Raw genomic sequence first — 279,103 nt, 5'->3', positions numbered from 1 at the left:
GGGTTTAAAAATTTTTTAAAAAAATTTTTTTTTTTTTTTTTTAATTTTTTTTTTGAAAAAAATTTAAAAAAAAAAAATTTTAAAAAAAAAATTTATTTTTCCCAAAATTTTTTTTTTTTTAAAGGGGGGTTTTAAAATTTTTTTTCCCCCTTCCCCAAAATTTTTTTTACTTTTTAAAAAATTTTTTAAAAAAAAAAAAAAAAATTTTTTTTTTTTTTATTATTTTTTAAAAAATTTTTTTAAAAAAACCCCCCCAAAAAAAAAAATTTTTTAAATTTTTTAAAAAAAAAGGGAAATTTTTCCAAAAATTTTAAAAATTTTTTTTAAAAAAAACTTGGGGGGTTTTTTTTTTTTTTTTTTTCCTTTAAATTTTTTTTTTTAAATTTTTTTTAAAAAATTTTTTCCCCCCCTTTTTAAAACCCCCCATCTCAAATTAAAATTTTTTTCGTGGCCCAAGGGGCCTTTTTTGGGGGGGTTTTTTTTAACCCGGGGTTTTTTTTTAATTTTTTTTTTAAAAATTTTTTTTTTTTTTGGGTTTTTTTTTTTTTAAAAAATTTTTTTCCCCGGTTTTTCCCCCGTAAAAATTTTTAAACCCTTTAAAATTTTTTTTTTTAAAAAAAAAAGGGAAAAAAATTTATTTTCCTTTTTTGTTTTTTTTTTTAAAAATTTTTTAAAAAAAAAAAATATTTTAAAAAAAAATTTTTTTTTTTAAAAAAAAGGGGTTTTTTTTGGGGGTTTTTTTAAAAAAAAAATTTTTTTTTTTTTTTAAACCAAAACTTTTTTGGGGGGGGGGGTTTTTGAATTTAAAAAAATTTAAAAAAACCCGGAAAATTTTTTTTTTTAAAAGGGGCCCCCCCAAAAAAGAGAAAATTTTTTGAAAAAGGCAAAAAAGGTTTTTGTTTGGGGCCCCCTTTTTTTCCGGGGGCCCCGTTTTTTTTTTGGGGGTTTTTTGTTTTAAAACCCTTTTCAATTTTTTTTTAATTTTAAAAAAATTTTTTTTAAAATTTTTTTTTTTTCCCCCAAAAAAAGGGGGAAAAAAACCCTTTCCCCCCTTTTGGGGGGTTTTTAAAATTTGGGTTTTAAAAAAGGGGGGGTTTTTTTCCCCCCCCTTTTTTTTGGGCCCCTTTTTGGAAAAAAAAAAAAAAATTTTTTTTTTTTTTTTTGAAAAAAAAAAAAATTTAAATTTTTTTTTTTAAAAAGGAATTTAAAAAAAAAATTTAAAATTTTTAAAAAAAGGGGGGGGTTTTTTTGGGAAAATTTAAAAAAAAATTTTTTAAAAAAAAACCCCCCAAAAAAAAATTTTTTTTTTTTTTTTTTTTTTCCCCAAAAAGGTTTTTTGAAAAAAATTTTTTTTAAAAATTTAATTTTTTTTTTTTTCCCCCCAAATTTAAAAAATTGGCCCTTTTTTTAAAAATTTTTAAAAAAATTTTTTTTTTTCTTTTTTTTTTTTTTTTTTTTTAAATATTTTATTTTTTTTTTTTTTTTAAAAACCCCCCCCCCAAAAAATTTGTTGGGGGAAAAAAATTTTTTTTTTTAAATTTTTTCCCCAAAAAAAAATTCCCCAATTTTTTTAAAATTTTGGTTTTTTTTTTTTACCCAAAAAAAATTTTTTTTTTAAAATTTTTTTTTTTTTTTAAAAAAACAAAAAAAAAAAAAATTTAAAAAAAATTTTTTTTTTTTTATATAAAAAAAAAAAAGGGGGAAAAAAGGGAAATTTTTAAAAAATTTTTTTTTTAATTTTTTTTTTTTTAAAAAAATTTTTTTTTTTTTTTTTGGGGGTTTTTTTAAAAAAGGTTTTTGGGGGCCCCCCAAAAAAAAACCCCCCCAAAAAAAATTTTTTTTTTTTTTAAAAAAAAAAAAAATTTTTTTTAAAAAAAAAATTTTTAAAAATTTTGGTTAAAATTTTTTAAAAAAAGCCCTTTTTAATTTTAAAAATTTTTTTTTTTGTTAAAATTTTTTCCTTTGGGAAAATTTAAAAAAAATTAAATAAAACCCCAACCAAAAATTTTAAATTTTTTTTTTGGGGGGGCCCAAAATTTTTTTTAATTTTTTTTGGGGCGGGGGGTTTTTTGGGGTTTTTTGGAAAAAAAAGGGGGGGGGAAAGGGGCCCCAAAAGGGGGGAAAAAAAACCCCCCCTTTTTTTGGGGTTTTTTTTTGTTTTGGGGTTTTTTGTGAAGGGGGAAAATTTTTTTAAAAAAAATTTTTTTAAAAAAAAAAATTTAAAATTTTTTTGATCCCCCCTTTTTTAAAATTTTTTTTAAAAAAAAAAAAACCCCCTTTTTGGGCTTTAAAAACCTTTTTTTTTCCCCAACCAAAAGGGGAAAAAAAAATTTTTTTTAAAAAAAAAAAGGGGGCCCAAATTTTTTTTCATTTTTTTCAAAGGGTTTTTGTTTTTAAAAATTTTTTTGGGGGAAAAACCCAAAATTTTTAAAAAACCCAAAAAAAATTGTTAATTTTTTTTTTTTTTTAAAAAAAAAAAAAAATTTTTTTTTTTTTTAAAAAAAAAAAAAGGTTTTCCCTTTTTTTTTTGGGGGGTTTTTTTTTAAAAAAAAAAGGGAAAAAAAATTTTTTTTTTTTCCCCCCCCCCAAAAATTTTTTTAAAAAAAAAAAAAAATTTTTTTTTTCCTTTTTAAAAAAAAATTTTTTTAAAAAAGGGGGGTTAAAAAAAAACCCCCCCCCCGGGAAAAAAAACCCCCCAAAAAAACCCCCCCCCGGGGGGGGGGGGCCCCCCCCCTTTTTTTGGGGGGTTTAAAAAACCCAAACCCAAAAAAATTTTAAACCCCTTTTTTGGTTTTTTTGGGGGGTCAAAATTTTCCTTTTTTTAAAAAATTTTTTTTCCCGTTTGGTAAATTTTTTTAAAAAAAAAAAAAAAACAAAATTTTCCCTTTTTAAAATCATTTCCCCCAAAAAAAGGGGGGAAAAAAAAACCCCCCCCAAAAAAAAAAACCCCCCCAAAAAAAACCCCTTTTTTTTGGGGGGGAAAAATTTTTTTCCCCCCCAAAAAAAAAAAAACCCCCAAAAACCCCAAAATTTTTTTTTTTTCCCTTTTTTGGGAATTTTTCCCTTAAATTTTTTTTTTTTTTTGTGCCGGGGGGAAAAAAAAAATTTTTTTTTTTTAAAAAAAAAAAAAACCCCGGGGGAAAAAAAAAAAATTTTTTTTTGGGGGGGGCCCAAAAAAAAAAAAAAAACCGTTGGGTTTTTTTTTTTTTTTTTTTTGGGGGGGTTTTTTTTTAAAAAAAAAAAAGGGTTAACCCAAAAAAACCCCCCTTTTTTTTTAAAAAGGGGCCTTTTTTAAAAAAAAAACCTTTTTTAAAAAAAAACCCCCCTTTTGGGGGTTTTGGGTTTTCCCCTTTTTTTTGGGTTTTTTAAAAAAAAAAAAATTTTTTTTAAAAAAAATTTTTTTTTTTTTGGGTTTTTTAAAAAAAGGGGGGTTAAAAAAATTTTTTTTGGGGGGAATTTTGGGAAAAAAGGGGGGCCCCCCCCCCGGAAAAAAAAAAAAAGGGGGGGGGGGGGGGGGAAAAAAAAACCCCCCGTTTTGTCCCCAAAAAGAAATTTTTTGAAAAAAAAAAAAAAGGGGGGGGGGGTTTTTTTTTCAAAAAAAAAAAACCCCCAAAAATTTATGGGCAAATTTTAAAAGGGGGGGGAAAAATTTTTTTTTTTAAAATTTTTTGGAAAAAATTTTTTTTTGGAAAAATTTTTTTTTTAAAAAAAAATAAAAATTTTTTAAAGGGGAAAAAAAAAAATTTTTTTTTTTGGTTTTTTTGTTTTTAAAAAAAAAAAAAAAAATTTTTTAAAAATTTTTTTTCCCCAAAAACCTTTAAAAAAATTTTTTTAAAAAATTTTTTTCCCCCGGGTTAAAAAAAAAAATTTTTTTTTTTGGTTTCCAAAAAGGGGGGAAAAAAAAGAAATTTTTTTTTTAAAAAAAAAATTTTTTTAATTTTTTTTTTCCTTTTTAAAAAATTTTTCCCCAAAAATAAATTTTTTCCAAAAAAATTTTTAAAAATTTAAAAAAAAAAAAAAGGGGGGTTTTTTTTAAAAAACCCCTTTTTTTTTTTCCCCAAAAAAAAAAAAAAATTGGGTTTTTTTTCCCCCTTTTAAAAAAGGGGGAAATTTTTTATTTTTTTTAAAAAAGGAAAGTTTTTTTTAAAAAAAAAGGGGGTTTTTTTTTTTTTTTAAAAAAAAAAAAAAAAATTGGTTTAAAAAGGGGGAAAATTTTTTTAAAAAAATTTTTAAAAAAATTTTTTGGGGGGAAAAAAAAAGGGGGGGGAAAAAAAAAAAAAACCAAAAATCCCCTTTTTTTTTTTTTTTAAAATTTAAAAAAAAAATTTTTTTTCCCCCCTTTTTTTTTTGAAACTTTTAAAAACCTTTTTTTTCCCCCCCCCGGGGGGGAAAAAAAAGGGGGGAAAGGGGTTTTGGGCCGATTTTTTTTTTAAAAAAAAATTTTTTTTAATTTTTAAAAAAAAAATTGTTTTGGGGGAAAAAACCCCCTTTTTTTTTTGTTTTAAAAAAGGTTTTTTCCCCCCCCCCCCCCAAAAAATTTTGGGGGCCCCCTGGTTTAAAAAAATTTTTTTTAATTTTTTTTTTTTTTCCCGGGGAAAAAAATTTAAAATTTCCCAAATTTCCCCCAAAAAATTAGTTTTTTTATTAAAAATTTTTTTTTAAAAAAATTTTTTTTTAAAAAATTCCCAAAAAAAAAAATTTTTTAAAAAAAGGAAAAAATTTTAAAAAAAATTCAAAATTTTTTTTAAAAAAAAAAAAAATTAACCCTTTTTTTTTTTTTTTTTCCCGTTTTTTCCCCCAAAAAAAACCCCCCCCTTTTTTTTTTTTTAAAAAAAAGGAAAATTTTTTTTTTCTCTTTGGAAAAAAAAATTTTGGGGGTTTTTTTTTTTTAAAGGAAAAAACCTTTGGGTTTTTTTTTTTTTAAAAAAAGGGGAAAAAGGGGGAAAAAAAGGAAAAACCAAAAAGGAAACCCCCCCCCAATTTTTGGGGGGGGAATTTTTTGTTTTTAAAAAAAGGTTTTGGGAAAAAAAAAAGGAAATTTTTTTTAAAAAAATTTTTTTGTTTTTAAAATTTTTTTTTTTTTTTGGGTTTTAAACCCCCCCCTTTCAAAAAGGGGTTTGGGGGGGTTTTTTTTTTTTTTTTAAATTCCCAAAAAGGGTTTTTTGGGGAAAAGGGGGGGGGGTTTTGGGGTTTTGGGTTTAAACCCCCCCCCTTTTGGGGGGCCCCCTTTAAAAGGGGGCCCCCCCTTTGGCCTTTTTCCCCCCCGGGGTTTTTGGGGGGTTTTTCCCCCTTTCCCCCCCTTGGGGGAAACCCCCCCTTTCCCACCCCCCTTCCCTTTTTTTCCCCCCCGGGGCCCCAAAGGGGTTTTTTTTAAAATTTTGGGGGGTTTTTTTTTTAAATTTTTTTCCCCCCGGGCCCCTTTTTTTTCCCCCCAAAAAAAAACCCCCCCCCAACCCCCCCCCTTTTTTTCCCCCTTTTTTTTCCCCCCAAAAAAAACCCGGCCCCCAAAAGGGGGAAAAAACCCCCCCGGGGACCCCCCGGAAACCCCCCCGGGGGGGCCCCCCCCAAAAATTTTAACCCCGGTTCCCCGGGGGTTTTTCCCCCAAAAAACCCCCCGGGTTTTTCCCCCCCCAAAAAACCCCCCCCCTTTGGTCCCCGGGGCCCCCCCCTAAAAAAACCCCCCCCTTAAAAAAAAAAAAAAACCCCCTTTTGGGGGCCCCCCCCCCCCCCCTTTTTTTTTAAAGGGGGGGCCCCCCCTTTTTGGGGGAAAAAAACCCCCCCCCAAAATTTAAAAAAAAATAAAACCCCGGCCCCCGGGGGGGGCGGGGAAACCCCCCGGGTCCCCCAAAGGAAAAAGTTTAAAAGGGAAAAACCCCCTTTTTTTTTTTTTTTAAAGGGGGGGGGAAAAAACCCCCCCCCAAAAAACCCCCCCGGGCCCCCCCCCCCGGGGGGGGCCCCCCCTTTTTCCCCCCCCCCCCCCCCCCAAAAGGGGGCCCCCCCCCCGGGGGAAAAAAAACCCCCTTCCCGGGGGGGCCCCCCCCCCGGGGGGTTTTGGGGGGGGGCCCCCCCCTTCCTTTTTCCCGGGGGCCCCAAAACCCCCCCCCTTGGGGGGCCCTTGGGGGGCCCCGGCCCCCGGGGCCCCCAAAAAAGGGGGGGGGGGTTTAAAAAAGGGGGTGGGAAAAGGCCCCCCCCCCTTTTGGGGAAAACCCCCCCCAAAAGGGGGGGCCCCCCCCGGGGGGGCCCCGGGGGCCCTTTTTGGGAAAAAAAAACCCCCCCAAAAACCAAACCGGGGGGGGGGGAAAAAAAAAAAGGGAAAAAAAAAAAAAACCCCCCCCCCCTTTTTTTGGGGGGGCCCCCCCTTTTTTTTTTCCTTGGGAAACCCCCTTTTTTAGGGGGAAAAAAAGGGGGGAAAAAGGGGGAAAAAGAAAGGGGGGGGCCCCCGGGAAAGCCCCCCGGGGGGAAAAAAAGGGGGGCCCCTTTTGGGGCCACCCGGACCTTCCCCCCGGGGGGGGAAAAGGGGGGGGGTTTTTTCCCCCCCGGGGGGTTTTCCCCCCGGGGGTTTTTTTTTTTTTTGGGGGGGGGGGGGGGAAGGGGGAAAAAAGGGGGGGGCCCCCCCAAAAGGGAAAACCGGCCCAAAATTTCCCCCCGGGGGTTTTTGGGGGAAAAAATTTTTTTTGGGGGGGGGGAAAAACCCCAAAGTTTTTAAAAAAATTTTTTTCCCCCCTTTTCCCGTTTTGAACCTTTAAAAAAAAAAAGGGTTTAAAAAATTTTTTTTTAAAAAAAAATTTTTTTTAAAATTTTTTTTTTTTTTTAAAAAAAGGGGGGGTTTTTTTTTTTTTTTCCCCCCCTTTTCCCCAAAAAAATAAAAAAAAAATTTTTTTTTCGGAAAATTTTTATTTCCCCCAAAACCCTTTTTTTTTTTCCCCTTTGGGAAGTTTTTAAAAAATTTTTTTTAAAAAAATTTTTTTTGGGGGAAATTTATTTAAAAAGGGTTTTTTTTTTTTTAAAAAAAAAAAATAAAATGGTTCCCAAAAAAAAAAACCCCCCCCCCCTTTTTAAAAAAAATTTTTTTAGGTTTTTAAATTTTAAATTTTTTTTTTTATTTTTTCTTTTCCCCCAAACCCCTTTTTTTTTAAAAGGGAAAAAATTTTTAAAAAAAAAAAAAAAAAACCCCCTTTTTTTTTTTTTTCCCCCCCCCCAAAAAAAAAAAAAAGGGGGGAAAAAAAAAAAAACCAAAAATTTTTTGTTAAATTTTGGGGTTTAAAAAAATTTTTTTTAAAAAAAAAAAAAAAAAAAGGGGGGGGGTTTGGGGGGGAAAAAAGAAACCTTTTTTTCCAAAAAAATTTTTTAAAAATTTTTAAAAATTTTAAAAAATTTTTTTGGGTTTTTTTCCCCTTTTTAAAATTTTAAAAAACCCCCCCCTTTGGGGGGAAAAAGGGGCCTTTTTTTTCCAAAAAACCCCCCCCCAAAAAAAAGGAAATTTTTAAACCCCCTTTTTTGGGGGGGAAAAAAAAGGAAACCCCCCCCGGGGGTAAAATTTTTTTTTGGGTTTTTTAAAAAAAAAATTGGGAAAAATTTTTTTCCCCCAAAAAAAAAATTTTTAAAAAAAATTTTTGGAAAATTTTTAAAAAAAAAAAAGGGGGTTTTTTTTGGGGTTTTGGGGTTTTTAAAAAATTTTTAATTTTTTTTTGGGGGGGCCCCCCGGGCCCCCCTTGGAAAAAAAATTTTTTTTTTCCCCCTTTTTTTAAAAAAACCCCCCCTTTTTTTTTTTTTTAAAATTTAAAAACCCAAAAAACCCCCCCCCCCCCCCTTTTGGGGGGTTTAAATTTTTTCCCGGAAAATTTTGGGAATTTTTTAAAAATTTTGGGAAAAAAAAAAATTTTTTTAAAGGGGGGGTTTAACCGGAAAACAAAAAAAAATTGGGGAAAAAAAAAAAAAAAAGGGGGGGGGTTTCCCCCCTTTTTTTTAGGGTTTTTTTTTTTCCCCCCCCCTTTTTTCCCCCCCTTTTTTTTTGGTTTTAAAAAACTTTTTAAAAAAAAAAAAAATGGCCAAAGGGCCCCCCCCCCCTTTTTTTTTTTCCCCAAAAAAATTTGGGGAAAAAAAACCCCCCCCCCCCAAAAAGGGGGGTTTTAAAAAAAATTTTTTTTCCCGGGGTTTTTCCTTTTTGGTTAAATTTAAAAAAAAAAGGGGGGGGAAATTTACCCTTTTTTTTAAACAAGCCCTTTTGGGGGGGGAAAAAAACCCCCCCCCCCGGGGGGGCCAAAAAAAATTTGGGGGTTTTTTTTGGGGGGGCCCCGGGGGGAAAAAAAAAGGGGGGGGTTTGGGGAAAAAAACCTACAGCCAGAGGTGGGGGTTTTTTCCCCTTTTTTTTTTTTTTTTTTTTTTTTTTAAGAAAAAAAAAAAATTTTTTTTTAATTTAAAATTTTTTTTTTTTAATTTTTTAAAATTATTTTTAAAAAATTTAAAATTTTTTTTTTTTAAATTTTTGGGAAACCCCCAAAATTTTTTTTTTAAAATTTTTTTTTAAAATTTTTTTTGGGGGGAAAAAGGGGGGTTTTCCCCCTGGGGAAAAAAGGGGGGGGGTTAAAAATTTTTTTTAAGGGGCCTTTTTTAAATTTTTTTTAATTTTAATAATTTTTTTTTAAATTTTTTTAAAAATGAATTTTAAATTTCCCCAAAAATTTTAAAAAATTTTAAATTTTTTTAAAGAATTTTTTTTTTTAAAAAAAAAAATTTTTAAAAAACACTTTTTTTAAAAAAAAAATTTTTTTTTTTTTTTTTTGGTTTTTTTTATTTTTTTTGGGGGGTTTTTTTTTTTTTTTGTGCCGGGTTTTGGGCCCCCCTTTTGGGGGGGGGGGGTTTTTTTTTTTGGGGGGTTTTTCCCGGGGTTGGGGTTTTTTGCTTGGGGTTTTTTTAGGGAAAGGGGGGGAAATTTGGGAAAACCCCCCTTTTTTTTTAAAAAAAATTTTTTTTCCAAAAAAAAAAACGTTTTTTGGGAAAAAAAAAGGGAAATTTTTTTTTAAAAAAAAGGGGAAAAAATTTAAAATTTTTTTGGGGGAAAAAAAAGGGGGAAAGGGGGGGGTTTTTTTTTGGGGGGGTCCGGTGGTTTGGGGGGGGTTGAGAAAGGGGGGGGGTTTTTTTTTTGGCCCCTGGGGTTTTTGGGGGGGTTTTTTTAAAAAAAGGGGAAAGGGCGGGGTTTAAAGGGGGAAAAAAAATTTTTTTTTTTTTTTAAAAATTTTTTTTTTTTTTTTTTTTTTTTTTTCCCCCTTTTTTTTTTTTCCTTATTTTTTTTTTTTTTTTTTTTTTTTTTTTTTTTTAATTTTTTTTTTTTTTTTTTTTTTTTTTTTTTTTTTTTTTTTTTTTTTTTTTTTTTATTATTGTTTTTTTTTTTTTTTTTTTTTTCAACGAGCTCAGTCGCACCTGGATGGAACCGGTGTCTCTGTGAGAGTCACTTTCTTTGACTTCTCCAGTGCATTTAACACCATCCAGCCACTGCTGCTGAGTGAGAAGCTGCGGGTGGCCGGTGTGGACGCGTCCACCATCTCCTGGATCACTGACTACCTCACAGGCAGACCACAGTTTGTCAGAATGGGCCGTGTGCTGTCTGGAACGGTGGTCAGTGATGTTGGAGCCCCACAGGAACTGTTCTGTCTCCCTTCCTCTTCACCCTGTACACCAGTGACTTCCAGTACAACACGGAGTCATGCCATCTGCAGAAGTACTCTGATGATTCTGCAGTGGTCGGGTGTATTAGGGATGGACGGGAGGAGGAGTACAGGGCAGTGGTGAGTGACTTTGTAAAGTGGGCCGATGAGAACCACCTGCGGCTGAACGTGGCCAAGACCAGAGAGATGGTGGTGGACTTCAGGAGGAAGGCGACAGCTCCTACACCTCTGAGTGTCCTGGGAGTGGACGTGGACATGGTGGAGGAGTACAAGTACCTGGGCGTCTCCATCGACAGCCGACTGAACTGGAAGGCCAACATCAACGCTGTGTACAAGAAGGGATGAGTCGACTCTTTTCGTGAGAAAGCTTCGATCTTTCAAGGTGTGCAGCAGGATGTTGGGGTTGTTCTACCAGGCGGTTGTGGCCAGGGTGCTGCCCTTTGCCATTGTCTGCTGGGGAGCAGCATCGAGCCGGTGACACCAGCCGTCTTAACAAACTGGTTAGGAAGGCTGGCTCCATCATCGGCTGCCAGCTGGAGCACCTGGAACAGGTGGTGGAGAGGAGGACGTTGAAGAAACTGGTGTCCATATTGGACAACCCGGACCACCCTCTCCACCACCTCCTACAGGGACAGAGGAGTACTTTCTCCAGACGTCTCCTCACGCTCCGCTGCCACAAGGAGAGATACAGGAGAACATTCCTGCCGACGGCTATGAGGCTCTACAACAGTTCACCTCTTGCCAGATCACCCTAACCCTTCTTATATTTTGTGTTTTGGTTTTTTATTCTTGTGTGTTGCTGCTACTGACTCGACAAATTTCCCCTTGGGGATTAATAAAGTATATATCTATCTATCTATCTATCTATCTGCAAGGGCTGCACGCTGACATACTGCCCGACGTGTGCCGATGCTTAGGGTCCCCTCTATCGCCTCTGCCGTTGTCCTCGGGACTAAAACGTGTGTGTGTGTGTGGTTGTGTGCGTGTGGTTGTGTGTGTGTGTGTGTGTGTGTGTGTGTGTGTGTGTGTGTGTGTGTGTGTGTGTGTGTGTTTGTGTGTGCGCAAGGCTCCAGTTTGACCCCAGGACGCAGGGTGTATGATTTCCGAGTAAAGGCAACACGAGGGTTAAACTGATTTCCAGCCTGCACAGAGACTAAAAGTGGATTCTCTGAAAGAATACAGATTTTCTTGATTTTCCACCATATTATGTGAGGACACAGGATTTACAAGTTTCGTGATATTTTCATGAATACCTGATGCTTTGATCACTTTTCTGCCTCAAAGCTGTATGTTCATTTTTTTTCATGCTCCCTCCCGTTGCCCTCGGGTCAATCTGACCCTCGTAACTGTAGATACACGTACATATGTGAATTACAAGCCTCTACCCCTGTCCTCTGGGTCAAAAAGACCCAGCTCTGGGTCAGAGTGACCCAGGTCTGGGTCAGAGTGACCCCGGCGTGTATCCGTACTCTGGGTCAGAAAGACCCGAGTTGAATCCCACGTGCCCCTCCCGTTGTCCTCGGGTCAATCTGACCCGCGTAACTGTATATACACGTACATGTGTGAATTATAAGCCTCTACCCCTGTCCTCTGGGTCAAAAAGACCCAGCTCTGGGTCAGAGTGACCCAGGTCTGGGTCAGAGTGACCCCGGCGCGTATCCGCGCCCTGGGTCAGAAAGACCCGAGTTGCATCCCACGTGCCTACGTTCTTTGGGTCAGAGTGTGTGTGTGTGTGTGTGTGTGTGTGTGTGTGTGTGTGTGTGGTTGTGTGTGTGTGTGTGTGCGCGCAAGGCTCCAGTTTGACCCCAGGACGCAGGGTGTATGCTTTCTGAGTAAAGGCAACACGAGGGTTAAGGTAAAATAAATGTACGACAATGTCATAAATGACACTTTTACTAACTGTCAATTTTCATTATTTTCTCCTTTTCATATTGTGTCAGCAGGAACAAGGACTTTGCAGCAGGACAACACAATTATCTTTCTGTTGGTTGTTGTTGCTTTGGCTGCAAGTCTGATTGTTATTGCCATTCTTATTTATTCAATCAAGGAACTCAAGAAAAAATCTTGTGGTGTTTGTGACGGTAAGCAAACTCAGTCATGAATCTAGCAATCAACCAGTATTTGGTAGAACTGGATGCAGATTAATGCTGGTTTTTCTATTTCATAATACAGCCGCTGCTGTCCTGAAAACAAGTGGTGTTTCGACGGCCGGTGGTCATCAGCAGAATCAGCAGGTACAAAAAAAAAGTAGCATCGGTAAAATTGTCAGCATGTACCTTTCCCTAATTGTATTGATGTTGTCATCTCATAATATTTATCATGTATCTATTTTAAGACAGATGAGGATTTATTGGTTTATTCTGCACCAATCTTCTCCGTTAGAACAAAAGGCTCAAATAATTCAAAAACTGAGGAGGAAGAGAGTATCTACACTGACGTCAGGAATCTGGGGTTTGATGAACAGTCCTAACACTGGGTTTTATGTCTGCACCTTGTGGGAAGTTAATTTCACCTCTTGACTTGGTAAATAATAATTTTATTTGGATAATTTGCATGTATTGTATTTATTTTAGGATTGTATTTATCTGTTTTGTAAAATAAATGAAAATAGTATCATAGCTAAGCTTTTAGAAATACATGTATATGTGCTCTAATGATCCCATATTTATGAGTGTGTGTTTCATTGTGAGCTGTTATTAAAGTTGTTATTTTTCTATCAGTCCTTTGTATGTCATGTACTTTTAAAACATCTACAGCACATAACCTACTGTCTGTGCAATGATATGTAAAGATAAATATTTGAAAAGAAATATCAAACAGATAATGAAATTAACGCAATGACATTTATTCTTCTCTGTTGAATGTCTTAACAACAAGGTAGGAACAGCTATTAAAAGTAGTGACCCGGTAGACTCAAATAAAAATATATAACAGTACCTTTATAGTTGTTACTGATGAAACATCCTGATCTGATAACACAGACACTCTGTTCACAGACAATCCAGATTCATGAGCAGACTGCACATTTGAAAGAAATCCCCCTCTGGGTTTAATTAATAGATTCAATAGAGAATACACTTAAGTCACTTGAGAGGGGCCTTTTGTGGCATTCTTAATTCATTATAAAAATCGATATTTCTATTACAGTTTTTCTCTATCCCCATGGACGGGTACCGAAGTGACCTACAAATACTCCAAACAACACAAATATTGGGGACGGGAGAGTTGGGACACTTTTGTATAAAACCAAAATAACCTTCCATTACACACAGAATACGTGAACATTAATGACTATTATTTCATCCATGAACTAACAATTTATCAGGTTTCTTAGAGCCCAACCCTAACCCAGAAGGCACAGTTTCCCCCAAATTATGTGTGTATAGAGTTGTACAGGACACATTGTTCTGGGCTATAAAAAATTATTTGAGGAAATTGCAGTCTAAATTTAAACGCCATATAATAACAATGTCAACTGCTCATATTTCTTTGAGAAAAGGAAACATTTGTGAAATGATTATATTTTCTTGATTTTTTTTCTGTATAAATGTATTTGTTCTTGTATATCTGTTTCAAATGTGTTGTTTCAATTGTATTTTTCTAGGGTGCTGACACAGTCTGCACGTTGTACAAGCATAGAAAATAGCAGATTAACGCTTAGTATCCAATCAGAGAGATTTAAAACAATATATGGCCAAACATTTTCAGCAGAATAATGCTTCTGGAAAGAAGTTAAAGTTGTCAATAACATGAAGACGCCTCTGCCATCCAGTATTGATGGGGCAGTTGGTTCGGACAGTATTGCTGATCTCTCGAGTAAACACTATAGGGACATTTTCAATAGTGTTAAGAGTGACACATTTAATATTGGTAATGTTCCTAATGATGCTGGTGTGTGTATTAGACCTGATGAAGTGTTGTATGCTATTGAAAAATTGTCATTGAACAAAGCATGTGGCCTTGACCAAATAACAGCAGAACATCTGAGGCATGCTAGCAACAGGTTGTCAGTGTTACTTGCTGTATGTTTTTCTGGTTTTTTAATACACGGCGTACTTCCTGATTCTATGCTCACTGTGTTGTTAGTGCCAGTAATCAAAAATAAAACTGGTAAAATATCTAGCATTGACAACTATCGACCAATTGCTCTGGCCAGTATACTTTCTAAAGTATTAGAACGAATCCTCTTAGATAGGCTTCAAGATTACATCTTAACCACTGATAATCAATTTGGTTTTAAAAGTAAACATAGCACAGACTTATGTATATATGCACTGAAGGAAGTTGTTAGTAAGTACAGGAGACATAACACCACAGTATTTATGTGTTTCCTGGATGCATCTAAAGCTTTTGATCGAATTAATCATTCCAAATTGTTTGTCAAATTACAAGAGCGAGGGGTGCCACCATATTTGATTCGGATTTTGCACTTTTGGTATGCACGTCAAACCATGCGAGTTAGATGGGGTAAGAGTGTATCTGCACCCTTCCTAGTGACAAATGGTGTCCGACAAGGTGGAATACTATCCCCTGCACTGTTTAATCTTTTTATGGATGACCTCTCTAAGGAGTTAAAAAAGTGTAAGACAGGATGTATGGTGGGAGAAAGTCTCATTAATCATCTCATCTACGCTGACGACTTGGTGGTCCTGTCACCTTATAGTGCTGGTTTACAGCAATTGCTCAGAGTGTGCTCAAGGTATGGGGTGGACTATGATATCGAGTTCAACTCCAAAAAGAGTGTTATTATGATAGCAAAAACTAGGGAGGATCAGAAGCTACATTTTCCTTCATTCTTTTTGGGAGTCCAGGAGTTAAATGTGGTTCAGAAATATAGGTATTTGGGTCATATCATCAGGAACGACCTCTGTGATGATGACGATGTGCAGAGGCAGTGTTGCAAACTGTATGCACAAGCCAACATGCTGGCACGTAAATTTCACATGTGTACAGAAGACGTTAAAACTGCTCTGTTTCGAGCCTACTGTACTCCTCTGTATACAGCCCACCTGTGGTGCAGTTATAGTAAAGGGAAAATGAAAAAGATGCAGGTAGCTTTCAATGATGCCTTCAGGATCCTGCTCAAGCTTCCGAGATGGACAAGCGCAAGTCAGATGTTTGTGAGCCGGAATGTTCCCACTTTTCATGCTGTTTTGAGGAATTTTATGTATAAATTTAAATGTCGACTAAATGTCTCAGAGAATGTAGTTATAAAAGCCTTGGCTGACCCAGCACTGAGTGATACCAGGTATTCGTCTTGTTTCTGGAAGCAATGGAACAAATGTTTGTATGTTTTTTAATCCCGAGTGATTTTTTTGGCTGCAATGGCTGGACCGGTGTCCTCGTATTGTATTTTATATATTGTTGTTGTGTTTGTGTTTGTTGTTTTATGGACCCATGAGTCTGGAATAAAGATATATATAATATATCCTACTTACACAATGAATTTCCTCACTTCATATTTAAAAGCGCTGAATAACTATGAGACGCGAGTATGTTGATTGTTTTCCTCCACCCAAATAATATTCCTCATAACTTAACTGTATATACGGATGGATGATTTGTTTTTCTTTTACCAGCTACCTCACACTGTGCAGCCCCTCTCACCTCTTAGGATCGTTTGAACAGTTTTATCCCAAAAAGAATCACAAATGACGAAAATGCCTAACAGACCAGATATTTATATGTAATCGGTGTAACACAAAACGGAGGAACACTTTCATGTATTAGATTTACTTAGGTTAGATTGTGTGCATATCAATGCAAAATAAATGTGTTTAATTGGGGACTACCCTTTGCACATGTGCCAGATCTCGCGCTCTAAATTGTCTTTCCGCCTTTTCTCCTGACTGTGACATGACCAGATGCAGTCAGATTAACGCAACCTCATACCAACAAATTTACTTGGTTAGTAACTGTATTTGTTTTTCATGGTAGTTTAGAATGAGCCTCGCTACTGTATAACTTTTTTCCCTTCTTTTGATTACTTCATTACTTTTTCAATTTTTTCAATTTATTACTTTTTAACTTTTTTATCACTTTATAACTTTCTTATCTTTTATTTTTTTATTGGGCTGCACGGTGGTGTAGTGGCTAGCACTGTCTTCCTCCGACAGTCCAAAGACATGCAGTCAGGTTAATTGAGCTCTAAATTGCCCATAGGTGTGAATTACTTTTTAAAACTTTAAAACTATTTTATTACTTTTTTAAATTTTTTATTACTTTTGAACTTTTTATAACTTTTTATTACTTTTGAACTTTTCATTACTTTTTTATTACTTTTTATAACTTGTTTATTACTTTTGTACATGTTTTATTACTTATATACTTTTTTATAACTTTATTACTTTTTTATTACTTTTTAAAACTTTTCAAATAATTTAAAACTATTTTATTACTTTTTTAAACTTTTTATAACTTTTTAACTTTTTATAAATTTGTATTACTTTTTTATTATGTATTTACATTTTTTATTACTTTCTAACTTTTTAATAACTTTATAATAATATTAAAACTATTTATTACTTTTGTATTACTTTTTTACTTTTCATTCCTTTTTTATAACTTTTGAACTTTTTATTACTTTTTTATTACTTTTTTACATCTTTTATTACTTTTTAACTTTTTAATTACTTTTTAAAACTTTGTATTACTTTTTTACTTTTTAAACATTTTTATACATTTTTAATTACTATTAAACTTTTTTATAACTTTTTAACTATTTATTACTTTTTTATAGATTTTAACTTTTTTTAAACTTTTTAATTACATTTTAGCTTTTTCATATCTTTTTTATAACTTTTCATTACTTTTTTATAACTTTTAACTTTTTAAAACTTTTTAATTACTTTTTTTACATTTTTTATAACTTTTTATTTAAGCATGGTTATTATGATCTTTTTACTTCCCAGGACCAGAACCTAATATCACTTTCATCACTGAAGACTTCCCATCTGATCCGGTCCGTCCAGGAGACTCAGTGACTCTGCGGTGTTCAGTCCTCTCAGACTCTGAGAGGAGAACGTGTCCAGGAGAACCGAGTGTGTTCTGGTTCAAAGCCGGATCAGATGAATCTCATCCCAGTTTAATTTATGCCCAAAGAAGCAACAGTGCTGCATGTGAGAAGAGTCCTGAGGCTCACTCTCCACAGAAATGTGTCTACAGCGTCTCTAAGAACGTCTCCTCGTCTGATGCCGGGACTCATTACTGCGCTGTGGCCACATGTGGACAGATATTATTTGGAAATGGACCAAAACTCAACATTAAAGGTAACTTTAATTTTTAATTTTTACCAATTTACCCCCCTTCTATTGTCACAATAAGTGTTTTTTAAGATGGACAAATATCATTCGCTCTTTGACAGCATGATATATTGTATATTAGTTTGTATGGCTGCACCACTTCAACCTGTGTAATATATATACTGTGCCTAATAGTTATATTCATATTTATTGTCTGTATATATTATATTCATTCAGTTACTGTAGACTTTGTTTTTATTCCAGTTTTGTTTTACAGTATTATAATTTATATCACTTGTTTTTATTTTACTATGTGTCTAGTGTGCACGTCACCCTTTTCTGCTGGAATCCGGTAAATTTCCCCACTGTGGAACTAATAAAGGATTATCTTATTTTATCTATCACACACAGGTTGATTGTAAGCAAATATTTGTGACTAGTAAAATCCTCTTTGGAGGAATTACATTTTCCTTTAGTTTGACTAAAAGTCATATTTTTGTTTTGTTTCAGAAACCGGCTTCCTGTCCTTTAGTGACAATACGTGTCTGCTCCTGACGTGTGCTGTCTTGGCTATAAGTGTGAACGTCGCAGCCGTCCTCATCTACGCCATCAAGAACAACAAGTGTGATTATTGCAATAATGAAGGTAATAGAATTGACCTTTACTATCTCTCACACACACACAGATATATATGTATTCATATTGTATCATTAGTGTTTTTACAAAAAGTGCCTCTTTATCCATTGTAATCTCTTTTTATTTCATACTGTAGCTGCTGTTTTCCTTCGAGAAAATCTTGCAAAAAGGAAGTTAAAGGTAAGATCAACTCATCCAAAAACACTTTGCACATATCTTGATTGGATGTGTCGTCTCACATCATTTGCAATTAATTCCCTCAGAGAAATGACGACGCGTGGATGTATTCTACTGTCGTCTTCAATGTGATGCAACCTGCCGGTGGTGGAAGGAGGGACGCCAAAGCAGCGGAGAGAGAGAGGATCTATGCCGCCGTCAAGGCTTTTGGGTTGGAGTAGCATGTTGAGGTCAGCTGGAGAAATGTGACAGCTGATGATCCTGCTTTAACGTGTTGGTCTTACGCTTACATGAACATTTAGTTGACGGTAATAAGAATATATGGTCGAAGGCCTGTCGTCCATCTATGATCCCCTCACACTGATACTTCACACCAACTTCCTGTCTTTGTCATCTGGGTTATTTTTAGTCCTTCCCCTTGTCGTCTTTACCGAGATTAAACATTTCTAAAATTGGACTTCTACCAAAAGTGGTACATTTAATGCTAACTATGATGTGGGTGAAATGTCATGTTTAATGTGGCCGTGTGAAGTCCCAACTGGAGGTCTTCATTGTTGTCATCCTCACTGTTGTGGTGCTCGTTAATAAAATGCATGACAGGAAATGCTACAGTCGTACAAGAATTCAAAAAGTGAAATCTGTGGAGTTGTCGTTCCGCTATTTTTGGCTCCAAAAAGAGACCACGAATAAGGAAGCATTTATATTTTGTTTGCGTTCACGTATAATAAATGTATTAAAAGTGTATGCATTTTGACTTCTTCTCTATTTTCGAAGTTATGACATTCTTGAACACATTTTTTAGCAAACCATGTTGGTGACTTAAACAAGCGTGGTCTTTTTCTACATGATTTACCATTCATTTATACTGATAAATCAAAAATAGTCTGATCGCAGTGGTTTGTAGTGGAGTCACTGTGAACTCATTCAGATCACAGTAACTCTGAGGGGTGGGTGTGAAGAGCAGGACAGCCTCTAGGGGGCGCCAAAGGGAAGAAAGACAAATCTGCATTGCTAAGCAAAGTCCCACCCTATGAAGACACGTGGGGTTCAGGTCACGTGCAGGCCTCTGCCTACAGGTGGCGCTGTGTGTGGTATTCCACTCACACAGCAGAGTACACACACACTGGTGGAGACTCTCTTTTCTTCACTCTTGACACTTTTCTCGTGGAGAAATTCAGTGCTGCATAGTAACTGAATCTCTGTCAGCGTTCTGCAAATACTAAATATAATAATTGTATTAATAACATGTTGTTATTCAATATGAAGAACAGTTAATCACAACCATGCATCCCATGGTTGTGATTAACTACGCTTAACGCTGCACTGACACAAGCTGTGGTGGGACATCCTTACACCCTACAGGCAGAGGCTGAAGCAAGGCTGGCTCCCCTCTTTGCAGATAATTAAGGAAAATACAACTTAAATCAAGGTTTACAAATTCAGCATTGATAAAAAGACCAGTGGGTCCAGTGAGGGATTAGCACCTCCCCCTCGGACAGCCACGAGCAGTGGGACGAAAGCCGGTCTTGACATCGCGTCACTGTGTGCGTTTGTGTGATTCTCCTGAAGCCTTTAGCTTTTCTTGTAAGTTGCTGTGATCTTAGTAACCATCAGAAAAACAAGCGTGTTAAGAAAAGATAAAACATCAGTCAAGCGCAGCTTCCTGAGGCCAGAACGGGGTGAGAGATGCAGGTTTGCATTCACACCTTTGAGGCCCTGCCACAACAATGACAAAGTTTCCGAGCGTCATGTGTTAGTCTGTGGTGACTGAATGTGTGTGTCTCTGTGTCTGTTAGTGTGTGAAGGTACAGAGCGTGTTCTCGCCCGATGAAGGCCACAAACCACAATGAGCTGGTCCAACAAATGTTATTGAAGTTCCGGTCCTAAACTGCAGATAGATAGGTTGTCTTCTTTATTTATTTATGGTTAGGGTTAACCTAACTGTGTTTAGATAGTTATCTTAATGCTGGAGTTTGTGGTGTTGTACTGGGCTGCATTATCTTGCCAGGTGTTATTGTGAGAATGTCAACCAGGAGCTCCTTGTTAATAATTATATTGTTTTCTTTGGTGTTTTGTCAAGCTCCCTCCTTCAGATAAAGATATGCGGGTCAGAAACTGTTCATCACCTCCAGGTGAATGTGAGAGTGTGAGAGTGGCGCCCTGCTGCTGCCTCTCACAGCCCTCTGAGAAGAAGGGAGGTGAGGGTAGAGGAGCCAGAGTGGGCGGGTCCACATTTAAGAGGTCTCTTCTGTCTTTGTGCATCACTGGAAAATGACTGAAAGTATCTTTTCTGCACACAAACCAAACTGATCAATACATTCCTGTTTAAATGATGTTGTAGGATTTTCTATGAGGACCAGAAACATGGACCTATATTTCTACAGATACATTACTTTTCATGCAGGCTACATCCCTCATAAATATGTAGCAGGTAGTAGAAGAGTGAATGAAATATATATATATTATTAGTTTTAACCAGTTTGTTTCTGGATAACTGTGGTTCACATTAGTATCAAATCAAATCACATGTTATATTTACTCAGTTGTGGAAACCCACCATGAAACCAACGTGCACTGTTCATGTTGTTTCATGTGTTACGGTTGGAAAATAATGAGCGACCAATCAGATTGCTCTGAAACTGTTACCTCCCACTTGATATGATTACATTAAGGCACTTCAACTTCTAATATGACCTAATTTAACTGTAGTCTCAAGTGGATTGACAAGAAAATGAAGATCATCTTTTATTTACTGCTGATTCTCAGAGTGGGGCGTAAGTACAAGTAGAAATGTCAGATTTACTTTGGGTATTCATTCATATTATTGTCATGTGTTTACAGTCATTTTCCAGATAATTGTTCTGTCATTATTCACTGATCTGTTTGTCTCTGATATTTTCAGGATGCAAAGATGATCAGTTTTTTGAAACAAAGACTGTTGGTGTTGGACAAGAAGTGACTCTGACTTGTGATCGCGACAAATCAATCGAAGTAACCTTGTTTTGGATCAGAATTGTTTCTGGAAACTTACCTGATGTCTTGGGGAGAATATATAATTTTTATTCTAGTGATAATGTTACTATGATTCCTCACATTAGAGCAAAAAAAGGACCTGGAACATTTCTGCTGCATATTCGTAAAGCAGAACTAAGCGATGCTGGACTTTACTACTGTTTAAAAGTAAACCTATTTGATTTAACATTTTTGAATGGAACATTTCTGAGAATTGGAGGTAAATATAAAGCTAGTATGTGTGTCCATATTTATAGAACAGTGTTCATATAAATAAACATGTTTAACAATGTTTATGTTCATTAAAGCATGGTTATTATGATCTTTTTACTTCCCAGGACCAGAACCTAATATCACTTTCATCACTGAAGACTTCCCATCTGATCCGGTCCGTCCAGGAGACTCAGGGACTCTGCGGTGTTCAGTCCTCTCAGTCTCTGAGAGGAGAACGTGTCCAGGAGAACCGAGTGTGTTCTGGTTCAAAGCCGGATCAGATGAATCTCATCCCAGTTTAATTTATGCCCAAAGAAGCAACAGTGCTGCATGTGAGAAGAGTCCTGAGGCTCACTCTCCACAGAAATGTGTCTTCAGCTTCTCTAAGAACGTCTCCTCGTCTGATGCCGGGACTCATTACTGCGCTGTGGCCACATGTGGACAGATATTATTTGGAAATGGACCAAAACTCAACATTAAAGGTAACTTTAATTTTTAATTTTTACCAATTTACCCCCCTTCTATTGTCACAATAAGTGTTTTTTAAGATGGACAAATATCATTCGCTCTTTGACAGCATGATATATTGTATATTAGTTTGTATGGCTGCACCACTTCAACCTGTGTAATATATATACTGTGCCTAATAGTTATATTCATATTTATTGTCTGTATATATTATATTCATTCAGTTACTGTAGACTTTGTTTTTATTCCAGTTTTGTTTTACAGTATTATAATTTATAGCACTTGTTTTTATTTTACTATGTGTCTAGTGTGCACGTCACCCTTTTCTGCTGGAATCCGGTAAATTTCCCCACTGTGGAACTAATAAAGGATTAACTTATTTTATCTATCACACACAGGTTGATTGTAAGTAAATATTTGTGACTAGTAAAATCCACTTTGGAGGAATTACATTTTCCTTTAGTTTGACTAAAAGTCATATTTTTGTTTTGTTTCAGAAACCGGCTTGGGGTCCTTTCGTGACAATACGTGTCTGCTCCTGACGTGTGCTGTCTTGGCTATAAGTGTGAACGTCGCAGCCGTCCTCATCTACGCCATCAAGAACAACAAGTGTGATTATTGCAATAATGAAGGTAATAGAATTGACCTTTACTATCTCTCACACACACACACAGATATATATGTATTCATATTGTATCATTAGTGTTTTTACAAAAAGTGCCTCTTTATCCATTGTAATCTCTTTTTATTTCATACTGTAGCTGCTGTTTTCCTTCGAGAAAATCTTGCAAAAAGGAAGTTAAAGGTAAGATCAACTCATCCAAAAACACTTTGCACATATCTTGATTGGATGTGTCGTCTCACATCATTTGCAATTAATTCCCTCAGAGAAATGACGACGCGTGGATGTATTCTACTGTCGTCTTCAATGTGATGCAACCTGCCGGTGGTGGAAGGAGGGACGCCAAAGCAGCGGAGAGAGAGAGGATCTATGCCGCCGTCAAGGCTTTTGGGTTGGAGTAGCATGTTGAGGTCAGATGGCGAAATGTGACAGCTGATGATCCTGCTTTAACGTGTTGGTCTTACGCTTACATGAACATTTAGTTGACGGTAATAAGAATATATGGTCGAAGGCCTGTCGTCCATCTATGATCCCCTCACACTGATACTTCACACCAACTTCCTGTCTTTGTCATCTGGGTTATTTCTAGTCCTTCCCCTTGTCGTCTTTACCGAGATTAAACATTTCTAAAATTGGACTTCTACCAAAAGTGGTACATTTAATGCTAACTATGATGTGGGTGAAATGTAATGTGTGATGTGGCCGTGTGAAGTCCCAACTGGAGGTCTTCATTGTTGTCATCCTCACTGTTGTGGTGCTCGTTAATAAAATGCATGACAGGAAATGCTACAGTCGTACAAGAATTCAAAAAGTGAAATCTGTGGAGTTGTCGTGCCGCTACTTTTGGCTACAAAAAGAGACCACGAATAAGGAAGCATTTATATTTTGTTTGTGTTCACGTATAATAAATGTATTAAAAGTGTATGCATTTTGACTTCTTCTCTATTTTCGAAGTTATGACATGTTTAACATTCTTGAACACATTTTTTAGCAAACCATGTTGGTGACTTTCTACATGATTTACCATTAATTGATACTGATAAATCAATAATAGTCTGATCGCAGTGGTTTGTAGTGGAGTTACTGTGAACTCATTCAGATCACAGTAACTCAGAGGGGTGGGTGTAAAGAGCAGGACAGCCTCTAGGGGGCGCCAAAGGGAAGAAAGAAAAAATCTGCATTGCTCAGCAAAGTCCCACCCGATGAAGACACGTGGGGTTCAGGTCACGTGCAGGCCTCTGCCTACAGCTGGCGCTGTGTGTGGTATTCCACTCACACAGCAGAGTACACACACACTGGTGGAGACTCTCTTTTCTTCACTCTTGACACTCTTCTCATGGAGAAATTTAGTGCTGCATCGTTAATTGAATCTCTGTCAGCGTTCTGCAAATACTAATAATAATAACTGTATTAATAACATGTTGTTATTCAATATGAAGAACAGTTAATCACAACCATGCATCCCATGGTTGTGATTAACTGCGCTTAACGCTGCACTGACACACGCTGTGGTGGGACATCCTTACACCCTACAGGCAGAGGCTGAAGCAAGGCTGGCTCCCCTCTTTGCAGATAATTAGGGGAAATACAACTTAAATCAAGGTTTAAAAATTCTGCATTGATAAAAAGACCAGTGGGTCCAGTGAGGGATTAGCACCTCCCCCTCTGACAGCCACGAGCAGTGGGATGAAAGCCGGTCTTGACATCGCGTCACTGTGTGCGTTTGTGTGATTCTCCTGAAGCCTTTAGCTTTTCTTGTAAGTTGCTGTGATCTTAGTAACCATCAGAAAAACAAGCGTGTTAAGAAAAGATAAAACATCAGTCAAGCGCAGCTTCCTGAGGCCAGAACGCGGTGAGAGACGCAGGTTGGCATTCACACCTTTGAGGCCCTGCCACAACAATGGCAAAGTTTCCGAGCATCATGTGTTAGTCTGTGGTGACTGAATGTGTGTGTCTCTGTGTCTGTTAGTGTGTGAAGGTACAGAGCGTGTTCTCGCCCGATGAAGGCCACAAACCACAATGAGCTGGTCCAACAAATGTTAAAGAAGTTCCGGTCCTAAACTGCAGATAGATAGGTTGTCTTCTTTATCTATTTAGGGTTAGGGTTAACCTAACTGTGTTTAGATAGTTATCTTAATGCTTTGTGGTGTTGTACTGGGCTGCATTATCTTGCCAGGTGTTATTGTGGGAATGTCAACCAGGAGCTCCTTGTTAATGATTATATTGTTTTCTTCGGGGTTTTGTCAAGCTCCCTCCTTCAGATAAAGATATGCGGGTCAGAAACTGTTCATCACCTCCAGGTGAATGTGAGAGTGAGAGTGGCGCCCTGCTGCTGCCTCTCACAGCCCTCTGAGAAGAAGGGAGGTGAGGGTAGAGGAGCCAGAGTGGGCGGGTCCACATTTAAGAGGTCTCTTCTGTCTTTGTGCATCACTGGAAAATGACTGAAAGTATCTTTTCTGCACAAAAACCAAACTGATCAATACATTCCTGTTTAAATGATGTTGTCGGATTTTCTTTGAGGACCAGAAACATGGACCTATATTTCTACAGATACATTACTTTTCATGCAGGCTACATCCCTCATAAATATGTAGTAGGTAGTAGAAGAGTGAATGAAAAATATATATATATATTATTTGCTTGAACCAGTTTGTTTCTGGATAACTGTGGTTCACATTAGAATCAAATCAAATCACAGGTTATATTTACTCAGTTGTGGAAACCCACCATGAAACCAACGTGCACTGTTCATGTTGTTTCATGTGTTACGGTTGGAAAATAATGAGCGACCAATCAGATTGCTCTGAAACTGTTACCTCCCACTTGATATGATTACATTAAGGCACTTCAACTTCTAATATGACCTAATTTAACAGTAGTCTCAAGTGGATTGACAAGAAAATGAAGATCATCTTTTATTTACTGCTGATTCTCAGAGTGGGGCGTAAGTACACGTAGAAATGTCAGATTTACTTTGGGTATTCATTCATATTATTGTCATGTGTTTACTGTCATTTTCCAGATAATTGTTCTGTCATTATTCACTGATCTGTTTGTCTCGGATATTTTCAGGATGCACAGATGGTCAGATCTTTGAAACAAAGACTGTTGGTGTTGGACAAGAAGTGACTCTGACTTGTGATCGCAACAAATCAATAAAAGGAAACTTGTTTTGGATCAGAATTGTTTCTGGAAACTCACCTGATTTCTTGGGGAGAACATCTTATTTTGATTCTAGTTATAATGTTAAGTCTATGATTCCTCACATTACAGCAAAACAAGGACCTGGAACATTTCTGCTGCATATTCGTAAAGCAAAGCTAAGCGATGCTGGACTTTACTACTGTTTAAACGTAAACCTATTTGATTTAACATTTTTGAATGGAACATTTCTGAGAATTGGAGGTAAATATAAAGATAGTATGTGTGTCCATATTTATAGAACAGTGTTCATATAAATAAACATGTTTAACAATGTTTATGTTCATTAAAGCATGGTTATTATGATCTTTTTACTTCCCAGGACCAGAACCTAATATCACTTTCATCACTGAAGACTTCCCATCTGATCCGGCCCGTCCAGGAGACTCAGTGACTCTGCGGTGTTCCGTCTTCTCAGACCCTGAGAGGAGAACGTGTCCAGGAGAACCGAGTGTGTTCTGGTTCAAAGCCGGATCAGATGAATCTCATCCCAGTTTAATTTATGCCCAAAGAAGCAACAGTGCTGCATGTGAGAAGAGTCCTGAGGCTCACTCTCCACAGAAATGTGTCTACAGCGTCTCTAAGAACGTCTCCTCGTCTGATGCCGGGACTCATTACTGCGCTGTGGCCACATGTGGACAGATATTATTTGGAAATGGAACAAAACTCAACAATAAAGGTAACGGTAGAACATTTCCATTTAAATCATCATTAAAAATTAACTTTAAATACATTAAGATCATGTATCACAAAGCCATTGTACCACATGCGCCATATAATCTTCTCAAAACAAAGACTGTTGGTGTTGGACAAGAAGTGACTCTGACTTGTGATCGCGACAAATCAATCCAAGGAAACTTGTTTTGGATCAGAATTATTTCTGGAAACTCACCTGATTTCTTGGGGAGAACATATTATTTTGATTCTAGTGATAATGTTAAGTCTATGATTCCTCACATTACAGCAAAACAAGGACCTGGAACATTTCTGCTGCATATTCGTAAAGCAGAGCTAAGCGATGCTGGACTTTACTACTGTTTAAACGTAAACCTATTTGATTTAACATTTTTGAAAGGAACATTTCTGAGAATTGGAGGTAAATATAAAGATATTGTGTGTGTCCATATTTATAGAACAGTGTTCATATAAATAAACATGTTTAACAATGTTTATGTTCATTAAAGCATGGTTATTATGATCTTTTTACTTCCCAGGACCAGAACCTAATATCACTGTCATCACTGAAGACTTCCCATCTGATCCGGTCCGTCCAGGAGACTCAGTGACTCTGCGGTGTTCAGTCCTCTCAGACTCTGAGAGGAGAACGTGTCCAAGAGAACCGAGTGTGTTCTGGTTCAAAGCCGGATCAGATGAATCTCATCCCAGTTTAATTTATGCCCAAAGAAGCAACAGTGCTGCATGTGAGAAGAGTCCTGAGGCTCACTCTCCACAGAAATGTGTCTACAGCTTCTCTAAGAACGTCTCCTCGTCTGATGCCGGGACCCATTACTGCGCTGTGGCCACATGTGGACAGATATTATTTGGAAATGGAACCAAACTCAACATTAAAGGTAACTTTAATTTTAAATTTTTACCAATTTTCCCCCCTTCTATTGTCACGATAAGTGTTTTTTAAGGTTGACAAATATAATTCGCTCTTTGACAGCATGATATATTGTATATTAGTTTGTATGGCTGCACCACTTCAACCTGTGCAATATATATACTGTGCCTAATAGTTTTCTTCATATTTATTGTCTGTATATATTATATTCATTCAGTTACTGTAGACTCTGTTTTTATTTCAGTTTTCTTTTAAAGTTGTATTATTTATATCACTTGTTTTTATTTTACTATGTGTCTAGTGTGCACGTCACCCTTTTCTGATGGAATCCGGTAAATGTCCCCACTGCGGGACTAATATAGGATTATCTTATTTTATCTTATCTCATACCATCAAATGGAAATATTCTAGATGTCTTGGGTCTCATTTAACACATCTCTGGTCTTATTGTATATCTTATGACATGAAATACAGTTCTGTGGGTTTTAACAATGTTTTTTTGCATATATTAGTTATTAATGTCCAACCCACTGGAAATTCAGTGTGGTAAATTAGTTTAATAAAGGAAAGTTTTGTTTGGTCTTGATCAAAAGCAAAATAACACACACAGGTTGATCGTAAGCAAATATTTGTGACAAGTAAAATCCTCTTTGGAGGAATTACATTTTCCTTTAGTTTTACAAAAAGTCATATTTTTGTTTTGTTTCAGAAACCGGCTTGGGGTCCTTTCGTGACAATACATGTCTGCTCCTGACGTGTGCTGTCTTGGCTATAAGTGTGAACGTCGCAGCCGTCCTCATCTATGCCATCAAGAACAACAAGTGTGATTATTGCAATAATGAAGGTAATAGAATTGACCTTTACTATCTCTCACACACATACACAGATATATATGTATTCATATTGTATCACTAGTGTTTTTACAAAAAGTGCCTCTTTATCCATTGTAATCTCTTTTTATTTCATACTGTAGCTGCTGTTTTCCTTCGAGAAAATCTTGCAAAAAGGAAGTTAAAGGTAAGATCAACTCATCCAAAAACACTTTGCACATATCTTGATTGGATGTGTCGTCTCACATCATTTGCAATTAATTCCCTCAGAGAAATGACGACGCGTGGATGTATTCTACTGTCGTCTTCAATGTGATGCAACCTGCCGGTGGTGGAAGAAGGGACGCCAAAGCAGCGGAGAGAGAGAGGATCTATGCCGCCGTCAAGGCTTTTGGGTTGGAGTAGCATGTTGAGGTCAGCTGGAGAAATGTGACAGCTGATGATCCTGCTTTAACTTTTTCGTCTTACGCTTACATGAACATTTAGTTGACGGTAATGAGAATATATGGTCGAAGGCCTGTCGTCCATCTATAATCCCCTCACACTGATACTTCACACCAACTTCCTGTCTTTGTCATCTGGGTTATTTTTAGTCCTTCCCCTTGTCGTCTTTACCGAGATTAAACATTTCTAAAATTGGACTTCTACCAAAAGTGGTATATTTAATTCTAACTATGATGTGGGTGAAATGTAATGTTTAATGTGGCCGTGTGAAGTCCCAACTGGAGGTCTTCATTGTTGTCATCCTCACTGTTGTGGTGCTCGTTAATAAAATGCATGACAGGAAATGCTACAGTCGTACAAGAATTCAAAAAGTGAAATCTGTGGAGTTGTCGTGCCGCTACTTTTGGCTACAAAAAGAGACCACGAATAAGGAAGCATTTATATTTTGTTTGTGTTCATGTAAAATAAATGTATTAAAAGTGTATGCATTTTGACTTCTTCTCTATTTTCGAAGTTATGACATGTTTAACATTCTTGAACACATTTTTTAGCAAACCATGTTGGTGACTTTCTACATGATTTACCATTCATTGATACTGATAAATCAATAATAGTCTGATCGCAGTGGTTTGTAGTGGAGTTACTGTGAACTCATTCAGATCACAGTAACTCTGAGGGGTGGGTGTGAAGAGCAGGACAGCCTCTAGGGGGCGCCAAAGGGAAGAAAGAAAAAATCTGCATTGCTCAGCAAAGTCCCACCCGATGAAGACACGTGGGGTTCAGGTCACGTGCAGGCCTCTGCCTACAGGTGGCGCTGTGTGTGGTATTCCACTCACACAGCAGAGTACACACACTGGTGGAGACTCTCTTTTCTTCACTCTTGACACTCTTCTCATGGAGAAATTTAGTGCTGCATCGTTAATTGAATCTCTGTCAGCGTTCTGCAAATACTAATAATAATAACTGTATTAATAACATGTTGTTATTCAATATGAAGAACAGTTAATCACAACCATGCATCCCATGGTTGTGATTAACTGCGCTTAACGCTGCACTGACACACGCTGTGGTGGGACATCCTTACACCCTACAGGCAGAGGCTGAAGCAAGGCTGGCTCCCCTCTTTGCAGATAATTAGGCAAATATAACTTAAATCAAGGTTTAAAAATTCTGCATTGATAAAAAGACCAGTGGGTCCAGTGAGGGATTAGCACCTCCCCCTCTGACAGCCACGAGCAGTGGGACGAAAGCCGGTCTTGACATCGCGTGACTGTGTGCGTTTGTGTGATTCTCCTGAAGCCTTTAGCTTTTCTTGTAAGTTGCTGTGATCTTAGTAACCATCAGAAAAACAAGCGTGTTAAGAAAAGATAAAACATCAGTCAAGCGCAGCTTCCTGAGGCCAGAACGCGGTGAGAGACGCAGGTTGGCATTCACACCTTTGAGGCCCTGCCACAACAATGGCAAAGTTTCCGAGCATCATGTGTTAGTCTGTGGTGACTGAATGTGTGTGTCTCTGTGTCTGTTAGTGTGTGAAGGTACAGAGCGTGTTCTCGCCCGATGAAGGCCACAAACCACAATGAGCTGGTCCAACAAATGTTAAAGAAGTTCCGGTCCTAAACTGCAGATAGATAGGTTGTCTTCTTTATTTATTTATCGTTAGGGTTAACCTAACTGTGTTTAGATAGTTATCTTAATGCTGGAGTTTGTGGTGTTGTACTGGGCTGCATTATCTTGCCAGGTGTTATTGTGGGAATGTCAACCAGGAGCTCCTTGTTAATGATTATATTGTTTTCTTCGGGGTTTTGTCAAGCTCCCTCCTTCAGATAAAGATATGCGGGTCAGAAACTGTTCATCACCTCCAGGTGAATGTGAGAGTGAGAGTGGCGCCCTGCTGCTGCCTCTCACAGCCCTCTGAGAAGAAGGGAGGTGAGGGTAGAGGAGCCAGAGTGGGCGGGTCCACATTTAAGAGGTCTCTTCTGTCTTTGTGCATCACTGGAAAATGACTGAAAGTATCTTTTCTGCACAAAAACCAAACTGATCAATACATTCCTGTTTAAATGATGTTGTCGGATTTTCTTTGAGGACCAGAAACATGGACCTATATTTCTACAGATACATTACTTTTCATGCAGGCTACATCCCTCATAAATATGTAGTAGGTAGTAGAAGAGTGAATGAAAAATATATATATATATTATTTGCTTGAACCAGTTTGTTTCTGGATAACTGTGGTTCACATTAGAATCAAATCAAATCACATGTATTATTTACTCAGTTGTGGAAACCTACCATGAAACCAGCGTGCACTGTTCATGTTGTTTCATGTGTTACGGTTGGAAAATAATGAGCGACCAATCAGATTGCTCTGAAACTGTTACCTCCCACTTGATATGATTACATTAAGGCACTTCAACTTCTAATATGACCTAATTTAACAGTAGTCTCAAGTGGATTGACAAGAAAATGAAGATCATCTTTTATTTACTGCTGATTCTCAGAGTGGGGCGTAAGTACACGTAGAAATGTCAGATTTACTTTGGGTATTCATTCATATTATTGTCATGTGTTTACAGTCATTTTCCAGATAATTGTTCTGTCATTATTCACTGATCTGTTTGTCTCGGATATTTTCAGGATGCACAGATGGTCAGATCTTTGAAACAAAGACTGTTGGTGTTGGACAAGAAGTGACTCTGACTTGTGATCGCAACAAATCAATAAAAGGAAACTTGTTTTGGATCAGAATTGTTTCTGGAAACTCACCTGATTTCTTGGGGAGAACATATTATTTTGATTCTAGTTATAATGTTAAGTCTATGATTCCTCACATTACAGCAAAACAAGGACCTGGAACATTTCTGCTGCATATTCGTAAAGCAAAGCTAAGCGATGCTGGACTTTACTACTGTTTAAACGTAAACCTATTTGATTTAACATTTTTGAATGGAACATTTCTGAGAATTGGAGGTAAATATAAAGATAGTATGTGTGTCCATATTTATAGAACAGTGTTCATATAAATAAACATGTTTAACAATGTTTATGTTCATTAAAGCATGGTTATTATGATCTTTTTACTTCCCAGGACCAGAACCTAATATCACTTTCATCACTGAAGACTTCCCATCTGATCCGGCCCGTCCAGGAGACTCAGGGACTCTGCGGTGTTCCGTCTTCTCAGACCCTGAGAGGAGAACGTGTCCAGGAGAACCGAGTGTGTTCTGGTTCAAAGCCGGATCAGATGAATCTCATCCCAGTTTAATTTATGCCCAAAGAAGCAACAGTGCTGCATGTGAGAAGAGTCCTGAGGCTCACTCTCCACAGAAATGTGTCTACAGCTTCTCTAAGAACGTCGGCTCGTCTGATGCCGGGACTCATTACTGTGCTGTGGCCACATGTGGACAGATATTATTTGGAAATGGAACCAAACTGGATATTAAAGGTAACGGGAGAACATTTCCATATAAATGATTAATAAAAAAATTATCATGTATCACAAAGCCATTGTACCACATCATCTTCTCAAAATAGTTGTTGACTTTATTATTCGATCATTTTCCTTTACTTGCAGCACCCGACACAGTTCAGATCCTGCTATTATCAACTCTGGCTATAAGTCTGATTGTTAATGCCTTCATGATTTATACCTTCAAGATAAAAACTTGTCATTGTTACAACGGTAATATAAGCTTCTTACAGCATCTTGCAAAAGCTAACTTTTCAGAATTACAACGACTGATAAATGAACCTACCTCTTTCATCCTCTGTTTTTATTTGCCCTGCAAATAAATGCTGCAACAGCCAGCGGTGACCCCCAAGCTCAGCGGGTAAGGTTTATATATATATGTTTTGCCATATTTTTTTCTCTCCAGATGTATAGAAAATATATTATGCTATTTTATAATATGTTTTCCATATTTATTCAGAGAAATGAAGACTTAGTGGAATATTCTGCACCAACCTTCACCAAGAGGAAAACTGGCAGAGCAGAAAGAAAGAATGTAAAACCAGCGGAGGAAGAGACCGTCTACGCTGATGTCAGGACTTTAGTGATGGATTAACTCTATACTAGATTTTCTCATGAAGTTAAAACGCATTGTGTCTGGCACACTGTTGTAAATATGCTGCTTTATTTCTCATGTTGATAACCTTGAATTATTTTGTATGTATTTTGATATTATGTTTTAATGGCTTTGGTTGATATTCTACACAGCATCTCATATCTCTTCATTCTTGTTTAGTTGTGTGCATTGTTAAATCTTTGACCCATATTTTACTTAATTATATCACTTCAAATAAGCTGAAAGATTGAACTTGAAAGAGTCAGAGGGTTGAAGAATGGTTGTCTGATGTGCAGTTTTAAGGCTGTAAACTTCTCCAAATATGTATCATTGCTAAGGTGCAATGCTTTCTGTTAAATATTTTAACTTATCAGGGCAAAATAAAAAAACGATTACATTACACACTATTTTGGCTCTCAACAAAACTATGTGTCTAAATCTTTGTGGCAAATAACGACAGTCGTTGGGTAAGTAATGTGTTGATGTGTTTTGTGATTCTATGGATGCAGGTGGTATATCAAAACCTTGAGGGTTGCTGTGAAAAGGTTATATTAAGCTATAGTATATGTTATACATATTTGATGGTGATTAAAGTTGGGTCAGTTGCAAAAATGGAGTTTGTGAGATGTGTTTGTGGTTATTTAGATTGTGTGATTGTCCCAGCCAGAGAAAGATGATTATAATTATATTAATAATAATAATAATAACAATAATAATAATAACAATAATGATAATAATATTAATAGATGACCGTCAGAGTTTGTGACGTCGTAAAATGGGTCAAACTAAATGAAACTTTTAACCACAAGAATCGTGGTTTTGTACCGGGAGTCATTCTGAAGTTACGTTCTTGATTGTTCTCTTGAACCTAACTAAGTGGTAGCTCACTAGATATCTTTACAAAGCCTGTTAACTTCTTGCAAGCAATTCAATGTAAAATGTTTAATGGAACTTTGAACTCTGTCAAATTATTTAATGTTGTTTTAGCACCATTGCATCGTTTTAAAGGATGGAGCTGCCTCGGATACTGAAGACAAACTACGGCCAGACTTGGATGTGCAGCTACAATCATTTTCTACTGGAGAAAATGTGACAATATACCTGGACAAGAGAACACAGATTGAGAATCCATAAGCAAATTAGACCCCGATAAAAAAAATACTGAGTTTACTGAAGTATCTCATCAATTGTTTAATGGATTGATTTGAAAGTTTGTAGAGAAAGTTAAGGTTTTCAGAAGATGTGTCCTAATAGATTTTTGGATCGCCAACTTTTGCCACAGGCAGGTTGACATTTCTGGTATTGTGTGACATGTATTGGCTGGATTTCAGTGACTTTTGGCACACACACGCATTATTAAATGAAGTTGTAGCACTGTGGCCGAGCCGTTAAGATGCCAAACACAAACTGTGACGCCCGCGGTTCTTGTTCGTGCTCTGCTCTGTACCTGTGCACCACAGCTTCCCACAAAAACATGTTTACAGGATGAAACAATGTTGTGGACAACCATTCAAATAAATATACCCACCATCTATCTCTAACAGCACCTTGTGGAGGCATTCTGCATATCTGTTGTGAGAAGAAAAGCAAAACCACATGCAACAGACACACGCTTCAGGGGGGGGGGGGATTCTCCACCACTCCCCCAACCCTCAAGGCTGTTTACTCAGAACAGACCTCACTATTGTCTTTGAGGAGGGAAGTGACTGATTTACTCTAACTTTTTTCTTCATGTGCTCATTCAAAGTGGAAATAGTGTTCATTATATGTTTTTAAGGATGCAACCGTCTATAATCTATCTTGGATTGCAGCAGATGCACTTAAGTATGTGTGCCAAGTGAAGCACAACGGGACAGACTTCAGCAACGTTGTAAAACCTTTTTGTTGATCATCTGGCAAACGAGTTCAGGTCTTGACAAACAGACAGAGAATGACAGTGAATGAATATCACCTCCTACCTCCCACTCCTGTAAATTGTTATATTCACGAAAGTAAAAAAACACATTTATTTTACCACTTGCCTTTTTTTAAACCAGCAGTGCAGACCCAGCTTCCTGTGACTAAAACAGAGAGCTATAAAGATTTTTTTTTTGAAAGCCCCTCTGTATTGACGCCTTAGTTTGAAGCCCAACCACAACCACGCATACGTTCCGGTGTGTCGAGCACACACAAAATAAACAGGGCTCAAAGTACATGAAAGTATTCACTGTCGAGCATTCTGTAAAGAAAAAAACTCAACACAAAAGTTTTTGAATGTTTCCTGCATCCACCCTCCAGCATATTTAACTGTGCAAAACTCAAAGTGCACGAAAGTATTCACTGCAGGGCTTTTGTTTTGAGTTGTTACTGTTTACAGTTTTATTCTGGAGACTTTTTCCTCCCTTCCATATATTTAACTGTGTATGTGTTTTATGTGCACAGGGGTCTGGACACAGCATTGATTTAATTGTCTAGTGACACTTTTATTAAGAACAACTTAAGTTGGTTAAACTTATACCGACGACTTGTGGTCAACAAGATGTTGATCCAGAGATGAAGGCCACAAACTGCAATGCAGCGGTCTGACAAATGTAACTGCAGTTGATGATGTGGAACATCTGGATTTCTCTTCTGCCATTATTTTCACCATGAGGTGTCTCCTTTGTCTCTCTGTAAAACTGTAATAAAATTGTAAATAGACCCTAATGAAACTGACCAATTAAATCCCTATTAAAAGCTGCTGTGATCCATACATCAACAATGGCTCTCATAACTACATATGTAAGAGAGGCATGCAGTCCCCTCGGCTCTATGGAGGGTTTCAGCCTCTTTCCACTCATTGTTTGGTTTTTAGGGCTTTAAAAAAAAAAAATCACTTTTCAAAAATGAATTTGACGATTTGAATCACTTGAATAATCCAATTCAGTTGAAGATACTGACTGACAACGCAGCTTGTTCACATTTTACTTGTAAGGTTGTGTTCATATAAATCTGAATTATTAAAGGTACTGGTGTGCTCAAGTTCCTGCAAGTTCAGAATAACATCACACAGCAGATGGAATATGTGTCTGATAAGAAATAGTCTGCTCCTCAAAAGTGTAAGTACTGTGCCTCACACAAACGTAACATTCAGACTTGTTATCATATTGTTACAATGAGAGAGGGGGACGGAGGCCGTTGGACTGCCCCGTCCTGTGAGAAGGGGTGGGAAGATGGAGCAGACGAGCGCCAATCCGAGGTCGGGATGACGTGACGAAATGAGGGTGCTCAGAGGGCCGTACTTGGCTTGGGAGTGAGATTTGTTTTGGGCTTCAACCTTGTTGAGAAATAACTCTCACTGTGATTGCAATCGCAGCGAAATTGTAATTTACTTGTGATCAGTGAATAAAATCTCCTGTTGAAAAGGAGAGAGAGAGAAGGTCGTTGGCTAAATTATTACCAGGCATCTAATTTTGATGCACACTTTCAGTTGTAAAATTAAAATTAAATTATATTACATTTAATTTTTCTATAATGCTAAGCTGTCCATAAACTGTATGTTTTGATCTAATACAATAAAATAGCAACCCTTCAGTGTGAGAGGCATGAATGAATGATCTATTGCTGAAGGATTGAACATCCAATACAATGTTTCAATCCAAAGAAGTAGTGTGCCTTGATGAAATGATAATCTCTACTTTCTCAATTTTTTTATTTTCCATGTCCACAATTACTTCCTAACCTAAACCAAATAATTTAGTTACATAATCATAATCACCTCTTTACCATCCTGTAAAAATAAATTATTTACCAAGTGCCCATTTAAATCAAATCTTCTGTTAAGTTTATTTTCAGCGTCAGTTATAGAAACCAAACATGAAACAGAAATGTGCTGTTGTTTCATGTTCTTGGGTAAAAAAAATAAAGATGGTTGATTTTATTACCTTCGCATTCTGAGAATGCGGAAGGTAATGTTTTGATCACCGTGTATTTATTTGTATTTGTGTGTTATTCGCATAACTCAAAAAGTATTAAACCGAATCGCATGAAATTTGGTGGCATGATTGGTTATTATCCGGGGACCATTTGATTAGATTTTGGGATCGATCGGGTCAAAGATCAAGGTCAAGGTCATGAAAAGGTACCAAAAAAGTGGCTGCGGCGAAGGTATGCGCTCTACCGAGTGCCCGTTCTAGTTTCCTCTGTGGGGGTAAACTCAACATAACAAGAGACCAATCAGATTGCTCTGGAACTGTTGCCTCCCACTTGATATGATTACATGAAGGTGAATCATATCTTATTGCTGTCTACATTACAGAAGTCTCAAGTGGAATGAAAAGGAAATGATGATCGTGTTTTATGTCATGCTGATTCTTATGAAAGTGTGCCGTAAGTACATGTAGAAATGTCCGATGTACTTTAGATGTATGTTGAAGTGCAGTCATGTTCTTAGCGCGGTTTGAAAAAGAACATACAGGTTTCTCTCTGTTGTTAATCTAAAATAATGTTTTTTCAGGATGCACAAATGAGATCATCGAGACAAGAACCGTTGGTGTAGGAAGGAATGTGAGCCTGAGCTGTCCCCGTGAGTCTACAGGAAGCATATTTTGGATCAGCATTAATTCTGGAAAACGTCCTAAATTCTTAGGAAAGACGTACAGCTTTCCGATTGATTCTCGCATTATAGCCACAGAAGAGCTTGGAGCATTTGTTCTGCGTATTAAAAAAGCAACTTTTAATGATACTGCAGTTTACTACTGTATAAAAACATCCCTCCAAAAATTAACATTTTTGAAAGCAACAGACCTGAGAATCAAAGGTAAATAAAAACCATACATATAATTACAACAACAACAACAACAAAGAATGATGTCAACAGTTGTCTTTAGCATTAATATGAATGAATTCAAGACTTTTTTTCAATCCCCAGAACCAGAACCTGTTATCACTGCAGTCCCTCCATCTGATCGAGACTCCGTGACCCGGAAGGGTTCAGTGACTTCAGTCCTCTCTGACTCTGAGACCAAAACATGTCCAGGAGAACACAGTGTGTGCTGCGTTAGAGCCGGAGCGCATCAATACCATCCAAGTTGTAATTTTTCTCAAGGAAACAGGGTTGAAGAACATGGAGAGAACCCAGAGGGACTCTCAACAAAGAAATGTATCTCCAGCTTCTTGATGAACGTCAGCTGCTCTGGGGCTGGATCTTACTACTGTTCTGTGGCTACATGTGAGCAGAGGTTTCCTGGAAATAGATCAAAACCTGACACCAAAGGTAACAGCATTATATGTATGGGGAAATCAACATATGTGTGTGTTTTATTAAGGTAAAATAAATGTACCACAATGTCATAAATGACACTTTTACTAACTGTCAATTTTCATTATTTTCTCCTTTTCATATTGTGTCAGCAGGAACAAGGACTTTGCAGCAGGACAACACAATTATCTTTCTGTTGGTTGTTGTTGCTTTGGCTGCAAGTCTGATTGTTTTTGCCATTCTTATTTATTCAATCAAGGAACTCAAGAAAAAATCTTGTGGTGTTTGTGACGGTAAGCAAACTCAGTCATGAATCTAGCAATCAACCAGTATTTGGTAGAACTGGATGCAGATTAATGCTGGTTTTTCTATTTCATAATACAGCCGCTGCTGTCCTGAAAACAAGTGGTGTTTCGACGGCCGGTGGTCATCAGCAGAATCAGCAGGTACCAAAAAAAAGTAGCATCGGTAAAATTGTCAGCATGTACCTTTCCCTAATTGTATTGATGTTGTCATCTCATAACATTTATCATGTATCTATTTTAAGACAGATGAGGATTTATTGGTTTATTCTGCACCAATCTTCTCCGTTAGAACAAAAGGCTCAAATAATTCAAAAACTGAGGAGGAAGAGAGTATCTACACTGACGTCAGGAATCTGGGGTTTGATGAACAGTCCTAACACTGGGTTTTATGTCTGCACCTTGTGGGAAGTTAATTTCACATCTTGACTTGGTAAATAATAATTTAATTTGGATGATTTGCATGTATTGTATTTATTTTAGGATTGTATTTATCTGTTTTGTAAAATAAATACAAATAGTATAATAGCTAAGCTTTTAGAAATACATGTATATGTGCTCTAATGATCCCATATTTATGAGTGTGTGTTTCATTGTCAGCTGTTATTAAAGTTGTTATTTTTCTATCAGTCCTTTGTATGTCATGTACTTTTAAAACATCTACAGCACATAACCTACTGTCTGTGCAATGATATGTAAAGATAAATATTTGAAAAGAAATATCAAACAGATAATGAAATTAACGCAATTACATTTATTCTTCTCTGTTGAATGTCTTAACAACAAGGTAGGAACAGCTATTAAAAGTAGTGACCCGGTAGACTCAAATAAAAATATATAACAGTACCTTTATAGTTGTTACTGATGAAACATCCTGATCTGATAACACAGACAATCCAGATTCATGAGCAGACTGCACATTTGAAAGAAATCCCCCTCTGGGTTTAATTAATAGATTCAATAGAGAATACACTTAAGTCACTTGAGAGGGGCCTTTTGTGGCATTCTTAATTCATTATAAAAATGGATATTTCTATTACAGTTTTTCTCTATACCCAGGGACGGGTACCGAAGTGACCTACAAATACTCCAAACACAAATATTGGGGACGGGAGAGTTGGGACACTTTTGTATCAAACCAAAATAACCTTCCATTACACACAGAATACGTGAAGATTAATGACTATTATTTCATCCATGAACTAACAATTTATCAGGTTTCTTAGAGCCCAACCCTAACCTGGAAGGCACAGTTTCCCCCAAATTATGTGTGTATAGAGTTGTACAGGACACATTTTTCTGGGCTATAAACAATTATTTGAGGAAATTGCAGTCTAAATTTAAACGCCATATAATAACAATGTCAACTGCTCATATTTCTTTGAGAAAAGGAAACATTTGTGAAATGATTATATTTTCTTGATTTTTTTTCTGTATAAATGTATTTGTTCTTGTATATCTGTTACAAATGTGTTGTTTCAATTGTATTTTTCTAGGGTGCTGACACAGTCTGCACGTTGTACAAGCATAGAAAATAGCAGATTAACGCTTAGTATCCAATCAGAGAGATTTAAAACAATATATCCTACTTACACAATGAATTTCTTCACTTAATATTTAAAAGCCTTGAAAAACTATGAGACGCGAGTATGTTGATTGTTTTCCTCCACCCAAATAATATTCCTAATAATTTAACTGTATATACGGATGGATGATTTGTTTTTCTTTTACCAGCTATCTCACACTGTGCAGCCCCTCTCACCTCTTAGGATCGTTTGAAAGAATCACAAATGATGAAAATGCCTAACAGCACAATATAAAGAACGTATGGATTTTGTCTTTAAATATGGTTCGATACATTTAATTAAATAAATTACACAAATGAAGATATTTATATGTAATCGGTGTAACACAAAACGGAGGAACACTTTCATTTATTAGATTTACTTAGGTTAGATGGTGTGCATATCAATGCAAAATGAATGTGTTTAATTGGGGACTACCCTTTGCACATGTGCCAGATCTCGCGCTCTAAATTGTCTTTCCGCCTTTTCTCCTGACTGACCTGACCAGATGCAGCTTGATTAATGCAGCCTCATACCAACAAATTTACTTGGTTAGTAACTGTATTTGTTTTTCATGGTAGTTTAGAATGAGCCTTGCTACTGTATAACTTTTTTCCCTTCTTTTTATTACTTTATTACTTTTTCAATTTTTTCAATTTATTACTTTTTAACTTTTTTATAACTTTCTAACTTTCTTATTTTTTTTATTTTTTTTAACATTATTTTTTAACGGTGGTGTAGTGGCTAGCACTGTCACCTCACAGCAAGAGGGCTGTGGGTTTAATTCCCGGTCGGGGCGGTCCTTCTGTGTGGAGTTTGCATGTTCTCCCCGTGGCAGCGTGGGTTCCCTCCGGGTTCTCCGGCTTCCTCCGACAGTCCAAAGACATGCAGCAGGTTAATTGATCTCTAAATTGCCCATAGGTGTGAATTACTTTTTTAAACTTTTCAAATACTTTTAAACTATTTTATAACTTTTTAACATTTTTTATTACTTTTGAATTTTTTATTACTTTTTATAACTTTTTTTTATTACGTTTTTACATTTTTAATTACTTTTTAACTTTTAAATAACTTAATTTGTTTTTAACTTTTTAATAACTTTTTATTACTTTTTTACTTTTCATTACTTTTTAAAAACTTATTACTTTTGTACATGTTTTATTACTTTTATACTTTTGTATTACTTTTTTAAACTATTTTATAACTTTTTTTAAAAATGTATAACATTTTAACTTTTTATAAATTTGTATTACTTTTTTATGATGTATTTACATTTTTTATTACTTTTTTACTTTTTAATTACTTTTTAATAATTTTTAAACGATTTATTACTTTTGTATTACTTTTTAACTTGTCATTCCTTTTTTATAACTTTTGAACTTTTTATAACTTTTTCATTACGTTTTTACATTTAGAATTACTTTTTTACTTTTTTATTACTTTTTATTACTTTTTTACATTTTTTATACATTTTTAATTACTTTTTTACTTTTTTATAACTTTTTAACTATTTATTACTTTTTTACAGATTTTAACTTTTTTAAACTTTTTAATTACTTTTTTATAACTTAACTTTTTAAAACTTAAATTACTTTTTAACTTTTTCATATCTTTTTTATAACTTTTTATAACTTTTTAACTTTTTTAAATTTGTTATTACTTTTTATTTTTTAAATATCTTTTTAATTCTTTTATAATTTTCATAACTTTTAAATTTTTTATTACTTTTTATTACTTTTGTACTTTTTCATTACTTTTGTACTATTTCATTACTTTTGTACTTTTTATTACTTTTTTACTTTTTCATTACTTTTGTACTTTTTCATTACTTTTGTACTTTCATTGCCATTGTACTTTTTTATTACTTTTGTACTTTCTATTACTTTTGTACTTTTTTATTACTTTTTTACTTTTAATTACTTTTTTACTTTTAATTACTTTTTTACTCTTTTGTACTTTTATTACTTTAGTATTTTTTCATTACTTTTTTACTTTTTATTACTTTTTTAAATTTGTTTCCTTCTTTTTATTACTTTAATATTTTGTATAACTTTATTAACTTATATTACTTTATAGTGATATTGATCCAATAACACTGATATTTTTCCAGTTAGAGCACTCAAAAAACAATTCAAGCCCTTCTTAGAGGTGACACATTTAAATATGGTTTGATACATTTAATTAATCAATTACACAAATGAAGATGATCGTATTTAATCGGTGTAACACAAAATGTAGGAATACAGTATTGTTTCTCCTTTTACTATGGTATAGTTGCCCTTTTAAGCTGTGTCTTTTTTATTACTTTTTAACTTTGTATTACTTTTTTACTTTTGTATTACTATTACTTTTGAATTTTGTTTTACTTTAATACTTTTTCATTACTTTTTTACTTTTAATTACGTTTTTACTTTTTAGTATTTGTTTTACTTTTCAATTACTTTTTCTTTCTTTTCAACTTTTTTCTTTTTCTTCTTAGGTTATTATTTGTTATAACTTTATTAATTGTTATTACTTTACAGTGATAATGATCCAATAACAGTGATATTGTTCCAGTTACAGCACTCAAAAAACGATTCAAGCCGTTCTTAGAGGGGTTTTTTTCTCATTATATTTTCATTCAAATTTTGAGCAATTGTTCAAGATTAATCACACAAATCATAATATTAATACGAAATCAGAAACATTGTTAAGAATTATGGTAAATAATTATTGTTGGTTCATCCAGACAGCATCACAACATAAATGCCGTATTTATCCTAAAGAAATCTCAATGCCGTGTGTTCGGGCTCCTTCCCGCATCATTCGACGATATGTGCATTCTTCATGGTGACTTCACTGAGGATGTCTTGTGGCAGAGTACAGACACTCTTGTGGTAACTCGCTGGTATTCTTCCATCTTTTAGCACTTCTTGAGGCAAAATGCAGGGCAACATAGTTCACCGCCCCCTCGTCACCATCCTGCAGATGATAATTAGGATCGTTAGATGTTATAGCTGTAAAATTATAACCAACATATATACTGTGTTTAATAGTAAACATTACAAACTAATATCCATTGTGCTGTAAAGCATGTTGTCCTGTTGAGAGGTCCAACAGATCAGAAAATAAATGTATGTGTATCGATCTAGAGGGTACCGACATAGTTTGTTGTTTAGTTTAGAGGACTTGTTGGATGGATGCTGGGTGTAATTGGTTCTGGACCATGATATTACACCCCTGCAAGCTTAGAGGTAATCTAAGAAGGTTTTTGCCGTGTTCTGTGTGTTTTTATCAGCATTCAAGTGCAGAATAACCATATGATTCAAAGGTGTTCATGAATCAGATGATATTAAATTATACTTACGACATTGCTTGGTTGATCCTCAGCTGATCTGGCATGTTGAGCATGATTGGAAGCTTCTCCTGTTCATGAAAGCAAGCCATTAAAGACGATAAAGGTGTCATTTCACTTTAACGTCCTAAATCTCAGGTCCACCAACTAACTGATGACATCAGACCGTTATGACTACATTTAAAAACTATTGCAATTCCTGTAAATACTGGTGAATAAATAATGTATCAAATAATCCATTTAATCACGATGAACCTACCTCTGCAATGTTTACAGACTGGCTTTTGATTTCTGGAGATAATTAGAGCAGCAATCACAATCACACAGCAGGCCAGCAGCGTCACAAGCACAATGAGTGGTGTCCACAGTTCTTGTTCTGGAAGGAGGGTAAAAATCCCAAAGAGACAATTAAAAAATATTTTGAAAAATAACTAGCTACATAACTGATTGTGAACTCCTAAAATAGTTAAATGCAGATAAAGCTCATCAATTGTACCTAATTATTATTTTATGTATGAGGTCTTGTTTGCCTTAACAGATATTTATTTTCCATAACAGGAACAATTGAAAGCAAAACCAACTAATTGTTCCACATCGACAGAAACTTTTGACAAATGCTACTTTTAGCCTGTGTAGCTCTTGTGGCACGACTCTACAGATGGTAATGTTGGTCTGTTACTGCAACACCTTGTTCCAGCCGAACATCTCAACAACACTGTAAATATTGCCCGACGATGGGAACCACTTGTGAGTAGCTGTCGCTCAGTCCATTAACCACGGTTGGCAGAGTTTGGTCATAATTTTAATTTTCTCTCACAATGTAGAGTAACATCACCATGTTAGCATTCTCATAGTGAGCCTGTTAGCATGCTAAATGTACCACTTTGCTCAAAGCATTGATGTACCGAAGTACAGCATCAAGAGTTTCTAGCACGGAGGTATTCTTGTTGACTTTCTCTTCAGATGTTGTGGTTTTCCATACACATCTTTTTCAGTGTCTCGCTCAAGCACACTTTGATATGTGTACAGCAGCCAGGGGTTAAAAGGCCAACCCTGTGGTTAAAGGACGACCCGCTTTAGATTTTGATTAGATTGAATCAATGCAATAATTCAGATATAATCGCAAGTAGCCTGTAAATAGAGATTACTAGTTCAGTAGTTTCCAACCATTGTGGTTTGAGGCCCTTTGAAAGACAAATAAAACTCACCACACCTCATCGAAGGTACAGTATTTCTAACTGGGAGAAGTTCCAGCTGATCTAATCTAAATCATATTTAGAGGCCCGAAAAAGGTAAAACTATACAGTATTTTACAAGAAAGAAAGGCAAAGTCCTTTAAAAGCAATAACTTTTTGAAGCAGAATAATGTTTTTGTTTCTCTTTCCTATTATCAGCACTGTACCTTAAATTGCAACAGATTAATAATTAGTGTATAGATTATAATCTAAAACGTACTTGTGTCCACTTTGGTTCCTCCACCAAACAGGATCTCTCCACATGTGGCCACAGCACAGTAGTACGTCCCAGTATCAGAGGAGTTGTGGATCGTTTTGGACAGACTGAAGTCACAACTTCTTTTTTCTGTTGCATCACTGTGAGTGTGAATGAAGCCTGGTTGAGATTCTCCTGATCCAGATCTGAACCAGTGCACTCTGTGTTCACCTGGACACTGGACTCTGTCTTCTTTGTTCCTGGAGAGCAGCGAACACTGGAGAGTCACTGAGTCGCCCGGCTGGACCGACTCAGTGTGTGGGCTTTGTTTCACGTAGAGAGATCTCCGCTGATTTTTAAAGTCTGTGTGATTCATAAAAAGGCGGTTAACTTGGGGAGTGTTTGACAAAGCGGCAAGCAAAAACACGGAAATTAACATACTTTACCATTCACAGCCAAATATGTTCCATTAAAAAATTTCATTAAGAATGCCGATCCTGCTTGACAGAAGTATGTCGCTTCATCTTCTTTGCTAACATTTCTGATGTCAAGAACTTGCTGAGCGTTACGTTTTGTGACTGAGAATCTTGACCTAAATTGTTCTTGAAGTTCAATCTTGTCATAATTTCCTTCTGCAACAGTTTCGAGCATATAGCCAAACTTCAGCTTATACCAGAAAAGCAACCCGGATTCATTTTGAAGGACTGGACATGACAGAGTCAAATTATCACCAAGTTCAAGCACAGCCCAAGAGACCTGTGGAGGACCCTCTGCAGTCTGAAGCAGGGCTGAAGGAAAGAGACACAAACAGTTACTTGGACAGGACAACAACTATAACACACTGAAACACAAATAGTACCTCTTTACAATTCACGTGCAAACACAAAAAATAAATAAAAATAACTAATGTTTTTGTTGTATTTCAACATGAAACAAACGGTATTTTAGAGATAATTTTAAAATAGAAAAGTAAAGTTACACTCACACAATGTATTTAGAAGAATCAAAGCAGTCAGTCCTTTGATCATCGTGGCAAAGTTCTTAGACAACCGATGCTGCGTCACAATGGAAGATTTAATCACAAGATGATCAAGGTCAACAAAGTGGGGATCCTACTGATTGGCTGAAACATAGAAAATGCACTTCCTGTTACATCTTTCCAGACCATGACCCATTTTCAGTGAAAGGCAAGATAATCATGACAAACACTTATTCTATTTACAAATAGAATCACACATGAATGCAGATAAAGCTGTTTAAAACTATGTTTTTTTTTGTTCTATGATGTTCAATTTGTGATGCTATATATATACCGGGATGACTTTATTACAATTTAGATAACTCTACATTATCAAGAACAGAAGTGAGATAGAAAATTGGGCAAAAGACAAATATCCTGGAGTTGTAGATACCAGAGATGTCTGCTTTGTGACCTTTAACATTATGTAGACTGTTTGACAACAGGACAATGCAGGGTTGCTAAACGGGAGTGTTGTAAAGCTGATACACATACTTAAGTACTGCCGTGGCTCAGAGGTAGAGCGAGTCGTCCTTCAATCAGAGGATCGGCTCCTCCAGTCCATGTCGATGAGTTCTTGGGCAAAACACACAACCCCAATTTGCTCCCCTAGGCCGTGATACAGGGTGAGAGTGCGTTGGGCTGGTGGCACCTTGCATGTAGCCTCTGCCATCAGTGTATGAATGGGTGTGAATGGGTGAATAGCAAGTCGTGTGAAAGTGTTTCATGTTTTTTGGTTCTTGTTCAGCATGGAAGCGATTATCTTATATTTAACTTGTATTATATATTGTATTTGTTAATATCATTATACAAAATCTGCCACTGTTCAGGGGAATATTTTAAAGATAATTAATATTAATGATTTTTAGAACAACTCAAACACTGCATGAAATGTTGTCTACATAGAATTGTGTCCCTGTAGGACTTAATCGCATGGCACCAGAATAAGTTAAATAATGTTAAAACCATGTGTATGTGTTTTTTTAATTTTTTTAATGTAGAGCCGGCAATGAACGCAGAGATCTGTGATAAGAGTTTCTCCTCCCACCTCAATACACATCAGGTGGCCATCATTGTACTTTGATGATACATTTCGGAGCATATCTCTTGCCTCCTAGGGCTCTCAACATTGTGATGACCGAGGCGGCTTCCAGCTAACAGTGCTAACAACGGCAACAGTGCTGAGCAGTGGCCTTGATCGAGCTATAGTGGGGTTAGCTTACATGCACGAACATGCACGAAGAGGCACGCATGGCCTGCAGCTCAGCTATGTAGGCAAAGCTTAGAGAGTCATGGATTACACACAAAGAGGGAGACCGACTGTATTCTCTGCTCAGGTAAACATTACTCCATAATATATTACATTACAAATAGTTTTTGACACTATAATAATGCTCTTAATGTAGTAGGCCTATAGAGAACTGTTGAATTTGAAGCTACATCCAGCAACACGTTAGCTTAGCTACAGAGTTAGACAAAGCTTGTCCGTCTGAAATCAGTCGACTAGTAGCCTATCTCTGTACTCTGTAGAGCGGGTCTTCCAATTAGAAGATTGGCAGTTCCCTCCCCGGTTCCTCTAGTCCGCTTGTCAAGCTGTTTCCCTCTGTTTCGAGTCATTGTGCTAAGCTAAGCTAACCTAAGCGGCATGCTGGCTGTGCCTTCATATTGACATGAGACTGATATCAATCTTCTCATAACACGCTCTTCAAGATAGAAAACGTTTTCTGTCAGTTCATCATAGTTGCATCAAGTTCAATGCAAGCATCACGAGCAATAAGTAGTAGTTCTACCGTTTTATTTGGTGAGATCAAGATATCATTGCAAAAAGCGTAAGGCTTGCAGGTGTCATTTTTGCAGACAAATAGCAGAGGTTTGGGTGAACTTCAACCTACAGGTCGGACTAAAAGGCAAGTGAGCAGCAGCTACCAGAAAGATGTAGGTGGGACCAGTGAACAACAAGAAGAAGAAAAAACCCACATCCCCTAGCCACTGCAGTGGAAACACTCTGTGGTATCACTGCTTAGGTGACTGTGCCTGGGTGTGTCCGTTATGGCAAGCTGCAATTGTCAAAAAATATGAACGTAGTTTTATTACACTTTCCTTGTTAGAGAATGCTTTGAAAGTGTTGGCCTCTGCGCTGAAACTGAAACGACAAAACTAAACAAAATAGCCCCTAGATAGTTAATAGATTCACACTTCATATTTACCACAGCCACACACTGCTGCTTCTGACCTTTCTCTGTCTCTTACTTTGTTTGTCACTGTGTGTGTGAAAGCAACCAAAAAATCTCTTATAAATTCCACATAATTTTATTAGCATTAAAAAGCGGATATGAGTTTCTTTCATGTCGGTTGGTTCATTGTGTCAATTCTTTCTTTTACACATCCATCAAGAGAGACAGGAAGTCGAACAGAGAGTGATGTAATGCATCAGAAAGTATGAGCCAAACTCACACTAACAAAGTCTTAATATGTGTCGTGAATTTTAGTCCACCGATTCTCCTGATCTTATCATTTTAGTTGTGTTGTGTTGGCCGTTGTGTCAGAGAATCTACTGTAATTCTTATTATTTTAAGTAATTTGTGTTTAAATTCCAAGACAACAGCACAATCATAATATCAAAACTACAACTACAACAACTGTTACTTACATTATTAAAAGTATTACAAATAGTAATACTACAACGACATAATGGATAATGGATAACAATAATATGATGAATACTGTAATAGGCAGGTCACTTGCAGATCTGATGGCCTGACAAATTGGGTCCCTTATCTTCTCTTAACAAAAACTCTGGCGCCACCTAGTGTAATAATATACACTCTACAATTTTGTTATATCTTTGAGATATATTGCGTTCACAATCACATAAGTTTTTGTAATGCAGAGATGAATGGCTGTTCCTTCCGCAAATGAGAGTTAATTTATAATAATTGGGCCGCCTTATCTTCTGTTAACAAATACTCTTGTGCCACCTAGTCAAGCAATACACCTTTCATTTCCTGTAGGCCTACTTTAAAATATGCTGTGCTGCTTTTCTGTAAAAAGTTAAATTCAATGTGGTAAAATGTACATTTCTACTGTAGCTTTAATCTTTTCTTTCAGTATCTCGCAGGATGTTTGCTGGTCCACCTTAAAGATCAGTCCACCTTACCCCTGATTAGGCCCAAATAGGCACCAGGTGTAGCTCATTATGTTCCCAACAGTGTATTTTAATTAATTGGTTGATCGACTGACTTGAGTTTTTATTTGTTGTCCAAGAGGTGAATATTACATCTCAGTAAACACGAAATCATTTTAATCAAAGTAATGGTCTGTTCTTTCTTCGATGATTTAATCTAGCATTGATCTCAAGTGGTTGTCATTTACCAATAAAGTTGTTCAAAGTAGCTGCTAACACACAAGGCTCATTTAAGCTCCTTTCTTGTTTTAACATGTTTTAATTAAGACTTGTAGTTTTAAACATAATTATGCATGCTAAAGGTTTTTTGTTGTTGTAATTGCAGTAACAAATGAAACATGGCCTTACTTTCTAGCAGTAGGGTTACTTATAATGTATTTTTAAGAATTTAAAAAGGTTCCAAAACCAATTAACACTGAGAGAGTAAAGTTAAACCTTTCATGTGCTCTTGTAATTGCAAGGCTTTAAAAATGTTGACGTTTAAAAAAGAAACATTTCTCCTTGACAGTGTGGAAGTCTTTGACCTATAGGCCCAGGCACGTGCACAGATAGAGCCCTAGTGGTGCTCAAGCACCTGCCCTTTTGCCCTGGATGAGAAAAGTGCCCTTTCTGTATTCATGTCAAATACACATGATTGTGGTCGTCATGCTGCGGTTTATTTTTTCAGTTTTTCAGATGTGAGATGGGAGTTGTTCTTACAGAAAGCCCGTCGGCCCAAAGATGAACGGGACGATTAAAGTCTCCGTTTGATTCCTTCGACAGGTTGGAACCGACATGCCACGTTCAACGAGTCCAGAAGGTTGAGCCCTTTGTCCGGCTGCTGGGAGGCGAGGAGCTTCGAGATTGTCTCTTCAGGAGCTGGTGGACGAGATGCCGGCTCATGTCTCCTGTCCTCAGCCTCCAGAGGACATCATTCATACTGCTGAGGTCCAACGGTTGTGGAGACGTCCTCCTCCGTTTCAATGTTCTCCATCTAGTTCGGAGTTTGGTATAAAAGCATAATTTGTCTGTTACTTACTTTCCTATTTTCTATTTTTGTCAATGAAAATCTTGTAAATATAAATGATGCATTGCTTTAGTTGGATTATTTTGAGTGAAGATATACTGTATGTTGGCATTTGTTACTGATGGTTGCCAACTGACATGACACATGTTGACGTTTTGCCATGTAGGATGTTTTGTACGATAAAATATCTTTGTGGTCATTTAAGCTATTTTTGGCAAAACACAAAACAAAAATATAATTTTTACCCGTTATGAAGATGAAAAATGAGCACTGACGTAAACTAACAATATATTACTGACATTAATTATTAAGAATCAACACAATAAGTAAATATAAAAACTATAACATTGTAGTGCATAAGTCTCAACCATTAAAGTTGATTTAAAACCCAATATGAACATCATAATAGTGTTTGCTGACCCAGTGGTTTTTAATAAAAAGACATTAAGATGTTGTACATTAATTCATTAAAATCCGGAGATAACAATATAAATACTGTACACAGTTTACATGAACATACAGTATTCCATGTGACAAATGAAAGAATTATGATGTCTTGTTCAGGCTGAAGTGTCCGTCTTCTTCTTCACAGCTGCTTCCTGTGTGGGCGGGGCGGGCGGTGTCGGGGGTTTGGGTGGACGGGCAGGGGGGGGGAAAGGGGGGGGGGTCCTGATTGTACTTGTTCAGTGGTCTGCTGAGGGTGACGGGTTGGTTGACGTCCACCCTCAGCTAGGAGTGAGACAGATGAGTCGTGACCTGTGAGACACAAACACCACAGATGAATACGTTTGAACTGAACTACACAACCTTTACATTATTGTGTTGGATCTGGCCTCCAATGATGTATTATAATATATAATGTATTACTGATACTTCTGTCATCTTGAGTGAGGGATTACTTACTCCACCCACTAAAAGAAAGGCAACCACCGCTCTTCATCTGGTCCTGTAGTCCTTCATCCTTCTCATGTGGTCCTCCCTCGTCATCTTCTTCATCGTCTTCATTGTCTGTTCCAGTTTTACAAAGATCAATCTTGTATGAGTAATTGCAGAGGCTGAAAAGAGTAAACGCAAGAAAAAACAACACTTGTAATAACTACTTACTAACCCAGAGTGAGGTAATGCCGGGAAATATCAGACTTCCGTAAAAACGTTATAAAGCCTCAGTCTGATATTTCCTGACCTCACTCTCTGTTAGTAAGTAGTTATTACAAGTGTTGTTTTTTCTTGCGTCTACTCTTTTCAGCCGAGCGGTCGAGGTTAGTAAGTTGTTTATTATATGGCATTTTTTCGCTCCTATTGTTTTGTAAATAAAAACAAATTGTAATATGTCATTTTGTTCAGCTCTCATGTCTTCTCACGACACAATGTGTTTCAGGTGTTTCGTAACAACCAATTACTTGCTCACTTCAAGTTACAGTGATCAATAGAAAAATCATTTTGCCAATGGGTGCCCTTTTTCTTTGGTTTGAGCACCTGCCCCCCAAAATGTCTGTGCACGTGCCTGTATAGGCCTATGGAGAAATCAACATTGTTAATCTCCACCTAAATAATTTACTGTTGTATGACGGGAGGATAATGTGCTTTTACAAAGTAAATCTCAGGTGTGAATAAGTAGCTGGTTGTCCCCAAACAAAGTCACAAGTTCCCATAACGCTCCGAGCATGTTAGAGTAAATACCAGGTCATGTTTCCGGTACGTTCAGCCATCTGCTTGTTGACGCTCTTATTCTTAACATTATTCTTGCAATTTTTTTAATTTTGGGATCGACTATCATCACACTGTCAGCAGAGGAGACTTTGGCTCAGAGGGTGTGTCTCAGGTTTGACGTTCTTCAAAGCAGAAGTTGGTTAATATTAACTCCAGTTATCAACTCATGCAGGTGAACAGTGTTGCTTTGTAACTATACAGATACATTTATTGCCACCACACCCTTTCTTTCTGTGTCTACAGTGAGGCAGTTAGCACCTGCTGAAGCCAATCCCTTTTCTCTGAATGCTTACACTCCCTGAGTGTTCTCAGAGAGCACAGACGCAGCACAAGAAACGGCAGATTACACATTTCAATTAAAATCATGGCAAAGCACTGGCCCGTGGTGTATCTGTTGAGTTTCTGGCACCTCGAGACTCTTAATGTTACAGCTTTCAATCTGGACACCCAGAATGTGCTGCAGAGAAATGGAGATCCGGGAAGCCTGTTTGGATTTTCGGTTGCCTTCCACCAGCAGCTGAACCCGACCAAAAAGAATCTGTGAGTGAAAATTAGAATGTTTAATCAAGTCTGAGAAAATAAAATAAAATTCTGTGGCTCAACATTTGAGGTATTTCTCCCCAGATTGCTGGTCGGAGCGCCACGATCAAAACACCAGAACCAAGTGAATGTTACAGGCGTTGTTTACCAGTGTGACATGACTAAAATATCCGAGCGCTGCCGGCCCATTGAGTTTGATAACGAAGGTTTGTTTGTCTAGCTTTGTATTTTTAATATGATGTATTGAATTATAATAAGTATGTATACTTGAGGGCATTCAAAATACTTTCTCCTTCTACACCCTGGAAAATATAGTACTTTTTATATAAGAAAGATAAGATGCTTTATTGTCATTATATATTAAACTCAACCCAATTTGATTAATGCAGTAATACCCACTTTGCAGCATTATATTAAAAGCAGATATTTTTTAGTCACATGGCGCATAGTATTAAACTTAAATGTAACATTACCATGATATTTTCGGCTTGTGAAGAGCAAAGCAGTAGTGTCTTGTCACATTTCTATGAATTGTTAGCAGTTCCACCAAAGTGTCCTTTTTCCTTCTAAATGTGTCATGTTTCTATTTGAATATCTGTTTGAGGTCCAGAAAGTTAAAATGATCCAATATTACATCAAATAAATACAGATTTGTGTGCAAAACCTAGTTTTTATAATTTAGTTTCTCATTAATTATCAGACGACCCCTCCAAAGACCCCTAGATGAAATTGTTAAAACTAGCTCCACCTCAAGCAAATGACATACTGTATATCCGCTACATGGGGCCATTTAACAGAAGAGAGAATACTTTTACTTTTGATGCTTTAAGTACATTTTGCAGATAATACTCCTCCATTACAGGACTTTTTATGTCTGACTTTTATAATATTGGTACTTTTTAAGTAAAAGATCTGACTACCAAGTCTACTAGATCTAATTACACTGAATTACTGCCTCATGATGTGCTCAACATGTTGGTTTTTCCAGAGTTCCTCGATAGTAAAGGCATAAACGACCAGTGGATGGGAGTTAGAGTGACGAGCCAAGGTCCTGGTAAAAATGTAATGGTAAGCAAAAACTCCTATTTTAAATACAGACGATAAAAAAAAGTTGTTCAAATATCCAACAGTAATTTCATCATCTTTCCCTTGAAGACTTGTGCTCATCGATACCAGCAGTGGAGCCCGAGTCCCAGCCTTTACGTCCCTCGCTTGGTGACGGGTCAGTGTTACCTCTTAGGAGATGACCTGCAGGTCGGGAAGGAGGAGAGGACGTGGAGGAGGGTGGTCTGTGACTCTGAACACTTGTCCAGACGTCAAAAGGACCCGGACTGGTTTGCATACTGCCAACAGGGTCACGGAGCATCTTTTGCGAAGGACAACGTGTCTCTGTTATTTGGAGCACCAGGAGCGTATCAGTGGAAAGGTAAGATACACTTTGAGTCGCACTTCCAGGTGTTCATTTCATCAAACTAATTTAACAAGCATACAATAGATGCTTAGTCATCACGTTACACACAGGTTGGAACACTTACTTATTTGTACATGTTCTATCTTTTGGAAATATTTACATTTTCATACATTTGCCATTTTCAAAAATAAACCCTAAAGCAGGCACACTCAACTTGCACGATGACAGGAGGCCAGGGAGCCCTTAATATAGAAACTTACTTTGCAATTATCTATGATCTATCTATTATCTATTGTCTGGTGTCTCGAGGATCCTCCCGTGGCACTTTCTTTGTAAACAACTCTAACAGTCTGTTCATGCTTTTTATGCACTTTGGCACATTATTAACATTAATATTGCAAAAACAAACCTCGTGGTGTGCAGCCCCCAACCCACTGGTTTGTGATCAATCTGTAAATCTGTAAAATATTAGAAAAATAAAAATGTGTGTATATACTCTTTCCTTTATATATACACATATACTTTCCTTTTTTAATAATGTCCTTGTTTTGTCCCACAATGACATGCTATACATTAAAATCCTGCATATTTCTTAAAATATAATCTTGTTTTTCACATGGAGTATTTAAAGATGAACTCTGTTTCTCAATGTTTTGAAGGAATCGTACGAATGGAGCTCCTGGATAACCTGGACATCTCCAGTGCAGATTCTCGTGAGACAGGGGATGTTGACAAGTTCAACATGAAACTTATTCCTCTCCAAAGAAACAGCTACCTGGGTCAGTTTCTAGTCTGGTCTGAGTCCGTACCTTAAAAGGTTATCTTTATTCATTTGTATAGGATGTAACATCCCCATGAACAGCGTCGTTCTGTCTCCAGGATTCTCCACTGACTCTGGTATGGCCCTCCTCAGACAGGGGGAGCTGACCGTCGTGTCCGGAGCGCCCAGAGGCGGTTACAGCGGCCAGGTGGCATTTCTTAAGGCGGATCCTGAGGCACAGAGAAGTTTGTCCGTGGAGTTAATCCTCTCTGGTCCAGGCCTGGCCTCCTCCTTTGGCTATGATGTGGCTGTGGGGGATTTCAATGGTGATGGGTAGGTTAACATAAGACTTCAAGTTACACCGATTTGCTTTTTGTATCCGCTTGACGGGTTGATCATTATAATAAAAGTCTACATTGACAGGATATTTGTATGAATAGTCACGGTTACCGGAGGATGTTTCTGTCACGACGGGATTAGGGTGGACCCAAATGCACGACTCAGGAGACAGATAATGCTGAGAAAGATCTTTTACTGAAAGTATTGTCAGGAACGGAACAGACAGAATAAACAAACACACAGTGGACCGCTCAAGGGCTTGGTCTGAGAAACACAAGACAATCTGGCAGAGGACAAGTGCAAGTGAGGGAACCTAAGTAGACAGGGACTAATTAGGGAATGGGTAACAGGTGAGATGGGCATGAAGACCAGGTGAAGGTAATGAGGGACTAACGAGGGAGTGACCAGAGGCAGGTGAGGGGAGTTGGACTGACGAGATGGGAAGCAGGATCTGGAATGACATGATAGTTAGTGACAGGATGAAAACAACTAATACAAAAAGGAATGTGTGGAGCTAAACTGTTACAGTTTCCTTATGATTTGTTCAGTCCACCACCTTTTATCAGCACCAGCATTAGGTCAAAGATTGAAGAAGAATTTGCCAGACTTCCGTGGATTGTATTGCAGTTATAATAGTCCTCAGTGGATGAATTTTCAGATGTTGGTGCTACTTGCAGACAACAAACATTCACATAATATTAAAATGTAGCTAGACATTAGTTTTCATTTTCCTTTTTCCCCCACAATCATCTGATAGACTGTGCCATGACTTTTCCTTCTTTTGTAATTTGTAATTCTATATTTTAGCCATACTAGTAAGTCATATAAAACGTATTTCTAATAGTTTTTCATTCTTGTTTCACATTGAGGAGTAAGGTTTGCTTTGTAAAGCTCTTTTATGAAGGCAGCTTACAGAGCTCTAAGATGTGTCTAAATGTCTTTAAATCTTAAATCCATACTTGTATCGACCTTATTTTCATTAACATTCAGAGATTTGTCATGCTGTCACAGACATCTTCTACACAATTCATATATCTATGTTAGCATTGTGACAATTGTAACAAGCATTTCTCCCTGTTTGTTACATTTATTATGAGATTGTTGTTGGAGTTGTGCATTGTGTTGCTTGGGTGTGTGCAGGTGGGAGGACCTCGCTGTTGGAGCACCACAGTTCTTTGTTAAAGATGGTGTGGTCGGCGGAGCAGTCTACATCTATAGCAACAGCAAAGGGAAACACTGGGAGGAAATTGTTCCAACTCAACTTCTTGGCCATAAAGAATCAATGTTTGGCCTCGCGGTGGAAAACGTAGGAGACATCAATCAAGATGGTTATGGAGGTTGTGACATTTTAATATCAAATGTATCATACACTTCCTAAACAGACAGACAGTGAGAAAGTATACTTGTTTTTAAATACTCAATTCTCATTTGGACACTGACAAATGTAACTATGTAACTTTTTCTGAGCAACGAACTCTGCGAGCACAAGAGGCCATTACAGGACAAAGTATTCTTATTAAACCACACTATACCCAACTTATGTGTGCTAACCTGACCCACTATAAGTTCCTGTTCAGACCACTTCAAGTAATGCTGTAGGAGCAAAACAACAGAGTGAGAGGAGCCAGGGAGCTGAAGTTGTATCTATTAAGTATTTAAACATACTTTATTACCTTTTGAATTGGGCTTTTAATTTGTAAGGAGGAGGAGGTTTTGTTTATTCTATCAAAAGTTTTATATTTCACTCAATGAGAACATCTTGAATACAAGAACGACAGAATACGCAAATGCTTCGTTAACTCCATGTCGTTATTATACAATTTGTGTCGATGGAAAAATGTGGGATGCACTTACGATATATATTTTTTCCAACTCATGTTGTCGTCCCACTTTTGCTTATTAATCTTTGACAGATATTGCCGTGGGGGCGCCTTATGACGGTTCTGGTCAAGTGTACCTGTACTACGGCTCATCAGATGGCATCAACAAGAAGCCAGTGCAGGTGAGGCAATGAAAAGGTCACCAGTTCAAATCTGTGGTTGAACATCATTTTTATATTATCATATTTCGACCTCCTCAGGTCCTCTCATCAGGATCCAATAAAGTCACTCTGTTTGGATATTCTCTGTCGGGTAACTTGGACGTGGATAACAATCAGTACCCAGACCTGGCTGTGGGATCGCTATCTGATTCTGTCTTTGTCTTCAGGTAATTTTACAGCACGAACACTTGGAGATAAAGCAAAAATAGCTCTAGTGAAGAAAAAAAATCACTTTCAATCAAAATGTTTTTTACACATCCTGTAGATACATTGCTGATGATTCAAAAATGGAAAGCATACAACCCAATATAGATCAAATATAATATCGAGCTTCGTGGTTTGACTGGACATTAAACTGTTCAGATAAAACATATCCCAGAAGAGATTTACAAATCTTTGCTTGTGTCTTATGTCAATTATTTTTTTGAAACTCTTTTTCTTTATCCTTTCTCCTGTTGTGTTTTTAAGATTATTCTCGCATCTATTTTTGTATTAGGCCATCTTGAATTGCGCTATATTGACATTTTTTAAAAGGTCATATTCATCATTATAATTGGCATCAGAGCCAACTCATTTCTTATAACTGTTATGTTTCTTCATAACACACCTTGTCTCTGTTTTAGAGCAAGGCCAGTGGTCAGTGTGAGCAGCTCTCTGAGGCTAACGCCCACTGAAATAGACATCACACAGGAACAATGTGATAAACACACATGGTAAGATGTACAAAAACACAAATGTCAACATGATCCAACTGAAGCGTGAATGGCTTTTGAACATAAGTGTGTTTAAACCAACTTCTGTCCAGTTATGTTGCAGCTCAGGCATGCTTTACGTACACGGCACATCCAGCATCGTTCAACCCTAAATTGAGTACGTTTCTTTACTGTCGCTTCAATCCTCTTCACACTACATATAAGGGTTTGAGGCATTTATTTGGAAAATATATGTATAGATATAGTTAAATAACTATTTAATATCCAGTGTACAAGTGAGATCATTGATTAAAACACATTTACTGTCAAACTTAAAGTTTTTTATAAAAACACTCAACTTTAGAATTAAACACAAATGAATGTAATACGCATTTAGTTATTATTTGCACTAATATAAGTATAACTGGCAGTATATGTTGAAGTCGTAACAGTAGCGGCTCCTGTAATAGAAAGTAACACTGGTATTCATGGTTGACGTTGTAATAATACTACTCGTGGCCTTTTGTGATCAGACTATAATAAGCACTGAATAATAGCAACAGTGAGTCAACCAGCATAAGTATATGTTAGTATAATCTTCTGCTGCCCTCAGTGCTCAACTACACGTTTGGGGCAGATGCTGAGAGGAAACAGATGAGGCTTCCTCACAGAGTGAACTTGGCTTCATCTCAAGGAAAACTGGAACTGCCCGGACAGAAGACACAGATCTGTACTGAGATCCAGCTACGACTTCTGGTACTGTTTCGTGGTGCAATGTCCCTTAAAGAAACCCATCAAATGCCCGGCTATACACGTGACAGCAAAATACACCTCCTCTATCGCAGCGTGATATTAAGGACCGGCTGCACAGTATCCCTGTGTCCGTCACTGTGTCTCTGTGGAGCTCCAGTCAGACCTCCGGGACGAGTGCAGATCTGCCCGAAGTTACTCCGGTCCTCAACCTCTTCCAGCAAAACAGTATTGTCTCAGAGGTACGTACACATGTATGTCTGTATTATATATGTTAACCTTTTGTCTGCACAAATGGAGACTTTTACAAATGTGTGTCTATTTATCTGAGAGAAGACATTGGAAGTCAGTCTGAGATCATAAAAGTTGACGGATGCAAAGAAGCTCTTTCTGCTCCGCTGTTTCCCAGATTATCTTAATAAACAAGGGCTGTGGCATGGACAACATCTGCCAAAGTAACCTGGAGTTACAGTACAAGTTCTGTTCCAGAAAAACACAAAATAATCAAGATGTTTTCAAATCACTCGCCAGGTGAGGAAAGAAAACAGGTTAACGAATCAAAGACTTCAAAACAAAGCTATGGGAACTATCTCTGGTCCCAGGACAAGGAGCAATACAGGTGATTGATGCCGAACCCTGTGGGTGTTACGCCATGTCTCTAGGGAGGATGGTGTTACAGTCATCACTCCTTCTGAAGAAGACATCGCTCTGGAGATCATTGTGACGAACAGAAACGGGGACGACGCGCACCAGAGTCACTCCGTCATCAGCCTCCCGGATACTCTTCATTACTCCTCCATTGTCTACGGTACAGCATCGGTAAGTATACAAGTACTCCGTAGGGAAAAGAACAAGATTCAAACATTATTATTAGTGTGACTAGTAGCGGCACCACTCCATATAAAGGGCAGATGAGGTGGTTTGGCAGTTAAAGAACCAGGTCGGTATGCAGGAGAATGTGTAATGTATCAAGAAAAACATTCACGAAAAGAAATTCTGATTTTAAATCTCTGAAGTGAAGAAAAAGAAAACTAAACAAAAGAAAGCCGCAACCTCCTCCCTTCCTTTTCTCCAATGAATGGCCTTTGACCTTCTCAGCCACACCTTAGAGGTTAACGCTTTGTTCATGAATGAGCCAAACAGCAGGCGTCCACATCACACAAACTAAACGAATTACAATCAATAAAAGGTTTCTAAGTTACTGTCCAAGGGCACTCAATACTGCTGATAGGACATAATTAACCTTTTCACAGTCTCTTGATTAAGATCATTACAGGCAGAACATCAATACAAAATCCTTTCAGCCCATAAAACAAACTAACTAGACAAGATTGTGTATGATACATCCCATTAATTGATAATGTATTAAATACAATGAAACAAAAGACACAAAATCAATGTTAAATTGGCCCTCTGCACCGGGCCTAGTGCAGAGAGAGAAGAAAACCTTTTTAACATAGCTAATACAAGATAATAATTGTAACAATGCAGTCAGTATATGTGGGTCTTATTTGTGTCGATCTTTACAGTAACTAGTATTTAAAGTAATCAAATGTAGATCTGTAGTAAAAAAAGTGTGATATTTTATATTAAAGTGTGGTGGCGTATGAAGGAGAGAGATTTTCTCGATTCAGTTTATTTTGTATAGCCCAAAATCACAAGTTACAAATTTGCCTCAGAGGGCTTTACAATCTGCACACATTCGGACTCCTCTTCATTCCAACACAGCACGTATCCTTGTTTTCTGTTTTTTGTTCAAAGGAGACACAAGTGAGTTGTACAGCCAATGACAAAGGAACACTAGTCGACTGTGAGCTGGGAAACCCGCTCCAGAGAGACGCAGAAGTGAGTAGAACTGCTCAGTATCCTCCACTTGAGTCTCAAACAAGCAAGTGTACCGTGGTAACGTTGTTCCCTTCAGGTTACTTTTTATGTCCTGCTCGCAACATCCGGCATCTCACTGAGTACAAAAGACGTCAACGTCACACTGCAACTTGAAACGTAAGTAGGTTGATGAGTTATTGACCGGTGGTCTTTAGATGATTATGAATCGGCATGTTGTGTTATTCCTGTGCTGCAGGACGAGTGTGCAGAATCTACAACCAGTTGTGGCATTAGCCAAAGTGGTTTTTGAGCTGCAGCTACAAGTATATGGGTAGGTACTCGGCAGATGTTTTTTTTTTTTAAAGTATTACTGTTTTCTCATTCTCACACAAATATGAATGACCCAGCTTTTTTTGTATTTTTGTTATTTTCTTTGTGGAGACTGACCATTTTTTGCAATCAAATAATTTTTTTGTTTTTTTAAAGAAAATGTTGCAATACATTCAGACTTAAAAATACAATTCAAATGCTTTTAATGATTAAAGAATAATCACATTGAGGTCTATCTTTGTTTGACAGACTAGCCAGGCCCTCTCAAGTGTCACTTGGGGCAAACTTGAGGGGTGAGAGCGCCATAACCTCGGTGGATGAAATTGGAACTGCAGTTCAATATGAATTTAGGGTGAGCCAACATTTGTTGCTTACTCACTTTAAAATACATTTAATTGCTTTTTTTAAACATGCAAACAGTTCAAAATATACTGTTCTAATATCTTATTTGTCTACCAGATAACAAATTTGGGCAGATCACTGAAGTATTTTGCCAATGCATCACTAAACATCCACTGGCCGAAAGAGAACTCTGTGGGAAAATGGCTTCTGTACTTGACTCAGATCAGCAGTAAAGGTGTACAGCCTGTCTCCTGCTCACCTATGGATGAGGTCAATCCACTGAGACATGTAAAGGTAATGCACACCTCTCCCTTTATGAATGCAATTATTCAAAATACAAGTGAGGTCTGTCCTAATACACACTTAACCTGATGTTATTTGATCTCAAGGGTTGGCATGACTCCTCCAGGAAAAGACGTGAAGCCGAACATGAAGCCAAACATGAAGCGCTCTCGACTGCTGGATTCACATTTCTTCCAAAAAGAAGGAAATACAAAACTTTGGTAAGAAATCACTATTATCATACATATTATTGAATAAAGAACTGCTGTTGGAAAATGTAATTTGCTTCCATTGTCCATGAGCCTCAGATGGTTCTTGTTTTCAGAACTGCTCAGATGGACTGAAGTGTGTGCAGATACGCTGCCCTCTGCTGGGTCTGGACAGTACTGCAGTCATGGTTCTGCATTCCCGCCTCTGGAACACCACTTTCACAGAGGTGTTTAACTCCTGTAAAAAGGCCTTCCTCTCTCATCACCTCTGACAGATAACAGTGCTGACTATGCATCAGTTTTGTTGCTTTGAGATATTGCTTCCACTAATTATTCAAACTGACTTTGTGGCTCCTCATTGCCAGCCTGTCCAACAACATTAATCGTTCATTGTGCCTCTCCCACACAGGATTACAGCTCTTTGAACTACCTGGACATTGTCGTGGATGCCACTCTCAGTTTGACAAACTCTCCAGAGAATATTGAACTCAAACCAGAGAAGCTTGGGACAAAGGTAACCAAGAGTGTTTTAGGATGATTTGGTTTTGTTGGGAGGACATCTCTACAATTTTAATAAATGTTTAAATTCCAACCGTAATTCTTGAGTAACTACCATCACATTGATGTAACTAACATGACAAACGGGTCAAATGTATTCATCCTCAGATAAAACTGACAGTGTTCCTGGAGAGAAAAGCTGAACGTGTCACCAAAGTGGCGTGGTGGATCATCTTCCTCACTGTGGTTGTGTTGCTCCTGCTGTTGGCAGTTGTTGGCTTCTTGTTGTGGAAGGTAACACATATCAAACTAGAACGGGCACTCGGTAGAGCGCATACCTTCGCATATCACAAGATTGGGCATTGAATTATGAACATTTTGGCATTAGTTGCATGCCAATTGGACAAAAATGTATCGTGCTATGGTTAAAAAAAGATTTTGACCTTTCCATGACCTTGACCTTTGACCCGATTGATCCCAAAATCTAATCAAATGGTCCCCGGATAATAACCAATCATCCCACCAAATTCCATGTGATTCAAGAAGATTTGACCTGTTCATGACCTTTGACCTTGACCGTTGACCCGATCGATCCCAAAATCTAATCAACTGGTCCCCGGAAAATAAACAATCATCCCACCAAATTTCATGCAATTCGGTTCAATACTTTTTGAGTTCTGCGAAAGATTTTGACCTGTTCATGACCTTTGACCTTGACCTTTGACCCGATCGATCCCAAAATCTAATCAACTGGTCCCCGGATAATAAACAATCATCCCACCAAATTTCATGCGATTCGGTTCAATACTTTTTGAGTTTTGCGAATAACACGCATACAAATAAATAAATAAAGAAATACACGGCGATCAAAACATAACCTTCCGGCATTTTCAATGCGAAGGTAATCAAACTATAATATAGTTTGTTTTGTGGTAAACTAGCTGTGAAAAATGAATTGCTAAAATACTAATGCATGTATCCAAGTACTAAAGATTATTGTCTTTTCAAATGATCAGATATTTCATTTTACGATTTTCTGATTTCTGCATCCCTGTTAAATATTTAAAGTGTTCAAGCATGATATCACAAGGCATTGACCGAAAACATCCAACAAATTATACAGTATATCAGTAGTAAACTTTTCTTAAATCTTAAATCTCTTGAATTATTTACCTTTGCAGGACAATATATATTCCTTTCACTCTAAGCCACAGTTGAGTTGATATTCTAAATTGTGAATAGCAGTAATCTGCATCAAACATTGATTGCCTCCTCATGTGAAGTTACAGATATACAAGTAAATATTTTAGACATGTTTTGTAATGATCATTGAGCCGTTGGTCATTCAGCATTATGAATCCATTCATCTTTTGTATACCTAATGTTGTGTTGACCGTTTTCCATTTCCTGTCCTGATCAGTGGGGGTGCATCAACTGCCTCGCTCAGAACGAGAAGCGGCCACACGATGGAGATCCAAACAAAGAGACCGCTCCCCTCAAAGGCTAAAAGGAAAACACAGGAACCTCAACGGTATGAGATACATGCTGTTAATAAGGGTTAGATTCTGGCTCAAATACTATTTACTACTACTGCAAAATTACATGATTTTTTATTTTCTTGCTTTTTGTTCAAATAAAATAGCATGAAAAAACCCATCAATATACTTTTCTTGAGTTCTTTTTTAATGAAGCAAAAAATATCACTCGTTTGATACCAAAAAAACGTTACAACATGAAAGAAGTTGTGCTATACTTTCACCATTAAGGAATGTGCGAGTTGTGGGAATGGATGAGAGGTTGTGCTGAGGAACGAGTTACCTGAAATTCAATGGAAGCATTGGCAGCCACCACATCCTAGTCCGACTGCCGCTAAAAGCACATATGATTACAATACTGTTGCTTTTGAAATACTGTGTTTTCATTTGTAGTCGTGCAACATAATACTGTGTTCATGGTGAAGTCTTGTACAAGGACCCTACTGACATTGAAGGGGTTTATTCCAAAATTACATTTAATTTTAAAAACTCAATTAGCTTGCCAGTGATTAAAAGTAGCAGGCTAATATTGTTCACAACATTCTAGAATGAAACTCTCCTCTTGCTATGTTTTGTACAGGTGCAATAGCCCGTTTGAGTGGGACTGTACTTCTGTTACGACCAGGTGAATTTCACAAATCCTCATTAAAAAAAAGAAATTGTGCTTTCGCGGCATCTCTACATTCTTTTTTCATACTTTCCGTATCTCTGTAGTTTTTTTTTTTTTTTTTGTAGAACAAAATGTTTCAACATTTCGAGAAATACAGTACGCTTACTAGCTTTCTTGCCAAGAGTTGGAGCGAGCAGCTGGTTAGCTTAGCATAACAATTGTAGAAAAGAGGAGACAACTTGTTTAGCTCTGTTCAAAGGTAACCAAGCACCTCTAAAGTTCAGGAATTAACACGTATTTGGTTTAATTTGTAAAAAATGTCAATTCTCCATTTTACACCGCGTGACCTTCTTAACTTGGCAACTGCTCTCAGCTAAGAAATAGTCTGGCCCATAAGCCTTTCGCAAAATCATTATTTCTCTTTTTACACTTTTATCTTGATTATGCCAATGTGACACTGTTGTGTTCACTCTCCTCTCTTTCTACAGATTTTTTTTTTTTCACTCACATTTTTTTTTTCGTTCGTGAATATTCTTTGATTTTATCTTCATCGAAACACATTCAGTATGAAAATTAACATCCATCGTCTTATTTCTTGACAGCATTTGGCTTTCTGTCCACATTCAATCCCACTTTGAGTCACATCATGAGCTCTCACTCTTTTCATCATCTTGTGTTGCTTTTACGAAAAGATAACTAGAAAAGCACCGTATTAAAAAACATCCCAACATCTTCTCAACATGACATAAAAACCTTGAAACCAGAACATACGACAAACAATTAAAGAAAACATCATACACAAATTCACACACACTCACACACACTGCTCCTTAACAATCTCTGGTTCAGGCTGAAAATGCCAGTCTTGTGCCCCAATATTGTCTGATAATTAAGAGTTAAGTTGCGATTGGTTCAATAACAATATTTTTAAATGATTGGTTTACAAAGAGTATAAATAAACACAACTTGATTTTGCCTTCTTTTTTTTAAACCAGACAAAGTTAAAGACAAATAGTTCTTTTAAAACATAAAAAAGCTGCAATGAAGTATTATAATACAAATAAATTAAAAACACCTATATTACATTAACTTAAATTAAGTAACCGCAAATTAGGCACATTCAAAATAGGCTCATTGTTTGGTTTTAAGAGTCATACTATTGACTTTTCAAATCTCCAAGCAAAAATGCAGAGGTTTAATTAAGCGAGTAAATAAAATCTTACTACTTCCACAAGATGAAAAATGGAACACAACCCAACTGAAATCAAGATAAATTAACGTAATTTCACGCGAAAAAACTGCAAACCAATTCAGATCAAATCAGCGGCTCACTAAATTAAACAGTTATTAAGCGACACGAATAACCTCCATCTCACAGACCACCAAACCACAAGACCATGAGCTTCATCAGAAAAACATTCTCCCAATTAATTTGCTGTTTGTTTCTTCTTCACCCCCAGACGATGGGAACATTGAGACTCCAGTCGGTCAAATGAATGGCACTTAAAAAATGGTGATATTAAGAATTATTTGTGCTTCTCAATACCTGGTAATACTTGTGGCTTAGGCAGTAGGAAAAATAGTCACGTTAGCCTATTTATTTTGTGCTGTAAACTGATTTTTAATTATTGCTAATTTGGCCTGGTTTTGTATTTTGTCTGCTGGTGTAACCAAATGGATTTACTTTTGTATTTCTCTTCATAATGTGCTTGAGATTCCCAGCCTGACAGAAAACCTCATCCACCTCCAGGCTGTAATAACCAGCTATCTCCACATGGGGGCAACAGTGACCATGAAGGGCAATAACAACAAAGGAAACAGGGAGAAGGAGAGCTGGCTGGTTGCAGATCTGTCCCGACCGTGACCGTTGTTTCTGTTCCACTTGGAGCCGTTTCTCTCTCGGACTCGAGGCGGCTTTGCGGGCTCGGCAGCAGGGGTGCGAGGGGGTTTGCTGTAGGGCGGGGCATTAGGCCCATAGCCGGGCCAATCATCATTGTACCTTTCACCCTGATCTCCAAATCCTGAGCCACTGCCCTCCTCACCTGGAACCACAAAAAAAGAAAGAGTGAATAAATTCTTTAAATTAGTAATTTAATACTCCTTTTGGGATATACGGTAGTATATACACTGACTGTCCATGAAGTCCATGTCCTGTCCACTCTGAGCGTGTCTCAGTTTGTTGGTCACCACCCTCAGCTCCATGATCAGCTGTCTGGTCCTCACATCCGGCCTGGCAATGTCCACCTCCACCTCGGGGTTGTTGATCTGGCTGACCAGCCCGTCGCCCATAACATCCGGGAGGTACCTGTAACACATGGAGGCGTTCATGCACAAAGACTCAGACATCATGGATGCACACGCACCTAGATCTTTTCAAAGCAGAACTTGGCAACTTCACACAGCGTGGCTTCAAATAGCTGCAAGGAAGTTTAACTCAAACTAAATGTATGAGCATCACACCACCACAGGAGTACATTGTGCATTTGTGTGACTTGTTCTGTGTCTCTTTTATTCTAAACAGGACCATCATTTACGAAATGAATATCATGCTGTTTTGAATAAGACAACGCTAGAGATTTAAGACCAACATCAAGTGAGATGTAAGGTCATTTTCCCATTGACTTATATACAATATGACTTATGCCAGAAGTCTCTTGCTGGCGATTAGAAATAATGCATGTTTAACCCTTGTGTTGCCTTCGGGTCATTTTGACCCGAATCAATATTACACCCTCCCCCCGCCTTCGGATTAATTTGACCCCATTCAATGTTTAATGTCGGTGTTCTTTCGGTAGTCAACAAACAAACATAAAGTGCCTCACACTTAAACTTGGAAAACAATATTAATTCTAATTTTCTGGAGGTTTTAATGGCTGGCGTCAAATTGAACACAAAGGGTAAAATATGTTAGTAAATATAAAGGTAACAGGAGGGTGAAACATTAAATCGGGTCAAAATGACCCATAGGCGGGGGGAGGGTGTAATATTGATTCGGGTCAAAATGACCCGAAGGCAACACAAGGGTTAAGGCACTCGTGCATTGGCTGCAGAGGTTGTTATCACCTGCTGCCAACCAGCAAGGACGGGCTCATATTTTCTTGGAATACCAATTCTTTCTTGAGAGGCGATAGTGCATCACTTTAGTGCCCAGTCTGCCTTCAGTCCAGAGAACGAAGTTACAACGTCTTGTTTTTAAAAAAGGTGCATAAAACGAAATTAGGAGCATTTTGATTCCCTCTTAACATGGCGACCCTTTATCCGGCGGCTCAGCGTTTCCCTGGTTCTACAACATATCGAAATCACCAATGCCAGTCCGGACTCTCAGCAGTTTGCACACAAAGCCAACAGATCCACAGAGGAGGCCGTCTTTACTGCCCTCTACTCAGCACTCGAACATCTTAAAAATAATAACGCCTACGTCAGATTGTTGTTGATTCAGCTCTACCTTCAACACACTCTCCCCCCATGAAACTGATTATTCGGTGTAATGGTTATGAGACACACAAACAGACCCCAGGCAATCCAGACTGGCAGCCACACCTCCTCCACTCTAGTGTCGAACACCGGAGCCCCCCAGGGCTGTGTGCTCAGCCCCCTTCTGTTCACGCTCTACACCCATGACTGCGACCCCCGCCATGAAGAGAACGGTGCAGTGTTTGCACAGATGTTACTACCTTCATCCGCCAGATTGCAAACAACAATGAGACTTCATATAGAGAGGATATCAACAACCTGGCAGAGACAGAGAAAACCTACATCAGTAAAACCAAGAAGCTGATTGTGTATTTTTGTTTAAAAGAGTCCAAGACTCACACTATTGTCTCCATCAATGGAGCTGAGGTGTAACAAGTGAACAGGTTCACAGCATCACAAACAACCTGACATGGTCATCACACATCTCCAGCGTGGTGAAGAAAACTCATAACAGGTGATATTTCTTAAGGCAACTTGTCAAGTCAAACATGATTTTATAGAAAAGATTTTAAAAACTAAGAAAAAAAGATATGAATAAAAATAATTGTAAATTAATAAAGCAATTGGAAACATGGAGGAAATAATCGCAAATGAACAATAAACAAAGCAATTGGTAAATTACTTAGAACTAATGATCCAACATGGAAAATGGGGCGGAGCTAAAAAAAAAGCCACCGGAAGCAACAGCCAGGCGCTTCTTCAACAGGTCAGGTTGAGCGACAGATCGGGATACGCAAAAGAGAGACGAGGACAAGTCCGGAGAGGCAGCCGGTAAGAGCGGCTCTACTTTACTGTTGGACTACGTCACCACTGTTCGTCACGGGGCTCCGCAGCCTGCTCACGTGACACAGGGAATAGTTGTTGGTGTGAGAAGTATCTGGTTTGTTTGTGGACTGATTATGCGGTGACTTTGTATATGATTTGATAATCTCATGTTGGTGGAGGCACAGCTGGGATATAGATAGTCAGAATGCACAGGGGCTTTATCACAGATTAAGTTGAGTGTTTTGTTTTTTACTGTTGAAGTGAAATGTGGTTGTTCTGTTTAAAGGTTTTTCACCTCTTTATGATTGACATGCATGACTTAATAAAAGGAGGAAAAATGAGCAAGTTGTTGTGGTCTGAGTGGAATTCCAGTTTTAAATCTGTGTTGGCGGATCTATTTCCTCTCAAGTAGGAAATTGCAAAAATCAAAAAGAAACTTGACAAAACTTAAGGAGGTTCTTTTCAACTTTTACAGAGGAGCAGTAAAAAGCATCCTGAAAATAACTAACTGGCATGTGACGTGCCCGAATAAACCACCCAAAATGTCATTGGTACCCAGCATCAGTGATATTGGTGGCAAGAGGAGCCTGCGAAGAGCTCAAAATATATTAAAAGACAAAACCCACCCAAGCCACAGTCTGTTCACCCTGCTGCCGTCTGGCAAGAGATGCAGAAGTATCACCAGACTTCAGAGCAGCTTCTTTTCTCAGGCTGTGAGACTCCACCCTCAACAAATAATAAAGTTTTCTTCTTTTTTCTCGTCCCATTATGGCACACCACCTTCATTTTGTTGTGCAACTCTATTGTTCAACGACAATTAATGCACCTTGTAAATTTGTAACCCGAGGAGGAACCATGGGGTGGTTCCTACAAAAATATTTGCGAATTCTTTAGGTAGAAACATTGTGGCCCAGGAGTTATATTATATACTAATATTCCTCGATATTTTTTATATTAACAGAAGAAGCAAACTAACCAACTACATATTGGAATGCCCCAAATACATGTTTACTAATTTGTTTACATAAAAACAAGTGCTGATAATTAAAGATACATTATTAATTCCGTTATCCCCCTTTAGCATTGAATACTGGTAATGTGCATGATATGCAGTAATTATAGCAGTATAACACTATGTCTTAGCAATTATTTTTGGCTCCAGCCCCACTTCGTGATGATGCTAAGGTGGGTTTACGTTTACATAAAATTGTTTGCTTATGCAGCTGGAACATCAAACACAACATCATCCATTATGCAGACTTGTTTTTCCTCTCACAACATTCCTGCACAGCGTTTCGACATCAGTCCAGATATATGGCGTTGGGCTGTCTGGTGTACATAAAAGCAAGCAGACCCACGCAGAGAGCATATGGATGACTAACTACACTTTGTTCCATCAGTTCCATTCTGCACCGTCACCCTCCACCTCTACCCAACACCCCCATCCACTCTGATCTCCCTCACCTCCCCCGGGTCTGCCCGTTCCAGCAGCGGTCCTCATTAGTGACGTCGGAGGCCATCTTCTCATCGTTGCAGATGGTGTGTGGGAGGGACACCCAGAAGCCACGCATGGGCCGCAGTCGCTCCTTCAGCTCGGTAACCTGCGCGGAGGCGGAAAGGAATTGGTTATGAGTCAGACCTGTTTTGTAAAGTATCCATGTTTGGCTGGAAGAAGCATATTGAAGCTTCAGTGCTGACTTTGGCCATGGTCAATAACTGACATGGCCCTTCTTCTGGGTCAGTTCTTAAACCTCATGTCTTTTATGTAGCAAAAATGAAAATAGATTTCAATGCCTCGCATCCTCGTTCTCCCTCCTCTGCACTTAAATTTATTTCCTGTGCTTCCATCCTACAACACCACTCTGTGGTCACAGGAGTCCTGTCTGGGCTCTGACTGCTGCACTCTGTATTATTAGTTTTCTATACCAAGCTTAGCAACTATGCAAAGAGAGGATGAGCAGCAGTTATGAGTCTATGTCTGAATCCTAACTCGTGAACAAGGCAAGCATTTTTCCTTTATTGGTTTCAAAATCATATATCAAAATCACACTCGACCCAAGAATATGACATGCACAAAACATTTGAGTACTTGAAGCTTAATATTTTTATCTAAACAATGGGGGAAATGACTGTGTGATGTAGAATGAGTTATTTGTAACCCACGGATAGTTATCACCCGTTTCTCACAGCTTTATGGAGAGTGTTACGACATCCCCGCTCGTAGTTTGTGTTTTCTTAATACGTGACTTAAAGGTGGTGGCTCACTCCCACGACTTTTCTCAGTGTTTCTCTATGAAAAAGCTCTAAAAATCTCACTCTACCCTAAACGCCTGAAAAAAACGTAGAATGCCTATTTTAACTTTATATTTCAAAATATGTGTAGCTACGTCAGTACACAGGCTGTTTCATCTTTACCAGTCGGTCCAGGTTGGTGCCGGCAGCAGTGGTGGGTTTCTCCTCCGGGCTGTAGGTGCGGAAAGGCCTCCTGTTGCCCCCCGACTCGTTGGGTGAGCGTTTGGACCGCCCTGGTGCTGGCCTGGGGCTTCCACAACCCTGGAACACCTGAGGTAAACGACAACAAAGGTAAACAACAACAAAGCCAAACTAGCATAAACAGCTGTACAACAAGCATTTCTATAACTTCAATATTCCATAGTTTTGTGGGGGCTAATTTGGGGGCAGCCCCTATGATTTGGGGGTCAAGCGGCCTTCCATGAACCACCACAATGTCTCTGATTCAACCTATGATGCATGCCATACCTCAAACCTCTTTTTTCCCCTCACTTCCTGGCTTGTCTTTATCGTCAAGATCTCGAAGAAATGTATAAACATAATACATATTAATACTTCTCTTAATGCCCTTTGGGAACACCACAAGAACGGGTCTACAAAGAAGTCCCTCTTTAAGAGTGCTCTCTATCATACCAATAACCTGCAGCCCAACAATGCAATCCTCTGGGCTGTTTTAAAGCTAACCTTTATGTTAGCGTAGTAAATCCTAACCTTGTGCAATAACAACAAAAAAGCAGCATCTAAGTTTACCCACGAGTGTTGGAACTGAACTGCTAACTTTTCAATGGAACATTGTTGAAACGGTGCGCCACAACCTCCACAACCACACGCAGCTGAGCTGAGAAGGAAAGAGCTGTTCCTCAAAGTTCCTACCACGCAGCAGGAGCTTTCTTTTTCTAACGAGATGTGGGTGTCTCTCTGGTGGATTAGCTGCTGGGACATCTGCCATGTTTTAATCATACTGTGACGCTGTCATGCTCTCTGTGTATAATTCCTGTCATTATTAAGATTAAAATTAAATCAACAACCCGGATTATAGCTTTGACTTGCGAAATCGATTTTTCGGTAGATGATCTTTGAACACTCAGAAAAAGGTACAATGCATTCTAGAAGAATAGCAAGTCTGCAAAGCCATGGGAAAGCAATACAAATGGATCAATGTCTCTTTTATTTCCCCATCATCTGCTTCTGCCATCTTGCTTGCCTTCGTTGAGATGCTGACGCTGTTTTCCTGCATGTGCATGATGGCCTCTGACACTTTCACAGAGATGGAGTCGGCTGCAAGCTCCATGTTGAACGGCCCCTCCAACTTCTCTGAAACCTGGTACAGAGCATCTGAGAGGACCGGGAGATACAGAAATAGAGACGACAGGGTGGTAAGGTTGGCTATGAATACATTGTTGGTCGCTTATTCTAGACCCTGATAAGCATCAAGACAATGGTTTCTTGTGAGTGGAATCTCTCACTGACTAATCAGCGAAAAAGATTTGATTTGCATCTCTGTATGAGATTACAGGGCTGGAAGAAGATTAGAAAAGCAAGTGTGAAGAATGATGGTTGGCTAAAAAGGGAACATGAGAGTAAAATGGCTTTGGAAGTAGTACTCATGGATTGCGCGATGAAAGTGCACTTGAAAAGGGGGAAGAAAGGAAGGAACATATGGGTTTGATGAAAGGGGAAAGGAAACGTAGGAAGACAGATCAATTGTGAAGGAGCAGAGGAGCATGAATGATTAATGAAGGAGGAATTCATTAGGAAGAAAAGGAAGTGTAATGAAGGCGATACAATTACTCCACTATTAGGTATGCTCAATGTAATAGTGATGAGACTCAAAAAGGCTTTTTAATATAATTCGGGCCATGATGTTTTTTTCCGTTGCACCTATAAACTAAAGGCTTCTTTGGCTCTTGTGTCCTTCACCTGACCCGAAACCCACTGAAACAACAACAGCATATTAGGATGTATTGGTCACCCTAGCCTCACCCACCAATGAAGTTGTTCCATTCTGTGTCCAGGTCGCCCTGATTGGCCAAGCAGCCTTTCATCACGTTAAGGCACAGGGAGTGGCAGGGCCGCAGGGAGGGCAGGCCTCGACACAGTGGGCAATACCACTGACGCATCAGGCCACGCACACACTCCGAGTCCGCCGTCAACTGAAACACAAAGCCGTTATTTGCGCTGTTAGCTGCAAGCCCCCGACTTAGCTGTGGAGGCCATCCCTCTGCTCTGAATATCATCTTGAGAACCTGTAACTTTAAAAACGACTACCGTGTCTTAAGTGCTCTGACCTTTGAAGCGCGAAAAACAAGCCCTTTTTTTGTATTCTGTAATTTGTTGGTATTAATAGGGACAGGATTGACAAATGCAGAGCTTAAATGATTAAGTGATTTATCAATAAACAAAAGATTGATCAACAACCATTTTGAGATTGAAATAACTATTTTACAAAAACTTCGGAAATATTATGATGTTATGCTTTTCTTTGTTATATATGATATTTGGATTGTTGGTGAGATACAACAAGCAGTCAGAATCACTTTGGCCTCCTGGAAATTATAATGGCCCAACAAATAACAAACTTGACTTTGAAGTGTTGATTTGTCATTTAAAATGTACAGTCTTCTATTAACCAACGTTATAACTCTTACCAAATAAGGTGAATCAACAGGCGTTTAAGGTAACCATTGTGAAGCTCACTCCAACTTTTATTTTGAGTATTTCACAGAAATAATGGTGCATATCCTGATAAAAGCCTCACTTTTAAATGTAGGCTATAAAGCGTTCCATTCTTTACGTTCAAGTCTTGCCAATGTGGTTGTAAAGGCAGAATAACAACAGTTAAGGGACAACTCACCTTTGTTGCTTTGTTAACAATATCCCGACCGGTAGCCAAGCCCTGAGACAGAGCTCTGGCTGCAATGAAAGCCCTCGACACCTTAATTTAAACGGAAAGAAAGCACAACAGTGTTAGTCAATTAATCATGATCAATCATAATCAATCACAACTGTACATGATGCTGTATCAAAGGCATCTTGGCATCCAAGACACATACTTGGACACGCAGTCTGCGGGGCACTTCCCCAAAGGGCTGCAGTTGTTCGGCATGCTTGCTGACACACTCCAGGTAGTCTTCACTAAACTGATACTGGGGGTTAACCAGTGAGAAGACTCGCTCCACCAGTCTGGACCAGAAGTCTGACAGAACCTCTGACAGGCTGACACTGCCCCCTGTGGACACAAGAGCAACTGTCAGAATACAGTACCTGTAGTCTGCTCCTGTTGGGATTTCTGAACAAAAGAGCAACAGGATTAGCATCATATCCATATACTGTGTGCTCCTATGATGCTAATAGGCCCATTATGCTAATATATTATATTAAAGAATATGTTCACCACAAGTGTCATGCCACCTTGTCACCTCGTAAACCCACCAAACACACTGTGAGTTAGCACCTACAACTTTAACATCCAGCTAATATTTATATATATATATATATATATATATACACTACCGTTCAAAAGTTTGGGATCACTTAGAAATGACTTTATTTTTCAAATAAAAGCACTGTTTTTTCAATAAAGATAACATTAAATTAATCAGAAATACACTCTCTACATTGTTAATGTGGTAAATGACTATTCTAGGTGGAAGTGTCTGGTTTCTAATGAAAAATCTCCATAGGTGTATAGAGGCCCTTTTACAGCAACTATCACTCCAGTGTTCTAATGGTACATTGTGTTTGCTAATCGCCTTAGAAGACTAATGTCTGATTAGAAAACCCGTGCAATTATGTTAGCACAGCTAAAAACAGTTATGCTGGTGATATAAGCTATACAACTGGCCTTCCTTTGAGCTTGAAGTTTGTAGAACAAAATTAATATTTCAAATATTAATCATTATTTCTAACCTTGTCAATGTCTTGACTATATTTTATATTCATTTGATAAATAAAAGTGTGATTTTTCATGGAAGACACAAAATTGTCTGGGTGATCCCAAACTTTTGAACGGTAATGTGTATATATATATATATATTGCAACCTTGTCACCTCCCCCCTACAACAGAAACAACTTTTGACTGATATAAGGGGGGAACCATCTCTCTCTTTATCAGTATAAAATTATTTTGACCTCATGCACAGTAACTTCTCGGTGCAAGCACGGGATATACAGGGTAATGTAATCAAATAAATAAAAATACATCGCCACGTTCTTTATTGCATTACTATATAAATGTAAAGTATTTACTTCCACAAAACAATGTATTTTTCACTTGTGATGTCTATAAGGTGTATTAAACACAACCCAATGTTATGCTAACTATTGTTTTTTACTTCCTTTAAATCCTCGTCAGTCTCCCGTGCATTAATCAATTGGCAGACAGATTATGAGAATGCAACTCTCCAATCTGTAGACTACAATACGGTCTCAAATTAGCCGTACACGTTGTTTGGCAGACAAAGACAGGTTGACTAAGCAGCAACAGCCTGCAGACAGACTCTCCAGCATGCCGCCGCCATGCCAAAATGGAGAGATCCGGAACGGAAATAGAAACAGTCCTCCATGGGAATCCACTTCTCTCTCTCTCTATTTTTTCTCCAATTGTTCTCTGCATTTTAATTCAGGTCAAAAGACAACGCTGCTTCTTTTCAGCAGCCCGGAGCGGCTGTTGATTTACCACAACAGGGACGGATAAGAAAACACCAGACTGCCGCTGCATGAAATACCATCTTCTCGTGGAATTTGGTTGTCGTCAAATCAGATGGTGTCCAATGTAAATCTTTTGGCTAACTAAATAAAACCTCTGGTAAATTTGATCAATTACATAATTTCTGGCATTTTGCATTGTTAGAAAGTTGATAGTGAAGCTGGACAACACACACGAGAGCAGAAAGGGGGCATGCCAAACAAGTAACCAGGTGTCTAGTAATGTGTTTCAGACCACTAAACCACATGTGGCTAATTCCACCTGATGGATAAAGTGATTAGACCAACCAGAATAATATCTGCGCAGCTCCACAAACAGCTCCTGGAAGACGTGTGCATTCTGGGTAAAGAGCCGGCCGTAGGTCTTGGTAAACATCTGGTTCATAGACTTCTCGGACAAGTCTATAAGCTCTCTGAAGAACTCTGCAGACACACAGACAGGAAAATAAGAGATGAGATATTCATTTTTCACCCATTTTTCTCTCTTGTAGTGTCTTAGCTAGGTTTCTATGTACTGTACGTAGGCGCTCAGCCACCCCCCTCCGCTCCAAGATTAACATTTCATAGGGACAGTTACATCAGAACCTGCATGCTGATAAATGAGTGTAACAACGTGTACTCTATTTAGGACTTTAGGACTCATACGCAGTCTCCCACTCCTTCCTCATCTTTAAATGATTCATCGTGTACGTTATGTAAACGGATGAGGAGGGGGGGAAAGGTGATAACAGTCCACAGCAGGTAGGAGGAGAAAGTGTTAATTCAGCTCTCTGCCGTTGCTGCTGAAACCTGCAGCCGTATATACAGAATATGAGACGACGTGGGCTGAATTCTCTGAAATGCAGTCACTTAAGCGGTCTGGGAAGGTTTCCCCACAGTGATGATTTGTGTAAAGGGACATTCCACCGATCTTACGCCTTAAGTTCAGTTTACTGGCCAGCGTTAGTCCATGATTTTATAAAGTCGTCTGTGGCTCTGGAGAAAGCGCTCAAAAGTCTGAGTAAATAACTCTGATGATGTCAAGGTGATGTCTTTAGGTTACCTCAGCTATGCTGAGTGACTACAGATGTATAACAGAAAGTCTGAGGTTCAAACTGGAGGTGTGCAGTTTTAAAAAACAGAAAGGGTCCAACTTGTAATGCTATCGAGTTGCTTTATGGGAAATGGAGTTTTATCCAAATTAAAGACTAAATGTCAGGATATCTCAACCTCTGCAACCACAATTGTGACCCATATTTATATTATGTGTCACCCGACTTTATGAACGTGCAATGCAAAACTCGTTGGAGTATCTCTTGAAATTCAGCAGTTTTTTGGCTGTTGATTAAACGTAAATAAGAAGCATGTTGGGATCCCATGCATTACAGTGCTTTTAGCTTCCAAAGGCAATTTTGAGGCTCGGATATCCGACCATTTGAGATGAACTGTGCAGTCAGAAATCATCAATACATTTTAATTGTCTGTCACTCATCGCCACTAACTCGATAAGAAGAGTGAAACAAGAAGAAGCCGTGTCCCTTCTATCCCCTATAAATGTACCCACTGTGGCTTCAAGAAGAAATATATATTTTAAACCCATTAAACATGATCATAATAGTGAATCGGTCTCTCACCATCAAACCGGCGGTGTCTCTGCGTGAAGGTAGTCAAAAGGAACTGGCTGTTCTCCTCGACGGCTTTGAGGAAGTCCCTCTCGCTCTGGAGGCCCAGCGTCTCCTCCATCTGACTGGAGCAGCAGGTGTAGTCCTGAGGACAGAGCCGCAGGTGCTCACCTGGAGGACAAAGTTAAACCAGGCCAGAAGACCGAGAGGATAGGATCAATCATGCATGTTTTAGTAACTTCTTTGGAGAAATTATGACTTTGGTTTAATCATAACGTACAGTTTATTTCTGCCATACAAATAAAGTTATCATTATTACCTCATTAAAAACCAAGGCCTGCGTTCAATAGTCTTGATCTTTTATCAGGTCAAAGCAGATGTTTTTAGTGAGAAAGTAAATCACTCCACTCAGTCTGTTCAGTCACTGCGGGGAAATCTTATCAACGATAAGGGTGCGATAGAAAATTGTAATTTCCCGACATGAATTATTCAACTTCAATCTGTCTTTCTTTGTCAGCTCAGGTTGGGTCTTTGATATGTCAGAGGTAATGATATGCAAACGACAACCAGGGGAGGAAGAAAAAACACCGTGAATAGGGAAAAGGTTTTGAATTCTTTGTTTCTATGATTTTGCACCGAGCATGAATATTGCTGCCGTTAATACAGTCGAAACTCTCCCAACTCCACCCTTGCTGAGGTTCCCCTCTCTTTTGTTCTCTCTGTGTGTCTCACTATTAGCCCTCTCTCATCCCTCTATTTCCATTTCTAAACTGCCTCTCTTCATCCTTCACTCTCCCAGCCATCTGCTCCCCTGGCCCACGGGACGGTGAGCCAAGACTCAGGCACTGATAGCCCCCCCCCCCCCCCCATCCTCTTCACACACACACACTCAACCAATCAATATTGCAGTTGTCTCAGTGACTCACACTCGGGGCTAAATTGCCACCAAATAAATCCTCACACGAGAGATCTGAAATTTCACAAACATAAATTTCAGTCAGAAATTTGACTTTTCTTTTCAGTGAAAGCTCCAGGGAGGAACACACACACACACACAGTCATTATTTCACTGATTTAAATGCAAAGCTGAACCTCCATGAAGTAGCTTCAGACACTCAAGTGTTCAAAACATTTGCTCCCTCACTTGGTCAGACATCCACATTTAAACAAATGTCAACCTGACCCCCTCCCCTCCACTTCCCTATCTCTTCTCTCACTAAAACTTCAAATCATCTCAAATCCAACAGTTTGTAATCAATGTGGTGTTTTCATTTAGCAGATACGATTATCACCAGTAAACAGAGCCGATGGGTATATGCAGGGATTTAACAGTGGGCCAGTAGGCAAAGACTAATTAGGGGCGAGGTTCTTTGTTGCACCGGCGTTGGCAATTTGCTCATCCCCTTAATCATCCTATTTAAACTGCACAGAGGGGAGGGGGGGGGGGGCGATGTAATTTGTTTTAAACCATCCTGTGTTATTTCTCTTGAGGTGTTGGGCCACCTTTTACTTTTAGGCATGGCTTTTCTATCCTCACTTGGGTTTTGTTATTTGAAGGTGTTTATAGCAGGCTATTATTAATGCCTCCATGATAAGCAGCGATATTATAGTGACCTTAATGTGCATAATGACAATTGTATCCCAGTTGAGACAAACAAGGGCATGCTGACCCACGTACATTTCTGCTACGAGATTTATCTTACTTTTTTTTTTTACACTAGAAATTTGAATTCGGCACATGCTTCCTAACAGCTTAGGATGGGACTCTTCTGCGTGAGTCCTAATTGTGTAATTCTTTTATCTTTGCCCGCAGGCTAGATGAAAAGTCTTACCAGATATTTGAGTCAGCGGAGCGGCGCCGGTGCTGTACCCCTTCTCTGCGTACACCTGCCGGGTGTCGGCGCAGCTCCTCCCCGCGGCAGCCACGGGGCTCCGGGTCCCCGACAGGGCACAGAGCAGCACCAGCAGCGGGTACCTGGGCAAAGATAGCCGGGTATCCATCTTCACCTCAGGACTCAGAAAAAGACAGGGAGAGGGCGGGTTTATATAAAACCAGACGGGTGCGCGGAGCTCCTTTTTTATATGAATAAATGAATAGCCGGTTTAAATGCACACAAAAGTAAAAATAAAAAAAATCCCAAATCGTCACTCGTTTCAAAGGGTCATAGTTCCCCCCTATAAGTGCAAGGAACAGATAAATCCGGTCGGTTTTTTATGTCACAAATATGTCTCCATCGACCGTTTCCAGTTCATGTGTCCTTCCTGGGAGATCCGCTGTTGTGCGTAAATGTAAAGGGGATGTGAATGGGACACTCCCGTCCCTCAGCCTCGTCCAACAAACTGAGTCAAGCTCACAGAAGTTGGCAGCGTGATACCGGAAACGAGACTGTTTTCAAAATAAAAGCAAAGGCAAGGTTTTTCTTTTTTATTCCAACAAGGAATTCTCAATAAAATACGAGGTGTAAAAACGACACGTATAAACAGAGTAAAATATCAGCTATACATTTAGTTAAATTGAATGAAATGTTAATATCCAAGAACAAATAGCAATAACGACAGTGCAGAACTGCAGTGTTTAAAGCCTCTTAAAAGGTTTTTATTATTGTATAAAAAGATAATGCAAAACATTGGACAAGGGTGAGTTGTTTTTAAAGGGCCCAAAGATTGACGCACCAGTTACGCTAACCGGTGTTGATTTATTCACACCAATTGCAAGCGTATGTTTTGCTTTCCTTAATGGACATCTTCCAGCATATCTTGAGTGCCCTAAAACAATTCAAGATTTTCTTTCATTCAAGTTTTAGAAATGTTATTACTCTGTCTCTCATCTGAAACCGGTACATTTTATTTTATTGTTTAGGTTTGAACCAGAAGTTGTGTGTTTCACCTCAGCTGGTTTGACCATAACCCAGCCTATCCAGAACAATGGACCGTGCAGAGGAGCATCAACATGGGAGAGTTGGGTGAGGAGCCCGCGGTTGCGGGGGAGCAGCTCAGCCAACCACCTTCTATAAACTGCACAAGCAAATGGTAATACATGTAAAAACTTATAGAAAACATACCAATAAAGAGGGAAAAGTAAGTTAACTGCACATATTTAACAGGTGCATTATTATTATACTCACATTCGGCAATAGTTAAATTCGTCATTGTAATTAATGTTACTGTTTATAATACACAGTGTGTTACTTCGTTTTCTTTTTTCTGTCAAAACAGAACTACTTGTTGTGTAAATTACCAATGATCAGGTGACCTTCCCGAAGGCCAATCATCGTCTGAGCTGGGAAGAGGCTGACCAATTGGCATCCAGTATCACATTTCGTAATTGTTTGCGCGCCTTAGAATCTCATCTGTCCGCGAAAACAGAGGGATACATTACCGCAAGCGTCTCAAGAAAGGAACAACCCGATCGGTTATTATAATATCAGATGGTACAATTATGTAAATGATTGCGAATGATGTTCATCGCGTAATTGTTGCTGTAGTAGATGGCTGGCTACTATTTTAAAGCTAGCGTTTGCTAATGTCTGTCAATTAGCTAGCTAGCAGTTCAAGATCATAAATGGACATTTCTTCTTTTAAGCTTAGCAAGCAAATATTTCTTCCGCATTGTTCCTTCAGAGGTATGTTGGTCGACGAATGGAATCAAAGACCTTGCCTAGTTTAGAATTTCCGCTACAAGTCTGTTAACGAACATGTATGACACTATGCAAATAGCTAACTAGCTAACGTTAGCTAATGCTAATGGTTTCATCTAAGGTGCAAGCTAGCTTAATTTGCTCTCGTGTCTCCCACACAGTTGAGTATTACAGCTGAAAAGGTGTTGGCAAAGACCCGCTAACCTACAGGCCGAAACCACTTGATGATCCTGGTCCTCCTCCATTGAAAATGGAAAGTGGAGACTCCCTATTGGACAGGTAATGTTTGACGAGTGAATTTGTTTTGTGCAAGGTAAACATAACTGAGGATTTGTCACACAGTTTAACTTGTAAAATGAAGGTTAAAGTTGTTGGACATATTTTATTATGGAGCATTCCTCAGGCACACATATTAACATGAGTTCATTTAGGTTCCTTGTAAATCAACTAGGGCTGGGCACGTTAACGCGTTAATCTTGCGTTAACGCATCAATTAATTAACGCCGACAATTATTTTATCGCGCGTTAACGCAGGTTTTATTATTTATTTTATTATTGTAAAAGTTTGTTGCTCACAGGCTTTTATTTTGTAAAAGTCTGCTACTGATTGCTGCGGAACCGGAAAAGAAAGTCATTCGCGGTTTAACAAACATGGAGAAGAGTACGGAGATTTTAAATGGCCATTTTCAATTTAAAGTTCTTAAAGACGGCGGAGTCGACAGAAACAAAGTCATATGTAACCACTGCCAAGATGAATTGTCTTATCACCGGAGTACTTCCAGTCTTAAATATCATTTAAATGCGCGACACACCGTTGATGCCAGCAAATCATACAACCAAACACAGTGGAGCGAGGCTTCTGCAGACTACGCTGCAGGGAGGAGTATAGATAAACCAAGGCAAGAGAAGCTAACCAATGCCATAGCGAAGTGGATAGCTACAGACTGCAGGCCGATTAGTATTGTGGAAGACGTCGGTCTGAGAAACATTTTGAGAATCTCAACAAATGACGGCAGGTATGAGACGCCCTCAAGACACACATCACACGGAGAATACACGAGTTGTATGAAAAGGAGAGGACTGCAAAGGCGACAGCTTTACAACGTGCACCCTGTTGCTCTCACTGGGGACGACTGGACATCACTCGGTAACCACAATTACCTCGGAGTTACTGTGCATTATATTGATGAGAAGTGGGCGCTGCATTCACATGCCCTGACTGTGATGAAAACAGAGGAGAGACATTATGCTGAAACGTGCGCTGGACACTTTACTGAAGTTGCACAGCAGTGGAATGTGTCAAATAAAGTCACCACACTGAGCACAGATAGTGCACGAAATATGATCGCCTTTTGATCATGTCCCCTGCTTCGCGCACAGTCTCCAGCGTTCTGTCACAGTGTCTCTGCATAACAGTGCGTTTGACAATGTCCTGACAGATTTTATGGCACTTTAGTTCATATGGCAGTACATTTAAAATAAGTGTCAAGTTCAAGGAATTGACAAACTGCACTGAAAGTGTTTTCTGGTGTCTCACTAACAGGGGCAACACATGTTATGGCACTTTCATTCATATGGCAGAACATTTAAAATAGAAGTGCGCTATACACTACTTTTGAATTAATTATTGGATTTTGCGTATACAAATGCGATTAATCAGGGAAATCATGCGATTAATCGCGATTTAAAAAATGTTATCGTTGCCCAGCCCTAAAATCAACATAACAGAAACTAGGATTAAAGATATGCCAAAGATAACACATGATCCTCTTCTCAACTCAAGAGTATATGTATCCACATATCTCAGACCTAATTCAAGAAAACCAAACTGTATTAAAACTATCGTGTTCAAGGGATATATACAAATTGATAATAATTGAAGGAGAATTGGGAGCTTCTCCACAACTAACAGAATGTTGTATCATGATACCTGTCTGGCTCCGGAGGCCGTTTAGCCATAACAAAAATATATTTCTACATGCTGTGCTTTGTCTTAATTCAGTTCTTTTTTTAACTTCTCTGTTAGTTTTGAGGAGGTGGATGACTTCTCAGATTCTGGCAGTGACTATGAAGTCACGCTTAAAGCCACAAAGCGGAGAAAACAGGCAGTAACCGGACCTCGGGTAAATGATCTTGTTGTTTACATATTTTTCATATGGATTATTCACAATGGAGTAGATCAGGTTGATGATCTTGTCTAAGTTTGGTATTTTCATTATGGTATGGAATACAGTAGCTTTATTGTCGTTCATCTCTTAGTCCTTGAAAAAGATTTTTAAAAGGCTTAATGGGAGTCATAATAACTGCAACACGGTGGTAAGCCTCCACGTTATCTTGCCGTGGCTACCACTAATTCCGTTGACAACATCAATTCCTTTTCTCCACTGATGAGCTGCCCTGCCATCTCTTTCATCTCAAGCCACCCAAGATACCTAGGTATAAAGCTGCATTGAGGGTGTCCACCTCCAGCAGCACCCCCAACCCCAGTCTTCCAGACTCCTCCCTGCAGCAGGCCTCCCGAAGGACATCCAGTCAGGCCTCTCCTAGACCTGTGACAAGAAACAACGAGGATAACCGGTGCATCAGTGCAGAGAATATCTATGATGCTGTCCGTTCTGGAAAGAGTGCCATGGTGGTGAGCAAAATTGTCAGCTAAAGAGCAAAGGGGGAAGGGGATGTAGAGATAAACACATGAAGGGAGGGAGCTGCTGAAGGAGGCATGTGTAATGAGAAGAGAAACAAGGCTCTATGAGCAACAATGAGAGAGATTATCCTCTGCTGTCAGTGGCTGACTGATTTGACCCAACAGAATTGGCTTTGATACGCGAAGAGGAAGAAGTGTTTTCACTGGGTTGTGTAGTCAATGATTGACAGCATGTGACCATACAAACCTTTGTGGTGCTGGGCCCAGTCTCCTCTTGTTAAAGCCTACAAAAAAGCATCACATAACAATAGAAAGACAAAAAAAGTCTGGTGAGCAGTAATAAAAAAGCCTGCCACTGTAGTGAAGAGCAGCAGCGTCTTGCAGATGGTGATTCTGGGTGAAGGTTTACTTTCATACAGCACATTCAACAAAAGTGCAGTTAACTCATATTTGTTCTGTTAGGCAAAGGATTCTCAGATCTAGTTCTCTTCTATATTTTGCTCTATTCTTTATATATATATATATATGCGCTGCACTATTGTTATCACACAACAGATGTTCTAAAGTAGTGGTCATTTATGTTCAATAGTGCTATGGTTGCCAAAAAGGATTATGCAAAGGAGATAGTGAATTATACTGGAATTTTAAATGAGCAGAAAATATAAGGGAGGGAGATTGTTGGAGCATACCGACCCACATGTGTTTCTGAGATGAACCTAAAACGCCAGTAGTAGGAAGGAAGGTTGAAAGCTGAAATCCTTAATGTTATTTAAATGGTGTATAGTTATTATATCTATTCTCCCTTTGATCTGAGCCCAGCGTTCTCATTTGCTGCTATCTTCCTGTCAATTTTAAGACGGTGGTGGACGAGTGGCTGGACAGCTACAAGCAAAGCCGAGAGGCGGGGCTGCTGGTGCTCATCAACTTCATTGTTCAGTCCTGTGGATGCAAAGGTCAGAGGTCAAGAGGGAGCCCAAGAGATCGGGGGTGGGAGTCAAAGTTCAAAAGATTATCCTTCCAATTTCGTCTCCAGCATTGATCAGCAGTCAACTATTGATCTCTCAGTATGGTAACGATGCAACGTGTAGAAGCTGTGTTTATCCTCTCTCTACTGACAACACAGTATATCAATATTTTGTGAGCATGGATTGAAAATAAAAATTAAACAATGCCATTTAATTTTGGGGTCAAATCCAAGAACAAGAATTAATGTAATATTACACTTACTATGTTCCAGTGTTAATTTAAACTTTGATTCCGGATGTGGGACACTGCCTTGATTCTTTTGCCAGGTTTGGTTAGCAGAGAGATGTTGGACAGCATGGAGAATGCTGAGATCATCGGCACACTCACCAAAGAGTTCAATGAGGTGAGAAATAGTTTAGATTAGTTTCAATAAATCCTCAAATTAAATATGGTTCTTAAAAAATATTCTTACAGATCTGCAAGCTTGAATCTTGTTCATCGTCTTTTTTCATCCCTTCTTCTAATAATCCTGGAATTTGCTGAGAACCCTCCATTTCCAAAGAGATTATTATCATAAGGATGGAGTACAGTATGATGCAACAGACTAATTAGAATCTATGCTGATGAATGGACACATTAATGAGTTAATCGCTTTGTTCAGCCACAGATGTAATTGTCATTAGAACAGCAACCACTTCTGCCTCGAAGGACTATACAAAGCACAGTGTTTGTGTGTGTGTGATGTCTTTCCTCCATTTCTTTTGTTTCTTGTCATCTTCCAGGATTCAGTGAACTACCCTTTGTGCACTCCAGGCCCCGAGCTAAAGCATTTCAAAGCCGGCCTGTGTGAGTTTGTTCGGGTCCTCGTGAGATCGTGTCGGAATAGCCTCATTTATGATGAGTACCTCTTCTCCTCTCTGCTGGCTCTGCTCACCGGCCTCTCTGACTCCCAGGTCAGAGCCTTCCGACACACCAGTACCCTGATTGGTAAGCACATCGGCACAATACTGGGCCATAATATATTAGAAAAATACACACACACTAAATATTGCCTTTACAGGGGAGCTTTGATTATGGATGAGAGGCTATACTTTTTTATTAGTGGTGATCACTTCTGTATGCAAGTCATTTAAGTCACTTGCTTTAGTTTTTGACCGACTTGGAAACCTGCCCTCCATGCCGTGATGCCAGATGTTTTTCTCACGCTTCTCTTTAGTGCCAGAAATACCTGCTGCTTTCAGCTGACATCTGATTTAGTTGCTGGAGAAGTTCTTTTGTTTTTCACAAAGTATTCCCCCCGTATGGTTGGCTTTTATTGTTTCTCATTGTTTTCTTTTGAATCCATTAAAATAAATGTAACGGATAAAACATGATATGATTTGGTTGGTGATTAACTTTTTATACTGTAAGTAAATTAAGAGAGACACATGTATTTATGTTATTAATCAAACTATTGAACCCATGTTGACTTACTGTACCTGATGTGGCGCTGCCATATTTTCCTTTTTAAAATCTGATTAATAGATTGAATAACCCAGACTCACGGATGTATTTATTAATTATATTAAGCATTATTTGTAATGCACCTTTAATACAATAAAGGGGTGAATACATAAAAGTGGGTATCATAAAATTAAATATGAAATAATAATAGCAATATTAAAATCTGCAAAGTTCATCAAAGTGGGAAACATCTGCTGTTTATCAACCCCAGGTGAAATGCAGTCCTGTCAGTACTGTCTAGCCGTGCTAACCTACATGTTTCTTTCCATCAGCCATGAAGTTGATGACTGGGCTGGTGGAGGTAGCTGCGTTATCGTCTGTTCAGCTGCAGACCAGCCAACGGCAATACGATATGGAGAACGGCAAGGAGGCGCATTACCGAGCCCCTGGCAGACTGGAGGAGCTGCAGGCCACCATCAGTCAGGTGACACATGCACAGACACTGGCCACTTTCACATACTAAACAGGCATGTCACGACATTAAAGCAGTCCATCTATCAATGCATGAGTCTATTTACTTTATGTAATCAGAACAGTTGAATCTGCATTTGTTTTTACCAGAGTCTGTCAAGTGTATCCATATTGTCTTACACCCCTTTTATTTGTTTTGTGTGTATGTGTTACAGCTCCGGGAGAACAGAGAGGAGTTAGCCTCCATGATGAACGTCACGTTCCGCGGTGTGTTTGTGCACCGTTTTCGTGACCGGCTGCCTGAGATTCGGGCTACGTGTATTGAGGAGCTGGGCATGTGGCTGAAAACGAACCCTGAAGACTTCCTGAATGATGGATGTCTTAAATACCTGGGCTGGACTCTGCATGACAAGGTAATTGTCAGGACTAGACGATACATGACAGTGTTGCATGTTATTATCATACCTGTAAACTTGTCACCTTTCGGTGAAATTCACCGTTTTGAACTCAAAATAGGTCATCCACGAATGGAAAGGGAAGGATTTTTTTGTTTTGGGGGGGGCTCTGGCTGCTGCCGTTGAGATTGCAGTGAGGCGGAGAAAAAAGTGAAGTGGTGCTCTTCGCAATAAAACATCTTTGATGGGGTGTGGCGTCTCGGCGTCTCGCCAATCAGCGTTCAGATGTCCACAGCGTTGGGGGTTCAGGATAGCTTGAATGTCATCTGCTGCTCACGCTGCGGGTGGTGGCGATGCTAAAAAGTACCCAGACGTTAAACACGATGTGATTTAGCATATCTTTAGTATCGATACTTCATGAGAAAGCGATCAGGCGCGCGCGCTGCGCGTGCTGTCGAGCTGTCTGCGCGCACGCGCAGCTCACAGCGAGAGAAGTGGCGCAGCTTTAGAGACTTCGGCTTAACAAATACAAAGATGCCAGAAGGTAAATGTTTCAGTCTGTAAAGTTGTGTAACTCTCCAGCTGCTCATCCTGATGAACTGTGGATCATCTGGTCAGAGACTAACGGCCTCATAGTGTATCATCAATGCTATGATGGAACCATGTAGTTTCATTCATATCTGGCTGTATTAATACTAATATTAGTGTCATTTGTTCAGTGTTGAAGAAGTTGGTAAAAAGTGAACCATACAGATGTTTTATTTATTACTATTATAGATAAATATACCAGTCTCGTATTTATGGTACCATATTGTTTTTATGGTATTGTATTGAATTCTGGTATCGGGTATCATGATATTTATGGCAGGTATGTAATATGTATAGAAGTTATAATATGAGTATCGTGACAAACAGGTAGAGACAGAACAGATTCAGGGAGAAGTCCATGAGGACTGTTCAGGCAAAAAAAAAGGAAGTTGGTTCATGAATGACTTTAACCATATTATATATAATGACAATGTATATTTGTTATTACTATCATTACAGGGCTGAGTCAGAGCGGAGAACCTTTGCGACTTTTGTTCTTAAACTGTTTATTATCATTATTTAGATTTGTGGTCAGAACAATAAAATGACTGTAGTTGTGGTTCTAAAAGCTTTGAGGCTTCAAACAACGTGGATGTGGTGTGGTGAGAAAAAGAAGAAAAACCCACCCCCCCCGACCCCCCGTTGTCACCTTTTTCACCCCTCATGAGTTTGCAGGCATGTATTATGATCTGCCGTTCCACAGCATCACGTCAACTTGGGCAGTTCTTTATTTTTATATGAATTCTTCATAGTCTTCGACAGCCTCTTCCACCAGGAGCTTTTGTAAAATATCTACACAGACACAAGAAAGACCACATACACACACTTATAAAAAAAGAGAAATGTCCACTAGAAACGAGCTTGGGTGTATCAGTCTGTATGTGAGTTATAGAGTGTGTGATACTGTACTCTCTTCTTTTCTTTAGCAAAGTCCAGTGCGTCTGCAGTGTGTGCGTGCCCTGCAGAGTCTGTACCAGGAGAAGGAATTCATTGGCCGCCTGGAGCTTTTCACCAGCAGATTTAAAGTGAGGCATCCCTATGGATTGGCAACCTCATTCGATGCCTCTTTTCATCCATTTCTGTCTGTCTGTCTGCATTTCTGTTTAATCTATTGTTTCAGCTTATTGTGTTTCCATTTCATTGTGTTTCTACTTTCTATGTCTTCACAGTATTCTGTGGCCCCTCCTCTTATTTCTTTGCCGTTTCCAATTTTTTTTTTTTACCATTCCTTTTTGTTGTGATGGTCTCATCCTTTGTCTGGCTGCGTTAATTGCTGCGAATTATTGATGGTTAATAAGCTTTTCTCAAACATAAAAAAACTCCTACGCCACATGTGCTGAGGCAGATAAATGGTTTTCATGGCATGGCTTCGTGCCTAATCGGTGTGTTTGTGTGTGTGCATGCATATCTGGGTGTGGGTACATTTGTGTGTCATAATTATGCATTGAAGTCTATTGCCATTATTTGTTTTCTTTTTTCTGTGTTTTCCACTGCGTGTGTGTGTACGTGTGTTTTAGGAGAGAATTCTCAGCATGGTGCTGGACAAGGACCCAGGGGTGGCAGTGGAAGTGGTCAATCTGTTGCTGCTGATCCAACAGTGAGGGGTTTCTCTGTCTCTGATGGTTTCTCTGTACCGCTATCTGCAACAAAGTACAGGAATTCCATTACAGTCGATCAAAACATCTCAATTATGGCACATTTTATTAAAAAAATTAAATGCATTCTTTCTAATTTGTATCACTAGTTTTTAGCTTTGTTTACGGAAATGTTCTGTTGAAATGCATTTAAGAGCATTAGTAATAATAAATTGTCTAATTGTGTCTGAAATATGAAGGGAAATAACAATACTATGAATATATCCGGGTTTGTCCTCAAATCCAGTTTCTCAACAATCGAAGTGTAATGGTGACTCATAACTGTTATAACACTCTTGAATCACAGTGTGGTTATCCGCCATCTCGCACCACTGACTCAAGTTTCTTGTAAATTAGATGTTTTAGGATTAGTTAACAGAATAGATTTAAATTGTGGTATGGACATTTAAAAAAAAAAATCCAAACTGATCATCCATCAAAGCTCTGTTGGAGCTTTTTTTTTTTTTAGCATACTATTAAAAAGAATTCTACAAAAGGCTGCAAGAAAGGTTCAGTCAATTATTAAAACAAATTACTTACAATGTATTACAATGCTTGATGACATGTTTTTTTAATCTTGTGTTAATGTTACTAACTGATTTATTATTCTGTAATTGATTTAGTCTTTAACTGATCGTGTCTGCTCATCCAGGAGGACAGAGGAAGGTCTGGGAGAGGAGGAGTGCGGTCACATCTATCCCCTGGTTTACGCTACAAACAGAGCCGTGGCTTCTGTAGCCGGCGTCTTCCTCTTTAACAAGTACATTTTTCATCCTTCCTGTCTGCACGTTGTCCAACAAGACTCTTGTTGAGACTGCCAGCCCAAATCCATTGTTTGTATGCAGATTGATTTTGGAAAGCATACAAATAAATGCACAAAATTTAGATTTTTGCAAATCGGATGCAAACCACATTTGGGGATGGACCTCTATTTGTCAAGCTGCCTCATTAGAAAGCAGAGTTGTATCTATTTCATTTTTAACACCTATTTTGTTACCACAGCTACCCATTTCGATGATGTTGTGATGTCTGGACACAAAAAATCAATAGTCTTAAAAATTAGATTTGAGAAATAAATTGTGTAGCCGAAATATTTTAGTCGTGTGGATCAGTCCATCGACAAATATGTTTGAATTTTTGGATTGATTGATTTCCTTATCAAAGACATTCCACCAAAAAGAAAACATCAACACCTTTTTTCATTCACACTGAAGCTTGGCTGAATTAATCATTTAATTAAAACCTGCAGGGATGCAAATACTTTCTTGTAGAATGGAGCATTTTATTTCACCACTGATGTGACTTAAGCCTTCAATCAGTGAGCACATTTTTTATGCCGTTTCTTAATTTGGATTAAAGGCAGAATGGGTAGGTTTTGTTCCTTGCGGTTCGTAAACACAGCCATCGGGTTTAGTGATCTTCCCTCTAGCTAGCTAATGGGGAGAGCATTTTTTTCCAGACCGGAGAATTTAGTGGCGCTTCTCAAGAGTCTGACTCGGATGACAACGATTACATTGTCACCCAGGGGAGAAGAGGCAGAGGAGGGACAGCTGGAGGCAGAACAAGGGGCGCAGAAACATCCCAAGCACAGCTAAATTAACAGTGCAGGGTTTCTAGTATAAATGATTTTTCAAAGGAATTATTTTAGTATCAGTTACAACATATTTTTCTGCGGGGGAAATTCTACTCATTGTGCATTTTTTAATGTAATGTAACATTTATTTATTTGTCTCCTCTGTATGACAGGCTGAAAAGTGTGATTGCCAGTGACAATCAGGAGAATGAAAAAATGGGAAATGCAGCCTTCTTTCAAATGCTCATCTCCTTCTTCATCCAGAGTGAGGTAGTGTCTGTTTCAGTCCCCGCCTCTCCATTATTCCATCATTGCCATTTATGTTTTCATGAATAAAGGTAGACTTATAACGACAAAGTGTATAATGTTCAAATCAAGTTGTATTTTTAGTTCTCTGTGAGATAGTATACTCTCCACAACGCATAGCAGGAAATGTCATTCTTACAACAGACACAATAAAACTACATCCACCCAAAAGTCTCGTGGCGTATCATATCTTAAGTTGAACGATGGAAAAACTGATTTAGATAACATTATACTCCAAACCATTGTTTGTGTCATGGGTCAAATAAATGATGGCCATTGTAGTTCAGAAACACACTTAGGTAATGTACTGAAGCTAATCTAAAGCAATTGATTCACTCTCTTGACAGTTCCATGAGCACGGGGCATACCTGGTGGATAGTCTGTGGAGTGTGGCAAGATCTGAGCTGAGAGACTGGGAGACGATGACAACGTTGCTGCTACAGGAGTCTGGTGAGGAACAAGATACGACTTGCATCAGTGCACTGAGCTCAGCTTGACACCAATAAACCATAATAATGTATGCAAGTCATGTTTTATCACAGTTATTTGTTTGCGTGTGCTGCTCCCTCGCTGTTCTGGCATCACGTCGTCTCAACCATCACCCACTCAGTTCTGCAGCTGTCTGTGTCTCTGTGTTGTCAGGTCTGATGTATGAGGAGGAGGGGAGTCTCATAGAGCTGATGATGTGTGCCATCAGACAGGCAGCAGAGGCAACCCCACCTGTTGGGAGAACTCAGGGCAAGAAGGTGGTGGCACACAGACAAATGCATGATCATTTAGTTTTGAAGTTTATGTTTTGTGGAGCTTGGGGGCGAGAGAAGTGTCATTCTTTGTTTATACTTCAAATGTACCCATCATACAAAAAGTCATAGCTTTTAAAACCACACTACGCAACTTTATGACACTAAACTGGAAGAAATTAGATGTCCCACATGTACCTGAATCATGGGTACAAATGTGTGCCGCGGTTCTCTGACATTGGTTTTTGGTTAGCTTTATTTTTTGTTTTTATATTTTACATTCACAAACATTGTGAAATATTTACAATGCTTTTTGTCTTCACATGGTTGAACTGCTACTCTGTACTATTCACTGAACACGTGGTATCAGATCCTGGGCATGAAGAATAAGAAGGTCCAGGAACAAGACAGAAGACGTATCACCACACACTTCATTCCATTACTGCCACAGCTGCTTGCCAAGGTACACAACCAAGATTCACTTACCATACTTAATATAACACTGGTATTATATTGTATTGTACACGGAGGATTCAATTATCTGAAGTGTTGGCAAAGCACTGCCACCACACTTACTTGTAATATATGGATACTGCTGCCTCGTTACATTTTAGACTAAAGGCCAAATGTCTATGCCAAGTATAAAAATGCTTTATTTTGTATTATATTCGCTTCATGTTTTTTAATGCTGAGCCGTGTTGTTCCCCCTCCCCTCAGTACTCAGCAGATGCAGAGAAGGTGAGCCTCCTTCTCAAAGCTCCCCTATACTTTTCTCTGGAGATGTACAGCAGCAGTCCACGACTGGAGAAGGTAGGGCTGGAGAAAATGTGGAGCAAAATCAATTACCTTGAATAGATTGTTAAAATCTCTTTAGGAAATTACATCATGTCCCTCCTTAATCATTTCCCCTCTCCCATATTTCCCTTCTACTTAACGTGTTCTCCCTCGATCTGTCCCTCATCACACTCCCCTCTCATTGTCAGCATCTGGACCTACTGCTATCTCAGGTATGTTGTATTATTGAGAAGCACACGGAGGTCCCCGTGCTCGAGGCTTGCAGCAATCTGGTCAGCATTCTTTGCGTCGACTGCTACACCTTCTCCTCTCGCACACATCTGGCATTCAGCCAGATGATGGACAGCCTGACTGAGTGCCTCAACGCCTACTTGAGTGACCTGCTGCAGGTGGGAGGGCGTGTCAGCGCAGCATTAGTTTTATCTATGTGAACCTAATAAACTGGCTCTTACACCGTCGGCGTTAATGTGTTAATGTGTTAATATTACATGTAGAATAAAAACTTCTCTTTCTGGGATGGTATTCAGTTCAAATAGTATGTTGTATTTAAGTTGTCCTCAGAGCATAACCTAATCAGGTCAACTTTGTAGTGCATAAATACATGCATATCAACTGTATATAACTAAACTATATAAACACAGGATTTTGTATCAACTGACAGGGTGTTTAATGTAAGCATGTCCTTCTAATTAATTTGTGTTTTTTTAGGCTGGATGTCAATTTTGTGGTTAGAAGAGAGAGAAACAGATTGGTAAGCATCTGTTCTCACAGGAGTGTTTGTGTGCTTAGGGTACTGCCGATGACGATGATGTATACAGTGCAGCTACTGCTTTGAAAAAGATTGCAGCCCTGAGCAGGTATGTGTGTTCATATGATGCATATGGCAGTCGTAGTACAGACTGTTTGTTACACAGAAGTGTGCGTCTCTGTCGTTGCTCGTGTTCGTTCAGTGCCAAGGACCCGACGGCCTGGAAGCTGTTCGACTCCTGTCTGGAGCTTCTGAAGAGCAAGATGGAGTCCAGAGAGTTCGACAAGGAGGTCTGTGATGCTCACACATTTGATAACAGAGGCCATAATTTAAGAGGGTTCAAAGAACTACAAGACATGAGTAGATTTATTTTTTGCATTTAAACCAACTTTGAATTTGTTCAATGTTGTACAGTTGAAATACAGAATTAAATGGTCATTTCCAGGCCTGGAAAAGTCATGGAAAAAACTTAAATCATAAAAGTTTTGGAAAAGTCATGGAAATTTGTTATAATCTCATGTTCATTTACGCCGAGTTTGAAATAATTAATATGTTTTTTTAAAGAAAGACGCTCAAAATATAAGCCGGCATACGCTCTCAATACGCAACATTTTTCATGAATGATTATACAGAGATTTCAGTTTGTTCATGGAAATTGGGTTTAAAGTCATGGAAATCCATTGGTCAAAATGTGCAAGAACCCTGCTATAGGTACTGGTTTTAATGTTCCTTTCGTGTCATTTCAGCTCATGGTGTCGGCCCTGAAATGTGCTGCCTTTAGCCTGATGTGGGCTAAAGTGAATGCAGTTAACTCCACACCAGCTGAGGTGCTGCTCTGACTGATTATGCAACACTGCATTCATCCTTCTTTGGATGTTTAGAAAGAGTTTGACCTTCTCTCAGTCTTTCACACACTAACTTGGCTCCTGGCAGTGCCAGCCTACCTGCTCACAATAATGCGATCACAGCCAACCCACGGAGGCCATGTTGGTGGCCTTCCTCTGTATTTGTGGAGCTCTTCTCTGTCTGTGTTGTTCAACAGCTCACCAGCTGTGCAGACAGCGGGCAATTAACACAACAAGCTGTTAGTGTGCATCCAAGACAGAGTGACTCTGACATTTTATTTGCCACTAGTTCACACTTTTTCTTACTGTTTCTCTTTATATAAATAATTTGTCTCAGACGATTTTTTTACTCTATGGAGCAGGGGTGCTCAATACGTCGATTGCGATCTACCAGTCGATCGCGGCGTAGTATGGTAGATCGCATGACATGAAAAAAAATTGGCCCGCCCCCCTGAAATTTTCTCTATAGCACGTCTTTGTTCTTTTGTTAAACTAAACAGCCATCTTTTGTTGATCGTATCTACACAACAGCATGTCATTTCTGTCTACGTGTCGCGTTAACACTTCTCAGCTCTCCGTCTCGCGCGTCGAAGAAAGAAAAAAAAGTCACTTGTACCCCCCCCTCCCCCTCTTTGATCTACACTGAACACATCATTATTACGCATTCATCCATTTATCTCAACCAAAGTTCCAGAGAAATCGAGCGCGCGCTTCATTTCTGCCAAAATATTCCCCTAAATCCTGCACACTGCTCCTTTTAACAGGAAGAGGGCACTTTAAAATAAATAATTCCTACTCGGAACCGAGATGGCATTGCATAGATACATAGATTACATCGGTTACATAGATAGCCGTCGTAATCATAGTTGGTCATGTCGAGTATTAAATCTCTATTGGATGATAAACGACTTGCGGTAAATATATAGACTGGGTTTTGTTATAATGTCCAGATAATTAAAATATCTTGCCTTGCTTCTCGTTCCTGTCCTGCACATACGAAATATAAAACTAGTGGTCATGTCTGAGCTCTGTCTCCCTCTGCCCTTTGGTCCCTGCACCATCGGCTCCAGGTGGAATTGAAGCGTCTGAAGAAGGAGATGCGTTCGTTCTGCAAAGTTTGTGAAACGTGTCTGTCTCTGGACCAGACTGAGATCAGAGATCAGGTGAGTCATGTGGTCCCATGTGTGAAGTCACTGTGTCGTCATGTCATTTTGAACAAGTTAAAACTTCATTTGTATCTGTTTGCATCAGCGACAGGCCCGATGTTTGAGTGTTGTCAGTCTGTCCCTCCGATTCGCGGTCAAAGGTCACTGACCTCACAAAACACGTTTTGGTCCAGAACACTATTTAAACATTTCACTTAAACATTTAGGATAAAACAATTGTCATAAAGGGTTTGCAATTAGAAGTTATTGTCTTTGGAACTAGTTGCTCCAGACCAAGCTGAGTAATGAAGTGTGTTTCTTTCCATCCACAGGCGTTTGTGCTGCTGTGTGACTTGCTGCTCTTGTACAGTGCGAGTTCAGCCCACGTTGAACCCGCCCTCCAAACGCTGGTCCACCTGCCGTCTGATTCCCTGCGTTCTGAGCTGGCTGCTTTCCTCCTGGACTACGTCTTCTCAGACACTGAAGATGATGAGCTTGATGGTATATCTGTTAACTTCAGAGCAAAACATTGTAGTTCTACATTTACACTAACGGATGCGTTATTGGTCACCTTGCCGATTGAGTTTTGACTCTCACGATGTCCTACAAGCCAAATACCATTTTGTCATCACGCATTCTGGTTTGCCTGCTTCTGCCGTCTACATCTTTCACGGTGACTTTTGGTTTGTTACTGTTACCCATGCTCTCCTTTCCCTTCCCTTTTCTCCACTCTGGCTTTTTTCTCTAGATGAGGTTGAGGAGGTGATGAAGATAACTCTTCTTCAGAGGAAGCGCAACCAGCTGGCTGGCTACTGTAAACTAGTCATCTACGGGGTGCTGGACCTCACCGCTGCCACCAACGTCTTCAAGCACTACAGCAAGGTGGAGATGGAGACTTAAGGGATAGTTATGTTTTATTAGCCTTGTATTTTATACATCCATAAGCAATCAAATTCATATTCCTTGTCAAGTTGGGTCCCCGTTGGGGATATGTGTTAATAGTTCAACTGAGTTTAGAAATTGTTGAATTAAAAGTTAATCAAAATTGGTTTAAGAATACAGGAAATTAGTTAATGAAACATTAATAATGAAGGGGATGTGTAAGACAGTGGAGGATGGTGAGGAAAATCTCAGCGAGGTGCTGAGAATGAGTCCGGTGGTTAGAAGAAGCACAGATGACTAGAAGGCAGTGGATTATTCTTAAATTTGTAGACATTTAAACAATGTTAATTAAATACACTATTGATGATTTTTTTTCCTTTACCGGTTTTCTCCAGTACTTTAAAGACTTTGGCGACATCATTAAAGAGACTGTGAGCAAGAGCAAGGTCATCAATCCCATACAGAGCGCCAAGACCGTCTGTCTGAGTCTGCAGCAGGTGTGCACATGCAGGAAAATAACCAGCATTTAAGTATTCTTTTCTGAGAGTTAACTTTTAATGAATACATGAAATATTGATCAACATGTGGCTGTATCTGAAAAAAAACTTTCTTTTATTTCTACATGTTGAAAATCTTCAAGTTGTGAATTTGTGTATTTAATTTCTATTCACTATATGCCGTCCACTGAAAGACAATTCTATATAACAAACCTCGGAACCATGTTAAGATTTCAGTGTTTCATATGGTGAACTTCTCAATTAAAAGTATTTTTTCAAGTGGAACAGTACGTCCACATCCATGCAACCATTTTTATAGGATGCCTTTTTCGTAAAGTGTCTATTTTAAGTCATGTTTGTGTATGTTCAGCTGTTCTCAGAGATGCTTACGGAGGAACACAGCAGGCAGGATCTCGGTGAGATCAGAGACTTGGCCAAGAGGCTTGCCATGAGCTTTGGCATCAATCTCAACCGTGTCCGCAAACCACTGGTGGCCCTGCATGTGTAAGTAACTCATGGGTACCTTCCAAACACATGTAGACCTGAGGTCTCATTTATAACCGTTATATACGCACAAAATGAGCCCTGAAAGAGGCGTACGCCACTTCCCTCCCAATAGTTATGACTTATAAAAACAAACTTGGCGGGAGAATGTGCGCACGGAAACGATCATTTAGGAGACATTGGGTAAATGGCGACACAGATGGTGAGGTGGTGAATAGAAGCCCGACTAGAGATTCAATGCGAGAGGCATCTTTACCTTCGCATTGAAAATGCGGAAGGTTATGTTTTGATCGCAGTGTATTTATTTATTTATTACCTTCGCATTGAAAATGCGGAAGGTAATGTTTTGATCGCCGTGTATTTATTTATTTGTATGCGTGTTATTCGCGTAACAAAAAAAGTTGTAAACCGAATCGCATGAAATTTGGTGGGATGATTGGTTATTATCCGGGGACCATTTGATTAGATTTTGGGATTGATCGGGTCAAAGGTCAAGGTCATGAAAAGGTCAAAATCTTCTTTTTACCATTGCGTGGTCAATTTCTATTTCTATGCAACTAATGCCAAAATGTTCATAATTCAATGCCCAATCTTGTGATATGCGAAGGTATGCGCTCTACCGAGTGCCCGTTCTAGTTATGTGTAATGATGCCTCTCACATTACATTTCACTTCATACCACACACTATTTTGCACTTATACATTCTCTTTTTTATTAAACCTTTATTTAACCAGGTTATCATTAACAGTCAAACCAGCCAAACGACTGACACTTGCTGTGGAGCACCTGCTGACATCATCTGCGTGAGAACGTCAAATAGTGTTAAACAACTGCAAAACAGAGCAATAATATTTTAATACTGTGTAAATAACATCAAGTACTTTATGTATAGGAGTTTTTTGTAAAATTGCTGCATTGAATGATTCATTAATGGTTTAATTAGATGGATCCAGCATACAGTACACAGACAAACGGTAAGCAGCTGTCCGATCCGAGTACAGGAGCTCACCAGAGCAGAGGAGTAACCATGGTGACTGTCGCACACCTTTTTTTATTTTACTAATTGACTTTCTTTAAGCCGTGACGACGGTTTTGCAGCTCAGTGAATGTACGAAAAAGAAATGTGTTTCCTTTTAGATGATAATCGAATTTGTGATGAATCATCACACTCGTGAGGTGTAAATTAAACGGTTGTTTTCCTTGTTTTTTTACACACACGCTGTTCATTCAGAGTTATCAACTATTTTGTTATGTTTGAGCTCTTTTGCCCGTGTTGTGTCTGCTCTTAGGGATGGTGTACGTTTTGCATTTCGGGACCCACCAGAGGACGAAGAGCCGCAATCGAACGTGGCTTTCCTGGAGGTCCTCAGCGAGTTCAGTTTCAAGCTGCTGCCACAGGACCGCGCTGAGTTGTAAGAAACTCTCTCAACTCACCCTTACAAAAAGTGAAATGTCATCTGAATACTAACTTATTAATAAGCATTATATAAAAGAACAAAATCAGTCATATCAAACATTGGCCCTTTTACTTGATCCCAGTGCTTTACCTTTGATCTCAGCAAAGCTACAAAAAGAATTCACCTCCAAAGAGGAACGTTTGATTTGCAGCTAATGGCCCAAGCAGCCTACTAAATTGAAGATGTGTTAATGTTAATAAGCTTTCTCTACACAGAATATATGCTTCTTCTTTGGTTCATTTTGTTGGTTTTTATATGACTCTTCATAATTCACAGAAAGCTGAAAAGGCTGAACAGCTAAATGTACACAAAGGTTTCTCTTTCTTTGTCCTCATCGCTCTGCCACTGTCATCCCCTCTCAGGGCAGCCTTTCTGAAGTCGGTGTGTCCTGGTAACGCCCTCTCCTGGCCGCCAGTCAGACTGTATCAACGTTCCTTGGAGGGCCGCACCTCTGCTAAAGCCAGAGAACAGGAGGAGGAGGAGGGCGATGCTGTCTTCTCTCATGATGCCCCTCTAGCTAAACGCAAGAGGACAACTCCTCAGCGTGAGATGGACACACATGCTAGACACGGACACAGAAAACTGTATAGATTCACAGAACCTCATGTTGACAGTAACTTGTGCTCTATCTTCAACAGTTGTTGTTTGACACCAGTGTAGACGCCTGCATTGGTTAACCTTAGAGTATCGGTTGTGGGAGACGTGCAAAAGAAAAACATGTCTGATGTAGTCTAGACGGGGGGGACAATTGTTAGTTGTATCCATTTAATCAAACATTCCAGCATTGGTTGTTGCAGACACACCTTTCGATTTTTTTATAGATTTATATAATTAAAATAATTGTGTTTTAAAATTTTTTTATTATTTCATTTGTTCTTTCCGAAAGTATCCCTCTCCTTGTCAGTGTAAACATCTTTGTGGATCCATATATACCTTCTCTGTAGTAAAACACTTAAATTGAACAGAGTAGCAGGTGATAACCGTCTGTGGTTGGCTTTCGGCTCCTCTAGATTCAGGCCCCGGGTCCTGGTTGGACAGCAGTATCCGAAGCAGCTTTGCCACGCCAGCCTTCACCTCCACGGCCCAGAAACAGACGGCCAAGCCGCTGGCCTCCAGAGACACTGAGTCTGAGACCGGCAGCGTCTTAACTGAGCCGGAGTCAGAGGACGACTTCTCCGTAGGGTAAGTTTTACATTATTAGGCATTATTAATTGAATTATCGGCCAGACCTATACTATTCTAACTATATATTTACAGAAAGCTTAAATTGCCAAATCTATTTAATGAGATCTATAACCAAATCACACATCCTATTATAAATTACAGTACAAATTGCCAGCAAGTATGAGTGTGCTGAGACGGCATTAGCAGCTACCTTATGTTCTCTATTCCTGACTGGATTGGACAGACTTCTCCCCAGAAGATAATAAACTGATTTTTTTTTTTTTTTTTAAACAAGCAAGTCCTTATTCCCTCATCAAATAATGTTGTACACATTTTAGTATGGCGACCTCCCCCTAGAATGTAGTCGCTGCTGTTCAACAGGTCCAAAATGCGAAAGGTGAAGCCCATCAGACGACGTCAGCTCTCCTCCAGCCAGACCGGTCACTCTTTGAACCAGCGGGACCTGAACTCCCAGCTCACCTTGTAAGACAGATTTTAGAGGAAAACGCAAACTACAGAATTGTTTTAGCATTTGGAAAATGTGAGTATATTTCTCATCGGGTAATAATTATTACATTCAAATAAACTGTGTTTTCTCTCCAGACTATCTCTGATTGAGGACGACAGTGAAGAAAGAGAAGAGGAGCCTGAGATTGAGAATTACGAAAGTGACTCCGACCCTGATTCTGCATACACACTGGTAAATAACATACCATTTCACAACAAATTACACTTAATTACATCCAGTGTAATGTTCTCCTGATTAGCGAGTCAGCCATAAATATTATATTTGTCTGTGACTTTCAAAGTTTGGCTATAATATACAGATTTGAATAAAGCCTGTAATCAGTTTAGGTAGCAACTTGTAACACTGCGGTGTCGCCATTGTGGGATGAACTGAGCTACAATTGACTCGATGCCTGTAAGAGTGCGTTATACTTGTGATTCATGGAGCAACAGTGACCCATTATTGTCATACATTCGTTTTTATGATGGGACAGAGACGTGAAGTTGGGCCAGTGCCTCTGTCTGTTTTTACCAAAATAGAAGTACAAATTAAAGTTTAAGGACTGAATTCCTGGCACACTCAAACTTTTCCCTCCCTTGGTTTTGCTCTGCAGCCTTCCACCCGACACACGTCCATCAGTGTCATCGATGAGCTCTTTGACTGAGGGCTCGGACACCTGGACCTCCTGGAGAACCACCGTTCATTAAGACATCTCTTCAACACTCGTGTTTTCCCTGGTTTTGGTACATTTGAGTGTAGTAGGTGTTCGGGTCTTCTGTTCTTGTTTAATGGCTCGTTACGGAGTTCCCCGATCAGATCTAATTCACTCTTTATTTGGTTGGAGGAAGAGAGGCATAGTTGATTATGAAGTTTGGGAGCAAAAGTGGTTGCCATTTACTATTACGAATGTTCATGTTTTTTTAACAACATTTTCAAAAGAAATGTGCTGAAGTTCAGTACGATCACTGGGCTGGCAGCAAGCTGAAAGTCTCTCCTCCTGTTTTCCATGTTTTTAATTTCACTGTTGTTGATGGCATTCTGGTTTCACATTTCTTAGTTTAATGTGAATTCAACTATGGTTAATTTAGCAAAGCAACACAAAGTATCTTTAATCGCAAGAAAAATTGTTAACAAGTGGGGAATGATGTGTGACGCCAATAAATTCCAAAATATCAAAGTCAAGCTCAATGACATTTTGAGAACCCACATATTGTAGGACATAATCAGTGTGTATGTTTTCATTAAATGAAAACAATATGCCAAGAATTAGGAAATTGCAGAGGAATTGGAAAAATGCAACGAAGAAATGGTAAATAAATAATAATAAAATACGAAGATAACTCATATCAAAAGCAACACACTCATTCAGTATATTGCTTATGTTCATGTATTCATTGTATAAAAAACATTTTGTTCATTGATTGTTTTTCTTTTTTCTGTTGGAATTCATTTACCCAGACGGGTTAAATATTTATTTTATTGTCATTGTGCAACACAAGGATGAGCAGCGAAAAGCCGTTTGTGGTCTCATTTTTCCAGATCACAAAAACATAATCAGAAATATATTATACGTGGTGGATGAGTTTAGGTGTTTTTAGCAGAAGCTGCTCTGAAGTCTGGTTTTACAGCAGCTTATGCCAGTGTGTGAGATGGGAGTGTCAGGTTCTTTGTGTAGCTGATTCCCAGAACTATTCATATGATAAAGCTAAATCAGCCATTTGATTTTCATTAATGAACGAGAAAGAAACTGTATTTTGCCCGAGGTGAGAAGGGCTTCATGCCTCAGAGTTTGAATAGATTACATTTGGTCTGAGTGTTTCTAGCACATGCCCATTATCCCATCTTTGTCTACAGGAGCTACAGTAGTTGAGTTCACGCTGGGGTCACTCTGTTGCATGACATCCAATCATCGCCTTTCGCGCCAATCCCGACTAACAGGGCGGAAGTTTGTAGCGTCACGTGACACTGAATCGCCCATAACTTTCGCGCCACCACGAGAGCCCGCCTCACCTCGCGGAATGCAGCGACGCGATTGGACGCTGCGGACGTCAGACTCGCGCCACTTCTTGCAGCGCGAACCGGGGAGAACCGCGAGCTGCTGCTGAATGAACGCTGGTCTCCCGTCACAGTGAAGCGTTTAAAACTGAATTTAAACACTATTCCTGTTCGTCGGTGGCTTTTTAGGATTCAGTGGTCGAGTTATCTCACCTGAGGGGCAACGTCTGCAGCCATGTCTCGTAAGGATTATGCGGCAGAGAAAGGTAATGGCCGAACGTAACTTACACACAACAGGTTGGCCTAAACTACTACATTTTATCTACGTGCTATCTCTAAAATGCTCGTTGGAAAAGTACGTAGCTGTTTTTGTCATGTGGTGTAGTGTGTATAAAGTCGGCTAATCTAAATAGTATTCGTTGCATTTGTGCACAAACTATTCAGTAGCTCATCAGATAACTTCGCCTCTTTGTTTCCTATCTGAACTATTTTTCTTTTTTGAAAGTGATTCATATTAGTTTGACGTGTCAACTGTTTTGTTTGCTAACTTGTTCGTAACTAGTTTTACATTCTCTAAACTTGGGTGATCAACGTTACGTCGGGACCCGGATGAGTACGTTTTAAACAAAGGAGCAGGCGCGAGCACGTGTCCGTCAATAACGTAGCAACGTAAATTAATGAATAATCTCAGTCGCGCTGTATTTTTTTTTTTTCGTTGTGTAAATTTGAGTTCAGATCACGAAACACAAATTCGCAATAACTGGAGGATAATCGTGAAGGTTATACGTCGAAATTGGGCGTTTTAAAAGTTACTCGTTAACTTGAACCGACATGAAGGATAAACTATTTACTAACGGACCTTATTCTGTAAAACTCGTTTCCCTTCGATGAAACTCCACAATACAAGTAACGCTATCAAACTGAATAACATTAATAACTTAAATGTGTGCAATCGGCTCTCTTATCTCATCCAGTTCCACAATACTCGTGATAACACTTGTTTGTGCTTTTTATGAAGCGTCCTGAAATCAAGATAGTCTTCCGCTTTTCTTCCGGAGCTCTGCGGCGACCATCGTGACGTCATCACGATGGACTCTTTACTGTTCTGTCAATAACACAAACGGTCATTGTTTTACATTTTTGATAACACGCTTGCTGCTGAGTCTGCCGCTGTGCCTTGCTAAAAGGCAGTTCGAAAGGCTGGTTTGTGGCGTATTGGACACACGTATCGATGTTGCAGAAACAAACAATTTAATTTTGACGGTTACAATAAGGAGTGCTTTACACACGTTAGCTGATAAGTGTGAAGTTTTACTTTTTAGTGTTTCAACCGTTTGAAACCTGAAGTGTTAAAGGTCAGGTCAGCTACCGGTAACGGCTCAGCTATTTATGTTAAGAACAATGGCTCATATTTATGGGAGCGTCCATGTATGTTCAACCCAAGTCAGCTCGGCTAAGCTAACGTTAGAAGATGGCTGGCTATGGTTTGAAAAAACCAGCCCGGACTATTTTTTTTGTGCGGAGGAGAGGTGGGGTCGCGGAGGGATACGAGAGTGACGAGGCACAAAAGCCATGTGCTGCTTTGTTTACAATAACATCCTCGAACAGAGAAATATTAAACCGGAGCTACAGATTTTCGGCGTCAAAGTAAGTAGTGCATTTTAATCGTCGTGCTTGGGTTAGTTTCGGTTCTGGTTCCGGTTAATTAAATCTTGTTAGTAGTTGTGGCTCTTTCGAGAAGTCGGGGATATTTTCTCAAAGAAGAAGAAAAAATGGACACTGAACTGAGCGCGACTGTGTATTTACATTATCAACCTGCAGCTATCTCCTCCATCGGTTATTTTAACTCAAACTATGACGGTCGGTACACTCCTGGGGAATTTGATTCACATCGTCCTCGGTGGCAGTTTGTGCTCCACTGTTGGCCATAATGACTCATCGAGATTACAGGGTGCCATGTTACTCAACAAAGGGGTCGTCGCAGGACAACATATTGGCTCCCAGTTTCTAGGCCCATTGGTGGCGTTGTTGATCCAGTTTTTGAACACACAAAGCAGTATTGATGTCTAAACCAACAAAAAGGTAAAATCAATAAGCAGTTAATTCCTTTTTGTGAATATATATATATATATATATAAATAATGTAGTGAACAAACCACCTAGTTTTTGCTGGATGTGGCCTCCCCTTTTCTGTTGTGAAATAATGCTGACGTGTTTTGTTGTTGTTTTGCAGACAAATGCAAACGGTTCCTGCAGGAGTTTTACTCTGAGGATGACAATGGGAAGAAGGTGTTCAAATATGGAGCTCAACTTGTAAGTGTGTAAACAGTGACTGTGTAGCTTTCAATGTTGGTGGTTTTGGCCTTAACTAGTGATGTTATTGACATTATCACACTAACCTGAATCAATTTGGTGGAGAAGTAAGTGATTAATGTCAGTCCGGTCATTTAAAAAGGACTCAACTAGTTGTCTTTTCCACCTTTAAAAAAATTTAATAATAATAATTTCAGCCACTCTTTGTCCTCGTAATCGTTACTTTTTTTGTTTGTTGCTAAACCAAGTAGTTTTATTAATACAGTTTGAAACACCAAGTGGCTCCTAACATGTTTTTAGAATTTTATTTTTGGTATAGTAACAACTGAGGGCGCCTATTTAGCTTCAGGGTTAAGAAGCTACCGTTTGGCGAGCACACCATGAACCTTATTGTCTTCGGTTCAAAGGTCTGGTCAAGGACCTTTTGAACTTCACTCTATTGTGTAGCAGCATCTTTTCAATTTAATTATGTTATGAAGGCAAAACCATTATAGCAATTAATTACAAATTTAATATTGCTCAATCACACTACTTGTATATATTTTTCAGATTTGTTAAATCTTACATTAAGTTATGGTATATATCTCCTCAATCTCATTCAAATAATTAAAACAAATGTGAACGCCGTTTCACCAGATTAGATGTGTATCCATCACAGCTGCCTCTGTTACGATTTTAGAGATGTCATTGTTGTTCTTGAGCTGTATATGTGCAGAGGTGACGTCTAATTAGGTGCCTTGTCTTATTACTAATTATGTTGTGCCTACAGGTGGCGCTGGCTCACAGAGAGCAGGTGCCCATCTTTGTGGACCTGGATGATGTGGCAGAGGAAGACCCAGAGCTGGTTGAGAGCATCTGTGAGAATACCAAGCGCTACACTGGCCTGTTGGCCGACGCCATCCACGAGCTGCTGCCAGAGTACAAAGAAAGAGATGTACGTGTACATGCACCGTGATCCTGAATGGACTTTAAAGTCGGAGCATTTTGATTAAACCAACTGTCGTCAAAGGACGGTACAACAATCGAGTCGCATCATCTGACAATCTTTTTAATTGTTTTTTAAATGGTTCACAGCGCCAATGGGTTTGTGAAATACTTGCTTATTAAAATGGAAATGCAAAAATGCTTTTGTTAATCTAGATGGTGGCCAAGGATTCTTTGGACGTGTACATTGAGCACAGGCTGATGATGGAACAAAGGGGTCGTGACCCCGCAGACACCCGAGACACTCGTAACCAATACCCACCAGAACTCATGAGGAGATTGTAAGTTGGATTTTTATCAACATATATAAATTATTAAAGCAGTACGTGTACTTGAACTCTCTTTTCCTCCACAGTGAGCTGTACTTTAAACCTCCCACCACTGCTAAGCCTAAAGTGGTGCGCGATGTACGAGCAGACAGCATCGGTAATCTGGTGACGGTCCGAGGCATAGTGACCCGTGCCACAGAGGTCAAACCGATGATGGCCGTCGCTACGTACACGTGTGACCAGTGTGGTGCTGAGACCTATCAACCTGTAAGATAATTGTGTTGTTCTGTGGTCATTCGATTTTATGGCAATGCATGCATTTTTATCAGGTGTCCCTCACATAGTATTTTTGTCTTTCAGATCCAGTCTCCCACCTTCATGCCTCTCGTCATGTGTCCCAGCCAAGAGTGCGTCACCAACAAATCTGGAGGTCGACTCTACCTGCAGACCAGAGGCTCCAAATTCGTCAAGTTCCAGGAGCTTCGTATCCAGGAACATGTAAGTCAGCTGTAACACTATCACACTCAGTGAAATGCTCAATCACTGTTGTTGTTTTGATTTGGGATTTTAGGACATTTCAATTTTCTCACGCTGTTTGTTGTCCCACAGAGTGACCAGGTGCCCGTTGGTAACATTCCAAGGAGCATGACCATTTATGCCCGTGGCGAAAACACGCGTCTTGCTCAGCCCGGAGACCATGTGGCCATCGCCGGGGTCTTCCTCCCTCTTCTGCGCACAGGCTTCCAACAGGCCACTCAGGTATGTACATACTTGCATTCAGAAATTCTTATCTATGACGTGAGCTTTTTGTAAGTGTTGGGCTGCAAGTGTCTGAAATTAATCCAATCCTGTTTTGGAAATGTCAGGGTCTTCTGTCGGAAACTTACCTGGAGGCTCATAACATCACGCTCATGAACAAGACGGAAGACGATGAGCTTGGCAATGATGATCTGACCGATGAGGAGCTGCGTGAAATTACAGGTTGGCGCGAGATAGCTGGACTTCAATAAAACCACTGTCGTAACCAGAATTGATGCCAAAAGCTGACTATGCTTATTTATCATTGCCTTGTCCTTTTAGTAACTGAAGTGATTGTTTTTTCTGTTGTAGAGGAAGGGTTTTACGAGAAGCTGGCTGGTTCAATAGCACCAGAGATCTACGGACATGAAGATGTGAAGAAGGCTCTGCTCCTGTTGCTGGTTGGGGGGGTGCAACAGGCACCTAAAGGCATGAAAATCAGAGGTAAGCAATGACTCGAGCACCTTTTTAAAAAACATATCTGTTAAACAATTCGCCAATTGGAGCTTTTGACCACGAAGATAAATAAAAATAGTCACGTTTGCAAGTCATAACCCAACAAAACGAGGTCATTCGGTTGATTGAATCAGCTTGGGAGGTCACATGACTAAATGTGTGCAGATCACAGAGCTAAGCGTTTGCCCCTTTTATGTAATTCTGCAATAACACTTTTCCGCCTTCAGGCAGCATCAACATCTGCCTGATGGGAGACCCGGGAGTCGCCAAGTCCCAGCTGCTGTCCTACATCGACCGCCTGGCTCCTCGAAGTGAGTGCAGTCCGATTTGCTGGAGTAGATGTTGTGCATCTGGGTTAATATTTTATCTTTTTTTTTAATCAATATTAATTCTCTCTCCATTAAGGCTTTACATGGTCAAATATAAACTTTTGATGTGAACAGGTTTTTCACCACTTAAGTGTTGACTACTTTGTGGCGGTTTTAATCATTCTGCTCTCAATTTGACCACATGACACCAGTGTCTGATCGCATTAATTTTCAATTTAAAAACCACATGAATTCCACTGCCACTTCACCCATGTTGTGCTCACTTTCTAATGTCCCCTCTCTCGTCTTCAGGCCAGTACACAACGGGCCGCGGCTCATCCGGCGTCGGTCTGACTGCAGCGGTGATGCGTGACCCCGTGACTGGAGAAATGACTCTGGAAGGTGGCGCCTTGGTGCTGGCTGACCAGGGCGTCTGTTGCATCGATGAGTTTGACAAGATGGCCGACGCTGACCGCACAGCCATCCACGAGGTGATGGAACAGCAGACCATCTCCATCGCTAAGGTGAGGAGGGCGGCGCTGCTGGAGTGGGCTTAATTAGGTGAGACTTTAATATTGAACGCACGTGTCGCATCCCGACTCGTATTTTCCCCTCCTTTTTTTCCCCAGGCTGGCATCATGACCTCCCTCAATGCCCGTTGCTCCATTCTAGCAGCAGCCAACCCCGCCTACGGCCGCTATAATCCCCGGAAGAGCATCGAGCAGAACATCCAGCTGCCGGCTGCGTTGCTCTCCCGTTTCGACCTGCTCTGGCTGATGCAGGACAAGCCGGACGCCGACTCTGACCTGCGTCTGGCCCAGCACATCACCTACGTCCACCGGCACTGCCGCCAGCCCCCCACTCACTTCACCCCAATCGACATGAAGCTGATGAGGTGATGACGATCTGCATCACATTTCAGAATGTTTACGCCCCTTCACTCGTCGAAACTACCAACTACGTGCAGTGTTTTAACAAAGATATGTGTGAATCCCTCCAGACGCTACATCGCTGTGTGTCAGAAGCGGCAGCCTGTGGTGCCCGAGTCGCTGGGCGATTACATCACTGCTGCTTACGTAGAGATGAGGAAAGAGTCCAGAGTCAGCAAAGACGCCACCTTCACCTCCGCACGTACCCTCCTGTCCATCCTCCGTCTGTCCACTGCGCTGGTGAGAAATGCACCTTGGTGAAGTCTGGGTGGCAGGAAACTTTTACAGATGTCTTGCAAAAATGTGTACTTCAGGAAATGTAATATTTGTCATACAAATTCAAAACTTTATTTGGATTTTATCTTGATAGACATTGAACCTTACCGGTGCCATTTACATTTCAAATGTGCCCAATTAACATGATGGGGTTCAGATTTAGTTAATGTTACTGGAGTAGAAGTGTGATCGTAACGTGCGCCTTGATTAACAGTCCATTGTGTGATAAAGTGCTTACAGTGCAGGTAGTGATGATAACCTGGCCTACTGCAGTGTGAGCACTTCTTTCCCAAGCTGGACACATCATCTCCAGTCTGCCAAAAACTGTCTGTCATCATTCCTCATCATGACTCGGCAATAGAAAATACGATGCATGTTTAATTGTTGCCGTTTGCATTCCGTATGATGCAAATGTTCTAATTTTATGACAGGAATGTAAAACGGTTTAGTTTAGTTCATTTGTTATAAATGGGCTACAACTGCATTTTGCTGTTTATTACTGTTTTGGGTAGTGACAATAAATGATCCTAGAGTCATGTAATTTGTTACCTTTCTGAAAAGGCATCTAAAGGGAAAATTGTTTTGTTTTGAGTTTTATGATCTGGTGTCGGCCTCCGGGGGTCAAAAGTGCTGTTTGTGCAGGTAGCAGTCATCAACTACTGCAAAACCAGCACTTAAGGCAGCCGGGTGGCACTGTGCTGCACACGGATGTCCACAAGGGGGCGACCTGCAACCAGCCCTGTGTGAGAGGAACTATCAAGGCTGTGTTTACTTGCACATCGACTGAGCCCCGTGTTTGTTCAGATGCTGCATGTGCGTAACCATGTGCGCTAAGGTTTGTCTGATCCTGACCAGTTTTGCAGGGTCGGCAGTATGCGTTACGAGCGGCTGTGCAAACCCATGCAAAACTGACCATGGCCAGAACCGTCATCACTGCGAAGATTGCATTTTTATGGAGGAGAAAAAAAAGTTTCGTAGTTAATTTTGAAGCATTTTGTTTGGCTTTTATTTCAACCTGTGGAGAGACTAGCTGGTGTTGAGAGGCGGAGACTTGGGCAATTGCCGGCCATCCCAGAGGGCATTGCACTTGTCTCGGTCTGACAGTGCCGGCACAGCGCAGCCTTCGTAATCACACAGATGTGCTGTCGGACAAAAATATCTCCTGCGTTACACATTCTCTTGATCTCATTTCCATCTCAATCACAACGCCATTTATTTTGTTGCCTCTGCAGGCTCGCCTTCGCATGATGGACACCGTGGAGAAGGAAGACGTCAATGAGGCGATGAGACTGATGGAGATGTCAAAGGATTCACTACAAGCCGACAAGTCCAGCACCACAAGGTTAGTGTTAACGGAGTCAAATTGATCCTGTTCGTTTAGCTCCACGTAACGCGAGTGGCCGGAGGTCGTCCGACCCAGAATCCCCTTTTATGAGTTCCTCATATCCCCGTCACAGTAGCTGCATATCCTGGAGGAAGCTGTAAAACGTCTCTGGGTTTTTATGGAGCTCTCTCCCCTCAGAAGCCTGTTCTCTGAGGCGGGCGTCAAGATTAGTGACGTGGTTGCGCGCCTTACCGTATATGCGCGTATGCGTGTATAATTTTTTTTGGAATTCCATCAGTTGGATAAATAATGATACTTTTAACATCCGACGCAAATAACAACTTGGCGTTGCATAAATAATGCTTATTTTACCCTGAAAGATTAAGTTGTCTTCATTTTCAGAAGGAAACTGGAGGCCAGCAGTGTCCTTGATTTCAATAAGCTAACTGTTCAAAGATCAAAATCAGCTCCCAACCACTCAGAAGTGACATAATTCCTATTTTTTGGTTTAATCCAACAGAAAATCAAAGCGCCAAAATGACTTGCAGTAATCCAGTCTCGAAGTAACGAACGCGTGAACCAATTTTTCTGCATCTTTTTGAGACAAGATGTGCCTGATTTTTGAAATATTACGTAGATGAAAGAATGCAGTCCTTGAGATTTGCTTTACGTGGGAGTTAAAGGACAAGTCCCGATCAAAGATAACGCCAAGATTCTTTACAGTGGTGTTGGATGCCAGGGCAATGCCGTCTACAGAATCCACATCACCAGATAATTGATCTCTGAGGTGCTCAGGGCCGATTAAAATTACTTCGGTTTTGTCTGAGTTTAACATCAAGAAGTTGCAGGTCATCCATGTTTTTATGTCTTTAAGACATGCTTGAATTTTACAGAGTTGGTTGCTCTCCTCTGGTTTTATCGATAGATATAGTTGAGTATCATCTGCATAACAATGAAAGTTTATGGAATGTTTCCTGATAATATTGCCCAAAGGAAGCATGTATAAGGTAAATAAAATTGGTCCAAGCACAGAACCTTGTGGAACTCCGTGATTAACGTTAGTGGTAATCGGCGTCATCGTTTACAAATACAAACTGAGATCGATCTGATAAATAGGATTTAAACCAAATTAGTGCCGTGCCTGAAATGCCAATCGACTGCTCCAGTCTCTGTAACAGGATGTCATGGTCAATGGTGTCGAATGCAGCACTAAGGTCTAACAAGACCAGGACAGAGAGGAGTCCTTTATCTGCTGCCATTAAGAGGTCATTTGTAATTTTCAGCAGTGCCGTCTCGGTGCTGTGGTGTTTTCTAAATCCTGATTGAAATTTCTCAAATAAACTATTATGATGTAGAAAGTCGCACAACTGATTTGCGACCACTTTCTCAAGGATCTTGGAGAGGAAGGGGAGGTTAGAGATCGGTCTGTAGTTAGCCAACACCTCTGGATCCAGAGTGGGCTTCTTCAGGAGAGGTTTAATAACAGCCACCTTGAAGGAGTGTGGTACGTGGCCTGTTAGCAGAGACACATTGATAATATCTAATAGAGAGCTGCCAATTAAAGGCAAAACGTCTTTAAGCAGCCTCGTCGGGATGGGGTCCAAGAGACAGGTAGACGTGTTCGAAGTAGAAACCGTTGAAGATAATTGGTCACGGTTAATGGGAGAAAATCCCTCCAAATATACACCAGGGCATACAGCGGTTTCCAAGGCCATTCCACTTGAGGACAGATTGGCACTGGTTAAGGGCAAGAGAATATTAATCTTGTCCCTAATAGTTAAAATCTTTTCATTAAAGAAGTTCATGAAGTCATTACCACTGAGGTCTATAGGAATACTCGGCTCCACAGAGCTGTGACTCTCAGCCTGGCTACAGTGCTGAAGAGAAACCTGGGGTTGTTCTTATACATCTCCTCACTTCCTTCCCACAGGGCTCAGCGTCCGTCCGACGTCATCTTCTCTCTGGTGCGCGAGCTCTCCACGGAGGGCGTGGCGGGCCGCGGTGGAGCCGGCGGCGTGGTCCGCATGGCGGAGGCCGAGCAGCGCTGCGTCACTCGGGGCTTCACCCCCGCACAGTTCCAGGAAGCGCTGGAGGAGTACGAGGAGCTGAACGTCTGGCAGGTCAACCAGGCCCGCAGCCGCATCACCTTCGTCTGACCGCTGCACCGTGCACGCAGCGCGTCAGTCACCCGAGGGCAAATCTTCGCAACGCGAGTCGAGCAGAACCTGGACATTTTCTAAACTCGACTAATTAGCAAGAATCCCCGCTGGTGGAGACTTTTTAAAATGTTATTCCTGTTCACCAGTAAATCTCTTGTAAATATGTGTCGGAATGGTGTAGTATCGGCAGTTTACGGCTTAAAGCTTCGACAAAGAGCATTTCTGTACATTATCACACAAGATGGCCTTGTATTGTGACGGCTTGTTGTAATAAATTGATGGTTCAATACGATGCAACGCTTTTGTGGTTCATGTGGACTGGGCTGCACATGAAATGAAGAGAAGTTGCAGACGGCCCCTATAAAGGACTGGTGCTGCCATCTTGACATAATCGCTGCTTTCAGTACATCCTTCAACATGCCTCGTAAAACATGCTTAAATACAGGGCTGAAACTAACCATTATTTCCATTATTTCTTTGTATCTATAAACATGTGAAATGACCAAGTTCCTAAAAGCCCAAGGCGATGTCTTCAAATATTTATAGTTGTAGTTTAGAGCGCCACTATGTAAACTCTTATCTATTACTTGGGAGTTTTTAATTACCTCATTAATCATTTGGGCATATGTGTCTACAAGTACTTGAACATGTTCCTTTAGTATAAAAATGTTTGGCTTCAAATGCTACATTTATCAGCTTAATCTTCACTATTACGAGTCTAGATTCTGCCACCATTTGGTTGTGCTTGGAAATCACTAATCCATAAGTATCAGATTCAGTTTCTACTGTGTGTGCGTCTTATTCCTGCATTAAGGCCAATGAGGTTGGAGTATATTCGCATCACTGGATCCTTTATGAATTCATCTTCAGTCTAATTTTTAAGTCGATGCATGAACATGCAAAGTGACAACAAAACATGCCTCTGCTGCTCCGCGTTGACAGCCAGCAGTCAGTCACAGAACTGTTAAAAAAATGCAGGTGTTCTCTGGGGAAATAATAACAGCCTTCTGGTGCCGACAGCGATTCACAAATCTCCCAACAACTCATACATGTATATTCAAAGCAGCGCAGATCGTCAGCTCAGATTTTTACTGTCTTTTTGGCTGAGTTATTGTGTTGGTAGGCAGCATTTTCCCCCACCGTTGCAGTCGTCCCAGCAGGTGATGCTTTCCTTCCAGACTTAATGGGGAGTTTCCATTTGAAGTCTGTTCTTTTTATGGCTTTGCAGCTAAAAGTGCAGGTTTTTTTATTAAGTGGCGCCGAAGGCCACATATTAAACAAAGAAAAAGGTGGAGACAAGATGATGGTGGAGAACTATTGGCCAGGAGATAATGTTTCAGGGGGTCGGACGTGGAGATCTGTATTTAAACCACTCGGCCCTGTTGGTGCAGCGAAGACCGCTTCCTGACACGGGTGAGTAAAACATCGTGGGGTGATCCCTCTTAGCCACTGAAAGTGATGACTAATATTACAAAAAAATTGCCTGTAATTCAGTTTTTGTGTCATTCAACTTTATCTCCTGCAGCTGCTGTTTTATTTCTTACTGACCAATGTGTATTTAGAATCAAAGTAACAACCTTGAGATGTGTAGATGTTCCTGTCATACTTTAATACAATACAGCTCGAGGGGAAAGGCTGCACTTTAAAAATGTGGAAACTAAAATAGGCAAAGAGGTTACCTACATACATGTAAAATGTGTGGTTAGTGGTGTATAAGTAGAGTGAAATGTGTTTTTAAAAGATGACCATTTATATTATCAAATAGCATTGATTTAGTTTGAACTGTACTATTTTCCCGTAAATGATGCAACTCTATTATTGCCATGAAACACAGGAGTTCGCCATGATTTCTTCATTATGGATGTTGGGGGCACTCTGCTGTGTGGTGCTGCTCCCAGGTAAGTGCTGATTCTTTATTGTACAGCGACTTCAACAATAATCTGTCAAAAGTGAGATAATGAACACCCATCACGTGCTCCGTCTCCTCCTCCAGGCCTGCTGGAGGCCAAAACCTTTTTAAACACCATCAAGCAGGAAGGTAGGTGCCCCTCTTAAATAACTTCAGGCTTAGTTAAAGTAGCTGAAGAAGTTCTCCATCTTTTGAGGGACTGAGCTTCTTCTCCTCTGTTCACAGAGATGGTACCTGTCGGCAATGTCGGCATCGGCTCGGAAAAAGCAAACGGCTTTCTGAGTCACTCCAGATCGAAGCGTAACGCCGACCCCAGGTGGTACAGAGGAAACCCGGATTTCCAGTCTTACTACCGCTACTACAGCAGCATCGGACACACTGAGGGGGTAAGTACTCGCAGACAGAAGGTAAAGATACTTTGTGTACACTTTCCTAGTGACTCCTGTGAGAATCAAATGTCTCTGGGAGTAAAACCGCAAGAATAATTACACAAGCAGAACTGCATCCTCATTCTTGACAATCGATATCCACAACCAGACGACTGGGTCCCAGAATACTGAAATGCCTCGGATAGCTTTAAAAAAAAAAAAAGACGGAACATTAAAGTATTTCACTTCCTGAGGTGAAGCGAAAAACATTCCCACATCGCATGTAAATACATTTCTTTATGTGTTATTCACGATCCTACTGGATTCAAACCACGGAGATTCTCTTCACATCATCAGCATCATCTGGATAGTTAAACCCTGGACCACCACGACACGGCCCCAACGTGTTGCAGTGCAGACCCCACTTCCTTGAGATTTGGGTTATGGTTTAGCCTCAAATCATATCTTGTCATGTCGGTCCAAATGAATAAATAACATGTGATGTGTATGTTCTACGTTGATTTCTCTTTATTAAAGTCATTTTCTTTTCCCCTTTCCTCTCAGCTCTATGAGATTGACAAGTTGCGGATGCTCTACCAGCAGATGAGGTACCTGGAGGACACGTACGGCCCTGACGCGTCCTACTATCAGAACAAGCTGGGAATGCCGATGATCCCGTGCGACCCAGCCACAGACGAGACGTGCAAAATCCCTCCTCCATCACGGATGAAAGGGGTCCCAAAGCCCAGAGAGCCCCCAGCAACCCCTCCTCCTGCCCCCCCGGCCCCGGTCATTTCCCAGGCCGATGTTCTCTACCTGTGCAACAGGAAAGACCCCCTGTGTAAGCCCCACATCGTCTACCTGCCTACCGGCTCCGTGCCTGTGCTCTGCGACCCCCGCAACCACCCCCACTGCACCCCCCAGAAAGCTCCGGCTCCGGTCGTCATGCCCCAACTTCCTCCCCCTCCACCAATGAAGTCTGCCCCGCCTCCTCCTCCACCTCCACCCGTCTTCATCCAGAAGTCTCTCCCGCGCACCTTCAAGGGCATAGAGTACGACTGTGACCCCTACTGGGACCCTGATTGCCTGGTTGATCACCCACCCAGGCCCATGAAGGGGAAGACCATGGTGCCCCCGCCACCTCCACCCCCACCTGTGGTGGAGGAAAAGAAGGTGCAGCCGCCAGCTCCCCTTACTCCCATCAAGAAGAAGGGAAGCGTCTACCCGTACTACTACCCTCGGCCCTACGACCCCAGGGATGATCTGTACGACCCCGCCCGCTTCCAATACCCACAGCCCTCCGCCGCTGCAGATGAGCCTGCGGAGTCAGGCCACAGTCAGTAAAACATCCAGGGAGTGACGGAGGAAAGAGGTTGTCGCTTTAAAATGAAACAGACTTTAATTAAAAACAACAAGGTTGAACATTTTCATAGTTTGAGGAATTTTAACATCTGCAAATGTCATGGACTAGAGCTTGTACTAAAGGGTTGGAAAGTTGCATATTCAACATGTTTGCTTATCAAATTGACAACACTTAATGTATTGATGTATTTACCATCATCAAAAAAAACTGTTTTAGTCTTCACAGGCATGTTAATAATGAGATAATAAAGTTTCACCAAAGAATTTTTTTCATCGGTGAAGGACTAGTATTTTGACTCTGTATATAGTTTTTTCTTCAAGGTGCAGGAAGACGGAAAGGTATATAAATGTTTGCCACATGACACGTAGAAGCAGACTAGTAGGAAAAGTGCCAACTGGCAGGCTGGGGGTCTTTATGTCTGGTGCCGCTCTACATTTAATACCTATTAAAATGCTGACTCCTGTTAGACCCCCGACTGGAGCTACCCCCCCCCCCCCTTTCCTGTTGAGCATTTTTGTCCAGACCTCCAAAGGCAATCGAACAGCAGGAGGAACACAACAAAAGACGAGCTAACTGAAAACACTCCTGGCAATAAACCTGCAGCTGTACACGCGACTCCTTTCAGAGTGCAGCTCTGATGTTGTGTACAGTTACTAGAATGTCGACTCTAAAAAAAAGAGCGCTCACATTCCCATTAAAACACTCAGCGGACCCCTTAAAACATACAGAAACATGATGAACAGGGAAAAGTAGTATAATGTTCATGTACTAAGAAAGAGTTGAGCGATTTTTGTAATCAAGTGCTATTTGAAACTCTTGTGGTCAAAAAAACGAATATTGTTTTTCAAGTAATTGTAGGATTAGTTTTAGCGAACCAAAAATACCAACAAATCTAAAAGAACAAAATGGAGAAGAATAAACTGTCGTGCTTGTTTGTCTGTTTTGGCTTCCTGCCACCAAGAAGAGCCCTCTGCCCGTGTTTATCGTACAGGATATTGAACGTGCAGGTCTTGGTTTCAAGTTTCAAGTTTCAAGTTTTTATTGTCACATCCCCTTTTATACAAGTATAATCGGTTTGTGAAATTCTTATGTGCAAAACACCCGACAGCAGTAGCAGACTAAAAAAAGAATAAGAATGAGAATAAACTATACAATATCCACACAGAAAGAAGAAAGTATTAACAATATATATATATAAAAATGTAATAGAATATACATCATGACAATATATATATATAAAACAATGTAATAAAATATACACTTTTTTGAGACAATATATATATATATATGTATATACATACAATATATATATACAATATATATATATATAAAACAATGTAATAAAATATACACCATGGCCATAGATATTCACAGAATATGTTCTGGTGTATAGTGTTAATGAGGGTCTCAGTCCTTGTTCAGCAGCCTGATGGCCTGGTTCCGGTGCCTAAGGAGGCCGTGAGGGCCACGCCATCACATTGCTGCAGGGAGGAAGGAAAGGCACATTAAAAAAAGCATGCTTAAGGCAAATACAAAACCAGGGTGAGAATGTTCTAAAAACACTGATCATTACAGGCCTAATCTTTTCTTTTTAGATGTGCAGAGTCAACACTTTCAATGTAAGTAATTGAATAAACGTCCAAGCATTACAGGGGGAAAGACCTGTATTGTTCCTCTGTGCCAAAGACCTCATCTGTTGTCCAACAACTATTAACATCAACAAACCACACAGCCGCATTCTGGGTGGCCTGCAGGCATTTTAAAGGAAGAGTAAAGTGTTTGGAGTCAAAGCGATATAGAACAGCTAAAGGCGCGTACAAGCATCTCGAGTTGAAACGACAGAAATCATTTTTAATTGACAGTATTCAATAACAGTCACAGGATGGACATTTCCTTTAAAGTTCAAGAGGTCATGAAAAATTGGGCAAAAAGGAATTCTGCCTGTTTTGAAGTCAGCCATCTTCTTTTAAGAATTAATTAAATACCTTTTGTTGAGTTTAACGTTATTTTTTCCAATTGTTTTGTGTGTAGATGCTCTTTGTATCTCTGTGGGTTGGACCTTGGAAGCTTCGTTCATTATGTTGATGTTCGAATACATGTGTTGACTTTTTTACTAAGATATACTATGAATATAATATCACTAATGAAATATTCACGTTTGAGTTTTTCAAGTCTTGTTTTAAACCTTTTTGGTTGATGTCATATTTTTCCATTCTTCATGACATTTTACTACATACTATTAGTATGATATTTGTCATGACATTTTACTACATACTATCCTGTGATTCTTACAACATACTATATGTATACATATACATTTATATACATATATACACATACATACATTTATATATACAGGACTGTCTCAGAAAATTAGAATATTGTGATAAAGTTCTTTATTTTCTGTAATGCAATTAAAAAAACAAAAATGTCATGCATTCTGGATTCATTACAAATCAACTGAAATATTGCAAGCCTTTTATTCTTTTAATATTGCTGATTATGGATTACAGCTTAAGAAAACTCAAATATCCTATCTCTAAATATTAGAATATCATGAAAAAGTATACTAGTAGGGTATTAAACAAATCACTTGAATCGTCTAATTAACTCGAAACACCTGCAAGGGTTTCCTGAGCCTTGACAAACACTCAGCTGTTATAAATCTTTTTTTTTACTTGGTCTGAGGAAATATTCAAATTTTATGAGATAGGATTTTAGAGTTTTCTTAAGCTGTAAGCCATAATCAGCAATATTAAAAGAATAAAAGGCTTGCAATATTTCAGTTGATTTGTAATGAATCCAGAATGCATGACATTTTTGTTTTTTTAATTGCATTACAGAAAATAAAGAACTTTATCACAATATTCTAATTTTCTGAGACAGTCCTGTATGCACATACATTTATATATATATACATATATACATATTACATATATATAAATTATATATATAGACATAGTGACCTTTTATTTGTGCATTTGTATGACATTTTTTTTACTAAATTCTTGATGGCATAAGATACTTGTTCGGGCATTTTATGACATACTTTATGAAGTCTTGCTGCCGACGCCCACTTCATGTGTTTAAAGCTCCTTGGAGTGTTTTAATTTGCACGCTGTGTGGAATGTACATCTGTTTTGGCATTGCTCATCTTCTTCATGTCGGACCAGCTGGGTTCCGGGTCGCTTTTTGTTTGAGAACAAGGACATTTTTTTATTTGACTTCTTTCCCATTATTTTCATGGTATATTACGACATTCTTAACATATGTTTGCAATACTAAGCATTTGTTATTCAATAAATGGCAAACTACACTTGATATATTATTCCATGTTTTAATATTTTTTTCATGACATACTATACAATCTTAGAAAGAAGAGGAGTCAAAGTCCAATGAAAAAAATCAGCAGATCATTTATTACATACAGCAACATGAAACAATAAAACAAACGGGGTAAAATATAACGTTCATGTATAGTGGATTAATTTCTGTGCGTAACCAAGAAAGGGGTTTAGCGATTTTGTACATATCTCTTTTAGATTTGTGTAATGAAGTGCTTTTTCAATACACTTGTGGTTGAAAACAGTAAACTTATTTGAAAAGTTACTGCAGGATTTGTTTTCGCTAACCAAAGAATACAAACATGTCCAAAGAGAACAAAAAAGAAACTGCAGTGCATGTTCGTCTCTCTGCCGGCTCAGAAGAAGAGTCCTCTCATCCTCCGGCCGATTCCCTGTCTGTCGTACAGGACGTTGAACTTGTTGATGAACTGGTTCATACTGTTGCAGGTCTTGGTGATGGTGCCCAAGTAGGCCATGAGGCCCACGTCATTACATTGCTGCAGGGGGGGGGGGGGGAAGAAAGGCAGTTTTAGAGATCATTTGATAGGACGGCTGCAAATAAGGAAATTTCCTTTTATAAATCCAAAATCAACTTGGAATTGACCTTCACATCTCAGATGCTGCAAATGCTCACCAGCACCAAAGAAAGGCATTGATCCGCAGCTGAAAATGGCCCCCAATAAATGCAATATCTACTCCTGTCTGAGTGTCATTTGCTAAATACAGTGCCCTGCTGTTTTAGAGAATTTAGTCAAATAAAAATGCATATAGAATCTAAGTTATGTGCTCCCATTCCTATACCACTGAGGATCTGAACTGTGGCCACTAAAACAGACATGGACCATCTATATAATTTATAATAAACCAATCACTGTATTGATGTCTCCTCCTGTCTGTGTGTTGTTTTGATTTTGTACAATAGGAGTGTTTAAAAATAATAATCATCATAGTCAAGCAAATAAACCATACATTTGTGTCCAGAATGAATGTGCTTAGGGTTCAGAGCCACAGACGGACTGGGGAGGTGAATGTTTTTAGAGAGGGACAAAGCTTGTTTCAGCCTTTTCTCTGGATTCTTTGAGAAGACGGTCAGCCTTATGCTTTGGCACTTTTATGAAAACCCCAACATGCATTATGGTGTAAAACAATGTTGTCCGTTAAGGTACACAAAGCTTGCTTACATCATAGAAGTCAGTTTTGAATTTTATGGTACTGAGGACGGGCAATCTGTGGCACAGGGCGTTGGCTTCTCGGAGGATCTCGTGGTTAAATGGCACCTCTCCTGCGGTACAGAAAAAACAAAACAAGTTAAAGCACGGTTTATTACGTTTTATTCAAGACGGTGTCAAACAGTTGTTTGTAATTATGGAGGTGTGTGAGTGTAAAAGGGAGGAAAGGGGACATCTCATCTGAGAACAGCTGCTTTCCTGATTTATCTTTCACATTTCTTTGCTCTCAAAGCCTCAATTAAAAGACCCCGCCGTCCTCTCACCTGATTCCACGGCTTTGACGTACTCTAGAATTATCTTCACCCGGCTGTGGAGCATCTTTATCGCACTGTGCTGCGCTATAAGGTGTTCAGCAACTAACAGAGAAAACAAAGAGAATACTGGAGTTAAGACAGAATACATATCGTCTGGCTGTCGTCACATCTTTAAGAAAAAATATTAATACTTTTTGTTTGAATAATCGATGAATTAATTGTTTGTGTTTTGTTTAATTGATTTTATACGAGACTTCGACATATAAACATGAAATCAATATGCGGCAGCAATCCCAAACACATCTGTAATTCTAATGACTAATGTGGAAAGGATAAGAGAGAATTATTAAATTTAATTCTTTTTACTTTTCCCACATTGACATCAGAGTTTAATATTTTTCCTCTGGTCAATATTAACTCTGTATTTTATTTAGGTCTACCCAATATCTCAATTAGATACCAGCTGATACAGTATAAGGCAAAAAATGCATTGAAGCATATCAGCTCATTTACTCCCAGATGAATCACACAACACCTTAAACTCCTAAATACCATCAGAAATGAGTCCTTTGTGAACCAGGGATCATGTTAGTAAACACAGTCCACAGTCCATTCAAACTAATGTTCTGCTGCTCTACCCAGGCTGTCTTTGTAATCTTTAAATTTGAATAGTCTCTTCATATTCTGTTCACGAATATAAAGCGCAAAGTAGTCAGAACATTGCTGCTGAAATTGTGCGGAATAAATCCGAAATGCAATGGCTTTTTAATTTGGATCTATCGTAAATCTGAGATAAGAGCTGAGATAACATCTTTTATGAGTCATGGGTTAAATAAACAATGTTTATAAAACAGGGCATCTCAGCTGTGTGTTTAACCTGTAAAAAGCTAAGAACATAGACTCTTACCTGTGGAGTTTTCTCCCGTGCCCGTGGCCGTCATTCGAGCTACGTGGTCGACCCCGATTCTCTCCGCTTCTTCTGTGGCCAGAGTGTACGTCAGCTCAGCAAACAACATGGTAGCCTAAAAAAAGAAAAGAAAAGAACATTCAAAATAAAACATTTAATGGCAATCTGGCTCACTGCTGCGGGAAAGGATATGTAAATGAGGATGAGAAATATGAAGATTACCTCGCCATTGATGATGTCAATCACAGATTCATAAACGCTAACGGGAAGCTGGAGGGAGAAGGAAAGGACACATTATTTAAAGCCACTGGGTCTAAATACACAATCGGGGTGTTTTTTTCCATTTTTTAAGTGAAAATGCAGAGGAACTCACATCCGTATGCTTGGTCATTGGATTGAGTTTGAGGAAGAGAGGACTCTCAATAATTTCACACACCTGGCAGAGAATAAGTAAAGTAAGTAAGAAGTTGTAGGGCACACAATCTGAAAAACTATCAGCCTTTAAGATGATTTCACTTGTATTAACAACAACAAAATAAAAGCCTAAATCGCCTTGGAAAATAAACATGGCATTGTGCGTTCCTGTGAGTTATTGTGTTGGAATGTATTAAACACAACACCTATCTTGGTTGAACATGAATCAATAACACAAAACATCAACATCTCTGCAATATGTATGCTTGGTAAAGTAAAAGTCTTAGCTCAGGTATCTGACCAATCGAGGTGAATGCAGGACAACCTGGATTTTAAATTGCGTTGTGCGGTTGCCACTGACTCAGTGAGTGAGGATCCGACTGTACATATCGCCCCTTTAAATTTGGCATACCTGCTTGTGAATGTGGATGTCTGATTCTTCAGGGGGGCCGCCTGTGGTGTACCAGCCTAAGAACTCCATCTCTTTAAAGACCTGTTTAACTGAGAGACAAACGGAAATATTTAAGAAAAAACTACAGCGAGCAAATCATTTTTTTTAATCAATAACTGAATCTAATGTTTCCCCTGTGATGCAATCTCTCACTGATGTTTCTTTAAAAGGATTTGGGGGGTGAGGGTGACACATTTTATACATTCCAGCAAGTTCCCTCTGGACTGTTACAGTAAACAATGAACTTGTCAAAGCAGAAACACAACATGTATGTATTTATTGGTATTTTGGCACTACAGGAGCCGTGACCTAAAACAGTATCTGCCAGACAATTGTCGTCTGAAATGGTTGAGAAGATCATGTCTTATAGGCATCCACTATTCCAATAATCACACATGGACACACGGAAACACAACACATTTTAGGAATTGTTCTCAAAAGGAGGTTGGTTTTTCTAAAACGATTAATTAAGTCACTTTCTGACACACAAGCAGGGCTCAGAAGGAGAGTACGTTTTCTTCCGGAAGCTTACACCGACAGCCTGCCAGGGAATCGCTGGCTGCGCTGCATTTCATAAAACTGTCATAAAAGGTGAAACGTATGAGACAGAATAGAGCGGTATTCTTGCTCTTAACAAATACAAACCACTAACATTGCTCCTCCTTGGTGTAGTAGTACTCTTTGTCAATATGCACTCTGTCATCGACGGTCTGAGACAGCAACTCAAAGGAGTTCATCACCTCGATGTTTCTTCCCTCCTGCTTCCCGATCAGGGCGCCGATCACTGAACAGGAGAAATAAACAATAATAGATTTTAAAACTTCTTAATGACACTCAGTTACATAACAAAACAGCTGAACATTAAACCAAATATACATTACACTACTGTGTACGAGACATATTTTTCCCAAAACATACCCTGCATTGGTCGTCCCTCTTGTGAGCGGATGCGGATCCAGTGGTCGGATATGTTGAGGATAACCAGAGGGTGCAAGGCCACAGAGACGCTTCCGGTGACCCCTGCGGCCATAACACTGGGGCTGGCTATAGTCATACGGAGGAACACAATAGGTGGGCTTTACTATTGGGTTATTGATTGAACAAAAACTTAAAGATGAAATGAATTAAAGTTATTGTTGCAAACGCCAACCACAAACATTTGCCAATATAACAAGTAGGGATTCAGTGATGCGTGTTTGAATGTGCTCTTATTGGGAGGATCACCTGAACCAGAGACCAGTGAGACCACACTGCATACTTTGATGGTTTCAAGGATACAAATAGTCTGATAACTATTAATTAGATGAAGCCTAACTGCACCACGATTGTTCAATTGTCAAACACGCAACATGTTTGACTTTTAGTTTCAAAAAACTCAAATGGTATAATACAATGATATATTTACACATTTTCTGACATACTATATGACATATGTTTGGCATACTTTAGGATTCTCTAAGTTTTTTTCTATTGCATTTTTATAGACATCTTGTATGACCCCTGCCTATTTTGACGCCCCATGTTGCCAGATATGAAACCAATTGGCACACAAACGCAGCGTCTTGCAGCCACAGAAGCAAGCAAAACGACCTGGATCAACTGACATGCTGTTGTATTCTCCCCGACCTATGAAGCCTCCGCATCTTAAAAACGACACGACCAGAGACGTGATCAACAGTACACGCAAGTATTGGCGATGCACATAAAAGATAGAGACGGCTTCGGGCCCGGAAGGACTTTAAGACAAATGCAGAGTTGGCTAATTTTCTTCTGCAAAGATAAGCATTGAGCATCGGTTAAGGTTACAAAACCTTAATTTATCATAACTAGTGGAGACACTTTGAAGATTTCTAACCGACTCTGTGTCAACACAGTGTGGGCAGATGTGTTATACATTGTTTATTTAACCGCCTATTAATGTGTGTCATTAGCTGCTTAGTTGACAACAGCTCTACCTGCTCACGTATACTAGTTGTGCTTTGGGACACAATACAATATGATTTTGGCCGCGCCTCATACATAAGAGTTTCTGACTTGTAGCTTATGATATACTGGTTAACATATTTTAATAGAGGGTAAGGAACAGTAGAGGTCAAGAAAGACTAGGGAGGGAGATACAGATAGAAATCAATGCCCTATCTGAGTCACGTTTCTATTCTTAGAGTGATATTGTTGCAAGTCTCTTACATTTTGTATAAACATTAATTTGCAATTGTTTTGTTCACAATTTGCTCATTTTAGATACAGTTCCATTTTCACCGGTTTTGTCTGTGTATAAAAGGTATTTTGGTGATTCTTTCATACACATGGAAAGGAGACTTGACAAAAATATGTACTGTACGTATAGACTTCTTTGGCTCAGTAAATCTTAATATCGGAAAATACAAATATTGAACGAAAGAGATCACATGGACAGCTGACAAGCCCTAATTAAAAGATCGGATTGTTGTCAAAACTAATGAATGTTAAGTCTGCCTGAGCTGACATAGTTAAATTCATATAACTGATTTTAACACCTGGAGGAAATCACTACTATGCATAATAAAATAATGACTCAAATATCAAACGTGATGAATTTGTTGACAGCTTTACAGCAAAGCCGTGTACGTTACGTTAACCCGCTAGTCAGCAAGCTCGCGTCATGCCACCTTTAGCACCACTGATACATTACTTACAGTCATCCACAACACTAATGTACGACACATGCGGCAGTCTGCACACAGTTTCATGTTAATATCAGGCAGAAAATGTGAGATAAGCGAGAAATACTAGCCTGCCCCATCCACTTCCATTCCTCCACCATTGCTGGTCGCCATCTTGTCCGGTAAACCGCGCAGGCGCAGTAAGCTGTTCACCTAACGAACGTTAGGTGGCAATATAGCTTAATCAGTATGATTTGAAATAAGCTTTACCAGATAATTACTGTCATAAATCCAACTTGCGTTTAAAGAAGGAAATACTGAATTTAACCGGGAAACGTTATGTTGAGCATAAAGAAGCATACTTGTATTTAAGCGACAAACTGCCGCTCGGTACTACAATCAATGGCCATCGGTTTCCTGGGGAATTTTTATGACGGCGCAACCCCTGTGCGTCGAGATATCAGTCCGTGTCCATGGTTGAAATAGTTTTGTTGACAAAATGGATGAATTTAAAGCCTATAACCTGGACTACTTTCCAGAAAACATTTTAATTGACGTGTTGTCGTATTTGAGCGTACGAGAGCTCGTTAGAGCTGGAAGGTAAGGGTGAAGTTAACTTTACCGACAGTATTTCACCAGCTTTTCGTCTTCTGAAATGTAACTGAGTTCCAGTTTTGTCTTTGCCGTGGCTCGCGTCAAATGATGAAGTTATTTATTGTGTTTTACGGTGTCATTTAGAGTGTCTAAGAGATGGAAACGGCTCGTGAAAGACCAAAGGCTGTGGAGGTTTGTCGATCTGACTGCATGGAAAGGGGTAAGGAGGATACTGGCGATTTAGCGTCAACCCGTTTCTTTTAATGTATCGCTCCATACAGTGTAGTACTTATTTTATTTTTGGGAACATAGCCGCCTCATGCAGCCCGCTCAACACATATTATTTCTGACAAATGAAAATCACATGTAGCCTGCCATTAACAATTGAACTAATAGCAATAACTTTACCACTTTATTTGGCGACGAAGAAGAAAGAGTCGTAGGTCAACTTTCTGTCTTTGAAAACCAAAAGCCCTGAACATGGTGTCATCAGAAACTCAGAATAAAACGTTGAAAGGATCCTTCATATCATGCAAGACTCATACATAACTTCTCTCTGTGTGTCTACATCTTCATTTGACTACTCGATATAAGAAAAACGTGTATGTGATCCACCACCTATGACTGAATCTTTAGCATTTGAAATCAGGCACTGTGCATATATTTACCTACATATTATTTGTTTTCTATGTCATCTTAGGTTTAAAAAACAAACATTTTAATTTGCATCATGTTGATCCGTATGTATTTCCTTTTCAGTTTTTTTAATGCATTATGTGAAGCACTTAATTATTCTTTGTGTATAAATTGTGCTCCACGAATAAACTTGTCTTGCCATAATCCACTGTTGAAGTAAATGCTATTACATATGGGTTCTGTATGTCTGTACAATTGACATAAACTGTCTCCCTTTGGCCTACCATCCCCCACCCTCAACACATACATGACTGTCCATTGTTTGTTAGGTGACGTCCCGCATACTTTGGTTCCTGCTGCGTCAGTACCTGGGTTGTGGACTAAGATGCCTACGGTTGCGTGGTTTGCTGCTTTCTGCCAGAGGTGGCACCTTTCTCTCAGAGTCTTGGCTCAAAGCTTTGTCCACAAAGTGCCCTCGTCTGAGTAAACTCTATCTTTTGCACGCAGACTTGCGAAGCCTTCCCAGTTACCAGCTCCTACCCACGTCTTTGCAGGTGCTGGAGCTGCATGGCTGTGAGCTGCCTCGTGAATTTTTCAACCAGACTCCCAATTCACCTGCTCGTTCCCAAGAAAGAGCAGAAGCCACATCCAGTGTTGGTACTCAAACGCAAGGAATACATCGAAAAGGGCATGGCTCTCCATTAGGGATTGGTATTACGAGGCTAGTCCTTAACAATGTGCCCTCTTTCACGGACCAGCATCTGCAAAGTCTGACATCATGGGAGAGGCTCAGTCGATTAGAGCTGCGTGACACATTTCGTGTCACTGCTAATGGGCTCAGGAACTGTGCTGCCAAGGACGGCGCTTGTGGGCTGGAAGGCCTTTCCAGACTCAAGTTTCTGGAAATAGGCATCACTGGACGGCAAGGTTACCAGTTACAGATGGCCTCTCTCGGGCTCGGTTCAGGATGGATCGGACTGGAGGAACTGAGCCTGGGGGGTAAAGAGGTTGGACCAGGCTTGCTCTGTGCCAGCCGCCTGAAGGATCTGAAGGGCCTGTGCCTCTGGGCCTGCACGCTCAGCGAGATGCAGATAGTGCGTAGCTGCAGGATGCTCCGTGGGCTCAGCCAGATGGAGTTTTTGGATGTGACCTTCCAGCCTAGGCAGTGTCCACCAGTGGTGGAGGGGGAGGGTGGTGGTAGTGGAGAGGAGCAGGACAATGAGGAAGCTGCAGGTGTTGATAACGGCAATGATGAGAACACACGAGACATGAACGATCCCATTCCAAGTTTGCGTCGCTCTCTGGCTGTCCTGCTGCCATCTTGCACACTAGTTTTCACCAACTGCTCTGTTCAGATCAGTGCAGACTAAATGAGGTCTTACGTAGTGTTCTGAAGAAAATTAAAGACTTTTTATTATTGTAATTATACACAGCCCACATGGTTACAAGATATCAGAGATTCTTCTGAGCCAGCTTCAGATGTGAATCAGATATTCAGACCTTCAAGTCAACAACATGTTTTTAAATCACATATAATGGAGAAATTGGAGTGAACTCTAATGAAATAAGCCACCTTGACCGCTTTTTCCTTGTTCGCCTTTTCTGGCTTTTAGGAAAAATGTCCTCAATGTTATTTATATTCCGCCAACCTAAACAGTCAGAGCAGGAAATGTGTTTTCAACAGTGCTCTTAAATATGTTTCGCTTCTCAAAAAAGCTTAATGTTACTTGAGTTTTGACGGGATATTTAAAAACATATCTTCAACCTTGACTAAAAGCCTACTTTTAATGGTGCTATATATTGTGTTATAGTAAATTGTTACTCCTTTTTATGGATGAAATAACCAGGCAAGATGTCTATTGGCTATTTCAGCAAATGCAAAATACTATAATACAAAATGAAGGTATTTCATAAAAAATCGAGTCACAAAGCAATCTTGCTCTTGGATTTGCAACATTGCCTCAGATGTTACATATTAAAGTTAGACCTACAACATGACAGACGGTTTGAAAAGATCTCTGAATCTACACAAATTCATATTGTCTCACGGTTTCTATTTCAACCTTATGATTGATCAGTGGGCAGTATCGCGTCAAAATTTGTTGCTTATACAGAAACAAAAATTAACAAATTTTTCAACGTACTATTTAAAACTGTCACAATAAAAATAAACTAACGGTCACAGCTAGACTGTGAAGACACAAGCAGGTTTCAGTTGTAAAGGTAGAGAACTGAAGCATGCTGCTGGCAATGATGCACCTTTTTCCTGTTCCTTCACTCCTTTTTTGTATTTTGTGCAATGTTCAGAAAATATGTATCTGTTTACAAGCAGGTGCTTGACTTTGGTGTTTCTTAAAAATAGCACAGCATATTTCAATTCATCTGTCAATTGACAATTCTTACTTACATTGTAGTTGGAAATGTCTTGTTTATTGTATTAATTACACGGAATATCTGTGTCATTGATGTGAATTGTATTGCAGCAAGCCAACCATTATAATTGTAGCCTTCTTAATAATTATAAAGGAGTTTTGAATAAACCTATTTTGAACAAAAACAACTTAATGTTTCATTTGACTTTTTTGTTGTATCGTATATAAATTGAATCGTCCTATTAAAAAAAGTATTTAAAGATCTGTTTTGACATCTTTACGCTGATTGGCCAAGACTCGACACGTCCCATCAAAGATGTTTTATTGCGAAGATCACCACATCACATTTTCTCCGCGTCTCACTGCAATCTCTCCCCCCCCCCAACACAAACTGATCTACACGATTCACGGAGATGACCTATTTTGCTTTAAAAACGGCGAATTTCGCCGAAAGGTGACACGTTTGCAGGTATGAATAAAAGTTATTGAGGGAAATTACAGATCAAGAAAAGACAACTTTTTATAAATGAAGTTGTTTGTGGTCCTTTTGTTGATCAGACCTACAACGAACATATATGTTAACCAGATGGGGAATCAGAAAATAAATCTGATCTAAAACTTAAATTTAATCTGTGATCCGTCTTCCCTCTGGTATGAAACTCGAGCGTTCAGTCCGATCAGCTGCAGCATCCAATCAAATAACTGATGACCTATAAGGGGGCGTGTCGCTCCGTACACAGACCGAGGAAACGACAATTAAGAGACTGTACAGTGTACACAGAGGAGGAAAGGGTTGAGGGCGGGTTAACATCTGACTTCCGTGTTGTACACCAATCACACGCTTCCTCTTCCAACAATTCTGACTAATAGGAGCCTCTTGTGTGCAGCATTCCGACCAATCGTGTTCGTGAAGGGCAGCTTTTTGAAAACGTTGGCGGCAGACGACGTTCAAAATAGTAGCGCTGGGCTTTCTTTACTAAAAACGTGATACTACACTTCTTCACAACGATGCAGGTAATGTTCTTTGTTTTACCGTGTTAGAGAGAAACAAGACCGGGTAACAGACGAGTTCAACGGACGATTCGTTTAAATTATATTGTTCGAATGGAAAACTGATTTAAGCTAACCAAGGTAGCAAACGTTTGCTACCTTTCTAAGCTATCGTAGGGTGATGTCACGTCATAACAAGCGGTATATAACATGCGTACACAAAGTATATACACTGTAAAGTGTTCTTTAATCCGAAGTAACAAGCAAAGTCGTAGGTCGTCCACGCTTGGGGCATTGGTGCCAACGGTAACCGACCCAAACAGTGGCCTTGTGAAGCTAACTCTTAAATGGAGTGACGTGAACCTCTTGAGCCAAATGCAGTTCACTGGATCCACAGGAAAAGCGTTTAATTGTCGTCGCGTTTGTCGTTGAAAGCGTTAACGGTGTGTTCCTTTGTGTTATTGTTGTGGAGTGTGACGACTCTTACTATTTTGTGCAATTTGGGAAAAACATCAGAACAATGTGTGACACCACAAATAAATCCCCAAATGGCTTTTTGATAAACATAAGATGTTATTCTGAGCAACTACGTACAGTTGAGGTGAAAGTCACAAGGAAACTATTGGGAGTGATAATCTGTCCAAAAAGAAAAATTAAACTCCGCCTCCTGTGGCGACTTTTCAGCATTAATTAGTGAAAACTTACTTTAAAATGTAGCTCTGTGAACATTTTTTTAAGCATTGTCTAAGATAACAAACACAACTTGGCAGATAAACATAAGTCTAACCTTCAAGAAAAGACACAAAAGCTCGATTGTATGTTAATTGTATGTATTTCTTCACAGAATAAGGAAAATTATGAGCCCAGGGGTATCCAGCGATCGGTAAGATGTAATAATTGTAAAAAAGTTTAATGGATTTTCTAGCTGCGTTAAAGCAACATTTGATTACCAGCTATTTTACTATGACTGACAAATTAGACTTCTAGTATTGGCAGATATGGGTAACAAACTAAATTGCTCATTATTATTTGCTGGAAAAAAACACATAATACATTTCTAAATCTGTGTTTGCTTCTGAATAGCAATTGGCAACCCCAAGCATGGTGGCAGGCCCACAGCGTGTTCAGGTGAAGCCACGACCAGAAATGGAAAAAAATGCCATCACAGGTAATATTATCCCTCCTTGCATAGAGACGGCAGTTGAACACAGCAATACATGTGCCTGCTTTGATTGTATTATCATTTTCAGGGGGAGAATGTGTTGGCTCATCCTCCAGTGCTGCCTCAAAGTAAGTCTTATTAATTTGTTCTCCTCGAGTTGTGTATTGGTTGTCACTGTCAGTTCTGTTTTTTGTTATGCCTTTATAGAGGTAGGCATTGAATGTAATCTTGTCCACGTTCAGACTGTCAATTGATTATCAAAAAAAGCTTCAAATGTTTATCGTCTTATTTTTTTCAATCGATTCTGAATTCATTTTTATACACGTCAATGAATAATGTAAGAATATCGATCTTTGTACTCCATCAGGAAAATCTCCATCGATGACTTTGACATCGGTCGGCCACTAGGGAAGGGCAAATTTGGTAATGTCTACCTTGCCAGGGTGAAGCAGCTGGATGCCATTGTCGCGCTGAAGGTGTTGTTCAAGTCCCAGATGGAGAAGGAGGGTGTCGAGCATCAACTCAGGAGGGAGATTGAGATTCAGGCACATCTCAAGTAAGTCTCTTGAAAACCTTTTAACTTAGAATTATATGTAGGTTAGCTGTGCTTTGAGCGACATGGAAACAATAATACATTTCACTGTATTGCTGCATGTTCCAAAAACCTCTGTTTTTGCATTTAGTTTTTAAAAATGTATATCTAATCAGTATGATACTAGAATAATGCATTCATTAAATGTCTATGTACTTAACTTGCTCAAATAGGAATTTTGATCGCATCCTATTACTTTCACTTCGTTTTGGAAACAGTCTAAAGGCTCCCTACAAAATAATCTCTTTTCTCTCCAGACACCCCAACATTCTGCGCTTCTACAATTATTTCCATGACCGAAAGAGGGTCTTTCTGGTGCTTGAGTACGCCCCACGCGGTGAAATGTACAAGGAGCTCCAGAGATGTGGAAGATTTGACGACCAGCGTACTGCGACAGTAAGAGCTCCTTCGGCTTTCAAAAGATAACTTTTTATTCGTGCCATTATTGTTTCAGTCAATTAACCTTGAATAATTGGAATAGATATCAGCAAATACTCACTTTATCCTGTGTTTAAACACCAGTTTGATGGCTGGAATTAATTATATCTACAATCTTGTTTGAATATATAGAACAATTTGTATCATTTTAAAGTCTTGTGATCCAATGACAACCTCTCGTTATATTTCTAGTACATGGAGGAGATATCTGATGCTCTGATTTATTGCCATGAGAAGAAAGTCATTCATCGGGACATCAAGCCAGAGAATCTGCTCCTCGGCTATCGCGGAGAGCTGAAAATTGCAGATTTTGGTTGGTCCGTCCATGCACCGTCTCTAAGGTGAAGAACTGACGTGCCATTAAGGCTCCGTGAGACTGTCACGTGAATATACTGGTCGCTGCCTCTCTGCTTGCCCTGCTCACCTCTTTGTTCTGTACCCATCCAGACGTCGTACATTGTGCGGGACGCTGGACTACCTCCCTCCAGAGATGATTGAGGGCCACACCCACAGTGAGAAGGTGGACCTGTGGTGCATCGGGGTCCTCTGCTTCGAGTGCTTGCAAGGCAACCCACCTTTTGAAACTGCCAGCCATGCAGACACATACAAAAGAATAACGAAGGTTGGTGTTTGATTTCTGTTGGCTCATTTCCAGTTGGGCTAAAATCTTGTTAGTGTATACAAAACAATTGTGGTCACTATTGATGGAAGTGTGGCTTTTTAGTAAGTGTCATGTATGTGCCGGATGTCCTTCGTTGTGCAGCAAGTCTTCATATTTTCTCTGATTTTAGGAAACCTTTCCAAAAAATGTTTTAATCTGAATAGCATCATTATGCATAAAACACTGCAATAACATAAAAAAAGAAAGAGAAAAAAACACTTGATGACTCAATCTAAAGGAATATACATTTTAAGATAACTTCATGGTTTTACATCCCGAATGAGTTTAAGCACAACCACATTGTGCCTTTACATCTCTCCAACAACTAGCATTAAATATTGTTCTGACTGTCTTTAATCTTGATTAATGTCATAGTTTCTCCTACACAGGTCATTATTCACATTTCATTAATAAATAATATCTTACTGTTTGCAGGTGGATTTGAAGTTCCCCACAAACATCTCAGATGGTGCACGGGACCTGATCACCAAGCTGCTACGCCACAGCCCTGTCGATCGGCTCTCACTACAGAGCGTCATTGATCACCCGTGGGTGCGCAACAACTCCCGCCGAGTCCTACCCCCCATCTGCCCTGCCAAGAAATGCTGAGCTCCTGCCTGCCTCCCACTGAGGGGTGTTTTATCTGTCTTTCACAACAGACTTTGGGCCAGCATATTTTTGGTTTCACTGCAATGGGCTTCAAACTGCCATTCTGGGACATTTTTATGATGCGTATAAATGCGTACCCATTTTTATATTGTACAGTGTGATGTCCTTATCTATATCTAGTATGTTGTCTAGAGGTGTTTTGTGTTTTTATTGCCATTTCTTCTGACACTTTTTGTTGTTGCTAATGGACACAGCTCTATTGTGAATTTCTGTATCTGACGGTGTTACCAAAGTACTACTGTTGGACTGATTTAATGCTGTCTGTTCTTAAATAGTTTAAGTTGAGATGATTCAGGGTTGTAGTCGAAAGCATTTTTTTATTTTCCCTCATGCTCTACTTTAAATTTCTAATAAATATTATAAAGTCATTTGTGATCATTTAATGAATATCCAATTGGGTAAATGTTGTTGCAAACGATATAACATTAGAGTAGGATACCTGCAGCAATAACGTTGGTTTAATTATGTCAGGGACATCTAACTAAAACTAGTGTTGGTGTCTCCTTTTTTTTTTTTAAAGTGCGGTTAAAACCTGTGCAGAGTTGTTGATTCAAAACAGTTTAGTGCCGTATTTAATATTGTATATTCTATCATCAATGAGGGAAGACTAATAGTCTTATTGCCATTTTATGACAATTGCTCATATACTGTAAGTGTACTTATCCAGGATCCTTTCCCATTGTGCTGTTGACAACTGGCTTGGACGACCCTGGCCTTGCCTGGAAATCACGCTAAAAAGGTCTCCTCATATTATATATACAAACATACAAATCTAAAGTACCGTCTCAATTCAATTCAGTTTATTTGTATAGCCCAATTTCACAAATTACAAATTTGTCTCGGAGTGCTTTACAATCTGTACACAGACATCCCTGCCCCAAAACCTCACATCGGACCAGGAAAAACTCCCAAATAACCCTTCAGGGGGAAAAAAAGGGAAGAAACCTGCAGGAGAGAACAGAGGAGGATCCCTCTCCTAGGATGGACAGATGCAAGAGATGTAATGTGTACAGAAGGACAGATTTAGAGTTAAAATACATTCAATGAATATGACAGTATGAATAGTTCATAGTAGGCATATTCCACGATGGAGACCTCCACGATCCATCAGGCAGATGGCGGTGGGGAGGAGGAGTGGGCGGAGTCTCAACAGTGGGCGGAGTCTCAACAGGACAGTGGCGTAGTCAGGAGCAGGAATTCCACAACCCAGACCTCGATGATCCATCAGGCAGATAGGATCTATGCCGTCTCATAGGGTCCGATGACCCCATGAGACGTGAAGTCAAAAGGACTCCGGGGAGAAAGCAGAGTTAGTAACGTGTGATTGAGAGATGAAAATTCATCCTTAAGGAGAGAAAAAAGAGGAGATAGGTACTCAGTGCATCCTAAAACGTCCCCCAGCAGCTATAGGCCTATAGCAGCATATCAAGGGGCTGGACCAGGGCAAACCTGATTCAGCCCTAACTATAAGCTCTGTCAAAGAGGAAGGTCTTAAGTCTACTCTTAAACGAGGTGACTGTGTCTGCCTCCCGGACTGAAATTGGAAGCTGGTTCCATAAAAGAGGAGCTTGATAACTAAAGGCTCTGGCTCTCATTCTACTTTTTAAGACTCTAGGAACTACAAGTAGTCCCGTAAAGTAAAAGTCTTAGCTCAGGTATCTGACCAATCGAGGTGAATGCAGGACAACCTGGATTTTAAATTGCGTTGTGCGGTTGCCACTGACTCAGTGAGTGAGGATCTGACTGTACATATCGCCCCTTTAAATTTGGCATACCTGCTTGTGAATGTGGATGTCTGATGCTTCAGGGGGGCCGCCTGTGGTGTACCAGCCTAAGAACTCCATCTCTTTAAAGACCTGTTTAACTGAGAGACAAACGGAAATATTTAAGAAAAAACTACAATGAGCAAATCATTTTTTTTCATCAATAACCGAATCTAATGTTTCCCCTGTGATGCAATCTCTCACTGATGTTTCTTTAAAAGGATTTGGGGGGTGAGGGCGACACATTTTATACATTCCAGCAAGTTCCCTCTGGACTGTTACAGTAAACAATGAACTTGTCAAAGCAGAAACACAACATGTATGTATTTATAGGTATTTTGGCACTACAGGAGCCGTGACCTAAAACAGTATCTGCCAGACAATTGTTGTCTGAAATGGTTGAGAAGATCATGTCTTATAGGCATCCACTATTCCAATAATCACACATGGACACACGGAAACACAACACATTTTAGGAATTGTTCTCAAAAGGAGGTTGGTTTTTCTAAAACGATTAATTAAATCACTTTCTGACACACAAGCAGGGCTCAGAAGGAGAGTACGTTTTCTTCCGGAAGCTTACACCGACAGCCTGCCAGGGAATCGCTGGCTGCGCTGCATTTCATAAAACTGTCATAAAAGGTGAAACGTATGAGACAGAATAGAGCGGTATTCTTGCTCTTAACAAATACAAACCACTAACATTGTTCCTCCTTGGTGTAGTAGTACTCTTTGTCAATATGCACTCTGTCATCGACGGTCTGAGACAGCAACTCAAAGGAGTTCATCACCTCGATGTTTCTTCCCTCCTGCTTCCCGATAAGGGCGCCGATCACTGAGCAGGAGAAATAAACAAAAATATATAATAAAACTTCTTAATTGCACTCAGTTACATAACAAAACAGCTGAACATTAAACCAAATATACATTACACTACTGTGTACAAGACATATTTTTCCCAACACATACCCTGCATTGGTCGTCCCTCTTGAGAGCGGATGCGGATCCAGTGGTCGGATATGTTGAGGATAACCAGAGGGTGCAAGGCCACAGAGACGCTTCCGGTGACCCCTGCGGCCATAACACTGGGGCTGGCTATAGTCATACGGAGGAACACAATAGGTGGGCTTTACTATTGGGTTATTGATTGAACAAAAACTTAAAGATGAAATGAATTAAAGTTATTGTTGCAAACGCCAACCACAAACATTTGCCAATATAACAAGTAGGGATTCAGTGATGCGTGTTTGAATGTGCTCTTATTGGGAGGATCACCTGAACCAGAGACCAGTGAGACCACACTGCATACTTTGATGGTTTCAAGGATACAAATAGTCTGATAACTATTAATTAGATGAAGCCTAACTGCACCACGATTGTTCAATTGTCAAACACGCAACATGTTTGACTTTTAGTATCAAAAAAACTCAAATGGTATAATACAATGATATATTTTATTTCCTTTAATTACACATTTTCTGACATACTATATGACATATGTTTGGCATACTTTAGGATTCTCTACGTTTTTTTCTATTGCATTTTTATAGACATCTTGTATGACCCCTGCCTATTTTGACGCCCCATGTTGCCAGATATGAAACCAATTGGCACACAAACGCAGCGTCTTGCAGCCACAGAAGCAAGCAAAACGACCTGGATCAACTGACATGCTGTTGTATTCTCCCCGACCTATGAAGCCTCCGCATCTTAAAAACGACACGACCAGAGACGTGATCAACAGTACACACAAGTATTGGCGATGCACATAAAAGATGGAGACGGCTTCGGGCCCGGAAGGACTTTAAGACAAATGCAGAGTTGTCTAATTTTCTCCTGCAAAGATAAGAATATACACTTTTATTAATCCCCATGGGGAAATTAGTTCTCTGCATTTAACCCATCCTTAGTTATTAAGGAGCAGTGGGCTGCGGTGAAGCGCCCGGGAAGCAGCTGGGGGTTCAGTGCCTTGCTCAAGGACACTTCGACTTGCAACTAATGGGGAGAGCGGGGATCGAACCCACGACCTTGCGGTTGCAGGACGGCCCTCTTACCCCACTGAGATAAAGCCGCCCCAAATAAGCATTGAGCATCGGTTAAGGTTACAAAACCTTAATTTATCATAACTAGTGGAGACACTTTGAAGATTTCTAACCGACTCTGTGTCAACACAGTGTGGGCAGATGTGTTCTACATTGTTTATTTAACCGCCTATTAATGTGTGTCATTAGCTGCTTAGTTGACAACAGCTCTACCTGCTCACGTATACTAGTTGTGCTTTGGGACACAATACAATATGATTTTGGCCGTAACAAATTTTTCAACGTACTATTTAAAACTGTCACAATAAAAATAAACTAACGGTCACAGCTAGACTGTGAAGACACAAGCAGGTTTCAGTTTTAAAGGTAGAGAACTGAAGCATGCTGCTGGCAATGATGCACCTTTTTCCTGTTCCTTCACTCCTTTTTTGTATTTTGTGCAATGTTCAGAAAATATGTATCTGTTTACAAGCAGGTGCTTGTCTTTGGTGTTTCTTAAAAATAGCACAGCATATTTCAATTCATCTGTCAATTGACAATTCTTACTTACATTGTAGTTGGAAATGTCTTGTTTATTGTATTAATTACACGGAATATCTGTGTCATTGATGTGAATTGTATTGCAGCAAGCCAACCATTATAATTGTAGCCTTCTTAATAATTATAAAGGAGTTTTGAATAAACCTATTTTGAACAAAAACAACTTAATGTTTCATTTGTCTTTTTTGTTGTATTGTATATAAATTGAATCGTCCTATTAAAAAAAGTATTTAAAGATCTGTTTTGACATCTTTACGCTGATTGGCCAAGACTCGACACGTCCCATCAAAGATGTTTTATTGCGAAGATCACCACATCACATTTTCTCCGCGTCTCACTGCAATCTCTCCCCCACCAACACAAACTGATCTACACGATTCACGGAGATGACCTATTTTGCTTTAAAAACGGCGAATTTCGCCGAAAGGTGACACGTTTGCAGGTATGAATAAAAGTTGAGGGAAATTACAGATCAAGAAAAGACATCTTTTTATAAATGAAGTTGTTTGTGGTCCTTTTGTTGATCAGACCTACAACGAACATATATGTTAACCAGATGGGGAATCAGAAAATAAATCTGATCTAAAACTTAAATTTAATCTGTGATCCGTCTTCCCTCGAGCGTTCAATCCGATCAGCTGCAGCATCCAATCAAATAACTGATGACCTATAAGGGGGCGTGTCGGTCCGTACACAGACCGAGAAAACGACAATTAAGAGACTCGGGCGGCGTTTCTCAATCAGCGTACTTGTGCGTACTTTCCTCTACTTGTGTCCTCGTGACTCGTGAAACGTCATCAGTCTCAGCCCGAGTACATGTTCCAATTCAAAGTCCGCTTCTCGCAAAGCACGGTCAAAATGCCCGGATGTGACTTGATCCTCCCACTTTCCGGGGATGCATCAGAGGAGACTTGTGCGTACTCTGGCCATCAGATATCCCAGAATGCATTTCACCAGCAACCGGAAACAGTAGCGGAGGAGAAAATAAACTACTGACAGTTGACTTTTTATAAATACTACTGTTGTTGAGTCACGGAATGTAATTTTACGATGTTTTGTTTATTTGACTGTAAAAAATAATTTACAGTGAATAATTAGAGTAAACTCAGGAGCAAGAACAGCTGATGTGGTGACGTCCTCAAGTCAGCTGCTGTTCCAATCGCAGAAAGACCGTCCTCCCGTCCTTCCGTCCTCCGGAGTCTGGACTCCCAAAACCAGACTCCAAAAGAACACAAGTCTGTACTCGTGTACTTCGAATTGAGAAACGCCGGGGATGTACACAGGAGGAAAGGGTTGAGGGCGGGTTAACATCTGACTTCCGTGTTGTACACCAATCACACGCTTCCTCTTCCAACAATTCTGACTAATAGGAGCCTCTTGTGTGCAGCATTCCGACCAATCGTGTTCGTGAAGGGCAGCTTTTTGAAAACGTTGGCGGCAGACGACGTTCAAAATAGTAGCGCTGGGCTTTCTTTACTAAAAACGTGATACTACACTTCTTCACAACGATGCAGGTAATGTTCTTTGTTTTACCGTGTTAGAGAGAAACAAGACCGGGTAACAGACGAGTTCAACGGACGATTCGTTTAAATTATATTGTTCGAATGGAAAACTGATTTAAGCTAACCAAGGTAGCAAACGTTTGCTACCTTTCTAAGCTATCGTAGGGTGATGTCACGTCATAACAAGCGGTATATAACATGCGTACACAAAGTATATACACTGTAAAGTGTTCTTTAATCCGAAGTAACAAGCAAAGTCGTAGGTCGTCCACGCTTGGGGCATTGGTGCCAACGGTAACCGACCCAAACTGGCCTTGTGAAGCTAACTCTTAAATGGAGTGACGTGAACCTCTTGAGCCAAATGCAGTTCACTGGATCCACAGGAAAAGCGTTTAATTGTCGTCGCGTTTGTCGTTGAAAGCGTTAACGGTGTGTTCCTTTGTGTTATTGTTGTGGAGTGTGACGACTCTTACTATTTTGTGCAATTTGGGAAAAACATCAGAACAATGTGTGACACCACAAATAAATCCCCAAATGGCTTTTTGATAAACATAAGATGTTATTCTGAGCAACTACGTACAGTTGAGGTGAAAGTCACAAGGAAACTATTGGGAGTGATAATCTGTCCAAAAGAAAAATTAAACTCCGCCTCCTGTGGCGACTTTTCAGCATTAATTAGTGAAAACTTACTTTAAAATGTAGCTCTGTGAACATTTTTTTAAGCATTGTCTAAGATAACAAACACAACTTGGCAGATAAACATAAGTCTAACCTTCAAGAAAAGACACAAAAGCTCGATTGTATGTTAATTGTATGTATTTCTTCACAGAATAAGGAAAATTATGAGCCCAGGGGTATCCAGCGATCGGTAAGATGTAATAATTGTAAAAAAGTTTAATGGATTTTCTAGCTGCGTTAAAGCAACATTTGATTACCAGCTATTTTACTATGACTGACAAATTAGACTTCTAGTATTGGCAGATATGGGTAACAAACTAAATTGCTCATTATTATTTGCTGGAAAAAAACACATAATACATTTCTAAATCTGTGTTTGCTTCTGAATAGCAATTGGCAACCCCAAGCATGGTGGCAGGCCCACAGCGTGTTCAGGTGAAGCCACGACCAGAAATGGAAAAAAATGCCATCACAGGTAATATTATCCCTCCTTGCATAGAGACGGCAGTTGAACACAGCAATACATGTGCCTGCTTTGATTGTATTATCATTTTCAGGGGGAGAATGTGTTGGCTCATCCTCCAGTGCTGCCTCAAAGTAAGTCTTATTAATTTGTTCTCCTCGAGTTGTGTATTGGTTGTCACTGTCAGTTCTGTTTTTTGTTATGCCTTTATAGAGGTAGGCATTGAACGTAATCTTGTCCACATTCAGACTGTCAATTGATTATCGTCTTATTTTTTTCAATCGATTCTGAATTCATTTTTATACACGTCAATGAATAATGTAAGAATATCGATCTTTGTACTCCATCAGGAAAATCTCCATCGATGACTTTGACATCGGTCGGCCACTAGGGAAGGGCAAATTTGGTAATGTCTACCTTGCCAGGGTGAAGCAGCTGGATGCCATTGTCGCGCTGAAGGTGTTGTTCAAGTCCCAGATGGAGAAGGAGGGTGTCGAGCATCAACTCAGGAGGGAGATTGAGATTCAGGCACATCTCAAGTAAGTCTCTTGAAAAACCTTTTTAACTTAGAATTATATGTAGGTTAGCTGTGCTTTGAGCGACATGGAAACAATAATACATTTCACTGTATTGCTGCATGTTCCAAAAACCTCTGTTTTTGCATTTAGTTTTTAAAAATGTATATCTAATCAGTATGATACTAGAATAATGCATTCATTAAATGTCTATGTACTTAACTTGCTCAAATAGGAATTTTGATCGCATCCTATTACTTTCACTTCGTTTTGGAAACAGTCTAAAGGCTCCCTACAAAATAATCTCTTTTCTCTCCAGACACCCCAACATTCTGCGCTTCTACAATTATTTCCATGACCGAAAGAGGGTCTTTCTGGTGCTTGAGTACGCACGCGGTGAAATGTACAAGGAGCTCCAGAGATGTGGAAGATTTGACGACCAGCGTACTGCGACAGTAAGAGCTCCTTGGCTTTCAAAAGATAACTTTTTATTCGTGCCATTATTGTTTCAGTCAATTAACCTTGAATAATTGGAATAGATATCAGCAAATACTCACTTTATCCTGTGTTTAAACACCAGTTTGATGGCTGGAATTAATTATATCTACAATCTTGTTTGAATATATAGAACAATTTGTATCATTTTAAAGTCTTGTGATCCAATGACAACCTCTCGTTATATTTCTAGTACATGGAGGAGATATCTGATGCTCTGATTTATTGCCATGAGAAGAAAGTCATTCATCGGGACATCAAGCCAGAGAATCTGCTCCTCGGCTATCGCGGAGAGCTGAAAATTGCAGATTTTGGTTGGTCCGTCCATGCACCGTCTCTAAGGTGAAGAACTGACGTGCCATTAAGGCTCCGTGAGACTGTCACGTGAATATACTGGTCGCTGCCTCTCTGCTTGCCCTGCTCACCTCTTTGTTCTGTACCCATCCAGACGTCGTACATTGTGCGGGACGCTGGACTACCTCCCTCCAGAGATGATTGAGGGCCACACCCACAGTGAGAAGGTGGACCTGTGGTGCATCGGGGTCCTCTGCTTCGAGTGCTTGCAAGGCAACCCACCTTTTGAAACTGCCAGCCATGCAGACACATACAAAAGAATAACGAAGGTTGGTGTTTGATTTCTGTTGGCTCATTTCCAGTTGGGCTAAAATCTTGTTAGTGTATACAAAACAATTGTGGTCACTATTGATGGAAGTGTGGCTTTTTAGTAAGTGTCATGTATGTGCCGGATGTCCTTCGTTGTGCAGCAAGTCTTCATATTTTCTCTGATTTTAGGAAACCTTTCCAAAAAATGTTTTAATCTGAATAGCATCATTATGCATAAAACACTGCAATAACATAAAAAAAGAAAGAGAAAAAAACACTTGATGACTCAATCTAAAGGAATATACATTTTAAGATAACTTCATGGTTTTACATCCCGAATGAGTTTAAGCACAACCACATTGTGCCTTTACATCTCTCCAACAACTAGCATTAAATATTGTTCTGACTGTCTTTAATCTTGATTAATGTCATAGTTTCTCCTACACAGGTCATTATTCACATTTCATTAATAAATAATATCTTACTGTTTGCAGGTGGATTTGAAGTTCCCCACAAACATCTCAGATGGTGCACGGGACCTGATCACCAAGCTGCTACGCCACAGCCCTGTCGATCGGCTCTCACTACAGAGCGTCATTGATCACCCGTGGGTGCGCAACAACTCCCGCCGAGTCCTACCCCCCATCTGCCCTGCCAAGAAATGCTGAGCTCCTGCCTGCCTCCCACTGAGGGGTGTTTTATCTGTCTTTCACAACAGACTTTGGGCCAGCATATTTTTGGTTTCACTGCAATGGGCTTCAAACTGCCATTCTGGGACATTTTTATGATGCGTATAAATGCGTACCCATTTTTATATTGTACAGTGTGATGTCCTTATCTATATCTAGTATGTTGTCTAGAGGTGTTTTGTGTTTTTATTGCCATTTCTTCTGACACTTTTTGTTGTTGCTAATGGACACAGCTCTATTGTGAATTTCTGTATCTGACGGTGTTACCAAAGTACTACTGTTGGACTGATTTAATGCTGTCTGTTCTTAAATAGTTTAAGTTGAGATGATTCAGGGTTGTAGTGGAAAGCATTTTTTTATTTTCCCTCATGCTCTACTTTAAATTTCTAATAAATATTATAAAGTCATTTGTGATCATTTAATGAATATCCAATTGGGTAAATGTTGTTGCAAACGATATAACATTAGAGTAGGATACCTGCAGCAATAACGTTGGTTTAATTATGTCAGGGACATCTAACTAAAACTAGTGTTGGTGTCTCCTTTTTTTTTTTAAAAAGTGCGGTTAAAACCTGTGCAGAGTTGTTGATTCAAAACAGTTTAGTGCCGTATTTAATATTGTATATTCAATCATCAATGAGGGAAGACTAATAGTCTTATTGCCATTTTATGACAATTGCTCATATACTGTAAGTCTAAATAAGTGTACTTATCCAGGATCCTTTCCCATTGTGCTGTTGACAACTGGCTTGGACGACCCTGGCCTTGCCTGGAAATCACGCTAAAAAGGTCTCCTCATATTATATATACAAATCTAAAGTACCGTCTCAATTCAATTCAGTTTATTTGTATAGCCCAATTTCACAAATTACAAATTTGTCTCGGAGTGCTTTACAATCTGTACACATAGACATCCCTGCCCCAAAACCTCACATCGGACCAGGAAAAACTCCCAAATAACCCTTCAGGGGGAAAAAAAGGGAAGAAACCTGCAGGAGAGCAACAGAGGAGGATCCCTCTCCAGGATGGACAGATGCAATGTGTACAGAAGGACAGATTTAGAGTTAAAATACATTCAATGAATATGACAGTATGAATAGTTCATAGTAGGCATATTCCACGATGGAGACCTCCACGATCCATCAGGCAGATGGCGGTGGGGAGGAGGAGTGGGCGGAGTCTCAACAGTGGGCGGAGTCTCAATAGGACAGTGGCGTAGTCAGGAGCAGGAATTCCACAACCCAGACCTCGATGATCCATCAGGCAGATAGGATCTATGCCGTCTCATAGGGTCCGATGACCCCATGAGACGTGAAGTCAAAAGGACTCCGGGGAGAAAGCAGAGTTAGTAACGTGTGATTGAGAGATGAAAATTCATCCTTAAGGAGAGAAAAAAGAGGAGATAGGTGCTCAGTGCATCCTAAAACGTCCCCCAGCAGCTATAGGCCTATAGCAGCATATCAAGGGGCTGGACCAGGTGAACCTGATTCAGCCCTAACTATAAGCTCTGTCAAAGAGGAAAGTCTTCAGTCTACTCTTAAATGAGGTGACTGTGTCTGCCTCCCGGACTGAAATTGGAAGCTGGTTACATAAAAGAGGAGCTTGATAACTAAAGGCTCTGGCTCTCATTCTACTTTTTAAGACTCTAGGAACTACAAGTAGTCCCGCATTTAGTGAGCGTAGCTCTCTAGTGGGGCAATATGGTACTACAAGCTCCTTAAGATATGATGGAGCATCACCAATCAAGGCTTTGTAGGTTAAGAGAAGAATTTTAAAAGTGATTCTTGATTTTACTGGGAGCCAGTGCAGAGCAGCTAGTGCAGGAGTGATGTGATCTCTTTTCTTAGTTTTAGTGAGAACACGAGCTGCAGCATTCTGGATCAACTGGAGGGACCTAAGAGATTTATTAGAGCAGCCTGATAATAAGGAGTTGTAGTAATCCAGTCTCGAAGTAACGAACGCGTGAACCAATTTTTCTGCATCTTTTTGAGACAAGATGTGCCTGATTTTTGAAATATTACATAGATGAAAGAATGCAGTCCTTGAGATTTGCTTTACGTGGGAGTTAAAGGACAAGTCCCGATCAAAGATAACACCAAGATTATTTACAGTGGTGTTGGATGCCAGGGCAATGCCGTCTACAGAATCCACATCACCAGATAATTGATCTCTGAGGTGCTCAGGGCCGATTAAAATTACTTCGGTTTTGTCTGAGTTTAACATCAAGAAGTTGCAGGTCATCCATGTTTTTATGTCTTTAAGACATGCTTGAATTTTACCGAGTTGGTTGCTCTCCTCTGGTTTTATCGATAAATATAGTTGAGTATCATCTGCATAACAATGAAAGTTTATGGAGTGTTTCCTGATAATATTGCCCAAAGGAAGCATGTATAAGGTAAATAAAATTGGTCCAAGCACAGAACCTTGTGGAACTCCGTGATTAACGTTGGTGGTTATCGAGGCGTCATCGTTTACAAATACAAACTGAGATCGATCTGATAAATAGGATTTAAACCAAATTAGTGCCGTGCCTGAAATGCCAATCGACTGCTCCAGTCTCTGTAACAGGATGTCATGGTCAATGGTGTCGAATGCAGCACTAAGGTCTAACAAGACCAGGACAGAGAGGAAAAAAGGTCTCCTCATATTATATATATATACAAACATACAAATCTAAAGTACCGTCTCACATTATATTAGAACTAAACTACCACACAAACGGAACAATATAGCAATCCCATCTTGCAATATCGTGCTTTTCTGTGATAAAAATAAATCCAAATATTTGAATGACGTAGATATGTACGGTAGCGTGGCCGAGCGGTCTAAGGCGCTGGATTAAGGCTCCAGTCTCCTCGGAGGCGTGGGTTCGAATCCCACCGCTGCCATAACAAGTACTACCTTTTTTACCATTTCTGCCATGTGTTTCCATTGAAGGCGTGTTATTTGTAATACAAATAGCAGCGGACCCCAGCTGGACAATGGTGAAGGCTACTGATGTTTCCAGATAACTTTATTCATGTTCAACCACGAGCCTTATTTTGACAAACATAAATGTATCTTTTTCTCCTTCACAACCACTCTCGAGAAATCACCGTGAGAGCTCTGGAACAAATAAAACATAAATGAGCTCCTTTGAGTGGACAACATAATTAGAGGACATCCATCAATGCATGTGGACATTAATCAAAACATTTTCTCTTTCTTAAAAAGGCACACATAAAGTCTGAACTATAGCATTTAACATAACCTTACATCATAGCAATTTAGTCATTCACATTTCAGCTAGCGTTAGATAACATTAGCACCTCTTACATTTAACCACACTTTTACAGGTTCAATAAGATAAAGTCACTAAACATATAGTCAAAGCTAAATACAACACACATACCTTGTTCCCGTTTCAGCTAGGTGCTTAGCCGTTCCTAAAGTAACTACTGCAGATATACCTGATGAACACCTTTTCATGTGACGCTAGTACACACCCTCAATTAATGTGCTTTTATTGCGAAGCCAAATTACGAGATTTGTATATGCTTTCGGTTTTACCGGAAATGCTTCAAAATAAAGGAGCCGAACCATACAGAGGAACTTACAAAGTAAAGGTTTGCAGGAAATAGTTGCCATATTAGCAGAACCTTTTCAGTCATGTATTTACACAAACAACAATCAGCAATAAAGTTACTGAGAGAAAACGACTTTGACATTTCTGTAAATACCTAATAACGGTAATAAACCAACTGTTTCTTTATTTTTTTATATATTGTTTTGTATAACTAGGTTGCAAATTAACCATTAACATTAAATATTTCCTGCAAATCTTTACTTTGACATTTCTGTAAATACCTAATAACGGTAATAAACCAACTGTTTCTTTATTTTTTAATATATTGTTTTGTATAACTAGGTTGCAAATTAACCATTAACATTAAATATTTCCTGCAAATCTTTACTTTGACATTTCTGTAAATACCTAATAACGGTAATAAACCAACTGTTTCTTTATTTTTTAATATATTGTTTTGTATAACTAGGTTGCAAATTAACCATTAACATTAAATATCAGAGAAAAATAAACAGCATTAAATACGTCTGTATAACCTAGATACAAAACTAAATGCATGGTTTAAATACACTTATAGTGCCATCTACTGGTAGAAAGGGCAAACAACTTTACTCTGTGTCTCATCATAAAGACTAGGTTATGTACTGCGTTCACTAAAGAAAGAGCCCATTCCGGTGGAAGAATACATGAGTGCTAACAGTAACACATTTGTACACAAAACTTACTTTGATTAAACTATATTATTTGCATACAATCTTCTATTACCGTGGCTTTTATTTTGACGGACACGTACATCCGAGTCGCCTGCCTTGCGTCTGTCTTTAGAAGAAAAAAAGAAAGACGGATTTGTAAAAAAAAATTCGGTTCATGTTGGTCCTCTCGTATTTGCATTTTCGGATGAGGACGAAAAATCGGTTATGCCTTTTCGTTTTTTCTTTGATTTTGAATCATTCGTATCTACGTTTTTTGTGTCAAACAGACTAAAGTAATTATGAAAACAAACTATAAGACGTACACGGATCGTGTTTCTCAGCTTTTATTTTGGTAACAAATGCCCTCGCTTTCAAAGATCATCCGGTTTAATGGAACTGGGTTTTTCACCCGATTTACTGCTTCCGGGTCAATCTTGCTTCCAACTTCACAAAAACCACAACAGAAGCCTGTCGCGGATGTATTAACCTCCCTACTGTCGTTACTGACTCGTCGGCTACATTCAGACATGGCGGGTTTACCGCCCGGAGACCCGCAGTTGGTCTCAATGATCGTCAGTCATTTAAAAACACAGGGTCTCTTCGACCAGTTCAGGAGGGACTGCCTGGCAGACGTCGACACGAAGGTAACGGTCGGAAACATTTATTAACGTTTCACCTCCGTGTGTGAAGCGACTTCTGATTTGTCTTTCTACTGATGACGTGACCGTTTGAGGGAAACCTTGAACGCATTGATTTTCATTCATTTGGGTATTGCATACAATCCAGGTACGACTGGACAAGTGATGTGAATCCATCATATGTAACAGTGCTTCACTTTTAGGGCCATTCTAGGGCGGTTGGCATGAGTTATTGTCTTGGAGCAATATAATAATGTCAAAATCAGCCACATTTGTTACTACTTTTTTATTAAAAACACAATTTGTATTTTTGTAAACTGGTCCTGTCCGGTGCTGGACTGGCAATGAAGGTGAACAGTGCAGATAATACACGTTGTAATAACACTCATTAAGGATATTCATGCTGTATATGGGTTATCCATGAACCAATTCCTTTAGTTTGATACAAATGAATTCACAAACAAAGAACATGCTATTCCTCTTTGAGGTCAATTAGACCTCAGAGAGGTGGTAGTCTTGTTCGACCTCTCATAAACAAACTGGATTTCTGTTATTGGGGTTTTATGTCAGACTGATCTAATTTTGACACAAAGACAACGGATGGAAAAGGAAAATCTGAGTTTGGTTGCTTATCGTACTTAAAAGTTTGTCATTTGGCAGCTGACTCAAGTTTTTTTGTCGCAACACCACAGATGCTAAACTACTTTATCTTAAACTAGTGGCTACTTAAGAAGATGAGCTCACCATGTATACTCAGATTATATTTAAAAACATAAGGTAGTCATAATACTGTAATATTTTTTTCCAGCCAGCTTACCTGAACTTGAAACAAAGAGTGGACAACTTTGTCTCAAATCACCTCTCAAACCACACATGGAGCCCTCATTTGAACAAGAACCAGCTGAGAAACAACATCAGGCAACTCGTGCTGCAGTAAGTGAGAATGCATCGGAAATTGTTTTAATACCTTTTCAAGAATTGACGTTTTTCTTTACCTCACGTTTTTAATCTCATTTTACGTACAAGGAAGTAACTCAAAGTTAAATCTGTTCCCTCTTAGATCTGGGATGCTGGAGCAAGGGGTGGACAGGATCGTGGCCCAAGTGGTGGATCCAAAAGTCAACCACCTGTTCAGGCCGCAGGTGGAGAGGGTCGTCCGTGAATTTCTGTCACCTGGTAGCTGCTCCGAGGAGCCGCCGCTGCCACCGCCTATAACAGAGACCACACCAGATGTCAGCATTCCTGAGCCAGGTACAACGCTCTTGATTTCTTCATCAGCCATGATTTTTCTCTTAAGTAATAAAATAAACAAAGTCCAGCTTAAGCCTACTGTGCTAATGTTACATTTGTACAGCTTCGTCGTCCGCGCCGGCTACCACTTCGGCCAGCAACGCCATGTCCATCCTGGACACCATCACCTCTCTTAACCAGGAGGCCAGCTCCAGGGCCAGCTCAGATAGAGGGCGTAGGGGCCAAGACGAGCCCATGCAACTGGTGGAGGATGGCGAGCAGGACATGAGCCTTGACGAGGAAGGGGACGACCACCTTGACGGGAGGACACTCGAGGATGCAGAGGAGCTGGCGCCAGAGGTCCAGACGTTCGAAGTGAAGACGGAGGACTCTCAGGAGCACGTGGATCTGGGGAAGGAGGGGTTAATAGAGGAGGTGAAGATGGAAGAGGTTGAGACGGGAGCTCAGGAGCAGACAGAGGAGGAGAGGGAGAGAGCTGCCGGCAAAACAACAGGAAAAGCCACAGAAGAGAAGCAGGAGGACGATCTGCTGAAATCTGCCAGTCAGGCCAAGCAGAAAAACAGAGAGAGGATAAAGGAAGGTGAGCTGCTGTACCAACACCCTCTGCATGTTCTTCAGGAATCAAATAATAATAATGATAATAATAATAATAATAAAACTGTAATCTAAGGGTTTATAAACTAGGAATGATTATCGAAATAATAATTTAAGTCAAAATGTCAGGATTTGCCTTTTCAAAATCTTATTGATATCTTCGGGTCTCGGATCAGTGGACAGTTTTAAGCAATTTTAATGAAGTAATGGGAAATTGTGCTGAGCATATTCAGGATGTTCACATTTGTTAGGGGTACAAGTCAATGATTACGCTTAAAAAATAACTGACAGATGAAGGGATAACGAAAATGGGTTCATGGATTCTGACCTCACCCAGGTAGGTTTTGGATGCTGTAAAAATCGTTAAACATAGCATTAGAATGGATTATATCAATATATATATTTATCTGGGTTATTCCAACAAGATTCAAAAACCTGATGCGTCTTTGCTCTGCAGAATACTTTTTGGAGGACTCTGACCTGGACGGTCTGAGTGACATCACGGTGAGCTCCGTCCACACCAGCGACCTGTCGTCATTCGAGGAACAAAGTGAAGATGACGAGCTGCCGTCTGATTCTTCGGAAGAGGGGGAACTTCAATCGGATGGTATAAACCGTTTTATTCCTGACAGAGTTTTCAAACTTAATTTTTAACAGTTTACTGAATCAATGTGAACTATTTTCTGTATTTATTACCACAGATAATGAACTCTTTTGGATTATCAAACTTTCCCGGTGTTTTTCTTTTCACCAGATCAAGATGAGGGAGCAGAACAGAAACAAGGCAGTGGAGAAGCAGAAGCAGAAGAACAGTGTAAACCTCGCCGCAAGGCTTATGTTCATAAGCCCTTCCTCTACTCGCGTTACTATAGCGACTCGGATGATGAAATCACTGTGGAAGAACATCGAAGAAGTGCGGTGAGTTGTTTTAATGTTAACATTAAAATTACAGCATTAGCAGAGCTTTAATTCCCTTTATAGAGAAATTAAAGGCGTAACTTGGAAAACAAGTCGATCACAAACCTCTCTGAATTTTGTTTTAATTATTGGCTTTTGTCATTGCTGTCTCCATCTGTGGTCTCATAGGCGAAGGACAAGGAGGAAAGGCTGTTCAAGAGACAGCAGAACAGAGAGCGAATGGAAGAGAAGCGTAAACAGAAAGCCGTGCAGGCGGAAGAACAAGGTATTTTGGTATTTTCTTTCTGCCGTGCGTGAACTGCCTGCTGGCAACTGCTTTCACGGTTGTGGGCTTCACGGTTTCTTTTCACCCGCTGTGTTCTTGTCTCTTCCATTTCGGGTGGAGACACAGAGATTTTGTACAAATCTGTAAATTGCAGCGCGTTAGGTCCATTTAGTTTATGATGATATAATATGATGATATGATATATATTACATGTTTAGACACGCTCGCTGCATGTTCTCATTGTTCCCATCTTAAAAATGTCTTCGAAAGAGCCGTGTTCACTCTTAACCCTCATGTCGTTTACCGTTACCGGGTTCTGTTTCCTACACAGATCTGAAAAGACAAAAGGGCGGAGATTTTGGCGAGCTGGACGGCCCCAGAGTCAAAGAGGCTCGCAAAGAAAGAAAGGTTCTGGAGAAGAAAATGGCTCTCAATAGGAAGAGGAAGTTAGACTCAAGGTGGGTAATCAATGGCTGCCATGCAAACTCATCCAGCTGCTGCTTAACAAAATAACGAAAAGATTTGATATACAAAAGTCTATAAACATAAAATATCTTCATCAATGTCAACCTTCAGGAAAGAGGAAGATGTTTCGAGCAAAAAGAGAGGAGATACAGAAGGATCCAAGAAAGCGGTATGTGAAAGCCATCATGGATACATTTCATAGGTAACAGGTTTGTTCTTTATTGGTGAGTTGGTAAAAGCATTTTTTGTGTTTTGTCGTTTCACAATTAGGAAGTGAAATCTACAGCCTCAAAGCCCCCACAACCGCATTTGTTAAGAAATCTGTCAGAATCTGCATCGTCTGATGAAAGGGACAGGAGGGTGAGCGGCAGCCTCTCAGAGGACTCCAGTGAAACCAAAAAGCTCTCTGACAAAGGCCGAACTCACTCCTTCATCCTGGAGTTGGAGCAGGGATCCCAGGAGGGTCTCAAACAGCGCTCAGTTGGGAAATTTGATAGGTTGTCCCGTAAAGAACTTCACTTTAAAGAACGCAAAGAGAAAGAACGCAGCTTATCAGATGAACGTGCCAAACTCAAACAAAAGCCGGAGAAAAAATCTGAACATCAGGCTGATGAACCTCAGCAGAAGGAAGGTGCTGCTGCTAAAGTAACCGCTGAAGAGAAAGGGGAGAAGAAATTTAAGATTAAAAGTGAGAAGAAAATGTCTACGGCCCCAAGAGAAGGAAAGTTGTCCCTGTCGGAAGGCGTGGCAGACGAGGGTCCAAGAGATGCTACTGTCAAGAAGTCAAAAGCTCCAACTGTGGAGACTGTCAAAGCAGAGAAGGACAAAAGTAAAGAAAAGGAGAAGGATAAGAGCAAGGAAAAGGCTAAAGGAGAGAAGAAAATTGATTTCAAGCAGCTGCTGCGTCCTGATTCTGTCTGCTCTTCTGAGGATCGGTCTGACATGGAGCCCGGGTTCGACAGCAGCAAGAAGAAAGATAAACACTCCAAGGAAGTCCTGAAAAGGTCAAAGAGTCACACTGAGGAAAAGCCAGGAGACAAACCCAAATCTAAAAGCGATAATAAAGACGGCGAGAAGGAAAAGACTAAAGCCGATCAGGACAGCCAGAAATCAAACAAGTCCAGCTCTGAAATGGACAAAGATCCAAAAAGGGCCAAGCCAACAGATAAATTAAGAATCGCGGAAAAATCAAAATCAAAATCCAAAGAGGAAACAAAGACTCTATTGTTATCGAAGACGGATAATAAAGTTCAGAGTTCAGAAGTCAAAAGCACAGGAGGCGCTCCCATCAGCAAACCTGAGAAGAAGAAAGAGGGAAATGCAAAGGAACAGCGGAAAGGCTCCGAGGAACCTCTCCAGGAGAAACCGGAAGTTAAGAGTGGAAAGAAAAAAACTGAGAAGAAGGATAAAGCCCCAGAAAAGAAAGATGACGGCCAAGAAGAGACGAAAACACCCCGAGAAGACAAACTGGAAAAGTCTGATAAATCTTCAAAGTCGTCCGTTTCCTCCCTCGATGGCGAGGAGCTGCCGAAGAAACGCTCTCTTCTCCAAGACGCGAGCACGGACTCCGACCCCGTCACCGCCACGGTCACCGCCACGGTCACCGCCTCGTTCACCACCTCGTTCTCGGACGATACTTGCGACGCGTTAAGCGACATCACCCCCGAGCCCCCGGAAGGCGAATCCGAGTCGCCGCAGAGCGACGCGCCGGCTGTGTCGGCCGACGCTCTGCTGGCGCTCGTGGACGCTTGCACCTCAGCAGAGGCGAGACTTGCGCCTGAGAGCAGTCGGGAGGACGCGGTGCCCGAGATGACTCTGCAGGACGCGGATATGAAGATGAAAGAGGCAGCTCTGACTCTGCTCTCCATGGATCCTGACAGTACAGTGTCCTCCGCCTTAATTTGCCACGATACCAGGGAAGACCAGGAGGGGAATCCGACTGCCCCCCTGCAAACCACTGGAACCACTGGGACCCCTGGAACCACTGCAGCGGAACCAGGAGAGCCTCCTATGGATGTGCAAACCGCTGCTGAAGCGGAGTTTGCAGCCTCTGAGCCGTCACAACAAACTGTGGACGAAAAAACAAACGCTACAGGTAAAATACACAAAACAGTGATGGTGAAATGTGTGTATGAACATGTTTTGAATGTAGAATCAGTAGAAATGTGTCTTACAGATGTGTCTGACAATTCAGAGACGGAAATGGATGTGGCAACGGCTGAAGTATCTGAGTCTCTCGCTCCACAGGTAAGTAATAAATACACGCCACATTCATCAGATTAAATTGCCTTTGACCTGTTTACGGATGAAGGCATCCTTCCTTCGGCTTATTTTTATTACTTTTTTGACTATTTCACAATTCCCTGTGTGCTTCTTTTGAATCGGCAATATATAATTCTTGGACAAGTAGTATTTTCTAAAGTGTTATTGCGCTGTGTAAAAACATTCTTCTGTCTTCTACACAGGAGGATGACACCTCCTCAAGTGACTGTCAGGCTCTTTTAAATGAGGGTGAAGCCAAATGTGCAGAAAATGCTCCTGAAGCACAGCCGGATGGAAACATGGCACCGACAGCAGAATCTGGCAAAGAAGGTAACATTTGCTCTTCTCCTTAAATTGAACCACGCAATTCAAATTTGTTGTGATTTTTATTTTTCTAATGTGAAGTTTGTGTTTTCATGAAAGATATTGACCAGGCATCGTCTGTGCGTCAACACTTTTTACTTTCTATAATATTTCAGCTGATGGTGCTGTTGTGTCTGAAGCAGAAGAGGTCAGAGGAACCACCGATGGAAGCACAATTGCAGCTGCTTCTGAAATCACTGTACAGGCCTCAGAAATGAGCAGTAAACAAGGTGAGGACTTGACAACCTTCTTAAAAGAAATAAAAGAACAATGAGTTTTCTTTGATTGTTAACTCGGCATCTTGTCGCTACTTTAGAGCAAACTGAGCCAAATGTTACAGACACAAAGACGAGCCCAACGGTGAGCTACTGTTTATGATTTATAAATAATAATTCTTCACTTTTTTAAATATTTCCATGCTATACTAAACTTTAAAGTTATCTCTCTTTGAAAATAGGCAGAGGAAATGGTAGCTGAGGACAACCAGGCCAAGACGGACGTAGCTGATTGTAAATATTTTCTCTCATCTAACTTGGATCAAAAGCTTCTTACAACTGGAAGTGCACAGGCAATATCTTTTAACTCTACTTCTTCTTTTCACCACCAGGTGAAGCTGAGAGTAAGACAGTGGAGGAAGAAAATGTTGCAGAAGAGAAGATTGATCCACAAATTGTAAGTGTTCAACCTCAGTCCTGCGTAACAATAGCACCCAGCATTTCTCTCTGATCTATATCTCCTGTATCTTTGTATCTTGTAAATCCTCTTCAGATGGAACACAATGTCCTCCTGGAGATGGAGGAGATCAGAGAAAGTGGATCTGAGAGTCAGTCCAAACTGGTCAAACAAATCAGTGAGTTGTGACTCTTCCTCCTGCTGCTCACGTCGTTGTGAAATTAAGATATTTACACGCTGTCCTCCCAAGAAACTGGGATTGAATTATTTTCATGTAACTTGTTGTTATTTTTGTATTCCTCCACGGTAGACGTGAGGCCTTTTTGCAGTTGATTTCAGTCATTGATATTTGTTTGTGTTGCTCAGGTAATGTCTCCAGTGCAGACAGTCAGGAGGAGGAGAAGGGATCCGACCTGTCAGAAAAGGTAACGCCAAACAGTTTGTTTTGAATTTCAGCTCGTACATCTTTCAAGAGATGTAGCTGTTGATAGAGAATCCTGCCCTCTGTACTCACTCTTTTTTTGAAATGTAGGAAGAGAAGACGAAGGGAAGAGGAAGACGCAAACAGAAGTTGTCCACTCGGAAAGTTGCAGCAGTAAAAGAACCTGGTGAGATTTTTCATTCCATCATTTTAAGATTTAGAGATTAACTTGATTTGTCAAAGTCTGGGAACATTTTAAACACTATTGTTAATCAGTTGGCTTACAAAATAGTAATTTTATAATACAGTCAGTAAATAACTTATCAACCATTTGTGGTTGAAATGATTTCACCAGAGCGCTTACAGCTTATTATTATATTTTTCTTTTGATGGAATAATGTGTTTTATGCTTCTGTAACTGATCAGGTGATGAGGGTGAAAGGGAAAGTAAAGAGCAACCGTCTGCTGGGGTAAATACTGATTTTTTTCATCAGATAATCATGTACAATTTGTGCTCTGTTTTTTCTTGTTTGTAGTTTTAAAACCATAATAAATACACAAATGGCAATTCCATTTCGCAGGTTTTATTTGACATCTCCATCTATCTATTTGCTGATGTACTTTTCTCACCTTCAGGACACGGATCAGGAGAAGTGTGTGGAGGTCAGAACACCACGCAGGGGTCGATCATCTCAACCCACCGGGGGGGCAGAGAAGGACCGACACAAAGAACCTGAGAAATTAGAGGAAACTTCCAGCCGCTTGGGAAGACATTCAGAAGCTGCTGCGAAAGAGCCCACAGCTGGTAAAAGAGCCCACACGGATGTTGTTTAGTCTGAAAAAGGTTTTAAGATTTGCCGTGGTATATAGTTTAGAGATTGATGAATATTTAGGCCTGCATGAATGTTTTTTTAATTCAGGAATTGTTTATTTTATGGATCTTGTTGGCAATGTTTACAATAGAAATGATCAAGAAAAACCAAGATGTTTAACCAAATACTTATCAGTGTTTTCTGGTTTTCTCTTTTGGATGGCTGACGATGATGGAAAATAATTGTTCACTGCTCTTAATTTAGCTTTGATGATTATTATGATGTTCATCCTCTGTTTGAGAACATTGATGCAAAAATGTTTGTACTTTATAATGAACAATTTGTCCTTCTCTGAGTTACTCTGCAGCTACTCTGTGTTGTCTTGACTCTGTTTTCTATGATGTTTTTTACCTCCAGATACTCAGAAGGATGAGAGTCAGGACAAGGAGATTCAAGGAGTCCATCTTCCATCTTCTGTTCCAGACGGCACTGAAGCTGCAGGAGGCTCTGACTCCAAAGAAACCACTGACACACGTAGGTTTATTTTTAATTCCTTCTTGTTAGTCGTTTCCTGTGTCTTGTTCGGCAATGAGAGTTGACACGAGGGAAGGCTGGCAGCTTTGCTATGAGTTCAACTCCACTAACTATTTTTTTAGGCTGTCGCCGTTTGTCAATTAAAGAAAAATAAATGTTATGATATTTCTACTCCAGGTAAACCAGCAATGAAGAGGAAGAGATCAGAGAAAATGGAGGAATATGTAGAGGAGCCTGTAGTGGAGCCTGTAGTGGAGCCTGTAGTGGAGCCTGTGGAGGAGCCTGTGGAGGAGCCTGTGGATGCACCTGTAGAGGAACCTATGGAGGAACCTATGGAGGAGCCTGTAGAGGAACATATGGAGGAGCCTGTAGAGGAAACTGTAGAGGAAACTGTGGAGGCACCTGTAGAGGAACCGATGGAGGAGCCTGTGGAGGAGCCTCTGGAGGAACCTGTAGAGGAGCCTCTGGAGGAACCTGTAGAGGAGCCTGTGGAGGCACCTGTAGAGGAACCGATGGAGGAGCCTGTGGAGGAACCTGTGGAGGAACCTGTAGAGGAGCCTGTGAAGGCACCTGTGGAGGAACCTGTGAAAGCGCCTGCAGAGGAACCTGTGAAGGAACCTGTGAAGGAACCTGTGGAGGAACCTATGGAGGAACATGTAGAGGAACCTGTAGAAGAGCTTGTGAAAGAGCCTGTGGAGGAACCTGTAGAGGAGCCTGCAGAGGAACCTGTAGTGGAACCTGCAGAGGAACCTGTGAAGGAACCTGTGGAGGAACCTATGGAGGGGCCTGTGAAGGAGTCTGTGCAGGAACCTTTGGAGGAACATGTAGAGGAACCTGTAGAGGAGCTTGTGAAAGAGCCTGTGGAGGAACCTGTAGAGGAGCCTGTGAAGGAACCTTTGGAGGAGCCTGCAGAGGAACCTGTGAAGGAACCTGTAGTGGAACCTGCAGAGGAACCTGTGAAGGAACCTGTGGAGGAACCTATGGAGGGGCCTGTGAAGGAGTCTGTGCAGGAACCTGTGGAGGAACCTGTAGAGGAGCCTGTGAAGGAACCTTTGGAGGAGCCTGCAGAGGAACCTGTAGGGGAACCTGTAGAGGAGCCTGCAGAGGAACCTGTGGAGGAACCTGTGGAGGAACCTATGGAGGGGCCTGTGAAGGAGTCTGTGCAGGAACCTTTGGAGGAACATGTAAAGGAACCTGTAGAGGAGCTTGTGAAGGAACCTTTGGAGGAGCCTGCAGAGGAACCTGTAGAGGAACCAGTAGAGGAACCAGTAGAGGAACCTGTAGAGGAACCAGTAGAGGAACCAGTAGAGGAACCTGTAGAGGAGCCTGTGAAGGAGCCTGCAGAGGAACCTGTAGAGGAGCTTGTGAAAGAGCCTGTGGAGGAACCTGTAGTGGAGCCTGTGAAGGAACCTTTGGAGGAGCCTGCGAAGGAACCAGTAGAGGAACCTGTAGAGGAACCAGTAGAGGAACCAGTAGAGGAACCTGCAGAGGAACCTGTGAAAGAACCTGTTGAGGAGCCTGCAGAGGAACCTGTAGAGGAGCTTGTGAAAGAGCCTGTGGAGGAACCTGTAGTGGAGCCTGTGAAGGAACCTTTGGAGGAGCCTGCGAAGGAACCTGTAGAGGAACCTGTAGAGGAGCCTGCAGAGGAACCTGTGAAGGAACCTGTAGTGGAGCCTGTGAAGGAACCTTTGGAGGAGCCTGCGAAGGAACCTGTAGAGGAACCTGTAGAGGAGCCTGCAGAGGAGCCTGCAGAGGAACCTGTGAAGGAACCTGTAGTGGAGCCTGTGAAAGAACCTGTTGAGGAGCCTGCAGAGGAACCTGTGAAGGAACCTGTAGTGGAGCCTGTGAAGGAACCTTTGGAGGAGCCTGCGAAGGAACCTGTAGAGGAACCTGCAGAGGAGCCTGCGGAGGAACCTGTGGAGGAACCTGTAGTGGAGCCTGTGAAGGAACCTGTTGAGGAGCCTGCAGAGGAACCTATGGAGGTGAGATTTGTTGTCATTGTGGATTCAAACATCCTGGTCTGCAATTCTGTCATCTAAATGTAGATTCACTTCTCTGAAGATGTGTCTTGATGTGTATTAAAATATAATACATCATTCCACAGGCTGAAGAGGAGCGAAAGAAGGACAACTGTCAACAGGAACAAAGTGTGGAACAAGCTGACAGTGGTGGTGAGGAAGAACAAACGCACTTTGATTACTTTGCAGGTTCTTGAATACTATGTCTAAAACACACACAAGTATTCATTTTTAAAAGTAAATAATTTAATCCTGTTACTGCTGTTTGGCCGGTACATAGGTGATATTTCGGAAGAGATAAAACTGTTTCTCATATCAGTTTGGTAATTTGTTTTAAATATATTTATTTACAATAATAAATAAATTGTATTGCTCCATTGAAGTGTTTCAGGGTATCATATTTATGATGACGCCTGCAACTTTTTTGTCATCTTGCCCACAGATAAAAATGCAGAAGAAAGCGAGCAGAATGATGAGGAGGAGGAGGAGGAGGACGATGATGGTGAGAAAGAGGAGGAAGAAAAAGGAACTGCAACCAGAGCGACTACACGGGCAGCATCTCGCCTGGAGGCTGAAAGGTACTTCAACAGCAGCTCATGGACACAAATAAACATCAATGATACTAATATAAATATACTAATAAGTGGAAATATCATCACTTCAATATCAGGCTGTCTATTCTTATGGACCCATAATGTACAGCAAGTAATTAATCAGACCCATTCTTAAAATCTTAAATCTTAAAAAAGTGGTTGATGACTAAACACAATGTATAACACAACTATACACTACCGTTCAAAAGTTTGGGGTCACTTAGAAATGTCTTTATTTTTCAAAGAAAAGCACTGTTTTTTCAATAAAGATAACATTAATCAAAAATACACACTATACATTGTTAATGTGGTAAATGACTAGGGCTGCAACTAACGATTATTTTGATAATCGATTAATCGGTTGATTATTTAAATTTTTTTTTTAGCACAGCTGAAAACAGTTATGCTGGTGATATAAGCTATAAAACTGGCCTTCCTTTGAGCTTGAAGTTTGAAGAACAAAATTAATACTTCAAATATTAATCATTATTTCTAACCTTGTCAATGTCTTGACTATATTTTCTATTCAATTTTCAATTCATTTGATAAATAAAAGTGAGTTTTCATGGAAGACACGAAATTGTCTGGATGACCCCAAACTTTTGAACGGTCGTGTATATAATGTCACAGTTATGAGACGCTGCCCCCCTGTGAGGTGATGAATGAGACTGTTTGTTTTAGCGCTGGATGTTTGCGCGCTGAAGCACCCGGCAGGCGTCGTCAGTGTCACATCCCATTAAATTAAAGCGGGGGGACTATTCCGCACTACGGCAACTGTTGTTCCACATTTGTTTTTACTCCTCAGAAACAGGCCAAGTAAACCATCCACCCGGGCAAGTCGACAGAACGGTAAAGAGGAGACCGCAGCTGGCACACGGTGAGTTTGTCTCACTGAGGTTCAGCAGAGCGAACAAGCTCGAAGGGGAATCGGCCCAAAACCGGCCGCCTGGTCGCTGCTCTGTGAAAGACAACATTTTGCCAAGAGCTTTCCCGGAATGGCCGGCCAGCAGACTTAATGCACTCGTTCTCGATGTGTCAGAATCCCTGCAGCCGAGTATTTTTATAGATATTGAGTGCGGGCACTCTTTGGGTTAACATGAAAGGAATCCAGGTCTCCGTTTCCAAATAAAGCCTGTGTGGTCGTAGCGTTCACCGCACTCCTCGCAAGACTTTTGAGCCTTTTTTAAAATGGAGGCGACGCGCTTCATGAGACAGAATGGAAAATGGTTTTAAAAAGGTTGAACTTCCAGTTTATGTAAATCTCCCCTTCACATCAATTTCAACCAATTCCGATATCTTTCTAAAAAGTATTTTAAGGCGAGTGTGGACACATCGAGTTCACGTGCATGTTGTAAAGGAGTACTTGTTATTGCAACACTTTTCACAGGCTCCTCTTGAATTAACAAAGACAGGGTTTTACAGCAGCTAAATATGACACTTTCAGTCCAACGAGCTGACACTTGTTCCTTGTTTCCCTCCCGCAGCGGGACGAGGGGCCAGGGGGCGAAGGGGGGCCGTAAACGGGAGGCCAGCCCCCCTGCGGTGCGAACACGGGGCGGACAGAAATCAGAGGAGCCCCCTTCCAAGAGAGCCAAACGCTAAAACCTCAGACAGCATTGGACTGATTCGCAGCAGCAGCGTTTTCTCTCTGCACTCCATATTCAAGTCAGTTTTTGTGATCGGGGGTGTCAAAGAGCCTCGGCGCGTAAAGCCGGTTCGGCTTCATTTACTGTAGATATTGAAAAGCTCTGGATGCTATTAGGCTCTCTCTCCTCTGATGGTCGAGTGTAAACCTGAGGATCCGTGGAGGAATCCTTCTACTGCACTACGCCCATATGGTTTGGATCAGACTTCATCATTGCTCTGCTTATTCAGTAAGGCCAGGTGGATCATTGAATTTCAGCCCAATCAAAGGCCTAACGTGCAGCCAAGTCGTGCTTTAAGATAAAGAGGGTGAACTGAAATTGGAGGCCAGAGTGTGTCTTTGTTCCAAATCCAAACACTTGTACAGAGAAATCACTGTGAGACATCTTCGCTTTCATTGTGAATAATATTTCTCAATATTCATTCTGTGAATGAAATGAGTTTTCCTCCCACTTTTTTTACGTTTGTGTTTTTATACGTAATATCCAAAAGGTATGGGAAGTTTTTTTAAATAACGGCAGTATACGTCACGTTTCTCTATAAACTGTTTCTAAATGGAGTTATTTCTATTGTTTTAGAGTTAACTGTTTATCAATACAATTGTTAGATATCTCGCCTATCTGTCAAAGGCATGTTTTTCATCTAAAAATACTGAATATTGCTTCCTTTAGTTATTGTTTTAAGCAACTTCAGATTCCTATTTCAGCCTGTTGTGAATTTCTGTTTCAAAAATACATTTTTAAAAAGGAAATAATGGGAGACCAATTTGCTTTCATTTGCTTCTGTGACATCTCACTGTTACACGTTTCGACTGACGGACCAATAGTGAAAACTAAACTGTATTTTCTTCAGATGGTGCATAGCCGTTTTAAACTGTGTTTCTTCTGTTTTTCAAAAAACTAGAAATCTGAAATATTTGTTTATGAAAAGATAAAATAGTGCTCAGGGTAGAATATCCAGATTAGAAGTATTTCACCCCTATTATGTCTTGAGCGTTATCTCCCCTGTGTTTCCTAAATGGATGTGCTGTCTGTGAATGTGTAAATAGCCAAAGACATTAACCAATTGCCTCTGAGCGGAGAAGAGGAGAGGACATTCCTGCTCGCTAATGGGGGATAAAGCTGACAACTCCGAATGAAATATTCCACCATCATTAACGCATTAGGAGGCTTTAATCGCTGCACCTGAATTTACGTGATCCAGGAAGCTCAGAGGAGTTACAGAGAGAGGGAGTTCTCTGGGTGAGGGTTTGGGCCCATTCCTGTGGATTGCTAAATTAGACTCCTTAAAGGTGTACCTCTCAGGTATTTCCTGGAGCCTTAAAATATTAGCTCTAATTTAAAGGCTTGGATCGGCTTTCATTTCGCCACCAGGTCTGGCAGACAAACAGCGCTCCTTTCACTCACTTGAGACAACATTTTATTATACGTCGTTTGCATTGTAGTCCAAAATGATTTTGGGATTTGCCAAGCGGCTTTCGGCTGCTGAGAATCAGCAGTTTGAGGCACATTAGATGGATTTATAGGCAACATGTTTTATGGATGAGATGGCGAAATGCCTTCAGCTCAGCGGGGACCTCACGCAGCAAGAATTTAGAAAGTAGCAACGCAGGCTAATATCTAAATATATCGAATTAACGGCTGCTGCTAAAATATGGACACGTGCTAACCGGCTTTTAGGTGCTTTGAATCTACTGTACCGAAAAGTATTTTCACTTGTACTGTAAGAAAAGAAGTGTTTGCTCTCAACCACAACCAAGTCAAACGTTTACTTGTTTTTCAACATCGTCTTCATCAGGATGGTGTCTGAAGTGGTTTCTAGTTTAGTTGAATACAGTCCATGGATCAGTTATGTTACTCATAGATCAACTATTCTTCTGCAGATTTACAATATGAACATTAAACAAAAGATTCAACCTCTGACTGGCTGACTAATGGTTAAGATGAAACCCTGTGATGGGCATTGTTTATATGTTATAAGTTATTTTGAAAAGATGATGGGAGTGTTATTTAGTCGACTTAATATTGATGGAGATCTATAAGTCACAGACTGGTGTGTAATGTATTCATGCACATTTTTACTCTAGTAGAAATTACACAAGTATTAGTATCAGAATATACTCAAAGTACCAAAAGTCTTGTGCAGAGTGGTGTGTATTATATTATTGTATTTTCAGTACAGTGCAGGTCTCTTCCTAATGGGTGGTACTGGTCATGTGGATTCTGGCAGGACAAACTGCACCGACCTCACTTCAGCATCTACATGCGAAGAGAGAAAAAGAAAAGGAGACTGATACAAGACACCAACAACATAAGCTGCCTCGAACCTCCTCACTTCTCCTCACTTTCTGCAGTTGATCCAGCGGAGAGATGGTGGTTTCACACAGCTGTCAAAGGGAATCGAGGAAACTGCCGAGGGGATCCTCGCCGGCTGCAGGGATCAGGGGGCTCGCTCGCTCGCTGCTGCCTCGCGGCACCGGGAGGGGTCTTTCCTCGACTGGGGATTCGGGCCAGCGCTGAACATAATGCTCCTCCATTCAGCCGCTCCTCTCTCAAGACATAAAAGTTAACAGGTGTTTCACGTCAGAAGTGTTTCATGCGAGAGTCGTAGAAATAGCCCGCGACGGGCGGCAGGGAGGGGCGACGCCTTTGTTCTTTCGTCTCCTTTTTCTTTTGCAGTATTGAAATAGTTCTGCAGTTGAGTTGAGATTCAGATCGACTGATCTGAGGCTGCAGCAAGCACACGCAAGAGGGGCAGGATGATTTCTAACACACATGTTTACTTTCCAACATTTTGGGGTCAAATTAAGTTGTTGCAGTGTCACTTTTTTGGGAAGTCAAACACGCATTTTATGTCTGGTCGTACGCAAAATGGAATTAAAAGAAGAATGTACTTCACCTTGATTCTGATGCAGAGTACATTTTATAGTCATTAAAGAGTTCGCGATAACGTACTATATTTATAATTAAAAAGCAACAATCAACGTTGGAGAAAAAAAGACACATCCGAAGATAGAATTTGACAAAGTGTAAAGCTGCTCCTATTAGTCGATGGACAGTAAATTAATTTGAAAATGTTTTGGTAATTAAGTGTTATTTTGAAAGCAAAAATATCACTTTTGAATGTTTCTAGCATCATAAATGTGAGGATTGGATTATTTTCTGTCATATATATTAAGATGAATATATGTGGGTTTTAAATTAACAGTCACAATAATAACTAATGATATAACTGGACAGGCTGCACAACAAATTGCACTAGATCGCTGAAGATCCTCAGCACTTTATTTTTCCTCTATATTTAGGATTTTAGTTTGTTATTGTGTTTTGTGTTTTATATTTATTTGTTATTAATGCTCTGATGTGCACTGCTGCTGTGATCCTGAAATTTCCCCACTGTGGGACTAATAAAGGAATATCTAATCTAATCTAACAAGATTTGATTGACAAACATCAAAACTGTCTCCAGTTTGATTCAAACGTTGCTAGAAACTCTGATTAGTGCACGATATCCACGTGACATTACCTTTCTTCAACTGAACCCGCTGCTTTAAATGTATTCACGCTGCACAAAATGTGTATTCATTTGCAGCTGCCACAACAAATGCACTATTTACTTCTGTTTGAGTAACACGTGATAACAACTAGTGCCAAAATAATCCATAGACTGACAGACAACAGCCCTCATTCAGTCCTCTAAACCGTAAACACCTGTCGGAGAGCTAAATCTGTTATCTGCAAATATCCAAAACGCAGAGCTGGACTTCTGCAGCTGCAGTCTGCGACACCCACTCCACCAAGAGCAAAGGCCCCTGATGTCTCAATTTCTAAACGTTGCTTGAAGTTTTCATGAATACGTCAATTCCTATGTTCAAAAGGTGATATTTCACATGTGACATGAAACTCCTGAAAGCAGGCTGCTGCTTTTTGAAGGACATCTTTATTTGGGCGTGAGCGGAGGAGAGAAAAAGCCGGTCACAGAGGCCTGAGCAGGCAGCCGAGGCCTCTTCAGGACTTGAGACGCCTTTCATGATGTGCTTGAGCTGTACGCATTATCTGCTGCGTGCCGGAGGCGCCTGGAAGCTCATCGGGAAGCTCGTCTGTCAGCACGGCACAGCCAAAAAAAATCTATAAATCACGTCTGCACTATCTACACGCATTAGCCTGTAACAGCGGGCTATCCCCCCAATTCTGCTCCTGTGTCTGTTTTGAATAGCTTCCACGAGACGCAGGAACTTCTCCCCGCTCGTCTCCTGCTTCAATTTACTGTATTAAGTGTTCTGTCCCAAGGGCTCTTACATTTAGTGCTCCATCGCATGCGAGGGTCATTTTTCTTTAGGAGAGAGGGTTCAATTGTAACTTAGGCAACTAAAAGCATACTTAAAGCTGGCAGTACCCCCCCCCCCCCCCCCCCCATGGTTCCTTCCACTTTCCAATGTTGAGGTTGATTAAGGGTGCTATCATGGTGGATTTGATATTTGGGGAGAAATCTAGAGGGCATTTTGGGAGCATTTACTGCAAATGACTCTTGGCAGTGCCCTCCTGTATTGCTCCATCTGAACACAATTTGGCAGCTATTCTCACATAAGAGGAGGAGAGAGGGGGAGGGGGGGGGGGGTGTATGGCATGCTGTGAGCCTCCTTCATACCAGCACGCACAAAAAAAGAAATCCAAGACCTTTCATGAACACACCCAGGAGAGAGGAGGGGAAACAGAGACGTTACCACAGCGACTAGCCTGTTGCTGCATCAGGGGTAATAAATAAAAAAAAATTTGAACAGATTACAGTTTACAAGAAGTGGCAGGAAAAAGAGGAGCTGGTGGCGGCGGTGGGTGGAGGAGCAAACGTAATAGTCTAATACGCCATTCAAGTTTATTTCCTTACTGAAAAGGTGATGGTGGAATTTTCTCCCCGGTGTTAAACTGGAGGAGCGCAGACAAAGAGTCTGGGGGTAGAAAAAGAGGAGAAAATGTACCCCTCTTCCCGGCAGGGCTATTATGAAGTGATCGTCTCATCTTTCAATGGCGGCAGTTCCTCGTCCTGCCAGCAGAGGGCGACGTATTGCCCATCAACACCAAGCCAGTTTCAGCTTTATGCAAACTGTAAAAACAAAACACACACACACAAACACACACACACACACACACACATATATATTTATATACACAGCTAAAAGTATTTTTCATTTTGACTTTCCCTTTTTTTGGTTTACCCAATGCCAGTGCAGAAACAATTAATTGAATGTTTAATAAATACATGTATTATTTAGGTCATTTCTCAAGCAACAATATGATAAATCCACAGGTTCCTCCAGCAACTCAAATATGAAGATGTCCTGCTTTTTCCCGTGTTATGTTATTGTAAATGTTCTTTATGGGTTTTGGACTAAACAAGACATTTGAGCCCACCTTGTGGATCTGGAATCTTGGAATGGCCATTTGTTCTTCTTTTTTCAAAAAATACTGAAGACGAGATGAGAATTCATTTTTTTTAATGAAAAAAAGAAAGTAATCCTTAACCGCAGCTTTATGCTTTATTCATCTTAACGCTTTATGCATTTTTCCTTTATTTATTGTACATTGTTAAATATTTGCCAAATATGACGACATTCAAAAAATCGAATCAAACTACAAGACTAGATATCAGGATCACTGCAAAAGAGAGACCATGCATGTAATAACTTTAAAAGCACTATTACTAATTTATGGATTACTAATTAATCCATAAATTATAATAAAAATACATGTCCAGAATGCAACAGTTCACTCCAATGCACTTGAATTCATCAAAGTCTCAAAGTTTCAATCCTTAAGATTTAGAATGTGTGTTTGACTGAAAACAAAGGAATTGTGCCAAGATGTAAGCAGTCTGGAGTCGTTTTGTTGATACACGAGCTGCAAGTTCTCAGAAGTGTGCAAAGTTCCATTTGTAAGGGTTTATAATGGAGAAAAACTGTAATAGAGCTTTTTTTCTGGGAATGTCGCCCCAGACAAGCAAACCCATCCTCATGGGCTAAACACTCATCAATGTGTGTTACCTCCTTCACAATATAGTGACTTATTTTAATAAACATCTCACATAAAATAAAATGTAAAGCCTCATAGAACTGTATTATGAAGTAGTTTAAATTAGCTCCACCTCAACATTTAAGTACTGCTTACAATATATTGTAATATAATACACAAACTGTACTGAATAATATCATGATACACTTACAAGGGATATTCTGTATTATCAGTATTTGATATTTAGCTGTTTTGTTTGAACTTTTACTTAAAGCATTTTTAATACATAAGTATACTTGTACTATAATATAGTATTTTAATGGTGCTTTGACTTAAGTTATTGATCATTATACCGCACAGGAATTAGCATATATTACATCATCCCCTATATGGCAAACATAACCTGCTGACATGAACCATGACACAAATTGTTGCATTAATTGCAAAATTACATCTCAGAACATCTGAGAAATATTGGGTGCACGTTACTTATACGTTATTTTCTTTAGAGCTATGAAAGCAATATGTTTCCTCATATGCGTTTGAAGCTTATTCAAATAAATAAATATGTAAATAAACTCAGATGATCACTTTCACTGTACTATTAGTGTGAATCTCATCAAGACAGCGGTGTATCTGTTTTAAATGCCCCTGCAGTTGTCTGAATGAAAACCAAGCTGCTGTTTACATTTCCTGCCACTTACAGCTACTTACTGCTTATTACTCTTCCTCGCAGTGTGGTTACCAAAACACAGAGTAACCCGTGGAGCTCTGCTTGACATCACATTGATAGGCGCACACTGACTCACTTTGTTGGAGAATTGGCAGACAGATGTATTTATTTTCCATTTTTTCTCTCAGGGTAAAGCGGACGGTGTGCGGGTCAGTGAGGTTGGTTTTAGGACAGAAGACTAAGACTAATGCATGTGAGGACACAGAGAAAAAGAAAAGACACAACTTCTGCGAAAGAATTTAAAAACGATTTGATGTACCATGTGTATTGGCCTTGAAGGAATGAGTTTCTAAAGGGTGTGTGAAAGTATCCAGACATGTCAGTGGTTTGTGTTTTTCCTTTTTCCTATTTGTGTTTTCACTGTGGTGATGCACGCTTTCATCCTCGAGGCCCCATCCAGCCCCGAAACAATGCCACATAATGTCATTACATTGATTTCCACTGTGCAGGAACATATACAGTTAAACCAGCAGTGTTTAGTTGATTAAAATAAGTTTACAAAATTAAATTTAAAAAAGAAGCCGCTGTCTTTGTTGGAATAAAGCATTTCAATAATATTCCAGAACCTAATAATATTATTAATAGTTCAATATATATTGCACAGAGTGAAGTTCACTGGATTTTGACCCCAGAGGAAGATGGCAAAGTCAAGAAGAAGAGGTATTTCTAGTGGCCACTAGATGGTATAATATACGCAACGGGTTTGTATATAGTGACAGCAGCACTGCAGTTGGTTTAATATTATATGAGATTTATAGACACTCAAAATATATGTTTTCTTCATCATTTTACTTAAGCTAAAGACGGATACATATCTTAATGAGCTTAATAATGTTTGCACCACTCGTTTGTTGAGACATAAATGTTCCAAATAACTTAACAGAGCTGAGAAGTTATTCATAATTTATTTTACGGGTTAATGTTTAAAATACGATAATTTGATTCGCCTTTTCAAAGAGTTTTACCAGCAACTGCCACATGAATTCGGTCTCAATCGACTAGGAATAATGACAAAGCTTCAGAGATTAAAATATACAGATTTTAAAAGTCATTTAGATTGAAAGTCAAAGTCGTTTGTCTCAAAATCAGCTGTTAGCGTCAGCGTGTTGTTTATTCACAGGAGGGTCGCGTGCACAAAATACAACACCTATCAATTCAAACTGAGCCAAAACTAAAATATCTTTAGTTTTCGATTTGTATATTATTTTCTTATTAGCTGTAACGTTTTATGAAAAAATCACAACAGTGGAACAGGTTAGCAGTATTATTATTATTATTATTATTATTGTAATTATAATTATGACTATGCTTATTATCTGTAGGCCTCCTATCATAATTAGAATATTTAAAATATTTTATAAATGTATTATTAAATGCCTTATTTGATCAAACATCACTTCGATGCAGCACTGAAGCCATCAGGATGATTCATATAATTAATTTTATACCTGATCAATTTCACGTCATACTTATTTTAATACATTAAATCATTAACAGTCGGATTAACTCGGAGTTATTAATTAAAGATGGTCAAATGAAATGCATATGATATAGCAGGTGGAACAAGTCCATAAAACACTAAGGAATACTCCATAAAGTGTATTAGCCATGCGGATATAATATGAAAGAATGATTCATCAAAGCCTGCACGTGGAGGCAGATTGTCAATTTGCCAAAAGAATAGCTGCTTGATATCATTTGAAGAAAATAGCCTCCACCCGCGGTTCGCCAGTAAAACAATAATTTTACGTTACTTTCTAAAATAGAGTTTTAAGAAGCATTTATATTGCTAATGGTTAGTTAATAAAAACAGCAGAAACGCACTGGCGGCGTCAAAAACGGCAGAGGTCACGCTCCGGATGTGCAGCGACAGATGTTTGTCCACTTAAATCCCCGAGACCGAGCTGAGCTCGACACACAAAATAAGCTCAATAATACTTAATAATGCCCATGGGCGCCATTTCTATGACCTTTAGAGATATATAGTAAAACGAGAAGAAACATCGGTTCACTGAAAACAAAACAAGCGTTCCTTTACACTGAACATGTAATCTGAGCATTAATTATTATACGCAAATTGATTGATATGATGTCAAATATTCTTTTCAAAGAGAGGATTTCAGTGAAAACCTGTGTTTGACATTTCCCCAGAATTAGAAATCAGTATTTATGGAACGTTGCACAAGCTGACTGGTGTTCAAACGGATTTATAAGTAGCCTGTCAGCTGTTATCAACAATACTGCCCTCGTTTAATGAACCCGTTTCACGAGTCAACAGGAGGTTGCAGGACATGGTTGCTTTTTGAACTTGTATTTATAGAAAGCAAGAATTGGTGTTGCGCACGGGCTGAGGCCTACCTGGTCATGATGATCCATGAAGCAGGCCGCCAAGGAAGTGACCAGAAGTGTACATCGATGACGTTTACCTTTGAAGAAACAAGAGTAAACTGTTCAAAACCGGACACACGTGGGTCAGTGTCCAACATGTCACCAAGAAAGGAAAAACGTGGATAGGGAAGGGTTATTACACATTTTAGACATATCTCATATGTTGTCCTGGTGCTGCATTCAATGGAAACACGGGACATGGGAGACCCGAAACTTCCGTTTACTTTTCGACTGGAATTGCAGCTGATTATGTGCTTTTACGCACGAGGTGCCCGTTTCGGACTGTACGACTTTAAACATTATCAGCACATTATATTTCGCCACTTCAGCCAAATCAATCCTAAATTATTAAAACAATGTGCAGGATATTTAGTTATCTGCCATGCATGTATATAGTCCTGATCTGGAAGAACATTTGGGTGATATATGTTGTGTGGTTTCCACCTGCATGTCAGTTCAGCCCCCTGTGAAAAACTTCGATCAACATGTACTGTATTTCACTTGTTCCCACCCGGTTGAAAGCAGCATGACGTAGATGACAGTGGCCAATCGTGAAAGGGCTTTCTTCCTCTACGGGCCAATAGGAGGCGACGAGGAGTGCCTGTCAGTCACAGGTGAGGGTGGATGGTAAAACAAAATTGGGTGAAAAGCGCCGGAGACTGGAGCGAGCCCGGGCTGATGGCAGAGCTATGCGGAGGAGCAGCATCGAGCCTGCGGATGTAGCAGAAACTTTCCACGGCTTCTCCCGCTGGGATGCGACCAGGAACCAACACTGGGGGAACATTTAAACCACAGCAGAGCTCCACGGAGGGAGTAGCCTAAGATGTGGAGGAACTGACATTGACTCCTCTATCCGGGCGGGTTAGTTACTCAACTTTAAGAGCGAGCAAACTTCGCTTTTTCTTTTTTGAAAATGGCCGTTCGTGGCAACTCGCTGATGCCTTTTTCGATCCAAGCCATCCTGAACAAAAAGGACGACAGCCGACACTTGCCAGATTTGGACATGTGCTTCTCTAAGACGACGTGCTGGAAAATATTTGGGGAGATGAACGGCGGGTCTCGGAGAGGTGATGTGGAGGCTTGTGAGCCGACGGACCAGAAGAGCTACGACTCGGACTCGGGACTCAGCGATGACAACGACAGCAAAACTCCCGCCGTGTGCAAGTCGGAGAAAGACGGAGACGCTGCGTCGGATGTGCCAGAGGAAAGTTTGCAGGAGGAGACGGACCACGAGTCTGCAGCTGCAGAGAACGCAAAGAGTGACAGTGAGCCCAATAATGCTACGGGTGAGTGGGGCTGAAAGACTTACATGTAAAGTGTACACAGAGTTTTAAAAAAGCGTCTCTCCCGGATTTGAATACACGTTATCTCTAAAACAGACATATCAAGAGCCAAGTGTCGGATCTATATATTGCAGTTTAGTAATGTTGAACAGTTTTGCAGAAACATGTGTGCACTGGTTGTTTAGTTGACTGATAGCAGGCCTGTTTGCATACTATATTAAATAGTACAACATCTCTCCTGCACATTTTACGCACGAATTGATCGAGTTTTACGCACGATTATTAATAGAGTGAATCATAAAGTATGTAATAGTCCTTTCAACGTTAGACACAAATTAAAAAAATACAATAATTGAAGCCTATTTCAATTAAATAAACCCCAGCTCGTCCTAACTTAAGACTTTCGTTGTGATGCTTGGGTCTGAATGAAAACCCTGATCCGGCATTTTCAACTAATTTCGCAAAATACAGCATCCAGTAACCTGTGATGCATTCATGGCATTCATTCATTCAATTAGCTATAACAGAACACTAAAACGAATTCAGATGTTTCCCTTTGACACATCCCAAAACGCGCACCAATAATTGTAAACCATCACGCGTGATTGTGTCTGTATTTCTAAACAAATGCAGTAATTAACTTGCATATTGCATTCACGTGTCCCCCTCTGCCAGACTCCAGCACCCTGGATGAGAAGACTCTGGACCAGCCCAAACAGCGGAAAAAGCGCTCCAGGGCCGCCTTCTCTCACGCGCAGGTCTTCGAGTTGGAGCGACGCTTCAACCACCAGCGGTACCTGTCCGGCCCGGAGCGGGCGGACCTGGCGGCCTCCCTGAAACTCACAGAGACTCAGGTCAAGATCTGGTTCCAGAACCGCCGGTACAAGACGAAACGCCGCCAGATGGCTGCCGACCTGATGGCGTCGACCCCAGCGGCCAAGAAGGTGGCGGTGAAAGTTTTGGTGCGGGACGACCAGAGACAGTACAGCCCGGGAGAGATCCTGAGGCCCCCGCTGCTCTCCCTGCAGCCGTCCTACTATTACCCTTACGCCTACTGCCTCCCTGCATGGACACTCTCTGCATGTGCGGGGAATCAGTAAGAACTCTGTGACTGTATTTATTCTTTTTGTTTGATTATTTTGCTCCTATAGGAAATCAAACTATACTTATTTTCTGACAAGAGGATGAGACCCGAGCGGACTAATCTGCTCACCTTGCCTCATCGTGTTGCTCCAGGCCACACCACGAGTTCCCAAAACATGTTATCACATCCTCAAATACTTACAAACGACTCCTTCGTTTATTTAATGAGAGTCTGTCGCGAGGAACCCCGTTCAAGACGTTTATGATTAAGGTTATCACATCATATACTGTTGGTGAGCGGGGAGAATGGACCTTCTTTTAAAATGTCACTATGTTAACCTCTGAGGAATGACGCAGTAATAACGTTGAAGTATTCCTCTCTTTGCGCGGGAGCCCCTCAAGGACCTCTGAAGCCCCCGGGACCTCATTTTGTGAACCGGCGGCCTGAACTGACTGAAAATGTCACCTTATGTTGGTTTATATTTTACATGCGCCTTCCTACCTCTGCAGTGATTGGAAATAGGCATATTCCATTGACTTTTCATATAACTGTCTCTGTTACAGGTTGTGTTTTTTTTTCTTGCTGTGTTTGTAAAGGTAAGATATTTCAGCACTTTTGAGCTATACACGTTACATTACTCCAAATGTAAAATGCATTACAGTGTGGGCATGCACAGTGTCGGGATGAGAGGAGGCGGTCTCTTGTGTTATTGGCCTAAAAGTGATCTCGTGGCAGGAAGCAGGCTATAAAACAGACCTACTCCTAATTGAAATGTACATGTGTTATTCGTGTAAAATGAGTGTTTTAGATCGAAGCAAACATTAAAACATATCAGGCATTACTTTCATTTGGATGCAATTTCATTTTAAGGTTTTTATTGCAAGTGTAACATTGGGAAAGGGACGTTTTACTGTTAGCGTTGCACACTATGATAATTAACATATTTACTATTTAAGGATGCACTGGATAAAATCAATTAAGTTGAACTGTGACAGAGGAAAACAAATACATCAACGAGCGTAAAATGATAACTTGGGTTTTTTACAAACCTCGTTTGTAACGGAAACACACGTGATGTTTTTCACTCCTCTTTTCTGACCATACAGGCATCTGGAGGTTTAAATACATTTAATAATGGCAGACTCATAAGACTGTAATGGCTTATGAATTTAATAGACACTTTTTATTAGCGGTTTATTTACGACGCGGCTATTAGAGCTTTACGCGCATTTTCTCTAAATGTAAAACAACTTTATTATTATATAAACTTAAACTTCCAACTTCCCCACAATGTTCGTGCTGTACACCCACTGTACACACCTTGTAGGAGTCATCTGGCTCACCATGGCTTTCTTCCCAAACACACCTGTCAAACAATGATGAATAGCTCTGTGATTCCCGGACAGGGCCGACTGACGGCTACCTTTAGGGCTGCACGTCAACACGAGGAGAGGAGTATTCCGGGGTTAAGGAGGCCCATGTCACTGAGCCTGAATTTAAAGTCGGCAGTTTGTAAACCATACATTTTTAACAAACGGGAAAACACTTTAAGCTGTTCTTTTCATAATTGTTAATGCTGGAATTGAAGTATTACGGGAGTATGTTGCTGCCTCCGCCAGGATGTTAAATCGGGGTCAGTGGAGCTGCCGCACATCAGCCATCCATCTTTGACCTGAAAGCAGAGCCACATCCCTTGCAGACACTTACGGCCTGTTTAGTGGGAATATAAAAAGCTTTTATGTGTGAGGTGAAGGAAGACGTCCACGGAATCACAAGTGTCAAAAGCTGATAGTGCATTGAAAGAGCAACACGTTCTCATAAGTGTCATCTGTGGACACAACTGCAACATCTGTATTCTAGCCCTGACAGCACTGCGTTTTTACGCACCAACATCCGGGTATATGTGGGGTGTTTGGTTGATCAGCGCCACATCGTCTTTAACCCCATGGTGAAAACAGTCAGATTCACGGATGGCGCCATATGTCCTAAAATCCGATCTCCTTGATGCAGGTATAGTTTCCCGAGGCTTTCTCCAGCGGCAATGCTGCTGCTCATTGGCTGTTCTGAAGCGACAGAGACGGATCCTGAGGAGTGGACCGTCCCACATGACTTCTGTTCATGCCTGCATGTGGAGATATCTGATACAGAGGGACATATTGCGGCTGTTTTTCCTTTCAACTGCGATCTGTGAAATGCAAACACCCCCATCGGTGTGCATTCACCCCACCACGGCGTCTCCCCGTCATTTCTTATTTTTTTCTATTTGAAAAAAACTGATGTGTACGTGGGGAAAATATTTATTGTATTTATTAATAAGGATTTGGCTGTATTTCACGTTGCGGCAGATTTCGCAGAGAAAGGAAAATGTGATATTTGCCTGCAACCCTTTTCACATTTACAAAATCAAGTACGCACTTTAAGTAAGTTTGTGCACAAATAACCTATTGTTGCTCATATAATTTAAAAAAAAAGCAGAAATATAGGATAAGTTGAACCTTTCTGTCGTTTCCGGAGGAAAGTGTGGAGTTTGGGAGTTGTGATTTCGAACAAAAAAGAAACTCTGGAATTGCGGTTGCTGACATTATGGTTTTCCCCACGGAAATATTGTCCAACACATCGTCATATGAATTCTTTGTTTTTTCTATTCTTTTTGAAATTATACGGGCACGCAGTCTTAAAATAGTTTTATGGCCTAGATTGATTCAGTCTGCTCTTTTCACTTTTACTCGGCAGTTAAATTAATTTAATTTGCAGAACAGTTGTTATCGGTCAGATAAAATTGGCATCTCTGGGCCCGAGTCGAGTTGTGGTCTCCCCAACAGACACTGCAGCCGGGGTCCTCTTCGGAGGCGCATTGCTTCTTTGTGTGGCGCAGCGACCGCAGAGAAAGATGGGCACGTTGAGAGAAGTTAACAATGTCCTGATTCCGCCTTCACAAGTCCCTGCAAATTAACGGTTAACCACCAAATCGTGCTGCACTTGACAAAAAGAGAAATCTTATCTTCCCAAATATGAGTGGGTTTTGGTTTTGATAGGCTGAGCCTTTCGAATTATTTCTGAATTTTATTTATCTGAAAACGTATTTCTTTATTTACTTGAGGTAAAGAACAGATTCACACTAACAAGAGCTCACGATGCCTTTAAAAAAACGTGTGAGCCACAAATGCAATAATAAAATCAGTTAATGAATCTAAGATCATTGATTTAAGTATCTTAAATGAATAATATAATATTGATATCTCTGCCGCTTCATATATTATTTAAATAACGTTTTACAAACCTGATCGTGTTTAATATACCACCAAATCAAACAATATGTTGAATTAACAAATATAGAAAGATATGTTTGAATTCGTGTCCAGGTTAGTTTTCCTGTTTGACCAATATTGTTTACTTTGCACCACAATGTACAAACACCTTTATGTATTGATAGTGCTCTATATGTCTTTATTTGCATGCACGTTATCCATCAATATTTCGAATTATGCAACCGTATAGGTTGTAGCTCAATTGGAAATATCATGTCTTTGACTCAAATATTGATAATTGTACTTCAAAAGGGATCCGAAAACATTTTTCCTCCTTTTTTCAGTTTTGATGTATTTTTGTGGAACAGTTGATGCTCATATTTAATACAGTTACAATGTAAAAGGTCCAACACGCCAGTCATTGTGAATTAATTAATTAGTCTTTATTCCATATGGTTTTCATGTGTTCTTTGTTCCTAAAGGAATCAAATGCTTTCTCCATTTAGACGATAAGGTGGCACTAAGAAATGAAATGAAAATGTCTCTCTTCGCCTTTCTGCCTTCAAGCTCTTTCAAAAACAATTAGGCTGAATTCCCCCCCCCAAAGCTCTCTGTCAATCACACCCTCATAAGCACGTTGGAGTACACGGACCTGACAATCACTGCCACCTGCTTCAAAGTGGCCCAGGTGCAAATTCCTCTCCATCCCTCATGTGGCAGCGACATCCTTCCCCCTGCGGTGAAAAGCAAGTGTGAAAGACGAGGACCGCGATTCAACCTTTGGTTTGTCAATTCAACAGAAATATTACAAAACAGACTTTTTTTTAATGTGAATTTGTGACAAATAGAAAACACTTCCAATAAACATGAACTCAAGACATGGATTTAAAAAGTCACAATGTTTTGGTGCATACAGTAAATATATTTACAGCTCACAGTTGTGAGAAAAGTAAACAAAAAAAACTAAATATTGTATCTAAAGTTCAAGGTTATGACACAAAGGTGTAGTTCCTCATCCTCAATAGTTAGTTTTATTTGACATTAATTTTCTTGATTTTTTAAAGGATATTTTTTTATCTTCCGAACTCCAGACATATACTAATACCTACAAACGTGCACCACGAGTAGAGAGATTAAATAGTTAAAAGTAAAGTTTCTGTTTGGAAACCTGTCACAGAGACTATAACCTTGACTCATGATATACTTTTGTTATCACGGTTTGTGTCTTGAACTGATGCAACACTGACAAAAACCAGAGAGAGAAATGTCAGAAAAATAATTATGCTTAAATGTCTTTTTATTTTGTCAATGACTGGAATTCATTTCCCAGTAATAGTCATACATTATTTGGTAAATCAGTGTGTCATCGATTACACACAGCTGGTAAGATATTCTTCTGAACTGAACTGGAACTGGGAAATTGTTCAGATGTTAATTTAGCAGTGGAACAAGACAATGTGTCTGTCTATAATCAGGATGTCTGAGGAATAACAACCTTTAAAACCGCAAAGCAAATGAAACCCTGAAAGGGAATGGTGTAAAGTGTTGTTGGCCCTGCAACTTTTAGATGTTATATTCAGGTGAAACTGAATTGTCAAACATTGTGATTCAGTTTGACATGTACCTGTGTGTACATGCACTGTTTGTGCACTTCAAGACAAGTACATTATAATGCAGTTGGGTGTTGGAAGTACATTATACATATTATAATACACATATTTATTGCAGTCAAAATGCATTTCCAGATCGATTTAAGCAAGTATACAGTTTGTGAGAGAGAAATAGGTTAATTAGATATTTTATATTTTAAGTTATACATATGTGTATCAATTTGTACAAATATCAAATACAGTATCAGGACAGAAATAAATAAAGACGAGAATAGAAAGTATAAGATCAGAAGTAAATAACCTAAAATAAGAATAGAATACAAAAATCCAAATCACACAAGAGCATTTGCAGACAAAACTGCAAGGTAAAGGAACACCAGCAGATTATATATTGATAGGCCACAGATGCATTGATTTACGTATCATGCGTGGTCGAGGTGGAGCTTTTCATTGCTTGATAGCCTATACTGTTTATTTGCTCATCGTATGGCAATGCATCGTTAATAAGCTGATCATAATGTGTTTTGTGTAAATATAAAAAGTTTTCAAAAAAGTAGTGGTGTCAAAAGGGAGACACTATTTACATATTCCAGAAGTATAACGTGTAGCAGCAGAGATACGGTACACTTTCAAGTGAAGTACTGCAAAAATGTAGGAAGAGCAGTATTTTAAAACTGTAGGAATAGCAGTACTTTATAAAATAGTTTCTTTAAAACAATCTGAGACCAATTTTTGCTGCGCATGTTTTTATACTCACATTCTGACCTGTTGCCACGGCAACGGCCAGCGTCACACAAAGGACGCAACCACGCCGCCGGTGAAATGGGTTTCCGGTTCTGAACGTTTCCTGTGAGTGCGAAGGGATTCGCGGCGATACTGACACTATTTGTAAACTGAGAGTGGCCTCCGGTTTGTTGTCCGGTCCCTGCTTCCTCTCGCTTAATCCGGGAAGGGAACTCGGCAGCCGTGTGTGTGTCTGAGTGGATCAAGCTGAGCTGAGCGGCGGTGTTATGTGAGTAGAGTCAAAATGGCGTCCGCTGCTTGCCCACTGCTCACCGCTTGTTTCATCCATCTGTGATTATCCTGACAACTACATCCAGCCAACCCACGACTTTCTTTCTTTCTTTCTTTCTTTCTGGTGGTTTCGGGTTTTGTTCTGCTCTGATACAGTCGAAGCGTCATGTCGGACTCGGAGGAGGACAGCCAGGACAGGCAGCTTAAAATTGTCGTGCTTGGAGACGGTGCGTGTGGAAAGGTGAGCCCAACACACGATGTGGGCACACACAGACACACAGACACACGCGCACAACGCTCTTAGGCTCTTAGGTTGCGAATTCATTAAACAGACGATTGAAGTCCAGCTGCTGTTTACGCATCAAGTTGCACATCCTGACGCTGCGCCGTCTCCCCCGGTCACCATGGCGACCGACGCTAATGTAGCTGAGCTAGCTCAAAGCTAACAACATCCGAAGCTAACGGACATAATGTGACATGCTTAGATCCCACTTTGAGTTCTTCCTTACGCCACACTGTCGTGTTGTAGAACTGAAAACGTGAACAACAACACACAGCATACGCTGTATTCATCGTTACGATGTGAAATAAAATGAAATGCCAAACATCAACTCAAATGCTCTGACTTCACGAGTCACGAATTAAGAGCAAGACATTATAATTATACTAGATATGATAGTAAAACGAGAAGACAACGTCAGTTTGTGTATTTGTGCTCCTTAGACAATTGTCCACTATGTAAATACTGTCTACATGTTAGTGCAATGTTAAATACATTTGATAGTAAATGTTTCTTTTAGTACTAGAAGTGTATCAGTCAACAGTTCAACATCCATAAATTACTGAATTCATGAAACACTATATTTGTGTTCAATAAACATTTGCCTCAGCAATATACTTTGTCTTAAACAGTTATACATTAGTGTGGGAAACCTTAATAATGTAACAGTTGTTAATCGTGCAAGAGATAGGCAAAGAGAAGTTGGCAGTATTTTATTGGATCATATTGTAAAAAAATAAGGAATAATTATACAGCCTTTTGAGAAAATGGTCAGTTAACAATTACAGATTATTCTAAGTGTGTTAGTCATACATACAACATAGATGGAACTAATTGTGTGAAGGACTTTCCGTGTTTTTGACCTTGTAATTCAACAGGTTGGTTGGTTATTTCAGCTGTAACCTACAGGAGGAGACATCCAGACTCAAGAAATGAGATTGTAAGGGACAAAGAGTCTATATGGGGATGGAGGTTGATACAATTTCAGCTGAAAAGTTGCAGCTCACTTCGTATGGATACTAAAAGTGGCCCGCAAACCTGCTATTATATTAGTTTTATTTTCTACGTTTATTGTCGTTAACTTTTCTTTATATACGATAAAGGAATGTAACAGTTAGTTCATGAAATAGCAAATCTTTGGTAAACCATATTACTTCTAACTCTACATTGTTGTGATGGTTTAATTACAAAGAGGCTGGCATTAAACACAACATAATGAGTTTTTCTGAGGTTGCCCATTTATACTGATCCCACGTTGGTGGACTGATTACTAATAGTGGAGATTACTGAATAGAAAAAAATACGTAAGCGGGAGATAATGGACATGAAGGAATGGTTTCTAAAATTACATTGTGGATGAAACATAACAACTTAAGCAACCTAGTATTAATCGCACATTAATGGCTGCATGCGAAAGTAAAGATACATGTTAGATATACAAGTCATGCAGTGCAAAAACTGCTCTCAGGCAAAATACAAATATACACATTTCTTTCAAAATTTCTCCTGTAAAAAAAAGAAAAGAAAAGAAGTTCACTCCTGTTTTACAAAGTTGATGGACACGTGTGGTTCTGATTCTGTTTCAAAGACGGCATTATAAGTTTAAGTCTGGCACGAATCCTAAACCTATTAAGTCTGCTCAGTCTTTAATCCACGTTGCGTGCGCTATTGAACATAGTTGTAGGTTACGTGGTGCTGTGTTTTACTGTAACTGAGAACATGGGCTTACACTTTAAAGATATTATATTGTTGTTATTCTGTTCTTTAAAAAAAAACTAGTTAATTTAATTGAGCCCAACTAAATTCACTGACTATTGATTAAACAGACATATAGGTAAATGTGGAGTAAGATGCATTGCATCAATGGAAATGTTTCCTTTTTAAGTTTGTTGTAATACAATGTGTTTATAAATTTTTTGGAATAGTTGGATGATTCATAGTTTCCTAAATTTGTCGTACTTTTTATTGATGCAGCTACTGCCCGGTGAACCTGAATTAAAACACTGCATTGCACAGTATTATACATCGTATGTGAGTTTCTTGCTGTTGCAGCTGGTGGTTGTTTTCCATCAGTTATACCTCTTTCCTCCTGGCTAAGGACCCTCGTATGCATTTGGCTCCAGAGTGAGGCTCCCTTTAAGAAAATTATGCACATCCTGCACATCCCATATGAGAAATGTTTCCGTTTTCTCAATTGGTAGAATAATATAAAAAATGATCATGTCTGAGGACATAGTTTAATGAATGTCTGAACTGTAAACAAATGTAGCCTTTCGTCAGTGTATTGTCCCCTTCTCTTCTAAATCTACGCAAGCTTTAGGACACTGTTCCCTTTCAGAAGGACCCGGCTGTATCATTCAGTATGTTGATATCGTAAATATGTAGATTAAAAAGGCCTAATTTACATTCATGACAGTGGAGTGTTTTCCTTGTCCCACCAAGCAATCATTTGCAGAACAGTAAGGAGGTTGTCATGGCAATTCATCTACGGTTCTTCTTCAGTGCATCTCGACATGAATATATGGCGGGGACGTCAAGTGCTTTTCAGCAACACTTCCCCTTTCGTAACTAATCTCAGTTTCCCTCTGGGAGAAAGAAAATGAATGGAGCAGTAATGGTGAGACGCAATGAGAAAAATGAATGTTCTCATTCTGGAGAGTAGACATTTTCTTTTCTTTGGTGGGGCGGGGGGAGGGCAGAGAACACACACAACTCAGTTCCCAGTAGATACACTACATTAATAACCCTCCTCCCACTGCTGCCAGGTGTCAGCTCGTCAGTGTCTGAATGACTTACCTGCTTGTCTGTTTTGGGCAGAAAACGGCAGCCCTGCCCCCCATTTTGAGTAGGCACCACTGACTGACATCTTGAATGCTGTTTCCCCCCTTATTAATGTCAATTTGCTGAGCAAATTGCAATTGGATCAGTTTTTCTTGGACAGCAGTTTCGGTGGTATTTTTGCTTGTGGTTGGTTGTCCATTCAGAAATACAGGGAGATGTGGGAAGGCTTGTCCACCTGAGCACGATGTTTTTTAAAATATTGAGTATCTCATTCAGCCAGGCTCGTAAGGTGCTGGGTCCAATTCACACACAGATCTGTTTTTTAACCGGAGTTAGAGTCCACTGTGTTCTTCTGAATATTTGCTCTCTGAAAAAGGACGCAGGTCGTCTACATCAATCCATGCGGCTTCCTCGAAATGCTATTTACAGTCAAAGGCTTCCTCAGAATACCAACATTTACATCCGTCTCAACTGTTTAAGCAGAATTAAGAGCCAGTTTTGATGCAATGCTGCAAAAATGCACCGCATTTCTCAGCTGAGTTGCATCACATAGACATAGTCAGCTTGCCATCTTTTTTCCCCTACTCTGCCAGTTTCTTGTTTCAGGAAAATTCTCCCATTTCCCGGCATTGGTATCATTGGTGACCCGGTGCTGTTCTCTGTTGGAGTGTCAGGATTACGCCAGCTTTCACTTTCGCTGGTTAGTTCCAATTGTACGTTGGAAAAAAAGGACGTTGTCGAGGGACGAGAGCCAAGCTACTGGAATGCCAAGACAAATGGCCGACTAGGCCAACGGCAGCATGTGGAATACATTTTTGCTGTCCAAGCTTGTTATTCCTGTGTTGTCAGTGATTGTTTGGGCTACTTAAATGGACAATTTTCTCCTTGTTGCGTCAGTCACCTTGAGTAATTTTACAGTCACTTTTGATCCTGTGACATCTCCCCAGGCTGAAATTTAACAAGTCTGTAGGTTAGTGAACTTTTAGTTGAATAAAACCTACTTCTGCATCTCCAATTAAATAATAATCAAAAAATCACTGGTTAAGGATACGATTACACATTTAATAGTGTCAATTAAAATATTTCATTTGAAAGTCCAAGCTTGGATAAACATTAAGGTGGCATTCATATAAAAAAAATCAGGACCTAAATAAAGAAAAATAGATTCTCATTTACTTGAGGAAGATTTGGGTAAACCCTGAAAATGCCTTTCCTACTTATTGGATTGTGTCTCCCCTGGAGTAATTTAAAAGAAGTCCAGTCTTATTTGAAACATTATTTGTCAAAACCTAAACTTTCTGAGCCTGAATTGAGGTAGATAAGGACATCGGCTCAAGTGAAAGCTGAGTGGATTGAAATAAAGAATTTACTTTTAAATCCTCTAACCCTCAGCGAGCGGCAAGTACCACATTAAAATGCATTTGCTGCCACATGAACACTCAGGGAATCCCGTTGCTTCACTTCTCTGTTGTGTTTATGTAAGCACACTGCTCTAAAGATAGCTAATAGACATTCAGCACTTCATTTTTTTCCAATCCTCATCCATCAAAATGAATTTAACTTGGCATGTCAAGCCTGCGCGATGAATTCCCAGGGATTTCAGGAGAGCCCCATACGATTCCCCCCCCTCCTCAAACACAACAGTGACAGTGATGGAGGTTTTATAATTTGTGGCAATTATTAGGTCTGCAGTCTGTAGACATGACATACTCCGTCCGACACCTGTTTTTGTAATTCCCGTTGATTTTCACCGTCACAACCGTGGCTGAGTAGTGAGCCGGCGGGGAGGAGGGAGACGGTTACATCAGCACACCTTTCAGTCAATCACAGCGTTTTTAAATGAACGTCCTACAGGTCATACGTCGGGTCACCGAAAGAATTATGGCTCCACTCTATCGTGGATATGTTGCGGTATGATAAGTTATACCCTTGTAGTTTTTGTAATATTAAATGGAATATTGTAAAAAGCTTTCTTTGGCATTTCGTCAGTGTAAATGAAATGAAACTTGTTGTACTTCTGCTCACCACCGAAATATTACCTTTTCAGGAAGTTCTTTAATAAACTGTATATTTTCTCTGGACAGAGTTTTGCAGCATCTTGCATTTTGTCCTGAGCCATGCTGCAGTTTTTTACGTCACACATATGTGTAAATATTGCGTATTATGCACTCAATCAAAGGTTTCTACTTTATCCGTAAAGCTTTTTATTTTTAAAACACTTATCTGCTTTAAATGACATATTTTAAATGACATATTTTCAGTGTCTCTCACTTTGTCTCTCCGTTTCAGACGTCTCTCGCCACCCGCTTTGCACAGGAGGCCTTCGGGAAGCAGTACAAACAAACCATCGGTCTGGATTTCTTTCTGAAGAGAATAAGCCTTCCAGGTGAGACACCTTCATAATCTTTTGTGAGCGCTCGCTTGTTTAGAGACTCAGCGCGGACACGCGTGTTGCACAAGCACGGCAAAGCAGACTTAACTCAATAAAATACTTAGGATAAGTATTTGGCAAGATTGCAGTTGGACTGACTTGAATGTTGTAAGGGTTGTTTGTTATGATGTAATATTAACATTACGGTCTGTGTCTACTTTACATTATCCATGTAAAACAGATCCAACATATGAATTTAAAGTCTAACATAAGAGGCCTGTTCACTCATTTTCTTGCCCCACCATTTGCAGGCGGAGTTTGTTCTTCAGGGTAACTCAGGAGCTGAATGTGTCTTTTCTGGTAGCTCCTCATTGTCGAGTGTCTGCCACTTCTCAGGCTTATTCACTCTGAAAGCTCTTCTCTCCAGAGCAAACAGCACACTTTTTTAGACTCCACAGGGCCAATGGACAGCTTCTGTCCAACTGGGCGAGCCTGGCTCATAATTCTGTGGGCACCGTACAGAGTAAATACATTAACATTTTATATCCATATCGCCGATCCCCACGTTCAACTGATCTTTGTCCTGCACCACATAAAACATTCATTTTCTTGTTTGTTTATGTTAAACCCTCAGAAATAAAGCCGCACTCTGTATCCCCCTTAGATCTGTAAAATATCTGTTTATTGACTGATGCTATATTTAGACGAAAGCGCTCCATTTTTACTTCCTACCATGTGAAATAGGGATTTTCACAATTTAAACGGTATTTCTAAAACTCCGCCAAGGCCTAAGCTCCAGAAAGTTGCAAAGTGGCTCCATTCTTTCATTACTAATAAAACAACATGAAGCGAGGGCAAATTAAGTGCTAAAAGTAAAAGTTATGCTGATTTGTGAGTTGGCTGAAGGATTCTATTTGGATTTTGTGTCAGTTTCAGCTTATGAGACTTAGGAGAAGTAAACCCCCAGAAATGCTGTGGTGCAGTCGGGATGAAAAGAGCCAACCATAAGCACAGGCTGGGCTCAAAACCTCTTAATGCGAACTCGGACAAATGCTGTTAATCGGTTCACTTCTCTTTCCAGTCAATTTATTTCCTGAAATAATCCCTGTACTGTAAGATTTGTTTAAACATAGTGTGCATGTGTGTCTGTATCACTGGGGCAGCAACAACACCGGGTCCAACACCGGAGATGTTAAATGGCCCATTTTCTGGGGAATTGGGTGTTGATGAGCTGATGAAGAGGAGGGTGTTTCTGCGAGCTGGGTGGTCCCAAACTTCGTTAGGACCCCCACCCTGCCTTGTATTGGGGAGGTTGTGCGGCTCTGCGGGTCTCTATGGGGCTGTAAGGGTCTTGCAGCAGGGGGAGAGTAGCCTATAGGCAGCGTTGGCCCCGCTCACCATGAAGGCCCAGCTTGTCAAACTTAATGTACATTTTTCCAATGCGGGGAGAGGTGAGGCGATGCCGACTGGCACACAACAGCCTCCTCTGTGTGTGCTTTTTATAACAATACCTCTTCCAGATGTCTCTGCCAAACCAATGAGGTACAGGCGGTGAAGGGAATTGACGAGAGGTGAAGTTTACTTGATAAATTCTCAAACCTTCTGACGCTGCTTTGTCTGCGTCCACTTCTAGGCATATGAAAAAGGAAACCTTTAATATGCCCTTTCCACCCCCCCCCCCCCTTTATGACCTTAATGGTTTAAATTTCATCTCTAGGACTCACTATCGTAATAAAGAAAAATGTCAGAGCTGTTGAGTCAGCGTGAATCTTTGAAACATAAATAAAGCTAGTGTCCCGGCATGGTGGATGGCTGGGGAAGGCTCTTTCTAACACCAAGGGAGCGTTATTCATTGCACTCCTCGATGTAGCTTTACATTGACACTGTATAGTCTAGATGTAGTGACTGTGAACCTCAGCGTTTCCTTCCCTCGCTTTAAAAAGGGGACTCATGAAGGGGTAGAGTCGCCCAGCCGTGTCCACAGTGTACGCTCTGCTCCCCATCGCCGCTCCAGCCCAGCGCCGAGCCCTCATCACACCAACATAAATGCCTCGCTGTCTGGTCCTCTCTTCTCCTCTTACTTTATTTTTTTATTTTTTAGACATGTCTTTTTTTTTTTTTTTTTTCAACCACCCCTTTAATTTTCCACAGGAAGAAAATATTTATTTGGATTTGGTTTTTGTGCCCGTCTTTCTCTCCCTCGCTCTCATTCACTCGTTCTTTCTGTTTCCACAGGCACAAGGACAGGAGTCTTCTTTTCCTCCCATTTGGTGTTTAATTATTGCTATTTTCCTTAACAGCACATAATTCTCCTCACTTCCCCAACTTGGCAGGATATGGCACCAAGCAAACGGCTCTCCTCAGGCTAAAATGTAGTCACATTCTTTTCTTACAGGGTATTGAGCATGTTTAAATTATAGTGTAGGGGTACCTTTTCATCCCCTTCAATATCTGGGCTGAATATATTGGATGCGAGTTGTGGGGTAACCTGCCAGGCAAGAGCGCTAAGCATAAAAGATTAATTTCTGATTTATTGTTTCCGTTATGTATATCAACAACGTGGACTTTTATTAGAGAAATCCCCCAAAATACAGCTCTTTTCATAATCTCGTCAGAAATGACGAGTCAGCTGTAATGTTATTGTGAAGCAGACACCATGATTTGTACTCTGTAGAAACATCTCTGCACAAGTTAAATGTCCGGTCTGTTTCTGTCTCTTTTCTCTTCTGTAGGCAACTTGAATGTGACCTTGCAGGTGTGGGACATTGGAGGCCAAACGCTAGGCGGGAAAATGCTGGATAAATATGTATACGGAGCTCATGTAGGTGACACGCACGCACACGCACACATACACACACCTTTCTCGACTGTTTTCTGAACTTACGTATTTTATTCCTGCTCCATGAAGCAAAAAGACAAACTGTCTTTGACGCCAATATTTTCAGGAAATGTGTACATTTACAAATCAACATTTACAAATCAACCGCTGTAGATGATTGTGACAAAGTTACAGGGAGCAGAGGAAGAATTAGTCTCTCATCTCGGTGACTCTGCTCAGACTTATTATTACAACCCGGGCAGCTTCTTTCAGAGCCGGCCACTCCCTCTGTCGACGAATCATAATGAGTCATTTTGATTCATAGTGATCATAAACGGTCGATTCGGAGTGAACAAAGATCAATACTACAACTATTCAAAAAACTACATTCCTATAAATGTATCCATTTATTGCTGCCAAATTTCTTATTTTATTTTTTGGTATTCAAACGGAGATTTGCAAAGTAATGCCAAATATGTGGTCGTACTCAGCTCATACACAAAGGAGTGTAGGAAAACTAGGCTCCTGACTGATCTATTCGCTCTAATTTAACGCTTGTCTTGTGGGAAACTGAACAATGTGTTGGTTAAAATGACAGCCGAGCTCTGTGCGTACTAGTTCTACATGTGTCGGCAACACCAGCGTCCACAGGCCGCCGTGTAGACGGGTGCTCTGTCACCTCCAGGCTGTCTCTTGTTTGAAGAGACCTACTTAATTACCATGTTTTGGGAATTTGTCACTATATACCAGCTAAATGGTGCAAGCATACTTCTATCATGTGTGTCTCTAGAAGACTGGCATCAATTTCAGATTATTTTCAGTGCTGTGAATCTACTTGGCTGTAAAATAGTAAAAGCGACATGTTTTTTTTGCTTTGAATTGTGCCTAAATATTGAGCACTGTATATCAATGTCACCAACAAACTCCTTTGACTGTCTCTTTCCTTCACGAGCAAAATGTTACGTTACGACACTTTGCTGAGTTTCTCGTGTGGAACCTCCACACCTATTGTTCAGCACTGTGCGTCCTGTAATCAATCACGGCTGTTCGGAGAGACTCGCAGTAATTGTCAGAGGCCTGAGCTGTCGTCGCCGACCTTGTGTGTTGTGACAGCGCGTGTCCGCCGAACAAAAAGCAACAGACGTGTTGCATCACGCAGTAAAGAGACCATTACCTCGGCGTACCTTTAATTTCCAGCCCCAGACATTTTAAGCAGTGATAGCAGACTGCGTGATCGTTTGTCTTGATTTACGCCAACAGCTCTTGTATCTCTGTTTACTCTTTGATTAATTTATGTCTATGTAAACAGCTCCCTGTGGCCTCAGTGTTTGCTCAAACATGGCTCTGGTGTTGTTGCACGCGTGTTTCCGCAGAGAATACAGTGTTGAGGATTACATGGGGTGGAGGGGAACGTCTTTAGGCAGACAGCCTTCATTCATTAGCTCAGACAGCAGATAACCAAACCTCACCTCTATTCTGAACTGCATTCTTACAAAACTATGTTCTGGTAGTGAACAAACCACATACAGGAATGTCTTTACCTAGATCATAACAATAATACTCAACCTACCTCAGATTATGTGTGTTTCCCCTTAAGCCCGTCCCCTATTCTAGGAAGAGATGCAGTGCCACCTACTGTTCTCTTGCTTCCTCAATATTATTTAACTCAAAATGAATGAGTATGAGGAATTAAGCTGTGCACTCGCATCCAGGAAATGGAAAGGTGAGCCACTCTAATCAACGTCTGAGGACTGTGTTGTTCTTGTTTGTTTTTCCAATGCAGGGGGTCCTCCTGGTTTACGATATCACCAACTACCAGAGCTTTGAGAATCTGGAGGATTGGTTCAGCCTGGTGAAGAAAGCCAACGAGGAAGCTGATATCCAGCCGGTTTTCTCTCTAGTTGGGAATAAAAGTGAGAAACACACAAACGCTTGTTTTTCAGCACAAAAAGAGCACTGCAGTACTTAGCTGTGTAGTCAATCAAGTTTGGAAATTGCTATATTTTCAACAACAGGCTCTCTGATATTCATTAGAATATCAGAGAGTTTTTCTCGATCCATTTCACCCTGACCCATTTTTTTCGTTTCGCGTGTTTGTGTGTGGAGGAGTGAGTGTCCGATGGCAGCAGACGTGTTTGTTAGAGCACCAGATACCTGATCGGTGTGATAAGCCACTTGATAAGAGAGTGAGGTTTTGGAGCGATGGGAATGCTGATGTTTGTGAACTCTGGGGAGTGACTGACAATGATTTAAGATCCCCGGGCCAACGGACCTAGGGCACCGCTTATCTGAGCCCCACCTTTCCCTCCAGTCAGTACCCATCTGCCCCCCCCCCCCCCCCCCAGCTCGAGCTCCCGTCCTGAGTCGTTGGTTAAGGAAAGGAACTCGATGTTAACCAGACGGTCTCCTCCTATCAGCCTGCGCCCATCCACCCACCTCCAAAATAAAGAGTAATAATGATGACTCTTTTTAAACATCCCCTTGACAGATGTGGAGTCATGGCTGCCGCCGTGTTATTGTAAAGTGAGGCGTCAGCGTGTGTGTGTGTAATGGTGACTGTCCACCTTCCCGAGCGATGATGAACGGTCAACAGAGTGGTGCCTGCACACAGGAAGCTCTCGCTAATGTTACTCAACGGGGACCATAGGTCACGTTTTAATTCGCCCGTCTCGAGCAGATTCTCTTGTCTTCACGTCCGTCGCATCTCCTAATGCCCCGGCTTTAACGGTGGGCGCCTCTGTATTTAGGCTAGGTTTTGGGTGTATGGGTGAGTGTGTGTACTGTAATATTTAAGTAGTGTTCATCCCGCTGTCAGGCTCCTCACCCCCACACTCGCAGTCCTTCTCCCCCTAATGGCTCGATTGCTGAGAATGGCCCATGTGTGTTTTTTCTGTTCCTACAGGCTGAAAAAAAGAAAAAGAAAATCCCACACAGATTGCCCCGTGAGGAGCAATCAATTACCTTGTGAGACTTTATGAATCCCTGAACTCTCGCATGGACCCTTTTTTTTTCAGAGAGCTTGAAGAGAGTCTCGCTATCTAGCTTGAAAGGTCCACACCTACATTTTTGGATCATTTCTTTTGTCTGCCCAGCTTTTCTTTTTGCGGAACAACTTTGAACCTTTTTTAAGTACCGTCGCATTTTCTCCAACATGAATTCTTGGCACACATAAAAAATACGCTGAACATATGAATATACAGCATTCTGTCGGGAGCAGAGTTTAGATTTCTCATAAATGGTTCCCATGATGTTGGACTGAGTGAGGCAACATGTTTGTGACAACCAAAATAGAAGTACAGACATAACAAGGAGCTTATAAAAACACAGATTTATGTCTCTGTGAGGGCGTGTCTTCGGGGAGATTTTTAGTGATACACTTAAGGTGAAAACTGGCTCTAGAAGTCATGTGTGCTTACTAGTACTTACTTTAGAGCAGCTCAAACCTGTTACGTAATGTATGTAATTATATCATTTTAAGTGTTCTTAAAAATAAATTTAAAAAAAAGTCAACATGGAGGCTACAATCAAATGTGACTCTGTAAGGCTTATTAACCGTTACATGTGCTACCGTATACATCCAGTTTAAATTTCCTGAATTATACCTTGTGCCTGCCTTCTAGTTTAATTTGAACACTGTCTTCTTTACCGAGCGTACGGTAAATGAGCCTATGGACCAGACTGGTTCGTTAATGATGCTGTCCCTCCTCTCCTCAGCCTGGCCTGACTGCCCTCCTGTGCCATGTCACTGCCGGGGGAACAGCCTTTCCTTTCTTCAGCTTAGCATGGCCGGCCGGGGTTAAGTGTGCTTGTTAAGCGCCGGTACGCTGCACCCCCGTGCCCTCTGCGCGCTGCCCGGAGCCTTGTGTTAAATAATGGCACCGCTTGTAACAATTCAGAGAGGAAGCCAATGAAATGGTTTATTGAGGGCACACGTATGCGCACGCAATTATTTATGCAAGTGCACGCACACGCACGCGCACATACACTCGCAGGGAAACAAGCACTGCCGTAAAGTGACACTCTTGTGGAGTCAGTGAGAACACACGGGTGATGGAAGAATGCTAAGCTCTTGGTCTGTCTAAACACACTAGAACTGTTTATTAGAGCGCAGCCCAGTGTAACACCGTATGGTACACAGGAACCTCTCAAGAGACGCGTTGGCTTGTTGCGCAGTCATCTACTCCGCCACTCGAGTGTTTCATTTTTCGTAAACTAATAACTGCCGTGTGTTTTGAGTGGACTCCAAACTCTTTGCTTAACAACTGCTACGTTTGGACCAATCAGATTGTCTGATATGAAATACATGGCCCTGTTAGCAGTCCTGATCCATATTTTGCATCTTTGTGTGTGTTGTAATGTCCTTATATTATCACTGAATGGAACCATGAGCATTTTAACATGGCCTATGCTACTGCTCAATATTAGTGCACATATTTCTTTGTGGACATTAAGTCTACGTCGTTTATCAAACTAATTTGTTTTTATTAAGTGGGGATCGCAGGACCCCTGCTCGCTCCCCACCCATCACCCTTCCCATTGCTAGCTCTCTCTCCCTCAGGAACTCCAGAGCATTCATCATGGGGTTGTACAGCCCTTATTTGGGTGACTTAAATGGGTTCAGTTCTCTTAACCCCTCCTCATCACTCATGGCTTTTTGCTTAGAGGTTCTAACACTGTTCACTGCCGATCCACTCAGGCCTGCCATGGGAAGCGTTCCCTTCTGCAGGGAGATAAGGTTCCCGCATGAAGAGAATTTGTTCTTGTATTTGTCCACTCATTTATGTCTTACCTGTCTTTCTCTTCCACTTGTTTATTCAGTTTCTTTCTCCCTATCTTGGGCCATCTCTCAAACACACTTGCACATTCATTTTCATCCTTGTGCAAACATGAACTCTTTCAATCACACACTTAGACCTACTCTTAACGCTTATCTCTCACATGTGTAGACTAACACTTCTGCTGTAGCTGCCTTTGCTTACAGTAATGTCTTTTCATTGGCTCCAGGTCTCTGTTGTGTTAAACAACATGCGTGTTTGCTTTCCGCACGCTATGGCAGATCTCACCGCATACCGTTACACGTCACACTTCACTCTCCCCAGTTTTCCACCCAGCCACGTGAAAGGTAAAGTGAAACATGGGTCTCCCCTAACTCTGGATTCTCGTGAAGCATGTCCTTGCCACCAACATTGTTGGTCTTGAGTTGTTTGCCATCTTGGCAGGGCCTCGGCTGGAGTTAGAGCCTTCCCCCTCGCCGGCGCTCTCCCCCCCGTCACCTCCCGGCCCCTGTAAAGCTGCCACAGGTCCTGTCTGTTCAGTGCAGGCCTGCACATTTCTTAATAGAGAGATGCTCAGAAGTCCAGGAGTGCAGAGGAGCTCAATGCACTTCTGTTTTTGGTTTCGCTCAAAAATGTTTTTCCTGGCTCAACCCACTCGTACTTAGGTCCTCTTACAACAAACTAAAAGGTCCTAATTGCCCCCAAGGGAAAGGTTCAGCCACAATAGACATGTGGTGGGACAAAAGCCCAGTGCTCTTACTGCACCCTCACCCCTCCCCAGATAGAGAGGATGAACACGTCAGCAGTGTCTGTTTTGCACTGTGGGTAGCGCGACCACAGGTTAGACACTGTAAAACATTATATATACAATATATAGACCCAGTAAGGCATGGCGTATGGTTCAGTAAATATCTGGAATGTTTACAGTTTACACCAAGGCCAGTGTTTCCTGTTTCTCTTCACATTTCATCAAAGGTAAAGGGTCAGAACAGACATGTGTATCAAATTGTCTCGGTAACCAAACTGACTGTAGCCTGCCGTCTCTCTGTCGGTCTGGACAAGATGGGAAATAGAGATTCAGGTTACCAGGATACGGAGGGATGAATGAAGAATTACAGCTGTATTACTCGGTGTAAACCCATCAAATGAAGATGCTGAGATTTGTGTCCAGCAGTGATCGCGAGCTTCTTTAAACCTACTCGGGTGGTTGATAGGTGGTCTTTCCCACACACAGCAATGCAATGAGTATCAATCGTATGCTTCTCGCTAAATGAACTAAAAGCTAAGAATTAATTGTAACAACTGTTTGACCCAGCTCTGGTCCCGAAAACTCATCTTTCTTGATTCTCATGCCTGTCGAAACATGGAAAGTCCTCATTCATTTTAGCCATCCATAAAGCAAATATTGTTGCACATGCAGTAGATGATCAGTCTTTGCATACCTTCTTGTGTGGTAAGTCACGGGCCATTTGAGTTGCACAGCTTAGCCACCTGACCCGAGTGCAGCCTGGAACCCTCATCATGCTCAGGCTTTACTTTATTTCTCTGCTTCACAACATTGATATGGAGGAATTCCTGGAAGGGGCCTTGCTGACACAGGGTTGGGTAAATAAGCGATTGATCTGGATCCACAGGCATATCTTATAAATCTGTGAAATATCAAAACAGTTTCCCCCCCCTTCTACTTTTTTTTACTGGAATATTATATCACTGTCTTTGGACCCCTCCCCTGATTTCCGTTTTTTTACCTTGTTTGAAGTTTGCTCAGGCGGTCGTGAGCAGAACACACTTTCCATGTCGCAGTTCACTGCTTGTGGCTTGAAGTTGAATTTGTAGGCCAGTCCAACGCATCACTGCTCCGAGGAAGACTTTATAATTATGAATAGACACACAGTGATGCGATGTGTACAATTACGAAGGCTCCCCCGTGCTCCGTATAATTATTATAGCTCATAGTTATGTTGCCGGCTCACAGAGGCATGTATTATTGCTCGCCCATAAAAGTCCACTTAGTTTAACAGCGACAGGAGAGCTCGGAGAACATGGCCAGTGAAACTTAGGGCAGCGTCTTGTGTGGTCAGCTCAGAGCTGGGCCTTTTGTTCGCTTTTCACGAGTCCTGGGAGCCCGTTAACCCAGGCAGCGAGGTCCTCGGCCCCATGTTTTACTGTAGCAGTGACAGCCCGGCACTCCAGCTCTCTCTCTGCCTGTGGAGCTACTGCTGGACACACTCTGTTTTACATTCCCTGACCGAAGAGGACGACCACATTGTTTTACTAGCCGCTGTGGAGTATCTGATTATGTTTTAAAGTGTGGATGCGTGTGTGTGCGCGTGTATGTGTGCGTCTGCACGTTGTTTCATGAAGAACGATCAAATGACAAGATGAGCTGTGATCAATGAGCTGTCGACAGAACACTTCTGACCTAGTGGAAAGCGAGTCCCCCGACGGTCCCGGCCCGTTTCAGGCCACCGGGGCAGGGGCGCCGCAGCACAAAGAGCGTTCTGTCTCTGTCAGGAGTCCCACGAGGACCTCTGCACGGGCCCCGCTCACCTCCACAACACCAGGCTACTAACAGCACTTCATCTGTCTGTCCTCACCCAGAAAAGTCATGATAACATTATTAGCTTACCGTAAAGCCCCAATATGCTGATATTCATCTCTAATTATTCCACCACGATATGAATTATTACAGATCTAGTTATAACATATAAAAGTGATTCATAGCAGTATAGGATATGCTACAGATTGACAACATATTATGGTAATGTCCCGATGCAGGAATTATAATTTTATCATTTATGATTTCCTCAATTGTAAGAATCTGTTAAAGCCAAATGTTATATTTAAATCAGTTTCAGGTCCTTGTTCTAGTCCTCAGAAAATAAACATTGCCTATATTGTAAACATAATCTACACTGTTCAGATAAAATGAAATGTGTAAAAGTCACTTGACTTCTGACTGACTGCATAATGTCTTCGGAGTAACGATAACACTACTTCTCCTGTGACACTATGATACTTTATGACTATGAAAGAAAACTATAAACTAGCCAGCACTTTTTTTTTTTGAGGAGAAAAGTAGTTATTGTTTACATTTACATGATGGTGTGCGTGTTTAATACAAGTACAGACTTATCATGCCCTTCATATTTCAAAACAGTCTTTATGAGCTTGTCATGTAAACCAGTTGGACCCAAGGATTTAAATGCTTTAAATAAATTCCACTTGTCATTTTTTTTTTACGAGCCACTTGTTGTGGAAGTTAAATCAATGTCTAATTAAATCAGACATCACCCAGAAGGATTCATTATACTTTTATTGACTTTTTAATGTAGTAAAGGCTTTCCCGTATCTTGTACCTAAACATTTAGGGGTAAATAAAATGTCACATGGAATTAACCTTCCCAGTTTTCTATCAGACGTTATGGGAACATTATTCGGCTGCTTTTTCAGACTTCTGCATTTTACTATTAACTCAGGATAAAGTGTCTACGTGTTCGCTGGCTTTTTTTGTTAGACAACTTACTCACCACAGAGATAACTAGAACGGACACTCGGTAGAGCGCATACCTTTGCATATCACAAGATTGGGCATTGAATTATGAACATTTTGGCATTAGTTGCATGCCAATTGGATACAAATTGACCGTGCTATGGTAAAAAGAAGATTTCGACCTTTCCATGACCTTGACCTTTGACCCGATCAATCCCAAAATCTAATCAAATGGTCCCGGGATAATAACCAATCATCCCACCAAATTTCATGCGATTCAAGAAGATTTTGACCTTTTCATGACCTTGACCTTTGACCCAATCGATCCAAAATCTAATCAAATGGTCCCCGGATAATAACCAATCATCCCACCAAATTTCATGCGATTCAAGAAGATTTTGACCTTTTCATGACCTTGACCTTTGACCCGATCAATCCCAAAATCTAATCAAATGGTCCCCAGATAATAACCAATCATCCCACCAAATTGCATGCGATTCGGCTTAAAACTTTTTTGTTATGTGAGGAACACGCATACAAATATATAAATAAAGAAATAAATACACGGCGATCAAAACATAACCTTCCGCATTTTCAATGCTAAGGTAATGATGTTGTGTTCCCCAGCATTTTTGACTGAATGCTTCACAACAATGTCAGTGACTTAAACCTTGCTTGTGGAGTTTGTGAGCTTTGTTTTGACTTATGCGTCATTGTATTGTTTGTATATTGTTCTTTACCATCACGAGGATGAACATAAATTCAGCTCGGGGGCAATGCGAGGGCTGTGTTAACGCAGGTAAAGAGTTGTTGCCTTAAGAGGGAGCAGTGCACTAATAAAATAGTTAACAAACTAAATATACTATATTTTAAAAACACTGTCAATGCAGAATAGTTGTATTCATAATCCAGCCGTCAAGACACATTAATGCAATAACTTCTTGCTGAGATTATATTGGGAACAGATAATGTGAGGACTGGAATAATCTACGCACATCCATAAGTATTAAAGGAGTTATTTACTGAGCCATTGGATATAAAATAGTCTTGAAAACAGCCAGAGATATACACGCATTGTTAGACACGGTTCTTATGGTATTTTAATTTGAAGCTGAAGCAACAGAGGCAAACAAAGCCCAATTCAAAGCCTGTGATTTGCATCGGGAGTTGGATCTGGTTTGATAATTCTTGCCTTCACTGTACAGTCTGGATCGTTTTCTGATTGTCATCGAGGGGAAACGGAGGAAACCCCTCTTAACAGGGTCTTAAAGACACAGGCTGAGGAAATGTTGGAAGCTATAGCTTCTCCCCTGGGGTTGATTAGGCTCAACCCTGTAACTTTCACTTAATGTGATATGACCCATCAGGGCCCTAAGTCTCTGACAACACACACACACGCACACATTCCACCCTCAGTCCTCATACATTTGCTGTTTAAAATGAGGCTGTCGGCAATTAACTGTGTTATGTCAAACTTACTCTGTGGCTGTTGCTCGCTGGGTAAACTGTTCCAATTGGTCCCCAGCAGCTGACTTGGTAGAACAGTAAGTAGGTGTCTCTGTTATCACAGCGTGGTTTTAAAAAGCCCACTGAGGATCACACAGTGCTGCGTAGGATTTCACGCTGGTTAGCCAACATGGAGCGATTAGCTTATTGTTTTGCACTGTATGTTGGTGAACTGTAAGGCAGAAATCCATCCTTGAGTTCTCACATCTTCCAGATTTGGTCTGTTACTGAGTCAATCACAATATCAATGCAAGAAATGCAATGCCCTATACAAGTAACCTTTTTGTTCTGGTGTGAATTTTCCCAATTCAATGTATTTTGTGTAACTTGTTAAAGAAGAAATACAACAAATCTTGAGATGGAAACTTCATTAATTAAGCCAGCAGCTTAAGGTAGCCAATGTTAGGTAATGTCAGCAGCATTATAACATTATATAACTAGAACGGGCACTCGGTAGAGCGCATACCTTCGCATATCACAAGATTGGGCATTGAATTATGAACATTTTGGCATTAGTTGCATGCCAATTGGATACAAATTGACCGCGCTATGGTAAAAAGAAGATGTTGACCTTGTCCTGACCTTGACCTTTGACCCGATTGATCCCAAAATCTAATCAAATGGTCCCCGGATAATAACCAATCATCCCACCAAATTTCATGCAATTCGGTTTACTACTTTTTGTGTTATGCGAGTAACACGCATACAAATAAATAAATAAATACACGGCGATCAAAACATAACCTTCCGCATTTTCAATGCGAAGGTAACAAAACACATAACTGGGACACTTCAAAAACCTGATCACAGCCAGGATACTCATGCACATGTAAAACACTTATAAGCCTGGTTTCCATTAAATTGTCAAGTGAATTTTAAAGGTGCCTGATCTGAGATTGGGAGTAATGCGGTTGCCTCTCAACGACTCTCGACATGTTGATGGCGAGCGGCGACGGCGCTGTGAGCTTTGAATCGGCTCCAGTGGAGTTTTGACAGAAGTTGACACTATCGACTTCATAAGGCTGTAAACGGAGAGGAAGAAGTGAAGGTTGTGAACTGCCTCGGCCTTCTAACCCATGTACCATAGAAACATGGAGACATCTTCAGGGATTTGTTTCAATTGGCCTGACGGAAGAAACAGTTGTTTGGTCATGGGAGGTAATTGTTGGCAGAATTTATTCAACACAGACAAAAAAACTTTAATATAAATGTGACGCTTCCCTACAGCTTTTCTAATGCAATACTTCAAAAAGTGCATATAATTCATGAATGTAAACATGGCAGTAGACTCACTTTAAATCACTTAGTCAAACATTTTTAATTGACTGTTAATGGTTTTTCAGTTACTAAATGTCATTGCCAGTAAGTACACGTTTCCTTTTTTATTATTTAAAGCATGCTCTGGGCAGATCCATCCACCCAAAATCCAACCTGGTCACAGATTTCAAGCTTTTAGTGACTCCCTCTAAGGGCTGGTTTTAGGATAATCCGGTTTGCCAGTGAGCAGATTCTTTCCATGAAGGAGCTAAAATGACCCCACAGACACTAACTTGCGGAAAGAAACATCCATATCTTCTCCTCATTTGGTTTTGTTCTCATTTCTGCAATAGGTCACCACAATAACAAACCTGTTATTTACGGTAAAAGCCTAATTCATCCGCCAGATATTAATCTCTAACTGTTGTCTTGTAATTCCCCGCAACGACAGGCAGACCTTTTAAATAAACACCAATGGTGACCAGAGCGAGGGAGGGCCATCGCTCTTGGCGAGTGATGATCCCTTCCACTATCTCTATGCGCTCGGAGGCCTAAACAGTTTATTTCATTTTTGCAGTCACTTCCTAGGGATTGTTACGCTGATGTACAGTTTGACAGAAACGGAGGGAAACCAGATCATCGCAGGAAGATTGTTTTGACCTGATAAGTAGAAATGGGTACATTAGGGAGACAAATGGAGCAAAACACTAAAACTTTGGGATTAGTCTTGTGTTCATTCTACACAGACAGATGCCACATGCTGAAAAATAATCTTTCGTGGGAGAATGTGGGTGAATTAGTGTGTGAGTAAAAGTAGCCATGTAGGGCAACGTACAATTAGGACTGTCTTGTTATGCATATTGGTGGACTTGTACATTTCAATATGTTGACAAAGAAATCTCACCACAAGGTCCATTCAGTAGATGTTCTGGGTCTTTCTTTCATATCATCTGATCTTTAACGTTTTCCCAGTTGTCCTGGGATTGTAGTTTACGTTTTCTGAGCTCCTCGTGTTTAGACGAAAAAGGAAATCCGAACATCTACAAATTCCAAGACAACGGGGAAAAGCGTAATGTGCTTGTTAACATCGACGCCAAACATCAGCGGACTCATTTCCATGCTCTTCGACCGACAGCTCAAATACTTCAACTGATAGCTCAACCGCTGTCACTGCTTACATTGAAGCTGGCCATTATTTAAACAGCGCACACTTAAACTATCAGGGGCGCAACTCGTGTAATCAAATAAATTAAGTGAAAATAAAATGCTGTCATTGTTTACACTTCAGTTGACGTGTCAACTAAATGTCTTACTCTTCTGAACATTCAACTGCGTTCAGTGCTTACACTTTAATTTAAATTTCTAATGCTTTTTAGCGTTGAATTTGACCTTTTCTTATTGGTTGGCCTTCTCCGTCCCCCCTCCCCCCGATGCACACATCCACAGGCAGGATTCAGAAACCTCCCTCTCTTGTGCACACTTTTTTACTTACAGTAACCTGCCTTCCTCAGCTCCTGAGCCACTCTGTACATGTAGACTAATCTGACTGTGACACATGATTGATAACCTTTCCCAAGTGTGCAGGATCCAAAGGATTAGCAGTGTTTACTTCTAGTAGCATGCAGGGTACCTCCGCTGTTAATGACTGAAATAAATAACCTGCTGACGCCTATGAGACAGCGATGTTTATGGACAGGCCGAGACGTGACAGTCTGCCCGGGACCCTGAGTAGTGGAAAACAGTGTCTTCCCTTACACAGAAAGGTTTGTGTTTATAAGTCGCTTATGATGAAGGTAATATTCGTTTTAGTCGCAAATGATTCGTGCAAAATGTATTTGATTCGTCGCTGTGGATTGGCCTTTAACTGTTTTGGGTCATATGACTTATTTAGATATTATTAATACAGGATTAGAGCACTGTTTACATTTCTTCCTCGCTGTGTTATCTGTCTCTCTCTTTCTGGCTTTAAACCCCCCCCCCTCCCCCCAAAACACACAAACACACACACACACACACACACACACACACACACACACACACACACACACACACACACACACACACACACACACTCTAAGGGGCATGAGAACGGGGAAATCCTTGACAACTTCAATGAAACCTCACACAAAGAGCAAAACTCGGGGGGGGGACGAGAGAAATGCAACACCGTACAGTAGCCTGACCTCCTCCAGCTACCATAGACATGTACGCACCAGATACCGGGCGTGGCCGCCTTTCCGCACAAAGCCAGAAATAAAGGCCGAAGCTATTGCTTTCAGTGGGGTGGGGGGACCCCGGTGACCTTCTTAATCGACCCCAGCCCGACCCCATAGCGAGGAAGGAGAGAAGCAATGCACGCGGTATCACTGCACAGGAGTCGAATGCACATCACAAGAGCTAAAGAGGAGGGCGCTGTCATTGTGTGCTCACAGTAAATCAGCATGGTCGTGACGGTCCCAGTTGTGGGGCCTGTGTGCCCACCTGAAAGGCCGGCACACTCGTATGTCAAACTGCTTTCTCCCTCCATGCTCTCACTGCGAGTGTAGCCTGGAGACTACGCATTGTATCGTAAACATTTCACCACAGCTGGGCTGGTTTGTCTGTTTCGGGTCAAATGGAGGTTCATGGCTTCGGGGTCCGACTGTACTCGGCTTACACTGAGGAATGTGTCATCAAGCTGTAGTACCAGCTGGTGATGCTCGGTGCTACTGAATGGATCATTTTCACAACTCAACCCCCCCGAAATCACTCCCCTCCATAAATTAAAAAATAAAGCTAGCGGCCGCGTTTGAAAGCAACATAACAATTGAATTATGCTTTATTTTCACGTGTCTATTCTTTTACACTCGGCAGATCCCCCTCCATCTTAACTCGAGTGTAAACAGTTATCTTTTCTGTTTATGTTCAGATACGTGACAGTTAACCCTGCGAGAGTGCTGTGTAACCATCCTATAAATCTATATTTTCTCACACGTCGCGCTGCGTTTCGTCCACAGTCGACATGGAGCACATGAGGACAGTGAAGGCTGACAAACACCAGCGTTTCTGCCAAGAGAACAGCCTCGTCAGTCAGTTTGTATCGGCCAAGACGGGGGACTCGGTTCGTACCAGCTGATTCAATATGTCACGAAGAATGGGATGGACAGAGTGACTTTAATTACACTTACTTTGTCCTATTTCTCTTGTTTTCTCTTTCTCAGGTGTACCTTTGTTTCCAGAGAGTGGCTGCTGAGATTCTTGGTGTAAAGCTAAACAAAGCCGAAATAGAGCAGTCCCAGGTGAGCCATCATGCCACCAAGGTCTTTCTCTCAAGTGCCACCATCTGTGCAGCGGATTTTAAGCCACATTTGAAATGTTTCTTTTGCTCCTAACTTGGGCAGAACATTTACATTTCCTTGATTGAAAGTAGCTGCTTATTTTAAGGGGTTCCTCTCTCCTAACATTATGTGTTATGTTATGCCTGAACTTAAGGGAGGTCACAGTGAGTGTGTTAGGTCAACGGAGGTCACCCCACACTGTAAAGGACCATTTGTTGTGTAAACACGAGTTTGTTACGTCTGCCTCCTGTGATGATCTACCTGCCACTGACACTGGCCATCTGTAAATAGACCCACGTTGACCACATTAACGCGTGAAGTCGGAGGTTAAAGGTACGCCGCTTTAAGGTTGAGGAGGTTAGGATTGTCTGTGATTTATTTGGTTTATCTCCCACCGTTTTGGGCTGAAACATGGTCTCCGCTTGCCAGCCAGACCAATGTGCCCAATGGTGGCAGCTGTAGGATTTACAAGGTCACCTCCCCCAGAAACATTAATCCTGGGTCTGATATGACTGGCTGGAGCCACACTGGCTGGGTAGTGGTTGATGAGCCTGGGGGCTACAGAGAGGTCAGGACCCCCAGAGAAGGGAGAGCATGTAAGGGACAGATTGGCCAAATTCTCAAGACCCTCTCCCATCACCAACACGGCCGCTGACGAACTGAAAATGACCATCGACTAATGGAGCTGTCTGTCTAGTTTCTTCTTCCTCCCCTCCCTTGATAGCTCTGTCAATAAAGCAAAGTGCTTTAATCCATGCTAATCAAGCTGGGTGAGTGGCTGCACCCAATATCCTCTTCATGGGAAAAGGCTCGTTGACAGAAGTGTGTCAAGTGTCGTGTAGATTTTAATGTAGATATAGATATAAACCTGATGCGTGGCCACAGCTCGTAGCAGAATAAGGAAGAACAAATAATCTTTTGTGCTTTAGCTGTTAAGACTAAGTGTATAATCCCTACATATGTGTACCAAGTGGTTAGAAAGCCGTATTTAATTGTCATGATTGTGCGAGAGACTCAATTACTTTTTTATCATCAATAATATATTTGCGTTAACAGTAGTTTGATAAATAAAGGATGTTTTAGAAATCTCAAACCTTAGCTTACCAGTCTGGTTTTAAATCAGGATAACTCATTTAAAACGTACTCGATGTCTGCTGGTTTTGTCATTATTGTTTATTCTGACAACAATTTGATAAATCAGTGCTTTGGAATTTAAAATGTCAGAAACAAAGAAAACTAAAATGCTCATCACAAATTCCCCAAATATTCAGTTCAAAATTATGCGAAACAGATCCATGTAGCAATGTCCTCCAGTTTGGAAGCTGAAACTCAAGAATGTTTGGTATTCTACAAATAACTTTATTTCAGTCTCAGTATTGACTAAGACATTCATTGTTTTGGTTCCATCTGAAACCTCACTGTTTTCAGATTCATAAAAAGACAATTTAATATAACGTTGTAGATGTGAAGGAATGACGCACTGGGTTTGTGTCGTGGATATCGAGATGAGACTCGGAGCAGGTCGTGGCTCCGGGTCTCGCCGTGGGGCCCACGAAGCCTCATTATCAGCTGTCAGCTTCAGAGAGCTGAACATGAAGGTCACGACCTCTGACAGTATTGTGTCTGCTCGGCAGCCCTCTCCGTCATGGTCCTGTGTCTGTTGGATCAGATAGCGAAGCCACGGATCACTCATTGACTGCGACACCAGGCTTCGGCAGCTCGTTAATCAGACAGCCAACCAGGGCCTGCTATTCAGCCATGTGGTCTGTTATTCGCTGGTAATGCAGCCAGCAGCACCGTTAAGATCAAATGTAAGATAGTTTAAACTTGAAGGCCCAAACTTGTGTATCACGAGAATTCAACAGCTGCAATGTAAAGCGCTCGTTGTAGAGATTTCCACAGAATATTTCTAAACATCTCACGTTGGTCAGCAAATTTGGTGAAGTGTCTGGAAGACCGGGAGGAATAAATTCTGTCGATATAAAATTAGACTCTACCAATGAGGAGTTTTTTGATGATTAAAAGGGTGAAAAAGGAAAGTCTGATTTACAGTTTCTTCATGGTCTGTAACATATATAAAATGTGAACAGTTTACTTGAGTGACAAATGTGATCAACCCGTGAATAGATTAGTGGATTGATGAAAAATTAAAGCAACATTTTTGGCAAATCTTGTAATCTTTTAAATATATCAAGCAAAAATGCATGTGTGTGTCTTTATCTGATAATTGGACATGGTTGAACATTGGGCTTTGGGAAATTGACACTGATTTCCTTCTATTTATTGACTAGATTATTAATTTAAAATAAATGACTAATTATGTTACAGCCCTTCTTTAAGTCCTTTTTTGTCTCTTGCGACTTTTGGGTTCATAGCTTAATCTTGTATTACAAATTAATTTCTGTATTTCTGGCTTCTAAATTGATTTTTCCACAATGTACACTTCTTTCTTTGTACATTGTCCCTGTTTTTAGTCTGTTTCTCAAATCTTTTGTTCATTTCTCTCTCTCCATCACCCTCTTCTCATCCTCTCTTATTCATGACTACTTGGCTTTGGACTCCATTCTTCTCACTCTAATCATCCTCTGCCATGTCTTGGTCCTTGTTTTTTTCTTGTCTCTTTGCTTTCCTGACGTGTTGAACCCGCTCAGATGATTGTGAAGGCTGAGCTGGTGGACTACCCACAGGATGAAGGCCCAATTACACAAGAGAACAACCAGAGAAGCAAAATATGTTCCGTTCAATAGTTGGAAGTATGTCTCCACAGTTAGACGGATGTATTCCAGTATATCTGTGTTAGATCCTAGAAGCATTAACAGTTGCTTTGTAGTGGTAGAAAATATCACAGTCGAGGTAGAAGTAGTTAAACCCGTCAGACTCATAGAACTTAATCCCGCCTCCTCTGTTGTTACATCATCATCGGGTTGAAACCGTCTCAGGAATCTAAGTTATGTGTGTTTCTCTGAGTTGTTTGTTATTGTGAGTGATGAAGAGAAAAACCCTTGATGGTGATTACCGAGACGCACACATATTATGATCGGCGTCCTGAATCGCTGCATGGATTTACAAAGAAATGTTACAGGAATAGTTTTACGTTTTAGATTATATGTTTATTCGCCTCGTTTAAAAAAAAAGAAAAGTTAATCGATGCACTTCAGAGGTTTTGGCCTCTTATTTATTCAACAGACTTGAAAGTGGCATTGATATTTACCAAAATGTCTGTTCCTGAACTGTTGGTTTATGAAGTAAAAAAAAAAATGGGCAGGCTTTATTTCACTATAACAGCTAATCTCATTTATAGTATATTTGACCACTCAATAGAAGTCGTTGTTGAGCTGTAGAATACGGTGGATTTATTGTATCTGTATCCTCGGGAAGCGTTGAGAGTGTTTCTTCATTGAACAGGTATATTCTTTAACATCGAACCCTGTGGTGAGTTTACTCTCCGTCTGTGGCGTCCTCGCAGCGTTTTAATTCAATGTCTGTATCTGTCGGTGCATCATTTCAGCGTGTGGTGAAGGCGGACATCGTGAACTACAGCCAGGACACCGTGGCCAGGACCGTCAACCCCCCTCGCAGCTCCATGTGTGTGCTGCAGTGACCCCCCTCCAACACTTAAAGATGTTCAATTGCCTTCAGTCAGTATTCGTCTTTCAGGATGGTGTTCTCCGTGTTCTCCGTGTTCTCCGTGTTCTCCGTGTTCTCCGTGTGTCAGCTGTACGGATGAGATGAAGAACAGGCCGTGTGTTTTTCGAGGCCTTTGCCTGTAGTTCGGATATTTAGCAGCGATCATTTCATGGGTGGTTGACGAAAAAAAGGAAACGCGACCTCCACTTTTCTCTTTTCCAGTTCACACGCAGCTATCATTTTATTTCTGTGATTCAACTTAAATAAATACTTAAAATACTTGATTCGTGTTTTAGTATGAAGCTGTTGATTTAAAGGAGAACAACGATAATCACTCTGGTCATTGGAAATATTTTTTTATATATAAGTATATTTTCCTCTGCCATCGCTATTAGAGACATTTGTTTTAATGGTTAGATAAATTGCAGTATATTTATAAAGATAACACTATTTACGCCTGTCAACTGCAACTCCGTCCCTGGACTGCAAAGTGGATTTGTTCTTAAAGTTAAACGGGGAGCCGAAACCAAATGATCTGTTACGTCTGTGGTGCTTCTCCTCGGTTGAACAGAAGGGACATTAATAAAAAGCCGCCGCGGACCGAGTGGAATCTCTTCTTTCAATTTGCCAATTAGGGGCTTGCACGTCAACTGTGTACTGTTATTTTACATGAATATAATTACATTGTAAAATCTTAAATCAATATTTGCATTTTATATTCTTTATTCTTCAGATTCTACAAATAATTAAACAGTATCTCCGTTGTCTAGATGTTTTTTTTTGTAGAGTCTTCGTGGTATCTTGATAATTAGTCTCTACATGTTCACGTTGTGTGACATTCCTCCAGTTGGAGGACAGTTCAGATGCTGAGTTCTTACAGTTTGGTGAAGGCAGGTGAATATGACTCAGGAAGTACCCGAAACATACAAGCCTTATTCAGCTGTCCGTTATAGAACAGAAGTTTGAAAACTGGCTCATAGGACGAGGACCTTCATTTCATAGCCTGTTCAGCTGTTTGTTTATTGTTAGAGACAACTAAGATATTGTACGTGTAACCAGTTGTGTCAAAGTAGTTTCTACATGCTCGTACGACTTGGCATGATTTAATGTGTTATCCACCTACCGAAATATCCGGTAAAATATGTATTTGTATAATAAAAGCTCCATTTTAAAGCTGTTTTCATGGATTAGAAACGATGAGCACACGCGCTGTAAATTCTGATCATTTTAAACCATGTGTACGCTTTCCCCAAATGAAGAATGTACACGTGAAAGCGAAGTTGACGTTAAACAGCCAGAGTTGTGTTTCTAAATAAAAGTGCTGTATGGAAAACAACAAGAATGATTTGTTCCTATGCATCTGTGAATACGTGATTTGTGTGTGTGATATTCATTTCTATAAATTACCTTAATTACCTGCAGGTCTTGAAGGGATAGTTTGGATAATGTGAAGTAGGGTTGTAGGAGGTGTTACCAGAGTGTGATGAAACAAAGCAAAGCAATACTCCTCTGTGGTTGTTGGCCGCAGCTGGAGGCAAAGGACAAACCCAGCCAACGTTATATTATATGTTCATGACTATACGTTGCGGTCAGACAGCCCTTTCTGGGGAACTGAATCGGCTATCTGCTCTTTTTAAGAGCCAAAGGGCTGTCTGACGGCAAAATATAGATCATTTACAAAAGGTGAACACTGTCTATGGATATGTACTCGTACAACAACATTATACCTATGTCTTCAAAGTTTTAAAAAGCACTGAAATGAGTTTTTTCAAAAAGATCTTTTAACTGCTATTGGCTGTAACATGAATTCTAAAATGCTTCAATATAGTATTAATATATTATTCCAGTCTTATTTGGTGCAGAAGCTCTGAATTAGCAAATGCTGAGTCGTGTAGTTTCACCAGAATAAGACCTTTTATGAAGGAGTACAGGCCTTCTCATTATTTACTCTGTCAGCTTGTTACCACATTCAAGTCTTAGTTTCGTAGTCATTTTTCACTCCGAGCTGCTGACACAGACCTACAGGACCCGGCCCCGGAGGTGCTCATACGAGCAGCAGGTGATGGGAACTGGACGATAGCTGATGAGGACATTACAGATTAAGGATGCATGTGTTGAAATTCAAGCATACGGTTTGAAACTTGACCACCACAGAGATCCCCCTCTATAGAGACCAACCCAAGTCTCTGGTAGCTAATGAGCCACCTGGTCTTTATTCAGTAAATCTTCCCTGACACAGACCCTAAATCCACTCTGGACAGATGATACAAACGGCTTAAATTTTTTTTGTAAGATGTATTAATTAATCACTTAAATAGTCCGGCCTTTTGTTGCTGTCACACAACTGGAAGAGGTCTTTCTTTCCAAATGTCAGCGACACCCTGCCGGTGTATTTAGAGGGATCAAGTGCATCTGAAACCCTGAGGCAAACAAAACAAAGACCGTATCTTCATGGGCATACTTGTGTACCTTCGTCCAGGTGTTGTTAAATGTCTGTTTGTTGCAGAGCTCCTACAAACAACACTGAAACCTAAAGAGCGCGACGGCCCAGCTGGGGTCATTCCAACACACGTGCATCGTTTCGCTTGAGTGGACGTCTTAGGAATTGTCTCCGCTGAATTTTTGTCAAGAGTTGTCACTGACGCTGACAGGCGAGACTTGCCCTTGGCTTTGCTGCTGTTTGGACAGGTGTTTTTGCAAAGAAAACAACTGCAGCCCGTTTGCAGTTTAGAGGCTCATCACACTGACGTTCCTCTAAAGGCGGAAGGAAAGAATATCACGGTGCGGATAATGTCTGGGAAGGGTGAGGCTTTCTGACAGATTAGCAAAAGTCAAGGACGATTTGCGTCAAAATGAATTTGTCTACCTGTTTCCTCCGTGTGAGTCGGTTTGTGTGTGAGTCGGTTTTGGTGTTTGCTCACTCTCCATTTGGGTACACATACTGCAACGATGCAGAAGTAAACAGGCACACTGTATAAGGTATTTGTTCATATTTAGTTCACCACACTGACACATTAAATTTGCTCAATACTTTGTAGTATTTATACGTTTTTTTCTTCCACAAATCAAAACACTTCTTCCCTCTGAAGGTCTTTGCCTCTTCTCTGAGCTCTCAGCCTGTACTCCTTTAACTCCGTGGGCACACATCCTGCTTTTTTGTCTCTCTCTCTCTCTCTCCTCTTCCTCCCCGTCTGTGTTTCTCATTGCCAACGTCTGTGATGACAGTGTCAGAAAACCACAGACGACAGGCTAGTAAGAGGGCCCATAGTTGTGGTTTGTGTCTTTGTGTGTGTGTGTGTGTGTGTGTGTGTGTGTGTGTGTGTGTGTGTGTGTGTGTGTGTGTGTGTGTGTGTGTGGGCAGAACGGGGCCAACACCCTCGTGATTACCCACTCACCCTCTTCCGTTTTCCACCTGTGCAGAGTGCCAGACCCACAGCGTTGCGGGTGCAGGCAGGACTGAGTCAACCCCTCTGATGAGCTCCAGTCCCCCCGGTCCCCACACTGGCTCCTATTCTCTGGCCCGCCAGCGGCAAGAGGAGTGACAGGCGAGGCAAGGCAGGGCCCGCGCTGGGCCAGAGCTGGCATCCATTTATCCAGAGCCCTGAGGTGAGCCAGCAGTGCTTCGTTTCCAGGGTACTTCAGAGGATTGCTCTACTCCGTTGTCAGTGGGTGTCCCCGAGTGTGTGTGTGTGTGTGTGTGTGTTGGGTGGATTGTCATCTGAGAACGTTTGCAGACCTCAGCTTGTGTAGAAAGACGGGACTGTCCTGGTAGGTGCCGTGCGTCTTCTCAAGCTGAAGGGCACATGATTTATTTTCGGGGCGAGGATGTGGGCATTCAGAGGGGTCATATTTATAGTCTGCTGGTCTAGTGAGAAGGCCTGCCAGTAAAAGCACAGATTCTGAAAACGAGACACAGGGACAGAAAACTGAAAAGTCTTTCTCCCTCCGGAGAGCACGGATGAATGCTATTTTCAGTGGGCTGTAATGAACAGCACTTATAATGGAAGGGGGGGGGGGGGGGGGGCAACAGAGAGCCATAAGTAAGCTGGGTTCATGAGGTATTCAATCAACGTAACGAAACTAAACTAAACATTTTTAAACTACTAAAGTAGAAACTGAAGAATAACGTTTTTTAGCTTTAACCTATAAGATTTACTAACAGACCTCAGGCTGAAAATCTATTCTAAAGCGTACAAGTAACCAGATGCTAATATAGGTGTTATGTGAACTCTTCTATTGGATTTTGACAGTAGAAACAGGATTTACTGTGAGAAAGGAATTCAGCAAATTAGGCTGGTGTAAGCGGGATCAAATGGATCTAATTTGAGATATTAAAAAAAGCACGTTGAACCTCTGACTTCACCTCCAAGTTAAGCTTGTTTTGTAAAGATAACACCCAGATTTCTGCTCTGGATTTTGATGCAACAGGAAAGAGGAAAGGAAAAGTTCACTGAAAATCTATCTTTTTTTTTTTTACCAGCGACCCAAGTCATGGAAAAAATATTGTTAAAACAATAAAATGTGAACTGTCCATCCAAACATATGTTCAGTATGTTCAAAAAAGTCGCTTTATGGGGATCAATAAATACAGAGGCATTAGTGAAATGTAGGAGTAGTGCATCAATCCTCTGGGTGCTGAGCATTTGATACTTAAATGACAGATTGTTGGTGAGTTGTTATATGTGTCAGTTGTTCTGATTTTCCCTCTTTGCCTGCAGAGTTGTATCTACCGTAACCTACTTCACCTACAATGATCTGCTGCAAATCTGTTCATGAAATCATTTTCTGTTCCAACAAAGAAATCAACTGGAAAGATGATCCGAGCAGTGTTTTCTTATCTCTAATACACCGAAAACGTTCCAATTGTGTGAGAGATTAAACACAATTTAAAAACCTCTACAAACTGAGCTCAGTCTTGTCTCAGATATCTTGGCACTATGTTGTGTACGCGTCGTGATACCGGAGCAGATGATGAATGAACTTTTCAGAGCTGATCATTGAGACCTCCTCTGGCTTGCCGGCCTGTGGAGATCATGTGTTTGACAAAGGGTCTGCGCTGTAAGGAGAACACAATGATATCATCATGTGACAATGACAGTAATGATGCAACACTTACCCTCTCCACAGCGCCTGGATTCAGACTGTTCCATCTTTCAACGACGACATGGTTACTGGGTGGGACCAGCGTTGGGTGTCACTACTTCACCGCGTCTGCTGCAAGAAGATAAATAAAGATAAGAGAGTTAATAACTCAGTGAAAATATAAGATGGGGGGGGGCAGATTACAAAAAACATCAGTCAACTCTGATCCTGTCTCTTTGGCTTTGTGATACCTCCCCCATTGTTCCCCAAAATACTTTGGATACAAAACCTGATACGATAGCCATTCAGATTTTTAAGTGCTATTCATTACAGCCCACTGAAAAAAGCATTTATTCAAAGATGACACTTGGAGGCTTTTCAACAGACTACTTAGGAGACGATGCAGCGCTTTGAGACTGAAAAGTGTGAATATGGACGTAGACGTTCCACTGCGGCATTTTCTGTGGTGAAGAAGGATGGCTCTGGGATGAAGTTAGTGGCTCTGTGGAGAAAATAATGGTCATAGCCAAAACGAATTGAGCATTATTGCTAATTACAGAGGGCATATCCCATCTGGATTTGTGGAAGTATGCTAATACCATGTTCATCTGCACCTCAAATTATGTCCCATTTAACGTGCGACAGAGTGGAACTTTCACTCCATATTTGACTGGAAAATTCATTGTGGAGCCTCAGAAATGAGTCGGGCTCAGTGGAGAAACAATAGTGTGTGAAGATGGCAATTTATAAAGTACACGGCCATGTTTATTGACACCCATGAGTGACTGCTTCAGGTGTTCATTTCTCTCCAGAGACGACTGCTCAAAAAGAGAAATGTGTTAAAATAAATCGGTGGTTTCTACAACTGTTTCTTTCCAAGGAACAGAAAGCTCAGGAATATAAATTTTCCACCAGGTGTTTTTGGAAATGACGAGCTTCACAGAAGGTACATATCACCAGTGAACCTCCACCATGTCAACCTTTCAGGAATCAAGAAAAATGATCTATTTTTTAGTCCGATGGCACTTCATTTCTCATGTGATCCAAAGGGATTAGAAAACGTTTCAACAAGCACAAAAGAATAATAAATGATACGCCACATTTATCATATCGTCATTTCATTTATATGTAAGTGAACATGGAGGTCAACAAAAGCTGAAGGTGATGAGATTTCTGCTCAATATTTGATGGATAGAGCAAATAGTTTAGGAACAAAAGTAAAACGAAGCAGACTACACATGGGACAAAGTGGAGCTCGTCTGCTGGTTGAGGTTATCGACTGATACCTTTTAATTTTGTGTACAGATTGTAAAGCAATCTGTACACATAGACATCCCTGTCCCAGAACCTCACATCGAATCAGGAAAAACTTCCAAACAACCCTTCACGGGGAAGAAAGGGAAGAAACCTTCAGGAGAGCAACAGAGGAGGATCCCTCTCCAGGATGGACAGGTGCAATAGATGGAATGTGTACAGAAGGAATCAATATACACAAATTAAAACAAAGTAACAACACAATCAATGAATATGACAGAGTGTATAAATAGTTGGTAGTAGGCATATTCCACGATCGAGACCTCCATGATCCATCAGATAGATGAGGTAGAGAGGAGGAGTGGGCGGAGTCTCAGCAGGGCCATGGCATAGTTGGTATTAGGCATATTCCACGATCCAGACCTCGATGATCCATCAGGCAGATATGATCTATGACGTCTCACAGGGTCCGATGACCCTATGAGACGTGAAGTCAAAAGGACTCCGGGGAGAAAGCAGAGTTAGTAATGTGTGATGGAGAGATGAAAATTCATCCTTAAGGAGAGAAAAAAGAGGAGATAGGTACTCAGTGCATCCTAAAACGTCACCCGGCAGCTATAAGCCTATAGCAGCATATCAAGGGGCTGGACCAGGTGAACCTGATTCAGCCCTAACTATAAGCTCTGTCAAAGAGGAAAGTCTCAAGTCTACTCTTAAATGAGGTGACTGTCTGCCTCCCGGACTGAAGGTGGAAGCTGGTTCCATAAAAGAGGAGCTTGATAACTAAAGGCTCTGGCTCCCATTCTACTTTTTAAGACTCTAGGAACTACAAGTAGTCCCGCATTTAGTGAGCGTAGCTCTCTAGTGGGGCAATATGGTTCTACAAGCTCCTTAAGATATGATGGAGCATCACCAATCAAGGCTTTGTAGGTTAAGAGAATAATTTTAAAAGTGATTCTTGATTTTACAGGTAGCCAGGTCAGAGCAGCTAGTGCAGGAGTGATGTGATCTCTTTTCTTAGTTTTAGTGAGAATACGAGCTGCAGCATTCTGGATCAACTGGAGGGACCTAAGAGACTTATTAGAGCAGCCTGATAATAAGGAGTTGAAGTAATTTTTTACATTTTTTCAGTAAAATGTTATCCTGTTCTCTGATCTCACGAAAGTCAGACTGAAAAAACTGCCGTAACGACAGCGTTGTGTTACTTCAGGTACCGATGAGGCATTTACCTACGATCCAGGAAGTCCAGTTTGAGATTCAGATTTGATTCATCAGAAGCAGAACTTCACCGCTCGAAGACAGCATTGTCTGTAAAGTTATGGTGAATGGTCTTTAATTGGTCTCTAAGGGTCGGCTGTAGCTCATGGGGGAGAGTGGTCGTCCCGTAACCGCAAGGTATCCGGCTCAATCCCCTCTCTCCCCGCTAGTTGCGTGTTGAAGTGTCCATGAGCAACACACTGAACCACCAGTTGCTCCTCGGGCGCTTCACTGCTCCTTAACAGCGAAGCATGGGCCAAACGCAGAGAAGAATTTCCCCACGGGATCAATAACAGTGTACATTTCTTTCTTTCTTGCACCCTTCTTGCCTTTCTAATTCTTCGACCACTCAAAGCGCTTTTACACTACATGTCATTCACCTATTCATACCTATTCATACACTGCTGGCACAGCCTATAGGAGCAATTTGGGGTTAAGTGTCTTGCCCAAAAAACATCGACACAATGCCAGACAACCCTGCGCTTTGTTGCCGGAGACCCCGACACCTCAGCGGAGCGGTACCATCCAGATGTAGGACTGACCTGCATCTCTTCAGAGCTGCATCCCTGGGAGTTCCATATCTCGCTTAAGGGCACCTCAGCAGGGTGGTTTATTTGGCTGTCAAGGGGAGTTGAGCCCAGGCCCCATTGCTGAAGCACCGTGACACCAATCACAACACCACCCTGCTGGTCCAGCCAACAACAATATGTCGTCAAGTGTGGGACTGGCACGATACAGAGCTGCACCGAAATGTTTAAATCAAGGGATTTGTTTGAAAGATGTGTGCTGAGACATTGCCGGGGTCATTTCTTCGTGGTAGCAGACAATGTTCTTTCCCTGGATTGCCAGTAACACAAATTGTATGTTGGAAAAAGTATTGAGAGGCACGAGAGCATTGCTATAATGCGAGGTGACGTTCAAACTCCTTTCTCTGTCCAACACAATGTGGGCAGTGTGGAAAAACCTGGACGGTGTGATTTTTTTCAGAGTATCCATCACGGCGTCACAAACCCTGCAGGTCTCACTTATAATACAGTACACAGCACTGTTAATCAAAACCAGCCTGTTCTGGGGGCTCCAAGGTCATCAGCCGTGGAGAGGAAATTATTGATGGAAATAAAGGTGCTGCACTGCCCCACAGCTTCACCCTGCATGCTGGATGTGGAGTTTCTATGAACAAGGCCGAGCTGTTCACGTCTGATTTAAGGGCTGCTTTTGTCATGACTGACGCCAAAGATGGGCTCATGCTTATATTGGCTGTTTAGTCTGTTTCCATTTCTTGACCCGCATTGAAAGTCCACTAAAAGTTAATAAGTCTTTAATGTTTTCTTACTTTGAAAATTGCCTATGGACAGAGTGGAGCCTGTGATTTACGGACTTCGACCGCTTGAGCTGCACATCAAGAGCATATTTTTTTTATGTCCCATATTATGACATATGAAATCACTTCCAAGAAGCTACTAATTCACAGTGGTCTGTCAAACCGTTTTTAATCGAGTCACGGAGTCGTTGCAGAACGTGATGACATTGCGTGTGTGCGAGGCGTGGCAGGCCGCCATCATCCGGTAAGAGAAGTGCCGCGGAGAAAAGTGTCACGACAAAAAGAAAGGCACCCGCGGGGGTCAAGTTCCCGTGTGCGGGCTGTTGTGTGAAGTGTCTGGTGATTGCCAGACTGGTCGGAGGACGCTGCTGGACACCGAGGTGAGAGGCAGGTTAATTACTAGACTGAGAGGGAAGGGTGAGATGCTTTACAGAGCCCTTTGTGGCCTGTGGTCTTGGGTTTCCAGCACAGAGAGGTTTGAGCAGAGGGTGCTGGTGAGCCTGGCACAGGCCGAGTCGCCACACCGGCCACTGAGGCGGGAGCCGGGAGTCCCGTGTGAAAACGACACTCGGTCATACCGAAGATGCTCGATAACGTTACAAGCTCCACCGATTGTTTGCAATACACTCCCCTTAGTGGGCGTGGTCACCTCCCCCCCTCCCCCCCCCTCAATCCTCCCACCTTGTTTCGAAATGTTGTGACCGTTGTGTGGATGGATTAAAGCACATTGGCTTAGCTTCCATAAGGTTTGTATATTTTATTTTATATAATTACGCTGCTACCAGCCATATTTAACACTCTGAAAAATAAGCAATTTTAGTGTCGGAATGTTTAGAAGATATGTGACCCATACAAATCTATTGATAACAGTAGCTTCACTGTGAGGATGGCGTACTACACAACAAAGGACAAACACCCACCGGAACAGGCGAGTGTGTGTGGACTACTGTAAGCAATTAGAAGTAAGCTCCACCTGATGGGGTCACTGTTGACAGCAAGTCATGTGTTTGTAGAGGTTAACGTGCAGAGACTCCCCATGCATTATTTATTATGATACTTTCTGTTGCACTTCTGGTTGGATGCCAAACTGCATTTCGTTGCTCTGTACTTGTACATGTGTAATGACAATAAAGTTGAATCTAATCTAATCTAATTAAGGCCTGAGTCAGTTTTTGCTCCATGTGCAAAAATTGTCACTTTCCTCACCAGCACCAGTCTCACTTTCTCGCGTGCACACACACACACACACGCAGACACACACACACACGCACACCGACATATAATTAGTGTAATCCAAAGGGTCTCTTTTGGATATTTACTTTATTCCTAATATTTGCCCCAGGCCTCATGAATCCCTTCATTATTTTTCCAGTGGAAGGCCAAAGGGAGGACACACTTGATTTACAGGCCCAGGAAGCAGCTCCAGCCTGTCTCTACACTTAGATTAACAAAAGCATAAATACTGATATTTACTTTTTGAGTTCGAATAAAGGTCTGTAAGTCTCGAGACCACGATGTTATGTCTCGGTTTATTTTCTTGCCCCTGAACACAGTGCAGAGTTTTTTGGAGTTCATTAAGTAAATGAACAGGTGCCCCCCCCCCCCCCCCCTTTAAGTCTTTATACACAGCTAATAAGCCACCTTATGTGTGTTTAAATGATTAGGCAATTAGGGACGGGAAATGAAGAAAACGCTGAACACAGGAAGACATTAGATGTGTGTACACACACGGCTAACTCGTACAATGTGGAGTTTTCATGCGTGATTCAGTAGAAAATGTGTTGAAAACTATGTTTTTTCTTCCAAAAATGAATCACAGCCTCATTCATGTTAAAGAACCTCTTCATTAATGGAGAGCTAATGAATACAAACAGGTTGGTGGGTGCTCTCTTGGAGGGGTTTGGTAATTCGAGGGGTAGAAGTTTAGTTAAATAAATACATTTGTGGGGAGCAAAATTAAAGGAAAGTCGTCGATAGAGTTTTGTACCACAGAGGATTATTGTTGCAATTATTTTACACTTAAGATAGGCATGATGTAACTTGTTATGCATAATAGTGCCACTAGTAATATTTAATATGGGAACTTGTTTAAAAAACCTATATGGCGAAAGACATTGTGCCATGTTGACATGATGTTTGGGGAAGTTTAAGATCGTGAACATATATAATTAGTCTCTTGCTAAAGCTACAACCATGCAGAGCCAGGGATGTGATTGGTTGTCCACTTATTCAGATGAGAGTAAGAGACAATCAAATCACACCCCTCGCTCTGCCCTGTTGGACTGGATCGACAGGTGAAATAAAAACAGACATTTTTGACATTTTGAAGTAAAAACATCTGTAATTAATAAAAATGACCTGCAATAAACTCTAAAGCATTTCACCTCTTCCCTTTTTATTGATGTTCTTGGTTCAGTTCATTGGTTTAATGTCTTTTTTACAGCAGGACTATGGAAAACGACTGATATCATCTGCATGAGACTTGTTGGAAGAGTTCAACAATAAGACAAAGTTTTGAAGTTTGGCGTGGATCGACCCGGCGGAGGTCTGCACTCTGCTCCTGCCATTGTAGTTTAATACTAAACCCTTTTGGTTTCAACTCACCTATGTTTGTATGTTAGATTCAATAATTCACCACAGTCGCAGTTGGCGTACGAAAAAGAGAAACGATGTCGCGCTCTGGGAGGAAAAACTTGATCCGTCTCCTCACAAGGGGCAAGTGTGAATGTGACAAAGCTTCCCATCGGACACCCAACCCAACAAACAGCCATCTGTCATCATTATAAGTGGCGCCTGATGTGCTGCACTTAAGAGGCACCTTGAATCTTTTATGCCCGACCGCCAATTTAGGCAGGCCAATTATCGTCTGAATTATTGAGTCAAATTTAGAAACCCAATCACTTATTCACAACGGCACGCAATAGCTGTGTTTCATAGTCAACGGTGGCTCTGATGGAGAAGCTGTCGAGGATGATCCAACGCGTCCTCGCTGTGTTACTAATTCATACATTTTGATGAGCTAATCGTGTCTCCGTGTCAGCTCACTGCCAACGTCTTCCCCCTTCAGCGACAGCAGCTCTTTGGTTATTCATATTCCCGGCCTCGGACAATAGGAACCTCTTCAAACTCCGTCACAGATAATCCTCTTCCCGTAAAAGTCACCTGTCTCAGGTGTATCGAGGGAGAATGTCAGCTGAAACACTATCGCCGCCATGGACCCTGCAGAAAATATGTTCCTCCTTTTTGTTCGTTTGACGGGACTTAACACCACTTACAGGCTTTCTGACAGGGCCAGGAGTTATATTTTCCACCATTATGTTCAGGGGTGTGGAAATTAAATCAGGCAACAGGGGGATTTGATGACACTTAATATTCATTTTAACAGGAGTCATTAATATCTGTGGTATCGGGTGACTAATCCCAAAACTGGCACAAAGAAGCAGGGTGGGGGGGGGGGGGGGGGGTCTATCTCATCGTCTGCCTTCCTTCACCAGGACACATTCACAAGAGAGACATCTGAAAGGAATTAATCCCCACTGGGAGGAATGTGAATGTAACTAATTTAATTTTTGTGGGTTTAGAAATGTAAAACCTTTTTGTTTTGTTTATAGAGCTTCTGTTTGCTTTGGCAGATGAGCACTGACTTACCGTCACTGTGAAGTCTGTGTTGATGGTGAAAGTGTTTCCCAGTAGGCTACTACCACGATGACGCATCCCTACCGGGACACATGAAATCATGAGAAAATGAAAAAAAGCATCACAGATGAAGTGTCACGTATAATACATCGCATATGGAAATCACACATTGAAGGACGAGGAAGACACAGTTGAAAAAAGGAAACTTCAAACAACTTTAAATAAAAATGCACAAAGAATTGGCTTTTCTTTGAGAATAAACAAATAGTGTTCGGAACTAATATCTACCAACAATGTTGGATATGCAGGACGGAAATTCACTTTGAATTGTACTTTTTCTGCATTGAATGCTTCTTTTAGAGACCAGAAGAGAAAGCAGCTGGAATCGAACCGACGACACATTGCTAATCAGATCAGCAGTAATATAATATTTCAGTGATTTGACATAATCAAATTACACTATGGTGAAGATGCAGCTACAATTAAGACATCTCCAATGAAAGAAGGGAACTACATGAGCAAAGACAACAAAGAACTACAAGCGTAGGTCTATAAGTCAAACTGCAAAGTCATGTATTTCCTGTTGCATTTACAACAACAGTTGACTGGGTGATGGTATTTTTTTGCCACACTATATTTTTGGCAGGCGGCACAATATCTGGACTCCACTATGCTCTGTAAAATATGCACGCGCTCTCACACAGTTGCAGCAGCATCTTGTGACTCCACCAAACACCACAGCGTCTGCAGTCGGTCCAACACCAGCAACCCACCAGCTGTGAAAAGTGTTACCCGTCCGAGCTCGGCTGCCGCTGACTGACAGCCGGTTTCATATTTGATGAGGGACTCGCGAGGAACCAAAGGTTGGTCTCTCAGAGTGTGTGATGCAGGAAACACCCAAACCGCCGCTATTGTCCCCCCCCCCCCACTCGCTATTCACAGAGCGGAGGATATGGTTCTGCACTCGCACTCAGAAAGAGAGAGAGAGAAGCACAATGAAGTCAGAGGAACAAAGGTTCTCCTCACGACCATGTGAGCTCCTCCAAAACCACATTTTGATCTCAACTTGTGATAGTAGATTTTATATATGTTTTAAGTTTGTATAGATTGTGCACTTTATATAACTTTAAATAACAATCTTGAACTGAGTAAAACTGCAATCACACTGTGATGTCCATCGGTAACTCTACACTTTTTGTTTATTTGTTTTTTTTGTCTCGTCTTCAGTCAGAACTCATTTAATTCCAGATTTGTTACACCACCTCCACGGTGTTGTCTCAGCTCCCTTTTAACCACCACCACCCACCTCGGGGACCCCTGACCTCTGACACGGTGCTAACAATATCACCATCACTCTCCGCCGCTGCATGCACAGCCCACAGCTCAATGTAGCAACTTCAAGCTCTTCTTTAAAGGTTGTTGTAAGGCAATTTGGGAAAAGTAGGACTGAAATAGAAATAAATTACGCAAGTTTAGGAGAAAACAGATAAGTTAAGAAAGTTATCGTCATGAAATAAGCCCTGTTACAATAGTTTGAAGTTATAAATATAATGTTGAATTAATACACAATTGTGGAATAGCCCAGTGTTTATTTTTTCTAGATTTAATGGATGAATTAGGAATCGGATTAAATAATCAGATTAATTGTGAATACAGGATATGATGACAATGAAATGTCTCACATAATGCAGTGTTGTTTCCTTTATTTAATTGTACAGCTGATGAACATTGCACATTGTAGTTCTGATGCTTTATTGTACAAAGACGTGGAGCATTGTGTGGAGGAGTAGCATTACAGACCAGAGTAACGATGAAGTCTTCCTCCGAGGTAAATCTGAGCTCATGCGTCGTGATGGTGACGTACCTGAGCTCAAAGACTGAGGTGAAATATACAGTATCACATGTCCTGCAGGTGTCTGTCTGCGGCTCAGCGGGAATCCGTGGGATTTACTGCCAGACTTAGAGGTGCACTCTCTTCATACCACCTCTGGCAGCGTGCCTGAAGGAATCAACAGCTCAAGCTTTTTTTAATCACTGTCAGGACGTCCATGAGGGAAGTTTGGCAGGTTGGAAAGAAACATTGAAACCGATCCTCCTCTCTTTGCCCTTTTTCGCTCAGCTCTTAATCCATAAACCATCCCCGAACAGGCCCATCTGGCATCTGGTGGCCCTCTCGTCGACTCGCAGACGGGCTGCGAGCGCACTCCTTCTCCTCCCTGTGCCTGTGATTTCACTCAGCCGTCCACGCTGCAGAGGTTTTCAGTCCGTTTCCCTTCATCTCCTTTTCTTCGTTTCATCGTCGTTCACACACAGCAGCTAATTAGTTTGTTTATTGACCCGGATATGTTTAGTCAGTCAGCAAACAATTATGTAGCAACTATTTGAGTTGATTAACTGTAATTTTTTAGACAAACGTGGAAAATATTTACTGCTTCCAGCTTCTCAAATGTGTTTATTTTGATTTTCTAAATTTGTATTTTTCCTCTCATATAAGATAGTCTTTAGGTTTTGCACTATTTGTTAAAAAACACAACATTTAAGAGTTTATAATGGACATATTTCAATATGTTCTAACATTTGATAGACCAAACAATTAATTCATTATTTGAGAAGCAGAATAAACCTAAATAAAAATAATAATTATTTGTTTTCAGCCTGAAGCTGAAGTAAAATCCTGAACTTTCTGCAGGTTATGTTTCTCTGCAGCAGGGAGCTCAACATGTCAAAGTTGTTTTACGGCAGACATTTTCTTTGTGACAAGCCTCCCGCTAGTGAACAGTGATGCTGCAATACATTTAAGGTTTAGCGATTATTCATACCGAAATGTAAAGAAAAGGCCAAGTAGTTTTGCCCCATTAAGTAAGTTCGTTCCATTAGTGAGAACTGACAAGCTTATTTTAACTAAAACAATCAAATAACCGTCCAACATGTTATGAGTCAACTGGTATTTCAGACCAGCAGTGCATAGAAACATTTTCCATGTTAATCAAGGAAACACGTTTTTTCATAAAACACCACACAGATGTTTCTATGATTTATGCTTTGAAGTGCTTTAAATTATTAAAACCTAGATCTATATTCTAAATGTAACATCTATATGTAACACATTTCCTCTTTGCAATCTGGGTTAAATAGAAAATAAATTGATCTGAATACACGCCTTCTATGAACAGTAAACAAACACAACTGTAGATATATTATGAACTAGTTTCTGAGGTTGTTGTGTGTCATTCTCAAGACAACGAAGCTGTCAAACCATCAAATCAACTTTATCTGACAAAAGGTATGAGGGCAGAACGTTTTTAATTAAATGAACATAATTGATTGGCGGCGTGCAGGATACTAGGTGTATTTGATGTGATGCACCTCTCAATAAGAACATTGTCATAATTATAACAAGTATATAACAAGGAAAACAATTCCAGCCCCCAGTGGGGTGAAAGGTGAGTTTATGAAAGCCGCCTGCATAAAACCATCAGTATTCCTGAGCTCCCCTGTAACGGGTCTTCAGGTGCCACTTGTTCTCCTCATGAGTTTCCCCCCCTCTTCTTCGCCAAGGAAACATGCTGGAGCCCCTCTGCTTTCTCCTCAGCGACCTCGCAAATCCACAACACAAACAGCGGCGGCCATATCGGGCCCCAGCTGCCGACACGTCTGCTCAGCACCGTATTTATTTAAACCTGCCGCTGGCCCTGGCCGTCCTGCGTGGGCCTCGCCGGGGGCCGCCTCCCCGGGGGCCTCGCTGGCTTGTTTGAGAATCCATTCACACCTGCGCATTAAATTACTGACACTAATGTTAGTAGTAATGCTTGGACCGGCTCCCACTTTTGGACCCATAAACTTGCAGGAGCGGGGAAATATTGGGCATGTTGGTGAGAAAAAAAAAGGGGACAGATCCAGACATGATACAAGGAGGTGTTTTGTTAGATAAGCATGAGCCCGTCTATGCTGTGTTTGTATTTTCTAGACCCATGAATGTTTGTGTCTGGCTGTTTAACTCACTTTGGTGTGACTGAATAATATCAGATGATGTCAGACATGCAGTGGGGTTAATATGTATATTTTCATTGTCAGTGGGTGAGGATGACGTGAATTTGAGGCGTTTGGATTCGTCTCTTTGGAGCCCAGCGCTCTGACAGTAAAACAGAAGACACTGTCGCCTCAGGGTGGGGGTGGGTGACACATTGTTTGACTGTTACCTGGTTGCTAAGGACTCAATGCCTTTTGAACTTGAGAGGTGTGGAGGCATGAACACCTGTGCGGCCCCCACCCCTCTTAAAAAAGCCCTGGATACCTTTCACCTTGTCTCACTCTGCGGCACTCAGCGAGGGGCCAGGAAGAAAAGAGCTGAGCAGCGGAGAAAGGAAAGTATCCGAGAGACGTCTCCCGGGTTGTCAGTCTGGGGTCAGGGGTCAGAGGTCGGCACTGGGGGGGCATGTCAGGTGTTAAGTGGAGCAGACAAGCCAATGGAGGGCTTGTTAAATGCTTACCTGGCGACCTGCTAACCTGCGGCCAGCTGGGAACACAAAGCAGCGGGCTTTAGTACAAGATCACCCAAACAGGATGGAGATCAGAGGAGACACACCTGATACGGTGAAAGACGTTATTTAGAAATAATAGTGCAACACCAGAGCTGAGATTATTAGTCGAGTGAAAGAAAATGAAGTGTCAACAATTTTAAACAATCACTTCAACAATTTTACATGAGCAGGTTGCAGATTCTCAGATATTCTTCTCGTCCTCTTGTATCACAGGACACAAAATAGTTGTGGAGCAGTGGAGGAATGTACCTCAGTACCTCAGTACATTTACTCAAGTACTGTACATGTACAGAGTCCTATACATATTAAGAATAATTGTACTTTCCCTGAGTATGTTTCCCTTTCTGCTGCTCCGCTGCACTTTACAGGGGAACATTGTACTTTTTACTTCAGTTACGGTTTACGGTTATAGTTTTTACTTTCAGATGAAAAGTTTACATACATAACATATGGGGGCGGCTGTAGCTCAGTGGGAAACTAATTTCCCCTTGGGGATTAATAAAAGTATATATCTCTTTATCTTTATACAATGCGTTTATAAAATATAATTAATTGGAAAAAATAGTACTAGTTCAGGTTGGAAATCAACTGGTTTGGCTCGTGACCCCATACAGCATCTAGCGGTGCCCTTCTGGAGATGATGCCTTAAGTAAGCGGTTTCACCGGAAGCTTTTTTTACTGAAGGACAAGAACTTTTGATACTTCAAGAGCATTGAGCCAATAATACTGAATAACGATCACAGCCCAAGACTACACAATGAGGAAAAACAAATGTTTGCGACAGAATAATCTTAAAGTAACATTATGCAACAATTGTACCTTAAAATAACAGCTTGAAAAAAATGGTGCCGCTACAATGACTTTTAATATGGCGATTTGCGCCTCCGCCATTGCCATCGGGGGTCTGTGGGGAAATAACTCCGCTATGTAGGATTCTGGGGCCGCCCGATCCGGGGCGGATGTACTTCGACCTGCTTTCTGGCAGTGATTACGCAATGTCATATAGTGCCAGTCCACGCTCGCAGCTACAGTATAAGGGCGAAGCAAGCGAAGTCTCTTGTAATGAATTACACGTTCCAATGTAAATTATGAATATGTAGCTTTTTGGTGTTGTCAACAATATTGTATTCGATCACACGTACTCCACATTCAAACATTTAGAAAACAACGTATATAGGCTGAAAACGCGATCGGTATTTCATTTAAACTAAATGTTGTCATTCTTTTGGTTATGTTAGCATTCATCTCCGATATCACAATGAATAAAACTATGCAGTCATATTTATGTAAAATCTTTGAATATTCTTACCTTATCGGTTGACATCATTTCTTGGTTTCTGACTTCGTCTGGTCATCAATACAAGTGTATGTGAGGCTGCATCGATCGTAACTGGGTATTTACGACACTGAAGTAAACGTTAAATACCTCCAAAACTGAAGGGGGCGCTAAAAGGGAAAAACTCCATTATGGGTCTTTAAACACCGGACCGTTGTTGCAAATTAAAATTCCCTCTTGTCTTCCTTATTTTCTGTCTCTAAACTGAAAAAGTAGTGCATTAACTTCACTGAAATAAAACCACACATCTGTCTAATGCACGCAGCTCTCGTGAGTTTAAATCAAAGAGGAATTGCATTTAAAGGTTAGACGTGGCTGAACTACTCCGCCGCGTCAGTGACATGCGATCATCTGAGCTCACAGTCTTGGTCCAATTTAATTAGAATGCAGATTACCACAGCGTGTTACTGGTCATACAACGTCCTACACTGGGATCTCGATAAGCGGTAATATGTCTGTTGAAAAGGCTTATTTGCTTTCATGCTGTGTGTGTGTGTGTGTGTGTGTCTGTAAGCTGGAGGACAAGAAGAGACAACGTTAATGATGATGTGTAACAGACGGTTGAGGGGCGAGGCTCCTCTTCAGTGAGGTGAGCGTGATGTGGAGTTGGCATTCAGCGGTGTATTATTTATTGATGTCTATTCATGATGGCTATTGTCCTGTGGGCACAGCATGGAAACACACACACACACACACACACACACACACACACAAAGTGAGAAAGCAACACCTCAGTCCGACTCTGTAGCCGCGAGACCTGGTTTCAAAAGTTGAATAAGAAGATGTTGTGTTTGTTAGAAATCAAAATATGAAATCCACAGAAAGCAGATCTATAAATTCACCTGAGTAAACATGACCACGCATCAACTGAGCAAACCAGTGGGTTCTGTCTCTTATTAAAAACACTTCGGACAGCTACACCTGTCAAATAATGTGTGCAAACACTTGCATGTGGTTTATTATTTTTAAGTCTTTAGGTACACAATTGGAGAGTTTCAATATGCACACCTGTTCCTTTCATGCTCATTTTTATATTACTTGTAAAATGACTTATGTGAATTGAAATCCAGCCTAAAACACTTTTTAAATGTAGTTTGTTTTCAGGGACCAAGTCAAAGGACATTGTGTTTTATTTTGCCAATACGTTAAACGGTTGTTTATAATAAAAATTCTGCATCACCATCTTTGTGAATCTTATAATGCCCAGTTTTCATTGACGTTATTGTATCACGGATTTATTTCAAAACCTTTAATGTGTGGACCTCAACGAGATGATAAACAGCAGAAGCTGTAAAAGAATCCTATAAAACAAAAGGAAACTTGAAAGGCCGCTGATGTAACGTGTGATGGAATCAAAAGTGTCAAACACACTTCATTCAAAGCAATGTGTGCAGGCAAACGCCTCGACGTCGTTGTGCAAGACCTTTCTAGTTGCCAAAAACAAAATGAAACTCTCCGAGCTGTCTGCCCCACGTGACAGCGGCTGAGTGGCGGCGATGCAACCGGTTTCCTTCCTTCACTGTGTCTCCGGCCACAGAGCGCCGGCTGGAGGTCGCTGATGCACTCGGCTGTGTTTCCACCAGCGGCCCCTAACGGCCAGAGGCCGGTCGGGGGTAGTGGGAGAGGAGTCGACAGGAAGTCAGTGGTGGTATCAAACAGGTAGGATTGAAAGGTGTTTTGAGAACATGTGAGCGACCGCAACTACACAGGGTCATTGGCAATGCAGCCGTAACTGGACATTCAAATTATTCTGCAGCAGAATGATAAATTAGCTGTGGACAGACACAGAGGTACACACTCGCTCACGGCTGCACACATGCGATTGCATGACCCTCTTTTTTTTCTCCATTCTTTCTTTTCTGTCCCTCATGTGACAGTAAACCGAACATTTTTTTTATTTTTTATTGTTGGTCTGACAAAAAAAGCAATATGATAACATCACCAGGTTGTGATGGACACATTTTAAAACTATTTGTCCAGTATTTAAGAAAATTCATGCTGATTCTTAAAAAAATATTTTGATCATCAAATCTCCACACACGACGTAGTTCCCATATTATCCACACAGGGTAAAAGAAGGAGGAAACAAACATTGAGCAGTAGTTTTCTTATGCAGCTGATTATAAATCTGTTCTTTATTGTGGGCCTCAGGTGATCTGCATGTCATCTGGTTCAGTTTTGATCCGTTTTCATAAATGTTACCAACCATCTGATCCACCCTCTCCACTAAGTGAGCGGCCATTGTTCGTGTGATTGTGGCCTGCACTCCTTAAGTTCTTCAAACCAGGAAATGTTTAAACGGGGCTAATTAGCCGTTATTCCCTGCCGTGCGTGGCTCTGGCAGTTCACGTCTGTGGCTGATCTGACAGGAGTCGTGCCCTCTGGGGTCCTGCGTATCAATTATGGGGCCTTTCACAGTTTGCCGTTTTGGTAACATTAGACCAGCCCAATCCCAGGTCGGCCCTTCAGTGCTTTTGTGACTTTGGCTTTGAAATCAGTCCGTGCCGTCTTGAGGAAGGATTTTCTTTTTTCTCCTCGTCAGTGCAGACGACAGCAGAATTTATGTTTCATGAGAACGCAAAGGACGATGGGAAAAATAAGCATTTAAATAGTCAAAGGGTTTACCAACTAACAAGGGTGTTCAATGCCAAACCTGACACGCCCCCCACACACACACACACAATTCCCTACAGACAGTGCTATACTCCCTCTGCTGCCTCTCCTCTGTAAACACAGCTCCTCCGGCCTCATTAAACAAACAGAAGTCTGCATCAGAAGGTAAATCAATCAAAGCAGTGACACTTATTACATTCAGGCGAACACGGATGCTCTTTTTGAACTAATCTAGCAGGTTTAACTAAGAGTGGACACTTGGACTAATAGCTGACATTAGAGTAGATCATTCGGGTCTATAATGGACACTCAATTCTAAATATGTGCCAAATTTCTAAAAATAAAAGTCATAACATTGCCTCTTCTCTCCTATGAATCTCAGTTTTTAATCAAACAATTCTGAATATGACTCATAACATAACGTAAAATATAAATATTTTTTTTAGTTTAAATCAGTTAATTTATATATTGAAGATCACATTTGTTTAGTGTTGAGCTATTTACAGTTTATTCTTTCTTTTTTTGATCATCTTGCTGCCTTAAAGATTTAAATAATGTGGCTTTTTCCTGTGTCAGTATTTAGTAGTATTAGTACTAGTACTATTGTATTTATTTGATGTATATTGGTATAGAGACAAGTATACATCATGAAACAACACTGTACCTCATCATTTATAACATGAGTTAGTTTGCAAGACGGGACTTTAAAATACACAAAACTCGACAGTAAGTCATAAGAAACAAGAAACAATCAGTTATTAAAATAAAATTCAATAGCGAGCACCAAATTATCTTTGACTACATGAATGAAATGTTTCAACTTCAGTTTGATCTTGATCCAGTACTATTACCACTGTTTAGCATCACTAGTACAGTAGCTTATAATAGCAGCTCCAACATTAAAATGCTACTTGTAGTTTCATGAATCTATAATTTACATCACTCTGATCGTGGAAATTCTCCATGATGAGTACTATTACATTTTATTTAGTTCTTAATACTAAGAACTTATAGGATAGAGTAAACTTCCTGCATTTCCTTGAGAGTGAAATAAAACCTACAACAAAGCACCATTTTTTTTGCAAGAAAAAAGGTTTTCCAATTTTAATTTGTCCTTGTGAGAAAAAGTGTGCCTCAAATTATCTGAAATGTAAGATAAACAAGAGTCAGACATGTGTCACCTTTTTACCAATTATCATTAATAAGGGCTGTATTTTGAGGGAGAGGCTCAAACAAAAACACTCCGCGCTGCTCCTCAGTGATGAAATTAAGTTGTCATTGGAGCGTCTGCCTAAATCCTGCACGCTTACGGGAAAAAAAGACCATTCTGAGTTCAGAGTGCCATGTAACATTCAATTACAATTTAACAGACGGGTCTCTATTAGTTGGTGTCCATTTCAGGGTTGGAGGCACGAGGTCACGACCCGCTCCTTCGTAAGTCTCAGGCAGGTGCTTATGTTGGACTAGATTTTAAAGTAAAGAGTCGGACCAAACAGAAAGATTAAGTCCAATACAAAACACACCTGGTGACACAGTCTCCACATCATCCTTTCCTGGAGTTTGTCTGTCACACACACCCACACACGCCCCCAGACACACACACGCGCCCCCAGACACACACACGAGTGGAAATTCAAGCTGACAGTCAACATCTCAAATAAATATATTTCTCCGTCTTTTTGTTTTAAGATATTAAAGTAATTTCTATAATTGTTTGAAACAAGTCCACTTTTCCTAATTCCCATCTGTGTCCTTGACAACGGGGTCACAGCAGAGTCCTCCACTGGCAGCTGCGCCAGATGCTGAACAGAGAAAAGAGAGGGAAGAGAAGGAAGAAAAAAAAAAGAATAGAGAGGGGACTTCTGTCAGGTTATTTCCCTGCATGCCTTTCGAGTCAGCTTTACCTGTCCTCTGCCCCAGAATGACGAGCTGATACCCTCGAGGCAATAAAAGTGAGCAGCGGCTGTAAAAAAAATGCCAACCTGTGAAAGAATTATTTGAACTCCTAATTGTGAAGAGCCCTCGGCAAATCCGGGGGTGTTAGGGAGGAGGCCTTGTCCAAACAGAGAAGAAGAAGACAACGGTCCTCGCTGGCTTGGCGAGAACACGAGTCAAGACAAATAACAGCGATAAAGACATCGATGAAAGGTGGACAGAGGGAGTTCTGCTGGTTGCCCTTGGACACAAGCGCATATGTATGTATGTTGTGAGGAGAGAAAATACTTTCAGGAAAGTGGGAAGGCTTGGTGTGAACAGCTGCATTTGCAAAGGGAATCGTCTCTTCAGGTGTGTCTCCTTTTAGGGAACAAACTGCTCAAAGTCAGACGCTGCTATAGACTGTTTGCTCTGTTTGACTGTTTTATTGTATGTTTTTAGGGTCTCCGTGGAAAGAAGTGGATTATTATCCTGGCTGAATAAAGTCACAGAAGACTTGACCAGCTCATGAGGCCACACAATGACCTGCAGTTGAATCAACAAACAGTGGATCGTTATAACCGAGATGAAGTAATACATGACAAACTGAAATACACATCGCATACAGTCATTTTACACTACAGTTTTATTAGTCGTCATCCACGAGTGAAGAATCTGAATATTTCTTCTACCATGGCAAACAAGTGTTGTGCCTCATCGTCGCATTGATTTGGCTTAACTTTGATTGGACTGATAACATTAAAAAATGTGTGGAAAGAAATCTGAAGTGATTATTATGTTATTAAAGCATGAGTTCTGCAGTTCTGCAGCCTGAGGGAATCACTGCTCTATATGACTTTAATGGCTTTGAATCACTATTGAAGATTTTGATTTTTGTGAAATGAATAAGAGACAAATCAAGTAGTTCCACTTCGAGAGCCTGGAATATCTTGCGGACTAACTATCTGAGAGTCTCACTCTTTCACACACAAACTTCAGAGCTAGACGGAATAGTCTAGTACATTTGATTTCAGTCACAACGCAGTGAGGGATTCATTTAAGTCAGAAGATAAACAGTTTTGACTTCTGAGTTTAATATGTATATTCGTATTAGCAAGTATATCTGTATACGTTAATAGCTTCACATGTTTTCATTTATCAACTGATTCATCTGGAGCAACGTCTTCTGAAAACCAGACAGCATCCAAACCTCGATCTCCTGCACGAGGATACACGACGACACGACACTACTACTGCAGTCACAATACTGCAGGCCATATCCTCAGTACACATCCTCCTCCGTGATGCATTCAAGATGCTCAATGTTGAATTAATCAATTATACTTGGAATACATTCTGCTCAATAATACAGTCAACTGTCAAATCAGACATCATTATGTCAGGCTGTGTGCAGTTTTAAATAGCTTTAGATTATTCTGGTTGTGGAAAAAGAGGCGGGGAGCGGGGACTATATGTAATCGTTTCAGCAAAATTATTTAGTTTGTGGTGAATTAAGAAAAAAACGTGGCACGAGAAGTAAATACAGGACAGGAAAAAGTAGCCACCTCATAGTGTTCGCCGTTCCTTTATGACTTCAGAGTAATGTTTGAGCATACGTTTGAAAGCCGTCATTGTGGAATACCCTTCGTTCGTTTTAGGAGGCCCTGTGACTAGCTTGACGGTTGTGACTGCACACTAAAGAGGCCCGGTGTTCGAGAAGCAGGCACCTTCAGTGGTAGCACTTGGGGACTTTACAAGAAACCGGATGATAATGATGTAAGTAGGTGTCAGAAAATATTCCATAAATAAACAGTGTGTGTCTAACTGGAAACATTCTCCACACACACTCAGACTCGTTAAAACATGGCTCTTAAAACAACAGCCAGGCTGTTTGGGCCGTCCCACAGGAGAAGCAAACCAGAATAAGCTCGGCCTCTCTACTGCGACAAAGCACTTGAAAGGTAACATAATCGGGGCGAGTTCTCAGAGATAGAGCAGACTTACATCGTGAGACGTTTTTCAGCCACTCTCACCCGGCCGCCGCCCGGCGCTACAAGAGTTAAATCTGGTTCTTATCTCGCAGAAAGTCAAATGTAACCAAACAAGTGCAGTGAAAAAAAGAAATTGGGCAGCGGTCTGCACGTGTTCAGTCCCAATAGAAGCATGGAAAATAAGCAGGCGGCGGCCTGACGACATCCTGAGCTCCACTGGGGACTCCAGAAAAGGTCCAACTCCTCCTGCTGGGCCCGCGATGTCAAACTGAGGAAGACGGCGAGCTTTGAGAAATCATTTTCTCTTTTCTTTACTTGGTCTGAATTCAACAACCTTTATGACAATAAACATATGTAATTTTCCTTCGTTGAGCAACGGAGTCAATTAGATGTGTGTAAGCCCATTTCCCACCGTCTACATTTTCAATGTATTTGGTTGAATTATTTTGCTTTACTTTTGTAATCTTAAAAAAGACATACCCTGATTTTGGTTTCCATAATTAGGAAGGCACAGATTAATGGTTCTGTAATGAATGGTTCTGGAATTAATGGTTCTGGAAGTAATGGTTATGGAATTAATGGTTCTGGATTACCTGATTTGTTTTGTCTATAAAATGTCAGATAACAGAAAATGAACGAGGCATTCTCCATTAAGAGACCGACTGGCAACGCAACACAAGTTTTAGCTCCAAGATGAATTTTATAATATAATATTATAGCCTGGTGGAGACTTTGTATTCCCTTTCTGTGCAGAACCTTAATGTGCACACTGATAAGAATGTAATGTACAACACATCCCATAAAAAGACCCAAAACAACAATAAATGTATCTGCCTACGTTTTTTTGATAGATCTTATTCCTCTGTGTTATAGACTAAGATTTGTTTCCAGAAACCATAAAATATACATTATATCATGTTCTTTTATTACCAAAAACACATTGTTACATCATTCTGCTGCTGTAAATACTCACTAGAGCACCATACATGAATATAATGTAAAGTATTAATCTATTGTATTTCATTGGTTCATCAATTTAGTGTTTTGTCGGAACAAGTAGTCGGAAAATCCAGTTGAAAATGTTCCTAAATCCTCAGAGGGCATCTTTAAACCTCTTTGTTTGTCTGACAAACAGTAAAATCAACATACAATTATAAAAACATTTAACGAACTCACTGTTTCAGCTCGATAAATACACCGTATGCGTAAAACAATGCGTTATTCAGATGGACTTTTTCTCTATGACACACACACACATACACACACACACAAACACACACACGCACAATCAGCCAACGTCTCCTCAGCAGCTGGCACAAGTCTCCTCCATTCATCACTACATCTCTTCTACTTGTAGACCTTTCCCTATTATTAGTGTTAATACAAGGCCAGAGGACATGGAGGCAAACAGGCCTGGCAGCGCTTATAAAACCCAAATGTCAGACTATGACATGCTGCCAGCTGCCGGCGGCTTTGATATGCGGAGGCTGGATGATGCTTATTTGATCGTTTCATTAGAAAATTTGGTCTAGGTGTCAAAGAGGTTCCCTATGTCTGTGCTGCAGCTATTAGGCTCAATTATAGCTGCCAGAAAGAGGGAGAACTGAGCTGGCTCTGTGCACCGCATTCAGAGTGGCCTTAAAGAGCCACTGAGAGTCACATAAATTGCTATTCATAACACTTAATGGCTTATGAATTAAGTTTTCCCTGTAATTATTCATAATCATACCTGCACACTCAACACAAAAAAAGTACTTGGCTTTGGGACATAAACAGGTTTGATTTACTGTGGTCTTTCTCGCTGCTCAATTTTGATTAAACATTCATTTAAACTTTGGTGAAATCAAAACATTAGAATCACCAATACAGTTTAATACCTATTGAAACTGACATTATTAGTTGAATAATTGATGAGTTCAGTGGATCCCACAGGGTTAAAAGGGACGCAAGATCATTCACTGTTAGAGACGATAGGGAGATATAATTTATTAATACAAACTTTGTCATGATTTCTAAATGTCTCCAATGTTATAATTAAGTTATGACAAGATGCACAAAAAGGTTAGCGTCAGTTAAAATAGGTAGACGATAGGCGGCTTTATTAGATGTCTGTAAATTACACCATGCGTGCAGCCGCCACCGTTTACCGGCCCGTTTCTACTTCCGGTGGCTCGCTGGCTCCGACTACATCGTGAGGAATCAAAAAGATATCATGTTACATTTGTCGGTTTCTGTTAGAAGCACACGTCATTCATAGTCGGCCCCTCCTCCTCGGCTCAATGAGGGAGAGAGAGAGAGAGAGAGAGAAAGAGAGAGAGAGGGTGGACAGACACACCTCCACACAATCCTGCAGGAAGGTCAAATATGGCCGCTGTGAATCTGACCGAGCTAAAGTGGGATAGTGCCCATAGATGTCATGCTTGTGCCTCAGCATCAGAGGCCGAGGGTCCCCGGAAACGTCCCGAACACAAAAGAAGTAGAAAAGAGACAATAGAGACAGAGACTCTGTAGCTGCAGGCACCACCACACCTCTTGTGGGTCATGAGAGATGGTTGATAGGTATTCTTTTTGTATCGGTCTATACACTCATGCACAACTTGAAACCATCGCTAGTTTGAGAGGGGCAGACGGAGACGAGACGCTGAACACTGATCTGAGGTCTGCGTTTGTTGACAAAATGAGTCTGTCTCCACCTGCTGGGTATGCTAATGCTAGCTAGTGTCTGTCTGATAGTTATGTAACATGGACATTTTTAGTCGTATAATCAGTGCTGATAGTCCGTAGCTCTTTAGAATACACATTTATTTCAAACATGCATCCCATTGAAAGCAGTTGGCCATTTGCTCTCTTCAGTTATAGAGGAGCAGGTGTCATAAGGCCACTGCCAAATTAACTGGTGCAGGATTTCTCGAGCTGGCATATCAGGAAGTCAGGTGGTAGTACGGCTCTACTCTCCACGTCTTAACTCTTGAGGTTCAAAAAGGTCAAAAAGACTGTGTTGTCCAATTATGTCGAATTTACTCTGTAATTTATTTATTTGTTCTCATGTTTTTAACCTACAAGTGCGGTTATGGCCAAAGTTGAATATATTTTTTGTAATAGTTTATGTTTATTTGATCAGTAAGATGTTTGTGTGCAATAGTTAATACTCATATTTGATAAATGAGAACTCCATAATGAACAAATAAATATAAAAAAATATGCATCCTGATGACAGCCTTACGGCTTTTATAATAAAATAAAAAGACATGTTTAATACGTTATCATATATATAATATAATACAAGAGCAGAAAAAAAGAACAATTCTGCGAAGTTATTTTTTTACCCAAATTTTTTTTTCTCTTTTCCAGAAATGTGTTTTTCACTTTTACTCTTAATAAATAGTGCACATTTCCCCTGTAATTAAAAACGAAATAATAATTTAAATGAAAATAATCTGAAGCATCACAATTAGACAGTGCTTTGTTTTAAGGGTCCATCGGTCAAACAAAAGAAAGAAACCCCTGGATTGGATAATAAACAGAAAATTACCAACAACTTTGAGAAGCAATTCACCAAAACACACCGATTTATCCGTCTCCAATGTTTTTAATGGATTTGAAGTTTTTCTTTGTTTTATAGCAACGTTATGTATCTTTGGGCTTTAGACGGCTGCGCTATCAGATAAAACAAGTTATTTGAATGCGAAACTTTGGACTGTAGGAAATAATGGTTTAAAAAAGTTTAAAAATGTCCTATCACTAGATAGACAAAGCGATTATTGGAGAAAACAAGGGTCAGATTAATCAATAATGACAATTAGTTGTAGCCTGGATTATGATACATTTTTAGCAAACATAACTAATACAGACTGTAACTCTCATGCTGATATATTGCATCTAAAAATAAATCCTCTGCTGAGTTTACTCTATAATCGTTGCACCACGGAGGAATAAAAACAGTCGGGACCATATTACCATTTCAAAAGTCGATTTTCAAAATTGCTTGTATGACGTATGCGCACATACATGCAGCTCTTTTTTAAACATTTCTTTTGGAACCACTTAAAGATTAGATGTAATAGACGTGCCGGGAAATGTGCCGCTGAAGGAATGTCAACCACATGTTCAAAAATAAATAGACCTGTGAGAATTGAAACTAGCACTCATAAGGTTAATCAAATCTAATTTCTTCATGGTTTCTCCGCTTTCCCTGTCATTTTATTATCCTAGATTTATTTCTGGGCAACAGTAATCCAGGCATAACTGGGCCCTGCCACACTAAATTAACTGCACACAGACGTAGGACAGAGTGTGCATTTCTCACCTTTTTGCATAACACTTCTGCATACCAGCAACGTGCGGGGAAATTAACTAATTAGAAAATAAAGGGGCGGCATGTTCGGACTGGCCTCAAATTACGCAAAATACTTTCCTCCTCACGACTCTGTGGTCGGCGAGGCGGCAGGCAGAGAACCCTCTCCATCCGGAGCGATCGCCTCCGATGCGATTAACTGACTGGTCAGTACAAAAGAGAGGAAAGGTTAAGAGAAGGAGTGAGGTCTGAGCCTTTTCCTCTCTCTTTTTTTCTCTTTCGCTCAGGGTGGCGTCTCTGGCGTGGCGCAGGCCCAGGCTGAAGGAGTGTTAAACCTCTCAGGCTGTGGGGAGAAGAAATGACAGGATTCCCTCAAGCTCCCCTCTGTTCTTCTAATGGACTCCTCCGTCGACATGGCAGGGTTGGAAGCTTCATAAGTTCATATTCCCCACATGAACCCCCCCTCCATTTAGCGGTGTTGCCTTTCCTCAATGGCTGCATCTCTTTTACCCAAAGAATCAACGTCCTATCAGTGAAATCAAAGGCGATTACACAGCTCACTAGTCATGTAGGATCTCTGTGGCTGCGGTAAGTATGTAACGCAGGCCGCAGCCCCAAAGTCTCTGTTTATTCAGTGAAAGTGCTCTGTAATTTATTTTAAATAATCTATTTTAACAAATAAAGAGGTCATTGACTGAACGCATTGCTGCAGGCGCACATTTGAGAGTCGGACTGGCTGACAGGCTGCCGAGCTGGCCGGACCCAGAGGACGCAGAGGCAGGCCTCCGGCTCTGAACAAAGCAATTCACCGAAATCTGAAGAGAAACATCACATGTTTAGTGAGGGAGTACTTGCCCTCCGCTGATCTCTGAGCTCTGATGAGCACGGTGAAGCCTTTTTTTTTCTTTTTCTTTTTTATTATTGAAATGTTTGGTTCGGATCCAGAGGGCTTGTTTGAAGAAGGGGTGGGCTCGGCCCTAGTGGATGTTTGGGGGCTGGAGTAAATATGACGGATGGGATTACAAGGAAACCCTCTCTGCGATTTCGAAGGGCTTGAAATAGAGCTGGTTTTTCCTGCATACCAGAACATCTCCCCACTTGCTCTCTGTGGTGGATTCAGCAGCTCAGGTGCACTGTATCCACGTTATGTCTGCCTGTCTGATGGGATCTGACTGCACCACAGAGCTGGACGCATCAAAGGAAGTCAAAGAGAGGAGGCTAGTCCCACTGTAAGAGGCCCAGTTATATAAATGGAGCCAAAGTACTTTGCTTTATTTGGACTTGTTTGGCCTTATTTGTTTGTACACCACACAGCTTCATACTTGGCAAGATGCAGAGCACAGTTTTTCCTCCCACTTTAAATACCTACAGTAAGCAACTTGTTGATGCTGGGTTATAAAACAACTTATTTCCATCATTAAATCTTTAACATTATGGTTTTAGCCAACAATAGTTTCATCAAAGACTCCATTAAACTGAATGTATGACATTTTTTTCTAAGCTAGAATGTTATTGCAGTATGCTGGTTAAGTTACCCGCCTATGAATCACATACATTCAGGAGACGTGTGAAGTTCAAGGGCGGCCGAAGTGGCTAATTTTTGAGCACATATACATATCCAGTATATATATATATATATATATATATATATACATATACTGTATATACATATATATATATATATATACATATATATATATATATATACATACATATATATACATGTATATATGAATATATATATATATACATGTATATATATATGAATATATATATATAAATACAGTGCACTGAGAGGGGAACGAAGACGACTGACATTTCACCAAACCTTTCGACTAAAAACATCAGCGGGGCATGAGTGGCATCTGCTGCAATAAGTGGTTGGTCCCTTCTGTTCAGGCCAAAGAAAACCAAGTTTAGTGTAACCGCTGTTTCCTCATGCAGCCGAAGAGAAGCTGGAGAAAGGGTTCGAGAGTTTTGAAAGATGTTGTCATTCCAGTATGCAGCTTTATCTTTATGGACCACATATCTTTGTCTGAGAAAATCTGAAGGTATTAGTCTCCATCCGCTGTCAGTCATCTCTGCTATCTGCGAGTTGGTCCTCTCCTCATGACAGATACGGTCTGTGTTACCTTCTGAACAGTGACAGGCTCCATCTCTATTGGCTGACGTTGTGGTCTGGGTGAGTCAGGGTTAGGCTGATGGATTACTTTACTAATGATTTTGGCCCGAGAGTGAGCTTGTTTTAAAAGGCAGACATTCGTCCGGTCAGTTTGAGTTTCATACAATGTTATGGGTTGTCGAAGTTGTGTGTAGAGCACTTCTTCAACGGCCAAAATCGACACTTGATCATTTAATGTTCTTGTTTAACAAACCGGGTTTAATCTGCAGAGCAAAGAAACAAGAAATTCAAATGGCACGGCTAATTCGTTTCAATTTAAAGCACGGTGTATTTCTTTTCACAAACAAAAACCTGCAGGCTGACTGTAGGCGCTTTCAGCGTAACATAATATACTGATTAACATTTGAGATGTTTGCATGTACTGTACCACCAGTGGAAGATGTCCTCTGTGATTGAGCCCACCCAGACTGCAGTGTTGTGAGGGAGCGTGCCCCTTACCTCCCATTGGGGGCAACAAGGTCCTATGTCCACATTTCAAGCAGGGCTGTCACTCACAGTAGGGGAGAAAGGGTTCTGTCTTGGGGTCAACACTTATGTTCTCCAGCTAAGAAAGCAAGGCTGCCTCTCAGAGGATAGGCAGCAGTTCAACACAGCGTGCTTTGTGCTGCATCCATACAGGCAACGGTGGAGGAGTTAAGAGATGAGCAGAGGGGAAGTGAAACTGACAGTGGACAGAGTGAAAAGGAGCCTGGAGCTTTGTAGTAAAGCCATAGTAACCTTTGTATGCAGAATGTGGGGCTACATTTGCAATGAGCGGCATATTCTCAATGACTAGTTCATTCGACATGGACATGACAACGTCTTCTTCCTCAGCATGCGCAAGCAAACCTGGTCAATTGTTGTCTGCCTTGTACAAACGGGGATGACGGCACACACTTTATGACAACATGATGTGATTGCAAGCTCTGAGAAGGCGTACTTATCATTGCTGTAAAATAAAGCTGTAAGCGACTGTTGTATAAATGATGAATAAAACATCCGTTCTCAGCTTGACCACTTACCCTCCAGAAAACATCCTATTACATCAAATTGTTTTGGCTTTTACAACACACATGATCACAGGAACAAAATATGAAAACCAAAATATTTCTTTTGTTTCTGGCCACTTGGCGGCAGCGAAGCAAACTGTTCACCTAACATAGATATTCACAAGAAGCTTCTTATTTTCACATCCAGAAGACATGGAGCAACACCAAATGTTTGCTCCGCTGTAGCTCTGCTTTGGTCTGCAAAGTCATGAAGTAAATATCAGATTGTTTAATAGATGCTTCGTGTTATGTTTACTAGCTAATCACTAAAGTAAAAAAAACTTTCAGAATGCTAATGCGAACTTGCTCTTGTTACTGACTGTACATATCCCTGTCAATGTGTCACTATTAGAAAGCAATTTGAGCTCAAATTTGTGGCGTACCGAATCTCGATAACTCAGACATCTCCCGTTCCGTTGAGATCCGCTCCACATGATTTGCAGAGGAGGGCATCTTTAACCCTCCTGTCACCTTTCGGGTCAATTTGACCCCATTCAATGTTTAATGTCGGTGTTCTTTTGGGTCAATTTGACCCCAGGCTGTTTTTCACTGTGTCAAACATATAAGAAATATCAACTTTTTGATATATTTAAAGGGCTATTTAGGTTGTCAACAAACAAACATAAAGTACCTCACACTTAAACTTGGGAAACAATATTAATTCTAATAATTTTCTGGAGGTTTTAATTGCTGGGGTCAAATTGACCCCGAGGGTAAAATATGTCAGTAAATATAAAGGTAACAGGAGGGTTAAAAGTTGGCCTTATTAGAAAGCAGCTCCTGTCTTCAGGCAGGTTGCAGCTCTCTGCACTTGCGGTGATGTTGTTATATCTGTTTCACTGAAGGGCAGATTGTCTGGTGCCAATTTGTCCATCTTTGAACCTCTAATTGAGTTAGCCAGGATTAGCATGCAAAACAGTCCTATGAGTCTCGAGGAGATAAAAGAGGAGGGTGGAGAGTGAAAGACAGAGGGATGGACACATGTTTGGGCTGGTGTCACCTCTTAATGTAATTTGGCACATTGTGCTATGTGCTTCTTCTGGTATAGAGTTTCTTTTAAGTGGCTAATGCCTGCGGTGGGTGAGCACCCACGGGAGACAAGAGAGGTCAGTGTTTTGGGTGGAACGTGTGGAGAAGGTGTGGGGGATCTTCCTGTCATTCACCGCCCATTCCTCTGAGCCCCGCTGAACTTTGACCCCCCCCATGCCGACAAGCCAACAACCTCCACCTCAGACTGAGCAGAGCAGCAGCGTTGGGTGTAATATGGGGATGCAGTTTGACTGGATTTCTTTTTCAGAATAGATATTTTAAGATGAGATGCACCTTTCACCACTTTTGAAATTAGAAGATTTAAACTTAAGGAAAGAATTTAAGATCTTTAAATTTTTTCTAGACTTATTTCGTAGATTATCTCATTTTAATGATGTGTTTATGTGTGTGAACGACATAGCGCTGTGCACACTGTCTATAATGGAGTAGTCATTGTGTATCATAGCAGAATGATGCAGATACATATGAAGTAATGTGTTACTCTTGTTGTCAAAGCTCTGTTGTCCAACTGTTGAAACAGCCATTAAAGTACCAAAAACCTGAAGTATTTGTAATGCAGTTATCCAATTTACAGTTAACCAGCATTATAATAGTATAAAAGAAAACAGCGAGTTTGCATTAGTAATCGTATTCCAATGCAATTTGTCAGTACATTTTTTTTTTTAAGTGCAAACTTTCAAAAAACATATATTAGATGATTTGTTTAGTTGGACATCATTCGATCCCTTTGTGTCCAGAAATGTTCTTTCTGGAGGTGAAGAATTGACGTCACCCTCACAGACGGTTCACATTAGTCAACCGAGGTACGCAGGAAAAGGTTAAGATAATGTCCAAAGTGGAAAAAATTGAGCCATTAACTTCAGACTGATCCTAAACTGGACAGCTAACTATTGGTCACATGGGGCTTCCGACGGCTGCCACTCAAACTCTCCACCTCATTAATTCCTCCTCTTTCTCTAGATGCACAGCTGTAGTGGGAACCTTCAATCAGCTTCATGATGACACAACCTCTCCGTTTTCATGCTCTTTCTTGAATGTGTCACCACACACACACACATACACTCACACACACTCACACACACAAGCACGCACACACGCATGCACACACACATGCACACACGCCAAACTGGCAGACATCTGTTGATAATCATTGCCCAGTCTCAGCAGAGAACTAGTGATATTTAATATTTCCTCACCACTTGAACAAATAAGCTCTAATAACTGCAAGGTACTTGACCACAGGAGTAGAGGAGATGTGCAACATGACAGGAACTGTGTGCACTTTGGTTGAATCTGCGTTACTAAACTTTCCATAGTATTTTACCCTCTCCATATATCTTGAAAAATAAAATCCACTCTAAAACCCATCACCCACCATCCCTTCTAAACCACAAAAACTTAAACAGTGAACAAACATTATAAATCACTGTTTAAAAGAAGATATACATAGTTATAAAATACTCACACGAACTGTGCACACACACTCGTGCACTAGCATACACACACTTAAAGCTGATGCGCTGCAGAGGTGCTGCAGAGCATCGAGAGACTTTCATAAAACACTCATTAACTTCCTTTACAAAGCCGCCTTTGTGACCTCTCTCTCTCTCTCTTCTCTCTCTCTCTCTCTCTCTCTCTCTCTCTTCTCTCCCTCTTCTTTCCTCCTCTCTCCTCTCTCTTCTTGCCCAATAAGAAAGTACAAGAAAGTACATCTCAGTCAAGGTTGAATTGAGTAATAAAATAAAAAAATAATAATGTGCACCCTGAGGTGCTCCAGTGTCTTGAAATGTCGATAAAGTAGAAATATATTCAAGAAAATGTGAGAATCCTAGAATGAAATGTCGCTCTGCTTCTTCAGATGTTCAAGCCAAGTTTCAAATTTCAAAGTTGGTTACATCAGTTCCCGTGTTGCAGTGAAGAAGGCGGCTCATACACTTCTAGTTTTTTACAACTAGGACCATATTTTTGTACTTTTGGCCATTATTTCTATGAGTTATGATCACATTGTACTTTTAACAAAGTAAAAGTCCAACAATGCAAGAAGCACACATAGTCAGAGGTACAGAAAAGCGAGCTGTTCAGCCAGATCATCTCATAAGAAACTAGAATGGGCACTCGGTAGAGCGCATACTTTCGCATATCACAACATTGGGCATTGAATTATGAACATTTTGGCATTAGTTGCATACCAATTGGATATAAATTGACCGTGCTATGGTAAAAAGAAGATTTTGACCTATCCATGACCTTGACCTTGACCTTTGACCCGATTGATCCCAAAATCTAATCAAATGGTCCCCGGATAATAACCAATCATCCCACCAAATTTCATGCGATTCGGTTTAAAACTTTTTTTGTTATGCGAATAACACACATACAAATAAATAAATAAATAAATAAATACAAGGCGATCAAAGCATAACCTTCCGCATTTTCAATGCGAAGGTAATAAGAAAGTCAGTCCTGTCTCAATTAAGTTAGGTAACCTCGTTCAAACTCTTTATAATAGTCTGACTTCTTCTGTTTTGTTCCTCGCTTCACATTTTATACGTTTTGTTGCTGCAGCGCCAGATATCAGTGATACATATTCCTGAAGCTGGTTTTGGATATAAAGAATGCAGTTTTCAATATAACGTTGTTGTTTTTTGCAGGTGTTTAACTGAGGAAGGAAATAAATTCTTTATGTTTGTTACACATACACAGTGTAGTTTGTTTACAAGAAAAATCCAATCTGCGATAATTTTGTACATCAGTTGATTGTCATTTTTTTTAACGACAAATGACAAAATGAATCGGTTGTTTCGCCATGCTTCTTTACAAAAAAAGTTCTCCGTTATAGCCAATTAAATATTTTTTTATAATTTGGATTGTTGGTCAGAAAAATACATGCATTAAAGGACTTTAAGAAATTTAGCATATTTAATGACATTTCATAGACAAACAATTAATTAAGTGACACGTCAATAGAGATAAATGTCAGATGCAGTACTAGACAGGAAAGATGGTAACGCTATGAAAGTCAAAATAAACCCGAATAACATCATCATTTAAAGATTAAACTGTTTTGCTTAACATCATTTGCAGCGTGACCAAGCTGCTTCTCCGCCGTGATGAATTTACCACAAGGCACTTCTTCCTGCCCGCCTCAGATCAAAGAGAGCAACCTGCTCAGGTTTCAGCCAGGAGGAGCAGCCGGGCCAGCTCGGCCCGGTTCACTTCCAGCAGATGAGTGGAAGGTTTGGGCAAGAGGTCGGCCGCACACCGGGGATTCCCTGACAACCGCTTTCGCAAAGACCACCGAGGTGATCGGTAGATGAAATGACATTCTTATCCACGCTCCAAAGACACAGAGACACAGAGAGGGTGCTGGGTGAAGGAGGATTTAGGTGACATGTCGCACTTTATCTTGGACTTTGTTCTGTTGGTCTGTGTGAAGGTGTCCCGAGATATCTGCATGCACGCCGCCATTTACATTCAATACGCCCACTGTACTGAAATGAGCAGCAGAGAGGCCGGCGTCAGAGTGCTACATATTCTATAAAGGCATACTTGTTAAGTAGGACTTGAGGAAAACTGCAGCAGAGTCAAGAGAGCAAAGAAGTAGGGAAACAACCTCCATGATGGATGACAGAGAAATAAGTATCTGGGCTGGGGGGGTGGGGGGGAAACTTCTAATTACAAGAAGGGAGGCACACGCTCATTCATCCCATGGGGGGCTCTCAGAGCCTCGGCCTCATGAATTGAATAGTGTGGTGGGCAGTTAAGGGATGGACCCGAAGTGGCACCTTTGCCAACCACAGCGCCCAAGTCACCTTGACTCTTTTTACCGCATGCAATTGCTCTCTCCACGCACCGCGAACCGTCACATAATCAAGCCCTTCTCGCCGCCACACACCTAAGACACAAATCTGAATGCAACCCCGCCTCTCATTTATTACCTTATAAAAATACTTTTGGTGAGTTTTTCATCTCGCAAAAGGAGCATACTGGTCTTCCCCCCACATAGTGCTCCATTCATTATAGGCTGGTGTGGGGAGATCCACTGCTCTTACATTTCCTGTAATTTTGCAGCTCCAAAGGTTGGCATCAATATTAAAAGACAGTAGCAAAAATGTATTATTTCCTGACATTTTCTCAGCTTTGCCAACCGGTATTTGTGAAGTAAGTTACAGTATGTTGCAGTATTGGGGTGTCTGCATATGTCTTTGCTTGGTTACAAACCAATTTGTCACCTTTTATACTCCTGACTTCCTCTCAGGTCAAGAGGCCCCTGCGGCGCCCTAAATGCTCTCCACAAGCTTATGAGGCTTGGTGGTGAATCTGGTGCTTGTGAGGCATAACTCTCCCTGTCAAAACAGAGAGGGAAACCATGATTCCTCGCCATGGAGTCCCGCGCCGCTCCACTCTAATAAGGCAACAGCCATGAGGTCATTTTGAGCGTTCGCTGTGAGCATTTATTGAACGTGACTGCGTTGTTGGTTTGAATAACATCTTTTAGGTTGAAAGAATGTGGGATTTTAAACATCAGATTAGCTTTAGGTTTGTGTACTTGATAATTTTACAGTTTACATGAGCTGAAGGTGCTAAATTCTCAGAAGAAAGTTATCTCATTATCGCCAAAGTGCAACTTGGTTTTTGCAAGAATTTGATGTTGAACTTGAAAATGAGAACTTGGAAAAGCTCCTTTCCTGCTTGACTACTTTCTCAAAGTGGGCCGTTGTCCAGCAGCTACATGTACTCACTTCACTGTTTGTGTTACAGTACATATTGACATTAGCAGTTTACGTTTTGAAAATATCGGCCAATCATATATTTTGCAAGACAAATTTGAACCTCATTGAGTGTGTCTGTTTTTGGGTGAAATGAAAACACGATCTGATGGTTTACAGTAATGTTTTCTTCCAATGGGCATTGCTGCAGGCGCGAAAATGAACTGAAAAAAAGCTGAAAAGGGAGCTTTTGATGGAAAGAAATGCACCCAGCTGTGAGCTGGACTCGACACATGTGATGGATAAACAAACTTGTATCTCATGCCAAGTTTTCAACAAACCACCAGCTAAATGGGAGATTTTATTTCAAATTAGAATTCCCTCGTAGACCTAGAGATATTAGACTTAAAGATAAATAGAAGTGATGGGTCCTAAAATATTGTAGGTTCGAATTTATTTAGGTGTTGTATTGATTTGCTGTGAATAAATTCTACTTTATTATGCGACCTGAACTGAGTGGTCACGGTAAATATTTTTAGTTAATTACTTGTCAAATTATATATCAGTTATCTCTGTTATGGTCCAAAAAAATTGCATGTCAATATTAGACAAAGTGAGCTTCCTGTTTGATAACTTTCCATGTTTAAATTTTTAAAAATTTAAAGTAAGAAAAATTCAGTGTACTTCTTATGTGGTAATAAACTTCTGATTCATGTCGCTGCAGCAGCTGAACTCTTTACATTAATAAATTGTTATTTGAAGCTGTTTATGTTTCTCTTACACTCCAATTATGCACTTAGGCATTTACATATTTGCACGAAAAGCTCACAAGATAAAAGTCACATTCAAAGACTCTTTTTATTGGAAAATTGGAATAAATAACTTAACTCTTGACCATCACAGGCATTAAGATGTTTTCTTTTTCTGCGCAGTCAATCATGTGCTTTGACATAGAAAAATAGACCCGAGACACTTAGCAAAGAAAACCTCATTTATAACACGCTTCAGTGCATATATTACACATATTTAAGAAACACTCGTAGATGTCGTGGAACTGCTTCTAGAGCCACTTGAGGCAATGTTTGCTTTTATTAATAAAATGGAAATGGCTATTAAAATGAACACTTCAATTATCTTTGGAAACAGAGCTCGTCGCACGTGGATGAAGTTCAACCACTTAAGCGTTGGGTTGTGTCCGGTGGAAACAAATAAGAATAAGTAAACAGTCCGATGAACAAATACTTCAACATGAAGGGGCGCTAAGAGCATCACCCTTCATGGTGGGAAGACTTTTTCTCGTTTACTTTTAGCCCGGCGGCCTTTTAAGAGTGATATAACGCAGGTTTTCTTTTCCATTCATACTCTGTTAGTCTTGGATGTTGCGTGCAACATGAAATATGTGTGCGGGAACATCATCATAGTTCGGATATATTGGCAATGGCAACAGAGCATAAGGGTTTCCCTATTTGTGCCACAAGATGAGAGGGTGTTTCTTTCTCTGGCGCCAGAGGCCCTGTGAACCAATCGCTGATCAAATGTAAGACCTCATGTCTGGTGGACACTCCGTGTTTGAGTAACGCTCACAGTGCCGGAGACAATGATAGCTGGTTGGATTCAGTCAGGGGAAACGATGAGACATTTGTTCGGGGTGTGAGGACAAAGTGAGAGTGATTATTTGTCAATTTATTAATGTCAACGACTTTGTCACTGGTTTGGCTCGTGTTGAATGGAACCGGTGGTCAGCGAGGGACCTTGAGCGGCTCAAAACACTTCTAGTGGTTTCTAGCCATGCAGACTGTTTTGGTTTGTTTGCCTGCGTCGACCCCAATATAATGGAGGTGAATAAAACATCTTTGTTTGGTGCTCAGAGAAATAAAAAAACAGACTTTTCCGTTACTATGGATGATCCATGCAACAGTTTTCATTGGGACACTTTTCCTTTGGGGACGCAACAATCCAATTTGTACTCGTAAGGAAACATAAAGCCAGGGATTGATGTGGAAATACATACAGAATCAGTGGCCTGCAAAATGTTAATGCCTTTGACTGATAGCTGCAATACCTGAATTAAATAATGACGCTGGAGGAAATTATTGAATGTTAATCATGAGGTCATGTCTGATCTGATCAGGATCCTCCCAAAAACTTGAAGATCAAAATGGTGCGGAAAAGAGTTCCGAGACAAACTCTGTGAACTGACTCCTTAATGTAGAGTAACAGCACAATGTTGAAGGAGACCAAAACGTATTTTAAAAAGATTTATTGTCTGAGTTTTAAAGCTCAACCTTGACCTCGGATAACGTCACCACAATGTTTATTTAGTAGCAGTCTGGTGTTCTGCTTGTAATTGAGCAAATAGAGAGTGTCCTCTCTCAGGAGTGTGACGTTAAAATGTAGGATCTTTTTCCTAACTTTAACCAAGTAGATTGTATCGCCTAAACTTAACCAAACATTAACCAAAGGAGTGGCAGAGCAGAAAACTCTCATACGAGTCATTTTGGAAAGGGACAACTTCTGTGTCGAGCAGTCATGATTTCAATCGAGACAAATGTAGGACATGTTTTGAACATTCAGACATTTGTGGCGAGCAGCATAAGGCTGAATGAATCCTGATGACTCATTACACTTGACAATAAATATCATGGCCTAAAGCCCCGCTGACAACCGCAGTCGTCTTCAGTCTGAAGACGGCGTATGATATTCATTAACCCGCATCATGTTTTCCATATGCAGCGCTCAACTCTCTGATTCCACATCAAGCGAGCCTGTTTTTAGCACGAGACGTCATTAAAGTAACTATGTAGTCATCGTGATTTACATCTGAGGAGCAGTCATGCTCGATATAACAAAAGCACAACTGACAAATATAAAAAGGGCTGATTATCTCCTACATTAACCCTGCGTGTAACACTGGAACAAAAAGGCATTCCTCTTTTGGGTGTACATCAGAGAGGGAATTCAACTGTTCCCCACTCCATTCTGCGGTTATTTATCACCCCTGACGGTCGAGCGCTGGCCCACAGGAAGTGAAGCGTAAGTGCAACAGGAAGAGGATAAGGTGGACGGTCTGATCCCTAGCATGTAAATCAAGCTTTTTTTATGAGGCACGGCCACCCTGGAAGATGAAGTGCTCTTGTTGTGAGAGAAAACAGTGGAGCAGTACACATGTCATAACATTGACACCTAGGAGGGGGTCGGCTGGGATCCATCCTTAGGCCACGGCTCCCATGTGCCCTCTTGGCCGAAAACGCCGCTAACCCCTTGCAACCCCTAAAAGTCATTATTCTCTCCTCACACACTTTTACACCCCTCGTTTTCACTGTCACCTGCCTCTCTCACTCCAGATCTGCCTCAATCGGTTACCTACGACATCTTTAAGAGCAGTGCCCGGCTTCTGTCCACCAAAACACTTTCTCAAACAATAAACAGAGGACCTAGGTGGTCCTGTCAGAGCTGCTGTCTTCATAGAATAACCAGCCACCACAAGAATCTCCTCCTCTGCACTCCGTGGACGGCCTGCAAACGTGTACATGCACTCTCCCCGTGTACTCAATTGTCGAAACCTCCTTAAGAGTGTTTGGCCACAAATGTCACCGTGCTAATGACCGCTAATTGGATTTAGTCCACACATTAGAGTTACCCAGTATTAATTGTTAGGCACATTGCCAGAGGTCAGACCTGTCACTGGGAAATGTTAATATGCTTCACATTTATTTTACCAGTTGTTTGAAGAGCGGAGCTGGATTAACCTGCAGGGGGCCCCGGGCAAAAAGTGAGCACTGGGCCCCTGTTGACCCCACCCCCACCTTTGTTCCTAAAATGAATATTTTCCTGAAATTAAATATCAAAAACATGAAGAGAGGGTTCTTCTTCTAGACAGAGCCTCGCTATTACAAACAAATGCAGGAACAAACAAATACCCCTACAAGTATTACTTTATATTATTTAATTAAACGTAAGTTTAAGTAAACAAACTGCCACCCTGGGAATCGACGGACTCTGGGGGTCCTGATGGTCTGCCGCTCATTTTGCCCGGTTGGTAATCTAGCTTTACTTTCAAAATTTAGAAGATGCATGTATCTAGTTGGGTCATTATTTTCCTCACGGAACAAAATTACATGTTCTTATCACGGGTGGATGGTGGGTGATATAAAATGCAGGACTTTTGATGCCATTATCAGTGATTATTTTACTGTTATTTTCAGTATTAAGATTGTGTGACTTGCCAGATATGGTGCTGATCAATATTTCCTCATTGCGTTGATATAAGATCAAGAGCAAAGTAATCTCAATTGCATTACATTTCCTTCAAAATGTATTTGCGGTTGCAAACTGTTTTTTTTCGCCTCACAGAAATCCAATCAGCGCCATACTAGTGCGCCGGGTCACGTCAATAACATGCATGCGTGTCGGTGTGAACACCTCGCTGCTTGTGTGGAAACAGTTTGTCACATCTCATTAGTCCAGGTCCACCTCTTAGCAAGGTGCTCACCCAGGTCACATCTCCTCTCAGTGTGGCTCTGATACAAATATTACAGATGCACTTTATTAACCAAACCTTTCAATGTAGAAAATTTGACGTTGCGCGTACGGAAATCTTGGTTTTCATCGCCGTTTGCTACGGAGCTGGCGAGATTTAGAGCTGTTGTGGCTGATCTAATTGCAGGAGCACCAGAAGTATTTTTGCAGGAAGCTCTGTGTTTACCTCGAGTGTGTGACAGGGGTCAAGGAGATGGCTGGCATAATGGGGTTTATTTACGTTCACACTCACTTACACTGCCCAGTGTCTGGCACTCGAACCAGGGGGACACATTCCTGCAGAGAGACGTCATTGGTGCCGCTGCACATAGAAACTGTGTTCACGAGCCGCGGGGTCAGTCAGAGGGATTATTCAAATTGAATGACCAGGTCGTATGCGACTGCATTTCAGATATGTACATCACAAAATCCACAACCTCACTTCGAAACAGTTTTCCTACTTTCTATGTCGGACCACGTAGTTTGGATTTGTACGCGGTCAGTCAGCTCAGTAGGCCAATGTCACTTTACATTTTATCCTCATTTGCTACTTTTTTCAACAGATTATATTAAAATCAGCATCATGCCAACATTAGCGAGCCAAATGAGCCGTGCTGTGATCTTAATGCTACCCAGTGATAACTGAGAGTCGGGGAGGGATTAGAGGGCGTTTACGTCATGACAGACTGGTCCCAAAGGTCTCAAACTAGTCAGAGTTGGCAAGATGAGGGTTGGTTGATGTTTTGAGCAATTATCAAGCATGCACCAGCAATAATGTGTTTCATCACATCACAAACATATTTTATTGTCTTGAAGTGTGCAGTTACTCTTTAAATGTTTTTTATACAACCGTTCTTAAAAGTGACACTTTTGACCATCCTAAATTAAATCATCGATTAATAATGCTGATTATTTTATGAACTAATGATTGATTTGTCTGCATCTATTAATTGTCAGAATTTCCTAGACCCCAAAGTGACGTCTTCAAACCGTATGGTTTGCAGGGCCGACAGCAAACCATATGGTTTGAAACATGTGGTTTGTTTTTATAAAAGACAAAAGAAAAAGCAGCTAATTCTCAATCTAATTCTCAAATCAGTTGCACATTAATTTGACAAATTTGGTTGAATAAAAATGAAAACACTCATCAAAAGTAGAAGCTGTTATAAGTTAAAATTGTTGCATGACTAATCAAAAACAATATTTAAAAAATGATGTAAGTGGGAATCATTTTACTGGAACAAAAGAAAACAGGCGGAGGCACAACAAGTTTACATCTCACAACAATTCAGTTTTTAAACTAAAATAACAATGAGTAAATGAGCAAATCTAGTATTTCAAAGCAGCTGGAAAATCTAAAATGATTTAATGATATCTAATAACTAATTACCATGTTATTTGATGTCTAAGTTGCCTACGAATATTTAGAGACGTTACAGTAGTTTGAAATAGACTTGCACAGACGAGCAGTATTTGAATTTGAATGACCAGTATATTTGGAGTCACTGTATATTTATGCTGGACTGTTTAGCTTGGCATCTCTCTGCTGATAATTTATGACACATCTGGTGTCAATCTGCCATCACCTTCCTCATAAAAGGTCCCCAAATCATGAATATATTCTTGAGATGGCAAGAAATGCTCGTTATGAGCCGGGGCTTCATCTGTGGAGTCTATCTTTTTTACAGTTGACTGGATATCTGGGTATGAATCAACGTGTCTGAGAGCGAGTTAGTGAATGATATACTTGGGAGTCCAAGTGTGGGACACATGCAGCACCACAACGGAAACCAGGGAAAAAGCATTAATTAAAGGGGGGGGGGGGGGGGGGGGACTTCTTCTCTCGCAGAAATTCAGCATCATGAAATTCTAGACTTCCCCTTTCCATGCAAAAATATGTCGAGGCAAGTGCTAACCAACTCAAAGGCCACACAACTGAATGTGAAACCCTCACTGGACTGTGTTCCTGATCAACTTTAAAAAGGCACATTATTACCTTCGCATTGAAAATGCCGGAAGGTTATGTTTTGATCGCCGTGTATTTATTTATTTATTTATTTGTATGCGTGTTATTCGCAAAACTCAAAAAGTATTGAACCGAATGCATGCAATTTGGTGGGATGATTGTTTATTATCCGGGGACCAGTTGATTAGATTTTGGGATCGATCGGGTCAAAGGTCAAGGTCAAAGGTCATGAACAGGTCAAATCTTCTTGAATCACATGGAATTTGGTGGGATGATTGGTTATTATCCGGGGACCATTTGATTAGATTTTGGGATCAATCGGGTCAAAGGTCAAGGTCAAGGTCATGGAAAGGTCAACATCTTTTTTTTACCATAGCACGATACATTTTTGTCCAATTGGCATGCAACTAATGCCAAAATGTTCATAATTCAATGCCCAATCTTGTGATATGCGAAGGTATGCGCTCTACCGAGTGCCCGTTCTAGTTCTTGTCTGTGTTGCCAAAAAAAGTTACAATCTATACTTAACATGTGTGCTGTTATTTTCTTTAGGGCATTTAAAGTCTCAACACCTCAACAATTACCATCACAGCAGTAGAGAAATATAAAGAGCAGTTTTCTCACCACTGCAGCATACATGGTCAGTGTCAACACACTTCAGGGAAACAAAGACCATTTACTGGATTTTTCTTCTCTGCTTTCCTCTTACTCCCAGTCACAAATGCATTTTGAAAGCACTTGGACAAACACTCCTCCACATGGAATACAAAAACAAAGAAAACGAGTGAGCAAATCAAGTGTTTTTCTTCCCATATCTTGCCATGTTGCTCTGGCGTGGTCGAAGCTGGACTGTTATAACAACTTGTAGAAAGGTTTCAGTCAGAATATCCTCGATGGAAGCGAAAGAGGGCCGGTCAGTGAATGTTTCATTATATCTAATGTTGCCTTCCCTGAAGCGCTCTCCAAAGTAAGCGAGCCGCGTGAGCCGGGACTCGAAACGCTCAACCCCCTTGTGACCACTTGGAGCAAAGCAACTCTCCACTTTCTCCAAATGAGAGCCTCTGCATGGATTATGAGTTTGAACACAGTGGTGCTTTTTATGTAAGTCGATTTTTCACTTTTGAAAGCGTAGGCTTTCGCTCCCTGAGAAGGGGACTTGACATGATTAGGAAAAGGGGCAATATTTTTTCAGACGATAAACAGGCAAAGTGTAGCAAATATTTTTATAGGGGGCATTGCCACCACAAACATATTTAAAGTGAATGTTTTGGAGATGAGTTGATAAGATGTGTATGCTCTGGTGTGGCTCGTTTTCGCTCACTCAAACTTGCTAATGAAATAAAGCAACATTTCTGTAAATGCTGTTAAAACAGAACGAGGAGACCAAAGACTCAGTTCATGTTGATGTGGGAAAAAAATGACATTATTTTAATACATTCTAGGCCAAAAAACGTGTTAAGACAAGACAAACAGTTGTGTTTTGTAAAAGTCAGAGTGCCACTGCTTCTGCCTACAAAAATCAAGACTGATCTTAATTGCCTCTATTATTTCACTAAATGGTTAATGACAGTGATTTTATCCACACAGAGCAGTTTGAGTGTGTGCACCCGCTAACAGCTGTGTGTGTGTGTGTGTGTAGTGGTTCTCAGCCGGCTGCTGAGGTCTTTGCTTTGATTTCTCTGCTCCGGCATGTGCGAGGACTTAGCGGGCCGCGCTCCCGGACATCTGTTGAATATTAGGGGCAATAACAGCTGGGCGGACCTCAAACACGGTCACCCACTTCACCTCGCCGTGTCTCTGAGGATAACCCCAGCTGCCTCGCACTCCAGATGACAAGTGCCCGTTCACCGGCCCGCTGAGTTTCGGGGCCTGCCGATGAGCCAAGCGCCCTCGCTTCCAAACAGTCCATCAGAGAGCCTCTCTTTCTTTCTCTGACTTTCTCCTGCTGAGCATGGGAACAAAGTGGGTGGTATCAAGTGATTTCACCGCGATAACATCCCCCCCGTGTTTGATTTCCCATAATGTGTCAGCTTGTTGTTGAATTAAATGTTGGCTCTGCGGTGGTTGTCCGTCAACCGCTCCCCCGTGGCTTTCCTCCTCTCAAAGATCGAGAGAAAGAACCAAGGTGGTCATTCATTGGGGCAGATGTTGAGGTCGCACTTCGAGAAATTCCCAAGAAATGTCTCTTTCCACTCCAATAGCGCTCGTTTTACAAATTTAACGTATTGTTTAAAGTACGAGAGGACATCCTTCCTCTTACAAATAAAAACGGGCATTGATCAGCAAGAAAAGGCCACATCGCTGAGTTCAGCACACTCACTGGTCTTTCAGCCAAAGCCTCACTCGGCGTGAGCATTAGCTTACGGCGGCTAACATTAGCAAACACGGTAGCTAACTCTATTTAACTGACATTTCATTTCATTTGCTCTGCACTCATACACACACTTTGCTTTTTGCACTCTGTCTATATTTAATATTTTGTGTATTTGATTTGTCAGTGTTGTTGTGTGTTGTATATTTACATATATATTTTGTTTTGTATTTTACTTTTATTTTACTTGTATACTTCTATATCTTTCATCGCTGTTTCTTATATTTTGTGTTTTGTTTTTACTCTTGTGTGTTGCTGCTACTGTCACGACAAATTTCCCCTTGGGGATTAATAAAGTATATATCTATCTATCTATCTATCTATTACTGAGTCAGTTTGAAGAATTAATGACTTCTCTTGGTTCTGTAACACTACATTTGAAAAAATTGTGAGTCAATTTCGGGATACACTCATTTTGCCACTAAAACTTGAATTTGTCGATTATGACTTGATCTATATAATGTGGAACTGATATTTGTGAATGAGTTTGCCTTCTTAATGACTCTTCTCTACTTGAGGTACCGTTACAATGTTTGAGCATTTCCCCATTGTCACTCAGCAGCATAGTTAGCTTCAAGGCTGCACGAGCAACGATTAGGAAGAATCCTACATAAAAATATCTCTTATCAGCCAAAGTCATCAGTTTTCTCCTAAAAGGAAACCATGTAGGTACAACTTTTTTGTCCAAATTAATCTTCAAATAAAGGTTTGCGAGTTGAACCAACTGTTCAAAGTTATAAAGCAAGTATTTAATGTGTGAAGATTCATACATCACTGAAATAAAAGGGATGGGACACGTAAGCTATTTATGTAGAAATCAGCCATTGCTAAATATTTACATCATTAAATGTCAGATGTAAATGTTGCGTTACCTAAATAACTATATGTGTATGTAGTATATATATATATATATATATATATATATATATATATATATATATCAGTATGTAGTATATGTATATACAGTATACTAATGCCGGTCATATGAGCAGAAATGGATATTTCCCTCTCATTCTGAACTAAATAAATACTGTCATCTCTAAAAAAAAATATATTACATCTATATATTTTTCCATCTTTGTATATCTTTCAGCTTGTGATGCTACAAGACCTTCATAATTACACAATGGCGATACTGATGTTTTGTAACTATAACTGTATGCATAAAGTCTTTCCCGGCTAAGGCAAGTTTTAATGGTGCAACCACAAGTTTGAAACTGGATTGTAGTTACTTAGAAATAAAATGATATATAAATGATACACAAAAAATAATACAGCTGTTGCAACACAATTCTGACCTGCACATATTCAAGGTCACAGCTTTCTAAAAAGTTATCAAGTTAATACATTTAAAACTATTATTAATAACTAAATCAATAAGTGCATTCATGTATAACTGCAGTCACTTGCTGGCGCACTGCTTCACTTGGTCCAATATTTTAAGGCGCTGCATTCTGGGTGTCGTTATGGAGTCACATTTTATGACCTTGTGATTCGTGTTTTTATGGCGGTAGGGAGGTCTGCAGATGGTCTATGTAAACTTGTCACACTGAGGGGCTCTTGTCGGGCGGTGAAGGAGAGAAGGAGAGCTCTGTTAAACCCACAGGAATATAAACAGAGACAGAGTGCCCTCTCCTGGAGGCCTTTTCATTTTACACTGTGGATGATTATACACCACTGCAGCCAGTTCAGGAGGGAATTAACTGAGTGTGAATGCTACAGAAGCACATCCGTGTTAAAGACGTGGAGAAAACATTATATTCTATTAGTGAATAAGTTATGCCTTTATTGATCACCAGAAGAGAAATGTTATTGCAGCACAAGGAAACTAATAAATAAAAATAAATATAGTATATACATGTGTAGTAATAGGAATATAAAACAGAACAAGTAACAAAATACAAATATAAACTATATGGAGCAATTAAAGCCCAAAGTGACAGTGGTCGGATAATACATGAAGCAGCAGAGTCAGTTTAGTATGTCAACAGTGCTTATATAATAGGATTGACAATGTTTAAAATTATTAAGTAAAGTCTGTATTAAAATGGAAATTTAATATAAATATAATAGTGTATATAATATAATATAAACACAAACCTAATGTAGTATCATACATTGTGGAAATCATCTAAAAAATGCCCATCTTAAATTTGCCAAAGCCAAAGTTCACTTGTTAGAAATCACGTAGATTTTTTGACCAACAGTTAAAAAAAGTGTTCAATTATTCATCATAGAAGACGAAGACAACCAGAGCGAATGAAGATTCGAGGAGCTAAAGCCAGTGACTTTTTTTGGCAAGTGTGTTTAAAATATGATGTTGACTATGCAAATTCTTGACTAATCGTTTCAGCTCTATATTTGTTCAACAGAAATATAGTTACAAAGAAAACAGTTCAAAGTGCGGTGGGATAAGTATTGGGGCTGAACGAATTCATCCTCGTACTAAAATTCACTGAGAAAAAAAGAAGAGAAAGATATTATGCTGCCCCGTTGCCTAGTGACAGAGATCCTGTTGTCTTGGAGATACTGATGACCCTTACATCCTGTTTAGAGTTTTATACATTATGTGTTAAGCGCTTCACACATTCTTCAACCTTCAGGCTCTAGTCTCACACATTCTACCTTTGTCTCTCAAGATGAAGAGCGACGCTGGAGAAGCTTTTAGACGTAGAAGTCAGACACAAGCGTCATTATATTTTTGATTATATTTGGATTATTATTATTTTTTTATGTCGTCAGTTGTTTTTTCCATAATAAATTCAAATGACATTTCTCATTTTCAAAGTCAATTTTAGGATATTGTCCTTTGAACACCTTGTAGCCCTAAAATGCTCCAACTTATCAAAATGATTGCATCAAGCATCAGTGGTTAATACTTTTTGCTGCATTCATGAATGTCATTTATTACATTTATTTCTATTCAACTCTGTGATAATCATCCCGTTTTTTTACGACTGCAGCCTGAGTCCATAAAACTGTTAAAGCGGTGATATGCTGAATCAAATTTAATTTCACAAATCATTACTCTTGGCTCCTGCTGTTTCAGTTGCAGCCCGAGCACAACATGTCGATGGGGATGTAACGAAGTTTGAGAGACAGGCGGGACATGTAAAATGGAAAGTACGTAACAAGTAGCAAGAAACTGCTCCACTGTGAGCTAGATTGGGAGTGAAATACATTTGTGGATGGGGGTTTCTCTAAATGACGCATGCACACACAGAGGATTGATGGAACTTCAAACGTGTTTTTCTTTGTAATGCATCATTATGAAGCAGGGAATCTGTCAGCGCGGGGAATCTGTGCGCTTTGGTCACCGAACTGGTCCTGCAATTATGACAGAAGTCCTTTCACTGCGGGTGGAGGGACATATGGAGAAACTATTGACCAAATAAAAGTCAAGCAACAGGTGTTTTACTGCAGTTTTTTTTCTTTACTTTTACATGCATGTTAACTTTACTCTATTAATTTTGATGAAAATGTTGGCTACTGGGATGAAAATAATGATTTCATAGTTTTGTTTCACACTGCACCACAACTGCTAACCCTGAGATTTTAGTTCCACAAAACCAAGTACTTTAAAGGAACAATTTGACATTTTGAGAAATATACTGATTTGCTATCTTGCTGAGAGTTTGCTGCCACTTGCTTTACTTTAGGAAGCAAATAGTTAGCTTAGTATAAAGACCGGTAACAGGAGCAAACATTTTCACATTTAATAAACCAATGTAGCATGTTATTTAGTGACTTGTAACTGAAGTTAAGCAAACAGTTTCCACCAAGAATTACTTCTTCCTTTAAAGAAGTAATTCTTGTTTTTTATTCAGACAGCTGTAATAGCACCTACTTAAATAAACTAGATTACAAGTTTAGATAACTTGAATATTGAGAGAAAAAAACTAATGTTTAGTTGTAATGTCAAGAGTTTCTAGTTGTATTTATTGTATCGACGAGTGAAGCAGTTCCCGGTTGTATTGCCGATGCACCACAATGTTTAATCAATACAGTCCAGGCTGAAATCCACAATGTAAAATGAATCAATGAAACAAGTCTTGTTGAAATCAATTCAAAGCGGTTTCCAGTCTTTATGCTAAGCTAAGCTAACTGGCTGTAGCTTCATATTTAGCAGACAGACATGGAAGTAATATTGATTTTGTCAGCAAACAAAACGCATTTCCCAAAATGTCAAACTTTTCCATTAGGTAGGAAGGATGATTACATGTTTGCATGTCGAAGGATGAAGCAGCTTCTTTTGCACAGATCCAAGTTTTTACACAACCACAGTGCACGTCAAAATGTCTCTGTGTTTAGAGAAGGTCAAATGATTCAGTAATCGGTCCATGTGCTTCTGTTTTCTGTTTGGTTATTGAGCCACTGTGGGATTTTCCTGAATTTACCAGCACGTCACTTCTGCCCAATTTGGCCACATCTGAGCCCGGCTTCCTCCGTTACCCACTAAATGCTAAAAAGAAAGCTGTTTTGCTTGTCCAGCAGCTTTCAGACTGCCAATCACAGCAGCAGCAGCTCTCAATGTGCCCAAACTAATTAATGACGGCAATCATCTCTCATAGAAGACCTTTTAACGACTTTGTTTCAAATGTCGCTCTTATGCCACTCTCATATATCCCCCACCCCCCTTTTTACCATCACTCTTTGTGGTAACCGTCCTGAAAGACATCTTTAATTTGTTTGGATTCAGCTGAAAGGGAGGGATATTACATCTATATTTAACTCCGCGGTGTCTCCACTTGGACAAGACGCCGGAGGCTTGCTTATTTTTTCAGGTGCTTGTACTTTGGAGAACGGTGAGCCACAACCTTGGAGATTTCCACTCAGCGGAGCTGCCGCTCACTCCAGAGCCCAGACTTCTGGGAAGGGCATAGCGTGTGTGTGTGTGTGTGTGTGTGTGTGTGTGTCGGCAGGGCTTTGGCGATAGATGGCGGATAATGATGCATCAATTAATCATGATATGGTCCGTTAATGCTGCAGGGCCAGAGAGAGTGTAGGACATGGACCAAAGCAGGATTTATACAAACACGGACACATACAGACTCCTAATTTACAGTGGCACATCAACACTAGTGAGGTCATTCACTCTTACTTTCATTCATTAAAATTGTTTTGTTACTCAACACTTGTCTTGCTTCTACTACAACTACTTTGACAGGATCCTCTGCTCGTCATCGACAAAATTAGCTTTTGCAAAAATAAAAACCGGAGATCTCCCAGCCAGTAGTTTGAAATGTAATATTTTGACACGGGCGTGGCATCTGGTTTCAGGAAATATATATCTGATATGAAAGGTTGAGAAATGATTAGATTTAGCCAACCCATACTCCCTGTTTATATGTTGTCAGGGTTAAAGGATGTGAATCCTGGTGTTGAAGTTCAACACTGAATACAGTATCTGGCCAGGCTGACAGAAAGGTTAGTGGCTAAAATGTTATAACCAAAAGAAATGATAAACATTTTAAAAAAAAGATCCTGGCTAGGGAAAACAGAATTTTGCTCAATGAAATATATTGTAGATAATAAATAAAAGTTCTTCTTGTTCTCTGTAACCATGTTAATCAAGAAGGTCTTCATTTATATCAAAAGGCCCTTTGTTGTTTCAATGAGGACTTGATAACTTTAGACGTGTTTGTGTTCACATGATGAATTATTGTCCAAATATACTCTCTTTTAGCTCTACCGATGCCTGAGGAAAAAGATCTGCTCTTTAGCTGCTAAATGTGCGACAATTCAGGAGGGATTTGGAGGTTTTTCGCTAAAAAAAGTTATCTTCTTTGGCTGAAAATGACTGTATGAGAGTAATGAGACTACTAAAGCTGTAAGATTGTGCTAAACAATGAGGTGAAATGAATTATAAAGCTCTGTAAAGCCGAGAGGAGCTGCGGATTCAGGTGATAATGTTCTGTAAGTTCATCATTCTGAGCGACCCCGTCACATTGTCATTTTAAAAATGTGCATCATGGCCGCTTTGAAAAAGGTGAGAGTTTTGTAAACTTTTAAAATGAGACCACTCACTTGGTCTTTCAACTTCTGAAGAGTTCAAATCAACAGTAAAGTACGGACGGTGTAGACGGTGCAGCTTCCAGGTCAGTGTGTGTGCGTGTGTGTGTCGAGGAGACAAGCTGCAAAAACAACATTCATGTATTAGAAAACTTTACCAATAAATACAAAATAATAATCGTTAAATCACAAATATATGAACCAATTATCCAAATAACACAGTTGCAGCCATACTTTCATCATTTCCTTCTGCCTGTCATTACTTCATCTCTGTTCCTCCCATATAAAAACAAACAACGAGCCCTTTTAAACCAACAGTCCAGTGTGGTAAACATCTCTCACAGAAGGTGCATGACAAGAGCAAAGCCACACTAGCTTTCATTCCGTGTTACTCTGCTTGGTTGGACCTTTTTTTGACATATTGCCTGAGTGAGATACACAAATTAGCAAAAGAGGACCTGATAAGGACGGAAAGGACAGACAGTGATGTGACAAACAGAGAATGCAGCACACAGACATAAATAAGGTGAAACGGGGAAGGAGAGAGCGATAGCAGCGGCGTGGCAGCGTGTTTGTACAGCTGAACACAAGCTGAAGAAGCCCAGGCCCCTCTCTCACACTCCATTAGGCCCTAAGCTCCACGGAGTGCTGCACTCGACACATAAACAGCCTCCTGGAAAAGCTTGGGGATGTATGGGAGAGCCGGTGGGGGGCGGGGGGCGGGGATACCAGGCTGGACGACAAGAAGCAACAACTGCCTTTTCACATCAGCACAATGCCTCCAAATTACAGACGGAGACAAGAGATGGAGACAGAGAGGCCTAGAAAAAGACCAGAGGCGTCCTTTGCCAAAGTTTCGTGTGCTTAGATTTCACACCTCCAGTGTGAACACAACCAAAGATAAAAAATCTGACTTTCCCATAGAAATCCAGGGTAAAGTTAAACATGTCCCAGCTCTTTTGCTTGGTGGCAGCTTATACGCATCCACACATCTAAATTAGGTTTCATTCATTGTCTGTTGTTGTATCAACTGTTACATGACTATTGTAAATCTGTATCCCCAAGTGTGGTCTTTGTTTCCCAGACACAGTGACATCAATCCATGGGAATGTGCAACATACACTACCGTTCAAAAGTTTGGGGTCATCCAGACAATTTCGTGTCTTCCATGAAGACTCACTTTTATTTATCAAATGAATTGAAAATTGAATAGAAAATATAGTCAAGGTTAGAAATAATGATTATTATTTGAAGTATTAATTTTGTTCTTCAAACTTCAAGCTCAAAGGAAGGCCAGTTGTACCATTAGAACACTGGAGTGATAGTTGATGGAAATGGGCCTCTATACACCTATGGAGATATTTCATTAGAAACCAGACGTTTCCACCTAGAATAGTCATTTACTACATTAACAATGTATAGTGTGTATTTTTTATTCATGTTTTCTTTATCGAAAAAACAGTGCTTTTCTTTGAAAAATAAAGACATTTCTAAGTGACCCAAAACTTTTGAACGGTAGTGTACGTCTACAGATTGCACAGATGAATAGATCAGTGTCCATACTTTTTTTTAAAAAGTGGCTCTCAGGTGACCACAATTCAAACCAAACAAATGAGGAGGAAGGACAGCGACGGAGTCACATCTTCAGAGCGGTGTTCCTCAGCTAACTGTCTGTCTGCCGTTTGCTGCTGAGCAGGTAAAGTCCTGTCAGATTTGAGTGCTTTGTCTCTGCAGACAGCTGCCAGCAGACAAGAAGAATGAGAGCTCAGCTCCATGGAGCTGAATTATTCAGGTAATAGTTCTCTGGAGGTTCATTTCTAGGACAAACCACTTTCATATTGTTTTCATAGCAGCCACTTTAACTTTTTCATTGAAAACATCTTTTTGGACATTTTACACCTTTATTAATAATCCATAGTGGACAGATGACAGGAAATGAGGGGACAAGGATGGGGAACGACAATCAACACAAGGCCATAGATGTACACAAACTGTCCACAGTCGGCTCTTTGACCCACGACCAACAAGACACACGACTTTTAACGGTTTCTGTTGAGCAAAAAGCATTTCAACATGACGGCAATTCCATCATTATTATCACACACACATAAACACATGTAAACACAGGTACTACACGTAGATATACTTTACGCACTCAAGGAAGCACACACTTGACCTGAGTGGATACATGCCGTGTATGTGTAAACACAATAGTGTACTTGTTGCATAAACAAGCACACTGGACTTTCATGCACACTCAAAAGCATGCGTCCTCCTGTTGCACTGAGACACACATGCAACCCTCCACAGGCGGCTGGAAAAGTGGCAGACTGTATAAACAATGTGAGCAGATGTAAACAAGCATCGTGTTGCGCAATATGTAGGCCGGTCAGGTTCAGGGAGCTGTGAAGTTTGAAGTCCAACCTGGCAACACATTTCATGTTTTTAACATCACGGTCTCACTAGTGGAACAATTTGACATGGAATTAAAATCAATGTACGACACTCAACAAAGTGACCTCATTGTCTTTTGCACGGTGTTTGTTTTATTCATCGGGAGGCATCAGCCGTTGTCTTCTAGTTTCTTTCTTTTTCATGAGAGAGATGTACTGTACTTTATACCCATCAACAACATGAATGTTCTCTTCCTGTATGATTGTTGATCATCGGTACAGACCGAGATGAACACCAGAAGTCTGTCGTCTTTCAATCCGACCAATAATGATGCTTAGTGTTTGTTCTAAAATGGCCAACGAGCACAAACTCCAACTGTATAGTTGGGAAATGAAACCCATAAACAAACAACTAACAAAACTTCGAAATCATTTGGACTTTGTGTGAATTTGGCTTTTTTTCTTTCACAAAAAAAAAGCACTCACACAGTTCTGGATAGAAAATTAATTTATAAATGACCTTTTCATTTATTTCTGCCACACCAAGTATACGTAGATGTTTCCTATTCATTCAACTAAAAAATTATATTACGGAGTAAAAACAAAATGAAAAGAAGCCCATGGCTGCATAGAAAGTAGAATAAGCATATTGAAATTCTTTGGAAAATGCTATAAAGTTTATGGGATTTCTAGTAAATGAACTAAAACATGGAAAAACCCAGATGATCCCTTTCACTGCAAGTATAATATTTCACGATCAGGTGCATTAATTGTTGATCTCGACCTGTAGGAGCCGCGCTACAGCTCGACCAACCGCACCTCCACCACAGATGAGCTCCCCTGCCTCCGGGTCAAGTGATGGGAGGGAACCGATACGTTTGGGCTGCTGCAGGGAGAGACTAAACACTCGCAGAGGGGAATGCCGTTGTTTTGGAGATCTTCAGGAAGGTTTTTATGTACTCAGCTGCTCTCTGGCTGCTGCGTAGCATCAGTTCCACGTCATTTACTGCGTTTCTGCATGATCAGGTCTACGCCACACACGCAGACAGAAAACGGAGGTTTTGATGGATGTCAGTCAGTCCCACTTGACTGCACCCTGAGGTCTCTTATGACCTTTTTTCTTCATGATTATTCGAGGAGTTCTCTTCCATTATTTCATTTTGATGAGGAGTTTGATTCGATTTGAAATAGAAACTGTTGTTTTACTTATATTGTCAGATATAGACAGATTTATCCAATGGACATTTGACATCAACAGGATAAAGACAATTAATCATAATCAATCTTTTTTTTAACTATGCTAATGTCTGTCCTCTAAGGATGGTTATCTCTGTCTGGAGGTCAGTCCAGACTGGAATATTTATACATTCATTTTGTACACATATTAATATATTAATATAACCACCCTAGGCAGCGGCAAAAACAAACATCATAATGAATTCTACTTAATAACGTTTAAAGGAAACTTTCCTCAGTGTCTTTTACCAAAATTATTTATATGACTAAAGTAGATGAAAGTGCTGTCTTCTTCTCCCGACAAAGGCGGTTCAGGAGTATTCAGCAGAACCGGGTGACAATGGTTAGTGGTTAGAAATCATCAACAGACCAAGTGCTTCTTTCACCATGTGGGTATCACACTTTAAAGGCATTCCAATATGAGCTGGCATCTCAATCTTTACACACACACACGTTACAGCTGCTAAAAAACATATATCCATCGCTGCATGCAGGCTTTCTGGATACGGGACCCGTATTAACACACCTCAAAATATTGGCTGATTTGTTCTGGGTACACATGCAGGCGGACGCAGTTGTATTTTGCAGTTTCAGTCAAACAACGCCTCCTTTAGACGTTGGACGGTTCTCATACGGTCGCCGGTTTGATAAATGTTGATCCTTTGACACGGCAAATGCAAATATGCTCTAAATGTGTGCTTAGCATGCGAGGTATGTATACAGGAGCTCCTCCACTTGTCGTTTGAAGACACCTGAAACACACCTGCACGATTTAGCCAATAAATCTATGAAATCCAACACCAAAGATGTTCAACTTCAGACATCAAGTGTCCCGATTGAAGCTACATGATGAAGATGTCAGTTGCCCCGTTGACCCCACATTCCCCCCCACCCGCCTCTCCTCCTCAGGACGCCTCCACAACAAGAGGTCCGGCACTTCCAACACCAGAGCCAGACATGTGATGTGCCACAGCGCTGTGACGAGGGGAGCGTCGCTCAAGTGTGACGGCCAAAGAGATGACTGTTTTCCAGCGGTGCTGGTGGAGTTTTAAAAAAAAAATGTTTAAACACTGTAGTGAGGACCACACAGAAGAAGTGGCTCCTCACCACCGGCCGACTGATGATTAAGCAAGAGGTAGTGTATTTTCCTACGGCTCCATAAAAGACACAAGCTGGGGGAGCCGTAAAAGACGGTGCAGAAAGACAATCGTCTGGAAATAAATAAAGCAGAGTGGGAATATAGGGGCGAACACTTTGCTTCTCACCAATAAATTCCCCCAAACTGACCACTGTCTGCATTTTTCTTGGTGTGCTTATTTGTTCAAAATGCCTACGCTTGTTCGTCATCCTCTGTTCACCTGAACTTGACGCTGAATTAATGCAAACAAATGCAATTAAGTCCAGGAATCCCTTCAGCCCCTGGGACTGAAATCAAAAAGTACAAATAAGGGATTATGTTTAAAGGATTATGGACCTTCCTTTGGATATCCCAGTGATGGTAAAGTGTTGTGAGATATAATGCGCCCCTATGAGCCAGCTCCTTCCAGTTCTTCTTCAGATTAATGGGCCGTGTTGGGAAAAGTGTGCAGCGAGGCATGGAGCATAAATAAGGTCTTTAAGTAGGCAGCTATGGCGGCTGTGGGCTCAGTGGACGGCTCTGTCTACACACAGACAAAGACCGAGCTGTGATTTACTGGTCCGACATTGCAGCTCGACTCATACAGATAAAAGGGAGACGCTAAGAATGCGGTCCGTGACTGAATGCGATCTTACAAAGTTACACAAACCCTCGAGCGGTGTCAGTGGAAAAGTTTCACCTCAAAGTCACATGAGTACTTGGAGAAGTTTTGACGCTTGTCCAGACAGTGTTTTATTCTGTGTTTTCTGAAGCTCACGACTAAACAAGGTCATGAATCCTGTAAAGTGGCTGCTTTGCTGGTTGGAGGATGTCGGCTGTAGGTCAGAGTTTGGCGTCAGAAGTAATCCAATCCTAACCCGTGTTTTTACTTTCAATGTCAGAGTTGCAACTTAAACCATCTGTAACGTAAAAAGAAGAAGACACAACGTTCCCCATTCAGCATACATTAACTCCTCTGCAGCATCAAGGTATAATCGTACATACTATTTGCTGAGAAAGAAGCAATGCCATAATATTATTATTTTTAATTTTTGGTTCATGAAAAATGGGTCTTGGAAGAAATAAATGAATGGCCTTAAAATAACGTCTTTTGTAAATTACAATGTGGAATAAAATACATTAGTTTGTCTCATCTTCTTGGTCCCAAGATGCAAATATGTAAAGAACTGTGATGCAACCATGTCTCCTAGAAATAATACTCATCTACCAGTAATTTGCAATGGCATATATCTTTTGAAGGATGCAAGATGCCGCCTGGATAATGTTTTTTTCTTCTGATGCTACTTCATGAACTTCTAGACATCCCAGCTGCAACTGAGAGGTCGATAATGGCCCAATATATATTCTTATGTTGTATAAGATATATCCATATACAGCATCTGATATTTGACCACTCCTCCAAAAAACTGTTCACAAGAAGTGCAATAAGAAGGGATTACATTATCTCACGATGGAATAAATACCAGTCTGAGTCGAGAAGTCTATCCCACTGACTCTTAAAAAACTGGCCATAATCAGTTTCTTTAGAGCTCATTTAAAGAAATGGTTCATTAGCACTCCGTCAGCATTAAACTTGATTGCACCTTAATGTCCTCAGTCTGTCTGCTGTCGCCACTCGGTCCTCGCGTACCTGCATGTGAGTTTTGCGCACATCATCATCATTGTGTTGCTTGATTTAATAGTAGTGCTTATTGTGCAGCTCTTATATTATTCCATATTTATATTTTAATATCCCTCATTTTATTTATTTATAAGTCTCGTATTATGGGCGAGTGATTCAACATAATACCTGACAATGTTTCTTCTAACATAAATATGAAATGTTCTTATTTATTATTGCCCTGCATGCTTGTAAACTCTGTTATAAGAGTCACTTTATAACATCTGTCCAGGGACTATAAATGAAAACACCGAACAAAAGACACCTTTTACAGCAATATTTAGGAATGTGGAGCGTCTCTGTTAAAAACACCAATAAATAAAGTGAATGTGGTAGCTCTGAGATAATTAATTGTGCCAACACGGGCAACACCAACTGCAAGAAAGCTATCTGGGGAGAGATTGCGACCTTTCACGTTTCGACCGTGGTTACGTTTGAGACTCATCTTGGATTGCTGCGTTTCAGATTCCTCTGTGGATTCCTTGATAAAGGAGGTGGAACACAGAGCAGTTCATTTAGCATTAGGAGCATTTCAAGTAACCTGAAACGGTGAGAGCAGATGTTCACAGCCTCAGCAGCTGGGTCTTAAATACTGCAGAGACGTTAAGAGATATAGGGGTTGACTATATTGTAACACAGAGCTGTGGACAGGAGTTGATCCATACATGTTTTTGGGGGGGGGTTGAAGAGGGAATACCACCCACTGAATACCACACACAGCTGTGGTGCTGCTGGGGAGGGCTGACGCACCAACATGCCTTCTCCAGCGGAGTGATAACAGATGGAGATACTGGAGTGAGAGCTCCTAATCCAGAGGTGTTGAACTTGTGTAACCCTTAACGCATTTGGTAATCAAATCACTCCACATATACAATAAGAAGCTGGATTCTACACCAACGTCATCAGATCTGTGGGATGGCCCAGAAATAGTTTGTCCTTCCATCAAATTGATCACAAGAGTATTAAAATGTAGACCGTGTACCATCAGCTGGTTAGCTTAGTTTACCTTAGCTTAGCATAAAGAAGGAAGCCACTGCTTCAAGACGTGAGATAGTCCCAAAAATAACTGCAACCAAAAACAAAACAAGCAAGATATAACTTGATAATTAGCTTTAAGGGCAGGTATGTGGATTTAGTTGCCTTTCGACAGAGCTAGCTAGCTGTTTCCCCCATTTCCAGTCTTTGAGCTCAGTTAATTTGCTGCTGAACAGCAGCCTCATATTTAACGTGCAGATACAGACTCCCAACAAAAAAAATGCTTTCCCAAGATGTCAGTCTACTCCTTAAAAAACTAAAGAGCACTTTCTATGCTTTTACACAAGTAACACTTCCCCAGAGTGATATCGTGTGACATGCCTCGGGTATATTGGTTTCTATTTAGGTAAAACATTGCTGTAATCCTTGGCTATGAAAAACCCCACGAATGAACCTGCTCTCCCACTCTGATTTCATTTTCGAGCGATGTCAAAGAATCCATCAGCACCACAGAAGAAGAGATCTGCCAACTGAAGGAGGCCTTGATTTACCAATCAACTGAAATAGCAATGGAGGGCCAAAAAGATCTGCGTGTTGATGGATCACTTTAGTGAGCGCCACGATAAATGAACACAGGGATGAATGTTGTTAAACTTACCCTGTGATTTTTTTCAGATCGACTCTGCTGTTACAAATGACCTCACTTTTTCGAGAGCAAATGTTATCTTTCCAAAGTGGAATGCTTACAGCGCCGCAGCAAACGGAAAGCCTCTCCTGCTGACTGTTTTCAGAGCAAGTTGAACTGAGTGCTGAAGGATTTTGAGATGAAACAGAATATTTGTGTAGATATGGAGACTGAATGTACCGAACAGTTTGAAAGCCTGTGTTCAGTTTAAAGCAGACATGGTGAAGGACTAGAATTTTTTATATCAGAAACAAGATGACAAAAGCACAAGATCTGCTGGAGAAAATATATCCATAGAATATTCCCATCGGCTTTGTTTTGTATCATCTTATTACAGTTACTCAAGATTAGGCTACTCTGTCCAAGCCTTGGTTCTGGGGGGCTGCCTCCCTTGCTGCCCCCTCCCTCTGGAACACTCTCTACCAGCACCATCAAGCAAACAAAGAAAACACGTACAACCCTTGATTAAACACTTTATTCATATTTTATTTTTAAAGAAAAAAAAACATATTTAAGACTGACAATAGATTAAGTAAATAATTAAGCATTATAGTTCATTTCATATGCCGTAATCTAGGACAATAACTTGGATTGAGGTGGAAGAAATAGTCAAATCCTTACCTTGAGTCAAATTAACCACTTTGTCTCTCATTTTAACTAAAGGTCCAGCCTTTCTTTACTGCAGTAGGCCTATAGTCAAACTGAATGGGCTTTAGTATCCAAAGTACACATTGTGTGGAATGGACCTTTTGAGAGTTACTAATTAATTCACGTTTAAACAGCATTTAAATGTTATCGTTTATTTTAACCAATTCCTATTCTTTATAGTACACTATGATGCTTTTTGTGAATAAACTATCTGTCGTGGGGTACATATATGCATGAAATGAAGTGAACTATTTTACACTCTTGCATTTACAGGGCAGCTGTACAGCTGTGTCCATCATTGGTGACATTAAACAACAAAGTATGCCTGGACATGTTATGTGGTGTCGGAGCGAGAGAGAGGAAACAAATGCCGACAATTCTTCGAAACAAGAATTTAATTCTACTAGAAACAGGTTACACACAGGACTAGTACGACAACACGAACTACACGGTACGAAGCCACAATTGGAAAGAGACGAACAGGGTTTAAATACACAGGCAAGTTGAAGGTGATTGGACACTGGGGAACGAGACACAGGTGAACACAATGAGGGCGGGGCCAGCAATCACACAGAAGGAAACAATCAGGACCAGGGCAGACAATCACAGGGAGACAGATGACACAAGGACTTCAAAATAAGACACAAAACGAGACAGAAACTCCGGGTCATGACAGGAAAACAACAACATCCATCTTAAGTTTTTAGTTTCTAGTGCAATAACAAACAGGTATATACTGCATTGATCTGCAGTCCTCTGTGTTGAATATATGCTGCACAGTGTGGGTACGTTGTGTTACTTGTTGTATAATTGTTGTAATGGTATGAGGTTTGTAATGTGCTGTTTTTATTGCGTCTGGTGAGACTCAGTTTGTTTATTGTCCAGCCAAAGCCGTAAAAACTAAGTTGTATTCTAGTCTATTTGAAGCAGATAAAACACGAGCAACATGAAATATGTCCTTTGTCCCCTTGTAATAAATGAGTATGTGTTCACTCCACTTCATCCCCCTTGACACTGTGCATTGACTAACATAGTACACATTTCAGAAGGCACGTTGTTAAAAATGACTCATTGTTTTTTAAATGATCTTTTATGTCATAGACGAGAAGCACAGGATGAATATACAAAAGGTTCATTATAAGTGCAGCCAGGAGAGCATAGTAGTGAAGCCTGTCTCGTGTGTGCAGACATTTATATGATGCAGTTATACTGAGCTGAACGTCTTCCAACTGCTTTCACGTGTCAAATGCATACCTTTTTTAATGTCTGAGCCTATTTGGGAGTATTATTTTCCCATTTTATGTGGTTTATTTAGTTCTAGAGAATAATGTAATAGTAGCGACATTAAATGTGCACATATGAGAGGGTAAATGGGCCGTTAAAAGGGAAAGTAAGAAAACTGTGCAAGTTGGTATTTCTTTAATGTTTTTTATAATTACATGGAGAACAGCAGCGTGGCCTCCCAGCTGATGATCACTGGTTGTTTTAACTTGTTATTATTTTTTCTGGATTCTAGATACACCATGCAAAGAGAGAATGTTTGCTGCTCTGGATTCATTGCAATACAATATGTAATGCAGCCTCAAGAGGGGGCCCATGTACTCAGATTAGCTCTCACATGAAAGCAGAGCTGGACATAACCTTGTTCTTCAGGTCACTGAGGATGGGCGCTCAATAGATTACCACGTTTGTTTTTGTTTTAAAAGTATTTGGCTGGTGGATATTTCCAACCCTGCGTGAAACACATAATATATAAACATAGTATTTATATTCTATTCAACTCGAATATTAAAATGTGTAGAGAGTCTGGTAAATGTCATACATTCAGTGATAGTTGTTGGATATTTATTGAACACTGTGTTCTGTGCTCATGTTGGCTCTGTAGGGCCATAAAGAAAAAAGACAAAAATGTGATGGCATTAGCTTGATGATTTAATAAATAGTGCTAGTTGGAACTCAATTCAATAATTTAGGAGGAAGGTAGTTCTCCCGACAGTAGAGGGAGACATCCGCTGACAGCAGATTCAGTCAGTTTGAGAGCAGAAAATCAAATAAACATAAAAACTAAAAAACTAATTGTTCCGAAGACAGAAATCCGTTTTATTTATTGTGGAACTAATGCCTTACAATGTATTTATATTGTGTGTTGAAGTGAATGTATGATTATAATGTTTATTGAGCACATGGTTTCTCTTGTAAAAGAGATATTTATTTCAGTGACCCAACTGGTTTCAATTAGGGATCAACTAACTAATAATTAATCACAAAGGATCAACCTTATTATTTATATTACCACTAATGTAGCCAGATTCAGGTGAGATTGAAGATAGTCAATTCCATGTGTTATCGTAACATAACTAACGATCACAGCTGCTATGGTACTACAAATATTATAAATATTTCTCCTGCTGTATTACCACCACATAAACTGCCAATACTTCTACGGTTATTGGTTGCACTAGTTATTTTTTAAAGGGAATTACTAATTAATACACAATGTTTTCAGCTCCTCAAATTAACTAACCAATACCGATTAAAGATCATAACGTGAACATATTCATGAACGAAAAACAATATTCCATCTACAAAAACTACTTATGAACCGAAGAGATATTTCATAACAGGCTGGAGAGTAATGGTGATTTAAATAATACAACATGCTTTTTTAAGCTGAGCAAAGACAGAACTGGCTTTGGTGGCTGTTCATCTGAAGTTAGAGAGATGAGAGAGGCAGAGTGGTTTTTATAGATAATTAAATCTGACTCATTAATAAATGTATTACGTCATCGCAGCCACTTCTTCAGTCGGCACTGGATCATTACACTTTCTAATCACGCAGGAACATCAGAGCATTAATCTAAAAAGCCTACATTTGCTGTGAGTACTGATATACAGTACACGTGTGCAGAAACACTTGCCTCATATGCAAACAGACACAAGTCCCTGTTCTGCATTCACTAATATCAGATCCAGAAGCCGAGTGATGAAATAAATGAGAGGTCTGATTAAGACAAAGAGTTTAAGAATTAACCCCAAATGAGGTCGTTGCAAAGCTTCCTCGCCACAGGTCACTGCTGGCTAAGAGTTGCCTGAAGTTGAGAGAGACACAGAGTGAAGTTAAAGAAAAACATTTCAGATTAAATTCACCTTCTGGACTTTAATTTGGACCTTTTGTGGCCTCAGATTTCCAAACTTTACATCATACATCATTGTCTATCTTCACATTTGCCCCTGGCAGTGTAAAATCAAAAAGCATATAAATAATACACTAATATATTGAGTTTTATGTAGTTGTATCACCTTTTCACATCTTATCCATTTCCTTTCCAAGAGGTAGATGAGAATATTGATGCCAATCCCATCTCTGCTAGGTATGAGGCCGAGTCTGGAGACGCTCAGCTTAGCCAAGCACAACGACTGGAGAGGGGGGTGGGGGGAGGGGGGAGGAAAAGCTAGCCTGGCTCCATCCAAAAGCAGCATCTGGCTACCAGGCCCCCAAAATCACTAATTTAAATGTTGAATCTCATTACCTGTGTAAAAAAAAAAAAAGTGTACAAATAGCAATTTGCAGATTTGGCAGGGATCCGTTTCTAGGCAACCAGTGAATGCATAAGTGCGGCAAACAGCAGCAAATTGTCCTATTCACACTTTGGTTCACAAAATTCATAAAGTGTTAATTAGTGAGCTTTGGAGGTGCCGTCAACAATGCATTTTGTTGTTATCGGACAGAGCCGGTCTTTCCCGTCTTTGTGCTACGCTAACTAACCGGCTGTAGCTGCAGCTTCATATTTAGTGTCCAGAAGTAAGAGTGATAGACTTCTCATCTAAATGTCAAACTATTCCTTCAAGTATTTATTCATGTCGTCCTCAACTATTCTACAGTTGCTTCTCCTCTGAATCTTTCTGTGTTCTTAACTGGTGTTTAAACAGGGAACAAATGATTGATGACTCGAAATGAAACGGCTGCAATCATTAACAATGATCTATGATTACACACAATATATCAGAAAGTATTCATAACTGTAAAAAAAAAGTCATTCATGGGTGGGTTTAAATTGAAATACAATGCATTAATGGGTTCAAAACATTTAGGCATGTTTGATTGTGGAAATAGTTTGACCACAAACAAGTTATTTGTCCAGGGAAAGTTTGCTTGAGTCTCAAATGAGAGGATGTAAAATAAATGATGACCCTGATGACGCCTCCTCGCTGTTTGAACTGCCAGTGAGTACGTAATGACATATAACTGCTTAGTCTATGTCCTTTGAAAAGGGAAGAACAAAACTGCAGTTACTGTACAGAGCTAGTAATACGCAACAGCCTGGACATTGTATTCAGTCAGTTAAAATTTTGGGAACACAATTATCATCTGGCATCAACGCGGGCGAGCACAAGCATGCCAAAAAAAGTTCAATTAATGACAGAGATTTTACAACAGTAATTAGTTCTAACGTGCAACGCGGCGACGGCGTTTGGACAGGGCGTTGATGGAGGAAATGTAATTGCTGTATTTGCTGCTGAAAGCTCAACACAGGTACTTGACTCTGTTTACTGGAAGCAACGTCGACGCTCGTGATTGATTTTGGCCGTTGGCTGCCATATTCATCAATAAAATAAGCATTTCTCTGTTTCTCCACATTACCTGCTCTGTACTACCTGCAGTGGCTGGACTCCAACAGAAAATAAGCTTATCAGCTTGTTCCTGCAGCTGCCTTCCAGTCAAGTACATGCTCCTCAGCGCCAACACACCATTCAGTTCTTGACTCCAGTGATAGCGGGGCTTCTCTTTCCTCTAAACTCCTTCAGTTGTGACATGCAGCAAACAGATAAGTGGAACTTATTTGCATCACCAAACACGACATTTTTGATAGAGGGACATTTTTCTTTTGTCTTCCATCTCCAGGAGGATTACGTTTCAAGGAATCTTTGAGCAACACCATTTAAGTGTGGCTGATAAGGCCTCCTTTGGACTGAGATAAGAGCCTTTAGCCACACACATTATTGATCTTTTCCCAACCTGTTTATGGAAGAAAAGCTGGAAGCGGTAAAGCACTTGTCAAACGGAGAGAGCTGCACGCAAGTGAAAGTAGCTGAAATGTGTATGAAAATACTGAGAAGATAATAGAGAAGTACTATTTGTATTAAATGATTAATACAACTAAATTATTTTCATTACTCATTCATCTGCAGCCTTAACCCTTGTGTTGCCTTAGGGTCATTTTGACCCGAATCAATAGACCCGATTCAATTCCTGTTACCTTTATATTTACTAACATATTTTACCCTTTGGGTTCAATTTAATTAAAACCTCCAGAAAATTATTAGAATTAATATTGTTTTCCAAGTTTAAGTGTGAGGCACTTTATGTTTGTTTGTTGACTACCGAAAGAACACCGACATTAAACATTGAATGGGGTCAAATTAATCTTAAATCAGAATATAGTAAAAAAAGCCCACATTGACACTCAAATTCGTTGTTTTATTTAACGAACAGTATTAAACCTACATATATTTGCTTTACTATCATACATGACAAATAAAGGATCACATTTTATCATTTGACAAGCTGAAACAAATTTTGATTTTGGCAAATTGTTTTTAAAGCCAATACTTGTTGATTGGCTTTTTCAAACTAATCTATTGCAGCTTCACTGTGTGCCAAGTTTGTTTGAGTCAACAAATGCAGATTTAGCCAAGAGAGGAAGGTTTATTTATTTATACTACAGTCTTTCTTAAACACAATTGATTCAGATAACTTCATACCGCTATTTTAAACAGCGACACCTCCAATTTCAGTGCCCTCTGTTCATACCAGTTTCTGGTCAGTTTGTGTCTCCATTGAAACACATTTGGTTTGATCCTTGCAGCACCAGAAGCAGAGAATATCCACCAGCGAGCTTTTCTCCTTAAGCTACACACTCAGTCCTGCTTTCATACTATAAGCCTAAACAATATATAATAATCCAACATCTGTTGGACAAGTTAAGCTAAATTGCCTGTGTCCCGAGCCCATCCTAACCATCCTAAGCGTGCTTCGAGCTCGATGCACAAAACAATGAAATTGGCCCGTGGCGATCGCTGAGGGGGAAAAAAGCGATGTCGTGTCATGCCAACAGTGCACCCTTGCTGCGTGCTAGATGGCAGACGCACAATGGGGGCTGATGCACATGACCTTCTGCTATCAGAGCAGACACGCTCATTTATCACCCGCAACCTTGAATCATTGTTTTACTCAGCTTGAGCCCTTATGCTTCTGCTCACGCAAAAAAAATAGACGAAGTGCATTTGGGTTTGAGGCAAGAACAGAGTCAGGCGGCAGAACGCCTCTCCCTCAGTCTACCACCCCTGTTCCTGAAATCCTCTCCATTGTACCGTGTCCACAAAATGTGCTTCGATTTTTACTCTTGCATCTTCTTTTCTTCTTTTTTTAACAAGGAAGCTTCATACCTCGAAGACTCCCCACTGTATTGTTTTGAGGAGATTGGATTATTTATGATGCTGTCGGGTTACAGCTCATAAATCTAATGAGGGTTTTTGGTATGTGTGTGTGTGTGTGTGTTTCACAATCTATGTGCGAGTGTCTGCATGTGCGCTGTATCCCAGACAAAAGATTTGGAAGGGTCTTTACACATAGCTGGCAGATCACCCACAGTTTTACAGATCTTCACTAGAGTGGCAGAGCAAAGAGGAACAAAGAGGAGCTGGTGGTGAGGACAGGCCACTAGCATTCTGTATGAAGTAGATGGAAACAAGATTGTGTCTGGAGCAAGAAAAAAGGCCCAAAATACATGTGCAGGCATGGAGCATTATCCACGAGAGACAAGAGACAGAGAAGCCTTTCTTTTTTAAGATTGTGTTATATATTATATTTTGATAATATAATTTAGCAAGGCTTCTTGTTTTCGCATCTACTTCTGTTTTAGTTTGTTTTGACAGGAAACTCAAATCTGCCTCCATATTTCCTTGATGATGAATTTAGGATTATGTAAATTCCACCTGCACGTATTCCATCAGTTACACCAGTCAAATAGTACTCATCCCTTTGCTGCCTTCTCTAATAGAAATACTGCTTTCACTAATTATTTCCCGTTGCTTCATTCTCCGTTTTCCCGAGTCATTTCCTCAACCATTGTTTCACGTTAAAAGCCTTCACAGTAGATTAAAAGGCACACACATACATGTTTATTTATATATGCATAGAAACATACATATATATTATCTTTTATTGTATGCCAACAGCAAAAAACAGGTTGCTATCAATCTTAGTATGTAGTAAATAATAAATAATAAATATTAAGGACAACATTGTTATGAAGCTGACTACTTTGGATTTACTCCGCAAACTGAGTTTACTTTTTTAAAACAATATTCATAATTTAAAGTGGTTCATTTAGTAGTTTTTCGATGATGAACAGACATACACTTAAACATACAATACATTACAGAATTAGGTCACAGTGACAAAGTCTTGTTACATCCCAGTTGTATCTAAAACTGCCCTTTGGGCTCAATAAAAACATATGGAAACTAAAACAAAGGGAAACAGGCCAACATAGTAATCAATAATACTGTGGCTGTACTTAACATCTACTGTGTTTCTGTCCTGTTTTAATTTGCAGGCCTTTGAGGAGTCTGACAAGCTGAGGGAAGCAAAATGTAACAGGTCACTGATTAATAGTGTCGCCTGTGAAAAGGTATTTCAGTGATGATTGCGCTCCCAATCTTTCGGAGCGACCGACAAAACACTTCAACCAATCACACCCACTTCCTGTAAAACGCTCCGATTTGCGCACATGATTCAATCAACAAATAAAAGCAGGAAAATGTAAAAATGATATTCGAAGTTGCAGTTGGGCATGTAAAAAGAAAATGTTTAGTGTCTAGTCTAGTGGGACAGGAAAGGCAGCACAGGAGAAGGGAGAGAGAGAGAGAGGTGATGGATAGTCCAACTTCCTGCAGGAGAAGGGTGTGATTAATGGCCGTGCACTCGGCAAAACACACCAGCTGTGAGGGGAGATAAGTACCAATACAAAGAGCAAATTACTGTCTGTATTGTAATAATTAACCTCAGAGACCGGCACACAGAGGAAGTACAGTTTCCCTGGGTAACAGCCTCATTTCCTCTATCCTCACAATAAAAAAAAAACACAAAAAACTAAAATATCCGTTAGCACTGAATCCTTGTTTCAGCTCCAGGATTTAAAGCGTTCTTTTTTTTATGGCCGCATGAGCTGTTCCCAAAGATGTACGAGCAAATTACAAGCTGGAGTTATTTGAAAAGAGAAAGTCCATTGTGGAAAAGACTGTCAACACACTGCTGCCAAGCTCCTCCCCCAGTGCAGAATGGGTACCCAAACAGTCTTCAGTGAGATATATGTAGTGGAATAATTGCTTGCCGCGCAGTAGGCTGGAAGCGATACAAATAAACTAACTTGTTAAGGTTTTGGACTCGTTGTTTATGTTGGCTCAAGTGTTTGCAAAAGTTGAGATGCAGCTGGAGGAGCTCGAGATTTTTTTTGACTGAAATATTTGATCAGCCTGTAGAAAATACAGGTTTGAGCAGAAAAGCGGAAGACATTCCACCTGAAGCGCTCACCGTGAATGTAGGTAATTATTCTTCATGCCTGGAGTTCTCAGTGGTTTTAAACTAATAAGCTGCCCCTCCCGTCCCCCGAATCTCCCCGCACTAAACTTAGTCTTTGATAACGGCTAATTACTGTGACGCTGAATACTTCAACCATAATATTATTTGAACCCAAGCTGATTAGAAACATGTGCCGGGGTGTTTGAGTGTCAGAACGATTAATGATTCTCTCACTCGTGACCTTTCCACTCCCTGAATACACGGTGTGTCTTACATCACTCCGCTGGACTCCCTGCTGAGAGCTCGCCTCGATTTTCCAACACACACTCTGAAACACAGCTCAGTAACGTCCAGTTGTTTTGGTTTGAACGTGTGCTGAGAGAGAATAGTTGCATACAAATTCAAGAATGTATTATGTAACACAGAGAAAAATGTGCGACGAAAAGTAAATCATTCCTACTGGGAGGAAAACACGGCGACTCCTTCCTTTAAATCCCAGAACTTCCACATGTGATAGTAACGTTTATACAAACCTGGACTGTAATTTCAATTGTGATAAATAATGCTAATTTATCTCCTCAAAAAGGCTCACTCGATTTATTTTGTAATTTGCTCCTGTCAAAACGAATTACAGGGATTAACGTTTGCTGCCCAGAGTGGAAACTCCACAAATAGCTGGATAAGAAAGAAGAAGCGCAACAATCTGTTTTATGATATGCCCTCAAACATTCTCTGTTGAAACCATTACTGCACATGTATATTTGGTATGGCATAAATGTATATGACAATGTTTAGTTTGGTCAGTAGGCCAGATATATATAAATATATATATATATATATATATATATAAATATATTTATATATATATATATATATATACACTATACCGTTCAAAAGTTTGGGGTCACTTAGAAATGTCTTTATTTTTCAAAGAAAAGCACTGCTTTTTCAATAAAGATAACGTTAATCAAAAATACACACGATACATTGTTAAGATGGTAAATGACTATTCTAGGTGGAAACGTCTGGTTTCTAATGAAATATCTCCAGAGGTGTATAGAGGCCCATTTCCATCAACTATCACTCCAGTGTTCTAATGGTACATTGTGTTTGCTAATCGCCTTAGAAGACTAATGTCTGATTAGAAAACCCTTGTGCAATTATGTTAGCATAGCTGAAAACAGTTATGCTGGTGATATAAGCTATACAACTGGCCTTCCTTTGAGCTTGAAAAACAAAATTAATACTTCAAATATTAATCATTATTTCTAACCTTGTCAATGTCTTGACTATATTTTCTATTCAATTTTCAATTCATTTGATAAATAAAAGTGAGTTTTCATGGAAGACACAAAATTGTCTGGATGACCCCAAACTTTTGAACGGTAGTGTATATATATAACATTTTTTTAAAGAGTTACTTCTTCAGATTCCTCAAACTTGCTTAGTCTCAAAGACATGCACTGAGATGGGACATTTTAACAACAACCATATTCCAGATGACAAACAGTTAAAGTTACGGTGTGGAGTTTTTGACCACGAGCAGTGCGATAGAGAAATGCAATGAGCGGAGCACCGTTTTGCTTGTATCGTGGACATGCACAACAGGTGCACACTCACAAAAGATGCAGACGCACAAAAGATGCACACGCACAAAAGATGCACACTCACAAAAAGTGCACATGCAGAGGCGTGATAAACATTCCTGTCACTGGTATCATGCACAGCGATGTAATAATGTGCAAACAACTTCACGTGTGTAAGGCTCATGTAGTAGTGCATGCGTTTCGATGTGCAACATCGAATGTGAACAGATTTCCTCAGAGTGCATAAAACATAACGAAGATGAGAGGAACATTTTGCTAACTTCACAAGACATGTTATAATTATAACTTACTACAGAAACAGAAACTAGAATTACAGCCTCACAATTGTTTGCCTCCGCCAACCAGTCATATTGCAGTTTACATCCATGTTTCTAAAAATTAATTAATTCATCAAGTGTGTAAAATTATCATAATTACCAGATTCTTTCTTGAGTTATGGTCAAAAACATGTTTTGAGAGGTCACTGTGACCTTTTCCCTTCAAAGCCAAATGTCTATACACTGTAGAGCTCCAATCAACTAATCAACTGGTAAATTCATCACAGTTGAAAATAGTCACCAACAATTCTGATAATTAAATAATCGTTTTCAGGTCAATCATCAAGTACAAATACAGAACATTTGTTCATTCTTGCTTATCAAATGTGAGGGTTTGCTGCTGTTCTGTGGTTTTCAGTCAGCAGTATCCAATATCTCTGGGTAACAAGCTAAACACATAACACGTTGCGTCTGCCATTTTCAGTATAAATTCTGCCATTTCCAGTCAGTCCTGTTGTATTAAAAATGTACAAGAAGAAAACCATTAAATCAAAAAACGCAGCCGAGCGGGGGAACGGCTGTAGCACGATTCACAATATGGTTTTGAACACAAACAAACTGGGGGAAATAATTTAAGTAATAGATTTCGAATTGGTTTTTCATACCGGAACATAGTTTTGATGATTAACAAACCCGTTTCATCACAAATACTTTAAAATGGCAACAACAAAGGCATATTTCTGAAATGAGATTGTTTGGAGTGGCCAACCGATGGAAGAAAAGCAATGATTGCGAGACTATCGGACTCAAACATATTGCCGACCGAACCGCAGGGAGACGCGGACGCAGAGCAGAACCGCGCGCATATTGAGATGTTTGAAGTGACAGAGAGCTCTCGCACGCTCCCAACGTCTGACCTTTATTGCAGCCCAGACCCGGTTCCTCTCTGCGCTTATAGAGATAATCACTCCTCAAACATGTGTCTGGCCCTCCACGCACGGCCTCTTTTGGATCACACCCGTGGCAGACACACATGGTAGATGATAGGCCTCATTGCACTCCATTAGCCCGCCGAGAGACTGGTAGGACGAGGAGACTGTTCTCTTGGGTTTGCGCTGGTTTCTCTCACCTCAGATTGGGCAGTTGGTGTTATTGTGCGAGATGGAGGGGAGGGGAGGCCGCTGTGCTCTTCATGCTGGTTTCCTCACAGTCCTCTTTTATTGATGAGGGCCGCGAAACAGCTGCCTTAGCAGGAGGGAAATAGAGTTCAGCGATGCCCCAGCAACTCTCAACAGCGTTCGACCAGGGAAAAGAAACAAGGCAAATGGAGATAAAGGGAAGGCATTAAAAGTAAAAATAGTCACATCTTTCTCCTGAAGTAAGGCAAAATTGTGTTTCAGTGCTGCATGGACAACACAATGCATACATTGTGACATATACACACACAAAAAGAAGTGGTTATTCAACCACGTTTGATCACATCTGAACATTCAGCGTTGTGGTGAGGGTTATTTCAGAGGCGCTGGAGCCTCTAGAAGCACAACGAAGGCTCGGAGCAGAGATGTCCCTTTGTTTGTTTAAAGGGCAGGAGAATCGATGGCCTCGTTTTTTGAGGCATGGCTCTGACCTCTCGCGGTGGCACCTGTATCAATCACGGGCCGGCTTCGTTCTCTGCCTCGCTGCTCGTCACATTTGTCTCTCGCGCTCGCGACCGTGGACGGAGGCCGTCGATCTACTCTCGAATGTCGGTCCTCACTTCATGCCGGCTGTCAGCCGGCACCGAGCAATACATAAACAGCTTAAAAAAAAAGGTGACAAGAACAACTCTCGGGGAGAAATCTATTGGAGGAATAAATTGATTTTTTTTGAAAGATTTAGGTGTTATGCTGCGAGACTGTGAGGACAGCGCAGGAAAAACGAGAAGCCGGGATGCTCTTTGTTGAAGTAATTTAGTAACATTCTGACAGCTCTTTTAGCTGAAATTCAAAAGGATCTCAAAAGTGACATTTATTCAGATAGTAGTATTGTTTTTTGCTGTTTCGGTTATCTTGGTAAATGCAGGTTTAATTTCATTGGTTAAACACAATGAAAATCCAAGAATGCATTTGTTTTGTATTGATCTGCTGGTCGTGCTGAGGTTTCAGAACAACTGCATTAAAATTCAGTTGACAGATGTTTGCATAAATGTTCCAGTCGACTAAACTCAATTATACTCCAAAGGCGTAAATACGTTTTGACACTTGTTTTGTTTAAAAATCACCTGAAAAAGGCAATTAAAGCACATTGACAATGTCTTTTCTATATTTAGAATTACAACCACGTGAAGAAAAAAAAGAAGTTTGAAACTGTTGTGTGGCTGAACAGAAAGTTTCTTGTGATGAGACACGAGATGAAGACTCACCAACTGGAGATGAAAATTAACACATCAAAGAGTGAAAACAAATTCCCTTCAAAACTTTCTCACCTCACTTTCAGGCTGCAGACAATTGAAAGTCTGTTGAATATGCACTACATGCAAGTGCCAGTTTCACAGACACACAAGAGTCTAGACAAAAGCGTCCGAGGGGGCATTTGGATGGAACTGCTTGCTGACAACCCGCTCTCTGTGTTCATGGATCTGACCACCGTTAATCTGTATGTATGGCCGATCCTTATGAGGCCACATTGTAATCACACAGCCGGTTCTCAGCAATCCAGGACTCCTGTCTGGTGTTAAAAGAGAGGGATGATTCCCATTATGGAGTAATTAGTCTTGTTGTCACCACCGGACCTTGACAGTGAATCCACTTGGCGGGGCTCTGTAGCGATGTGGGTGTTTGTGACTGCTGAATCACAATCAGTGTCGCCTTTACTTTGCCAAGGATGACGCCCTCAACTTTTCACTGCACAGGACAGACGTCACGGCTGACAGCTGTCACGAGTGGTGCGAACCAAAGTTTTCTGCTGTAGTGTCACTTTATTATTTCTCTTTAAGAATTTAAAAAAAAAACTTTCCTGGCATACCAGTGGTCCAGTGTTCCACGGAGAGAGCTGTTGGCTGATTAACACATGGCGTTTGGAGTAGGTTGATGGAACTGGCAATTTGAGGTAAAAGCCCTGAAAGGGAACTTTTCTCTCATCTTTAATGTCACATGTCTAAACTGAGTCTAAACTAATTATGTTCTCATCTCTGCCAGATCAAAGATACTGAGGCTTTCATAACTGATGGACCGTACAGGAGCACCCGTTCTGTTATTGCAGTAATATATAGTTTAATATATGGAAACAGATGCAACCTGTCATCAAACTGAGACAAACACAATACATTATTCTGCCAGTTCTTAGTCAATATGAAAATATGAATTTACATTTACTGTAAGAGTTTTTATACATCAATCTGGTTCCTGTTAAAATGTGTAACCACATTAACACAAAATCAGACACATGCTGTTGATAAATATGTTTGATACGCTACAACAAAGTGATGAATAGGAGAAAAGAGATTGAACATCGCTCACATTCATAACAGGCGTTGAATAATTAAATATTGCTCTGTCATCGTGGACATGTTATGAACATTACCGTGACCAACCAATATTGTGTTGAATAATAATCTAGTTATATCAAAGCCTAACGCAGGGTTACAATTAGACAAATGAATGCAGGAGAGAATATTGCCAAGACTAAAGAAGCTCCAACTACCTAGCTAACATTTTAATGTTTTTAATGTGAATTGTAAACTAGAGGTCTATAATAACATAAGAAAAGACTGCAAAATGTATCCTGCACTAACTGATATTGCATCACTTCTTTAAAGTTGATATCATGATATTGTTGGCAAACAGTTGCTTATTTACTTATTTATTTAGTTACAGAGCAATATGATCATGAACTTAGATTTGGGTTTCTGTCCAATGTTGACCGACTCCTGAGGTAAGTATCTTTCTCTTCAGCTGCTAAATGCTCCACTATCTTCACCATCTGGGTGCAAACTAAGTATATACCTGTAGATTGGTGCTAAGCAGGTAGCGTGCTGTGGGTTTTTAGAGCCCTTTCACTGACAACAGCTGCCTGTTGCTGTTGACAACAACACTGAGAGCAAAGTGGGGGAACCAAAACAAAAAGTCGGAGGCTGGCAGCTAATCAATGAGCTGGGATTCCCTTTAAAGCTCTGTGAAGCTGAGGGGAGCCGCGGAGTCGGGTTATAATGCTCTCCCTTTCACATCGTTATTTTCTTCTTCACTTTAATTCACATATCCAATATATCTATAGTTATATGTTTAAACTTGGAACAACTTTAGGTTGTTTCACATCTGATAAAGGTGAGATACAGTACATAATAAGAGCCATCTGGTTATGAAAGCCTGTGGTCAAAGCTATAAAGCTATTAATTATTCAATGAACTTAAATAAAAGAAAATATTTTCTCTTAGAATGAGCCCTATAAAAAGGCTGAGACCTACCCCCTCCCACCCCTCCCACCCCCAGGGATCAAATCAGTCAGAGACCATTGTCTTTTTCTTCCAACCTCTCCAGTCTCTTTGTTCTGTGTCTGTGACGGGCAAATGACAGAAACTGACTCCTTTGTTTCAGATGTATAATTCATAAAAAACTTTTTCATTTCTT

General features: G+C 40.3%; 16 protein-coding genes, 2 long non-coding RNA genes and 1 other non-coding gene across 28 annotated transcripts; 16 read left to right on the top strand and 3 right to left on the bottom strand.

The window, feature by feature from the left end:
* The first annotated feature begins 10,776 nt into the window (after positions 1–10,776).
* On the top strand, positions 10,777–12,384 carry LOC130209829 (uncharacterized). Its single transcript, XR_008834713.1, has 3 exons — positions 10,777–11,746; positions 11,838–11,899; positions 12,001–12,384. It is a non-coding gene; the product is annotated as an uncharacterized LOC130209829 (long non-coding RNA).
* A 4,860-nt stretch (positions 12,385–17,244) lies between these two features.
* Positions 17,245–18,461, top strand: LOC130209986 (uncharacterized). The gene is made up of 3 exons (XR_008834749.1): positions 17,245–17,551; positions 17,679–17,722; positions 17,806–18,461. It is a non-coding gene; the product is annotated as an uncharacterized LOC130209986 (long non-coding RNA).
* Positions 18,462–19,820: 1,359 nt separating this feature from the next.
* Positions 19,821–22,968, top strand: LOC130209324 (uncharacterized). Its single transcript, XM_056438886.1, has 5 exons — positions 19,821–19,917; positions 21,070–21,426; positions 21,910–22,044; positions 22,174–22,217; positions 22,301–22,968. Exons 1-5 carry the CDS (start codon positions 19,821–19,823, stop codon positions 22,433–22,435), a joined length of 768 nt encoding a protein of 255 aa, XP_056294861.1. The 3' UTR covers positions 22,436–22,968.
* Positions 22,969–24,952: 1,984 nt separating this feature from the next.
* On the top strand, positions 24,953–32,750 carry LOC130209323 (uncharacterized). Its single transcript, XM_056438885.1, has 6 exons — positions 24,953–24,978; positions 25,107–25,439; positions 25,558–25,914; positions 31,645–31,752; positions 31,875–31,900; positions 32,000–32,750. Exons 2-6 carry the CDS (start codon positions 25,289–25,291, stop codon positions 32,132–32,134), a joined length of 777 nt encoding a protein of 258 aa, XP_056294860.1. The 5' UTR covers positions 24,953–24,978; positions 25,107–25,288; the 3' UTR covers positions 32,135–32,750.
* A 3,665-nt stretch (positions 32,751–36,415) lies between these two features.
* LOC130209795 (uncharacterized) lies at positions 36,416–38,283 on the top strand. Of its 3 annotated transcripts, XM_056439642.1 has the most exons (6): positions 36,416–36,481; positions 36,609–36,911; positions 37,023–37,367; positions 37,505–37,645; positions 37,737–37,798; positions 37,900–38,283. In XM_056439642.1, exons 1-6 carry the CDS (start codon positions 36,436–36,438, stop codon positions 38,032–38,034), a joined length of 1,032 nt encoding a protein of 343 aa, XP_056295617.1. In that variant the 5' UTR covers positions 36,416–36,435; the 3' UTR covers positions 38,035–38,283. The 3 variants fall into 3 exon arrangements, with proteins under 3 accessions (XP_056295617.1, XP_056295616.1, XP_056295615.1); XM_056439641.1 differs by having other exon boundaries at positions 37,508–37,645; positions 37,737–38,283; XM_056439640.1 differs by having other exon boundaries at positions 37,737–38,283.
* A 3,508-nt stretch (positions 38,284–41,791) lies between these two features.
* On the bottom strand, positions 41,792–45,159 carry LOC130209322 (uncharacterized). Its single transcript, XM_056438884.1, has 6 exons — positions 45,138–45,159; positions 44,431–44,772; positions 44,009–44,347; positions 42,813–42,929; positions 42,566–42,624; positions 41,792–42,180 (listed from the first exon to the last, which is right to left on the bottom strand). The coding sequence occupies exons 1-6, from the start codon at positions 45,157–45,159 to the stop codon at positions 42,055–42,057; spliced, it is 1,005 nt and encodes a 334-aa protein (XP_056294859.1). The 3' UTR covers positions 41,792–42,054.
* Positions 45,160–51,240: 6,081 nt separating this feature from the next.
* Positions 51,241–64,589, top strand: LOC130209818 (integrin alpha-6-like). 4 transcript variants are annotated; one of them, XR_008834712.1, is made up of 27 exons: positions 51,241–51,442; positions 51,527–51,648; positions 52,431–52,510; positions 52,598–52,868; positions 53,513–53,632; positions 53,733–53,946; positions 55,093–55,289; positions 55,866–55,954; positions 56,033–56,160; positions 56,617–56,706; positions 56,799–56,863; positions 57,299–57,441; positions 57,531–57,677; positions 57,845–57,966; positions 58,098–58,254; positions 59,197–59,280; positions 59,357–59,436; positions 59,516–59,590; positions 59,839–59,941; positions 60,049–60,225; positions 60,321–60,434; positions 60,539–60,649; positions 60,832–60,936; positions 61,089–61,214; positions 62,341–62,451; positions 63,036–63,080; positions 64,526–64,589. XR_008834712.1 is itself a non-coding variant. In XM_056439681.1 (26 exons), exons 1-25 carry the CDS (start codon positions 51,267–51,269, stop codon positions 62,425–62,427), a joined length of 3,183 nt encoding a protein of 1,060 aa, XP_056295656.1. In that variant the 5' UTR covers positions 51,241–51,266; the 3' UTR covers positions 62,428–62,451; positions 63,036–64,066. The 4 variants fall into 4 exon arrangements, 3 of the variants coding, with proteins under 3 accessions (XP_056295656.1, XP_056295658.1, XP_056295655.1); XM_056439681.1 differs by lacking the exon at positions 64,526–64,589 and having other exon boundaries at positions 63,036–64,066; XM_056439683.1 differs by lacking the exons at positions 63,036–63,080; positions 64,526–64,589 and having other exon boundaries at positions 52,431–52,504; positions 62,341–62,580.
* A 233-nt stretch (positions 64,590–64,822) lies between these two features.
* On the bottom strand, positions 64,823–77,918 carry gpc2 (glypican 2). The gene is made up of 11 exons (XM_056439684.1): positions 77,738–77,918; positions 75,918–76,076; positions 74,593–74,727; positions 72,650–72,825; positions 72,451–72,531; positions 71,584–71,749; positions 70,801–70,931; positions 69,720–69,866; positions 68,769–68,905; positions 65,198–65,370; positions 64,823–65,107 (listed from the first exon to the last, which is right to left on the bottom strand). The coding sequence occupies exons 1-11, from the start codon at positions 77,904–77,906 to the stop codon at positions 64,830–64,832; spliced, it is 1,752 nt and encodes a 583-aa protein (XP_056295659.1). The 5' UTR covers positions 77,907–77,918; the 3' UTR covers positions 64,823–64,829.
* Positions 77,919–78,915: 997 nt separating this feature from the next.
* LOC130209700 (cohesin subunit SA-1) lies at positions 78,916–100,265 on the top strand. Its single transcript, XM_056439485.1, has 32 exons — positions 78,916–78,935; positions 79,705–79,822; positions 81,570–81,666; positions 81,963–82,178; positions 83,044–83,140; positions 83,480–83,556; positions 83,936–84,140; positions 84,929–85,080; positions 85,283–85,480; positions 86,977–87,075; positions 87,568–87,647; positions 88,337–88,444; positions 89,431–89,527; positions 89,911–90,013; positions 90,206–90,309; positions 90,674–90,766; positions 91,021–91,113; positions 91,287–91,487; positions 91,888–91,955; positions 92,049–92,136; positions 92,593–92,673; positions 93,762–93,854; positions 94,169–94,337; positions 94,585–94,718; positions 95,114–95,215; positions 95,586–95,719; positions 97,009–97,131; positions 97,539–97,720; positions 98,187–98,358; positions 98,722–98,823; positions 98,944–99,040; positions 99,462–100,265. The coding sequence occupies exons 2-32, from the start codon at positions 79,794–79,796 to the stop codon at positions 99,510–99,512; spliced, it is 3,645 nt and encodes a 1,214-aa protein (XP_056295460.1). The 5' UTR covers positions 78,916–78,935; positions 79,705–79,793; the 3' UTR covers positions 99,513–100,265.
* Positions 100,266–100,921: 656 nt separating this feature from the next.
* On the top strand, positions 100,922–110,951 carry mcm7 (minichromosome maintenance complex component 7). Its single transcript, XM_056439241.1, has 15 exons — positions 100,922–101,109; positions 103,077–103,156; positions 103,926–104,090; positions 104,297–104,421; positions 104,496–104,676; positions 104,770–104,907; positions 105,019–105,168; positions 105,276–105,390; positions 105,520–105,651; positions 105,891–105,974; positions 106,284–106,495; positions 106,601–106,866; positions 106,972–107,140; positions 108,409–108,518; positions 110,431–110,951. Exons 1-15 carry the CDS (start codon positions 101,079–101,081, stop codon positions 110,654–110,656), a joined length of 2,184 nt encoding a protein of 727 aa, XP_056295216.1. The 5' UTR covers positions 100,922–101,078; the 3' UTR covers positions 110,657–110,951.
* Positions 110,952–112,477: 1,526 nt separating this feature from the next.
* Positions 112,478–114,499, top strand: and3 (actinodin3). The gene is made up of 4 exons (XM_056439996.1): positions 112,478–112,557; positions 112,653–112,697; positions 112,794–112,954; positions 113,501–114,499. Exons 1-4 carry the CDS (start codon positions 112,503–112,505, stop codon positions 114,278–114,280), a joined length of 1,041 nt encoding a protein of 346 aa, XP_056295971.1. The 5' UTR covers positions 112,478–112,502; the 3' UTR covers positions 114,281–114,499.
* A 3,123-nt stretch (positions 114,500–117,622) lies between these two features.
* cops6 (COP9 signalosome subunit 6) lies at positions 117,623–135,233 on the bottom strand. 2 transcript variants are annotated; one of them, XM_056439091.1, is made up of 9 exons: positions 134,387–135,233; positions 134,121–134,252; positions 133,430–133,518; positions 120,407–120,469; positions 120,256–120,303; positions 120,034–120,148; positions 119,136–119,228; positions 118,825–118,925; positions 117,623–118,140 (listed from the first exon to the last, which is right to left on the bottom strand). In XM_056439091.1, exons 1-9 carry the CDS (start codon positions 134,520–134,522, stop codon positions 118,000–118,002), a joined length of 918 nt encoding a protein of 305 aa, XP_056295066.1. In that variant the 5' UTR covers positions 134,523–135,233; the 3' UTR covers positions 117,623–117,999. The 2 variants fall into 2 exon arrangements, with proteins under 2 accessions (XP_056295066.1, XP_056295065.1); XM_056439090.1 differs by lacking the exons at positions 133,430–133,518; positions 134,121–134,252; positions 134,387–135,233 and adding exons at positions 120,860–120,948; positions 121,551–121,682; positions 121,817–123,684.
* On the top strand, positions 124,013–127,330 carry LOC130209439 (F-box/LRR-repeat protein 12-like). The gene is made up of 3 exons (XM_056439088.1): positions 124,013–124,140; positions 124,279–124,354; positions 125,100–127,330. Exons 1-3 carry the CDS (start codon positions 124,040–124,042, stop codon positions 126,138–126,140), a joined length of 1,218 nt encoding a protein of 405 aa, XP_056295063.1. The 5' UTR covers positions 124,013–124,039; the 3' UTR covers positions 126,141–127,330.
* LOC130209440 (aurora kinase B-like) lies at positions 127,932–132,022 on the top strand. The gene is made up of 9 exons (XM_056439089.1): positions 127,932–128,156; positions 128,977–129,015; positions 129,216–129,300; positions 129,383–129,422; positions 129,662–129,850; positions 130,144–130,282; positions 130,517–130,665; positions 130,772–130,946; positions 131,421–132,022. The coding sequence occupies exons 1-9, from the start codon at positions 128,151–128,153 to the stop codon at positions 131,592–131,594; spliced, it is 996 nt and encodes a 331-aa protein (XP_056295064.1). The 5' UTR covers positions 127,932–128,150; the 3' UTR covers positions 131,595–132,022.
* Positions 135,234–137,286: 2,053 nt separating the features above from the next.
* LOC130209574 (aurora kinase B-like) lies at positions 137,287–141,351 on the top strand. The gene is made up of 9 exons (XM_056439322.1): positions 137,287–137,513; positions 138,331–138,369; positions 138,570–138,654; positions 138,737–138,776; positions 138,993–139,181; positions 139,477–139,612; positions 139,846–139,994; positions 140,101–140,275; positions 140,750–141,351. The coding sequence occupies exons 1-9, from the start codon at positions 137,508–137,510 to the stop codon at positions 140,921–140,923; spliced, it is 993 nt and encodes a 330-aa protein (XP_056295297.1). The 5' UTR covers positions 137,287–137,507; the 3' UTR covers positions 140,924–141,351.
* A 2,399-nt stretch (positions 141,352–143,750) lies between these two features.
* On the top strand, positions 143,751–143,832 carry trnal-aag (transfer RNA leucine (anticodon AAG)). Its single transcript has one exon. It is a non-coding gene; the product is annotated as a tRNA-Leu (tRNA).
* A 1,847-nt stretch (positions 143,833–145,679) lies between these two features.
* On the top strand, positions 145,680–161,554 carry bod1l1 (biorientation of chromosomes in cell division 1-like 1). The gene is made up of 27 exons (XM_056438883.1): positions 145,680–145,845; positions 146,648–146,772; positions 146,900–147,090; positions 147,194–147,670; positions 148,142–148,291; positions 148,439–148,602; positions 148,771–148,867; positions 149,199–149,325; positions 149,444–149,501; positions 149,603–151,427; positions 151,527–151,579; positions 151,798–151,924; positions 152,074–152,187; positions 152,274–152,317; positions 152,415–152,466; positions 152,565–152,629; positions 152,726–152,807; positions 152,996–153,054; positions 153,162–153,237; positions 153,477–153,520; positions 153,687–153,855; positions 154,280–154,396; positions 154,574–156,378; positions 156,501–156,567; positions 156,857–156,992; positions 157,813–157,884; positions 158,492–161,554. The coding sequence occupies exons 1-27, from the start codon at positions 145,729–145,731 to the stop codon at positions 158,607–158,609; spliced, it is 6,531 nt and encodes a 2,176-aa protein (XP_056294858.1). The 5' UTR covers positions 145,680–145,728; the 3' UTR covers positions 158,610–161,554.
* A 6,322-nt stretch (positions 161,555–167,876) lies between these two features.
* On the top strand, positions 167,877–170,991 carry nkx3-2 (NK3 homeobox 2). Its single transcript, XM_056438687.1, has 2 exons — positions 167,877–169,063; positions 169,736–170,991. The coding sequence occupies exons 1-2, from the start codon at positions 168,691–168,693 to the stop codon at positions 170,158–170,160; spliced, it is 798 nt and encodes a 265-aa protein (XP_056294662.1). The 5' UTR covers positions 167,877–168,690; the 3' UTR covers positions 170,161–170,991.
* Positions 170,992–175,842: 4,851 nt separating this feature from the next.
* Positions 175,843–202,523, top strand: rab28 (RAB28, member RAS oncogene family). 4 transcript variants are annotated; one of them, XM_056438688.1, is made up of 9 exons: positions 175,843–176,014; positions 176,173–176,257; positions 181,367–181,463; positions 184,181–184,269; positions 186,050–186,179; positions 198,294–198,397; positions 198,498–198,575; positions 201,266–201,367; positions 202,123–202,212. In XM_056438688.1, the coding sequence occupies exons 2-8, from the start codon at positions 176,183–176,185 to the stop codon at positions 201,359–201,361; spliced, it is 669 nt and encodes a 222-aa protein (XP_056294663.1). In that variant the 5' UTR covers positions 175,843–176,014; positions 176,173–176,182; the 3' UTR covers positions 201,362–201,367; positions 202,123–202,212. The 4 variants fall into 4 exon arrangements, with proteins under 4 accessions (XP_056294663.1, XP_056294666.1, XP_056294665.1 ...); XM_056438690.1 differs by lacking the exon at positions 201,266–201,367 and having other exon boundaries at positions 175,848–176,014; positions 202,123–202,313; XM_056438689.1 differs by lacking the exon at positions 175,843–176,014 and having other exon boundaries at positions 176,029–176,257.
* The last annotated feature ends 76,580 nt before the right edge of the window (positions 202,524–279,103 follow it).

This window comes from Pseudoliparis swirei, chromosome 19 (genome assembly GCF_029220125.1).
Source record: "Pseudoliparis swirei isolate HS2019 ecotype Mariana Trench chromosome 19, NWPU_hadal_v1, whole genome shotgun sequence".
In the NCBI taxonomy this organism is placed as follows: Eukaryota; Metazoa; Chordata; class Actinopteri; order Perciformes; family Liparidae; genus Pseudoliparis; species Pseudoliparis swirei.
This window is presented reverse-complemented; position numbering and strand designations above follow the sequence as displayed.

Coding starts and splice junctions, on each gene's coding strand:
- LOC130209324 (XM_056438886.1), top strand. CDS start 19,821: ATGCGGGTCAGAAACTGTTCATCACCTCCAGGTGAATGTGAGAGTGTG. Junction 22,045..22,173: donor TGATTATTGCAATAATGAAG/GTAATAGAATTG, acceptor TTCATACTGTAG/CTGCTGTTTTCCTTCGAGAA. Junction 22,218..22,300: donor TTGCAAAAAGGAAGTTAAAG/GTAAGATCAACT, acceptor TAATTCCCTCAG/AGAAATGACGACGCGTGGAT.
- LOC130209323 (XM_056438885.1), top strand. CDS start 25,289: ATGATTCCTCACATTACAGCAAAACAAGGACCTGGAACATTTCTGCTG. Junction 25,440..25,557: donor AACATTTCTGAGAATTGGAG/GTAAATATAAAG, acceptor TTTACTTCCCAG/GACCAGAACCTAATATCACT. Junction 31,753..31,874: donor AACTTGTCATTGTTACAACG/GTAATATAAGCT, acceptor ATGCTGCAACAG/CCAGCGGTGACCCCCAAGCT.
- LOC130209795 (XM_056439640.1), top strand. CDS start 36,436: ATGATGATCGTGTTTTATGTCATGCTGATTCTTATGAAAGTGTGCC. Junction 36,912..37,022: donor AACAGACCTGAGAATCAAAG/GTAAATAAAAAC, acceptor TTCAATCCCCAG/AACCAGAACCTGTTATCACT. Junction 37,368..37,504: donor ATCAAAACCTGACACCAAAG/GTAACAGCATTA, acceptor ATATTGTGTCAG/CAGGAACAAGGACTTTGCAG.
- LOC130209322 (XM_056438884.1), bottom strand. CDS start 45,159: ATGGGTCATGGTCTGGAAAGAT. Junction 42,930..44,008: donor AGGAACCAAAGTGGACACAA/GTACGTTTTAGA, acceptor CCCTCCTTCCAG/AACAAGAACTGTGGACACCA. Junction 42,625..42,812: donor AGTCTGTAAACATTGCAGAG/GTAGGTTCATCG, acceptor TTTCATGAACAG/GAGAAGCTTCCAATCATGCT.
- LOC130209818 (XM_056439681.1), top strand. CDS start 51,267: ATGGCAAAGCACTGGCCCGTGGTGTATCTGTTGAGTTTCTGGCACCTC. Junction 53,947..55,092: donor GGGGATTTCAATGGTGATGG/GTAGGTTAACAT, acceptor GGGTGTGTGCAG/GTGGGAGGACCTCGCTGTTG. Junction 60,937..61,088: donor CAGAGAAGCTTGGGACAAAG/GTAACCAAGAGT, acceptor ATTCATCCTCAG/ATAAAACTGACAGTGTTCCT.
- gpc2 (XM_056439684.1), bottom strand. CDS start 77,906: ATGGATACCCGGCTATCTTTGCCCAGGTACCCGCTGCTGGTGCTGCTC. Junction 74,728..75,917: donor GAGACACCGCCGGTTTGATG/GTGAGAGACCGA, acceptor GTGTGTCTGCAG/AGTTCTTCAGAGAGCTTATA. Junction 72,532..72,649: donor CCCGCAGACTGCGTGTCCAA/GTATGTGTCTTG, acceptor GTTTAAATTAAG/GTGTCGAGGGCTTTCATTGC.
- LOC130209700 (XM_056439485.1), top strand. CDS start 79,794: ATGGAAAGTGGAGACTCCCTATTGGACAG. Junction 98,359..98,721: donor GAGGACGACTTCTCCGTAGG/GTAAGTTTTACA, acceptor GCTGTTCAACAG/GTCCAAAATGCGAAAGGTGA. Junction 98,824..98,943: donor CTGAACTCCCAGCTCACCTT/GTAAGACAGATT, acceptor TTTTCTCTCCAG/ACTATCTCTGATTGAGGACG.
- mcm7 (XM_056439241.1), top strand. CDS start 101,079: ATGTCTCGTAAGGATTATGCGGCAGAGAAAG. Junction 101,110..103,076: donor GGATTATGCGGCAGAGAAAG/GTAATGGCCGAA, acceptor GTTGTTTTGCAG/ACAAATGCAAACGGTTCCTG. Junction 104,908..105,018: donor AGCTTCGTATCCAGGAACAT/GTAAGTCAGCTG, acceptor GTTGTCCCACAG/AGTGACCAGGTGCCCGTTGG.
- and3 (XM_056439996.1), top strand. CDS start 112,503: ATGATTTCTTCATTATGGATGTTGGGGGCACTCTGCTGTGTGGTGCTG. Junction 112,558..112,652: donor CTGTGTGGTGCTGCTCCCAG/GTAAGTGCTGAT, acceptor CTCCTCCTCCAG/GCCTGCTGGAGGCCAAAACC. Junction 112,955..113,500: donor GCATCGGACACACTGAGGGG/GTAAGTACTCGC, acceptor CTTTCCTCTCAG/CTCTATGAGATTGACAAGTT.
- LOC130209439 (XM_056439088.1), top strand. CDS start 124,040: ATGGATGAATTTAAAGCCTATAACCTGGACTACTTTCCAGAAAACATT. Junction 124,141..124,278: donor GAGCTCGTTAGAGCTGGAAG/GTAAGGGTGAAG, acceptor GGTGTCATTTAG/AGTGTCTAAGAGATGGAAAC. Junction 124,355..125,099: donor ATCTGACTGCATGGAAAGGG/GTAAGGAGGATA, acceptor ATTGTTTGTTAG/GTGACGTCCCGCATACTTTG.
- LOC130209440 (XM_056439089.1), top strand. Junction 129,423..129,661: donor TCCTCCAGTGCTGCCTCAAA/GTAAGTCTTATT, acceptor GTACTCCATCAG/GAAAATCTCCATCGATGACT. Junction 129,851..130,143: donor GAGATTCAGGCACATCTCAA/GTAAGTCTCTTG, acceptor TTTTCTCTCCAG/ACACCCCAACATTCTGCGCT.
- cops6 (XM_056439091.1), bottom strand. CDS start 134,522: ATGACTATAGCCAGCCCCAGTGTTATGGCCGCAGGGGTCACCGGAAGC. Junction 120,304..120,406: donor CAATGACCAAGCATACGGAT/GTGAGTTCCTCT, acceptor TTCTCCCTCCAG/CTTCCCGTTAGCGTTTATGA. Junction 119,229..120,033: donor CACGGGAGAAAACTCCACAG/GTAAGAGTCTAT, acceptor TTTCTCTGTTAG/TTGCTGAACACCTTATAGCG.
- LOC130209574 (XM_056439322.1), top strand. Junction 138,370..138,569: donor CCAGGGGTATCCAGCGATCG/GTAAGATGTAAT, acceptor GCTTCTGAATAG/CAATTGGCAACCCCAAGCAT. Junction 140,276..140,749: donor CATACAAAAGAATAACGAAG/GTTGGTGTTTGA, acceptor TACTGTTTGCAG/GTGGATTTGAAGTTCCCCAC.
- bod1l1 (XM_056438883.1), top strand. CDS start 145,729: ATGGCGGGTTTACCGCCCGGAGACCCGCAGTTGGTCTCAATGATCGTC. Junction 146,773..146,899: donor ATCAGGCAACTCGTGCTGCA/GTAAGTGAGAAT, acceptor GTTCCCTCTTAG/ATCTGGGATGCTGGAGCAAG. Junction 152,808..152,995: donor CAAACTGGTCAAACAAATCA/GTGAGTTGTGAC, acceptor TGTGTTGCTCAG/GTAATGTCTCCAGTGCAGAC.
- nkx3-2 (XM_056438687.1), top strand. CDS start 168,691: ATGGCCGTTCGTGGCAACTCGCTGATGCCTTTTTCGATCCAAGCCATC. Junction 169,064..169,735: donor TGAGCCCAATAATGCTACGG/GTGAGTGGGGCT, acceptor CCCCTCTGCCAG/ACTCCAGCACCCTGGATGAG.
- rab28 (XM_056438688.1), top strand. CDS start 176,183: ATGTCGGACTCGGAGGAGGACAGCCAGGACAGGCAGCTTAAAATTGTC. Junction 176,258..181,366: donor GAGACGGTGCGTGTGGAAAG/GTGAGCCCAACA, acceptor TCTCCGTTTCAG/ACGTCTCTCGCCACCCGCTT. Junction 186,180..198,293: donor CTCTCTAGTTGGGAATAAAA/GTGAGAAACACA, acceptor TTTCGTCCACAG/TCGACATGGAGCACATGAGG.